We start from the raw sequence: 273,780 nt of genomic DNA, 5'->3' as shown, positions 1-273,780 counted from the left end.
GTCAGCTTGCTCCAAAGATGCTCAGTACTTTTTGTCTGACTTGGACTGTGCTAAAGGATGCTTGAACAGATCGTTTAAGTTAAGCTACAACTGCAGTTCCTGTAAACCTCCTCATGCAGAATGACTAGAAAGACAGGATTTTTTCCCCCCAGAACAGATAAGACTCTAATCACAAATGGATTTTATGACAGAATGTTTATGCAAGTGTAATCAAAAGTGAAACCTCAACTCACCTGTAAAGGATGTAAAATAAAGAAGAGGAAAGTGAGAATATCAGAACTCATGTTGATTAATCAATTATTCAAAGCACTTACAGTTGTAGTTGCTGAAAAAGTAAATCATTTATAAGCATTTATAAACCGTTTTTAAAGTAGAATCTACTTTTCTCTTCTTTTTGAAACTCCATATGTGAGATGTCATTTTATATTTGATTACACTTACTGGTAAAATTTTAGTTTTCTGTGCTTTTTAAAAAAAAAAAACTGGAATAAACCGGTTTATCTAGAAATGCTGCTTGCTCTGCATGAAGACATGAAGAGGCACACCAGAACTACAGTCACAAAAGACTAAGTACAAGTTCAAAGATCTGTCCAAACACTGCTACGTCCAGTTTGACTGAAACTCTCTGAAGAAAACAACCTCCGGTAGGTGTATCATTGCCTCTAATATACTAATTGATAAAATATTTTTTTTGTATGTGTTTGTAATGAATTAATTGCTATTATGGGCGCCAGTACCCGCTATATAACTGTTAAAGATTATATTATTATTAAAACAATAGATATGATTATAATTGAACAAGGGAAGATAAAGGATGGCTGATTTGCTGTTCTGTACTATAAGCAGATGCAGTGTTTTGAATATTTGTGCTTATGTATTATATGGGGATGTTTTTTGTTATTTTTTTACTCCCTACATTTTCACATAGGCCTTTACAGTTACAAAAGTTTTAAATGCCAATCTCTCTTTCTCTTGGGAACTAATTATGCTTCTACCCGCTTGACTTTACTTCTTTTAAACTGCCAAACAAATTACGACTTGTGCAAAATTAAACATCCGCAATTACAAAACTAGTTCAACTAGTACTCTTCCTAGGTTCCTAAAGATGCCGATGGTTATGAACTTGAATTCATCCTTACTAGCTCACTAGCTTAAATAACATAGGGAGTAATCCCATCTTCTTTAATAAAAAAAAACAGTTCACATGAGGTAAAAACTAAAAAACATATTAATTGTGTAATACAAATGATTACAAAAGAGAGAAATAGTAATGAAAGTGGTTAACTAGCTATTGTTAATACTGACTTTGAGTCATTTACGAGATGAGTGCAAATGTACGCTAACGCAACTCGTATTTATGAGTGGGAAATCTGGAATTATTGACAAGAGGTTAGGGACATGTCCATAAAATATTTATTCAAACATACAGCTCTGGAAAAAAATATGAGAACACTTATAAATTATGAGTTTCTTTGATTGTACAAAATTGAAAATCAAGAGGATGATGGATGATCAAAAGCCTGGCATAAAGTTATCCAAAAGCAGTGTGTAAGACTGGTGGAGGAGAATGTGCCAAGATGCATGAAAACTATGATTAAAAAAAAAGGGTTTTTCCACCAAATATTGAATTCTGAACTCTTAAAACTTCATGAACATGAACTTGCTTCATATTCTTTGCATTATTTGAGGTCTGAAAGTTCTACATATGTTTTTTGTTATTTTAACAATTTTTCATTTTCTGCAAATAAATGCTCTAAATGACCAAATATGTGTTTGAAATTTGGGAGGAATGATGTCTGTAGTATAGAATAAAACAACAATGTTCATTTTACTCAAACATATACCTGTAAATAGCAAAATCAGAGAAATTGATTCAGAACTAAAGCCGTCTCTTATTTTTTCCAGAGATGTCTATCTGTGTTGATTTTGAATTGCAGTGTGGTTTGAAGTTGCTTTGAGCACTAACCTGTGCTGTACCCTTTTAAGGCTAAAGGTTCACATTCCTGATACTGTGCAACAAACCACATTCCACTCCTCTGCAGCAGATGAATGTCTTATAGTGATCAACAACATTGTGTTCTACACCTACGTGCACCTGGCTTGTACTGATAATTAGTTTTAATGAATTTAGCTGCACTGCTGGTGGGTGCTTGTTAAGTGACTGGACTGTTTTTGAGCTCTTGATCTTCCTGTGTAGGCGGATAAATACCAGACACGGTTCAGCATGGACGTGCCAGACGTGAGAAAAATAATGACCATACCATGCCTATGTAAGTATCATTAAGACCCAGTCTAGTTTCAGTTCATAACTGAAAATGAGAGTGGGCTCTCTTCTCAGACCCTCTACCAGACCAAACACCAGACACTCTATAGAGTTATGGAAGAATTATGACTTCAGGGTGAGCATATGCCAAAACAATCACAGGAAACCAAAATACATAGAACTTACTTTCTGTTACAAGCCTGTCACTCAGAGAGACTCCAAATCCCAGAATTCCAACAGGTAATCAATGCCAACCAGGTGCATCTGTTGGTATCTGTGTTTAAAGTCATGGAACACCTTTGTCACACTTAATTTTGAGACCAGTACAGTATGCTATTTACTGTATGTTAAAGAGAAGTTGAAAAAAGAACAGTAAAGAAAGCACAAGTTTAGGAGCTTAAAAGAAAAAAATGGTGTTACTTTAATCAGTTTATTTTAATGGGTTATCCTCTGTAAGCTTTCTTCTGTTTCCTTACTGTTCCGTGGTTAAAATATATAATAGCAAAAAATGCTTTTAGGCTAACAGCGCACTGTAAAACACACACAATACTACAGACACTGAGACCCATATACTTTATTAAAACTATAAAATTGTAATGTTATTCTAAAAATATTTCTAAACCAATTTTGTGTTTCTAAAAACAGTGTCCACTGAACTACCACTGATGGCAATACCTATTGCTCAGATTGTTATAGGTGAGTAACATCTGTATATTTTGGAAATATCTGGTCACCTTTGTTCAAATTTAAGAAAGATTTACTTTACATTTATTTCACTCAACTTCAACTAGATATATAGACAAAAAGGCTCAAATATGTGTCGCTTAATGTACAGAGTAAAAAGTGCAGCCAGCCATTAAACAGTCGGTCTGTATCTCTGAAGATAGTAGTAACTGAGATGAGGGCCATATTTTAGCAATCTTTAGGAGAGCCACCAACCATGCACTGTGCAGGTGTGCTCTGACTTTGGCGAATTGCTATTTTAACAGCGCAGCTCTCCTGCGTCTCTCAGCAGAGAAAACTGTGAAGCTGTACGAACAGGTCAATTATGGGAACAGCGATGTTATTTTAGTTTGTATATTGTGAATTGTTGATGTAAAAGTTGGGTTTGCTCAGTCATTAATCAGTCATTGGCTATGGCGTCACATTAATGTCAAAGGTCTGGGACGCAAAAATGCCAGGTGAAAAAAATTAACCAGCGTTAAAATGTGAATTGTGTGCGCACTGAAGAAAGTGTTGCTCTCGAGCTTAATTTTTCTCCTCTCAGGTGCTTTTTTCCCCCTCGTACGGTTTGTGCTCTGCTGAGTTTTTTGCGCTCGAGTTTGGAAAGGGGTGATTTTGACAGTTTTGGGGCGGAGTCAAGGCCGCCTCCCTCAGCGAACGCTTTTGGCTGATATCTTCAGGGTTTGTGACGGACCGCCTACCTCCACGAGACGGAGGAGGACGGGGAAAGAACACCGGAAGAAGAGTTAGCTAACTGCCTATGCTAACCTATGCCTATGCTCTCGCCTGTAGCGACCGTCTCTCACCTGGAGCGATCGCTCGCCGGATCTGTTGGGTTAGCGCCTAGAGAAACCGGCGAACAGCACCGGTCGCTCTAAGCACCGACGAGTTGGTCGCTACAGGGGAGAGCCCAGGCAGACAGAGCGGTAATTCAAATAGCGCGCGAGGAAAAAAAGCACCCGAGAGGAGTAAAATGAAGCTGCGCATACGATTAACTTTTGTTTGCTCGCTAGTTTCACATTTGTGCTTACGAGAAGCTCATTTACACACGCAAAATGTTAGAACACGCTGGTTAATTTTTTTCATCTGGCATTTTTGCGCCCCCGACTTGTATTTTTGCGCCCTTGACTTTTGACATTAATGTGACGCCATGATTGGCGTACCTGTGTTTTCCGCTGCCAAGACAACAATAAGCCAGAAATGTACCTAATCACACCTAAACAATTCCAGACCACCACGCCCCTCAGCATAGATATAATCGTAAGCTCTGTCACTATTTTAAAGATGCAGTCACAAGGTGTAAAAATAGACTTTGGGCGGGGTGGAAGATAGCAATGAGCATCACAGCACGCCTTGTGCATGCTGTAAAATATGGCACTAAGCATTAAAAAAAAATTCTCACTGAAAGCTTTAGTTCCTTTAGTTTATTTGTGTAAGGTGTATTAATGAATACCACACTTGTTTTGTTGTGGTATTGTGGTACACCTCTGCTAGCTAGCTACACATCTAACACTGCACTGGGAGTAAGCATATCTCAAATAAACAATTAAACAATATGTACATTACATTTTAATAGATTTTGGGAAACACTTAAATTACCATAAGAGATAAAAAAATTATTGTCTATTTTAATGTCTAAAAAATTATTAATTGGCACTTGTTAAGACATTATTGATAATATATTTTTTTATTCATTATTATTAACATTTCTTAAATGCGGCAACATTTAACTGTAGTAATATTACTGGATAAACATTCGTGTGTGTGCCCGGGTATATAGTGTATGTTCAGAAAAGCAGTGTGATTTTCTTTATCTTTAGTTAAATAAAATTACAGTATTTTAGAGCTTACCAGAGCTTAATTGCTGGCTGCAAGTTATTGTACAGTTCATGGTGTTGTTTTTACAGTGCATAAACAATAAGGAGCTATCTGTTTGTAAAGTCCTCTGTAAGTCTGTCTGTTTCTAAACAGTTCAGCCATAAGGGACACGTTCATAGATCTCACAGCTTTTTTATTTTATTTTCACAGGAGCCATGTATCTAAACGAGTGTCCTAAGCAGCACTACATTCCTGTGTACCTGGTGGTATGTGGAGTGTTTGGTATAGTAATTAGCCTGCTCAGTTGCCTGTCCTGTCAGAATGTAATCTGCACCTGCATTAATGGCCTGATTTCTACATTCACGGTCTGCTGGTTCATCAGTGGTAAGAAAATATATAATTCAGTGATAATTAAATATATATATATACACTACACAATAATGTAAACAACACATTAGCATAGAAAGTGTTAAATCATTAAATCATGTAGGTCATGCAGTCGTCCACAATCAGACAAGCTTTGTTAATTCCTTTTCATTTTTACATGATACAAAATTAGCTTTACTGCGCTCTGTTTTACACAGATAGAGCTTTGTATAGTCAGAAGTTTGTCACCAGATGAAAGTCAAACAACGTCCCCTTTTGAAATGGCAAAATGTCTTATTTTTTTCTTTTTCTAACATTTCGTTTTGGACAGTGTTACAGATCTTACAAAACGTATTGGCAGTCTGAATAAAAAAGAGCTGAATTATTTTTCAATTTTTTTGGGTATTTATTTATGTGTTGTAAATGTATTTAGTTACAGAATAAATGTAATACCATTGACAGTAACACTGGTGTGTCAAATCCTGGCCCTGTTCCGTCTGTCCTGTTCTGTCTCCATGTTTTTACTTCTCTCTCTGTGTTTGCTTACCTTTCCTCCTCTGTGCCAGTCATTTCCCCATGTGGTCCTGTGTTCCTCCCATGTCTCCGCCTTAAATATTTTCACCTGTGTTTAATTTGTAGCTCTGCCCCCTCGTTACCTTTGTTCAAGTATTTCCTGTCCCCTTCCATACACTGTAAAAAATGTCCATAGAATTTACGGTGAAAAACTGTCAAACCATGACAGTAAAAGACTGTAAACGCTAAAAAGGCTAAATACTGTTTTGGTAACAACAAAATACCGTAAATTCATATATCATCCAATACACTAATTTTTACACATTTTCTCTGGAAAAAATACATTATTTCAACGTAAAATTCTCTTGCACTGTGTTTATAACAGAAATGTTCCGTATTTTTGGATAACTGGTAAAACCGTAATTTCTACATTATTTTTTTGTGAATAATACATTTTTTCTTTGTTAAATATACAAGCCATTATTACATTTCCGTATTATTTAGATAACAGCCAAAACTGTATTTTCTACATTCATTTTTTGTGAATAATACATGTTTTTACTGTAAAATATACAAGCCAGTATTACATTTCCGTATTTTTATTAAACAAGCAAAACTGTATTTTCTACATTCATGTTTTGTGAATAATACATGTTTTTACTGTAAAATATACAAGCCAGTATTACATTTCCGTATTTTTATTAAACAAGCAAAACTGTATTTTCTACATTCATGTTTTGTGAATAATACATGTTTTTACTGTTAAATATACAAGCCATTATTACATTTCCGTATTTTTACTCAACAGGCAAAACCGTAATTTCTACATTCATTTTTTGTGATTAATATTTTTTTTTACTGTTAAATACACAAGCCATTAATAAATTTCCATATTATTTGGATAACGGCTAAAACTGTAATTTCTACATTTATTTGTCATGAATAATATTCTTTTCACCATTGAATACTGTAAAAAATGTCCGTGAAAATTACAGTGAAAAACTGTGAAATGGCAACAGAAATAAATCGTAAAGCAAGAATTAGCTTATTGTTGTAGAATAAACATTGAATTACCATAAATTAAAAAACTGACATGGCAATGGTAATAGATTGTAATATTAAAAACAGCATATTACTGTATAATCACTGAGAAAAAAAATGTAAAATTTACGGTAAAATACTGGCAGCTGTGGTTGCCAGAATTTCACCGTAAAATAAACGGTTGCCAAGAATTGTACTGTAATATCTTCTACATGGCAACCGTTTATTTTACAGTAAAATTCTGGCAACCACAGCTGCCAGTATTTCACCGTAAAATAAACAGTTGCAAATGTATAAGATATTACAGTTTAATTCTTGTCAACAGTAAATTTCATATTCATAAACCGTTTTGTTTACAGTATATTATTGTGAAAAAAAGTATATTACATTGAAGGAGAAGGATATTATTAGGGCATTGTATATAATGAGTTTGTTTGCTCCTGGATTTTATTGATATCCGCAGGGTCTGAATGGGATGTAACGCAGCTGTCTATGGGGCGTGGTTATGTTAATTAGATGTTTAGTTTAGAGAAGTCACCATGATGTAGTTTCATAGCGGTTTTATCCACCTGGCTGGGTTTTACACTATGAGTATATAAGTGATTTTACTCTCCGAGCACATCACTGTGCTGTAAGTGAGCAGTAGTCCAGTTAATGAAATGATTTTGATAAAGATCATGCTGTTTAAAACTGTATGTTGTTAACAACACACATTTACAGCGAGAATCAAAATCATTGCACAACCACATACCAAGTGTTTTAACAAAAATTGACCATAAAATAGGACAATAAATGCTGTGGAATGGATAGTTTTTCACGTAAAAAGCAACAGGGTTACGTTGTGAATTATACAGCTATACCATGAGTTTATACACAATTTCACCGTTATTTTAACAGTAACTCCTCTTTATTAGTACATTTTCAAACTGTTGTTTTTACAAGTGTTAAAATACCTTACTGTAAAGCCATATACAATATCACTGTATTTTTTACGGTAAAAAATGGCAACCACAGCTGCCAATTTTTCACCGTAAATTTGACAAGAATTTTTTTTACAGTAGGCTTTTTACAATGTAATATACTTTTTTTTACAATAATATACTGTAAACAAAACGGTTTATGAATGTGAAATTTACTGTTGAAAAGAATTAAACTGTAATATCTTATACATTTACAACTGTTTATTTTACGGTGAAATACTGGCAGCTGTGGTTGCCAGAATTTTACCGTAAAATAAACGGTTGCCATGTAAAAGATATTACAGTATAATTCTTGGCAACTGTTTATTTTACGGTAAAATTCTGGCAACCACAGCTGCCAGTATTTTACCGTAAATTTTACGGTGTTTTTTTTTACAGTGTATATATAGCCCTTTGTTCTCAGTGTTAGTTTGTCAGTTCTTGTATGTTTATCATCTGTTTAGGTTGTGTATTCTTTGTTTTCTGTTTAATTAGTTCTAGCTCTAGTTCTAGTTCTATTTTCTGTTTTGTTTTTAATTGTTTTTGTGTAATAAATACCTTGCATTTGTGTCCGCTCTCCACGTCCTCTCCTTGCTGCACCCTGACACAGTGACATTTTAATGAAAAATACATTTTACGAATCATGAATCCACATGTTATCAGTCATGCTATATTTTCTTATATATGTTGTTTAATCTAGTTCTTTTTTCCACAGTTCCCAAATATAAAGGTTTTATATAAATCATGAACAAATGAAACCACTTCAGATAACTGAAAAGAGCCAGTGCACTTACAATGTACTTTACTTTAGAAAACAGATAAATATAAGTCAAACAATGCCGTAAGTGTGGTTTTCATTTCGCGATAAGAGATTATTTGCTACATGGTAACACCAGCGATCACTTATTTGAGGTCTGAAAGCTCTGCATCTTTTTTGTTGTTTTTGTTGTTATTTCTTATTTTCTGCAAATAAATGATCTAAATGATTTCTTTTTCCATTTGGAATTTGGGAGAAATGTTTTTAGTTTATAGAATAAAACAACAATGTTCATTTTTAATCAAATATACACCTATAAATAGCAAAATCAGAAAAAACTGTTTCAGAAACTGAAATGGTCTCTTAATTTTTTTCAGAGCTGTATATACATATTGTAATCAAGAGGAAGATGGATGGTCACAAGCTTGAACGCATGACTGTCGATTTTCTGTGTCAACAAATCTAAAGGGAACTTTTTTACTGTCTTTTACAGGCAGTGTGTGGATCTACTCCATCTATCCTCCCAACTACAATTCAACCCTGCCTGGAGAGCCGTACTGCAATAAGACCCTCTACCAGTTTGCCTTCTGGACCACCACAGTGGGTTACATTGTAATAGCAGTATCGTTGGTGCTCGGGTGCTGTTTCCTCATTGGTTTGTGTGTGCATGCTTGTAGAAAGTGATGAGCATCAGTACCCTTGTAAAACCCTCATGAATACCCACCCAACCCCACACCATAAAAGCACATTAAAATTTACATTGTTTTTTTTTGCTAACAGCCCGGTTAAAACAAGTATGTCATGCAGAAGTCTTGATTGGGCTGGAGTGCGATGCCAAATGTTTGTCCAAGCTGGATTACACCCTCTTGTGATTTAAGCTACCTCAAACTTTTTTTTTTTTTTACAGAATTTTTTGTCCAGAAATCCAATAAAGTGTTGCTGCTGCTGAAACCAGTTCTAACATTAGAGTGAACAATGTAATATTACCTGAAATAATTATTTTATATAAATTATTCTACTTTTTAACTTGTTCATTGTTAATGCCAAATATTCAGAACAATCCTAAAATTAGGTACTTGGCTGAGGTTTTTAACAAGTACAAAGACTCACAGTGCTATTTTGACTAGTGTCATTGGTTTGCTGCCCTGCAATACAAAAGTTCTTTTAATGAGAGACGTCCCAAGGTCCCCCATCTATACATAGACATCACTATGCTAAAGCACCACCAACTCTGCCCTTTATCAACCAAAATGCCCTTTTTTAAAATATTATTATTATTAAGATTTTACTGAGGCCGGTTTGAAAGGATGTTTTGAAAACCTTAGCGATTAAAAACGAGTGAAAACAGAATGCCCTGAAACCAGCTCGCACACACCTGACCTCTCTCTTCCTCTGTCACGTGACCCCGCGCGGCAGCGCGCAAGGCACTAGATAAAAATGTGTATGTTACCACCAGCCAGGTAACATACACATCAAATAAAATCCTACCGTTTGCCCTCTAAGCCCAACGTGAAATCATTTTGTTGTGCAGTAAAATGTCTCATACAGCACCACCACCACCCTGGTCACCCTAGTTCATTAGTTCAGCGACGGATTGGTGAGCATCTTTCAGTAGTTCACACTACGCAACTGAGCGAGCGCAGAGAGATCCCCAATTTCCCTTAGAGCAGAGTTTCTGGGCTAAAATCATAGCGTGAACTTGGCATTACTGGAAGTTTTTTTTTTTTTTATTATATTTTTTGTTGTTGATCTTTGTGCCTTCAGTGTACGTCACATTGCTGGAAATGTTTTCTGAAAGTATTAGTTTCAGTTTATTAAGGGGTATAGAAATTTAATAGGCTAACTTTGTTTTCAAGACTAAACTAATTGATGTTGGATGTCTTGTTTGCCTTTTAATAAAGGTAATATTGGAAAAATATCTTTGTCTTGTCATACATTTTAGGTCTGACAAATGAAAATGAAAGAAAAATTGTGGCTTTCAGATCATTATGAACAGTGGTTGCCAGTAAATTAGTACTTGTCTGATTTGCATAGCAAACCATGCTTTCTTGTCCAACATCAGTGTCTGAATTTGCATATTCGCTTCTGGAAGAATGACCAAAAATTCCAATTAATACACCCCTTAACCTTGTGGAAGGCTTTCCCTGAATAGTTAAAGCTGTAGAAACAAAGGATGTTTGTAGAAACAAACATCATATTAAAAAACCTATGGGCTAAGCATGGGATGTTACTCAAGTATGTAAAGGTCCAAATCAAAAATAGTTGAGACAGTATGGAAAATGCTAATAAAAAAACTGCAGTGTTTCTGACATTTATTTTGATTTTATTTGATTGCAGACATTTTTATCCCAAGATAAAAATTTGAGAAGTTGTGTGTTATCTGGTCAATTTCATTTATTAATAAGCATTCTTTTTTTTTCCATTTCCATACTGTCCCAACTTTTTTCTGATTTGGGGTGGAATATACTTTGTATACCAACAGATATCTAGCATTGCGCCCAACCAGGAAGCCTTAAACAAGAAAAAGTTGCTAATAGAGACTGCAGTGAAACTGAAAACAGACAAACGCTAAAGAGAGGAGGTACCACCCTCAATGTATAAAAAGCCTGAAATCTCAGGAGAAGGATGGTTTGACAAATACAGCAGCTCAGAGGAAGACATCCTTCTTAAAACATCTGCATGAGTATAAGGAGAATTTGTTGAAGAGAGCATTTATTAAAAGTAATAAATGCTTTTTAGAAACCAGGGACATTGAGGAATTGGCTTGCTTATACACAAGATAGATTCAAAATTAAACTTCATTTTCCAAAGAATGGTCAGACATTTTAGCGCAGTCTATATTTTATTTATTGTTATGGCACAGCACAATAGTTTTCAGTTTGTGTGATCTCTGTGTAGATTCTGGGATCAGTTTTATTTACAATACGCTAAGAACACCAAGGAGAAAGCTGTGTATTAATCACCACCAAAATTATTTTATTACTGGGATCAAATTAACAGTCAGGAAAAGACCTGTTGCTGCTGTGTTGGGGGTTTGGTTAGTGCCTGTACTGTTTTTTATTTTATTTTTATTTTACTTTATGTAGGTGAACAAGTAAAATACAGCATGGAGTCAAAGAATGAGGAAAAAAGAGCCTTCCATGCTCACGTGAGTAGTTCCTGACCTTCAATAGTAGCAAATTACATTCATTAAAAGCAAAAATGATCTCATAAGTAGAATGTATGCAGTATGCATATCAAACAATTTACTTTCACCTTATTTGCTAGAATGCTTTCTAATTTTATGTGAAGGAAATAGGACACCACGTCCAATTGTCTTTTCAAGATTGCATTGAGAAGTTTTAAGGGCCTTAACAAATAAAACTGAAGAAACTACTTTTAAACCCTGGTGAAAAAATATACTTAATTGTACTTTAAACATATTGAGAAATGTCTAGGTTTGCTGTAAATATACTAACAGATTTATGTACTTATTTAAAATATATTAAAAGTGCATTAATAGTATGTTTTCATCAAATGTTTGTAAAGTAAACTTTGATCATACTTTTTAAAAAGTACAATATAGTGTATTTAAAAAAAATAGACTACAATGAAGTACACTTTTAGTTTAATGCAACTCTTAATGTAAATAATATTATTCTAAAATACTTATGTAACAGGTAGGACCTGTTCAGATAAGGTTATTGTTTCCAGTAGGACCGCTTGTGAAACACCTGCAGTGTTGCCAACTTAGCGACTTTGTCGCTATATTTAGCGACTTTTCAGACCCTCTAGCGACTTTTTTTTTTTGTTAAAAAGCGACTAGCGACAAATCTAGCGAGTTTTTTGTGGTGTTATTGGAGACTTTTGGCGACTCTGAGATGAACACGCGCTCTTCAGTTCCTGTCCTCCGCGCTGCAGCCCCACACCACTCACACTGCAGTCCCACACTCTCTCACACTCAGAGCACACACACACCGCTCCACGAACACATTGTAAATGAATCGCGCGTGCCCACAGCCGCCGCTGACTGACCCCGCTCTATATTTACAGAGCAGAAGTATAAATATTAAAGTGTCTTCAGTGTGACACGAACAGAAAGCCCTGAATTTAACTCACACAGTCTCAATCATTCACTCACCTCATTCACCACACAGCCTGTCACTCACCTCCTCCACAGTGTCTGCCTCTTTATTAAAAGCTAAATATCTATTGAACCATTGAACAATTTGTCTATGATAGGTTTAAAAATAAAGAAAACTTAAGAAAACGTAAGAAAAATAAAAATAAAATAAAACAAAGCTAAATACAAAGCTAAAAAATTTTATAAATAAAACAAAGCTAAATATCTATTGAACCATTGAACAATTTGTCTATGATATGTTTAAAAAATAAAGAAAACTTAAGGAAATGTTAAAAAAAAACTAAAAAAACAAACAAATAAAAAAAACTAAAAAAACATAGAATAACAGTAAAGAAATTGTATATTAATGCATGGTTTTCTAAATTATATATATATATATATATATATATATATATATATATATATATATATATATATATATATATATATATATATATATATTTATATATTTATATATATATATACACACACACATTACTGCAATTTATTGCAATATATTAAATTTTCACCCATGTATCATGACATGTACATTATTGCTAAGTTTTTCCCAATATATGGCTGGGCTGATTTTGCATCTTACAAGTACATTTCTTTATCTCAGGTGCAAAGTATATGAAAGAGTGTCCTAAGTAGCCCAACATCCCTGTGTACCTGGTGGTGTCTGGAGTGTTTACTATGATAGATGCCCTGCTCTTCTGCCCGCCCAGCGATTTAAAAAAAATCACTGTTTGTCAGCACTGTCTGGAAAATCCTGGTATCTATCTTCCTGTCCTGCTGGTTAATTTGTGGTAAGAAAAGAAATGGGAGAAGAAAGTAGAGAATGAGGAATGGGGAGATAGGAAAAGGAGGGAAGATGGATGGGCAGTGGGAGTGTGATACAAAAAAATCATACAATACATCCTGATCAATAAAATTAACTCATACCTTATTCTTTCTCTCTTTCTCCCTCTCTATCTGCAAAAAAAAAAAAAAAAAAATATATATATATATATATATATATATATATATATATATATATATATATATATAGGCAGTGTGTGGATCTACTCCATCTATCCCCCAAACTACAACTACAACTCCACTGTAACTGTAGACGAGCCCTACTGCAACAAGACCCTCTACCTCTTCGCCTTCTGGACCACCACAGTGGGTCACATTCATTTAGCATTACAGCTGGTGACAGCAGGAGACAGCAGGAGACACCAGCACAACATAAGGAGCCAACAGCAGAACCTAAGTTTTCAGAAATTAGCATGAATGAAGTTGAATGAAGTATTCATTCTTCATAGACTGTATATAGCTGGACAGAGCATCGTCTCTCAAAAGTGAAGCCACCACAAGTCGGGCGCCCCCTGCTGTTCGGCTGCAGAAAGCTGTGTAACTCCACCCATCCCCATAGGTTTCAATGGCAAAACAGACAACTTTTAATCACGTTTTTTTCTAATATGCTGTAATTCTACCTCCATTATTTAAATGCAGCAGCTAGTATAACCTCTGCTTATATTGTCAAATTTTTATATTCTCACAGAATTCGTTTTTTAAAACGTTATTCAGCTCTATTCAAAAAAGGTGTGGTTATGGTAAAAGGGCTGGTTATGGGCGGGACCAATAACAGACCGTCAGCTCCGCTCCGCCCCGCTCTGCAGTCTGTGACCGCGAGGCAGCCCTCAGGGGCGGGGTTATTTAAATGAGTAGGCGGTCTCTCCACAGCCTTTCTCCCTACTCTGGTCTCTACTGCGCAGACTCTGGTCTCAGAATCGCCAAAATGGCGGAAGATTTTGGCTTCATTTTCATTGAATGAATGGGAACGGCGACACGGCGTCCATCTTTATATACAGTCTATGTATTCATTGAATAACTGATTAAAACATTTAGTAAAAACATGAAATTATCTGAAGGTTAGTGATGAATGATTATTATTTTTATATTTTAATGCATATCAACATTTTAATAGAAAGTCAGTTACTTAGTGCATTGCAAAAATGTGTTGATTTTGCATGACCTGTCTAACACAGCAAACACAGTGTTCACTGCTGAAATAGCAGCGCTGCAAACAAGGGCGAAACTGACTGGAGTCTAAATATTACCACAAGATGGCAATAAAAACATGAATTTCTTTTTTTTTGTTATACAGTGTCACAATGAATCTGGTCTGTAAAAGAAAGTAATGCAATTAATTGTGTGTTAACCATAAAATGTATATAATGACAACTTTTTTCTGTACTGTGTAACAGCTGTATACAGTCCCTGGTACTCTAATATAACAATCAGTGTATGTGGAAAATATGAATCAGACATTCATATAGGCTACTATATCTTATTATTGTTTTAATGTTAAAGGAGAAATATGTAATATATGTAAAATGGACTTGGGGTGTAGTGAAACGTGATAAGTAAAACATTTTGTTGAACAGCCCACCTCCACTCACCCCAGCGCTTTTAGCTGATGTTCCCCACAGGCTTACTGTACTAGCGATGGGTGCGTAGTGTTACCCAAGCAAAAAATATATATATATTTTTACACCATTAACCACTTCTGACATTTAAAATGAGGCAAAGAGAACATTAAAAGTGCACATCACCCCACACTACACACTCTAAAAAATAAATAAATTGCACATACTCAAAATCCTCTGGGGGTTCTCACAAACTCAACATATAAAAATAGCAAATGACTGCAAAATTAGTCACTATAGGTAACTTTATATATATATATATTATGTTCACTTAAGAAATCAATCATTTCAAATACCAGGTATGAAGTTTATTCAATTTAAATCCACCCTCTCATTGGTTAACAGTTGGCACCCAACAGCTCTGGAAGAAGATCAGAGAACTAAAGATTGGATTGAACTTCACGCACTACAGGATCATTTGCTAATATTATCATTTATCATTACCCTAAAAAGACTGATTTTTGTGACTGTCGGGAAGAGCAATTTGGCCTCAAAATCAGCTTGATAATTCTGTAGTGTGGACCAGGCATTAATGACGATTCTGAACTATTCTAAGACATTATTTAAGTAAATGTTTTTATTGTGATTTGACCAGGGGTGTCCCATGCTGTATGCATTAGATATGTACTATGATCTATTGCTCCAGATTCTCAAATATATCCAAACCTTTATTGTGATTTCTACTGTGATTAAGTGCAATGTTGGGGGAAAAAAAAGGTGCACTAGAGGCACAGTCTGGTAGGCATGACATTTCTCAACTAGTTTGTCAGGCTTTTTGTGCATCTCATAATAGCCCTCCTAATAAAGTATTTTTGGTGGGTGGAGCTGCAACATCTGAAAAGACAACAGTGAGCTTCTATCACAGATAAACTGCATTCAAATTTCTTCTACGCAACAGGTAAGTAAATGGGAAATGATACTGCTATCTTCTGTAAAGACTTCTATGTCTGCTGGCAAATGACAAAAGTTTAATCTTTCTGTTCTTTAATCAGGACATTTAAGATGGGACTTGCTGGTAATGTCCTTTTTTATGGAGGAACAGTTTGCTCAGGTATGCGTTGTGTTTTATTCACATATAATTAATTAAAAATCTGAATCTCATGTGAGGAAGTGATATGTAAATGCATGGCACATATCAGAGCAGAGAAAAAGCTTTACAGTTTTAAATAGAGTAAATAAATTTAAATAAAAATCTAAAAAACTTAAAATAATAGTTTCAGATTTATATATGAAAGATGGAAGTCCTGGGCTTTCAGTTTTGATTATTGATTACACTAGCAAATACATCTCTTGCAATTTATGTCTTTACAGGCAAGAAAATCTGTAGTATGGGAGCATTATTGCAGGTTAACACCAAGGTCCATGAACTGTTTTGCTGCTGATCTGAAAATAACCTTCTGTAAGGTCACAAATGTCAGGAATCTGAAACAGACACAGGTCGTGCATGCAGCAGTTCTTGTTTCACATTGACTTCTGCAATAGAAAAAAGTAATTTGATGTACAAAGGAAATGTGGAACAAAAACAACTATATACTGAAGTGAGAATAAAACTATTATCTAAGGGTTACCTTTACATTATGCTATATTTCATGAATGCAGGACTGGACTGTTCCTGTTTGTTACGTTCCCACTACTTAATAGGCCATGGTCTAGGGGTGTAGAGCGGAACCAGTAACATTATTAAGATATGGATCGCTTAAGGTGGAACTTGAAACTGGTTTCTAAGGAGTGAATTGACTGGAGAGCAGGCAGCTTAAAGCAGAACAAGTAATTAGATTTATTTAGGCTTTTCAACAAACAGGGGAAACATCAGAGACAGACATGATTTGGATTACTCCTCACCTCAGAAAGAGAAGATGAACGGTACCAAAGAAAAGAACAGAACAAAACAAAAATCACACTAAGCTATTTTAAGAGACTAGCCTAACTACCCAAAAGAAAAGGAATAAACAAACAAAACCTGTCTAGTTACACTAGTCTAATAAAACAAAAAATACATATGTTGGTACCCGCCCTTTTAATCTAATGTGCTTATACAATGAATTACCTACGTGATGGAATGTAGGTGCGCGCACAGTCTAACCTGTTCTCAATCTGAGGGGGAGAAAGATATAAAATTCAGGACTGAACCAAAACAGAGCTTTTGAATAAAGCACTACTTCAGTAACACAGAGAACGTTCCCACTCAAACAAGATCTTGACTAGTTTCTGACAAAAGCAATAAAACAGAGTGCAACCACAATAAAAACGGAGCGTGCAAACAAGTGGTCAGTATGTGAGCCGGCAGGCTGCCACGCAGCTCCTTCACGCAGCTTTTATACTGGAAGCCCCGCCTCAGTCTCCACTCAATTGGTTAGCCGGCAGCATGCTCAATGATGATTGACAGGATGTGCAACCTATAGAGAGAGAGACAGGGAGAGAGGGAGAGAGAGAGAGAGCGAGCAAGCGTGCGAGAGAGAAAGAGAGAGACGAACATGCAGACACGTAACACTGTTCGTTTGCAGAAAATGTCAATGTTCAATCTCTGCTCTTCAGTCACCCAGAACCTTCATAACTTCATAATTTTAGTTCTAGATAGCTCATAAGGTTTTTGAAGTAAGGCACATGTACCAGACTGCATTACACTTGTATTTTACCACAATATAGAAAAAAACATTTATAATGGAAAGTCAATTTATTTGAAACGGACCAGGAACACCTTTAGGCACTGGTGCTGGGAAGTCAGATTTTATAATTGCTGTCAGGAAAAGCAAAGTGTCTACCTCAACCCGTGAATAAGTATTAATGGCCTCGCCCACCTTGGCTTGCGACCGCCCACAGGTAGAACTGAAGCCAGGCAGACGGGAGCTAACAGCGCTAGGATAATTTTTTTTCCTGTGTTATTTGTGCAAACAACACATCAGTGTTATATGCTTTGCCCAGTAATTCAGAGCTAAGGAACAAAGGTTAGAATTTGTCTATGGAACACCACCAGCAAAGTACAACTGAGATGGTAGGTGATAGGTGTGTATGTTTAGAACAGTTCTGTTTAAACTAGTTACTTAACTAGCTAGCTATCTTGTGTAAGGAGAGGTGGGTAGTCCAGGTCAAGAAAGTAAAAATCCACACATTTCTGTGTGTAAGTAACTAGGTTTACATATGATCTCTGTCAGATTTACAGATGCAGGGCATTACACAGGTTGTTAAGTAACATATGACATTACAAAGACTGTTATTAGTCTGTGTGTATGTATTAATATTCATGAGCAAGAGCCGAAATCCTATCGCCACCCTCCGGATCACTGGAGCACTTTTTATTTTCACAAAAACCAGCTCACATGGCATTCATTTATACAAGAGACCACAACTACACATGTTATAATTGTTTTATAATTGTTTAATAATGAAAAAACTATTGAATGACACCTTTAATGTTTATTCATTTCTCTTTCCATACTTTCAGCAAGAGCAAGACTTCTTATCAGCCTTATGCCTGTTGTCATCACTGGTCTAGGTAAGTGAATTTATCCTGTGAGTTTATGTGCAATAAAGAAATAGTTTTCACATAAAGTAATCCCGATTGACTCGTGACATTGTACATTTTCCAAATCTCACAATTTATCCAGATGCTTGTAACTGACTGTTTTTGCTTTCCTCTCTTAAAGGGGCAAAACACCTTTTCGACTGTCCAAAGCAGCCATTGGTTCCAATGTACCTGCTGGTGGGAGGAGTGGCCTGTCTGTGTCTACAGATATTCCCCTTCTTTTACTGCAGCCAGTCAGACAGCATAGTCGTTCTTCCATGCAGAATTCTGAATTTTCTCCTCCTCCTCTTCTGTCCCATCTGGTTCATCATAGGTGAGATTGAAAGAAAGTCTAGAAATGTAAAAAAAAAAAAAAAAGAAGTGCAATCAGTCAGTGCATTTGCATGTACTTCATAAGTCTATTACCGCAGAACATCAGACTTGGGTAATCAGAAAATGAGAACACTCAAGACAAATATGAACCAATTTATAATTAGATTTCTGCTTTGAATATGGTAGACTTTAGCATTACTAGTAATAGGGTTATGAACAGGGATTGGGTTATTGGCCTTTCAAAGTGGGTATAAAAAGTGTAAAATTAGAAATAAATAAAATTTATTATTTCTTTACCTGCTAGTACATTATCAAATTGCATTGTCAAGTCTAAGACAGGATCAAAACTTAAAATAAAAGTGTCTCATCAGCATTCTTATGTATCTTTTAAACTCTGTTTCAGGAAGTGTTTTTGTTTACATGGCATATCAACCAGACTACAAGTCTCGTCATTCTGCAGAATATTGTGAGCGGATCCTCTACCAGGTTGCCTTCTGGCTTACAAATATCATATATGTTTGTGTTCTAGTGTTTTTTTTTGTTCGTTGCGGTATTAAATGCTGTGAAATAAGAGCTAGAAAAAGGCAGTGCTCTGTAAACACAGTGTGTTAAAACTGCAACGTGGACTGATGTAGCACTGTGGCACCTTTAGATTTGTTTTAAGAGTCTGATGATAATGATGATATCCTCTGGATGGATAAAAAAAAATCAGAGTGTGTTTCTCTTTCCTTCTTTCAAGAACTATGAATCTTTAAAAGTAATATTATGAATTAAATGTACAATATATTTTTATAACTATTTTAATTGAGTTATTCAAAAGTATTACGTAAAATGAAAATGTAAAATTAATTCTTCTGATCTCACAATGCTCACTAATGTTACTGTATACTGTTACATTGCTGTGAAAAGTTTTTTGTAATGTTGCTTCTGCACATCACCTCAGGTGTGACCCACCTGTCCCACATTATTTCTGTACAAATTAAAGAAATAAAAGGTCTGGAGGTGATCTGAAATGTTGCATTTGTATTTGGAAACTGCTCATAGGAACTTTCATATGTGGTCTAAGTGCCTGATGCCTGTGCGAGAAACTTTAAGAGAGGCCAACCTCCCCTACCCAATTTGGTACATTATTGATCAAGGAAACCGGCTACAGTAGATGATTGTAGTGCTCACTAACACTTTTAAGGAGGTCAGGTTATCATTGCCAATGCCTACAATCGAAATATTCTTTCCGAAAGTAAATATAAAGGATTACTTAAGGTGTCATAATAATGCGGACGGAATACAGACACTTGCAAAGACAGATTTTGGCTTTTATTAAAAGTTTGTATGGTACAGGGGTAGTCAAAAACAGAAGCAGTGTAACACCAGCAAACAGGAACCACGTAGAATAAACCATACCATAAACAGGGAGACAGTCCGTTCATACAGGATAGATCCAGTAGTAGAGATAATCCAAAACGGGTAAGCGAATAAACAGTCCAGGTCAAACACAGAAAATCCACAATTAGAGGCGCAGGAAAAAAGAAACAAAGTTGAAGAAACAAAAAGCAAGGTCATACACGAAAAAAAAAACAATCACAGGAATAATACGGCTTTGTAAAGTGGATAAACCAAACAATACGCGGAACAGGTGTGTGCGTGGAGTGCTCTTTTATAAAGCAGGTAATCAGTATTCAGGGCTTCCTGGAAGAAACAGGTGAGGTGTCACGTGAGTGGGTGTGTGTGTGATGTCAGCGGGTGGTGCGTTTTGGGTAGTGTAGTTGTCTAACTAAAAACCTCTGTTAGAGCTGTGTGTGGGAGGAACAGAAGCGCCTACGGCATCAGACGTGACATTAAGATTCAAATAACTCGTAACACTCAAGAATATAAAGGTCAGATAGACAGATCAAGATTAGGCTTTGAACAGATTAAGTAAAGATTAAATAAAATTTAATGAGTCAAACCTTAAAGCCTAGTGCTCACTTGTGATTTCAGGAAATAGTTCCTCTTCGTGCCTCTAGCTATCTGTTCTCTATTTCATCATGTCCTGCCTTTAGACAAGTTGGGCATTTTTTTAACTGCAAATAATTAGTAGAACTACCATTAAAAAAATGTTTGTTAGACACTATGCTTTAAATAAGTCTAAAATGAATGGGTTTATGGAGCATTTAAGCTAAATTATATTTTAGAAATGTGATAATATTTATACTGAAATACAATGCCTTGCAAAAGTATTCTGCCCCTTAAGCTTTTCAACCCTTTGCCACATTTCAGGCTTTAAACATAAAGATATGAAATAGTCATTTTTTTGTGAAGAATCAACAACAAGTGTGACACAATCATGAAGTGGAACGCAAACTTTTTCTAAAAATAAAAAACTGAAAAGTGGGGCCTGCAATATTATTCGGCCCCTTTACTTTCACTGCAGCAAACTCACTTCAGAAGTTCTGTGAGGATTTCTGAATTATCCAATGTTGACCTAAATGACTGATGATGATAAACAGAATCCACCTGTGTGTAATCAAGTATCTGTCTACATGGCATTAGAAGTACTGTGGTTGGCCTGGGACATGAGTTTCTCAATATTACAGAGGAGGTACAGTACCAATATTAACATTGTGGCACATTCATTTTATTGATTTTTTTTCAACAACTTCCATTATTATTATTATACTAGATTATTCTTTACTATCATGGTTATCCACACATCACTCCCTTATAAATTCTGGCTTTATATAATTAGATAGTTCTATATTAATGAATTATGGTAATTTGTAGTTAAAAAAGGTTATATCAGACCAAAATGTGGGAAAATATGGTCAATTCTGTTGAACAAAGAACACCCAAAACTACTGTATACTGGGGTAAAAAAAAAAAAAAAAACATATATGAGTTTCTCAATATTAAAACTCAGAGAGGAAGTTGTCTCAATGCTCTTAGGCAAGTCTATTCACCACTATGCTGTAAAACAAAATCACACTAGGCCAGTAACAGCAGGATACAGCACTGAACAATTCACTGTTTAGAAATGATCTCCTTCCAGAACTACAGCTAATATTTATTCTCCTTAAAAAAAACTCATGTGACAATGAACCAATTATTTATTCTTGGATTATTATTATTTTTCTTTTAATCTTTTCTTATGCATCCTGACATGTTTTTTTTAAATATGTAAAACAAAAAAAGATTTATTATAACCCCATGTATTCTTTTTTCATATTATACATTTCTAAGGTTATTTACTTACATTAGGAAGAAACATTTTTTTTCAATGAGTGTCCAATTCAGCCTTATATTCCTACATATCTGATTATGGTTGAAACCTGTGCTGTCCTAGCTCTGATGTTGGTCTGACTGAAGAACAGCCTGCATAACTGAGCTCTGAGTCAGTTCTGCACAGTTTATATCTTCTGCATCATCTCAGCATTTGCTGGATTCCTAAGGGTAAGAACAAAGGAATGTAGATGAAAAATGTTGGGAAATCAAATGCAATATTTAAGTAAAAGTACAAGACTTCAAATAGTAGCTCATTGGTAGAGACCCTTATCCACCTGCCAACCCAACAGTACAACTTAAACCCCTAACAAACACATAACCATCCATAACCCACCAGACAAACTTAAGCCTCACAAATAACCTCAACAAATGAGAAAGAAAGCTTCTAAGCTTTTCACACAATAATTAAATATCAACATTGACTAATAAATAAATTATATCAATATCCACCATGTCATGGACAAATACATTACCTTTAAACCTATTTAACCCTGGTGTTGCAATCATACGCTCACAGAAATGCTCCAGCATCTAGTAGAAAGCCTTTCCTGGACAACAGAGAGATTTACTCCAACCAAAGCATGATAATCATTTTTAATACCCTTGATTTCAGAAACAAAAAAACAATATTAACAATGTTAATACATGCCAAAAAGAAACACTTCAAAGATGGGAGTTTTTTTATAGGTTTTATAATGCTATTTTTAACAACATGCCTTATTAGTAAGACAGATTATCTTTACTATCATGATGATCCTTTATTAATTCAATTCTGCATAAATAAATTAAGGTAATTTGTAGGTAAAGTATTGTAGATGTATACGGTCCACACTATCTGACAAAAAGGTGGGAAAATAAGTACTGTATCCTGAAGTAAAATAAACATATCATCCAGAGTCAGCATTACAATACAGTACTAAATGAACCATTAAACTGAAATGAGAACTGAAATAATGAGAATGAGAATTGCTGTTTTAAATGTAATGTGTGTGTTTGAGTGTGTGTTACTTCTGTGTTCACATGCTTACTCACAATTTTCAATTTAGATCAGATAAAAACATTTCTGCTTTTGTTGTCTTGTTATTACTTTTGAATACAGAAGAAACCCCTCAATGTACAGTGAAACATCCAGTAATAGGACAACATCAAGATTTAAAATCAAACCAGCTTCACTCAAATTTATGCAGCAAGACCAGAATTTTGCTTTGTTACAATCTGTTTTATGATTTATATTATCATTCCAACACTTTTTATCAATATGTGCCATTTTATTCATTTTTTTTGTTCTGATAGTAGATTCTTGGTCAATTTGGTTTCTGTTACTATGCAAACCTCAAGGAGCACCAAAGTCTAATCAATATTTCCACTCATTCCCACACAACACCATTTACAGTCATACATTTAAATTTCACAGACATCATAGAAAAAATTTACAGGATTCCCACACAGTTAGTGTTTGGACCCCTATTTTAGAAATAGCAGTTAAACTTGATATTTTATACTATATACCCCAAACACAAAGAGTTAATACTGTGACAAACTGTGAAATTGAAACCTTGAAAGAAAGTTATAAGGAGAGCAGCTGAGCTGGACAATACTAACAGCTGATCTAAGCAGAAAAGCTGGAGTGGACCAATAATGGAGCATAATTAAAATATAACCTAATAGGAAATGTATTAAATAGGGGAAGTATAACTTTTCCAGGCAATCAAGTATAAAAGAGTCAATTCTTGAGACAAAGTGAGTTTTAAGTATTTGGTGCATTGGAACGCATCCTAAATCTCAGTGGAGGAGACACTTTCAGAAGCAACAGGTGAGTGAAAATTAGGAAAATATAAAGTATATTTCTCTTAGTTTAAACAAGTCTTTAGAAACCAGACACCAAAGAGTGCTGCATTCTGTGCATTTATTTGCATTTAAAACTTAATAATAACATCCACAATAAAATAGGATGAGCCTAATTACTAATTAAAAACTAATTAAAAAAAGGGATAAGTCATGCCCATTAAGTATAACCAATTAAAAGTTATTTAGAAGGGTTTTGATGTCTGATAATAATATTATGATTATTTTGTTATTTACACTAGTATATGACTTTTTTCATTTTCATGTTCTTTTGATGAAACATTGTATAATTGTAATACTTAGCACATGGTTACCATCTTCCTTTGGTGTGTGTGGTCGTCTCAGAGTCAATTATTTTACAAAGGCTAGAATCCACACTCAATTTTTTTTGTTCCAACTGCATTTGCATTTTGGCACTAAACTTGCCTTGCTTTGCCTTAAATGTTGACTTTTACTGTTTACAAGGAATTTTATGAGGAACAATCTAAATATACACAGTAACTCTAAGGAGACGGTTGTGCACTAATGAGCACAATGGTGAATTTAATAATGGGATTTAAATACAGAATGACTTTGGCCAGTTACTACTGAAGTTCAAGTCTACTGAAGTACAAATCAAACCCAATTAACTTCTTATTTTTGCCTGTGGTGGGGTGGGTTACTGTCTGCATTGTTATTTTGAGATCTGACTCTCTTAATGTAGGTGAACAACATGGATTCAGACTTGTGGGGTATACTAAAGGATGCACAAGATATAAGCGTGCCTTACATATGTAAGTAGACCCTGAACCTCACAATAACATGTCAAGTAAAATTCTAATCAAGTAAATAAATGATTATGTATATACAATGTATGTAGTGTAACATGCATGCTACCGTCTAACATTAAGTATTTTAATTGTACTGAAAAAAAGCAATTTTAAATATATCTGAGATTTTGTTTTGTTTAAAAAAACACAGGGCTCAGCAAACTGTTTTTGTTGGCTATAACCATTGCAGAGATCACCATAGGTAAGTTATGTTAAAGCAGCAGTTCGTAATTATTTTTCCTTTAAATTGAAAGGGTGTAAATATTAAAATTAATGGTATCAGTCTCGTGGTGCAACCTCCCCTGCAATGTTTCATACATTCTTTCTAAAATACTGTTTTATTTTTTTATTATTTTATTCTGGCAAGTTTATTTGAATGCAATTACTCTCTAACCATGTGGAAAGGAAACTTGGTCAAAATGGTCAAAAGGTCAAAATGACATTCTGGTTTAATCTTAAGTATTTTTTGTACTCTGTATTTTCACATCTTTCTTTCTTTCTTTCTTTCTTTCTTTCTCTCTCTCTCTCTCTCTCTCTCTCTCTCTCGCTCTCTCTCTTTCTCACTCTTTCAGGTGCAGTGTATCTCAAAGATTGTCCCCTACAGCACAACATCCCTGTGTATGTGCTGGTGTTTGGGGTGTTAAGTGCAGTCACAATTCTGTTCATCTGCATGCCATTTGATGCAATGAATTTCCTCTGTGTTGTCTGGATGGGCCTGTTGAGCCTCTTTATGTTCTGCTGGACCATCACTGGTGAGCAGGGGGCGGAGTGGAGGGGAGGAGACTAAGAATGAAAAACAGAATAGATATTAAGATAAAATTATTATTATTTTTTTTTTATGAAGTTAACTAAATATTTAAATTAAAGTGTATAAATAGGTAAAATAAGGTAAAATATCGATCAATAACCAAATATGAAACCGAATATCTAAATTTTGGCTAATTTGGGTGACTTTATTAAAATGTCAAACAATATAAAGTTATTTACCAGCAGCCAAACAGACTTCTTTTTTATGAAAGTCTATTTAAAAACAGTTCATTTTGATATTGAGAATTTTTCAAATGCCTTTTTGTCATTTGGTTTTGTCTACTGTTTTTACAGGCAGTGTGTGGATCTACTCCATCTACCCCCCCAACTACAACTCGACTGTACCTGGAGAGCCGTACTGCAATAAGACCCTCTACTTGTTTGCCTTCTGGACCACCACACAGGGCTACATTATGTCAGGAATTTTTTTCCTGATTATTTGTTGCAGGGCAGTTTGTTCGATGTGTAATGAGTAAAAAAAAAAGCGAAGAGGTTAGCCATTCTGTTTTGTGTCCGTGTTTAACCCCTCTGAAAAAAAGATGACATTATATGTTTTGAGTAGCAATAAATGTTTTTTTCTTTATTCATTCTAAAAACAGAGTGGTCTGGCTGTTGAATGTAACTGCTCTCTATATTTTACAGTATTTTATTATTGAAAAAAATGAACAAAACAATCAAAACACAGAATTGTACTCTATTAAAATAATATTGTACAATAATATTATTTAAAAAATATTTTACATGCTCTTTTCAATCTAAAGTGATATCATGTAAAAAAATAAATAAATCATGTGTGGCCACAACTTTTAAAAAAGTGGAAATGAGATCCTAATATGTGACCACGACTTATCAAGGCATAGGAACAAGATAATGAAATCATAGAGGATGACATATAACTCAATTATCTTGTTGCCACACATTAATAAGTCATTATTATTATTCTTGTTTTACATTTTGTCATCTTAAGGGATCCATACAACACACTGTTTTGTCACATCATTTATTGCATCATTTTCATTCGACTTTATAAAAGCTTTATTAAGTATAGGTACCGAATAAATAAAATTTTGTGGTTTTACATTTTGAAAAGACACAACACTGCTGTCCTGAGCCTTCGAGACATTTCTGCATGCAATGAACCATATAAGCTAATGGAGCTAGTGTAACAGATGTAAAAAAAACAGATTCCTAAAATATTTTATTTGTTTATTATTTTTATTTTATTTCATTTCATATAAATCTGCATCACGATTAGTAGTTCATAGTTTTTGTTCACAAATGTTTAAAAATGTCAAGGCAAAAAAAAAAGAGAAATGTTAAAAACATTTAAAAACGGTGCTGCCCCTTTAAGAGAAGTGCGGGTAAAAAGAGCAGGGTCTCCGTTCCCTCCTTTAGTCTGCGCTGATGGCTGAAGTGAGAGGTACGTAGAGCAACTTGTGAAAAGCAAAACCCACATGAGGTTTAAAATAACGAGTGAAAGTGTTCTGTTTGAGTGTAAATTGATTATAGTAGTGCTGGAAAATATTAAAAATATGCTCTCTGTTGAGCTTGTAGTTGTAAAAGGGGGATTTCTGTTGAGTGTGGGGGATGGGTGAAGCTAGTGTATTTGTAGGTCACAGCTAGCTAACTAAAGCACTGATTATATGGTCTAGCTACTGAAATGTTGAGATTTTTGCTCTCTTTATATTATTTTAGGAGTTTTGATGCTGTGTCCTCTCACTAACAACAATACTGATCTCTTTTGCAACTCAGGTATGTTGTATTTGTGCGTTACTAGTTTTGGACAGTAGGGGGTAGTGTTTAACTTATAATGTCACCTCTTTGTATAGTGCTTGTTTTATAGACCAGCTGATGCTCTGACTGCATGGTCAGATGTACTAAATATGGCTCCGTATGAGCTTTTATGTATTTTTGGTTTGAATGTAACTATTTGGGAATTTGTTTTATTATTTGTTATTTTGAGATATTTGATTTATTTTTTTTATATATATGAACAGAATCACTGATTGTTTGGAAATATTGAAAAATAGTTTTGTTTTCTGTTTTATTTTGCTATATATATGTGAATATGTAAACTGAGTCTGCGCTGATGGCTGAAGTGAGAGGAGTTTTAATGCTGTGTCCTCTCACTAACAACAATACTGATCTCTTTTGCAACTCAGAAAAATAAAGAGAAAGAGTTTGCACTCTAGCTAGTGCAACAAAGCTAGCTAGCTATATACCTAGGCAAACACACAACCTTTATCCAGGTTGCTTCTTAACTAAACTGCTGACATCATGAATTAAATGTTGCCAGACAAAAAAAATCTATTAAAATTTCATGCACAAATTCTTTATTTTGGCAATAAAATCTTACTATACAAAAAAGGTACGACTCTCTAAAGTTTCTTTGTCCCAGTGCAGTGGAGCTAGCATTATGTAGCAGAGCAGTAACATAATATGGCAGAAAGTAGCCACTAAACGTCAAGTAGAACAGTAATAATAATACACACTACTCAATTATAGAGAAAGAAATAAGACCTTTATTCCTCACAGACACAGATTTACTGTGAACCACAAGCTGAAAAATGCTAGCTTAGGCTTAGTTTTACTAAGGTTACCAAGCGCTAGCCTATGTCTGTTATGCTAAAAGACTGTTCTTTTAGATCTGTGTCTATATATACTTACGGTGTATATAAATGCCTTCATGATAATAAATGTATATATCATGGTTATAGAAAGTATTCAGATCCATTTTTCACACTTTGTTTCACTGCAGCCATTTGCTCAAATAAAAAAAGTTCATTTTATTTCTCATTAATGTAAACTCAGCACAGACAGAAAAAAACAGACTGATTTTTTTCAAATGTATAAAAAACAAATCCTGAAATATCACATGGTCATAAGTATTCAGACCCTTTGCTCAGTATTGTGTAGAAGCACCCTTAGCTTCTTGGGTATAATGCAACAAGTTTTTCACACCTGGATTTGGGGATCCTCTGCCATTCTTCCTTGATCATCTCCAGTTCTGTCAGGTTGGATAATGAACATTGGTGGACAGACATTTTTAGGTCTCTCCAGAGATGTTTAATTGAGTTTAGGTCAGGGCTCTAGCTCTGGCCAGTCAGGAATGCTCACAGAGTTGTTCTGAGAGTTGTCCACTGTTTTGTTATTTTTGTTATTTTAGCTGTGTGCTTAAGGTCATTGTCTTGTTGGAAGGATAACCTACAAAAAATTAGGTTACATTTCTGTTTTTTTTTTCTGTCAAGATGGGGTGCTGAGTGTACATAAAAAACTAAAATATTTTTAGCAAATGGCTGTAATGAAATAAAGAGTGAAAAACATAAAGGGGTCTGAATATTTTTCGCACCCACTGTATGTCTTCATGGTATAAAAATAAAACAGAATCTGAATTGAAAACAATGGAAAATTATTAGCAAACATGATTTTTTTAACTGCTAAAAATATTTCACTTAAAAATAGGACTACTGTACTGTGACTAGAAGAAATACAGTACAATTCACCTTTCATGATTTTTTGCAGATCAACAGTACACAGGTTTTAAAGTAAGAGATACACTGCTATTTAGTACTGATGCTGTGAAAACTACAGAAATTTGTTACTGTGAAGATTCTACAAAATTAAATGCAAACTTTGTATGTATGAAGAAAAGACTGGTACATTCTGCTTTCACCATACTGAGGTGTAGTCTGCTAGTTTAGGTGTGACATTTCTCAACTGTGTTCTCAACTAGTTAGACAGGCTTCCTTCCTAACTCATAATAGGCATCATTAATAAAGTATCTTTGGTGGGTGGAGTTGAAACTTAAGAAATAAGATTTATATGCACAAGTATTTCTCCATCTAGAAGGATAACATCAAGGACCGGCCACAGATGAACTGCATTCACATTTCTTCTACACAGCAGGTGAGTAAATGTGAAATCATTCTTCTGTATTATGGAAAGAAGCACTCTATAAGATATTTATTTGACATGGAATGCATCATGAATTGAAATATAGCCTAGAGCATATTCAGGATCAATTGAAATGTTTGGCTTATTATGTGTAAGAGTAAACGCACTGTAGCTAGAGCTAATCTAAGATAAGATAAAATAATCTATGTCTGTTGGCTAATGACAGGATGTTAATCTTTCTGTTTTTTATGTTCTATTCAGAAAGAAAGTAGTTTGTAAGATGGGATTGGCTTCCAATGTCTTTTTTCATGGAGGATCAATTTGCTCAGGTATCTACCAACTGTGTTATTTCATAAGAGCTCTGTCCTTATCTATAAGTCTGAATCTGTGTGTGAAATGAAAAAAGGTCAAAAACTTGGGAATAGGGATTCAACAACTGGAAAATAATAAAAAATATATTTTAGGTTTATGTTAGAAAGGTGGATGCCCAAAAGTAACAGTGTACCACAGTGTGTTACAAAGGGCATTTAGATAAATCACCTGCAATTACATCTTTACTTACCAGCAATTTACTTAAAAGGGTCCATATTTTATTTTGTTTGTAAATTTTTAAGTTCAGATAAAATGTTATGATATGAACGTCACATTAATTTTTATATACCACTTTTTCTAACCATTTTATTCACCATATTACAAAATGCAGCTGTATCCTGTACTTAGCAGGATTCTTTAGGTTCAATTGTGTCCTTTAGTAGATAAAAATAACACGGTAGCACACCAGTGACTTCTTTGAACATGTGTCTGAGAGTGTATATAAATTTTTACATATGTTAAGGAAGTTCTGGGCATTATTTTAAGCACTTTTACTTTGAAACGGTGTGGAAATGAGTTTTTTTCTACGTGTTTCCTTTACATTTTGAGAAGACGTGCTGATCTAACAATATCCTTTAGTGAAGTCATGTATGAAACAGAAACAGATCATGCATGCAGTAGTTTTTGTTCCACATTGTCTGATCTGCAGGAGTAAAAGTATTAGATTACTGCATTCAGGCAATGTGGAACAAATACTACTGAGGTAAGAATAAAACTATTATCTAAGTACCATTAGGTAATGTTTTGTGTAGTGTTTTTTTTTCTTCCAATTAACACATGTTTGTGTATCAGAGGCCTTGTTAGCTGCTTCATGAAAATTGCATTATTAAAGTTGTGTACAGTCAAATATGAAGGCCATACAATGAGCAAATTCAATGAGCAGTTTTGTTAGTTATCAGTTTCATAGGACAATAAAGGCACTTTGGGTGTGTCTCAACTGCATATTAATTATTACTAACTAGTTTTTCGATATGTAGAATAGATAAAAGTGTAAAAGTTGAATATATTCAAATATTTAGGATACATACTCAGGACCTGTATTGTTTTTATGCTGATCATGTTTTTAATGACAAATCTGTCTCTTTGTAAATTTGTAATATGGTTAATGTTTAAATTGTTTCTAATTTGATTTGATTTGAAAATCTCTCTTTCTTTATTCCAGTTCGAATGAGTGTTCTGTTAAGTCTTATGCCTATTGTCATTATTGTTTTAGGTAAGTGAATCTACAGTAATGCTGATTGTCTCAGGACATTGTAGTGTTTCCAAATCTTACAATATATCCAGATGCTGAAGATGTCATCTTTAGTTCTGACTGTGTTCCCCTTTCCTCTCTTAAAGGGGCAAAACACCTTTTCGACTGTCCAAAACAACTAATGGTTCCAATGTACCTGCTGGTGGGAGGAGTGGCCTGTCTGTGTCTACAGATATTCCCCTTCTTTTACTGCAGCCAGTCAGATGGCATAGCTGTTCTTCCATGCAGAATTCTGAATTTTCTCCTCCTCCTATTCTGTCCCATTTGGTTCATCATAGGTAAGAAAAAAATCTAGAAATATTGAGAGAATTTAATGAAGAAAACAGAAGATTATGGAATAAAAAATGGGAACGGATGGGGTTAGAAGGATATATTTATATATTAATACTTAAAAAAAAACTATCTGAGAAACTAGCTTTATGTAAGAGTAAATTAGTAAGCTCAAGATTTGAGATCAGTCAGTAAAATACCTTTTAATGCATTATCAAAATGTCTAATCAAATTTTCTCAGGTCTAGGACATAAAAAACAACAGTAAATGACTAATAATTACAGTTCCTCAATTTGATGCTCATCTTTAAAGTGTACTCAGAACATTTATGGAAGTGTCTCATCAGCATTGCTATGTTTCAGGAAGTGTTTTTGTGTACACGGCATATCAACCAGACTACGAGTCCCGTCACTCTGCAGAATACTGTGAGAGGATCATCTACCAGGTTGCCTTCTGGATAACGAATGCCATATATGTTAGCACGGCATTTGCGTTGTTGTGTTACTGCTGCAAAACATGCTGTGAAAGCAGAGCTCAAAATCCGAACTCAGTGACAGTGTGTTAAGAATATTAGTAATGAATATGAGTCTAATGTTATATTCTCGACTGAAAGAAATTCAATTCAGTGTGTTCCTCTGATCTTTCAATGCCATGGATTATTAAAAATATAATCATGAAAGAATAATCATATTTTTGTAATTATTTTAATTATGAACTATGAAAATACAAATGTATAATTAAACTTTATATCATAATTCCTTTCGAATCTCTTTCATAATGCTTTATAATGTTAAAGTTATGCTTATGTGGCTGTATATATGAAATAAAAACTGAGAAACAATTGTAAGAATCTGAATTTACGTGTGTATAGTCTGTTTATCAGTGTTTATGATTCATCATTGTGTAGTACAGTCCTTTGACTATATTTCGCTATGGATTTACTTGCTTTTGTTTATGTATTTGGACAATTTGAATTGACAATTAGTTATTGCCAACATTTGCTGCCTGTTAAATCATTATTTATTGTCATCCAAAAGTCTAAATATTGGTTAACCACGAAAGACTAGCCTCACACCTTTACAGCTTCAGGAAATAGATCTACTTGTTTCCTTCTAGCTGCCTCTTTCACCTCTTTTATCTTGTTCATCCACATCTTGCCTTAGGACCCAGTTTGCTTCTATTCTTGGATGTTTTACAACCAATCCAATCTGTAGTTTTTTTATAAGTGTATTACTGAAATAATGTAACAAAAAAAAACATAAAAATTCAACATGTCTCATAAACATTTAAGATTTTTCTGTGAGCAACTAATAGCTACAAAAAGTACTATGATTACTATTCTAGATGTCAGTTACAAGTACTGGTAGGCCTTGGCAAAAGTTTCTCAATGCTAAACCTCAGAGAGGAAGATGTCTTAAAGCTCTTAGGCAAGTCTATTCACCGCTGTGCTGTAAACCGAAATCACACTGGGACAGCACTGGCAGGAGCGACACAACACAGAAAAACATGCTCTTTATCAAGTGATTTCATTCCAGAAATTACTTCACTAAGAAGAATTTAAATTCCAGAAAATACGCTAAGAATTGAAGAGAATATTTGTTTTTGGTGAGAACTTTTTGAACATGCAGAAAGAGACTGCAGAAAGAGATGGAGTCCGTAAGTCATTTATTGGTAAGACTTACATTTAGAATCTCTTGGAATATATATGTTACGAAGCATTATGGATTTCATTACCATGCATTTTTGCCTTTTAGTAATGCTGAATCTAATTGCATGGATGGTTCTGACAGCAACAGCTGGATTAGGTAAACAACACATTTATATTCCTTAAATATACTTACTTCACAAAGTATTATTGATTGATTGTTGATGATTATTATTTTTCAGTAGTGGGACTGCACATATTAATACATTATTAAGTCATTATTATAAGTCATTAGAAATTAAATATGAAATAAATTGTGTTGATTTATGTAGGAGACTTGAAGAGCAGATGTAAATGCAAGTATGTTTATTAAGAATACAAAAATAAACAAACAGAACAGAAAGAACTAAATAAACAAAGAAACACATAATCTGACTGACAGGAAACACAGGGCTATGAATACACAAGGCGGAAAGAAAACAGGGAACACCTGGGGAAAGGTAACAAGGGGCAGAGCTACAAATTAACACAGGTAGGAGCACTAAGGACACGTGTGTAATGACACAGGCATGGGAAATGACAGGGAACAGGGCAAGGATGTGACAGAAATATATAAACAAAATATGAAAAGATGGATTATAATTAGCCACTTAATTATACAATCTGGCATGAAGAAACCTTAATGATAGCATCATGTTTTGCATGTGCCTAATTCAACAGGAGCCATTAATTTCCACGAGTGTCCAATCCAGCCTCACATCCCTACCTATCTGATTATGATTGGAGCATGTGGAGCGGTATCACTAATGTTGGCCTACCTGAAGAACACTCTGCATGAAGGAGCTCTGAATCAATTATGTTCAATCTGTATCTTCTGCATCCTCCTTCTCAGCACTTGCTGGATTCTTATGGGTAAGAAATGATGTGAAAGAAGAGACGTTAATAAACACTATTGAGATTATTGATTTATTAAATACGTTAAACATCCATGTACATGTAAGGTTATATTTATACTATTTGTACTTTTTTGAACACAAATGTTCCCACACTTTGCCTTTTGTTTTCCATTCAAAAATTAACTGTGGTAAATATTATAGGATCCTATAATATTCCTTAGAGTTGGACTACACAGTCTTTTAAATTGAGATTTTTTTTATTATGACTAGGCTTAATCCCTGTCTGGGAAACATGCCCATAATGTTGCTTATAATGGTTTTCATTTTTTTAGGGACCTTCTGGGTTTACTCCATATATCCTCCAAACTATGATTCTTCAAATGGGAGGCACTACTGTCAGAGGACCCTTTACCTGTTTGCATTTTGGTTCAACAACTTGTGTTTTTTGTGTGCGTTCATAATGTTTATGTACTGCATTTCCTATCTTCTGTACAAATGTTTCATAGAGGCATTTCATCTGTAACAGTGGTTGTCAAACTATGCAATGCATCCAAGGTGGTACTACAGGTGACCTCAGAAAATGTGCTGCAGGCACTAAAATATTAAGGACTGAAATCTATAGGTATCTATAAAGGACCAATCCAGGTCCTGGAGATCTACCACCCTAAAATGTTCAAATACAACATTTTAATACTAAGATGATTCTAAATGCTATTATTGCCTACGTATATGAGATGTATTAGATTGAGATTCCTGTGAATTGACTTGTAGGAAGTACTTGGACATTTTAGTTTGGTCATGGATGAAACATGGTCTAAAAGTTTGAGAGTTATTGATATATCTCAAAAATATATATCTAAAATAAGCATGTAGAGAAAAAAAAGTTATTTGTAAGCCTGTCACAATAACCTTTTTTTGCTGATCTTAAAAGTACCCATTGTGTTAACTTAGCAAATAAAAAAGTCAATATATGTCATTTTGTAATAAGAATTGTATTATTTTCTTAATTTTCCTGTTAGACTGTATGATTTTCTTAGCTTTATAAAAGCATAAATAACCTGGTTTGGTGGTCCAGCCCCCCACCCCACCCACTGATCTAACAGGCTCAGAGGTCAGTGGCATGCAGAGGAAGCTCAGCCAATCAGCTACATCGAAAAAGTCCATCCGCGTGCACGTTTGTCCTTATTTTTCCCACTCGTTTTCGGACAGGTGCTGCTTCCTGATTGGTCATAAGTATCACTGAAGTGTTGGAGAATATCAGGTGGATTTCAAGAGCTAGCCAATCAAAAGGCAGAGGGCGGGGTTTGTCGGAATACAGGTGGGAGAATACCGACCCGGTGAACCAAAACATTCGTGGAAAAAGACCTTCCAGCCTTGTGTTTCATGTTAGGCTGTTTTTAGCTGTTTACCATCATGGTCTGACACGTTCTCCAACATTTATAGGGACTTCTCTATCACTTTAGCCAGGATGGCTGGTAAGTACACATTTGTTGAGTTAATAAAGTAATGTTTTCCTCAGAACACACGACCTGTAATTAGCTGTAGTCCAGTGGATGCTCGATACAGCAGAGTATAGTATATAGGCTACACTGAGCTGGTAACGTGAGCCGCAGGGTTAGCCTAGCCCAGTTTCTCCCAGGGAGGAAAAATAAACGTGGATTAACTTTAGGGAGAGAACACAGTTAGGTGTTTTCTCCACATTAAAAGCTCACACCCTTTACTATTCACTACCCTCCATACCCTAAGGTATCATGCCTAGCCTGTCAGTCTGTATAGCCTGCCTGTCTGGTTGTGTCAGGGCTTGTAATATGTTGAGTTTCGTCTTAGGAGTTAAAATCCACCAACAAACAAAAGAAAAGTCTAGAACAAGAAGAAGCATGCTCTTTCTCTATAAATAAGTGAATCATAAATCTTATTTAAAACAGCCAGGACAGTAAGATTGACCAATACGAATGGATAAGAAATCCTTTTTTGTTTCATATTTTTTATACATATAAACCCTTTTTCTAGTTCATGATGAGCAAAAGTTTTTTGTTTCAGAAAGGAATTAATTTGATCTGGACGAATTCAGTTTCTCAGGGGGTCCTGGGGTAATTTTCTCTTTCATGGGGGGTCCTCTGGGATTTAATTTTTAATTACAGTTTCGTCACCTCACGATTAATAAAATAGCTATTTGTTCACTGCCACGCTCCGTAATTACTCCGCTCCCACGGAGATCCACAGAAACACAACACTAAGTGGAAATGGAGGAGCTACTGAACGCAATATTACGTGACCGTAAAAGCCAAAAAACTCACTGGTCCTCCTGTTTGTTCAATTGCAGTCCGGATGCAAGAGTTTCATCACTAAGTAAAAGTGTGAAATATTTTTCACAGACGTCCCCATGAGAAACTAATCCCGTCCAGACAGGGTTTAGGAGCAATTATTTGATTAAGAACTTTTAGCTACTCTGTAGAAATCTCAGTAATTAAATTAACTAGAGATATAAAGTATAGCAAAAACACAAACGAAAAAAAACAGTACACAGTGTTTCAGAGATCATTGGTCTGTAGGGTTGGTTGTGTTACATTGAAACTAGAGGTAAAAATGACCAACATTAAGCACACAAGGACGAAATAAAGATTTGGCATTCAAGGCAAGAACACAAGACGTTTAGGAAATCTAACCCACCAGTGAGCCAGCTAAAACCACTTAAACACATAACACATAAATGCATTAATTGGCAGATATTTGTAAATAAAAAAATAAACTGTGAATGTAAAAGAAGAAACAAGTATGTGAATATTTTTTTATAAAATATTAATTGTAATAGAAACTAATAGAAATAATAACGCTTAAAGAATATTAACTGTTAATTAAACATTATATACATAAAGAGAGACTTTTTTAATTCGCTTGATTTTAATCGCTATAGCAAACAACAGATGGCAGTAATGAGCTTTAGGGGTTTTTTGATGTTCACTGGCAATAGTAAATATGCTTTATGCTGTTCATTTATCCTTTTGTTTAAGTTGTCAGCAGACATGGAGAAACAGTGTTTACTGATAATGTCACACAACTCATTCATATTGTTTCAATTAAAATTATTTAATTGAATGATTAATGCTGATTGTGTTTTGTCTTGATCCATTGTATTGGTCAAGTTGCAGAATTGGTCGCAAAGTGCTTGCAGGCACGAGAAATGGCTTACTGCCCCTACAGCCGTTTTCCTGTTGGTGCTGCGATATTGACATCAGGAGGCACGATAATCACAGGTACAATAAACAAGGACAATCATAAGCATTTCTTAGAGATTGATTGTGCTTAGTGGAGCAGTATAGTATGCAGTACTATATGCACCTCCTTTATCATTCATGCTAATTCTAATTCTTCTCCAGCAGCAGTGAAATGCAATACTCTGTAATGTTATGTGTGTGTGTGTGTGTATGGCAGGCTGCAATGTAGAGAATGCATCCTACGGCCTAACAGTATGTGCAGAGAGAACGGCTATACAGAGAGCTGTAGCTGAGGGCCACAGAAGTTTTACAGCTATAGCAGTCACATGGTAAGGTACATATTTGCTTTCATAGACTGTACAAGCCTATTGGCCTATTGCCCTTTTTGGGCTTCACCCACACACTTTTACTTTTGTAATTGCTGACTAGACAAGCTGGTCCTGTTAACAGAGCCTTAACAGAAACCTGGCAAAAAATCTGTTAAAAATAAAGAGAAATATTGTTTTTCATAGCTGTGGAAAAGCTGATTCTTCAAGGATTACTTTGGTTGTATTTAAGTGAGATCCTATTTTTGGCAATCTTCTGTAGAGCGTGTCCAGTTTTGCAACTGTTGCTATAAAAGAACATAGTTGTGGGTGGAGCATGGGTTAAATACATTTACAATTAACTGAGAGAGTGGCCAGAATTGGAACCTGAATCTTAGTTACTGGGAACACATTTACTGACAGGGCTTTTACTTAGGAGTATTAAAGATGCTTTGGAGGATGTTTATGCTGCATAATTAACAGTAATTGTTTTTGTTTTATTACAGTGATATTAAAGACAGTTTTGTAGGACCCTGTGGGGCTTGTCGACAAGTATTAATGGAGGTAGGAGCTTCTATTTTTAAATGTGTGCCGTTTATAATTCGATTTAAGTTGCAAGTATTCTAAAATCTAAAGGCTGTTGCACACTGGAGGCTACATTGTGCACTCTCCTAAAAATTAATGGAGGTACCCACATCAGTCCATGCCGTTAGATACTCTAAGCATGCAGGATTCTTCATTGGTCAATTAGATTTAAACCAAAATGTTTCTACAAACATTGATAATATTAATTATATAATAAATTAATAGAGTTTTATTTTTTATTTTTGCACAATGGAAAAAAAAACCCACAAAAAGTAAATAGCAGGTAAAGACAAAAATCTGACAAATTCTACCGTAATATTATAACAAAAAAATATCATAACAAAAATAACTTTAAAAAAAAAAGCAAAAGCAAAAAATGTATTGTGTGTAAATACAGGAAAAACAGTTACAATACACTTACATGATCTCTTAGACATATTTTATAATATTTTATACATTAACATTTTTTGCCAAATGATTAAAAATAATTTCACAACATGTTACTTAAAATGTATTGAAGAATTCCAATATTTAAAAGAAGCGTTTCACTTTGAGTAGTCTGGCCCTGTTTATGCATATTGTTGTCAAGCCCATAGCACACTTATGCTTTTATTGGTGGGTGTTCTCATTCAGCACTTTATAGTGAGGAATGGTCCAGTGCTTCCAGTGTGCAACAGCTTTGATGTTACTGCAATATAATATAACACCTCGCTGTTTGTTCCAATTCAATACATGTATAGTATTTGTATTTATTCATCTGATTTCCTCTTTTTCTTTTTGTCAGTTTGGAACAGAATGGGACATTTATCTGACCAAGCCAGATGGATCCTATAAGAAAACCAGCCTGAGAGACCTCCTGCCTTTAGCATTTACTCCAGCTCACTTAGCAAAGGAATGAGTTTCAGACGACACACAAACATGTTAAAAATGTCAAGTAAATGACTTGATATAAAGTGACCTGGAGTCTTTAACCATTTGTCAATTCATATCCTGTAGATTAAATAAAACAGAATCTTGTTACTTACTTGACACTGAATAAGAAACCAAGTGTAGCTACAACACAATCCCACAAGAGGGCACTACAGAAACAATAACTCCTACAGTACTCTGTAAGTATCCACTGTGCACCACTGAACTGGAATTAATACACACAGTGCTCTATTTTCAGGAAGGGAAAGCATGAATACTAATCAGTCGTTTAGAAGTCTAGCAAACTAAACATGTACTTAAACTGGAGACAAGACAAGGTTCATGGTTGTCACTGTGTATTACATTCAGCCATTTCATTTGGCATCAATAAAATATATTTATCTACTGTATCTACCTATACAGTGCATGCTTTTACCAGACTAAGACTGTATACTGTAGTTATCCTATAATATATTATTGCAATATATTGCAATTGCAATATTTAGATATTAGCAGCACTGAAAGAAAGAAAGAGTACACACAGGCTATTGTACAGTTTTAGGACAAGCTGATTTGATCTGTTGTTTAAACCACATGATAAAACAACAAAGAAAGAAAAGAAAAGAATGTTTTGAGAAGATGAAGCCTTGTTTCTTCAGTAAGGCTAACTCCTGTGCTCCTAATGCCCCCTGGCCTGTTTAAAATTCTCCTCTGCGACATAGCAGGGGCCTACATTCTGTTCTTTCACCCGGGAAAAACACTCTGACATTGTTCTCTGATGCTGACAGAGAAAGAGGAGGGGGTGGAAGAAAAACAGGCAAAAGGGAAAACAGTACCAGTTACACTTTGTCAAGTGTTAAGCTGAAATCCAGGGATGTAAAATACTTAAATATTTACAGTTACTTACTTTATAACGTAATTTGTAAAATAAATGTGAAAAGTTCTAAAATTATTTTGCATACCACACCAATAAAACAAATTCGCACATATTTTTTTCAAAACTTTTTTATCATTTTATAATAAATTAAATTTCAATACCCCTTTAAAGTAAAATATATAAATTTGAAGTCATACTGAGAGTATGACAATATGATGTTTTTTTTTAAGCAATGGCCAGTGCCACCCATGTGTCACTTCACCACACGTAACCTGCTAGGCGAATATTTTGCTGAACTGATTGCTCAGCACATTATAGTCAGGCGAGTTGGGTTAAATCAATTGGAATATGCAGGAAGATAGGAGGCAGGAATGCAATGTGTGGGCAGAAGGAAGGATTGCAAAGGATAATTGTTGTGAATGAGGGCATTACACCATTAAAATAAAGGTGCTACAAAGGGTCTTTGAACAGAGATATAGAAGAACCAATTTTGGTTCTTTTGATAAATATCTATGTTTGTAAAAGAGTAATGTGTAAGTGTAAAGTACCTTTACATGAAACCTTAAAAACTCCACACTATCTCTTACAGTGTCACACTGCCACAAGTTACTTATCTTTGGTGTAAAACTAATACTAGAGTTAATAGCAGTGTGGTCAACTTACGTCTAGCATCAATGTTTTAAAATAATTTAACTTCTGTTAAATACTCTGATAGACAAAATGACGTACTTAAATCTAATACACATGTTTAGAAACTGTTTTGGGAAGATTTTAAAGGATCTGCCCCTTTTTCTGGTCAACAACCTCAAAAATCACCAGATATACCAACAAGAAAATACAAGTTGATAAATTCAACTCCAACATGAGGTCTTTGTTCAGTAAAGAAGAATCTTTAAAATGTTTTTTTTTATCAGTTATAATTATAAAAATGTGTGTACCTTATGAAAACATTTGCCTTTAAAAAACATTTAAACATGGACATTTGATTTTCATTTGAAAAAAATATATAGAAATGGAAGTAATATAACTAAACATACAAAACAAACAATGTGTCAAACGTGTAAAAAGTAATAGTTACAACTGTAATTTTTATTGCAATAAAAATGTAGGACATTCTCACATTTATTGCTACTTAAAACTTCTAAAATTAGAATCAGATGACCAGATAAAAATAAAAGATTAAAAAGATCTTAAAGCAACTGAAAGTCAGCAGTTCCCCTGTCTGCAAAATAGTTTGTCAAAGAACAACCCTCAGAAACAAAAACTGTATGTTTGAATGTATATAGACTTGTTATTGACTTAGCATTTTATTATAACTGAATGATTCTGACTGATACATGAGCACAATATCATCAATTAAAATGTTTAAATATATGTTCCTTAAATAAACAGGGGTTCTCAGTTTTGTTATTGGAGGGTTTATAATTAAGAATCCATAGAACTAATGCTTTTAACAGTGAGCAGTTACTGTTCCCCTGAGTTTTTTCAGCCTTGCTGAAATCAATAGGTTTGACTTGGAATCCATACAGAGGCCATCCACACATCTGCATTTTCATTCTGAAATGATACGGCAAAAGATAAGGCACAGATAAAGAAGGACGGAGATAAAGGAATAAACAGGAGAGATGTAATAAACAGGAGATGAGGGCCGTGGTGAAGCAATGTTCATTCTTGTGAGATAGCATTAGGGAGCAGTTACGAGGGGTCAGGGCAGCTGGAACCGGGAGATAAGCCACAAGCAGTGAGAGTGCAATTTCTGCCTTAAGCAAACACACGGAACAGGTGGACACACACTGTCTTTCACTCTCTTATGTACACACATGTTTAATGTTCACCTGTGTAAGATTTTGGATATAAGAGTACCTAACACAGAAAAAAAAACTTTTAAGCAGTTTTCATTAAGATGCTGACATTAACAGTGTTTTTTTGTTGTTTTTATGTATGTGATTTGTTTAGTTTTTGAAAACAGTGGGATCCATGAATGTAAGACAAGAAAAGACATATTTGTGACACAGGCACAGATGGAAATTGGCCTCTTCTATCCAAGCAGTGAACAGACACACACACCAGTGACTACACTCAGGATATACTTACAATGAGAGGAGTATCCTGGCGAGCATTAAGGTTGGAGCTTTGCTCAAGGGCTTAACAGTGGTGGAGCAGATCTGTGAACAATTCTATTAAGAATTGTGATGAGGCACAGTGATTCAAAAAGTATTCATTTGAAAAAACTCATCATAAATCAATATTTGAATAAATGTTTTAAAATATATTTATTGGGAAGATACTGGAGAATGAGGCTTGTTGCATTCTTGTATTATTGGAGTTGCAAGATTGATCAACTAGACACAACAACCCGTGGTCCAAAGTACTGTATATTCTGGGATTGTTTGGTAAAATTAATACACACTGCTTGTGTTACATTGTGAAAAAATAGTCTAGATAGGATATGATGTAGCTTTCCATCTCTGTTAATTGTTTAGTTGATTAGCAAGCCAAGAAATTTGTGCCTAGACTTTTACTTAACAGGAGCTTCTACTGCTTATTAACAAGCCACATATTGATAAAAACACCTGGAAAACTAATCTGCACTTTTGATTGTGTTCCCTTGAATAAGTTGTGTCTTGGTTTTCATTGCTTTAGTATATCTCCACTTTAGTATCACCTATGAAGAAAATATACACTGACATACTAAATGTTATGGGATAGCAGGTGTTACCTAAGAGCACCTACACCTACATCTGTATTAGTTGTGAGGAGTTGTAAGTTGTAAGTGAGGTCAGGAACACTGGTGCTTGATGCGTGTTCATGGCAAGGCAATGTAAGTGGCTTCATCTGTCAATGAGAAAAGGCAAAAATAACATGCGCGTTTAATTCAGGAGGCCCCACACTTATATCCAGCAGGTCAGTGCAGCATTGGTTTGCTTCCTTGGGTTATGGCAAAACTAGTTCTAGTATTGTGTCTCATGACTTTAGGCACATAAGTGTACATTTATTTAGAAAACAATGATTATTTTATTTGGTACAAAACCATTACATTATCTGTAGGTCCTTTAAAGTTTTGAAGCAAAACTTCAAGCACAGTCACACAATAGTTTCAAACAAAAGAGGGAAAAAAACATGCCTCTATGTGGACCAGATCAAAAAGTCTCTCAGTTTCCTCTAGGGTATTTTTGTATTTATTTATTTTTAATGCTTTGGGTAGCTGAGGTTGGAGAGCAGGATCAAACAGGTTTGATCCAGTCTCCTCCCTAACCCCTGCTGTGAATATCTGTGCTGAATATCTCTGCAAAGCCTGGCTGAGCCATAAGAAATTAAATTGCTCTCCCCAGGTTCTTCTGTTTCTATGGAGCTAGAGAGAAGCTGGGTGCTTATAGTGCATATGGGAGTGATTGGTGGAGAATGCCTCTGAGTTATATGGCACCTTACTGGGACAAAATGGAAAAATAGGGCAAAGGTTGGTAGTGTGGTAGAACTGTGTGTGTGTGTGGCTGTGTGAGAGGAGATGACTACAGTGCAAAAGAAGCAGCTAATGCTTATAATCAAGTCCAAATAACACAAATAGTGCCGTACACAGCACACCAGCACTTAAACTATTATAGGCATGGCTGGACAAAACAAATGCTTCTTGTTTTTAACAAGAAGATCTAGCTTAAATTACTACCCATTACACTTTGGTTAGGCCCACAAACAAAGTGTTGTTAAATTCTGTTTCACAACACATGGCTACACTGCCATGACAGAATATTTATATTATTATTATAAAAGTAATGTAACAGTAATTTCCTTGACAGTCACTTGTTATGCACTATTTGTTTAAGCGTGTCGTAATCATTCGATCTCTCACATCATCACAGTCATGTTTTAAAATCCAAAACACTCTTTAATGCTCAACTCATTTTTAATACCCTTACATCTCTAATATCTCAATACATTTGTTCAGTCTTTTGTCTACTTCTGTATGTGTATACACACCTTTTAGCTGCACTCACAGGGGATTCTTTATTATATGTTCAGTGTTCTGTCTAATTCTATGTTCTGTCTGATTCTTTGTTCTGTAAAGCTGCTGTGTGACATCAGTTGTAAAAAGAGCTATATAAATACATTTAATTTGATTTTGTGTGATGTATGAAATGTCCTAAATTACTAAGAATACTATTATTAAAAAAGATACAATTTTATTTTCACAAGGAAGACTTTAAATTCAGCACCTAACAACTAGGGTTACATGTAGGGCCCATTCACTTGTCCTATTCTCTACTCTCTCCCAGTCACTCATCTTTAACTACATGACAATAACATCATCCAACACCTAACAGCTAAATTGTTGTGCTGTCTGTAATGTGTTGCCCACTTGTAATTTTATTAAAGCTGTTATAAATTATTATAATTATATTTTAATACTTTCTCATACGAATAATATAAAACTAACAACCTGTGCTGTAAAGGATAGGTCATTGGTTCTATGTAGACCCACACACACAACGCTTTATCAGCTTTTCAGCTAATATTATCTTGAAGACTTTTCAGGCTGACTCAGCTGCTGCACTCTGAACTTTAGTCACATTTAGTTCTGTAATAGTTTATGACAGGCTTTTATGAAGCAGCCAACTACAAGGAAGAGCTCAAATTCCAGTAATCTGATAGTTTTAATTAGAAAGTGGTTTATTTAGGTTTTAGCAGAAAGACTAAGATACTGCATGAACAATTCAGAACATGGGCCCCTGTTACTGAATGTAACCCAGACTCTATATAAACTGCTCATCTTCGCCCCCTCAAATGCTTGTTTGGGAAATTCCAGTCCGTTCATGCACGCTTAAGCTCAGTCATGTAGAAAGACACTAGAGGGAAAGGTTAGAAATGGGACGTTAACATTCGCTGCCACTTGCTCTTCCAAGTAAAGTAGCTTTTGTAACTTTTTATCATGGATTTATTTCCCAGAAGTGGAGCAATCTTAATATTTACTATTTTAAAGTATTGCTATTTAAAATAAATGAAGGCGTATATAAAAGTATGTGTAACACATAGTTTAATGTATTATTGATTTATTTGAGATATTTGCTCATTTATTCAGTAGCATTCATTTACATTCACATATATCAGTCAGTGCAGTGTTATTAACAGTGGTATTAAAAGTTTGGCTGCCCCGATCATTTTGTATGATTTTCCTTTAGAAATCATGGGTTGGTCAGATCAGCAATTTTAATTAAATATCTCATATACCAGACGAACACAGTAATATCTGAGAAGTGAAATGATGATTATAGGCTTTACAGAAAGTGTGCAATAATTCTTTAATTGATTTGATTAAATTTAGCACTAATTATTGGAAAACCAAATTAGTTTGTTAAGCTTATTGACCTCTAACCTACACACACAGGTGAATCTAGTCATAAGAAAAGGTTAAGGAGCCAATTGCAAGTTTTTCTCCTGTTTGCATCTTCTCTGAAGAGTGGCAACATGAGAGTCTTAAACACAACTCTCAAATGACCTGAAAACAAAGATTGTTCAACATCATGGTTTAGGGAAAGAATACAAAAAGCTATCTGTATAATCTATATATGTATGGGAGAGTAATGCAGAAGAAGCCTAGATTACATGGGATATGGAAAAGGTCATGGGACACATGATGTTTTAGCTGATGTACTTTTTTGTAGTTAGTCACAGTAATGGGGTAACAAATTTCTGCAGAATGTTGTGGCATGAAAATCAGTTTTACAGTGAATCTTAGTGGGTAAAATGTAACTAAATAAATACTAATATTTAATTAATATTAAATATAGCTCTGGAAAAAAAAATAAGAGACCACTTAAAAATTATAAGCTTCTTTGAACAATGAAGATGGATGATCACAACCATTAGATCAACCTAAACTGCTTGAATTTTAGCACCAGGAGTGACATAAAGTTATCCAAAAGCAGTGTGTAAGACTGGTGGAGGAGAACATGCCAAGATGCATAAAAACTGTGATTAAAAACCAGTGTTATTCCACCCAATATTGATTTCTAAACTCTTGTTTTCTTTGCATTATTTGAGGTCTGAAAGCTCCACATCTTTGTATTATTTTAGCAAATCAAAGTAATTTTCTGCAAATAAAGGCTCTAAATTACAATATTTTTATTTGGAATTTTGAAAAAATGTCCGTAGTTTATAGAATAAAAAAAACAATGTTCATTTTACTCAAACATATACATATAAATAGCAAATTCAGAGAAACTGATTCAGAAACTGAACAGAACTGAAATGGTCTCTTAATTTTTTCCAGAGCTGTATATAATAAATTACAAATGAGCAATGTACTTAATTACTGTCCAACAGTAGTATCAGAACAGGCCCCTCTTATCTACAGTACACTGCTGGCTCTGTTCTAGCAGACATTATAGCTTCAGCTCCAGCAGCCAATCCCAGCACAGCAGCTTTACAGAGAAACTTCAACACCACAGCCTGACTGACCACCACTCAGCCGCTCAGATTACAGTGTGCTCAGTACACACAGAACTGCTGCCCCGAGTACACCTCTTACAGGTAATTCTACTGATTATTATCACACTGTTCTCTAGTCCTGTTCATTACTGAGTTTAATTCACCGTTTTTTCACCGTGTTACAATGTGACCAGAACCCAGCTCGACACTGTATTTTAATGTTGGGTCATTAAAAGTGTTATAATGATTAGTTTTTTTTTAACCTTTTTGCTGGTTTAGTGCACTTTAGCTAAACTACCCACCTCGTGTTTGGCAGTTTATAGCTGACGCTTCTCGTGTTTCTCGACAGGAGTCGGACTGTAGCCTCTTTCTCACACCATGAGCAAAGAGATGGAAATGAAGGAGGTCGAGCTGAACGAGCTGGACCAGGAGAAGCAGCCGATGACCGGAGAGACCCCGGCGGGCACGGAGAAGAACGGCTGTGTGAAGGTGAAAGTCCCGGAGGACACCGAAGTCAAATTCACCGGCCTGTCCAAAGAAGAGCTGCTGAGAGTGGCCGGGACTACAGGGTACCAAATTCACTATATAACTAACTAACTGTCTGATTAACTAACTAACTAATAAACTATCCAACCAACTAGATAACTGTCTTATTAACTAACTAATTAAAGAATTAACTGACTGGTTAACTAACTAACTTTCAGAGCTGAAAACATAGTTAAAGCCACAGTTTTTTTTTCTTTTTTTTACTAGTTACTTTTTTTTGTCTTTAGCTACAGTTACATTTCTTCTTCCAATTTTAGCTAATTACTTTATTTTCCTTCATTTTAGCTACAGATACATTGTTTTTGTTCTCTTTAATGACCTTTTTCTGTTTTTAGCCACAGTTACATTTCTTTCCTTGTTTATTCTTTGGTTACATTTCTTTCATTTTTTTAACTACATTATCATTTCTTCTCTCCCCCTCCCCTAGCTACTATTACGTTATTTTCTTTATATATTTTTTAGATACAAATACTTTGTTTTCTTAGTTTGTTGTTTAGTTACATTTCTTTCAATTTTTTTTATCTACAGTATAATTTCTTCTTTCCCCACATCCCCACCTTTTTTTATTATTATGTTGTTTTCCTTTATTTTTAGCTGCAGATACATTGTTTTTTCTCTTTAGTAACCCCTTTTTCTCTTTTTAGCTACACCTCACACTTCTTTTTGTTCTTCAGTTACATTTCCTTTTTGGTTTATTATGTTTTTTAGTTACATTTCTGTCGCTCTTTTTAGCTACAGTTTTAATCCTTCATTTTCCTTTTTAGCTGCAGTTTTTATTTACCCCGCATTTTTGCTTTTTTGGCTACTATTACACTTCTTTCGTTTTTTTGGCTACAGTTGCATTCCTTTTTTGTGCTTTATTATTCTTTCTTTTTAAGCTTAAGTTACATTTCTAGCAGTCCAGTTAATGGTTGTAGAAACTCCTTCAAATGAATTTATTCACCTACTTTACATTGTACCAACTATTTGCACAGATGTGCAAATGTACACACACAGCTTGTCTAGTCCCTGTAGAGAATTACTACTAATGGACAATAGGACTCTCAGGAGCTGGAATGATGGTGCTACATTCTTGATTTCATTAGAAATAAACACTTTATGATTGGCCAGATATCTAAGGTTTAGTCATTTATTTTAATGCCCGAATAATTAGAAAAATAGCTGCACAGAAACTTCTGTGTATGTCTTTATTTGGAACCTTCTTTTCAGGTCGATTCTTTTGCTTTATGCTTGAGTCATTATTTTAGAGATCGACCCACCTCAGATAACACAATGTCTTAAACTCTCACACTTTCTTTCACGCTTTTACTAAGTAAACAACTTTTAACATTACTGTCACTGTGTGCCACAGATGGGTGCGGACTCGCTTGATCTTACTGGTTCTGTTCTGGCTTGGCTGGGTTGGAATGCTGGCTGGGGCAGTGGTGATCATTGTTCAAGCTCCACGTTGTAAGCCCATCCCTGAAATGCACTGGTGGAATGAGGGTCCCCTTTACCAGATAGCTGATGTGAATGCCTTCGCTGAAAACAAAGGCTTGAAAGGTATTAAAAAATCACTAATTAAAATCATGTGTTAGTAAATTCTTATCCAAGGACGGCTTGTAACTAAAACATTAATGCATGACAATTAAAATGAAAGACCTTTAAGTCTGAAATACATTTATAAATTAACTTTGTTCCAATTGGCTTCTATTTATTGTACCTCATTCAAGAAGCCATACAGTTGTTGTACATTTGTTGGCCTGCACATTATAAGATGCAGTACTTTGCAAAGCTTTTTAAATTGTGATGATGACAATATGAGAAACGTTCAAGGATTAATAAAATAAATCAATGTTTAAAGCAAATGGATAAACTTGTAGTAATATTAGCAGATTATGTATATCAAAACTTGTTCATGGTTGTGATGTCACAGCCATTAAAACAGGAATTGACAATGAATTTAACATTGTAATAATTACATATTGTAGATCCCCTTCTACAGTTTTCAGTGTTTTTTTTTTCCAGTTGTGGGCTGGTGGATGGTCTGAATAAAAGCTGACACTTTGGGAATGCTAGACAGGGGGGGTTGCTGACGGTCTCATGACTTTCATGTCAGTGATCACATGATAGTCCTTCTCACTCTGTACTGAATTATGCCTGTTGGGATTTTTTTTTCCCATCATCAAAACGCTCAAACTCTGTTGAAAATGTTTTTTAATTCAGGGGATATTGCATAATATAATGAATATAATATATGAATGTCTAATAAGTTATCAACCACAGAATGTCCTTAACCTTCTAGTATTCATGAGCACACGGTGATATAGACATAATAACTGTTAATGGTTAATGATTAAAGGCTTGGCACAGGCTGTGGCATTGGCTGTACTGATTGTGCATGTTCTTCCGGCAGGAGTGGAGGAAAAGCTAGACAACCTGAACCAGCTGAAGGTGAAAGGGTTAATTATTGGCCCTATACACAGAGTGCAGGCTGACCATCCAAAAACTCTTAATTTTACGACTATTGAACCTGTGGTGGGCAGTGAGAACGACCTGAACAGCCTGCTTGAAAAAGCTCACAAGAAGGGTGAGGCTCTTTAATCTCTTGTGACCCCCTCGTGACCTGTGGTAGAACTCACCGCATTAAGTTGTACCACAGAATGAATCCCTCTGTTCACAGCATGGTTTTGCTATGAACCTTATTTGACCTGTGTCTGTTGTTTTAACCACAACAAGACACATAACAAGATGTATGAGTTGTGATGCTAAATTCCAGTTTAAAAACTCATGGTGGTGCAAGTTTAACACTGTTGTGGTTTATTTACTTTCTGACTCTCTCATTGACTCTTTCTCCATAGGTATCTCCATAGTGCTGGATTTGACACCCAACTACAAGGGCGCTGAGGCTTGGTTCAACAATATTCAGGCTGTTGCTTCACAATTTAAGGTGAGTGCTGATAAGATGGAGGAATATATCTAGAGTGAAGGTTCTTTTGTATAAATTGGAATTTTAAACTTTTTCCGTTGTATTCTTTTAGGATGCATGCGCCTACTGGCTCCACAAAGGAGTGGATGGCGTCCTTGTGTCTGATCTGGAAAAACTAGTGGCGTCTCAGGCCTGGCCAATTTTCCAGCCTTTGTTTCAAACCAATGCCACAGAAGGGACTAAGAAAACGTAAGTTGGTACAAGGATTCTTTGAGACACCTTGTGGTGATACTGAAGTATTTACTAAAAGATGTTTAAACCGTGCTGCTAGTACCCCCTGTTGGCAATGTCAGAATTAACCACCATGTAGACCTGAAGCACATTCATGACCAGTTTCTTAGATATAGGTTAATGAGCACTTCCAATGAATAAACGAACATATATCAACCATTTTCTTCCTTTCGGCTTATTTTATTTTAAATGCAATTCATGAATGATGTAATATAAATCGGAATTATGCAACATTTTGTATTTTATTGTAAAACAACATGTTCATTTTTAAAAAAATATATTGAATTATTTTCCTTTGGAAAAGTGGTTCCTTTGGAAAAGTGGTTGGTTATGTGATATGTGGAAAGGATTAAATGTAATTTTAGCCTACATTATAGGCTTGCATCTGAACAATAAAATAAGTTATCTGGATAAATTTATTAAAAACTTAAAAATATAACATGTACAAATATAAAATACAGATATTTTGGCCTAGGAAATCAATTATTTTTATATAAGCTCAACCATCCATAAAAGTTTAATAATGACCCACATCTTTAATCTTAAATCTGCACCAAAAACTACAAATTATTATTTTTTAACAATATTAAACCTAAAGTACAAGATGGCAAAAATGAGATCCTGCTATTTCCCTCTTTTTCTCAGGGCTATGATGGGCAACTTCACCTGGAAGTCTGCAGATAATGCGTCTCAGCTTCTAAATGCTTCTGGAGTCGACCTGTTGCTGACTAGTTTGCCAGACCTAACCAAGCGTGGTTTGGAACTGGATCAATACATCAATAAGCTCTATTCTAGCCACCCTCAGAACAGTCTTGGCTGGAGCCTGAGTGGCCGCATCACCTCCGGATTTCCAGATTTGCCCATACGCCTTTACCATATGCTGCTCTTTACCCTGCCTGGAACGCCAGTGTTTAACAATGGAGATGAGGTTGCACTAAAGCTTGGGGTGAGTGAGGATGAATGGATGGTGAGGTGCATGTTTAGATATTTTAAGTTCCTATTATTAATATAAATTTATACACACAATATGTTTTTATCAAAACACTTTCTGTGCTATGCTTGCTGTCAATATTTCAATATTTCAGCCTTTTTTATCAGATCATATAAACATACCACTACCATTCCCTGACCTAAAGTGTAATTAGAACTCATTTTTATATTAAAGAGCAAAACACACAATATAAAATTGGATTATATTAATAATGTACATTTATAGTATAACACAGTAAAACACAGTGCAATGTTTTGTTTTTAACACAGGTATTGTAGTTGTAGGTATATATGGATGAAACCTGCAGTGTTTTTTTTCTACTAACCATGTTTAAATGCTTCTTTCCAGGAACCTCTTAATGCAATCTGGGACCTGGAAAGTCCACCTGAGGAGAAAAATGAAACAGCAAAGGTAACTAAATATACTACTACAATTTAGGCTCTTTTACTCCAAAGAAATATTTTGTTATTGTATTTAAACCTAGGCATGATGTTCATAGAGGTTCTCAGAGGGAAATTTAAGAAAAATATAGTGATCTGAATGTATTACCATATTTACAGTTAGGATACCAGTTTACATTATGTTATTAGTCTTAGTGTACTGTGAAGCCAGCTTGAAAAAATTCAGAAAAAAATCCCCTAAACACAGTAGAACGACAAAGCAGTAGGCTTTTTTCTCAGGCCGCCTACTGGAAATGCACTGTTAACTTTAAATTTTACTGGTTTTAATCTACAACCAGAGAACTAACAGGTACACGTCTTCATTACACTCATTACATAACAAGTGAAAGCAGATTAAGAGAAATGATGGCCACTCGTTCAGTCACATTTATTAGCCAGTTTGGAAACCTTGTAGCTAAACTGTAATACAGAATTAAATGTAATAAAATTATGCTTTCTTGAATAGTTTGCATGCATAGATTGGTGGCTAGAAGTGGTCCATTATATGTTGTGTTCAAACCATGACCCCTTAATAGCGATATTATACAGCAGTAATATCTGTACCATATTTCAGTCAGCCTGTCACAGTAATTACACCATCAACTTGTTACACAATATATGTACATGTACGTACCCTCAATCATTTTTGCTAACCTCAACATTGCCATTGTGCTTACTTGATAAGAAGACTAACTTCAGTGAATTCATATGTCAACTTATTAATACAATTGTTGACTTATAACTTGTCAACAATAAAACAATAAAAAATTGTTTATTTTATTTATTTAGAATATTAATCCATATGGTATATTTTACAACAGTTCCAATATTTGAATAGCTGTAATATATAAATGTTCATTGCTTCTTAAATGTAATCACTACATTACTACATTAGTGCCATAAAATGTTATACAATTATATTGTGTACTACAATTATTTCTTGGACAATATATAATAATAATAAGAATAAGAATAATAATATATAATTCACATTTTACTCTTCTTAAAAGTTTAAAAGTAACATTTTCTTTTACTCAGACTTTATGCATATAATGTGCATAATATAATCATCATAACATTCATATAAAAAAATGCAACATATTGCCTTGCTTACAGTAACACAGTATATTTATGTGTATCACAGTGTATCAAATTGCCATGTTCTTGCCAATACACAGCCCTAATACAGAATATGGTGGTAAAGTAAGACACTGATTTTATAAAGTCGTGATGTGTGACAGTTACTTGTGTCAATTAGCTTTAAGACACTGTGTCTCTCTGCTTATTTCAGGTGTGGTATAATATATCGTCTCATTTTTTAAACGCAAAAAAAAATTCAATATGGTGATAATAGTGGTAATAGTGGTATGGAGTCTAATTTGTATTTGATTTATTATTATTTACTGTAAAGTTTTAAGAGTATTTTATGTATAATGTATTGTCTTTAGTTTATATGCATGCACCAAATATTAGACTTTTTATGTTACATTATTTATTTTATTACTTTACTAATATACATTTATATTAAATCTTTATACAATAGAGTCTTGATAAGTTTAATGGCATATGAAATAGACACAAGTATTTTCTTTCTGCTGATATTAATACACAAATTAATATTTTAATTAATACATTCTTTTTCATGTTTTTCTATTTGTATTATTGCAAAGAATATCAGCATTAAAGAAATACCCTGAAATATTGTGATATAGTTTTGGGGCCATATCCCCCCACACCTAGTGCTTATATGGGCTAAAGATTTGTTCTGAGACACTGGTCCCACTCCTTCCTCAGCCGTACGAGAAGTTTTAACACAGCCGCAGCGTGTGGGCTTTTGTAGGTGTAATCTTCCACCCAGGCTTGCTGGTACTGTGATTTCTGCCAGTAATTCTGAGAAACTGTATGATTACAGGCCCGTAAATGCATTACAATCTCTTTTATGGTTTATCAGGATTCTTTTGAAACCAACAGTTGTATTCATTTCTCTCTCAGATTGTAAGAGAAAAACGCAGTGAGGTGCGAAGCTTCTTCAAGTCTCTCAGTGACCTGAAAGGTAAAGAGCGAGCTCTTCTGCACGGAGAGTTCATCTCTCTCCACAGTTCTGCCTCCTCGTTCGCCTTCCTGCGCCTGTGGGATCAGAGCGAGCGATTCATCACCGTCTTAAACTGGGCAGAAACTCCCGTCACCGTAACGCTGACACACAGCGACCTGCCGGCTGAGGCTCGCGTCCGCATCAGTATGGATGTGGAGAAGCTAGCTGTAGACAGCATGATGTCACTAGAAAAGCTGGAGTTAGGGCCTAAACAGGCTGTGTTACTGTCTTATCCTTATGCAGGATAATGATAAAATAAATAATAAAATACTCACACAAGCAGAGATTCTCTGAACACTGTTTTAGCACCGTCTGTAATGTTAAAGATAATTATGACAGTTATGTTCTGTCTGACCACATCATTCTCTGCTCCATTTCAGCTTAGAAATATAGAAGTATGCGTGCTCTTTCACAGAATAGGTAAATCTCCAACAAATGTATTTAAGATTAGAGGTGGGCAATATGAAGATGAGACAATATTTTCTCATTATATCAACAATATTCTTTTTTTAGGCTTATCAAGGCTATCATAGAAGCTTAAAGAACACTGACCAATCTGTACACTTCCTTACAGAGTGTAAAAAATTGTGTTTAATAGATGATGTGCAGCAAAAACAGAATAAAAATCACAGTGCTGTGTATAAAAGAAAATTAAAATAGTAGTTTTAAGAATCTACTACTGCTAATGCATTTTATCTGTGTTGAAACATACAAGAATATTTTTACCATATTGCCCAGCTCTACTTCAGATTACATTAACAAAGATTTTAGGAGCACTATATAAAACACTTAAACTGTGTTGTCAAAATCAGAGGGTCACTGAACATTCCAGCAATGTGTGTAAACTGGATATGGAATATGAAATAATAAACAGTTCCACTGCACATGTCTAGTGTCATGTAATGTTTCCTCTCTCTCTCTCTCTCTCTCTCTCTCTGTCTCTCTGTCTCTCTCTCTCTCATACAAGGCTGTTTGCGGTTGTAGTGTAACGAGGCGCAGCATATGTTACATAAATTTTTTTTAACCCTTTAATGTACTTATTAAGACCAAAAAAATGGAAAAATGGTATTTATTTGTGGCCATTTTAACCCTTTCAGACCTGAATTATGTTTGAGTGACAAAAAATGTAAGAATGCTTTTGTCTGTCTGTAATGCACACAAAATAAGACACTACTATCCTAATATAAAATCTATATAAAAATATATATATTTTTTTATATCATTCCTAAACATGATCAAAAATGATCTAAATCACAGAATTAGTAAAAATGAGCTTGTATTACTTTGTCTCATCTGTTCTGTAGTGCTGACATGCCCTAATGTCTGAGTTGCTGATTTTTTTCCCCCAGTGCAGTGGGTGGGGCTAAGCTAATGCTTTATTGGCTGTTTTATTGGTCGGTTTATGGTCTTCTCTAATAGACAACAGGTCTCAATTAGTGTTCTGTGCAACAAAACATTTAAAAAAAGAAACATGATGTTTATTGTACTCGCCGCAGTGCGAAAGAGTTAAGACCCCACCAATTAAATGTCACGTTGTGGTAAAATAAGTACAACAACTACCATGTTTAACACCACAACAGCATCAATGTTCTTTTTTTTTCTTTTTAAGCGATCTGAAAGTTTTTTTGTGCTACTTGATCAAGTTTATTTTTTTGTGGTATGGTACAAATCCAGCAAAGCCAGAGATGTATAAAAAGGAAGAAGACACCTAACTTTACTTTTACTTCACTACATATTTTCATGTTTAAATGTTCTGCATCGTTACTCTTTACAGTTAAAAAAATGACTAATAACTATATAACACAGCACTTGTACATTTACTCACATCTTGGTAAAATGTTTTATTCAGACACATAAAATGGTTGCATTTATCTTTTTTTTGTCTAAAATACCTTTGCAGATTGGTAGAGATGGTATAATCAGGTTTATTAATGTTCAACACTTTCTTCTGTTTCTTCTGTTACATCTAAGGGCAGTTTTACAGACAGGAATTAAACAGAGTCTTGGACTACACAAGATTTTGAACAGAGATTTTCCATTTAAAGAAAAAATTACTATAAATCTACGCTTAATCCCTGTCTAGAAAACCCACCCATAGTGACTGTACCCAAAGTTCTTTTCCAAATAGTTGAGTAGAATATAAAATATAAGCAACAAACCAACATCTCTGCTACTGAACTATTTAGCTTATACTGGGTTATCTGTAACAGACTGTGGATTAATAGCAACAGTCATTAAAAAGTATGTTAAACTGATGACTCAATACAATTCTTTGTAATTCTATATTGTATGAACCAGATAAGCTTTCCAACCTAAAGACATTATATATATATATATATATATATATATATATATATATATATATATATATATATATATATATATATAATATATATATATCTAAATGAACATAACCAATGAAAGCACTGACAAATTTATTTATTTATATTTAACCTCAACAAAAGGAGGAACTGATAATAAGGAACTGAAAGCGATTTTATTTTTACTATATCTACTAGAATTTTTTTTTCTGTTTTCCATTTTTCATGGGGGTCATTGTTGTTACCCAATGTTACGAGTAACTTTCCACTTAGCTGGCCGGATTTGGAGTTGTTTATATGCTTTAAAATGGTGCTAAACTACAGCAGTGTGATACTGTGTAATATACATTAATATATATGTGAAATATGTGCGCATACAACTCAATGACAAAAGAAATGATCTTCAGCATTAATTTAGAGCAATATATGTCCAATTACTAAACACTGCTCTTATATATGTATATAACATCCATATAACATTTGTTATATGTGCCAGGCTGTGCCCTGTTTTTTACACACACAGTTGGCATTTCTGTCACTGTAACTATATTAAACACAAAACCTGCATGTTTTGGCTCTGTGCCACATGCCGTTATTTTTTAGGGCAGGAAGACTATAAACCGTACAGGTGTGTGTAAGTGTGTCATACACACTACAGTTTTCTGCTATATAAAACTCAATCACTTCCTCTGTTCTCAGGCAGACTGTGAGATGAAAGAGAAAAGTTTTGTTTTGTTTTTGGCACAATTTACAGTCAAGTGTTGCTATAGTTTTCTTGTAATTATGATTTTATATGATTATTAGTATATCAGATTATCTAATATGAGCGCTCCTGTGAATTGTGTTAGCAAGGATGGTGTATTATTTTGTACAATGGTTCATTATAGTGTAACGTGTTTAATGTCTAAACACATTCTCAGCCCCTAGACTTCTAGACTGCTTTGCTTGGGGGGGCAATAGAACATAATGGGTGGGCATGTTGATTGTCATATTTTTTAAGCCAGAGCTAAAGATACTGGCTAAAAATTGATGTATGAAGTAAAAAAAAAAAAAATTGCATGTGTCTTCAACAGAAAATGACGCATTACAAAGTTTCCTACAGTGTATATTTATTGAATGAAACATTTATAAAATACATTCATTAGGAGAAATTCATGTGTTAGGAGAAATTAGCTTTTACTAACCAAAATAAGCAAGGAAATATTGTCACGTTCAGCAAAATGACTTTTTGTGATTGGTTTAGATATTTTTTCAGAGATAACTAAACTTTGCTTGCATTGCGCTTGGGGGCAAAAAACAAAATTTGGGGGAGCAATGCCTCCCACAGCCCACCCCAAATACCCCCCTACAGATTGTAGGCTTCTTTTCCATATTGATTGCGTTTTATAGACAGCATGGCTGAAAAGCTAAAAAAAAACTCAATATTGCTATCCTTTAAAATATTAGAGATAAAGACTTCTCTTACATGTTCCCATCTGCCCAATTCATCTATTACTGTTTGCTTTCTATTTTCTGCTTTTTCAGCTCCAACATTTCACTTTCTTTCAAATCTGTAAAACACATTTATTGTGTAAATTCAGAAATTAAAGTCATGCCTGAGTGCAGTGTGAACTTGACGGTATGTAGCACATTTGTTTGCACTTCCTCTCTGTGATAAAAAGGAAAAAGATTGTGGTTCACATTTTTTTAGAAAACACATTCAGACACTCATGCAAATCAGCTGTAAAGTTCTGCTTCTTCTAGGAGACCTCTGTCTTTTACACATTACAGAACTCTCCAGGTGAACAGATTTGATGTAAACTAAATTAAATACATCTCAAAATTGAGTAGCATTCACTTACCTAAAATAGATTTTTTGCCAATAATTAATAAGTGTATGATTGTCATAATAATTAAGTTAGACATATTATACAATATATGGACAAAACCTCAAAACTATAGCTGACTTTAATATAACTTATGTTTTTACTTATCCTGTTAGGAAAGCCTGTTAACATGAATGAGGCTGTACATAGACTTTACATCATTTTATATTTAGCATATTTTAAAATAATGATATTCCAATATTTTAAAAGAGTGCAATTCCAATCTTATGCTATTGCATTATTAGTGTATCGGAGGCAATAATATCATTTGTTGCTTTTTTATTTCCTAGGCAATTTATCAAAAAACAAACAAACAAAAAAACAGTTATCATGCCACGCCTAAATATAAAATAAAAAGAATTAATAAAAATGTAAATGTGATTAATATAATTAAAATAATGAAAAAACACTTATACATTATTGATATTGATATTTTCCTAAAACAATATAAAGTCACATCTATCATTTAAAACAACTTCAAGCTAAATTTGAAAGAATGTGTAATGCATTAACAACTGTAATAAAATAGATGCGAGAAAAACAATGAGCCCGTTCTGTCAGTTCTGTTATACAAAGTTGAATTCAGGGCACAAACACCAGATATTTTTCTCTTTGAAAGTTGGTGGAACTTTTCAGAACATCTGAAGCTGATCAAAAGCTTTGAAGTGCAGCAACAGTGGAGCAATTGAGCTTCTCCTGAAATGTAAACTGAGTATGAAATGAATTTGTCTGCTGTCTTACGTTGTAAACATTTAAATGTGATGTTCTGATCTCTACACTTTTTTTTTTTTATTTCAGGCATACATAATTCATCAGCTACACAGTTACAAGACAGTATATTATATTCATACACACAACCTTACATATATGAATGTACAAAATTCAACATTTTATATCACTATTTTTTGGTCAGTGTTTAAGGATGTTTAAAGGCTGCTAAGTTTTTTATATGGATTTCTGTTCCCAACTGTTCTGTTCTTTGTCAGACTGGCACAAGGTACTTTATTTGACTTCTTGCCAATGAAATATCTGACATACTATAAGGAGAAACCAACCTTTTTAGGAATTTTGTATTTTATATGGGATGCTGCATCTCATTTTTACAAAATGGGACAGAATAGCACTATATTAGTATGGCACTATATAGCACTATATTAGTATTTCCTATGAGATTGTGATGGCGGTTTACTGAATAATATGTAACATACAGATAAAAAAAAACATATAGATACAGATTTTATATCATTTATTGTCTTAAATTTGTAAATGCTACTGTCAGACAAAAATCTTGTACCTTAATTTTGGCTGTACTGGCTTCTAAACAATGTGAATTGGGTAGTTGTTATTAATACTGTGTCAAGGGTTTCTGACAAATGGACCAATTGTAATTCCCAAAAATGAACATTTAAATAAATAAATAATAAATAAATAAAATAAACATTTTGAGGTTTCACATCCGATAGTGACAAAATATGAGGGTGAATTAAGGGTGATCGGGACATAAGGTCAAATGGGATAGCTTAGCAATACAAGGATTATTTTATTGCATAAAGGGGGAAACAAACTTTTTGCTGAGCCCCATCTGTAAAGCAATATCAAACTTTTTTTCAATTAAAAACTGCCATGACCTGTAATGCACCCTACATATAGAAAACAATATTTTAGATCCACAATTGGGCAAATATTTAGAGTGAATGAACTCCATATGCACAATATAAATGTAATATGTGTTTTATTGCTTTGCTAGATAAGAGACATTATTCATTGTGTTATGACAAATCTTAGATAAACCCTGAATGACAGGACTGTTGATTTTGCAATGTTACTGTACAGCAGCCACAGTACACTGGCTCTGTGTATGTGTGTGTGTGTGTGTGTGTGTGTGTGTGTGTGTGTGTGTGTGTGTGTGTGTGTGTGTGTGTGTGTGTGTGTGTGTGTGAGTGATGTATGTTCCAACTTTCAGTGGGGCATGGTGATATTTCAAAGCACCCCAGAGTGCGCGACAAGTTTCTGGTAAAAAGCGGCGCAGCTCTCTTGTTATGACAATGTGTGGTTACGGAACTGTGTCTTACATATCAAGGTGTATATGTGTGTGTTTCTGTGTGTGTGTGTGTCTTCTCTCTCTTTTCAGTGGGGATGGGTGTTTCACTTTGACTCGGGTCAGCGTTTGACGGCAGTGAATAGGGTATTTTTTTGTGCGAGTTTGAGAAGAGGCCCTTTACCCAGAGACTAATCTCACACTCACATCTTTTTCTTTCTTTTTTATTTACAGACTTTATTTTCACAAGTTTATGCACAGTTTCATGTAAACATGTGGAAACACTTATTATGCAACCTTTAAGCAAATAACTTACTTTTTTTTAATGATTCTTACTGCTTATTGATTTTAAACTTTTTTCAAGGATGGATCTATTTATTTGCCCTTTTGATTTGGTTTTGGCACTAACTGAAGCTCAGCTCAGCTCAGCTCTCTCTGCCTCTGTCTCTCTTTCTCTGTCCCGTTCTCTCTTACGCCCCCTCTTGCCCTGACAATGTGAAACTGCTCTCGGAGCGATGCACAGTCATGCCCGTCTCTCAGTTTTACTAGGTCAGCCCACTGACATTCATAAAACTCCAGCTAACCTTTGTTATCTCCAACTGTATCTTCTTCATTTTGAGCAGACTGCAAAACATCAGGGTGAATTTAATAGCCTGTTATCATTTATCATTATATATTGATTTTTCAGTCTTTCTCAGCAAACAAACCCAAATGTTGCCACCAGAGTATTGACTAATGAAACGACATTACCCAGAACAATCTCACATAATGTTATCACTAATCACCTCCACCTGTGATAGCTGTGAAATGTACACCCTCTCAGTTTTAGATTTTCAACACCTACAGAAAATTGGGTCAAAGCACTAAAACTGAAATCTTAACTCCAACTGCATTAGCTGTCTCAGAAATCTATGAGAAAATGATCTAATGCGTGACTGTAGAGAGATAAAAAAAAAAAACATACTGATAACCAGACACACTTTTTACATATTTATTCTTTAATTATTTTTCATAATAAGTATTCAGGGCCTGCACAATAATCTGTACTTATACTGTTTATATTTTCATACATCCACCGTATGTGGTATGTCTTAAAGGTCTCATTCCATTGTTTATTTATTCTTTATCTTATCTTATTGTAGTGTTTTGAAATGTTTGGGATGTTTTGAAAGGATGGACGAAAAAGGCTTTTTTTTAGTTGTCGCTTTATAGCTAGAATGGTTTCTGTCGGCTGCAACCATGCCAATACTAGCTAACAGGCTAGCAAGCTAAAGCCAGATGTCACTGATCCCGATCATTACACCCCCTTTGCCCTCTCCGATAATAATACTCTAAAACAACGGTGGCGTAATCGCACTAAGCGAGCGGTGTGCCTGCCTTGCAAAGATAACAATGAACATCTGACGATTGATTGTTGTCAGGGTTCAAATCAATTAGTCAGTGGCGCACCAGAAAATTACCTGATCACACCTCACTTCTAGACCACCAAGCCCATCAGCATAAATATATTCTTAAGGGACTTTAATATTTTAACAGGGTAGGCATAATGCGTGAAAACAGACTGTGCAGGGTGTAGCAGCTCCACCAAGCAGATATAAATTCAGAGACAGAAGTTTATCTGCTGCTGCACAGTTTGTGTTAGTTATCCTCTAGTCCAGTGGTTGGTAATAGGTGGCCCCAAGCATGAAACATCAGGCCCGTGAGGTTGTTTTAACTATAATGAACTAAAATGAAAAAAATAAATAAAATGCTTCTCTGGCGCAAACAGTTTCCGCCTGTTTGCGTTTTTTTCTGCCCGTTCTTGGGCTCCCCATCTCCTTATAAAGGTGTTTATTTTCCAGGCCATGTCCCAATTCACTAGCCGGGGCAGCGGTAGTGTATTGGACCGCAACCCTGATGAAACGGGTTTGATCCCGCGTGAAGAGCGGTGAGTTTATTTCATTTTTCTTTTTTCCTTGGGTTTACCTGCCTTAAATTGGGTTCAACAACCCTCTGGGCTGGAGAGCTACTAGTCTGTAGCACTCCATCCCACTACACTTAATTTTCCAAAAACATTTTTTGTTTTGTGGCCTGCCACGTAATGACTTGGAAAACAACTAGCCCGTGGCCAAACTTAATTGCCGATCCCTGCTCTGGTCTTTCATCACTGAACACAGGACGCTGTTGGTGAACTATTCTCAGTCCAGCAGTGAAACTGAAGTGTTTAAAACTTCAGCAGCACTGCTGTGTCTGATCCACTCATACCAGCACAACACACACTAACACAAAACCACCGTGCCAGTGTCAGCGCAGTGCAGAGAATAACGACCCACCACCCAAATAATAGCTGCCCTGTGTTGCGCCTGACCTTCGAAGAACAGGATGAAAGGAGGATAATAAAGTATAAAGTATACAGAGAAACACATACAGGAATACACTCTGTGTAATTATAGAACAATAAAGTGCAGTGCAGTTAAAAAATTCATAATGGGAGTAAAAACAAGGAAGTGGTCATAATGTTATGCTTAATTGGAATATATTGCTTGGTTAAAAAAATAAATAAATAACTGAAATAAAAAGAAAAAAGCATAAGAGATCAAAATAAGGCAAAACAACAACGTAGGGGAAGGAAACAGAGAGATGAGTACGGACAAGTGCTTTGTCAAACTGAGAACAGCCTGGGTTTGCTCGGAGCGATACGTGTTTTTTATTCTCTGTGGTGTTTTTTTTTTTTTTGTTTCCAGGATCCCAGTGACGAAGTCTTTAAGAGATCAGAGGAACCAAGCGAGACTGCCGTACCAAAGAGCTAACCATTACCAACGCCTCCACAGTCTCTCTCTCACTCTCTAACTCATATGTGTACATACACACACACACACACACACACACACACAAACATGAATCTCGCGTCCTATGTGACACTCCGATTACTTTGAGACCAGGACTAAGAGTTGACATTGAGAGGTAAGCATTATCATTCTGAAGCTCTATCTTTTTGAATCAATATCTATTTAATCTTTATGTTTAGTAAAATTAAGTGTTAAAGTATATATACTTAAACCTATCGGGTCCTGCAAGACACTGCACACTCAAACACACACACAGACACACACACACACACACACACGATCAAACCAAATACAATGCCGCTGTCATAGCTCTGCCTTGCACTTAAAAATGTGTAAAACATTAAGAAGATAAAGAACTGAAATGTGTCAGAACTGCTGAATAAATCAGATTTAAGATTTAATTTAGACACATTTAACAATCAGTATGTTAGAACTGAATACCGTAATCTAGAGAGGCCTACTTTTTCTTCTTCTTTCGCAAAGGTTTCTGTTCACAATTAAGATATTGCAATGTTTGCTTCTTTTTTAAATCACACGTTTTGTAATTTAGCGACTCATGAGTTTATTTGTAACATGGTTGCATATTTATACTATGCATAAATGTATTTGTATTGATTTCTGATTTCCAATTCCAACTTTTAGTACACACCTAAAGTAAACAGTGCACTTAAAAGTTTGAAAGACAGCAGGATACGTACTGAAATGTGTCAGAACTGTTGAGTAAAGTAAAACAGGATTAGTAGTTTTTTAAATCTGTGTTAAAAAATGCAAACGCTTCTCTTACAATGTTTTCTTACAGTATCGGTTTTAATGAAACATATCTGTTGTAGTTATTCTTATATTGTGATGTTTTATTTACATGTTCCGTTTGTTCGTAACAAGGTTGCATATTCATTTTATATGGGAATGTCTTTGCTAACAAAAGTTGATACTAACAAAAGTTCATCACAGTACACTTAAACATAAGGAAGAGAGCAAGGTAAGTTTTGAAACATGTCAAAACTGCTGACTAAACAAAAAAATGAGACACATTTTAGGATCAGTAGTTCGTTAGAACTGAATGCTGCAATCTAGAAAGGTCTACAGGTTTTTTTTCTGACAACTAAATGCTTAAGTCAAACGCTTCTACTCACAATTAAAAGACTGCAATACATTACATTTGTGTTTCACAGTTAAGCTAATTTTGTGATGTTCATGTGCACGGATTGCTAATAGTATGGTTGTGTATTCATACTAACTAGGTTAAGGTATTCGTATTGGATTTAGCTCAATTTTGTAACATGTTAACATGTTAACAAATGGAAGACAGCAAGATAAGTAATGAAACATGTTGGAACTGATGACTAAACCAACATACATTTTAGGATCAGTAGTTAAGTTTACATACATTTAAGAGTGCTGCATTTTCTTCTTTCTGGCAGCTAGACTAAAACCGCCATAAATTCTGCTCATCATTAAACAATTGCAATGTTTGTGCAAATTTTGTGTTTATTTTGTTTAGTTTAGCTCAATTTGCAAAAGCAGTTGATTGATTGGAGTTGCATTTTTCATTGAATTACTGCTGTTCAGTTTAATCATGCGGTGAGCAGGTTTTATGGGCGTAGAAAGAATTGTGAGAGAAAAGTTCAAAACATTTTTTTTTCAGTACATCCTGGAAGTTACAGATACACATGCATAAAAGCAGATGTAGTAAATACTCAAGTGTAATTACAAGAGATTGCTTTTGACATACACTATTGTCAACATTGAGGTGCACTTGTATTTAATATCATTCTTGCGATCAAGTCAAGAGGCTTTTATTGTCATTACATCTGAGTACAGGTACACAGTGTAGCGAAATTACGTTCCTCCGGAACCATGGTGCAACATGGAACAACAAAACAGACAAACAAATAAAAACATGTAACGATTAGAACTATAGCATAGAATAGAACTATAACACTACAATAAATACAAAAGACGAGACAAAGGGAATGGTAGAATAAGGTACAGAAATATGTAACATACTGTCACATATAGAACATACATGATCACAGCAACTACTGAGGTAGAAAGAGTACAGTTTTTATGGAATGAAGCAGCAAATATTGCTGATAGGAATATAGACATTTTGGCTGTGATGAAATCTTGGTGGTGCTTACAGGGCCTAACTTCCCTACATTTTGGTTTTGAAATAAACCCTGAAGTAAATCCTGGACTAAATTGTACTGTCAACCACCCAAAAGCCTGTTCAGCTCAGGATTAACTCTGGACTTGGCTCCCAAATCGAGCACATAGGATAGCTGTCTAAAATGTAGATATTTTAGGTCCCGTCAATTATTGCAACTAATCTTCCACTAAAGGTTTTCTTTACACAAGGCCACAAAAGTTCTTTACAAGAATATGGAACTAAACAAGAATAACCTACTTATTTACTGTTGATTTAAAAGTAGTGCTGGACAATGACAATATTGTGTCATATTATGATAAATGTCTTATTGTGGTAAAGAATATGCACATATTGTGGATATCAGTGCTTAAAATATCCTGATCCTCGTAAAAAGTGTAAAAAAGTCCTGTTTAATTAGATAAAGTGCAGCCCATTTTGACTGTAAATCACTGTATTTAGACTATAGTATTTGTTTTTAAGAAAATGTCTGCATGTGATTATATGACTATAAATACTTTGTATGGTGATTATTTATTTAATTATTGACACAATATATTGGCCAAATCTTCACATATCCAGTTCTGTATCAGGGAAAAACTAGTTTGAAAGGCTTTACAAGTAAGAAATGTTTACAAGGACTTGACAGACTGTTCCTTTTTTTTTGTTAAAGTCACTTCCAGGCCACACCAGGCTGTTCCTCTGGAAATTTAACTGCCATATCTGAGTAAGTAGTGTTTGCTTTCGATGCTATTTGTATGCATTTAGACATTGTACCGATTTCTGATGTACCGATTAAGGTTAATTCAGATGTAAACAGATGTTGATAGGGGATTTAGTGTGTTGTATTATAAAGTCTACAATACAAATAAAGGAGTTTCATCAAGTGTTTTGGTTACGGTTTTGCCCTAAAAAGCATTTATCCTCGGTTTGAAAATGGATTTAAATTGATTAAAACTATCATCTCAGGTATCAGACAGCGTATTAACTATAAATTAAATATTAAATACTGGGTTTATTATTTGTTCTTCACTTCTAATGCTCTATTATGACTATTATGAATTACAGATTAGTATACCGTATTTTTATCGGATCCCACAGAGCTTTGTTTTATGGTTTATGAAGCCGATGTTAATTGTGGCAGGGATTTAGTTGTGAAAGTAAAAAACTGGAGTGTGGGCTTACGCACAGGTTTTAACGGGTTAAACCACTGTAGAAAATAACCAATTCAGAAAAATCGGCAGAATTCCCCTTTAATATGTTGGAGTGCAGATTTTCAAGTTAAAAATATAGCTCTGGAAAGTTGAGAAAGTTGAGAAAGTGAGAAAGAGTAGCGAAATTAAAATTTCATTTCAGTAAGAGAGAGCTGCCACTTGCTTGCATCTCGAAAGATTTTCTAAACAGTAAGTGAACTTGGCAAGCCCTGTAAATATAAAGTTTTTTTTTGCAGTAGTCAATAATTATACAAGGGATAAATATATATTCTTATACAAAAATGGCTTTACCTGTGATTGATTGTATCTACTCTGCTGTAACCCAAATGCAATACAAAGCAGATCTCCTAGGGCCAGTTTTCCAGATTATGATTTAGGCTTTTAATTAATATGCTTGTCTGAACAAATGCCTCAGAGTGGCCTATGAGGAGGACAGGTAAAATGCTAACATTTAAAGTTTAAATATATATATATATATATATATATATATATATATATATATATATATATATATATATATATATATATATATATATAAAAAATTCATTGTCAACCACCAAAGATGACGGCCAACAATATCCAAACATTTTGGAATTTAAAGCCTTTTTCCAGTAATTGATAGTTTGGATTGCAGATGTACGGCTTTAAAATCTGTGTAGTGATTTTGGACACAAGTGTTTATGCGTTATTAGTCAAGTATTTGTGGGAGTAATTACTGGATTAGTTTTTTTCCTGTAAATGAATGACAACATCGAGGTTTACGATAGTTACACACATTTACAGTCTTGTAGATCGGTAATGAAGTTCTAATAACATAAGAGCTGAATTTCCAGGATTTTTTTCTCATTGAATTTGGACGATCAAAAATAAGGATGAATACAATTTAATCTATATAGACAGAATGATCTTGATTTAAATAATAAAGGTTCAAACTTGACCTTGTCTCTTGACCTTCATTGATTCATGATTGTTTTAGTATTCTGAGACAGGAAATCCTGATTCTGATAGTAGTAAATTATTTAATTCTAATAAAAATATCACCTACAATTTTAATTTCCAAACAATGCCACAGTTTCTGTAATTTAGGTGCCAAATTATATAAGAACAAAACACATTTCAATATTACTCCTAAACATTTAAAGAAAAGTCCCTTTTGAACTGGCATCAGTCCAGCAACAGCACATTAATAGCAAGTCACTGCACTGCTTATTCTCACTACTGACCATATTAGAACCACAATGTTAAAAGACAGAGGGTAGCAAGAGAGTTATTTTGGAACAAGAACATTAACACACACTTTAAATCTGCTAAACAACATTTGTGGTACATGGTAGTTTGAATGTTTTTGGTACATTCAAATTAAAGCAATATGTTCAAGCCAAGCCAAACATTTTAGCATGGATAAGTAATTTTCCAATTAGTTTTTTTTTTATGAATAAAAAAAAGTAAAAAAAGGTATAAAAATGAATCGTTAACCTGGACATTCCGATCGTATATCTCTTGGTAAACAAAAGATGAACAATCTTAAGATGAACAATTCCCTTTTTCCAACACTGTAAAGCTGTTAAAACGTCACATAGGCTCAAATGCTCATACAAACTTGCAGTGAAAACACTTTCTTTAGTCATTATGCAAATAGTTTTTTTCACTCGATCTTCCCATCCTGTTATCTTGTCCGTCCCCTGTTTAACGCTTGACCTTTTTGCTCAAAATCAGCAAACAACTGATAGGCAGACTAGAGAGAAAGTTAAAGAGTGATGGAAATGGAGAAAAAAAAAGTCCAAATCACTCCGTTATTTTCCCCCTCCTCTGTTCACTCTTTCACACGTCTGACAGAAAACTAGACTAAAAGCCTCCACAATCTTCCCTTCCTTTGCATCCTGTGTTTTTCGAACCTTATCTGTTTTTTTGTCGCTACAAGCTTCAGTGCCGTGACTCTTCAGTGTTTCACAACTGCGCACGGTTAGACCCGAACAAAAGAATCTTTCACAAGTGATGTGTTTGAACATTAACTGTGAAATGTTGATGTGTTTTGAATATCGAATGTGTCTCAAAACAGGTTATCTGCAAAAAATGTGCATTTGAACAGAACATGTGCATTTGGAAATAATATTTTTGCTATAATTAAAAATATTTATATATGAATTTTCCCTTTTTTTCTGGTCCAAACATTTCTTAACCTGCGACACACTTACACCTTCAGTCTCTCACCTACACTATGATAATCTTGAGGTTGATAGAGGTGATTTTTACATGTACACTCATACTGTACAGACCTCATTATTAGCATTCACCCACATCTCCCTATTCAACTGAACCCACAATACGTGTGGGATGAGCAGATCCGCTTAAGTCAATGTGTGTGAACTGATTCAAGACACTGCAGTACAATTTCAATCACGCACTGAAACTCCAGGTGCTATAGATCCTATGTACAGTGTCTAGCCACCGTTTACAAAAGAGGAAGGTGTGATGACCAGTAACATTCGCGATCCAGTGGCAAATCTTGTACAAGTAAAAGAAGATATAAAGCTCTGAAAAAAAAAGAGACCGCTTAAGAAGTCATCAAACCAAACTGAACTGCTTGAATTTTTGCACCAGAAATGGCAAAAAGTTATCCAAAAGCAGTGTGTAAGACTGGTGGAGGAGAACATGCCAAGATGCATGAAAACTGTGATTAAAAAACAGGGTTATTCCACCAAATATTGATTTCTGAACTCTAAAAACTTTATGAATATGAAGCTCTGCATCTTTTTTGTTTTTTTTCAGCCATTTCTAATTTCTGCAAATAAACGCTGCAAGTAACAATATTTTTATTTGGAATTTGGGAGAAATGTTGTCCGTTTTCCAGAGCTGTATGTATTTTTTTGCTGTTATATTTCAGCTCGAGATTGAAGTAATCAGCTTTAAAAGTACTTCAGCGTATTGTGTTGTGTTATTAAAAAGTAACACCTAAAGAAAATAATTATAGCTTTATATATATATATAATTATAGCTTACATGTGTTTAAACCTACATGCCTGCTTAATTATTAGTTAAGACTTAAGTATTAGTTAGAAAATAATATTTTGTGCCTTTCCTGAGCAATGTATGCTGAATTAATTAAGTTGATTTAGTTTTGAGTGTAATTTTGTCGTGCTTTATTGGTTCAGAAACTGGATTGTTTTGCTTTTACCCATGTTTCTTACTTTGTCACTTCATCATTTTATTTTAGATATTTAATTGTACAATTTTGGTTCTACTCCTATTACTACTACTATTAATTGTATATCACTCATTATTGTACTGGAATAGACTATTCTACAGCTGAGGAAAAAAATAAGAGACCACTTAAGAATGATAAGTTTATTTTATTTTACCAAATAAATGAAAACCTCTGGAATATAATCAAGAGGAAGATGGATGATCACAAGCCATTAAAACAAGCTGAACCGCTTGAATTGTTGCACCAGGAGTGACAAAAAGTTATCCAAAAGCAGTGTGTAAGAATGATTGAGGAGAACATGCCAAGATGCATGAACACTGTGATTAAGAAACAGGCAAATAAATGCTCTAAATGACAATATTTTTATTTGGAATTTGGAAGAAATGTTGTCTGTAGTGTATAGAATAAAACAACAATGTTCATTTTCCTCAAACATAAACCTATAAATAGAAAAATCTGAGAAACTGATTCAGAAACTGAAGTGGTCTCTTAATTTTTGTCCCAAAACGGCATATACCTCTGTTCACTATATAATGAATTCTGTACAGCTAAAGCAGTTTCTTATAGGTGCAGAAGTTCAAACAACTCATGCAATTCATGCAAAGTATCGGCTTGTTTCAATCTGAAAGTGTATCTCCGTTTTTTAGGCATTTCAGATAATCCAGTAAGAAGTGAAAACACATTCTGCAAAATGCAGTGGACCGAAAAGTATGATATTTCACTAAAGTATCATTATGAGTGAGAGTCTAGAAGTGGATTTTAGGTGTAGGGATGAGCCTGCCTTTACAGAGTTGTGATTTTGCTTTATGTCTAAAAAACAATCAACATACATTTATTACAGGCTGTATCCATATGTAGGTACAGACATTAAATGCTGTAATTACATACATCATAAGCAAGTAACAAGTAACATAATAAAGGAAGATGTTAAATCAGGGGTAAATCAAGGGGTGAGTGTATTAGGCAGCAAGTGAACAGTCAGTTCTCAAGGTCGATGTGCTGGAATCCGGAAAAACGGGCAAGTGTAGCCAGATTGTGATGGCAAGATGACTAACTGGGTCAGAGCATCTCCAAAACATGATGCAGGTCTTGTGGGATGTTCCCAGTGTGCAGTCTTTAATATCTTCCAAATACGGACAACTGGCGTGAGGGGGAACCTAAACAATATTAGGCTACTGGTGTTAATGTTATGGCTGATCATGTATTATAAAACAGATTGTGCTGCTGTGTACTGATGTCAGTAGCACATGCCTGCTCAAAAAAGAGGTCAATTTCAAATAAGGCTGGGCGAAATTGTAGAAAAAAAAATATCCTGATAGTCTTCAAATTTATGAAGTGATTCTTGATAATCACAATTTTTTAGTTCTTACATAACTGAAAAATAACAGGGCTTATCTTTTTTTATTTGTATATGTGCCAAAATCGATAATATCAAATTGTTTATATTATTTTATTTTAATGATTTTTTAAGGGAATAAAACAATGCAAGCACAATAAAAAATTGTAAACTTTTAATTAAGCTATTTATTTTAATAGCAAGCAGCTCACTTCAACCTTACAAGCAGCTTTTTTGTACTGAACAAGGTGCAAAAATAAATTGCCCATATTTCACAAAAGGAAAAATGTAAAAAGTGTAAAATATGACAATTAAAGTATTAAAATAGCACAAAACAGCATACAAGTCCTTATATGAAGTTCTTGTAAGGTTTAGTAATATTAAAAATAGCCTAAAACAAACTGTAGCTTAGTGTAAAACATATCTGAAACATGCGCGCTATCAGTCCATTTAGTTTTATGATTTTGTGACCCCACAAAATTAGTACATTTTAAAACTGTCCGTTTTGAAGCTTAGCTACCATATATGGACTGCATGAACAAGCAAGTTAACAGTGTCTACTGTCAGGAATTGTAACAGTGTTTACCTCCTATTTCAAACTTTTTTGTTAACAAAAACTGAACAAATATACAGCTCTGGAAAAAAATTAAGAGACCACTTCAGTTTCTGAATCAGTTTGTCTGATTTTGCTATTTATAGGTTTATGTTTGCGTAAAATGCACATTGTAGTATTATTCTATAAACTACGGACAAAATTTCTCCTAAATTTCAGATACAAATATTGTCTGCAAATATAATTTGCAGAAAGTGAGAAATGGTTAAATTAACAAAACAGATGCAGAGCTTTCAGACCTCAAATAATGCAAAGAAAACAAGTTCATATTCATAAAGTTTCAAAGAGTTCAAAAATCAATATTTAGTGGAATAACCCTGGTTTTTAATCCTTGTTTTCATGCATCTTGGCATGTTCTCCTCTACCAGTCTTACACACTGCTTTTGGATAATTTTATGCCACTCCTGGTGCAAAAATTCAAGCAGTTCAGTTTGGTTTGATGGCTTGTGATCATCCATCTTCCTCTTGATTATATTCCAGAGGTTTTCAATTTGTTAAAATCAAAGTAACCCAAGTGCTTCTGCTACTATTCATACAAAGCCAAATATACTAATTTCATTCTACAGGGTGAATGGTAGATCCGGGAACCTTTTTTTGATAAAAGATTTTGCTGGTTACCTGAGAAACTGATGTTGCTGATGCCAGATACAAGGTCTGTGAATTTGGGGATATCAAAACAGCAAACTCAGTCTTCATCTGTCTGCCTTAAAGGTAAATCAGTAAGCCATCTTGCAGAATTAAACCAGATCCATCTTAGTTTTTGGCGTATTCAAGACATTTTCAGACAAATTAAGGTCTTTCTAATGGCTCAACAAATGTTAGATCTTTAACAGCCCTATATCATTGTATAATACTCATGTTAGGAGACTGGTAGTGATTTGTTAACATTACACTGTACTGTCTGTTCATTGCATCTACTGTCTTTCAAATTTAAGGTTTGTTTCTTTGCTGTAGGTTCTTTGCAAATTTGCTCACATTTGTAGTGTATTTACTCTTGTGCAGGGTTGTGCTAATCGGTTTTGCACCATGGTCCTGGAGAAATGTAATTTGAAAATAAAAAATCCTTGCATATGATTGATTATTTTCATCATTATTGATTATATGATTAAAACTTAAATAAAACTTATTGATGACTTGCCTTGAAATGAAAACAAATTAAATTGGAACTAAAGACTTGGAATTGGAACTTATAACTTTCATACTTTAGTTACTTGCTCAGTCATTTTAAATTGTCATAATAAACCAACCATCCTTATATGAAAACTTAGAAGGTGCTTTCAGTTACCAGTAGCAAGAAGATTATTAATTAAAATGAACCAAACCACATAGTTGGAGTCTTACAGGAGACTAAAATGCTTACTGTTATGTACTGCATTAACAGAAGTACCATACCTTAGTAAATTTTATTGTTTTTGTTTTTATTTATCCTTTTCCTTCTCCTCAAGTAGCCTCTGCTGCTTGCCAGGCTGTGCCTGTAAAAAAATGTATATGTATATATATATATAATATTTATTTATTTATTATTATATATTTTTATATATATATATTTATATATATATATTTAGTTAAATTATCGGTTAAACTAATATAAATAAATTATCTACTGTGAAATAAAGCACGTTGAAGTCAGCTTGTAGCATATAGCATATAGCATATATCAGGGTACCTGCAAGTATGGTAACATTAAATTTACAACTTCAAGACACTTCAAGACTTTTTAATATCACTCAGAGAAAGAATTAAAGTTTGCTATAACAAAACAGCAAAGAGCACATAGAAATAATACCAAGTTTACAGATTTAACAGTACGCTTGTGTTTCCTGTATTTGTCTGACAAACTAGTATTTTAAACAATTCAAACATTTAAAAAGTGAACACTGAAAATGGGTAAAACCCGTCATCTTAATTCAATCTGTTTTACATTAAATAAGTAAGACAATTTGCATTAAAAATTTTGAAAACGCTGATCGGTTTTGCATCATAGTCCTGGAGTAACGCAATTTTATCCACTGTGTCCTCGCATATGATTGAAACTGCAAATAAGGCCTATTGATGGCATGCTTTGAAATTGAAGCAAATGAAATTGGAACTGAAGATGCGGGATGTTTTAGAGTGAAATATGAACAGTGTTGTAGAGAGCAATGCAGCAGAGCTTTAAAAAAAAAAACGAGAGAGAGAGAGAGCAAAGGGAGCTACAGAGGGGAACCACTGTGTGTAGGTGGAACGATTGGTAGAGAGAGTAAAAAATGTGTGAGGTGCCAGAGCGGAGTATGGAAACTATACTTATGTTGTGGGGTTGCGGGTATAAGAGAGGTGCATGTATCGAGAGAGCGAGAGAGCAAACAAGAGCGGAGGCGGGATGTACGGAGGTTTCCCTTGTCCACTTCCTGCGCTGTTGCTGTTGTTTCATGGTCAAACTTCCTGTCACGTGACTACAAAACACTATAGATCTTATTCTCTGGCTTTAACACAACTCATCTTTTCACCCACACACAAATACACACGAACTGCTCACATACACACACACAAGCTTACACTTTGACCGACCAACACACACACAGACGCACGCACACACACACACACACACACACACGTAGTGTTGACAGGAAGCTTTGCCACTCGCATATCGTATACACACTCACACACACGCCCACGCTCTACCTGATGAGGCCTACATGTCGACTCATACGCTTCTCAAACCTAAGACGCAGTGAGTCACTCACCACACGAGATGCTTAAGATAACACACTCCACCATGTGAACAATGGTTTTGGCAGAGGTTGCGCTTCTAGGCTGATCTGAGATCAGTTTTGCGGTTTGCTTGTAGATAACGTTAAACGCAGATGGTGAGCGATTCGACATCAGCATAAAAGGATTTGTCAGCCTGAGCGGCAGGCCAAGCACTTTGAGGAGGGAAGGCAAGATCGATTTTGATTTCAATCCTTCAATCCTTTGACTAAGTACCCAGTAAAGACCCTGTCAAATATCTGGATAGAGCATTGCTTCTCTTCGCTTGTGCCCATTTGAATCAACCCAAAAAATCCACAGACTTCAAATCAAGCAAGAAACATTTCTGAGCGTCCTACAACGCCATGAGTATCGTGAGTATCGTTGTTACTGCATCACTTAGAGATACACTAGGAGAGAGCTATATATAGACTAAGCGGGAGAGAAAGAGCAAGGGATGGGATGAAAAAAAGAGAGAAAGAGAGAGAAAGAGAAAGAGAGAGAGGGAGATCCGTGACTCTTTCCCCAGGATGTGGTTTGCTTTTTGGGGTTTTAGGGGTGGGGTTGTCTGTGTGAGTTACCTTTTGATCGGCGGCACCTGCTTGCGTGTTCACATGTGTGTTCCTGTCTGTTTAAGTGGGGGTGTGCTTTTACATGTTTATTTGAAATGTTTGTATGTATGTAAAACACGTGGGGGAGAATGAGGTGAGGAGGGAGGGGGCCGAATAAGAGGGAGGGAAAGAAAGAAAGAAAGCTTGCACGTGTGTTAAGGTCTTGTACTTTCATTTGGTGGTAGAAGACTTCACATACCACAGAGCGTCCAAGTAGGTTGCCTTGTGTCGATGGCAGAAAAACAGAGACAACTAACCTGAAGAAAAAGAAAGAAGCATGAGAGAACGACAGGTGAGTGAGAGAAAAGCTGAAATCAGGACAAGACAAGATAACCTAAATTGGACAAATTTGACATTACAACATGAGGAACTGTGAGGATGAACTGCAAACCAATCAAAACTACCTACTGCTGTCAAAGTGTTTAGAACTACTGTAACTGGCAGAACTTTGCCACCGTATTTATTTTCCTATCTGTGTTTCTTCTTAGTTTGACCCCCGGATCGCTTAACTTGGTTAGCTGGTGAAGCAGGGGCGGTGTGAGAGAGAGAGAGAACTATAGAATTTTATATTGGAGGAAAAACCTTAAGAAAGGCTGCTTCTGTTCTCAAACTTTTTTATCAGTAGTTATTGTTTCTTGATCATATGATTCAGAATTTAAGTCAGAGCTAGGCCTCTCATGTCAACGTTTTTTTTGGATGATATACTGTCCCAGTAATTACTCTGATAAACAATGTTCATGCTCATCTGATATGTACATATATGGTAATATTATAGAGTAAAAATGCATCTACACATGATTTTAAACAGCAATTAACTTTTAATTAGAGATGGACAGTATGGTGGATTTTTTTAATTGTATTGTGATTCATTTTCTTAATGTATTAACAACAATTGTTTAAGCATGTTCAGGTTGGAAAACTGTACTCAACTGACTCAACTATATAGTTCATTACAGAGAGCATTATTCCTGTTTAATTTAATTGTTTGCAGGATATTTAAAATAAAAAAGTCAATGTACTCAATGTCAATGTACACATTTAATTAGTGTTTTTTTAAGGACTTTTCACTTCTAAAGTATTTTGCAATACTGCAATTCCATGCAGAAAAATATTGTCTATAGTGAAATTGTCTTTAAATATCATGACATGATATTTTTACCATATCTTACAGCTCTACTTTTAATTATTAAGAATATTCAGGTGCTGGGACCGAAATATGAAAGGTTTATGAATCATAAATAAAATAAAAACACTGCTTTTAGGGGAAATAGTCATATCAACTCATTTACATTATGCAATCTCCTTGCAAAAGAAACATAACAGGCAATATTGAGGTCAGCAAAATAATGCAGGATATATCTATATGCTGTACAATAAATCGATAATGTACTTTCTCTTGCTGTGACCTTCGAATGCTTTAGCACACAGATCACAGGTTACCAATGACGGTTTGTAGGTTCAATACTTTTTAGCATTAGCAGGCTGGCACTGTTGGGCCCTTGAGCAAAGCCCTTAAGCCTTACTGCTGCCCGGGTACTGCAGCGATGGCTGCCCACTGCTTTTTCTGTGTATGTGTGTGTGTTCACTGCATGAATGGGGAGAATAGAAAATTCCATCTGTGCTTCCAGCACAATTATGGTTAATATGATTGTCTCATCTTGACAAGTACAGACCCTTTAAGCTGCATCTAATTCTTTCTCTCTCTCCCTGTCTCACACACTTGCTCACAGATCATGGCTGACCACACGTCCATCCATCCTCCAGATTCTCTACCCTTCCCTGCCATGTACCGTTTCCAGCCACAAGGACCAAGATCAAGCCATGGCCTTTATCAGAGCAATTCTATGACCAGACTAAGCCATTATGGGGACACCAGTAATCTGTTGTGTGAGCCTGCCGGAAGCTGCGCAACTCCAGGAACCAGCATGAACGGAGTTGAAGACGAGATAAACTCAGCATACTGGGACATGGAGTCTTCAGTGTCGTCTCAATCTCTGTTAGTGCACAGATTCAAAGCCCACTCTGGAGTGTATGAAGAGGAATGGAATTCCAACTCCCAGCAACACGCGACATTGGACGACTACAGCGGCACCGGAGGAAACCATCAAAAACTTGACTCATTTTCTGACGCGTTTTCCAGCCGAAGCATTTGTAGGAATAACAGCATTGCTGCTGGTAAACATGGAGGATACAACGGTGCTCCAAATAACTCGCCTCCCCCACTCCCCACTCTTTCCTTCCCTCTAGTTCTGAGTCCTCCTCCTACACCTCTACCTCCCTCTTCTCTCTCACCTTCCAAACGAGCCCCTCATCCTCCTGCTGCACAAATTTTAAACCAGGTGCAGGTGCAGTTGCAGTCACACTCCCCTTCCGAAGGTTCCATGCGGTTCTTTCCACCACATTCTTGTACCGGTTCCACCCTTCCTGGGAGTTTCTCTCCTGCACACTGGATGACGCTTTGCACTGATGTCGGAGAAAGTGGAGATATAACACAGCACCTCCACCAGGATCCCAGCCCATCCTCAATTTACCCAGATGGAGTGGGGCTTCATCCGAGACACCTGAATGCAACGCAAAGAGATGCAGGTAAGAGTATTGCGCTCTGTTTGGACCATGAGCCCTTTTGGCATATCTAGATTTGATCCAGATTAATATCTGATAGTCTGAACAGACAGAAACCACATGAAATGAGATCTAAAGCACATTTGGAGGTTTAAAATACGATTGCAAGGGGATTTTTACAGATGCATCTCAGTCTGAACACTCTGGACACTCAAATCAGATTTCAGGGTGTCTTTTGCATCACTTACAACACAACAACACATCCAAAAGAGTGATGGAAGTGCAGGGGTACAAGAAGAGCACCAACCTTGTTACCACAGAAACCCACAGTGCAGATATGTTTTTGATATCCGGTCATTTAGCAGCCAGAGCATCCAGACTAAAGCCCTATCCGAATGGAGGACTCAGGGGGTCCTGTAGTATTTTTTTTTTTATGAGGGGACCTCTGTGATCCTTCTGTTTTCACTGAACTCCGTGGTCCTCCAGTAATTTTAGTCCTGTCCGGATGCTCATCTCTGAGTTTTATCGCCTCACATTTGATAAAAAAAGGTAATTTGTCCACTGCCACACACCGTAATTACACTTTGGGTGCGTGTTTCCACAGAGAGCCACGTAAACACAACTGCAAGTGGAAATGGAGGAGCTACTGAACGCAATGTCAATTCACTGGTCCTCCTGTTTTTTTTAATTGCAGTAGAAGTGTGAAATATTTTTCACAGGAGTCCCCCTGAAAAACTAATCCTGTCCAGATAGGGCTTTAGATGCTTTATTTTAAATCTGATTGTAATTTTATTTTAAACCACCTGCTTACCTGGTTTGAATCTAATTCACAACTTCATGTGGTTTTCTGGCTGTCCAGATTATTAGATATTTGGACACATGGCAAAACATTCTATATACCAAAAAATTCTAAACAATTCTCTCTCCACTCTTAGACTGCTCTCTTGAGAATTCTCCATGTTCACCTCTAGCCCACCATCCTCAATCACAATCTGTCCTAAAGCTGGAGCATGATCCTGTCACCTCTGAAGATCACATAACATGGTCTCAGGTCAGTTCTCTGGGATGCTTACAACAGTGGTTCATTTGATCTGTCCTGTCCACAGTTTTGTTTATTTGTATTTGCCAAATTGGACACGCTTACAAAATATGGGCAAAATGTCATTTAAATTAATTGAACTATGTTTAGATTAAAAACACTTTCCAGAGTTACATTCATATTACCAAGCTAAAGTAACTAAAATAAGATTTTGAACCTTAACCCTTTAATGTCCTCACCAAGAAAAAATGTTTGTTTGGGAGAATAATACAAATTAGTGATCACATAGTTTTAAAAATATACTCCAAAGAAAAATCTGAGGGGACACTTTGCGGTAAAATCAGAAGACAAAGCACAAATAAAATAATAATAGTATCTGTAGTACAACAGCACATACCTCTATTAATAAAAAACATTTTCTATTAATATATAGTAAATAATGCGTACATTTAAAAAAATCCACACATGGAGTGATTTACAGAGGAAAACTAGTAGATAGTAGATCTTGCCTACTTCATTTGAAAGAGATGAAATAATCAAGTTAATTTTAATACAATATTTATTAAGATACAGTGGGTGAGTGTGTTTACCAAAAAATGAGTAGACATTAAAGGGTTAATGTTGCACAGATCTTTTTTTGGGTATTAACACTTTCATGTGTGTTTGAGATCAGAAACATATCACATATAACATATTTTCAGGTATGCATCATCAATGCGAATGTTCGAAATTATTGAGATGCATCTTTTTTTCTGTACACACGAGCTCACGAGTCTTTTACAATACATTTATGAACTGTCAAAACAGACAAATGTTATCTGAGCAAAAAAAAAGGAAAGAAAACTTTTCTAATGAGGCTTGTAATGTTAACATAGACCCTGTTGTAAAACATGATTGCACATCATGTTCTCTATTTTGTAAATATATTTTTTATACATATATACATATTATATTATTGCTATAATGAGCATTTCTGCTCATAAATTAAATCAACAACGAAATATCATGTAAAGGCGATAAACTTAAAAATCTGATGTATAACCCCCCCCCCCTTTTTTTTTTTAAACAAAACATGTCAGATGCTTGGTAGAATTTGGTATCCAGTTTATTAGGATATGAAATAATCATGACATTAAATAAATAAATTTAAAAAAAAACTAAAAATGAATATTTGCCTGTACAGTCTATTTCATAGAAACTCTTGAACTTAAGATAAGGACTTTTATACTCTACAATAATATGTTTATACTATATAATAAATATATATAGTTAGTTCATTAGCATTAACGTTGTGCAATAAAATTTCTCATTTGGTTTAGTGTGACTTTAGTCAGTCATAGGCAACCTTGTGCAATCAAAAAAAGTAAATGCTGAAATAATACTTTTGTAGGAGTAATATGCTCATGGTTTTAAAACTGAATAAATGTAGAGCCCTGCACACATTTCGGTTAAACAATTTCAGAAAGTTGCGTCATGCTAAGTTTCACGTCTATAAAAGGTTTGATCGTCTCACTGATCGTTTAGAATCGAAATTCGTGACTGGGACTTATTCTGTTGCTCTTTTCTCCCTCTATCGTTCAGTTTGTCAGAAGAATGACCTTGTTTCCTCTTCTTCCATTTTTTAGAAGTTTATGTATCACTTAAAGAGCAAGTAGAGGAAAGGACATTCAGTGATGTATAAATAAAAAAGACAGACTCTTGGCTGTTTATGTTTCATGGTTTTGTATCCATATAACATGGTTTTTGTGTCTGCAACCTAGTTGTATAATTTCATACAAAAACTGTGTAATAATACATTTTTTAACATATTACAAATCTGTAGTAATGTTAACCTCCACATTTTTTTATTTAGTCATTTTATTCATATAACTAGTTTTATAAATATATATTTTTTATTTTTATAAATGTTTGACATTACAACTTTATACTGTTTTATTTTCAAGGTACTGAAGCAATTAATCCTATTAGGTTCATCTAATATTTTTATACTTCAAACTAAGGTATAGATTAAATTGTCCAGGCTGTTGGAATAGTATTAATTGTTAACTTTGTTAGGATATCAAGTTAATTAAAATAATTTCTAAATTAAAAAAATGTATCTTTGAAACAGAACAAGGTTGGTAAAAGATGAACATTTAAAAAATGTGCTAAATAATTTCTGTGTACTCTGGAGAAAAATATGATAAATTGTTAAAATAATGCAAAATCTTGCATCAGTTTCAAAGTCACAGTGTTTTTAATGAGTTTTTTAATGAGTCTAATTTAGTAGAGACCAACTTAGTGTGAAGAAAATTGACCTACTGTTTCTGAACTGTTTTTATTTTTCACAGTCGCAACCCTTTTGCCCCCCAGTCCATCCATCACATACTCAGATAGAAGGGCTGAGGGTGGATGAGGACACAAAGCACAGTTCTGTGCTCCAGAGAACTAATTTCTTATGTCTACCCACCTCTCAGGTATAAAGCACAAGTTAGCCAGATGCTAAACATGTAACACTGTGTAACAGGGATCACTGCTCTGATGAATATGGTGATTTAGTGGATGATGCAGATGTTGAATTATGTCTTTTTTGTTACTAGAATTCTGCTTCAGCTATTTACACTGGACTTCCTTTCCAAAGTGTCCTTCAGTCAGGAGTACTGAGAGAAAATTACTGGTACTCAACTCACTACACTCCGCCTCCAATGCTTAATCCCTGCCGGAGTGGAACCGGACTCTTCTGCAACCTTCTGCCTCCACTGGACAACAGGGGACTGTGGTCAAGGGAAACGGAGCCCAGTGGTCAAGAGAGGTAAGAAAAAAAAAGTGTCAAAAGAGATTTTACAGATGTAGTTTAGAGAGATAAATATTTGAAAGTTTTCTTACCTACAAAGAATTGAGGGATCTGTCATGTTTTTTTTTACTGTAGGTACACTTTAACAGTGAGAGACAGAATCTAAAAAAAAAAAATCTACTCCTCCATACAGAGCTGAAACTCAATGTTGCACGGCGACAGCCCTGAAACCTGAAAGATATAAAGATATTAAGTTCAGTTTTTCTATTGTATTAAATAATTATTTTATGCTAAAAAATGCAAATAATAGGGCGCCGAGTGGTCCAGCGGTCTAAAGCGCTGCCACTATGAGCGGGACGTCGCAGGTTCGAACCCCAGCTCATGCAGCTTTGCCATCAAGCTCCCGGCGTTAGAGGGAGCAAAATTGGCCCTGCTCCCTCTGGGTGGGTAGATGGCGCTCTTTCCCCACATCACTCCTATGGTGATGTCTGCAGCACAGGGCGTCTGTGAGCTGATGTACCGGAGCTGAGCCGCTGCGCTTTCCTCCAAGCGCGCTGGCTGCTCGGCAATGCTGATGAATCCTAATGAGTGGGTTGGATAATTGGCCGTGTAAATTGGGGAGAAAATGGGAAAAATTAGAAATAAAATAATAAAAAAAAAAATGCAAATAATTTTTTAAAATCATATAATGTGATTTTCTGGATTTTATTTGGATTCTGTCTCTTACAGATAAAGTGTCCCTACAATAAAAATTACTGACCTCTCCATTCTTTGTTGGCAGCGTATAAAATACTTTTTTTCCCCCCAGTGTATGAACATACATTTTTTTAGGTATGTTGTGTAAAAGCTGTATGTCACAGTACTTATTTCAATCATTTTAAAAACATCAAGTGACAACAACAAATAATTAACAAATTAATAAATAACAAATTAATAAAATAAAATAGTGAATCTAAATAATATATTAAGAAGATAATTTTTACTTATATTTAAAATTATATATAATATACTATATATACAATTTATTGAGTTTTGGAGACAATACTAATTTATTTAATGAGTTTCAGTGTAACTGAGGTGTAGTGTCACCTACCGTGGTTAAATTTAATAACTTTATAAAACATTTTAACATTATGCTCATTGTGCAGAGTTATGCTCAATTAATAGCAATTACTGAGAGCTTATAACTTTACAAATGGAATCACAATTTTAACCCAAACGAGTAAACTAATCTAAACACTACTAATATTCAGCAGGTCACTTTCCCAAATTGAATCTAGTCTTAGACTACATTTCCCTTTCAATAGAAATTCTCATTACAAAATGCTGTTCTGTTATTAATTAAAATCCTGATAACCATGTTAATCTTGGTAGGCCACCAAACCTTTCCATCAGATAAGCAGCATTTAAATCTTTTATCTTTAGGATGAAACAGATGAAGTTCTTTATTTGATTTATATCACATAACACAGCTGACAAAACTTATTAAATTAATTGAATAATTAAACATTTAAAATCCAATAGCATAATTTAAATTGTGAAGGGATGGCCAGGCAGGGGTCTCTGAGTTTTGCACAGGTGAGCATATATTTCATATAAAATCACTGTTAATACACTACTTCCTAAAATACAGTAATTTAATTAAAAAATTGTAATCTAAAAGAAATTTTCTAAAAAAAAAAAAAATTACTGATTTTATTTTATACAGCAATAACTGACTAAAATAAGGTTGTTATATTCTTTCAAAAATATTTTTAAAAGCATTATCTAAATTATTCATTCATTTTGCATATTTATAATGTGAAAAATCAAACAGTTTGCCAACATTTAATACTCATTGCCAGTTGTGATGTTCTTTTGTCTATTTTTAAATAGTGTCAGAAACCATATAAGCACGTCTATTATAGATTACTTGGTTGAAGACAGTCTGCCATTTAATGGGATATATGTTTTTTTTTTCACCCAATATCACATTAATTATAAAATGATAAATCCTATTACATATCTTATTAATAAATTAATAGTAAAACCCAGAACTGATAACGAGGATGATATTCAGTCGCAGCTTTAAAAACTCTTAAACTCCGATTTCCTTCAAACACAAACTTCAGGTGTGTGAACATTGGGCCGGAGTTTCAAGCTGAGTTGCCAGATCTGCTTGAGAGAGGGGAGTATGAGGATTGGTTAGAGGAACCACTGCAGGAGGAATTACTTTGGAAACCATGGGCAGAGTTAGAGGAGAGTAACGTCATTCAGGAACATGGTAAGAACAATAAAGACGTGTTGAGGAGCGTACTTGAATATTTTTATTTTACCTAATTTTTGTGTTTCAAAAGTAGTATTTGGTCATGTTGGTCAGTTACATCATTACCTGCATATCGTCTTAATTTAAGATACATTTGCAATGATTTGCTGCTGCAGTGTAATGTATTTACATGTATTTTTAAATTCAGAATTTTAGGCTTTATTATACTGATTATAAATAAACTATAAATAAAAGGTGTCAAAATTGGCTATTATGTACACCAGTACACCAAACCGCAGATTCATATCATAATCACTTTCCTAAAACAAAAAACTGTATTCAAATAAGATGAGCTGTGACAAATGTGTGCAGATGTGTGGCGATGATAACAGATTAACTTCTTAGTTGAATTCATTTTTTTTCATTTTCCTTAGAATGCCCCTCATTTTTAAAACACAAAAGTTTAAAGTTTATTTTCAAAAGTCAATTAACACTGAGATTCTTATTTTTTTGGACAACATGGATGGCCCCTTCTAGAGGCTAATATGTACCCCAAGCTATACTACCTCCACCATGTTTAACATATTTTGCAGTAATCTCTATAAAATGTTTAAATTCTATATGATCAACTATGTGTGTTGTAATATACAGTAATCTAGACTTTTTGACCATTTAGTTGAATTTAAGTGGGATTATAATTCATTTTAAAATCTTTCAATATCTAATTTATGTATTGTTTGCTAAGCCATTATCACACATTATCTTCGGTTTAGAAAGATAAAGATCTCTGTCAAAAGTGTGAAACCACAGCAACTAGCAATCCACAGGACAATAGCAGAATTTAAATGACATTCAAAGAAAGGGAGCATCATTGTTAATACACTGCAGCTATGAGGATAAATAGATTATAAAATGCATGGTAAAGATACATATTTTCTTATTAAATGCTTTCAGTGTTGGCTAAGATAACTAGCAAAATATCAGCTTTTGCCACTATTAGAGATGTTATAAATGTGGAGACTTGACACTGGTTAAAGTATGAATGTAAGTTATTGTAATGCTCATCATGGCAACTGTTTGCATATTGAAAGAAATTAAAAAACTGTTCCCTGGCAAATATAGAACTATAATATATATTAAAAAAATGTGCATCATTAAGCTAAATTTTTTTCTTTGTATGTTTTATGCTATTTGAATTTCAGTTTCGAGTATAATGGTATCTCACTATTCATAAAGATAGGGGCCTGGTTTTTGTTTGACTGGAAATTATTACTATTAATATTAACTATTACTATTAATATCCGACAGCAATTACATATTTAGCTTGCTGTTTGCTAATTTACAATTTACATTTTGGGTTGTCTAGCCCACAACACTAAATTTTGCTCTACAAGAGCCTGGTGTACTCTTATGAGGCCATTACACTGTCACCTAGTGGTGGCAGAAGAGTTTAACACATTACAGTTTCAAATTGTATAGAAACTTTAAATGATACTTAAGTCAAGGTTTTTTTTTTTTTACTTTATTATGTCTTTGTGTTGAAGCAGCACTTTAAATACTTTTGTTTTGCACTCAGGCAAAAAATGCTGCTGTGTTCGGGCACAAAATAGATGTTTTACACATCACTACTTATTGTGACTTTATTGTGTTCTATTAAAATATAAAACTAAAGTCCTCATATGTCGACATATTTTTTTCTCAGAAACGACATAATGTAAAAAAATAATTCTTTGTTTTCAGTTGCCAATTAGCCCAAAAAATGCATGCCATGCAGGAGTTCGGTTCTTAGGAGGTTAAATAACCTGTTCACAAATCGTGGACGGTGGCAAGGGTTTACTTAGTACAATTATAATGGTACAGTTTAAGCTACTGGAAGAAGCTGTGACAAAGCAATGTTATACCCTTTACTTACACTAAGACAGGAATGCGTAACTATGCTAAAGGAAGCTAAAACAGTAACGTATTGTATTTAAATATCTTTTAATGCCTAAATTGCTTAATATAATGCCATAATATGTTCTTCCATATGTTTTTAAGATACGCACAAGATTTTATATTAGGATTTTCATCGTGTCCTAAAGCTTAACAGAGATTGCCTAATATGTTCGTTCATTAAATTCAACTATGACTTTCTCCCTCAGTTGAGAATCTTCTAGATCTCAGCACTTCTACTGCTCTACCTGGAGGTGGTGCTAATCTGGAGCTAGCCCTCCATAGTCTCTCCTTGTGCCGAGGCAACATATTGGTGAGGAGCCCTTAACCATATATTTAAGACTTTTAGTTACAGTAATTTAATGACAATATAATACTTAGCCAACAATAAATACTCTGTTTCTTTAATATTGTCTCTTACAGGCTGCATTGGACATGATGTTTTTCTCCAACTCTTCACCTTCAAGAGATTACCATTATGCCGGTACTGAACAACAGCTAATGTTACATTTTAAATGACCTGTATGTGTTAAGTGTACAAGCATATACAAGATTCAACCCCTTATGTCCTAACTCTTACGGAAGTCTCACATGTGTCCTTTTCAAATAGTCACATTAATATTTTAGGGACAATCCCCAAACATTTTGAATAATTCCAGTCATTTTGAATGTTGTAATATAAAAAAGTGTATTGTATAGGCCATAACCATGCATCCTCTTTATCCTGGACAAATCCTTATTTTGGTATGTGTGCCATATGTGTGTGGATTTTTAAAGAGCATAAAATGTCTGAGCTTTGACTGACACAGAAAAATTTGTGTATAAGCGTAAAATATATTTTTTTTAGTTCCCACCTTTTCAGCAGTCTATATGTACCTTTATCTACAAGCAACTATTGGCCACAATGCTTCCCACTTGACCACAGTTTAAAATATAATAAACTAAAAAATAATAAAAAATTAAATTGGCATAAAAATAAAAATATTATGGAAAAGGCAGTAAAAGTTAAACTGTATTTTATTCTTTATTAATTCACTTATGAGACACATGGCCTTCTAAATTATATGATTTTTGGCAAATAAGTAAATATTTACATATTAATGTTGATTAAAAATTGCCATAAATAGATATTTAACTTGTTCCCAGCATCACCAGTCATCCGAGCCACCAGTGTGTTAAGATCCAAATTGTATAAAATGTTTAGTTTTGCAGTGGTGAGGAGAGTTTCAGTGTCTGCAATGTAGTCATTTTTCTAGATATCCAAAATGACCAGCAAAACTGCATGTCTGAGCTTTATATTTAATGTTAAGTAAAATTAGGGTAAATTGTTTAAGAAAAACAAATTGATTATTCTCCGAATTCTAATTTATATTGCAACACTATGCTTGTATATCTCAGTTTACACATTAAAAATATATGTACTTTAAGCAACAGGATCAAAAAAAAAATGTCATAACTTTCTCATAACTATGAGAAAGCTTTAGGGGGCATTGAACACTTTAGGCATATGATTACCATCATCTCTGTCAGCCATTTTGACACACTTTTTTATAGAATGGAACATTCTGCATCAAACCACTCTGAATGATTGTATGAATTAATAAATAGTGAAACTTCTCAAGTAAAAACGTTCACCTATTTGCCCTGCTTGTCCTACTGCACTGTGATTCAATAATTATAAACAGATTCTTGTGGACAGAACGGTCCTATGATTTTTTTTTTTCCTTTCACAATAATAAAAGTATACTATAGCTTTGCATTTATTAATAAGCAAGTTACCATTGTTACTGTTTTCTGTATTGACAATAATCATCTGTAACTTTCTTATTCTCTACTAGGCAGCGATGTTTGGCGCTCAAGCGAACAAAAGTTATTCCACAAAGCATTTACTCTCTACGGCAAAGACTTTTCCTTCATTCAAAAAATGGTAATTGTCTTTCACAGCTAAAATCCAAAAAGCGCAATTTAAAACATAAGACATTTTGTACAGTGTATACGTGTGTGTGTTTTAGGTGAAGACAAAGCGGATATCACAGTGTGTGGAATTCTATTATCATTGCAAGCGTTTACAGGAGAAACAAAGAAAGCTGAAAGAGAGAGAAAAAGAACAGCAGCAGCAACAGATGGACTCTGGAACAAATTTCAATTCTGCTAACCAGGTAAACCTATTGTCTGTTATACTGCATTAGTGGCCCTAATGCAACATCCACTAATACAATTTTGGCTTTTTAATCTTCAAGCAATAAATTAAGATATTCTACAGAAACAAAATTGTGAAATGATTTCAGTGCCTTCAAATATGACAGTACCTTAATATTACTTTTCCACAGGTTATGATGCCAGCCAAGATAATGATGAACTCTATAAACATGGACAGGCTTATTCATACACCATCACTGGCTACAAGCTTCCCATGTAAACAATGTGGAAAGTAAGTGTACATATTTTACATCGGATACGCCATAAACAACTCAAAGGGAAGTGGCTTAAAAGAAATGTAAAATTTGCTTATATAGTAACTTAAATATATCAAAACAAAATATATCTTGCGATGCTCAGTGCAATGCTCATTGCTATCTTACACCCCACCAACTGTCTATTTTCATGCCTTCCACCTGCATCGTTTAAATAGCAACAGTGCTAGTGAATATATCTATGCCGATGGGATGTGGTGTTCTGGAGGTCTGGAAGTGAGGTGTGTTCAGATAAATTCCTGGCGTATTGCTATCTTGGCAACAGAAAATACAGCTGCGCCACTGATTAAATACAACCTAGCCAGACGTCAACAGTCAGACGTTCATTGCTGTTTTGTCAGTGAATCCCCGCTTGTTACGCACATGCATCATTGCACAGACCTATACCGCATGCCAGAATACAAAATAAAATAACAGAACATTATTATGCATTAACACAAAATATAGGTCATTGTCATATTACCTTTTTTTGTGTTAAATGACCTGCTTGCACACCTTCACAGCGTAACAATGCAGGTCAGTGTTTCAGTGTTCTCTTGTAAGACGGACTGGACACATCCAATAAGGAGATTTAGTACATGCCTTTTGAGTGTTACAAGCCATGCAAGGCATGTTTAGATCCAGTCTAGTGTTGATTCAAATTCCAAGAAGCTAAAAAAAATAATTGATTACCAGATGATGCAATCTAACTGATCTTTCTGCTCAATTGTCAGAATGTTCTACAAGATCAAAAGCAGAAATGCCCACATGAAGATCCATCGGCAGCAACAGGAGGACTGGAGGGAGAGAATCCATTCGAACAACCACAACATGACCCAGACCATGCAGAACCAGAGCCGAACCCTGGCACATACTAACCAGCTTGTTACCCAGAGCCATCAAAATCAGCTCTTAACCCAGAGTCTGATCCAGAACCTGGTGCAGTCTCAGGCCCAGCTGGCTTTTCTCCAGAATGCAAAGACTCAGAACTCATGTTTCACACCTCCAATAAGTAGTATGGGCCCTTCACAAAGCCCACAGGTAGCACCCAAAGCCCCAGCACTGCCACTTTATCCCGGGAACCAACAGACTTGGGGTGCCTTGCACGGTAATTTGGAATCCAGCCTCTATTATAACTGACTCTAAAGAGCCAGTTTGTGTGTTTAACTTTTGACTGACAGATCTTTCTAAGATCTCTTTGGCTTACCAAGAAAAGAGCAAGACTGACAATGTACTGTACAGCTTCATTTGTAAATAAGTAAAAAATTGTAACAAAAAAAAAATACTATTAAAAAACAGGTTACCTACTTTTTCTTTTATTAATTATGAGTGCAAAAGTTATTGCATTAGTTGTGCCAAGAACATCATGCCAACATGCCAAAAGTCATGTAATAGCAGTGCATAAATTGATCAGGAAGTGTTATCTCAGGAGACAGCTTCGGAACACCCACGCCTGTAAACGTTGTGAGGTGAGGGTTGTAAAAAGAGCTGAATCAAACATATCATCATCATCATCATATAAATGAGGCTGAACACTTAATAATACACAATAAAACACAAGAGGGAGTGATATACCGTGTAATATTGGCACTGCTGATCTACAGTACTCTGCCTGTGCCCGCGTACCTAAGACCGCAGCACAGCAGTGCCAATATTACATGTTATAGCATGAACCTCAAGGGTATTATTGCAATTGTACCACAGTACCATTATCGCGGTTTATAAAAATGTTTTAAGTTAAAGATAATGAGAAAATATGATCTGTTTGGTTACAATATTTTCATTACTGCTCTGTTTGTAGCTGCACTGTTTGGCTTGTAAGCGCTGTCTTGCTGCTAGATTACCTGTATATGGCAGAGTAATACATGGAGAGCTTCAGTTACAGTGCATAACCGGTTGATAACGGCACTCATAGAATGCCTCTCAGCCAATCACATTGCAGGGTTGGAACTAACTGTGGTATAATAGCCAGCATGTGTATGGCGGGGTGTTGTGAATTATCAAATTATTCAAGTGAGGCCTAAAAGCAGGTGACCGAAAGGACATTCTAATTGTGAAGCTGGGCAGGCATTTAACATTTAACATTCACGTTGATGTCACGTGTGTACTGAAAACACATCATAGAAGATATTACTACCAAGTGTTTAGCGCAGTGGGTGGGTATGATTGTCCATGGAACCAGACAAGTGACTGTGGCAAAAATCACATCCATATTTAGTGCAGGAGACCCTACACACATATCCCACAGGTCAGTTGAGTGTTCCTTATTTTCTATGGTACATAATACTAGTTCTGCCCCATGACTTTTATAGGCTGTCAACAAGTACAGTCCAAAACAAGTACAGAGATTTAAAAACATTGCATTATATTACAATGTGAAACAACTAAATTAAATGTTGAAAAAGAGAATAGCTTAAAGCTGGACATTTATTCAAACGTACAAAAAGTAGGTTAACATAGTTTCACCTAAGGTAAAAAAAGAATCACTATACAACCAGGTGCAGTCGATGCACCAATCATACAATAAATACTAAAACCATACCAATAGTTACCAATATTTGACACACAACTTGCATATTATAGACCCAGATAGACATTCACATTCATATTTGACTGGCACTATAAATTCAAAGCTTGGCTTCTCAGTAACTGTAACACAGTTTACTGTGAAAGCGTCTCCTGTCGGGTTTAGGCTTTTAAACCACTAATGAGTCATGAGTGAGAATGAACTTTGTGTGTTTTTGGCAGTAAAGCCTGCAAGTTAACCCATCTCTAAGTTAGGTGCTATGAAAGGTGAGGACGGGTAAGCGAACTTTAAATCATTTGATGCTATCACACTTACAGAACAGACACTCCGGTCAGGCACAGAGGTGTGAAGTAGAGAAACCATACTTGAAAGCTTCAAAGTGTAGATACAGTCAGTCTCTCAAAAGTGAAAGTATAGAGCCAAAAATACATTTTTGTGGTCAAAAGTATCTACACTCAGATTACATTAGAGTATCACTGGGCAAAACTGTTCAAACAACCTAGGTTAGCGACAAGAACAACAAGCTGGTGTCTACTGGCAGTAAAGATATCTATTTCCAAGTGTGGTAATATGTCTGGTCTTTAAGACTTAAAACCACTTTCTCAGAAATGTAATTTTGTGAAAGCATGCAAGTATTAAATATCAAAAATACTTCAGCCCCTAAGCAAGTAATGATTCAAAGACTGACCTTCCTGTGGTTCTATCAATTCTAGCAGTCACTGGAAGTGAGTCCTAGCTCTGAACTTCCTGTTGATGAACAGTCTGAACTGCTTCTATACACCTTGCAGTAAGCCTGTACAAAATAAGTGTACACGTTACTTTTTCGTAATTAAACAATAAAGCTACATTGACATTAAAGTAAGAATTCAAACAAAAAAATCTTATTTGTCTGCAGCAACCTCACTTATAACTGGGTTAACATCTTGAAATGTAAGGTTGAAAGCATAGAACAGGACAAAATATATGCTATTTAGCTGTAAAAAGGAAGCAACCGTAGGCATGCTGTGACGTGTAAAGTTATCATAGCCAACCCGATCAAAACTAAGCCCAAAAAGTGAAGCCCAAAGGAAAACCATCTGGTGTCACGCTGTGGGTTAGCAGTACATGTAGATGAGTCCTGGTATGGCCTGCTATTGGGAAGGCGATGATTATGGAACACACGAAGGCAGTGTTTCTCAATCCTGGACCTGAGCCAGGCCAAGAAAACTAAAACATTAAAAGAGAATTATTAAGTTTCAATGTATTATCTTTTCAGGCACAATTGAAAAAGTTCTCCCTGCAGTGACCATTACAAAGTAGCCCAGGGTTGCCATATTCTCAGCAGACATGACCTCAGTGTTGTCCCTTCTATTCAAGCTTAACCTGCCAGACAGACATAACTGATCCTTGTGTAGCCCGTGGAGAAAGAGAACATCCAGGACACAATATAAAATGTTGGGGTTCTTTTATTTGCAAGTTACTTTCAGGTGGTGATGAGTAACTCGTCCTTTCTAGTTCTGACCTATGGACTCTCTTAATGGGTCCTCCCTCTAAAGGCTCTACAGTGTGTGTGGTACCCTGAATGTCTACTATTCTATACATAGTTGGACTCCATGCATCCTGAATCTTATTTCTCCCAGGAGGTCGATGGCGTAAATACACCACCTGTCCGATATCTACGGGTGGACAAAACACCTTCTCATTTTGCAATGCGATCCTTTCGGCTGCTTTGCGCTCTGAATACTCTCTGGCACGGTCATGGGCTTGCTTAAGTCTCTCCTGATGCTCGGCCAACCAATCTAACTTATGGTCCCTACTATCCTCATGCCCCAAAAGTGCATCAACTGGCAACCGTGGCTGTACCCCAAAGAGCAAGTAATAGGGTGAATACCCTGTGGTTGAGTGCGGGGTCACATTGTACGCATAAACCAACTCCGGTAGATATTCAGGCCAACGCCGTTTCTTCTCTGAGGGTAGAGTGCGAAGCAAATCATGGAGAGTCCGGTTATATCTCTCACATTGTGCGTTACCTTGTGGCCTGTATGGAGTGGTACGTGACTTTTTAATCCCATACAATTTACACAACTCTGCAATAACCTCGCTCTCGAAATTTCTACCTTGATCTGAATGTAGTCTTTCCGGAACCCCATACTTCATAAACCACTCTCTGAGTAACAGCTTTGCAGTAGTGTCAGCTTTCTGATCTCTTGTGGGAAATGCTAATGTGAATTTACTGAAAACATCCGTGATAACTAGCACATTCTCACGGCCATCAGAAGCTGGCTCAAGCACCGTGAAATCGACTGCTACCACCTCCAGTGGTCGAGAAGCTAAGAAAGCTTTTACTGGGGCCTGGATCTTAGGCTGAGGCATTTTTGTGAGAATACACCGCTGACACGCTTTAACCCATGTCTCCACGTCTTCAAACATCCCTCCCCAGAAACAACGTTGCCTAAGGAGACTGAATGTTCGCTCAATTCCTTGGTGACCCATGTGGTCATGCACACTCTCCAGTACCAGATTTTTCAGGCAAGCAGGTAGCAGTAACTGCCAACACTGACCGTGACGAGGGTCATCTATGACACGGTACAACAACCCATTCCTCTGTTGTATGTAATGCCACTGTTTAAGAAGCTGTAACACAGGCTTACTCAGAACACTCCGCTCTCTATGATTCGGCTTTCTACCTCTCTCCCAAAATTCTCTGAACTGCTTCAAAGTAGGATCGGACATCTGAAACTCCAGCAACTGTTCTTTTGGATATCCTGGTAAGGACAAAGTGCTACTTGGTGCATCATCTACCTTTGCAGCTTCTGACTCCTGAGCACGTATCTGTCGTATCCTACAACACTCAATCCCTGCACAACCTAGCTCTGGCCCTAACGCTGTTCCCCAACTCACCACATTACATATGGCCACACAATCATCTAAATCCTCATCAGGGTCCATCTCCGGCTCCCCTGCAAACTCCTGTCTAGAGAGTGCATCAGCGGCAGCATTACTACTACCAGGCTTATACTTTACCTCAAAGTCAAAAACAGACAGCTGTGCTAGCCACCTCTGTTCTATAGCACCTAATTTTGCAGTACTGAGATGACAAAGAGGGTTATTGTCTGTAAATACTACAAACTTTGAGCCCAGTAAGTAACCACGAAACTTTTCGGCTACAGCCCACTTTAGAGCTAGGAGCTCGAGCTTCATGCTACTATAGTTACGGTCATTCTTTTCAGCATTACGAAGCCTTCTGCTAGCATACGCTATTACCCGTTTCACATTCTCCTGCTGCTGATACAACACAGCACCTAGTCCATACTGGCTGGCATCTGTCTCTACTGTAAAGGGTTGCGAGAAATCAGCAAATCCCAAAATAGAAGCGGTTGTAAGTCTGTCCTTTAACTGTTCAAAAGCATCAAGACACTTCTCAGTCCACAAAGGACTAAACACACTATTCATTTTACACTGTCACCCTTCTTTTAGACAGGAATTCACTACATCATGTAAAGGATCTGCAATCTGAGAAAACCATTGAATAAACTTTCTGTAATAACTACAGAATCCAAGAAAAGATCGTAGTTCCCTGACAGTCTGAGGGACCTTCCACTCTCTTACAGCAGCTACCTTACTCGGATCAGGGCCAATACCATCGGCAGACACTAGGTGTCCCAGGAAGCACACTTCAGGCTGAAGCAAACTACATTTCTGCAACTTCACCTTTAAACCTGTCTCCAAACGCTTAAAGACTATTTCTAGCCTCTCCAGGTGTTCTTCAAATGTCTTAGAGTACACCAAGATATCATCGAGGTAAACTAGCATCACCTGAAAGATTAGGTCACTCATGGTGACCTGCATGAGTCGTTGGAATGTTGCCGGTCCATTCCGGACACCCATCGGCATTCTCAAGAATTCAAATAGCCCAAACGGCGTAGTAAAGGCGGTCTTTTGTCGATCCCTTTCATGCATAGCTACTTGATGGTAGCCACTGGCTAAATCAATAGTCGAGAAAAACCTGGCTCCCCTAAGAGCATCAAAGCTCTCATCAATTCTGGGTAAAGGGAAGGCGTCTGGTCTTGTCTTTAGGTTAAGTCGCCGATAATCTACACACAACCTAAGGGAACCATCAGTTTTACGCACCAGCACAACTGGTGATGCATAGGCACTAATGCTTTCCTGAATGACTCCCTTTTTCAGCAACTTTGAGATGTGCTCACGAACTTCCTTATATTGAGTGGGTGGTATACGTCTGTAAGGTAGAGTCACGGGTACATCTTCGGTTAAATGTATCTCATGCTGGACTTTGTCAGTGTAACCTAAATCTTCATCCTGAAGAGCGAATATACTGGAGTACTTATCAAGCAGTACACGTAGCTGACTCTGCTGTTCAGGCGTACCCCCTACACAAAGCTTCTCAAAAATTGAGCTGGAACCACACTGCTGATTGCTTTCTGTGTAAATCGAGATATGTTCTAGGTCTACAGAGATTCTCTGGAACTTAACTTCACAGAGCTCATCTGTTTGTACATGCTCAATATGGGACAACATACACAATCTGGTCCTTGGCTGCAACCAGATGTCTTCTTGGGACATGTTTATAACCTGTACTGGAAACAAATGACCCTTAGATGGTACTAAAGTGGGCAACACCACCAAACCACTAGGCAACGGAGTATTCACTGGCTCTAAAAGTACTAAGGGACCATCATCTTTCAAAGTCCTAAGCCCTCTAGCCATGACAGTTGAGACAGATGAAGCTGGCACGTGGACAATGTCCTTTCCTGCTACCCTGGCAAAAGTTGTCCTGTCTCCCAAGCTTGTAGCCTGCATCTGCTGAAAGGCCTCACGCCAGTCTGAATCCAGCTGACCACCCATGGGACCCTCAAATTCTGTTTGCACCATTTGCCTACACCTACTGATGATATTCATCCCGATAAGACCCGGTACAGAACTGTTACTCTGGGTATCTTTTACCACTAGGAACCCACAGTCAGCTAAATTTACACCCATAGTCTCTACATCAAGTTCTAGATAGCCTATGTAGGGTATATCTAACCCGTTAGCAGCAGTTAGCTTTAACCACCCAGATGTTGAAAGTACATCCTTGTCCTCACCAGATAAACATTCCCTAAAGAAACTTTCCGTGATGGTACTGACTTGGCTACCAGTACCAGCATGATAACTGGACTCCTCTGATCTTCAAATCTACCACAGGACATTTCCCCACAGCTCTCTCTAACAACCTACTCTGAGATTGATTAAATTTGGACGAGCCTACTGCATCCCCCCGCATTGCCTGGCTCAAAGCAACCGAGGGCTCCCGTTTCCCTGTGACGAAGATTGCTGCATGGGCCCTTTAGCTTTCTCGTGACGTCGCTGAGTACAGTTCTTTGCAATATGACCAACCCCATTACACCTAAAGCATATGGGCTGTCCATCCTCCATAAACTTAGGTTCAGTTCTAGTTCTAGCTTCACGATAGTGACCAGTCTGTTTAACCTCAGGTGTGGCTAGCTTCTGAACGGCTTTGGCCAGCTCAGAGATGGTTCGGTCTTGTTCTGACAACTGTTTTGCTTGTTGGGTTAAAGTCTTAAGTATACTCTCTAAAGTAGCTGTATGCTCGCCCCCCATATGAATGGCTGAACAGTTTGTTTCATCAGTTACCTCTGACTGCATGTGTCTGTGCTTGACTACTCTAGGGCCATAAGATCTGCTATCCTCCTGTGACCACAACATTGCCTCATTGCGTACTTCAAGGAGACTTGATTGGGGTTTTTCCCTCACAAATTTTCTGAGCTCTCTTCTAAGAGATGCTTCCCTTAGCCCTTCAATGAACTGATCTCTGAGAATGGTTTTCTCAGCTGACAATGTGTCTGGTGACTGTTTCACTACAGATGTTAATATCTGTGATAAAGCATGGGAATAATCCCTAAGATTCTCACCCTCAGCTTGTCTTCGTTGATAGAATGTCTGCAACAGCTGAGCAGCACTACGTCTTTCTCCGAACGCTTTGCGCAAGAAATCAAAAACATCACTGGGTTGACATTGCTCACTTCCCATACACAAGCGCACCTCTTCTAAGGCAGAACCTTTTAATAGTGAAATTAAGAAGTCAACCTGCTCTTCTTGTGACTGTTCCCTAGCCCTTAAGACTCTCTCTACTTCCTCAATGAATTCCTCTACAGATCTCCCATCTTTACTTGGTTCCCCACAAAAAATTGGAATATGACGTTCTCTGGGAACATATATGTAAGAACGTGTGGAACTATTTCCTCCAACAGCCCCATTTGCCTGTGTTTCATCTCGCCATCGGCTGAGTTCATCAATCTGATGCTGCAACTGTTCAAAGTCATTACCCTGTTGCACTGGCACATCCTCCTCAGAATCAGACATTTTGTTTAAATGTGCTATTATGTATTCAGTTTACTCAGAGTCTTTAATCACATAAAGTCTGTGGTATCACAAGGATACAGCAGATGAATGCCACAACAATGTATCCCAGACGGTGTCTTGACACAGGAACACTGCTGCTGCAACTCCGGATCAGAAGACTTCCCTGGTTATGGCGCCACCCTCTGTCCAACTCGCCATCCAACTCATCTTCCGAAACAGGCTGCACTGCAAGACAACTTCCCACTGCCGTATTTTTTCTTTGCACTAGTCTGCTTTTTATTTTTAGCTAGAAGAGCAAATACCCCACTCCTGGTACCAAAATTGTAGCCCGTGGAGAAAGAGAACATCCAGGACACAATATAAAATGTTGGGGTTCTTTTATTTGCAAGTTACTTTCAGGTGGTGATGAGTAACTCGTCCTTTCTAGCTTTTCTTTAGAGCTGAGCAGAGTAAAATATAAAGAAATAAAAATAAAAGTTTACATCAAAAATATACGGCAGTGGGTGAACGACTGTAAAACACAAAAATACAGAGATAGAAATTGACATTAGAAATTAAATACACAGCCATTACATCCAACTTAGTTTACAAAGTTATGAAATAAAATTTAAAACTCACATCTCAGATCCCTTAGAGACTCCCCAAACACACCAGGCCTCTTTAGCCCTCAACCACCTGCTTACAGGTCATCTTCGAAATAAAATATAATAAAATAAAAATAAAATACAGATACACATGAATTTCGAGTTACAGTCTATCTTCTGTTTAAAACTAACACACTGTATCTGTCTCCAAAGATTCTATGGCTGAATGCAGCCCGCATGGCCTCTAAATGCATCTTTGAAAATAATGATCAATTCACACAAAATATGGTCATCCTCACTTTATGTATACTTTTAGGAACAGTTTTATACCTATATTAGAGATTATAAATGAAAGATGACTTATTTACCACAAGATTAACTTTTCTCCAGCCAATCTCTGCTCTGCCCAGGAGAACTGCTGCTCACAAATATAATCCCCCACAAGACCACTCCCTTAAAGAGACAGCATCCTTTTACCCAGTGCTTATATAAATGCACAGAAAATAAACAATTACACATTTTTAACATAATACATTGCTTGGAAACAAATGTATACATATGAAATAAACAAAACAAATAAAAAAAACTCTCTTTATTAAACAAAAAGAGAACTTTTATTGCCACCTGGCTACACTTGCAAGTGGCGAGACATCAGGAAACCACATTACAATGTTTTTATGTTCCATCAATGAAATTACACAGTACACTGGAGACAAAAGTCCCTTATTACAGGGAAAAGTTCTGGTAAGGTCACCTTCAAGGTCAAAAGTAAAAGAACAAGACAGACCTCCATCTTATTTTAATACCTCATTCATCTCATCATTTCGGAGACTATGTAAAAGACACCCCTACCAACTTAGCCCTTGACCAACACATGATTAGCTTTTATTTGTGATTTAGGTTTAGCTGGTCTACAGACATGATCAACATTAACAAGTTCGACCATTCTGACAGACCAACATGACCAGGTATAAAAAAATATTGCTGGTCTCTATGCCTATTAAGACCTGGTTAACCAGCTGGCTTACCATCATATGGGATGTTTTCCCCTCAATGACCAGCTTTTCAACCTATACCGGCATATACCTATATATCGGCAATAGGCGGCATGCAGATCAGATATGGCCCGTAAGCAAGAAACATCTGGGCTGTGAGGTTGTTTTAACTATTATGTATGATAATGAAAAAATAAATAAATAAAATGCCCGTTTCTGCCCATTCTTGTTTTTCCACCCATTCTTGGGCATTTTTCCCAGCTATGTACCAATTCCCTAGCTGGGGCAGCAGTAGTTTACTGGACTACTGATGATATGGCAGGATCCTGCGTTGGGAGCAGTGTGTTTATTTTTTTTTCTTTCTTCTTCTGTTAAACTGCTTTAAACTTAACTGTTTGGCAATTGGGTTCAACAACCCTCTGGGCTGGAGAGCTACTAATCTGTAGCACTCTATCCCATTACACTTAATTTTCCAAAACAAATTTTTTCTTGTGGCCCGCCATGTAATGGCTTGGAAAATATCAAACTTAAGTGCTGACCCCTGACCCATACCATCAAAGACCTAATAAACCATCTAAAAACAGCTGGAGTTTTGGATATTATAGCACACATTATTTGTCCACTGTAATGCACTATGATGACCCTTAACCTGAACGTGAAGCTGAAAATCTCATCCTTCTATAAAAAGGATGGTAAGCAGGACATTCAGTTTATGTCCAGGCCAATAAACATAAAATTCTAAATAACTAGTCTGATTTTTAAAATGCTTCCAGAAGTTTACAACCTTCAGAAATAACATACATATTCTGTACCTGATTTCTGTGTGGAGAAGAGGGAACATCTGCCACCACCTGAACAGTGTAGCCATAAAATATTTTGTAGTGATGGGATACACTCCAGCTGTAACTAGAAAGAAAAAGAAAAAATGAAAACGGATTTTACCTAATATCTGGGAACAATGATACATGCCCCAAAACACTGCCTAGTACTTATTTGCTGCAAGTCATTATTATTTAGAAAATCCTTAGTTAACACTGACATACTAATTAATTAAACAAGTAAAGTAAGAGTATATGGACCAAATGCCTGAAACAGTTAGTAAGAGGCATCTTGAGAGTGACAAGTTTGGGCCATATTGGGGTCTGAATACCTGGATTTTTGTTTGTTTGAATTCCATCAGGCTACAGAGTGTACTGCAGCATAAGTTGGGGGTCACAGCACACTAAAGCTACTGTTAAAAAAGTCAGAGACAAGCAAATTATACTTTTTTTTATTTCCACTCAGTAAAGCTGAGTAAAAGTTTATCAAAGTTTGTCATCTTGTGAAACTAGAAGTTAGGTGCTATGAAAGGTGAGGACGGGTAAGCATAACTTTAATCATTTGATGCTATCACACCTACAGAACAAACACTCTGGTCAGACACAGAGGTGTGAAGAAGATAAACCATAATTGAAAGCTTCAAAGTAGGCCTGGACAATAATTCGATAACGGTATTTATTGCGATAAGAAATGTTTCAATAAGGGTGATATCATTTTTGTGTCATATCGATATGTATTATTTACAGAAACACGGTTCGGCCGCGCTCCGGTCGGCCCCTAAAATCTCTCGCGCTGAAACTCGGCCGCGCTCCGGTCAGAATCTAAAATCTCTCGCGCTGAAAATCTCTCGCGCTGAAACTCGGCCGCGCTCCGGTCAGCATCTAGAATCTCTCGCGCTGAAAATCTCTCGCGCTGAAACTCGACCGCGCTCCAGTCAGCATCTAGAATCTCTCGCGCTGAAACTCGGCCGCGCGCCGGTCAGCATCTAAAATCTCTCGCGCTGAAACTCTCTCGCGCTGAAAATCTCTCGCGCTGAAACTCGGCCGCGCTCCGGTCGGCCACTAAAATCTCTCGCGCTGAAATCTCTCGCGCTGAAACTCGGCCGCGCTCCGGTCAGCATCTAAAATCTCTCGCACTGAAACTCGGCCGCGCTCCGATCGGCCCCTTAAATCTCTCGCGCCGAAACTCGGCCGCGCTCTGGTCAGCATCTAAAATCTCTCGCTCTGAAACTCGGCCGCGCTCTGGTCAGCATCTAAAATCTCTCGCGCTGAAACTCGGCCGCGCTCTGCTGCTCAGCATCTAAAATCTCCTTTTAAAATCTCCTAAATTTCCTTATTCTGGCTGAAACACTTTTGTAGTTTATGTTGTATCTAAGTTATTTATAGTTATAAAAGCCTATAGGTTTGCTTATTTGATTGTGATAGCATGTTCCTTTTATGTATATGAAGGCTTTTTTTCCTTATGCTGGTTGCACTTTTGTTTTGATCTATTAAATTTGTTTACAGAAGAATAAGAAGCTTTGCCTCTGTTGTAAATGTAAAGTTATTTATATTGGTAATATGTACAGTACAGGACAAAAGTTTGGACATACCTTCTTAATCAATGCGTTTTCTTTATTTTCATGACTCTTTCATTTCATGATGCATTGAATAAGAAGGTGTGTCCAAACCTTTGGCCTGTACTGTATATAGGTTTTAGGCTTGTGTTTGACAGAGATGTCATGTTTTTATTTTGCTATAAGCAATTAAAAGTGATCATTGGTTTATTTTGACCATTTTTATTTCTAAAGTATTATATAGTTTTTTTGTGAAAGGAGGCTCTAGGGTGTACTCACACTAGGCAATCCGAACCGCTTGGAGAGGTGGGCCCGAGCACGGTTCACTTGGACCCGGGCACGGTACAGATGCAGTGTGAGCGCAAACCGTGCCCGGGCACGGATCAAGATGACGTCAGTGATGCGACGCTACTGTAAACGGAGGACGTTTTATACACAATTCTGCATATAATATTTTTGAAAAGGGTTCTAAAGAGCACCATAATGGTTAGTGTCTTGGCCTCACTAATGGTAGCTATCCAAGCAGCTAAACAAGGATTCAGAAACTCCACAGAAGCAGATTCTTTCTTGTGATTTTTACTGAATCAATCTTTTTTATGAAACTGAAATACAAACATACAAACCATACATCAGAAATAGTAAAAGAATAGACATTAATTACTGTAGATAAGCTCCATGTTTTTTTTAACTGCCGTTTTAACCTATTTAACTAATGTATGAACTATCAGCATGAAATAAACTATGAATATGACCAATTATGAAAAACAAATACTTACAGACATTGCTTAAACAAACATGAAAACAAACTGTAGCAAATAAGGAGAGGAAAACAAAGGCAGCTGACTCCACTGCAGGAAAAGTCAAACTGACCCAGTAACTAGGCTTCTGACAACTTCCTGTCCAACTGAGTTGTCAAAATAAAGGTCTCTCAAAATCGTTTTTTCATAATAAGAGTCATAGTAACAAGGTAGATAAATTAGTCTTACCAGAAATGTAAATGTAACCAATGAAAAATTGCACGAAAGGAAAATATTACAATGCAAAACATGACACTCCCCACCTGGGGTCTGTAAGAACCCACATTTAACTATCTACATTGCTGGTGCGGTTTTCAGACAGAAGCAGGACTACTTCTGTGACGGGACGAGAGAAAGTCTTTTTATTGCCATCCCTTGCAGTAGTCACCTCGACCTTCCGGACAAGCCCATCTTGCCCTGGGAAAGTCTTTGAGATGACAGCGATGGGCCACTGGTTTCTCTTTGACTGAGAATCTTTGAGTAGAACTACGTCTCCGCATTTCAAGCTGGGCTTCTTGTCCTGCCACTTTTGACGGAGCTGCAACGTGTGAAGGTACTCGCGCCTCCACTTGTCCCAGAAGATGTCAGCCAGATTTTGGACTTTCTTCCATTCTTCCTTGTACCTAACCCCACCTTCAAAGTTGCCGGGGGGAGGAGGTGCAGACCCTGTCTTCAAGGTCAAGAGCATGGATGGAGTGAGGATCAAAGTTGACTCTGGGTCTGACGATACTGGGATGAGGGGTCGAGCGTTCATCACTGCAGCTACCTCGGCCATAAGTGTAGACAAGACCTCATGTGTCAACTGAGCTCTTTGCTCTTGTAGCATACAGTCAAGGATGCGCCTGGCGATCCCGATCATCCGCTCCCATGCTCCACCCATGTGGGATGAATGGGGCGGATTGAACACCCAGGTGCAATTCTGGTCACTGAGGTATCTCTCTACACTCTCTGAAGATGAATCAGTGCTGGACATATGCAATTCTCGTGAGGCACCTACAAAGTTCGTCCCGCAGTCGGAACGGATCTGCTGTGCAGGACCTCGGATGGCGAAGAGACGTCTCAAAGCGTTGATGAAACTACCGGCAGTCATCGTTTCGATCAACTCAATGTGCACTGCTCGTGTACACATGCACGAAAACATCACTGCCCATCTCTTGGAATTGGCGTGTCCTCCTCTAGTACGGCGTGAAGTAACCTCCCATGGCCCGAATACGTCAACACCGACGTATGTGAAGGGTGGCGCTACCTGTAACCGCTCAGCTGGTAAGTCTCCCATTTGTTGCTGTTCTGTTCTTCCCCGCAGCTTCTTGCAGGTCACGCACTTGAACAGAAGACTGGCGATGCTTCGTTTTGCACCAACTATCCAGAAGCCTGCAGACCTGATGGCACCTTCTGTAAAGTGCCTGCCCTGGTGTTTCACAGCTTCATGGTAGTGGCGTATGAGAAGCACCGACAGGTGATGACGTCCAGGGACAATGATGGGATTGATGTTATCCAAATCTAGGCCTGAGTGCTTTATGCGGCCCCCAACTCTCAACAGTCCATCAGAATCAAGAATTGGATTCAGTTTGCACAGGCTGCTTGAAGAAGAAATGTTCGAGCACTCTCGTATGCACTTGATCTCTTCTTGATAGCACTCTCTCTGGACACTCTTCAGTATGCACACTTTGGCTTGTGCCATCTCTTCCACTGAGGGCTGGCAAATGTGCCAACCTCTGCAGCTGCTGGTGAGAGTAGAGTGAGAAAAGGTGCGAGCAATGTGGATCAAGTGCGCTATTGCTCTGATCAGAGTGCTTAACTGGGAGAAGCGTTCAAAACGCTCAGGCTGCACAGTATCTTCAGGGATGTGCACGAGGTTTGCTGTGACCTGGGGACGTATCTCAGAGTCTGCTGCAGGATCGACAAGATCATAGGTCTCTTGAGGCTCAGAGAGATACATAAATGGCTTGGTAAGAAAGGCTGGTCCTTTAAGCCATGTCGTGCTGCTGAGAAGAGCCGCTGGCACAGAGCGAGAGCCGTAGTCCGCTGGATTCAAGTCCGAAGGTACGTATCTCCATTGTCCAAATGATGGTGAGTGCCGTATGCGTTGGACTCTATTGTGCACATAGACATAGAACCTCCGTGTTCGGTTGTGGATGTATCCTAACACTACTTTACTGTCAGTGTAGTATACTATGTTGTCGAATGTCACATCCATCTCTGTAGTTATCATCTCTGCCATCTCCACGGCGAGCACTGCCGCACAGAGTTCCAGCCTAGGAATCGTCAAATCAGGTTGAGGTGCCAACTTCGCTTTCCCATACACAAAGCCGGTCTCTACATGCCCCTCTTGAGATGAGACTCTGATGTATGCCACTGCAGCCACAGCTTTCATGGATGCATCTGCAAACACACAAAGCTCCTTTCGCTGGGCCCCTGATGTAGAAATGGGTGTGTAGACACGTGGGATCTGAAGTTCCTCTAAGTCTCGCAGTGAGTCTCTCCATTTCATCCACTCTGTTTCCATGTGGTGTGGGAGAGGTGAGTCCCAATCACATGCCAGGCTGGTGAGCTCTCTCAAGAGCAGTCTGCCCTGTACGGTGACTGGGGCTAGGAACCCTAGCGGGTCGTAAACACTGTTCACAGTCGACAGCACCCCCCTTCGTGTAAAGGGTTTCTGTTCACAGTTGATTCGGAAAGTGAATGTGTCCATTGCGATGTTCCAGGACAATCCCAGACTGCGTTGGATAGGCAGGTCATCTGCAAAGAGATCCAAATCTTCAATATTTTGAGCACGATCATCAGGCGGAAAAGCTTCCAGGACTGCAGGCCGATTGGAAGTGAGCTTATGTAACCTGATGTTCGAGGCTGCAAGCATTTGTTGAGTGCGTTTTACGACACTGATGGCCTCTTCCTCAGTGCTGAATGATTTCAGCCCATCATCCATGTAAAACTCGCGTTCAACAAATCTCCGCACTGCAGGACCAAACTCTGCTTCCCCTTCTTTAGCAGCCCTACGTAAGCCGTATATGGCGACGGCGGGTGAGGGACTGTTTCCGAAGGTGTGGACTCTCATACGATATTCAGTGACTTCACATGTCATGTCATTGTTCTGGTACCACAGAAAGCGAAGGAAGTCTCTGTGGTCCTCCTTCACCACAAAACAATGAAACATGTGCTCAATGTCAGCTGTGACAGCCACCGCTTCTTTCCTGAACCTCATGAGCAAGCCCACTAGGCTGTTATTGAGATCGGGACCTGTAATAAGGATGTCGTTGAGTGAGACTCCATCATAGGCTGCACTGGAATCAAAGACGATGCGGATCTTGTCCGGCTTCTTAGGATGGTAGACTCCGAACAGAGGTAGGTACCAGCACTCTTTGCCTCCTTGGATTGGCGGTGCAATCTCCGCATGTTGTCGCTTGAGCATGTTCTCCATGAAGTCCACGAAATGCGCCTTCATGGTAGGTTTCTTGTCCAATGACCGGCGTAAGGACATGAGCCGGTCATAGGCAAGCTGTCTGTTGTTAGGTAGCTGTCGTCTTGGCGACTGGAAAGGTAGGGGACCAACCCAATTGTTGGCATCGTCTTGCTGGAATTCCTCATTCATGATTCGCAGGAACTCCATATCCTCAAATGACGGCCCAAGTTTGTGGTCATCTGAGGTCCGATCGAAGATTCTTTGACCCAGGCTCTCACCATTGAGAGGTGTCATCGAACTGCATGCTCGGGTAAGCACTGGCTGATAACGACTGTTGGGCTTTTCTGTGTAGGTTTCTTTCACCTTGATTTGACCACTGCACGGCTGAAGGTAGCTTGTACGACCATTTTCCAACACTGTGGTCTTGAAGCTATTCACCTCGAGAGGTCTGTGGGTGGACCCAAGACAAACGTTTCCGACAATAACCCACCCCAGATCCAGCTTCTGTGCAAAGGGGGAGTTACCCACGCCATTGATCTGATCTCTGACTTTGTGCACCCTTAGGATGTCCCGGCCTAACAAAAGGAGGATGTCAGCGTCGTGATCCAAAGGTGGGATTTCATCCGCAATGCACTTCAGATGAGTATGGTGGCGGGCAGCTTCTGGCGTAGGTATTTCAGAGCGGTTGCTTGGCAGCTGATCACACTCAAGAAGAGTAGGTAAGGAAAGACTCAGCTTCTTGTTTACTGACTCTATGATAAATCCGCAAGCCCTTCTTCCTGACATCTCCGTTAGCCCAGCACATGTCTTCAATGTGTATGCATGCGAAGATCCCTTGATCTGAAAGATGTCAAAGAACTTGGAGCGAGCAAGAGAGCGATTGCTCTGATCGTCCAAAATGACGTACATAGTCTTGGACTGTTCTTGGCATCCAGCGGGGTACACATTGACTAGGCTGATTTTGGAACATGCTCGTGAGCTTACTCCTTCTCCACACACCTGTGTACACTTTGAAGTCACCTCTTGGCTGTCCGCTTTGTCACCCTCCCCACCATGGCTTGCTGGGGGAGGAGACGCTTTGGATGACCAAGGGGCTGGACCGGGGTGGAGTGCTGATATGTGGGCAACACTCTCACATTCGGCACATTTAATTTCAGCTGTACAATCTTTAGCCAGATGCTGAGTAGAGGAGCAACAACGGAAACAGATGGAGTACTTCTTAAGCAGCCGCTTACGCTCATCCATTGTCTTCAATCTAAACCCGCGACACTTCTTGAGCGGATGAGGCTTTTGGTGGATCGGACACTGTTTACCTGGGTTCACGGCACTGTTGTCATTCTCAGTGGGTGACTCTCCAATAGAAGAGACTTGTGTCTTGTGGACCACCACAGGTGTCTTAGCTGACCGATCTAAATAGCCCCTTTTCACATTTGCAGGTGTAGACGAAGAAGCAAAGAGATTAAAGCTGGGGTCTGTGCGCGCTTTAGCCTCAGTGAGAACAAACTTCACAAATATAGAGAATGGTGGAAAGCTGACAAGATGGATGCGTTTGTATTTTGCGCCATACGATATCCACTTCTCTTGTATGTTGTGAGGCAATTTCTCCACTATAGGGTGTATGCCTCTGGCAGTGTCTAAGTACGACAGGCCGGGTAGACTGCCATCTAGCTTTGCATACTCCAGCTCTGACAGTAGATCTGCTAGGTCACGCAACTTCCGTGGGTCGTTAGATGAAACCTTGGGAAACTGTTCCACCTTTGTGAAAAGTGCGTGCTCTATAGCCTCAGGTGAGCCATATGTCTCCTGGAGCCGTTCCCAGGCCAATGACAATCCAGCTGGCGGGCATCGGATGTTAACAGCTTTAATCCGCTTGATTTGCTCAGCTGAGTCCTTGCCTAGGTACTTCACAAGAAGATCCAGCTCCTCTGCTGCGGACAGATCTAAGCCAGCTATAGCACTCTTAAATGATGCCTTCCATGCCCAGTAGTTTATGGGCTGGTCGTCAAATGAAGTGAGCCCTGACGTTACCAGGCGGCTGCGAGCTAAGAATTTGGCAAGATCACTAGTGAGATTGGAAGACTGGTAAACTCCATGGTCAAGCACTCTGGGGCTAGAACGGCGCGGAGCAGGTACAGGCGGAGGACCATTGCTTGGGCGAGGTAATGTGCTGTTATCTCGCTGGGGTCTTAGAAGAGGAGGCGGGCCATAATCTGCAGCTGTGTGACTCGTTGGCACTTGTAGCTCTGTAGCAGCGTGAGGATTTGGTGTGCTAACATCAACATGCCTCATCTGATATGGTGTAGCACCTGTATTAACACTCCTTTGTTCCAACACATATTTGGCAACAAGGTGCGTTTTAGCTTCTTCTAGATCTGAACTAGAGGCATGACTCCTTATCTCATAACCCATTTCCATGAATCCAGCTTCTAATGCCTGCATTTCAGTTCTTGCTGCTTCTAGCTCTTCATCTGCTCTGAGTGAATCCAGTTCGGCTTGCAGACGTGCTTGCTCTAGTTTAATTTCTGCCTCCTTCTTCATGAATGTTGCTCTAGTTTGAGCTGCTTCAGCTTTCGCCTTAGCTTGCAAAAGCACAATGCCAGATCTGGAGCTAACTGAAGCTTGGGCACCATGAGATGCAAATGATTGTGTCTCAACTCTCGCTGATGGTCTGTGCTCCATAATTACAAACTCTGCTTGAATGACAGTTCAGTAAATGTAAGTCACTTGTGAGTTTGTTTGCCGCTTAGCTTCGAAACAGCGCTGCTCCGTGCTTGCTGTGATGCTGTCTTTTCACTGTCTTGGCCTCACTAATGGTAGCTATCCAAGCAGCTAAACAAGGATTCAGAAACTCCACAGAAGCAGATTCTTTCTTGTGATTTTTACTGAATCAATCTTTTTTATGAAACTGAAATACAAACATACAAACCATACATCAGAAATAGTAAAAGAATAGACATTAATTACTGTAGATAAGCTCCATGTTTTTTTTAACTGCCGTTTTAACCTATTTAACTAATGTATGAACTATCAGCATGAAATAAACTATGAATATGACCAATTATGAAAAACAAATACTTACAGACATTGCTTAAACAAACATGAAAACAAACTGTAGCAAATAAGGAGAGGAAAACAAAGGCAGCTGACTCCACTGCAGGAAAAGTCAAACTGACCCAGTAACTAGGCTTCTGACAACTTCCTGTCCAACTGAGTTGTCAAAATAAAGGTCTCTCAAAATCGTTTTTTCATAATAAGAGTCATAGTAACAAGGTAGATAAATTAGTCTTACCAGAAATGTAAATGTAACCAATGAAAAATTGCACGAAAGGAAAATATTACAATGCAAAACATGACAGTTAGTGTTACCCATAATAAATTAGGACTACTATCTACAAGTCCTAAACAACAAACACATTTTATTATTACTTGAGTTTTATGTTTCGCTCCTTTGGTCACTATTTATATACTGATAAACGTGAATTGTAGTCCGCGAGTAAAGCTGCAAATTTCTCCCTGGACGTCTGCTGCTTGTGTAAAAACATTCTTACACGTGCAGCACGATTAGCAGTATATCGTTGTGTTGCACAATCAATGAATCTCTGGTTCAGTTGCGTATTTGCACGCCCAAAACGACTCCAGAGAAACAAAAACAACAGTACAATCCTGAACTCCATTGTTTTGCGCGCATACTGTTCTTCAAAACAAAAGTCACCTGTTGACGAAAGCGTGCTCGGGCACGGATCGTTTAGCGCAGTGTGAGTGCAGGCCTGCGGGGGAGTGGGGAGGGGGCCGAACCAAAACGGGCCTAGTGTGAGTACACCCTTAAAGACTTCAATTAAAATTTCAGTAGTGCATAGATTTTCATTGCAGGGATTCTTAGCAGTTTTTCTGAGGCCTTCAAAATATTTATGTCGATATCGAAATTATATCGTATCGACCGAAATTATGGAATATATCGTGATATAAATTTTGGCCATATCGTCCAGCACTACTTCAAAGTGTGGATACAGTCAGTCTCTCAAAAGTGAAAGTATAGAGCCAAAAATACACTTATGTGGTCAAAAGTATCTACACTCAGATTACATTAGAACAACCCTGGACAAAAACTGATCAAACATAATTTAACCTAGGCTAGCAACAAGCCCAACAATCTGATGTCTATTTGCAGTGAAGTTTCATACACAAAGGTGAAGAGATCTATTGCCAAGGGTGGTAATATGTCTGGTCTTTGACACTTAAAAGACTTAAGTTAATTTGAATTCATTATACCATTTTTTCCAGAAATGTAATTTAGTAAAAGTATTAAATATCAAAAATATTTTAGCCCCAAAGCAAGCAATAATTAAAAGACTGATATACAAAGTCAATACTGACATACTAATTAATGAAAGAAATAAGGTGAGAGTATGTTGACCAAATACCAAAAACTGAAGCCAACTGTCAGGAGAAGACATTTTGACAGTGACAAGGCATTTATTGGGGTCTGGATTAATTTTTTGTTGTTTTTTTCCATCAGGCTACAGACTTTACTGTAGCATAAATTGTGGGTCACAGCACACTAAAGCTCCTGTTAAAAGAAGTCAGACACAAAAAGTATGCACCGCTCTGGAAAAAATAAGAGACCATCTCAAAATGACAAGTTTCTTTGATTTTACCAAATTAAAAAACTTCTGGAATATAAATCAAGAGGAAGCTGGATGATCACAAGCCAGGAGGAGAACATACCAAGATTACATACATATACATAGAGAGAGAGAGAGAGAGATAGAGATATAGAGAGAGAGAGAGAGAGAGAGAGAGAGAGAGAGAGATTTGCCATTTAGGTTATCTTGTGGTTTTCAGATCCCAACTGGAAGTCTGGCCACCAAAAAAGTAAAATAATATATTTTGATGCTGTTAACATGCCAGCGTAACATGCCAGTCATAAATAAAAACCATAACAAATATTATTGATGTACCACTGACTTAGATGAGTGTGATTAAATTAATAAATATGATTTCAATCTAGTAGCTATTTACAATTAAGGGACTCAATTTTTTCCTGTTTACAACTTCTGATATTTTAGAAACACTCTACTACTAAAATCAGCCGATCTCAGTTTTAAAATTATCAGCTGTGCTCCACATCAATAAATGAATTACACTGTCATTAATTACACTATGTACCATTTACATTTTTATCAAACTGACATCAGCAATTTCTTAGGCTTAGCAGGTTCACTAAACAGCATGTAAATTTAGACAATCCCCAAATCTTTCTTGTGCGCATTTTGTTTTTATTGCATCACATTTTGTAGACATTTCACTTTACCACAACACAAAATCACTTTATTAATTGCTGAAAACACCACATCACAATTTTATTTGTATTTGTTTCCTCACTGCAGCACTCATCTTCATACCCCATAGTGAAGACACTGGACTCAAAGGCTTCTCGGTTTGTTGGAATCTATGTAAACAAAAGTTGATGTTTGGATGGGGAAATAACTACCAACACATTTACGTGTACCAATGCTGAAAAAAAATGCAGTGTGTAAAATATGCATTATGAGGACATGGTTATAGACTGTGGCTCAGTGAAATTTTATTAATTAGAATATCATTGCTTAAAACTTTAAATGCTTGTAAAGCCTACAAACATTTAACATTAAAACAAACCTTCTAGCCATTCTAGCCTTGTTAGTAGGAAACAACAGAGTACACAACTATCCCATCATACCATAATTTAAACAGCAAAGTTGCTGTAAAAAAATTAATTCCAATTTCTATACAGTTTGTCTGACAAACTGAGTAAAGATACCTCTGAGGAGAGACTGATGGTGATGCTGTGTCTCACTCGGGCTTCATGTCCAAGGCAAGGATGGACTTTTGATGGTTGTATCAGGAAGCAGATGGACAGCCACTGTTCTAGTGTCATTAACCGGGTAGCGGCACTGCAGTGTCAGTCTTTTGTGAAATTCCAAAGTTGATCAAGTGAGTAGGAAGCATAAAAGGATATATAAAATATATTTAAAAAAATTAATAAATAAATCCTCACAGTAACATTTAGCAGAAGATGAACAAATAGATCTGAAGGTTTATCTGAAGATCTGAAGTATACGCCAAGTCATGGGATAGCATTATGCAAGAAACACATTGTGTACAGAGAACAGATTATGGCACAGAAGGCTTTAACACTTACAATAGACACATCAAAATTATTGCAGGGGACCAAAAGAAGAGCGATCAGGTCTATGTTCTGTAGCTTCCATTGGGCATGAAGCAACTAGTTCCTGTGCCATGACTTTTGGCTTATCCGAATGTTTTCTCAGGTAGAGTAATTAGCAAGTGTCAAATTATTTTAAGTGGAAAGACATGCTGGGCTCCAGAAACATACTTCACACTATAGTGAGAGAACAGTTCTCTTTTTTTGTGTATATAATGTGTTTGTTGGAGTCATGTATTACCTGAACGGTGAATCAGTGTGGATAATGGGAGCATCTTCTGGACCAAACTTCTGTGCATATCTTATCTGATTCTCATACAGCAGATAACTGCCTTCCACCTGGATGATGACAACGACATCAGTTACATATTGATGTGATGAAGTAATTAGCATAAAGTTTGCTGACCAATATTTAAGCATTAATACCTTGTGATACCATGATCTTGAGTCAAACAACATAATGCAATAGCTCTTGTATAGTGTGAAAATTAATCTGGTATAACACCAAATTACTTTTATATAACTTTTCATTAAAATCTGTTTAAAACATAAGTCGTATCTAAAGTTAATAAGACTGACTGGAGGAGCTTCTGCTAAACATAAAAGAATCTGATTGGAATCTGCCTGGAATACAGTCCCAAACATCTGGCTACATCATTTCCAGCAGTTAAACAACTAAATTCTGCCTGATCTCTAGCATGTGTATGCTTTCCTAGTTTAAGCTCACAGACACAGTGGTGCCACAGGAGTCCAGGCTGAAGTTGAACAGAGCTCTGGTGCTGTCTGTGGCCACAGGCACGCAGGATGGATCTAGCAAAGTGGTGCTGTTGGGACTGGTGGGAGGAACAGAGCGAGTCGTGTCTGTAACCACAACCATTCTTCTTTCTGGCAGGCACACTAAACATGGGGCAAAAAAATTCAAATGTGTCATATGAGGACTGTGACATTTAAGTGTATTCCAGTAAAACATCCTGTAATTTCTCTGTATTGTACATGTATGCATTCATGTACCAATGCTGACTCATTTCTAGCAGTGTTTAGATTGCTTATTTGCTGTTTCTTAAGGATGCGTCTTCCACGAAAACAAGAAGGCAGATCTGCCAAGCGTTATCAATGTTAAAAGTACAGATGTGCAGCAATGACAAATAAAGGGAGGGAAAAAAAACATATAAAAAGGAAAAGGTTTGTTAAGCAGTTATCAAATAGATTAAAATCAATATTTAAAAAATGCAATTTACAGCATTTGTATGTTAAGTCAAATAGATGTAAATCCACACAGATTTCTCTCCTGAAATCTGTTCATTTGGGTGAGTAAAGCACTTCCGTTTAATCACAGTAAGCTTAGATTATTGAATTTCTCCAGTACTAAGGCTGGAGCGTTAGCATTAGCAGCTAACCAGTCCAGAATGCTAGCCGGGGTCAGGGAAATATCAGTTAGCAGCTAATGCTAATACTGCTCCAGTCTCACTGCTGGGAAACTAAACTGAAATGCCTGAATATCACTGCACTTCAGTAGAATGGCTTTACTGCTCCTTACAACCTGACTTAAAATTTATACATAAGACGCACTGTACTAAAAGGCTCACTGACTATTTATAAAAACAGGATAATGCTTTGTAACCTGAGCCATACTACCACATCAGGCCACATGATGTGTACCCTTAGTGACAGTTCTGTACCTCTCAGGTCATCAAATGTCACCTAGAGTGTGTCTTTTAGCGATGGTTTAAAATCTTAGCTACAAATCCTGACTATTGAGGATAAATATATAGAAATAAATTCATTTTCACATAAAGCTGCTTTAAGCTAGTATATCTGAAGTACTGTGTGAAGATTTAAGTACCAACATTTACAATCACATACAGTATATTGTAATTACGTTCTGCTTCGTTTGTGTACACATCACATACGAATAGAGCAGATGTGGGAAAATAACAGACTTCAATTACATGTAACAAAACAAAGTAAACTTACACACTACAATCAACAAAGAATATTGTTAATGTATAAAACTTTTATATTAGAGATAGTCTGTAGATGTTTGGTTCCATGTTATTCTGGATATCTTCAATAATATGTATTTGTTAAACTCAAGCACACTCTATTTAACCTGAAACTGGATTATTCAAACCAGAGGATTGTTGATACCATAGACTGTGTGTAAAGCCACCACAGGTCGGGCGCCCCCTGCTGTTCGGTTGCAGAAAGCTGTTTAACCCCACCCAAAACAGACAACTTTCAATCACGTTTTTCCCCCAATATCCTGTAATTCTACCTCCTTTATTTAAATGCAACAGCTAGTGTAGCCTCTGCTTACATTGTCAAATTTTTATATCCCCACAGAATTCGTTTTTTAAAACGTTCTTCAGCTCTATTCAAAAAGGTGTGGTTTTTGTAAAAGGGCTGGGTTACACCTAGCCGGGGTGGGACTGTATGGGTGGGACCATAGACTGTGTATAGCTCGGTGGAGGCAGCCCCCAGGGGTGGGTTTATTTAAATGAGCAGGCTGTCTCTCAACAGTCTTTCTCCCTCCTCTGGTCTCTACTGCACAGACTCAAGTTTCAGGATCACAAACATGGCGGAAGATTTGTTGTTTTTGGGTTCATTTTCATTGAATGAATGGGAACAATGACCATCTTTTTTACAGTCTCCGGTTGATGTATATAGAAAATTACCTTCTGAAAGGAATGATTTTGTAATGGTTAGACAAACACTGTGCACATATATGAATCACATGCTATTGTTTTTCATAATATAAGTCCCAAACCTTATTGCAATTTATTATGTTACATAGTTTTACTAGGCAAAGACGCACTTACAAATAAAGATTTACAGGTTCCCAAAATGTACATGTAACTTACCCAGCAAATCTCTGACTGGAAACTTGCAGCGCTGAACCAGAGAGTGTTCCACCTTGAAAGTTGCCACATTCACAGCACTGAACTCCACCTTAGCAACTACGTCTTTTAAACTGAACTCCTGCACGTACACAAAATCATCAATCAGTATATGTTACACAAGCAACAGTAGAGTCACTGAATAGAACAGAATACAAACTGTTTTCCTTCAGTGACTGACCACAAGATGGCAGCAAAGTTAAACATCTGTAATTCATTACTGCAGGGGAGTTCAATCTTCACAAAAGGTCAGAATGGGTTCAGGTTTTCATTTTAAACAACCAACAGCTTATCTAATTTTACTTGTTTAATCAGTTGGTCAGTTTTTAAAACAACCACGTGCTTCTGCTTCGCTAATATGAAAACCTGCAGCCACACCAGTCTTTTGCTGAGAACACTGGACACCCCTACATTATGTATGAATGTCACTTGTTGTTGCATTATCATTACTGTTTCCACACACCTCATAAGTCATGCCAGGGCTGTACAAAGGCATCTCCACACTCAAGTAATCATTTTTACTCTTCAGCCTGTAATCACCAAGCCGCACAAGCTCCCAATCGAGCATGCGCTGCCCCACATACAGCTCCCACTGCACATCTTCAGAGCCATAGTGCAGGACCACCAGAATCCCTCCTTCTGTACACTTGCCCTCTAGCCATGCGGAAACACCTGACATGAGAATAAAGAAATAATTATTACAAATTTATAGGAAACACAGCATACATTGAGACTACTATACCAACATTATGGTTTCATTTTGTTGTAGCAAAGTTGGTATTTAAGAGCCCAAGCATTTTAGAATTTACATTGAGGAAATAATTAATTGAAAAAAGCTCTATTTGTCTCTAGTTTTATAACTATCTTTAGATATATACAATAACATGATATGTCATGGGATAGAAAGCTAAACAAGGTTGCTCTGGCCGGTGTAATACGCATGGGGCTCCTGCAATAAATGTGGATGTGATTCTGCCATATGTTTTTTTTTTTTTTTTTTTACATTTGTGCTGTCCACTGAGAGGTACTTTGTGTTATTTGTGACTAAACTTAAGCATACATGTTATTTTCATAACAAGGCATATGCACATCTGAAGAAGAAGAAAAAAAAGGATATTGCATTTCTCTTTATAAACACACAGCCTATTCTTCACACATTTTTTCCCTCTTCCAAGCTGTGTGGTACTTAATTCTAGTTAATTTGGCTCTAGATAAATCACTACTTATTTAATACAATTTGTTTACATACTGAGAATTAATTATTTTAGGCTAAAAGAAAAAAAACAGGAAACAAAATGCATCAAACGAAAATGCTCACCTGGTTGTTTTACATCACACACAACATCAGCACTATAGCTGTAGCGCTGCTTTGCTGGAAAGATGATGAAGTCAAAGGTAAAGGCCAGGATGTATCTCTTGTACTGCACACTAATACCCTGAACATAAACACCAAAGAGTACTGTGAGCTAGCGACAACTGTGCACTGCACAATAACATGCCCTATATAAAACAAAAACACCAGAGAAATAAAAGGAGAATAACTATAAATGCAAAAGATCCACCTTCTGAGTGACCAGGCGGTGTGAAAAGGGGACTTGAAGTGTATAGGCATGGCTGCCATTGCTGAAAGGGAGCTGGAACAAGTGAAGACCTTGGTGCCCCGCCTCCTTCCAGGTCATGGTTTCATCCTTAACTGTTATACTGTGGAGTGATACATCAGCAGCAAACACACCCAAAGTGATGGAGAACATGCTGGTTGATGAATCTGTATCTTTTGAGAGAACACAAACACCCCAGGGGTGCAGTTAACTTATTATGTACAAATGATGGGTGCCACAAGCATTTAGACCCAAATATCCAGGTAGATATATATGAATAAAGGTATCTGTTGGATTTTAGTTATAGTAGTGGTCACTCACTATTAATGAGAGTTGGTGTTTGAGGCACGTATGGTGTCCGGAGGAGTTGGAGGCTGCGATGTTGAGTGTGAAGCCAGATCATATCCTCCCAGTGATGCATGAAAAAGAGATCCACTGACAGAGACTGAGCATATAGGCCCTGTATGACACCACTCTGTGGGTATCAATAAAAGACCTAGATTAGGTTAGGGAAAAAAAAGCTGAAATTCTATTATTCTGCAGTTTTTTTTTTTTGTATGAAATATACAATATAACTGGAGGGAATTCATGTGGAAATGTATAACTCATTATTTTATTACAGAGACCTGGAGAAAACTGGGAATGCTGGCAACTGTGTGGTCAGGAAGCTGGACATTGGCATTTATTTTGGGGATGCCCAAAATTAAGGTCCTATTGGTCAGATTTGCACAATACATTACAAAAAATATCGGACTTAGGAATTAACCAGAGATTTGACATTATATTTTTAAGGAGAGATCAGTCCTCAAGCTATAGGATTAAATAGATATCTGTGGAAAATTCTTTTGATTGCAAGTAAAAAAGCTGTAACAAGGAAATGGCGTATACCTGATCCCCCAGTAATGGAAGAATAAATGAATACAGCCAATGAAAAATATGTAATGTAAAAAATTCGGTTTTACTTACTTTTCATTGTTTTGTATACGTTTTTTTCTTATGTTGAAGGCATAAAAAATGTGATATCAGAAAAAAAGTACATTGTGAATGTCAATTCTTAGAAGTACACACTGGAAAAATAAAGAATTACAAAAAAAAAGAAAAATACAATAAATACAATGCCAGCAGACATCAAACTTTGTAAAAATGTATTTCAGGAAGGTGGCAACATTTTAGATAGATAAATAGATCTACTAAACTCAAAGACAGACCATTCAAAATGTCTGACAGGTTTAAGCATAATGAGAGACCAATCAGCGTGCACTGAATGAAACACTCTCTCCTCGGTCTCATTTTATTTTTCCCTCCAAAAGGTCCCCAAACATTTTCTGAGACACTGTATATGACTTGCAGGTGTCAAGGAGCTGCTATTAGCATGTGTGAGAATCACATCACAGGAGAGATGGTATGTGATGCTTAGTGAAGGCAGTAAGAAGTGTTAGCAAGTACCATCATCAAACTCGGGTCAACCTAAAATCTACAGATCATTACAGTATTTACCTTTATTTGAGCTCCCTGTGCCCCAGATGGAATTCTGATCTCCACTGTCTGACCTTTCAGGGTGGCTTCATAACCACCTTCATGCAGCTCACACTCACTCAGCGTTCTTTCACCAATTCCCATCCGCATCCCTCCATTCCCAAACCAGCCTTGCACCAGAGAAGAAAGGATCAGGGGAAAAGTTGAGAGTATGTAAAGGCCATCCACCACAGGTTCAGCTGAGGAGAACGAGAGAAGGTAAATTAACAGTTGTCAGAACTATGCTGAAAAGTGCCCTTAACCAGTAATTAAAATTTCACATGTATAAGCTACTGCTGAAATCGTTTTTCTTTTTTCTTTTCCAGCCATAAATAGGATTCCCTATTTAAACTTAGCATCTATAACAATTTATGCACACATTCTTGCTCCAGTATAGTAAAACTTGCTAAACTCTTTGCACAGGCCATCGAAATCTCAACTGGGATGGACATGCCCTCGAACAGGATAGTGATGACCGCAGTGACGGCTTCCACCTGGATGTCTTGTTCCTGATGGACACAGAGGGGGAAAAAGCTGAATAGACGCATTAATTAAAGCACAATTATATTTCTGTGTGTATATGATTAATAAGTTTATGCATAACTTTGAGAGATAGACCCATTCCAATTATGTAATATTTGGGTACTCAAGGTAACACTACTACAGGGGAGGAGGAGAGGAAAAAAAATTAAAAAGGCATTTGTTTTTCAATTTAGTCAAGATAATCAGTCGCCGGTTCCTGTTGAGGATGATGCAGTGCAAAGTAACACTTGTTATCTGTGCAGCAAATGTGGATGTGTGTGATTTTTTTTAAATCAATCTGACATTAATCTGATATTAAAAAACAATACATAGCCAGATTAAAAGATAGTAAAAACATAAAACAAGTCAACAAATTTACTGATTCAGACCGGAAAAACAAACTAATCAACATTTTACCACATGTGAAGACAGACTCTGTAAATTCAAACCTTGAGTGTATAGGACAATGGAGAAGAGTAGGCACTGCGTAGTAGTATTCGGGTATCTGTGGACACAATGTGGTACCCTAAAACTGCAGCCTCTTGAATTGATTGAGATGCTTGATGGGCATCTCCTTGTCTGTAGAAGACCACACGGCTCTTGCTAAGTCGCTTAGCTCGGTCTTCAGGTGCCTGCATTGATGTATTCAGCAAAGGAACATCACAGGTTAAGAGCATGAAAGCATACATCAGCTATTTAAACAAGGCTAGTTATTTTTTATAGACTGAAGCTTTTGTACACACAAATAGCAGCATATTACATGTACCTCAGACAGCAGATTAAGCCGTTTCACTCCTCCTTGCAAAACAACTGGGAAGTGCCATTGAACTGAAGCCTTTAGAGAAAGATCATTTAAAGATATTTTGTCTTATTCCCAATCCAAGCATGATGCAGGACATCACAATGGTCCCACCTCCATGTAGTTCTCTTCACAGACGATCTCTCTGGGGCTCCAGGGTTGCGCTAGAGAGCAGAGAAGCTTGAAGGGGTAAGCATTAACACGTCCATCAATCTGCCTGTTGACAAACCACACCTGGAGTCTGAACTCAGTGTCTTTCTACAAACACAGAACAGAAAGAGAACAAACATGGTCATCTTATGTAGTAGTGCAAACCTTCGAAATTGTTTTAAAACCAAAAAGGGGGCTAAAGGAATATTTCAGCATAATTCAGCCACTCAATTGTCAACTGGAGTAGTTACACCAGCTTTACTGTGATGGTGATGGACTAGGAGCTGCATTCTTTTTTGTGCAGTGATAAAAAAGGGAAGGTCAAACAGTCAAACAATGCAATCATATAATTTTATAAACAAGCATCACTTGTAATTGTGTTAAACTACTTAAATATTTAAACTGATATTTTAGGTGTACATTTAAACTCTTACAACTCTAGGACAAATATGAGGTCACCATAAGGTAAAGAAAATATTTAAGAACATTTTTTTAGAACACAGCCTGTTTTTGTTAAGCATGAAGTTAAGAAAAAAAAAGTATGTCTAAAAAGATTTTCTATCTAAAGACACTTTTGTGAATCCAGCCACAGACATTTCTCAAATACAGTCATAATTTGATTTAGTATGCAGATTCTGTATGCATTATACATTTTAAGACAAAACTTCATTAATCATAAATGTAAACATTGGCATCAGCCAATGCTTATAACCATTTAAGAAAACTTTTCTAGGAGAGGGTGTTTAAAGAAATTTGACTTCAGCTGTCTGGTTAACATCACCACCTGTAAAAGCAATTCTGACTACAACAAACCACACTAAATGACTATTTAGCTCAACTTCCACTGGAGGAATTCCCTTTTAAAACAGGAGATGAGATGAAAACCCACAACCAACCTATTACAATATTTTGTAAAAATGTCAACAATAAGTTATATTACAGTGATGCATGCAGAGTAAATGAGGTTGCATAACATACCTTATTGTCTACATGGCAGGCAAGGTAAGAGGCCCTGAACACGAGATCCCCATGGTAATTCAAGACCACAGTGTATCCACATTCTGCAGCCTGTTGGCTAGACAGGAAGTGGATAGCAGTGCTGTCTGGAAGACAGGAAATTATGTCATATGTCTGTTAATGACTGGAGAAGGTAGAAAAAGTAAAATACAAAAAGGCATACGCTGACTAACCACGAAACACTTTAAAACAGTATTGAAACTAACAGGTGAAGGAATTACAGCCAAAAGAACTGACCAAAAGGTGACGGGCCTACCTCACTGCTCTCAATGGCTTTCACATCATTAATTAAAGGTACAGAGCACAGTGTCTCTCCCCAAAGTGTATTTTGAACCTACTTCTTGTAATGAAGATTTAACATTTTTCATCAAGTTTGAAAAGATGTTTTCTTACATGTTCTTACAAATTTTTTCCAATACTTTTGTTTATTATTGATAATTTAGTTTATTCTTAAATGTTTTTGTTAGAAATTGACAATACTTGAGGCATGTTTATGACATGGCTAAGCAGGGTGTGTATACACACACCTGTTTGATCTATTTAAATAAAAAATAAATAAATAAATAAATATACTGGACATTATATGGGTACTATGTGACCTTAACGCTTTGACTTTTTTTTTGTTTATTTTCTTTAGTGAGTAAATATATAAATCGGTTGTTTTTGGGCACTTTTGGAGACACAAAAGTTGAGTGTAACCTGTGTAAGTGAGCCTTTTACCCATCTCCCATTGAGCTTCTGTCCCCAGCACTTTGTGTAATGCGGTACTGTAACAAATTAACGATTAGTCGACAATAACGAAAAAAATTAAGTAAAATCAACATTGGCGATTTTATCGACTAATCTTTGCAGCCCCATTTCCCAACCTTTAAAAAATGCTTTTATTGCAGTCATGTTTGGGTTTGGCCACACATGGTCAGTGTACTGAACCAAATCATTCTGAATTTGAATTGAACAAAATTTGAATTGAAAAAGAAAAAAAAAAAAAAAAACATCAACTAACCAACTAACACTTGGAAACACTTATGGGTGTAAGCCATAAAGACATCAGTGAGGGTATCTTAAACTGAATTTATTATTCACTCACTGTGTAAGTAGTTAAACATGTACTGTACACTGTATTTCACCTTCAAAGCTGAACTGCACCTCACTCCCCAGAAAGCTGGCCTTAATGGTCAACCAGAAGTGACGTTCATGGCACTTCGCTGTAAAGATCCCTTTACAGAGGACACAACACAACCATAAACACAGTCACTGACAGCTTTTAACTCACACACGTACACAATTACAGACCTTATCATTTCACAACTTATCTAACAATCAATGGTAAAGATAGAGAACAGTTACGGAGAAAAAGCATTCTAGAATATGAAGTAATAAAACAGTAAATCTGTCTCTGTTTTTGGCGGCTGTGTAGAGCTGCTCCTGTGCAGGGTTATTTCCTGTTGTGGTCAAGAAGTGACTACATTATTACCCTGAGAATTCAGAGTGAGTCATGCCTGGCTGACAAGGCACACCAGGCCAACGCCATGTCAAGTGACTTTGATTAATGATTTCATTTAGAAAGACTTCCCTTTTTGTTTTTTTAAACAATGTGGTCGTCATCACATCTCAGAAATGCTACTGAATTCACTGGGAAACTGTGCGACTAAGGAAAGATGAACAATGGCTTACAAAACAATGCAGACCTACACAAGGTAACAAACTATGCAGCTAAGTCAATTTATAATAATAAGGTTTTAACTTTAATAATGCACACTTTTACTTTCACTGTGAACAAACAGCTAGAGTCACTGCTACTGCAAGTGACGAAGGGGAAATTCCTCTTAGCCTTTGCTTTCTTCCTTCAAAACACTTCAAACTTTTGACCTTGTGACTTACCAAAAGGCACAGAGATGGAGCAGCAGAGAGGGAGGCTCGTGAGAAGCCAACTAAAAATAAACAAATCGTTTATGTAACGTTTCTAAAGCGCTACACATTACTTTAGAACATAACAGTTACAGTAAACACACAGTTAAACACGTCTAAACTGTAGATACAGTAGCCTCTCTGATAAAACTCTAATTACTCACCTCAGAAGCATAATGCGAGACGTTAAACTCATTATAGTAGGTATTTTTCTTGATTAAGCGTTTTAGCTCGGCGTTGAAATGATATAAGTAGCTACAAAAGCTAACAAGGTTTGATACTAGCGCCATTTTGAACACGTGAACGTGCCCGTCCGCTTTGGTCAAATTGTGTAAAAATAATTCGTACAGGCTCGGGTGGCTGCGCACACCTGCGCCTAATCAAGCGTACTTAGACCAGCCGCTCAAAGGGTTAATACACAGATTCCCTAGGTAATAAATGAATGTATCATTTGTATTGAATATATTAAATATATTCAATTTATTGAATTAAATCTAGATGAATTAAAAAACGCAAACCAAAAAAACGGTTAAAAAAACACCAATATTTTGATAACTCTACAAAAAAAATCAGATTTATTTAATAATAGCTAAATAAAATTAACTTTAATTACACCATATCTGGGCAAATCACATTTACATATATTATGTATTCACAAGGAACAATTTTAGAGTACTGAATAAATGCATTACTTTCTATTTAAGAGGCAGGTTGACTTCAGGGTGCACATTGTTTTTATAAGCTAAAATAGGCTGGCTGCGTGAGCACGTGGTGAAAAATAAGAGTCTGTGTTGCAGCGCCAAACTGATAAGTTTTATGTCTATGATGTGATTATTAACTAAAGGACTCCACAAAGAGTCCATATGAGGAGCACGGGTCCTGTACATGTGCGGTGTACAACCCACATGGTTAAACCATGTTTAACCACTCCTGGTCCAATCACTGACACTGATGGGGTCTGAAATCCATATGGGGATATATGTGGCCCACATGAAACTTGAAACAAGGACAAAACCAATTTGCAGATGGTCCTCGCTGCAAAACCACAAATCCAGGTGGCGCATGGGACTGGATCTGATCCAACTCCTCCAACGTCGTGTTTTCATTGGTCTGAAGCAGATCGGACACTATCCATAACCCTATCCCTAACCTGAACCCACCCCTTGGATTTATGGGAGGAGTTGAATCAGATCCAGCCACACCCCCTGGATTTATGTTTCTGCAGCAAGTGGTATTTCTCTGGGTATAATGCATATTCCGTTGAATCGGTATAAATGTGCACACAACTATACCTTTAAAATATTTGTTTATTAGTAAGCATAATGTCTTGTACATTGACCTAATTGCAAAAGTAAGATCTACTAAGATCTACTAGTAAAAAATCTACTTAGAACACTGAAAAAAATAGTATTTGTTACCGGTCCCCACTCTCTACCTATAAACTTTACCATGACATATAAAAATATAAATAAGTCCTTAAGAGATGTATTTTTGGCAGTTGTGTGACTCCAAAGCCTATATGCCTTATTGTTTTTATAATAAGTCCATAATATTTAAGTTAAAATACACATTTTAGTTGTGTCCCTGGGTTTCACTCATTCCTGTTACCGTAACACTTTACCCCATCTGACAAATTTGGAACATTCTACAAGTCACATCTACAACAGAAAGTTTCGTCAGTTGGTTCTTCTGAAGACCAAAATTAAGTTCCCTCATTTGTTTTTCTGTATATTTGATCTTATCGTAACTATGACTGAGATTGTCTTTTGTTTTTGTTAATTCTATGCTAAAACTCATTCTTGTTACTTTCATCCCTGTTACTCAAAACAAAAAGTAACAGGAATTAAGTGCCAGTAACATAAGTGGGTTCCAGTAACAGGAATGAGTGCCATTAACATGAGTGATTTTTTTTGTTATTAATATAAATTATTTGAACACACAGTCAACCATTTCTTTAAAATAAATACTTTTTTGACAAACTTAAAACCTTGTAAAAAAAAAAAAAAAAAAAAGCTGCCCAAGTTTGACCAGTCCATGTTTTGAATAGTTAAATACATGTATTTTATTCAGAGTTGAAAAAGGATTTAAAAATAAATTTAATTTGGAAGAGTTACTACAAGCAAATGGCACTCATTAGGTGGAAGGACCCATTAGTCATTATGGCTGTTTCTACACCAGGGGTCATCAATGTTGACATTAAAAATCAGAAGCACGTGTAAACCAATACAACTCGTTAGAGGTTTAAAGACTGAGAATATAGCCAATAAAGAGAAATTACGCGTGCTTCAGCTGGACTTGAACCTCTGGTGTACAACCTTTCTTATAATAGCTTGCCCATCCCTTTCGATTGTTTTGGGGAGCAACAGGTACAGCACTGTGCTGTGTTTTCACATTCTGCGTTTTTCACAAAAATGTACACATTCAGACGATCCCTTACACAGGCGACGACAGTGGATCTGCAGGATGATCAGCGGGAGGATCCCTGATCACACTGAATTATGTAGAGACACACCAGGGCTTCAGTAAGATAAAGCGAATGGATGAGGGGACAAATCGTGTACCGTTAGTAACTTTATGTAAACAAAGAAAAGGTAACTCGAGTTAGTATTTCAGAAATGAAGGAGGGCAGATGAACTGCCGGTGTGCCTTGAATTTAGGCGTGACAGTGCGCCTGCACTAACAGCAGCTAGGAATAGCCTGACTGAATTAATATCGGAATTAATCAAAACAGACCCCTCCCTGCCTTATCGATGTGAATGCATGGGGTCGACATGAGTACCAGTGTAAGTAATCTAACGTTACGAATCTACGCTTCGTTATGTCTCAGCGATTGAAGGCTATGTTTGTGTGTGTCACAGCATGTGCTGCTTATGCTCGTAATGTGCTGAACAAGATACAATTCGATTTAAAACACAAATAATCAAAGTAAAACCGAATTATTTTAGTCCTGATCGCGGCGGCTGTTAGCGCTGTTAACGCCCGGCGGTCTCCAGCTGCTCTCACTGGGCTGAGCTGCTGCTGCTGAGAGGCTTGGGGCGCGTTGCTAGGAGACAGGGCGTGGGTGTTGGCGGCAACAGTGAAGGCTAATTTTATTGCTAATGTTTAATTTACACTGTAAATTCTCATTTATTGACCTTGGTGTAAAGCTGCAGCCTAGAATTAACATTAATCATAAAAACAGGCGGCGTTTACACTCTTTCTTACACACAGTACTGTACTGTATTCATTTCTACATGCATTTCTACATGTGTAAATTCAACTGAAGCTACTTAAACACATTATATTATTGTACACACTGTACATTTGTGTATATAACGTTATATTTTTTCTTATTCTTTACGTCTGTGCTTTTTTCGTTTGTGTAACAGATAAAGGAAGGAGAATTAAAGAAGAGATTGCAGCAGTTCCTGACTGACCTGGCAATATTGGGATCTTTACAGGTTGGATGAATGAGTGATAACCATTTTCAAGAGTAATGAATCACTGTGCTAAAAATGATCATATATTATGCTGGAGAAACTGTAATTAGAATGAAAATGAAACACCTCATTCCTGCTTTTCTTTTTCACCCCTCTGTTTGCAGGGATTTCGTTATTTTCAGCCCTGGTTAAGGGGGAAAGAGGAACTGCTGCTGACTGTCGTCAATGAGGACATGGTGGGTTTCTGTCATGATAGATGCATACTGGGCCATATCATACCCTTTGCTTATGGGACTATCACTTACTTTAGCAAATTTACTTGATTTATTTATACATTTGTCAAATAAAGAGGCCTCTATCTGTGGTCATGCTTTTAAACTACATCTTACAGTCTTTAAAGATTTTAATTAAAAACTGTTCTTTTTGTATTTATTTCAATTTTCATCATATCCATTTTCAACCCATTTCTCCAATATAAGATGCCAACTACGCTTTAAGGATGAATATTACTTAGTGCAACCTCTAAGTTATATAAAGCAGACTGTCGCATATTTTTGGATGCTTAAAATATAACATCATTTCTACTCATAGGGATGGCGATCTCCTGGATTTCCTGTCTCCGTGGCCTCCTCCTTTACCAGCTCAACATGTAGTAGCAGCTACAGCCTGGCTAGCGACTATGACAGCTCCCCCTTACCTGGGGAAGGTCCTCAACCACAGCCACAACCCAAACCTCCACCTCAAAAGCCTCCCCGACAGCAGACCAACAGGTAGAGAATATTTAAAAATGTCTTTGTTTGAAAATTTAAACAGCACACTCACCACTGAATGAAACCACCACTGTTTCATTTCCTAAAGGTGTAATGATTCCCATCTCCTCCCAGCATCACCCAGTGAGGAGGAGATTGCTGTGCCTGTAAGTGACAGTAAGATGTTTTCCCTCTTATTTTAGAATTTTTTTTTATAATAATCGTTGATTAAAACCATTTATGTGTTTAAATACAGGAAATTAACTGCACCCTTTTCCTGTTGGCTGGTTATGCTAAATATGGCCGGCCATATGCCTGGATACGATCCAATCATGAGCGCTTAGTTAACATTGGGGGCACTGATTCGCTGGTGAAAGACACACCCATGAAGCTGAAGTCTATTACAGATTGGACTACAACTTCAGAAGGTTGGTAGACTTCCACTTTAAAGTGCTTATATCGTTTTTTTTTATGAGGTATGCAACACTATTAAAGTTTTAAAACATGCAATCTCTATTTGATGGCACGTGTGAATGGTAAGTATGCATTCAAAACTGATGTCACATTAACCCAATGATTATTTCAATTACACATCATTATATCAGTTTCTGGTTCTGAATGTTGGTTTTCATATTATTATCAATGAATTGCCCAGCCATATCTGGAGGACTGGTGTCCATCACAGTTTTGTGATTCCCTGCTCATAAGCACTTGATCCAGCTCATTTAGTAATTGCCAGGTTTAATATGTGTGTCTTAGCAGGACTACCTCCAAACAGCGCTGAACTCGGGCTCTCCAATGTTTCATAATACAGTCCAAAAACAACCTTTTAATTCTAACTTCTTGAGAAATATAGTCATATAAAAATAAGTATGACAGTTTTTTTTTTCTTTTTTACATTTCCCCTACAGGAACACGTGTGTGGGATGTAGTGAATGAGTTGGTGGGTCTGTGCACTATGCCTCCTCCAGACAATCCTTTCTCTCTGGACATGCGCTACCTCCAAACCCTTCCCCTCCCAGAGCGCTTCCTGGTCACTGGGGCCCTCCTTAACTTCTTGGAGATGATTGTGGTTGAGGGAAGTCGAGAGGAACCCTTCTACGATCTGGGTGGGTGTATAACAGGAAATACTGGACACACATTGAATATTATACCTGATATTGACTCCACCATAATGGAAGAAGTGAACAGAATAATAACTTATCATTAACATTACTTTAAAAGCGTATCTCTGAAATTCCTACTACATAATAGTAAAAGTATTTTTTCCTTTAAACTGCAAGTTGATGATTTTATAACCCAACATTGTTTCTGTTAGTTAATCATGAAATGCCCATTCAACATAACTGGCAACTGGCATTACCAAATGCTGAAAAAAAGGAATTACAATAGAGAACTAGAATTCTAGAAAACACAGCTCCATAGTTCAATGCTGGGAGGCTTTATACCCTATTTTTCCTTTTCTTGCATTTGGCATGAGGCCAATATGTTTGTGATTATCTGCTAAAGAGTCCTAATCTATGGTTATGATAAAAGAAACATAATACAGAAAAACACTGGAGGTGCTTTTTATATTTTTGTCCTTAATACTCATCCATTTGTACCCTCTTTCTTTCTAGTTATGAATGAGATGAACCCCTTGAGGCGACTCCACTTCCAGAGCCTTGTTGAGCTCCAGAGGCTTCGCAGGTTTAAGAGTGGCAGTCCTTTACTGCTGGACTCATCAGAAAACCAGTAAATTCCAACACACTGCCATTGCTCCGACTGGGTGCAGTCTGGAGAACACAAAAAGAAATTTGCACACAAAGGAACGACTGTAATCATTCAGATGCAGGAACAGAATGATACCAGACATTCAGATGTTCCAAAAGTAAAGCCAACATTTAAAGAAATGCTTTTATTCCAAGGTGTGTGGATATGGACTCCACAAAAAAAAAAAACTTTTGGTGCTGAATAACAGAAGTGCTATTTATCTCACTGTAGAATTGTAATGCAAATCTTGTTTGCACCGTTTATCCTTAAAACATTTTAAAACTTTATTTGTAATAGATTAGTTCCACAAATGTTGAGGTTTTCACTTTTCAGATTCACCCGTTTTGTTTTGTACCGTCATGAAATCCACTCATGCTGAAGCACTGGTGAACATTGTCACGGCAATAAAGTGATGTCTGTGCTTGTTAATATTAATCAACATAAGAGTAAATCTTTGGAATGATTGTATGAGACTATATTCGTCTCAAGTGCATTTAAGACCATCTTGGCATTAAAACATTATACATTTGATTACAACAAGATTTGATTGAGTACCTTCTTGCCTAAAGCCTAACCATAGGCTCACATGTCATTTGTGGATCCAACTGAATCATAAATCTTCAAAGGAATTAATTTTTACTGGAATCCAAAGCAATAAATCAAGAAAAAGTTTCCCCTTTGGGTGTCTTTCAGTAACCGATGGAGACATGCAATAACAAGACAAAGACAGATAGTATATGTATAAAAGTTTAATTTGTAATAAGATAAGATATATACTTAAATATGTACACAAAATATATAAAACAAAACATGCACATTCATTAGACATAAAACATAAAATCCTTGAGCAGACAGGCAGAACCAGTAAGCAGGTCTGGTGTCTTTGTAATGTGCGCAACCTTTTAATATGCACTAGATTAAAACCAGCAAGGACAAAACATCTGAAACATTACTGATCTAACTGCCTGGAAGTTGTAATACTGGTGCCAGGCACTAAAAGCTACCGAAACATGCAGCTACATCCAGTCAGATTATGTAACAGCAAGACTAAGCCTGCTGTTTGAGATGGATATTTATGGGGCCAAGACTTGAAGCAACAGTAAACCCATCAGTTTAAAATACATGGTTTATGCTAATAACACACCGAGATGAGGGTTTTTGGTGCTGTTAAAACCCTGCATAAATTCTCTCTCACTCACCCCCTCTCTCTCACACACACACACACACACACACACACACACACACACACACACACACACACACACACACACACACACACACACACACACACACACACACACACACACACACACACACACACACACACACACACACACACACACACACACACACTTTAAACTGCCTCTGCATTTGTTAGTATTTTAAGCTCACTGTCTGAAAAAGTCACTAGCTTAGCATAAAAAAAAACACCCAAGTCGACGTTTTGGTTCAAAAACTTGTCATGAAGGCAGGCAGGGGAAAGAGGGAAAGAGGAGGGGAGGAGCTTAGTAGCGTCCAGAATGGCCTTATTGGAATGCAGGTGCACGGCAAGAATTCCACACCGCTTAGGGCACACTGTGTTCTCTTCCCAAGCGTGCACTAGAAAGTGCAATACCCACTCGGCTGCTCATTTTCTCTTAGGAAAAGGTACTTAAGGTCATATTTATTGCCTGACTTTTTGCTGGGAGAAAAATTAAATGGTGGAAATATTTGGGTAAATAATTCCTAATCCTAAATGTGGCAATTCATTGGCCATTATGATGCAGAACATATCTATATATAGCTCTTATAGTTAATGATTTTGGGAAAATATGGTAATTAATAAATGCCAACGGTGCAGTACATTTCTAATTCGTTAACCATGCTATTTTACTTTAGAATACTGCAATAGCGAAGATAATAGAAATTAATAAGTGCCTAAACTGCAGTACTCTTCTTTTACCTACATGTTTCAGTAATCCAAGGTGTAATAGTTCCAGTTCAAAACTGTTATATTAAGTGCTAATTCTGTTTGCTACTTAAATTCAGCAGATACTTTTGCTGTTGTTGCTGTAACTCAAACTGTAGCACATTCTGGACCTGGCATCCTCCCTTCTCCCACACAAATCAACTCTATGTAGGGTTATAGCTTATTGCCTGAATATCTGCTGCTGGGAGGAAACTGATCTAAATGGTGGAAATATTTGGGGGAATGAGCCTAATCTTTATTTGGAAATGTAGTTAACCATTACACTGCAGAACATATATGCTCAAATAGAAAAGGAGCATGGGAAAAATCAGGGAATAAATAAAAGGATAGACTGCTTCTATTATTAAGTTTAAATGCTATTAGGCCTTAGTTTTGAACTAAAACCTATTCTAGTAATCTGTCATATTGAGTACTAATCCCATTTACTGTTCGATTTTGAATTCGCCGTAATTATTGCCTGCTTTTGTTGTTGTAATTTCAAGCATTCAAGCACACTCTGGACCCAGCATCCTCCTTGTTCCCACACAAATCAACATGACACGTCCAATACAAACACAGGCACATTTCCCGTTACGCTCCTCATCAGTTATTATCGCCCATTTCCCAAACATCCCTATGTACATAGTACAGGGCTGAGGACATAAAAACCTGTAATAAATAAACACTTTTAAAACAACTGTCACACTGTTAGAAACTGGTTAGGTTAGTTTTACTTGATTTTGATGGTTTACTTTGCCTGCATGAATTTACATACTAGTCCCAATAATCCCAAAGGACTAACATCAGGACACAAAGAATACTACCATCAATAAGATGAACAATAAATGAGCTAAAAATGACCTGCATATAAGCTTTGGCTCATCCCTGTCAGTCATCAGTTACCCTGTTCTGAAGGAACTATTACAGCAAATTTGGCATCAGTACAAACACTGACCACAGCCTGCAAAGACTGTACTTTCCCAGAAGAAAGGTACGGTGAAGTCTTTTCTGGCAAGTCGACAGTTGTTGTCGCCTTCTGTCTCTTCCCTCCCGCCAACCCAACCAAGAGAAAGTGCCTTCTTGTTTGTGAGATCCCATAGGGGTCAAAAGATCAAGCAGTAGGATGAGACCTGGCTGACTCAGTGCCAGCTGTCACTTCCTGATCCTCGTCTGGTGATGGATCTTAGAGGACTGCGGGACACAGAGCCCTTCTTCTTCCAACGGACTGCATGAGGGCACAGGAGAGAGAAAGAGGCATTACTTTACATGGTAAATGTAATATTAATATATCAACCTGCAGTAAATTAAATGGAAAAAGTCTTAAATAGGCACATATAAAATGATGTTTATAAAAAAATTCATGGGATGTACATTTTCTGCCGGTCATTTATCTAATGCATAGGCAATTCTAGCCAGAGGACACCATTCACAATCATTACCCTCCCACTGCACTAGCCATAGGTGGTAATCCCTTCTGTCACATATTTGCGGTACATGCGACTCTGTGGATTGATGCCTGTTAAATGCCCACACTTCGGGCACTCACTATAAGGTCTTGTTCAAAGTCAGAGCTTTGAGCACTCTGGCCAGTGTTCAACTTTACTTACAAGATAACATCTGACAACTTAAGCTATCCTCTAAGTTAACACTTCATTTAAAATGTGCATATTCCTATCCCATGACTTTTGGAATGTCTATGTAATAAACCTTGACTGCATGAGGATCCATCAGAAAAGAAAGAACCACTACTATAGACATAGCTTAATAGACCTCTTTAGTTTTAAGACTGCATAAAACATATATATTAAATATTGACAGTGAAGACCAAATACAATGAATTACCAGTTGTTTATGACAGTAATCTTTGCATTAATGATATGTAAATAAGCCCTCCAGCAACATTCGTCACTGCGTGCTTAAAGCATTGCTACAAATCACTGTTAAAACAAGGGTTTCTATGGTGTATTTTTTTTTTATACTCGAAGTTTAATATTACTCTCTGCTTGCTCACCTTTTCCTAGACTGGCTGGCAGTGTCGACACTTTGGGCACATTGGAGTTGCTGAGCGGCTCGTCCTCCTTAGCTACACCTTCTGCCTTCGCCAGCGTGGCACACCCGTCCTGCCAATCATTTAGCGCCCTCTGAAATGAATTTGCCAGGCAGGCAGTCATGTCCTTAGCCCTTTCCTCCCGGCTACACCAAAACACCCTGCACTGCAGCTGCTGACCCGGCTGCCGGCAGATATAGAGGAACACGTTGGGCCGCGCTGTGTGTGAAGCACAGTACGCAATGTCATGCAGGAAAGTCTTGGTGAGCTGCCTGCCTGTGCTCAGCTCTTTGACTTCCACGTAGCGTGGCCGCACCACCAGAGCATGGTCCTTGTTCAGCTTCCCAGGTGCACCGTCCAAGAGCCGGTCGATGGCATCCTCTGCCTGTTCTAAGTCCAACGAGAAGATCTTCTTGGTACCCAAGTAGTGCACCTTAAAGATGGGGTCACCATGTGACAGGCTCTCTGTTCGGTCCCGTCGGAAGTGCCGGCGGAGCACTGCAGGAGAGTTCTTTAGGGTCTGCATCAATTGGAAGGAGGCCAGAGACATGGTGAGAGAATTCTGGCAGAGATGGGGGCTTTTAGGATGAAAGAGACCCTTTTCCCCTTTTTCCAGTGAACTTCCCAAGTGGGATTTACCCCCAAGATCTGTGTGGATAAGAAAAATGGGAAGGACATGAAATAGACATGTTAAAAATGAATCCACAGCTAGGTTACATCATACCAGTAGATGTCTGTGTACACTTAAAAAAATAAAATAGTCTAAGGTATTTTTTTAAATAGAAGAACCACTTTTAACAAAATGATAAAGGTCTTATACCATAGATTTTTGAATAATATACATTAAAGCAAAGGCCCATGTAGTTCCAGTACTTTGGCCTATGATTCCTTCTCAATTTTACCACATCTTTATAGATGTATGATAAAGCTGAAATGCGATAAGGTCCAGTCTGAATGTGGTTGCTATTTAGGCTAGTAACTTCAGTGACCCTTTACAGCCCTTTACAGAGAACAGTGTGGCTCCAGTACCTTAAAAAAACTCAGCTCAGGATCAGTGGCACTTGTGACGCACTAACTCGGAAACTTCATTCAAGATGCATCAAAAATTAAACAGGCTATCTTAGTGTCTAAGAGTGAAAACTGCTACTGTAACCAGTGTCACACGAGAGGATACGCATAGTGTGGAAAAAGAACACATGGTGTCTGTCTGAAGAACTTTTCCACACACTAGATGTCCATCTAGTAAGAGAGCATTCAGGTTTCTTTGAGTATGATGTTTTCATACTGTACGCTTCACTTACTAACAAGCACTGTAGTTTGTGCTCTTGCAATCTCAAACACTAGACAATTACCTTAAATGAATGGAACTTTTAGCCTTAAGGACTACCCTTTTTTGGTCAGTCTACATTAACCATGTACTTTGCTTGGCCAAACAAGCAAACACGCCATTGGAATCATTCACTTGACACAAGAACTCTTTAACCCCGGTGCATTAAGAGGTTAGGGTCACATCCAAACATAGTAAGAGTGGGCAATATGAAAGGATACGTTATGTAAAGGCCACAGCTACTCCTTTGTTTTCAGTTCCTGAAAACATCTCACTTTTTTTCAGGACATTGTGTTCGACCTGCAGCCCAAACAATTGTACAGCATTTTATTTTTTCCCTCTTTCTCTTTTCTGGCCCATTATTTCAACATCCCTGCCTGCTTCTGATGTTGGCCAGGAATTGGACCACCAACCGATTTAGCAGTTATGGCCATTGTTGAGCTATAGTCTTGGACAGGAAGCAGCTTTGGTCCACATCCCCACCACCCCCTGAAAATATTTCTTGTCCAAAAAGACAATGGCATACTTGACTGTGCGTGTCATGATTGAGGAATACAAACAAACAAGACTGTGATTTGACCCAGGAGGATGAACAGATAATATACACATGACCATTTACAGTCTAGAGACAGTCCAATGGCTTCTAGTCTAGTCCAATTGCAACTTTGATCCATTGCACCCCACGTAGAAAAATGATTACAGCCCACACAGACTGGGCAGAAGAGGTAAAGGCACATTTTCGTCCAACACTTTATCACGTTTATGTTGATGTCACGTGAAAGTTTAATCAGTAGATCACACTTATCACATGTAGCCTCTTTCATTAGACTGGGAAAGGTTTCTTATTGAGGAAGCAGTGATCAGCCTATACAATAAAGGCAGAAGCTGATAAACTGACTTGGAAGAGATGATCAAGTTTAAGATTAGATTAGATTAAAAGCAGCAACATAAACAATGTGCAGCAACTGTTATATATATATATATATATATATATATATATATATATATATATATATATATATATATATATATATATATAGCTCAGTATAAGAGACCAGTATTAGTTTCTCTGGTCATTTAGAGTAGAAATAGCTGAAATAACAAAAAAGATGCAGAGCTTTCAGACTTCAAAAAATGCAAAGAAAACTAATCTCTTCAGAAATCAATATTTGGTGGAAGAACCCTGTTTTTTAATCACAGTTTTCATGCATCTTGGCATGTTCTTCTCCACCAGTTGTACACACTGCTTTTAGATAACCTTGTGCCACTCCTGGTGCAAACATTCAAGCAGTTAAGCTTGGTTTGATGGCTTGTGATTTATGTGGGCTTTTATATAAATATTTAGTGGCATTAGTTTCACAATTTCTGTGCTAAATAATTCAACACTCACATATTCATATGGGTTTCATTTTAGCCATGTCTAACTAGAAAAATGCTATAAAATTGTATGCAAATTATTTAACAGATTAATCATTGCTAGTAGTCTACTTATAGTTCTCTGACAGGGACTTTTAACGGTTTAAAACAAAACAATAGAGCAATATGTTTTGAATGTAAATGAAATAATCCTAGCTAATATTTTAAAAAGCTATTAGCTATTAGCTATTTTTTTCTAATGCCTACCCTACCTAGCTAGTGTAAGCTCCTTAGACTTATCAAAACAAAACAAAACAAAAATAATAATAATAATAATAATAATAATAATAATACAACAAAATTATATTTTTAAGCTATAAAAAATAGTTTTTGCTTAAATAAGCTAAAATAAAAGTGTCTGGGACTGATAAAAAATGTCACAAGGTCGCTACACACAGGCTGGTGAACATTGATACTAAATGGATAACTTCACACACTCACTGAAACCCAAGTTACTTCAGGAAAATTATCAAAAATGTTTGCGAAATTCGTGCTAAAGTGGTCTCCACTTACCTTTCATGCAAACTTCGTGCGTTCCTCAGTTCGTACGAAGGAATATCCTGCCTTCTCACACTGGAGAAGCTCCGAATTTACTTCTCAGATTTAACTTATACTTAAGCTAAAAAATGTCCTTTACATTGTAAAACTAGCCACATCCAACAAAAAAGGATAACGCTCCTGTAGTGGCTGAATGAATAAAGCACAGTGAGCTCACAGTAGGATGTGCGTCCTCTGTAGATCAGCGTCAGCTCAGTTGAGGAATAAGAAATGTGGGTTTTCAGCTCTGGGTCGTGTTCATGTAGCGGGGAGGAGAAGGCGTGCTCCTCCCTCCTTCCTCCACTCGTCTCTTTGTATCCACTCGCTTACCTCAGTAGTGTGACTCAGGAGCGCCCGCCGTGCATCAGCCGTATATGAGCAGTGTGGGCACGCGGCGCTATTTTCCCACCCGCTTTCCGCCAGGCCTCGCCTCCTGCACGGTGATTGGTCAAATCAGCAAACCGGTCGGTTAGTTTGTTTGATGAACTTGAACCTGGTATACAAATACAAGTATACAACTTCAAGTATGCAAATAACGTCAGACAAAGACCTAATTTTTAACATGTTTTGTAGGTACAGACTTTACTACTCAAAGAATCAACATACTCCAGAAACACTGACGCATACAAAGAATTAACCAACATAAAACAACAAAATAAATAACAGAACTACAAATAAAACCATTAGTACAATAATTGAGGAAGGCTAATAAATATACAATAGATCATCATTACAAAAAGGATCCTAATAACAGAAGAATTTTCTATTTTTCTTTGTATTAACGCTACTTAAAGAATTGAGAAGTTAATTAAATTCAATTAAAAAGATGGGAAAGCTTAGTATTTTTAAAAAAAAATGGTTTGTGAAAGGTTTATTTAATGTATTGTTATATTAAAAAATCATATATTTAAGTATAAAGGAGTGGATATCATTCAAGGGGGGGGGGGGGGATATGTGATGCCAATTTTACCAGAATCTGTTAGTTACATCGCACTGGAAAAATAAGTGCACAAGGGTTTCATCAACACAACCACAAAATGTGCAAGAATTATCAATGAGTGTACATTTAGAAATGACAGAATTCACTGCATATATCTTATGTAAAAAATTAAAAGTATTTCTTCTGGTTAATGGCATTTTTTATTTTATATTCTAGTTAAAATAAAATCTATATTGGTCCAGAAAGTAAAAATCCATCCCAGGGTTTTGTACCAACTCCCCGGGCGGCTCTGTGTATAGCTGAGCTGCAGGAGGGCCGCCCAGGCAGTTTGTACAAAACCCTGGGATGGATTTTTACTTTGTAGACCTGGATTACCCACCCCGAACCATAACCAATGATTTTGTAAGGCCACAGATTTGAACTTTGGACCAATCCCAGCGCAGAGGGCGGGGTTTTCTGGAAAACGGGTGGGATCAAATAACATGTCCACTCCTCCTGGGTAAAAATCATGCAAGAGCAAACCGAGTGTGAGTGGCGGGGCAGCTGGGAGGAGGGTAAATGTCTCGTATTTAACCCTGGAAGTAAATGCTGGGCTGTACGTGAGAGTTCTATTCATTTACTTCCAAAGGACAAACTGTACTCTAGACTACTGAAGAATGGGAGAGTGGCAAAAGCCAACATTTAAATGTGCAGATATAGAAGATAGCACCCATTGTTTTTATAAGCTTTATTTCATTTTAGGTATACAGTAGTTATCCAACTTTAAAGGCAACTTGCCTCTTAATTACTCAATTAACCTGGTTCACATAAACATTGATATTAGTTAAATTAGAAACACATACACAGATTTGAGTGCCAGATCCTGTTAAAGTTATTGGATAGCAGTATTGATCATAAAGTGTTACATCAGAGGACAGCTTAGAAACCCCTACACCTGTAGAAGTTGTGAGATGTTATCTGGTGCATGGGGTTAAATAATGGCCAGTATACTCATTGCAAATCAATGTTTAAGCATTGAGGCATCCCAGATGGCACACAATCAACCTTTAACGTTGAAATGTGGTTGAAACAACATTTAATTTTAAATGCTTGTGCAAACGTTTACATTTTAATGTTGAATCTACATAATTTCCTTACCCTGCCTTTTTAATTAGCATTTTTCATTTTATCACCATACAGTTTAAAAAAATGGTTTGATACAGGGATGAAAAAGTGGTTTTACTTCTATTTGAAGTTATTGCCTTTTAATTTGGTACCAATTCTTCTCCATACATGGGGGTATGTTCATGTTCTATTTGTTTTACTGTTCGGTTTTTGAGATTAGATGTTCAATTAGATGGTAGTGGTGTTTTTTTTTAACTCTTTACTTTAGTGATCTAAGTGTATTGTTGACTCTGTTGACCATTGGATTTTCTAGTTTTAGCTACTTGTAGTAAAACAAACTTTTATGTTTGGAGTTTAATTGTTTATTTTCATCATTGCAGACAGTTTTTTTCCTCTTCCATACAATTTAGAGCATCCCGAATGAGCTATGGTTTATTAAAGGCTGAACATTCAAATCCAAAGTGGATTTAACCATAACAGTAAAGCTGATTCAACGATGAATGAAATGCCAGCTGGTAATCTTCTATCCACAGTGTCACATTTGGACTGGGGATGCATCATAGAAGGTATTACCACCCACAGTGGACAGTGTAGTGGATGATAATGATAGTGACGAGTGACATCTGCTTAGAAATGTCCGAGCAAAAAGACAAGTATCAAAGCAGGAACCACATCAGTGTGAAGTTTTTTATTTTTCACGGGACAGGGCAAAAATCACAGCACACGATATGAGTTTTTGTCCAGTGACTTTTGGTATGCCAGTTTATATAATTGTTACAAAGCCATGTCTAAAGCACTAAGACAAACCACAGTGAGAGCCATTATCTCCAAATAGAGAAAACTGGCAAAAATGCTGAATATTTCCAGATATAGCAAAGGATTTAATGCAGACTAATCTTGGTTACAGACTCGACATGGTGGTTAGTAAAGGGTAGCGGGTAAGAACATTGCCTTCCCTTGGCTTTAGTTGGAAAGTATGTAAAAGTTTTATTTTCCAGTGGCTTTTAACAATAGGGACAACTTTAATGATTCCACCGTTAGAGTGAGATTAGGCTGAGATGGTATCAATGGGAGACTATGTAAGGCCGAAATCTCTGCTGAACAAGATGTTCATGTCACATTTGTCTAAAAACAAAGCTATTTAGAACAATGCTCTTTGGAATGTTGGAGCCATGTTTCCTTTGACTTGATGGTCGTGCAGTTTGAGTTTGCGGTTGATTACAATGATTTTGCAGCCCTTTGGATGTGTTTATCGTAAAACTAAATATCCGACAGCAATAAAAAAAAAAGATTTATCTTTCAGCCCTAATAACCCCGCATGTACATTATTGTTTTGGAATTAAATTACACTTAGTTGTAACCTGTAAACTGATGCAATATTACATCATGGTCATGTTTTTGTATAAATCTGGTATAAAACAGTTTTTATATATTTGATATTTACAATATAAATTACCCAGTCCTAATAGCAAGACATCAATCTAAAACTTAAATAACTTAAATCTTAATGATTCTAAAGAAACCACAAGGACCTGGAGCAGCCAGGCCAATGTTCTAACTAGGACCTCTTTAGATACCATGGTATGACCTTAAATGGTCAGTCAGTGGCTGAATAACAGCAATTCTACAAAAAAGAGTGAGCCAAAATTCTTTCAGAGCGATGTGAAGGATATACAGTTTTCTGAAGTGCTTGAGAACAGTATCTTTTACGAGGCAGTTCATTTTTCACATGGGTAATATAGACGCAAAATGTACTTCAATAAATAACAGAAAATGTGTCCTCATAATAGAAAATGTGTCCTTATGTACAGCTTGTCTTATATGACATTTTATATAATGATGTGAACCAAGAAAAAAAATAGAAGAAACAACAGCATATAAGTGTATGTATGTATCTTCTAGATTAGGTGATACTTCTGATGAGGCTCTAGGCTTTCGGAAAAAGTCAGTGAAGTGTAACGGTCTAAATAGGAACCATGTGTGTGGACACAGGAGAGAACACAGAGCTTCTGTGTAATCAGCACTCAGTCCTGGGCGGCACACCCACCCTCTTACTTTTAGCAGCACAGCACTGCCATTATTGAGGTACCAGTGACGCCACTTACACCCCCTGCCCCCGCTAATGCACACACACACACAAACACACACACACTAATAAAGGCACACACTCAGCGCACCACATAAAAGCATGGTTTTCCATGAGTTTGACGTGCAGCACCCAGTTTGAGGATGACTGAATGCTTGTTATAGGTACAGCACTTGGCGTAACAACAAGAAAGTGTCTGCTTCTCGTACGGGTGGGACCTAAAATAGCAGTTTCTCTATGTTGCTCTTTGTACTGTTCTGTAGCAGGTACCTGTTGCATGACCTCTTTACTTGGCTTTAGCGGGAAAGCATATATGAGTGTGTATATATGTGTGTTTGTATTCTTGCCAGTGGCCTTTCATAACAGAGTGAAATATGTATAATGGGCAAGAAAATGTTTATTGAAAAGTGTACAGTACACAGTTTGAAAAAGGTAATATAAAAGCAAACACAGCTATATAATACACTTAGTACCTTTATTTACAGACGGTTCCAGTGTGGCACCCCTCCCAACATAATGACCTGTTTCCTCTCAATCATTTCCCATGTTAATGGCAGAGAGACATGGCACTGGTGGTGTGATAATGTGGCTAAAGGAGTCAAGGGCTGAAAAGTACAGTGTTCAAACCCAATTCAACAATCCAAGCTCTCTTTTCATATAAATGCATCTGGTGCACCGAAAACAACACCCAACTGAACATCTTCCAAACCTTATACATTGAACTTACAGAGACATATCTGTTAGCATCAGCTGTAGGCCTTATTTGGGCCACTGCTATTTGCTCTGCTATGACTGCCAAGATCGGGGAGCTGAAGGAAGTCCAAATCGACTATAAAAAGCCTTTTGTGCATTCTTAGCCCTCTATCAGACTCATGGTACAAACATGGCAGCCACCCACTAGTTCAGCACAAGCCTCCTACCCATCTTACAACATCTAATCAGGCAAAGCATTAGATCATTTGGGGAACTGGGAAAATCTCAAAGAGAACTAAATGTCATAAACCAGTCCTGAGATACAGACTCAGATCTGAAGAAATCAAACTTCCTAAATGGTTGGCTGACTAAACCTCAGTTTTCTCACAGAGCCTTTAATCCAGAGTTTTACCACAGTGTAGCAGAGTGCTTGATTTGCTTGATTTGCTTGATTCTGTGTGAATATATGAAGTTTCACTCCTGAATGTTTACTGCATAATGTTGTGTTTTAGATTATGGCACTTTATTATTGACAAAAAAAAAAACTTGGGCCATTATCCACTTTCCTTTTCAATAGGCACCCAGGGAAGTCACACACATGACATCCTAGTATAACTGAAAAATAAACAAAAAAATAGTCACAGTTTAACACATTACCATGTTTCTAAAATCTGAGTAAAGAAAAGTTTACTTTTTATGGAATCTTAACAGTGGGCCCTAACGACAGAGTACAACATTTCAAACACAACACAATATGAATTACTGTCTGACACCAACCTTTACATCTAAACTAATCTTTACATACTTATACTGTGTTTTTGAAAATTGTATGAAAAAGTATGGTAAAAAAGATATTGGTATTTTCTCACAATCCTACTAGAAAACTCTGAAAATGCTTTTAGAAGACTGAATAAATCTGAATAAATCAACCCACCCAGAGAGAGCAAGGTCAAAAGTGCTCTCTCAAGCAAGCTACATGATCAGGATTCGAAATCATAATCATAGTGGCAGCGCTTAGCCTGCTGGACCACTTGGAGCGCATTACCACTAAGAGAAAAATACTGGTGAAATATAGTAAACAGAAAAACATTTAATAGATTTTGGAAACATAGATTTGGAAGCTACAAAAGAAATTCAGATTATTTTTCCAGTGGCTTAAAAAATAAGGGACTATAAACCCAGATAGCATAAAAAAATGACCAAAGCTTGGCTGATGTATGGCAGCATGGGGTGAGACTTGTCATCAGCCATACGGAACTGGTCCGAATAAGGTTATGGGGTGTTGGCATTTGCGGCTCAGGCTGATTCCCATATTATATATGCAATATTCAGCCTGGATATGAGCTAAGCATTTGGGCCAGAATCGGGCCTAGATTCTAATCAGAGCTGGGACAGTGCTAATCAGGTTCTACATGTGGTACTCTGCCAAAAAATGCCTTTAAGAGGGTCTTCATACAAATCTCAATTACGAACATTGTTCTTTATGGATTTTTAGCATTACCTAAAGAACCATTTGTAGCACTTTTTATTTTTGGACTAAATTGTATCAAACTCTCAAATATTGGTCATTCATAATGGAGTGGGTGTGAGATTGAGAAGCCAAAAAATCTTTTTATGGCAAATAATGAGCCCTGGGGAACTTGGTCTAAAGGAAGTTTGGTTCTCTATGTAGGAAGTATGAGTAGGACCACCGATGACTGCATCATTGCGTTATAACTGCAATCATGAAGCTAAATCTTTCACTTTAAGGGAAAAAACCCAATAGGAACCTTAGTGCAAGACAACTGATTCACCATGCGGTCAACTGTACTACACAAACCAGCATGAGGTCACACACACACACACACACACAAACAAATACACACGCGCTCATGCACTGAGACACCGTGTTCCTTATCTGTTTACAACAAAGAATGACAAGTAGAAAGGCATCCAAGCAAGCATGTAGACACACACACACCCACACATCCTATATATTATCTTTCTTACTATCTGTCTCTGCTGCCTGGCTGGACATGTTTTCTTGTAATGCATTTTTACAATGAGGAAATTGGCCAATGTGTTCTGAGATGACAGTCATGTTTGCTCTATTTTAGAAAGAACTGCGTGCCAAGCTGATCAAGATGAGTATGCAAAAATGTACCCAAGACCGCAAGAGACAAAGCTACAATGGCTGCTGCTGGAATCAGATTATTGATAGCACTTTATATAACATAGAAATTACATAACTCAGAATTGACCTGTGAATAAGCGATGTGACACTGAAAACACTTAGGCCTTGTTCGATTGTGTGGTTATGTAGTTGTTCATATTATTGGAGTGTTATAATGGCAATACCAGTGAGAACAATGCAAAAAAAAAACAACTTAACAAAGTTTGAATGACTTGAATGACTATTTTTTGACAAGTTGATTTAGCAAAAAACAGTACATTTTAAATAGCAGAGATTTGGTACTTACGTTATTCATGGTACCAATTTTATTTTTGCACAATAATTTTACAGTATATGTTGCCGGTTATAGTCTCCTAACATTTAGTACATTTAGTACCCAATCTGTACACACATCAAAAATTCAAGATTGTTTGAGATTAAATACTGTATCATCTGATTGTAAATGTCCAACAACTGTACAACTTTACTTTAACTTTTATTTAATTACAGAGGGAATTAACCCAGGATATATTATATTTTAAATATACATCCATTTCCGGACTGGAATGGTAAGAATTTACATATTTTCCCATTGCACTGCATAATATCATTTAATAATTCAAGGAATCGGGAGGAATCTCACACCAGTACACCTGTGGTCTCTGTTTTCTCAGACTGGACTGCATTAGAAACCATCATTCAAAAATAGCTGATAGAAACACATGGGTGTTTACAAGTGTTTACGTAGGCAAACCACTGTCAGGCACTGCAATATGGAGTTATATTCACAAAAGATATCTAAAACTTTACTGTACAAAACAGAAGCCTTTCTTCTATCTTCAGTGTCAAAATGTATTTTTTATGTATTGTTATAAGGAATGACAATATGACAAAGAATATAATGCCTTATCATCCCAAACCTTTTTTGGAATATGTTGTAGCCCTGAAATGATAAAAAAAAATTATAAAAGTAAAGCTTATCAGACAAAACATACAAAAATATCTTGGTTTCATACTGTCTGCAATGAAATAAACATCAATATTAACATAATAAATACTACAGATTATTCATGTGCATTTTCCATGCTGTTGTAAAGTTTTAGTTTTGAACCATTTTCTGAACACATGTATCTGACCCGGACTATAGATCAATTCCAGGCTTGACTGGTCACTGGAGTACATTTGTAGGCAATGCTGGTATCGATGTTTGGCTTTCCACACAGCAGATCTTTCACAGAGCACAGCGCCTTATTTGGCAACAAGCGAGCATGTAGATAAAGTGTTATCAGAGTTGCATAAAAATGCCTGCAGCCACTGCACTGATTGCACACATTAAAAAAATACTTCCAAAGAACCTAATTTCATCCTGATTGCAGTTGAGAAACAGCAATTTCAAATTCTATTCTTAATAGCAGAACATTAGCAAATGTAATACACAGAATAACATTAGGCTGATAAGACATAACCTTAAAACCTAACATTGCATAGACTGCCATTGTGCCACTAAACAGCACTGAACTGTCAAGGCATAGACTCCACAAGACCTCTGTAGGTGTCCTGTGGTATGTGGCACCAAGATGTTAGCTACAGATCCTAAAAGTTTTGAGGCGAGACATCTAAGATTTGCTTTAATGTGCAAATTAATGTGTATAAATCTAGACATCTGGACTTGTGTCTAGATGTATACACTTGCCCATCTCCCTGCTCCTAATACATCAATTAAGATCTGACTGTTTACATGGTGCCTAATATTGATATGTATGTCCCAACTCTTGACAGATGCCACTGTAAGTGATCAATGTTATTCACCAGTCAGAGGTTAAAGCTTTGTAGTAAGTGTAAACATACTGGTACACTTAACTGGCACATGTCAAGGGACATGTCCTGTGGAAGATAAAAAATGCTCACTGACCTGCACAATATGTCTGTGGCGCCTATGTGGATGTGCTTCCTAGCCAGATATTGCCGGTCACATTCATTTTCACCCACCGCACTGTCCACTGTGGGTGATAATGCCATCTTTGATGTATTCCCGATAAAAACAACACTGTTGATCAAGAAATGTTAAAACGCGCTCCCGAGAGGGGTGCTTTTTTAATACGGGGTGCAGAGTGCCCATTTAAAAAAAAGTTTATTTCTGCAGTATCATTTTTGGGGGAAGACAAATCAACCTGTTTTTGATATTGGGTGGGACACTCCTCTGGTTTCTATGCCAATGTCCATCTAGCACAGAGTATTAGGCCTCACTACAACTTCAAAAAATTCATCATTCATCATCCTGCCATGAGCCAACAAGCCCGTGTTTAACCTCACTCACAAGATATCTCCTCACAGCTTATACAGGCGTGGGTGTTTCCAAGTCTTACCCTGACTTTTGACGTGTCAGTGTATGTACAGTGGTGTGAAAAAGTGTTTGCCCCCTTCCTGATTTGGGTTCTGCAGCAGGACAATGATCCAAAACACACCAGCAAGTCCTCCTCTAAATGGCTGAAGAAAAACAAAATAAAGACTTTGGAGTGGCCCAGTCAAAGTCCTGACCTGAATCCGATTGCTGTGGCATGACCCTAAAAAGGCTGTCCATGCTTGAAAACCCTCCAATATGGCTAATATGGTTTACAACAATTCTGCAAAGATGAATGGAGCCAAAATTCCTCCACAACGCTGTAAAAAACTCATTGTAAGTTTTCACAAATGCTTGGTTGCATTTGTTGCAGCTAAGGGTGGACCGACCAGCTATAAGGCTTAGGGGGGCAATCACTTTTTCACACAGGGCCATGTAGGTTTGGATATTTTGGTTTGATGTTCCGAAACATTTTAGTGTGACAAACATGCAAAAAATCAGGAAACTGGGAAGGGGACAAACACTTTTTCACACCACTGTACCTGTTTAATCAGAATTGAGAACTCCTATATTTTGCAATTACCGAACATTGCTGCAGACAGTTCTTTGTAAACGTACTTCTGGTCCATTTCCCCCTACTTCCTCTCCACTTCTCAGAATTCCATTCTAGAAATGTGAATAGGTCTAAACAGACCACAGTTACTCTGAAGATTTTACGTCAAGCCACTACTGAATGTGGCCTTGAGTGTTGTCTTTTCTTTTTCACTTAATAGATACAAAGTACAAAATACTTCCGAAACATTTTTCATTGGTGACGCAACATAACTTGATATGCAACACTAATGCATTTGATTCAGAAAATCAAGGACAGATGTGGCAGTTTTCCAGAACTAGAGCTGGCACTCAGACATACAGGTTTAATGGGATGTTACACCAAAGCAAATTTGCTGTTTAACACAAACATTCTAATTTGACATCATTCAAATGTGTTAGACCTGCAGCGCAGCTCAAATAATCAAATCACAGCAATATATAGTGAGTGCTAGATGGATTTGACAATTAATTACTCAAGTTGTGCGTGCATTTATCATTTATGAATCCTGGAAATACCTCATAGATGGCATTACCTTGCACGGTGGACAGTGCATTGTGATCATTGAACGACAGCCACAGTATAGAATTGTCCATACAAACAGAAAGGCAACTTTGAGAAATCGCACCCACATTCAAAGCAGGAGACCTCTTATTCATATTCCACAGACCAGTGCAGCATTCATGACAAAATAGACATTGCTAAAGTCACAGGACATATTTTTCACACTATAAGGAGCACTTAAAATCCTTTAATTTCTCAAAAATCAACAGTGCCTTATAATCTGGTGCGTCTCATGTATGAATTTTAACAGTCAGGTTGTAAGGAGCAGTTAAGCCACATTGCTTAAGTACAGTATTATACAGAAGTTTCAGTGAAGTTTCTCCAGCACCAAGGCTGGAGCAATATTAGCATTATCTGCTAACCGCATCGGTAGCTTTTTTGCCATTCAGAGGTGAGTATTTTGAACTTTGGTTTGTGTGTTTAAAAGACGCTACATAATAGTGGCCTGGCTTACCGGAAGACTCTGGGTTCCTCAGTGTAGCGCTGTCAGATAGAATTTACTAGCGCTAAGCCCTGCTAATCGTGCTAAATTACTGGAAATCTAATCTTATTGTAAATCAAAGGAACAGTTTTCAGGAGAGAAATCTGTGTAGATTAACATCCAGCACTCACTTGACTTTGAAAGAAAATGTTTTTTTTGTTTTTTTTTTTGTTTACTTAGGCACTACCAGTACTAGCTTCTGTAGCATAATTTTTACAACGTTAGTCTATTTCCAATTACAGTATAGCGAGATTGTGCCCAAAACATAATTAAAATCATAATAATGATCATATTTATAAGATAATGGCATTATGCATTTCCCAAATTAAAGCTTTAATTCAAATTTATACATATTTTGTTAACCTTTTCACAAAAAAAAAATAATTCAACATTGTTTTTTAAACAATGCAGCTGTCCATGTTAAAAAAACTTCCCACCAGCCCTCTGTGAATAAGACTGGACACCCCTGGAATAAGGTTACTGAAATAAATCAGGGCAATCATTATCATAAAACCCCGGCAGGCTATTTGTCGTCTGTTGTACAGCCCCCAAATTTTGCACATACATTTAAGCATTAACTAGCACATTGTTATCGTGGCTACAATCCAAAATACACTTTTTGAGTGAAGTGTGCATTGTGTGTGTGTGTGTGTGTGTGTGTGCGTGTGTGAGAAAGAGAGGCCTTACAGTAAAAAAAAAAACTTCCCGCAAGTAGCTGCTACTTAGCAGCCAGTATCCTGTTTATGTTTTACAGTACAGGCCCAAATAATACAGAAATATTCAGGCTACTTAAAGGGGCCCCTAAAGAATGTCTGTGCTGTTGCATAACAAGAGATCAGTACATGAAAGAAATATACCATGATCCTCAAACACTACTACGTCTTCCTTCAGGGGCAAAACCCATGTAAGCATAATTTAGCTGCAAAATGGGCAAATTTACCCCCCCCCCCCAAAATTGTTACATAACTGTCTTTACACAAATTAAGCCAGAAACTGTATAAAGGCATAATCAGTAAGCCTATGAAGCCAGCTGTTACAGTGCTGAGTTAGGCTGGTCTATACTTAGCTAAACTAAGATCAGCAATGTGGCTGTGGGCCATCTTTGTGATTCAAACCAGCCAATAAAAACAGAGCTTAAGTTTTTTTTTTTATTCTAAATAGTGTTCCATATTTAAAAAAGGCATTCCCTGAGTGGTCCAGTGGACTAAGTGCTGCCATTATGATCAGGAGATCGCCAGTCAGAATCCTGTTCATGTAGCTTGCCTTGGGCTACCGGAGCCCAGAGAGAGCACAATTGGCCTTGCTCTCTCTGGGTGGGTAGATGGCGCTCTCACCCCACATCGCTCCAAAGGGTGATGTCACTCAGCACAAGGTGTCTGTTAGCTGATGTATTGTAACCGAGTCGCTGCGGTTTCCTCCGAGCGCGCTGCGATGCTACTCGGCAATCCTGCTTCAGCACCCGCCTGGTGTTGGGGCATCACTAGTGATAGGGGGAGTCCTAATGAGTTGGGGTTGGGTAATTGGCTGTGTAAATTGAGGAAGAACATGGAAAAAAATTGAAATAAAATGCTGAAAAAAAATAAAATAAAATAAATGCATTCTACGGCATTTGGGGAAGTGACACATGATACTTAGGTCATGTTGTATTGTATTCATTTATATTCATTTATATATATATATATATGGTTTATAATTCATTTTTAGGTTTTAATAAATATAAACCTTGTGCCAAAAATGGCCCTCATCCACTACAAGCCATCTCCAGTTAAGCTTTAACACTTAAGCTACAACATATCATTGTTCTATTTGTTAAATATAGTTTAACACATTCATTTAAAATATATTTTATAGCCCTTTCCACAATTAATGTTGTCACTTAACAGATTTAGAAGGATCCAAACCATATCATATTAATGGACACTGTAGACACAGACTCACTGGTCTGATGACTGATGTGCAGAAGTTGTCTGTTTACAGTAGATTTGGGCATGTGCATTTCCATACGTCGATGGGCATGTTTGAATAATAAACACCTGCTTACTAAATAGTTTACTTGTTTGAATACACACTCCAGCATAAGCCCGACAGCGTCACTTTCCATAAGCACTGTGTCCTTGGTCTTAAGTGAAGGGTAAAGTGTCTTTGGTCATTATTAGGGGTAATGGTATTTTAAATATTACTAATGGCCAATTCCTGTCACTGCTGTTTATGAGTCTTTTTGATGGCGGAGGTTGTGAGAGTTTTGTAAATTTGCTGTATTTACATGTAATGTGAAACTACATTCATGTTTTAAAAACTTAAAAAGTATTAGCATTGCTTAAAGCAAGTGTTAATCCCCATATGCTCTGTCACTTTTATTGCAGAATTACCTGCAATCAAAATGTATGTAGTTAAGTTAAGTTCTTACTATAAATATTATTTTTACTAAACATATGGAATATTTATTATATTAATATATAGAAACAGATGCAAATGCATTTGCAAAATTGTGTACAAAGCATGGTTTTATCAAACATGCTTTAATAAACATAAAAAATTCTTAAACTATTTAAACTTCAAAACATTATATATATTCACCAGTTTCTACCTAATGTTTATTCTTTAGTGTTTTGTGTTTATTATCATTTTAATATATGTTATTATCTGACTAATTAATTATGTATTTAAATAAATAAAATAAACTAATTAAGAATTTTGTTACAAAAATGATAAGAAAACATTAGAGCCATAATAAATGACACTTAAGTATAATTTGATGGCAAATACTTAAAATCATGTATTATGTATTTGTATTGTATTCAAGTACTTAAGTATTTTAACTGGAGTAATATTTCATGTTGGGTATCTCTTCTTTAACTCATGGTAAGCACAAGGTTTGTTATGTCATCCACCACTGGTTAAACCACTTGAGAAAAATGCCAGGAGGAGGAGTTTAAATTTATGAGGTTAAAGTATTACTACTCAGTAAAAAAAGAAACTTGAGTATATGAAAAAACCTCAGTATATAGCTGAAAAACTGCCACACTGGATCTGTTTGACAAGAGGGGTTAATGACCACTATAGACAAGACACTTCCATATAAGGGAAACAACTAGTAAGTGTCATCGCCATATCTGAGAGAGGAAATGGTCAGAGGGTCATGCTCTAGACAGTGAGCTCATTGGTCATGTGACTTGCTGTATTGCTTCTGTTAGCACTGAGCTAAGTGGACCCTTTTAGGGTAATTTTTTTTCATACTGTAATACATTAACCTGACACACGTCACCTACTAAGCTGAAGCGGGAAAATAGGGGAATAACAGGGACACACTGGACACAGGAGTAATCAAAGAATCACTACAGTGTAAAATACAGCTAAACAGAAAAGGTACCCTTTACACAGTCAATATTGTATAAGGAATGGACCAAAAGATATAGAAGAAATTGTTTAAATTATTAAAAGACTACTTAAATAATGATGATCTCACTTATCAATATCTCATTCTTTGCAGTGCAGTCCCCCCCAGCTGGTCAGAAGTTTTATTCTACTTTTCTACTCCCACTATAAGTCATACAGAGCTGTATGCCGCTGAATACCCCATTCAGGTATTTTTGGCAGTTGAAATAGCCCAAAAATAGGGAGTGGGTGGGGACCCTAAAAGCTGGGCTGATGAAATCTTAAAGAAAATTGAGCAACAAGCTGGTAATCAAATATTTAGAGTTGGTTTATAAGGCTTGTTCAGGTATCACTTTTCTAATCAAGGCAATCACCTACAATACGTGGACATGCAGACAGACAGATAGAGTATCAGTTAAAAATTTAGACAAACCTATAATTAAGTGTTTTTTCTTTATTATGCATTATGAGGTAGAGTCACTTGGAATTGTTTTTAGTTAACAGCTATCCTCTTAATGTGCTTGAGAGCATTAGTTGTGTTGTGAAGAGGTAGAGTTGGTATACAGTGAATAGCCCTCTTTGAGAAATGTTCTAATCCATAGTATGGCAAGAACTACTTACTCATATTCATTTATAGTGTAGGACAAAAAAAAATTACAACACTGAATGAGAACTTTTGACTGGTAATGTATACTAAGGAATAAAAATGCCAGAACAGGCAAACTCCATGCTAACAGAAAACAGTCTTATACATATGTATGAGATTACAGTTGCACTCAGAGTCTCTTTAAAAGAAACAATGTTCTTTGTTTCTTCAGTTAGAGAAAATTACTTGACCGTTATTTCATTTAAAAGAACACAGTGTTCTCCGCCAGCAGCTACAGCAGTTATGGTTAAGCTCTGCAACTGAAATGACTTAAGCATCTAATCTTGGAGCCAATAATAAGAAAAAAATGCAGCAAGAAGAAGAGAACTGCATCACGTCATAGACTAAACAGGAAAAGGAGGCAGCTTCCTGTGTTGCACTGGGTTGACTAAGCAGCCCTCTGCACTGTTACTCACACTGACCTGGGGTCTGTTTCACACTTCAGCTAAATATGGGATGATCGGCACTCAGGCTGACCTTAGATCAGCAAACAAGTTTCTGTGTTAGGCATATACATTTTCTCATGGGATAAAGAAACAGACAGACAGACAGAATTAAACACTACATCATACCCACAAACTCTCAAATGCAGTCATCAGTGTGAATTACCTTCATAGGTTGCAAGGCAGCTTGCAATATTAGGCCGGGCTACAAGTTTTTTACACCACAGGGCAGAAATACAGAGTTAAAATGATCAGATTAGATTAAACTGAACTTGGACTGAGGCGTTCCATTGGTATCCATATTTGCTGCAGTAAAATCCTTTACTTTTTTGGAAAAACTTTTACTCAAGATGTTTGAAAATTGCTGATAGGATCTGACTGTAACATTTATGAGATCGGATACTGATGTTTTTTGGTATCTCAAAGTTCAATTCTAAATACTAAACAGGAGGACTAAGTAATTCCCTCAAAACCAGATTTGAAAAACCTTACTTTTATAGGTTTATAGCTGGTTCACTCTATTCTACTACAAATGTTTAATTGGAAGGACTTTAAATCCTCTACATAGCTCATGGCAAAGAGACCTTAAGGCTTAAACCAAGGTTTTTTAATTATTCACTCCTGGACACCTGAAGGACCAACCCATATTTCTTAAACCAGATTTAAAGGGTCTTGTTTGACGAGCGAACGTTTCTTATTCTATTAGAAATAAGTTGAAATGGGGGGATTTATATCCAATATCTAACAGATATTGCTATATTAGACATAGTGACCTTATACCGAGGTTTTCCAGTTCTGGAGAAGTGGAGGAATAACTCATCACTATTGGACTAGAGTTAATATATAATATCTCTGCCTTGGGCTTATGTTGAAAGGAGGTTTTATATCCCACTAAACATTTTTTTTTTACTGAACTTAGAGACCAAGACCAAGGTTTTTTAATTGTAAAATGCTGCCCACTTGAAGGACTAACTTTTAGTCCAGAAGCAGATTTAAAGAATCCTGTCTTAATCTCATGTTTGGCTGGCAAAGGCCTCCCATTCTATTAGAAATATTGAGTGTGGGAGATTATATCTCTTTAACTGACTTTGCCACCAACAGGCCAATGTTTTTAAATTTTGGAAACCTGGAGTAGTGGAGAAGTGAAGAACTAACTGGTCCCTCCAACACCAGATTGTAAATAAACCATCTTTTCAGCTTACAAAAATGTCCATTCTGTTTTGTCATTGGGTTATAATGATTTTAGGTAAAGAATGTTCAATTGGGAAAACCTAAAGGGCTGAAAAGCATAAGCTAGAATTAAGCTTATAGCTGGCAAAAACATGCCATACTAGTATGCATGTAAAATTGGGATGGTTTTAAACCCCTTAACTGATGTTTGCAATTTGGCATATTGACCTTGGGGCAAGGTTTTCCTGGAAAAATAAAAGACTATACGGTAAAAGCATCTCGTTCTACTAGAAATGCTTATCTATGTTAATCATACAGGCTGTGTGTGTTCCTGGATGCTTGTCAGCTATGACTGCATTTAAAGTAGCTGAAATCAGTAACTAGTAGCAGTCAACTCACTGCTCTCTATATGAGAGATTTATTAAGGGAAAATGAACAAAGGGCAGAAGTCAGTGTGGAAACCTCTTGGGGCTTCAGTTTAAAAATGGCCAAACACATCCATCAGTGTGGTGGTCCTTTTTCTAAAATTCCACCAGCTATTTTTATTGAGAGGAGGCTCACAGGCTGTGACGTAAGTTCACACTTGTCCTGCAGGTTTTATGAGTGAAGTGTGAGCCACACAGCTGCACACGCTGTGGTTTAGGCCTACGTAATGCTGCTTGGCATTTTGCTGGTCCTAATGAGCATGATGTCTTTTTCCACGTTTTGCTTTGTCACACTGACTGTTAAACGCAGTCTGTCCAGGCAGCCCACATTTCCATCTCAGAATCTGTTAGAATCTACATTTGTCTTACAGACTCGGTCTGCTATTTCCAGTCTGTGCTTTCCACGTCATTTCTAATGGCTCACATTCAAGTTATTATAACTGTCAGCCTTGAAGCTCTGAGTCCACTAGCCCACTCACCGGAAGTGCACTCAATCTCTTTTACTCCGTATCTCTCCCTCTGCGCCTGCTGCGCATGCGTCAGCTTCATTTGCGCACAGCACACACGTCACATAGCAGTCACTGCATTCAGTGTTTGCTTTTTCTGAGTTTTTTTTTCCCTCAGTGTTTCAGCTCAGCTCTCTGCTCTCTTACTGGCAATCAGAGACCTAGCTGAAGAGAAAATGATGGCAACAAGAAAAAAATAGGGTGTGTAGGCAACTGACGACCTGTCCATTTCCTCCCCGCCCTGTGCGCGCGTGTGTGTGAGGGTGTTGTGTGTGTGTGTGTTTTCATTCCCTGTCCAGCCCTAGGCCCCAGATCTATATTTAGCACTGGGCTAATAAAACACACCAACCCTATGTTCACTCTCAAAACACAACTAAAAAACACTGATTTTGGCCATGCCAAGCACAACAACTTCTCTCTTTAACATAATATACTATATATATAAGAATACTAATTATTATTTCAATTAGTATTATAACAAAAATATTAATTCTTACTTAATTTATAATAATTACTTTTATAACATTATGATCTAATTTAATTTCATCGCTGGCTTTGCATCTTTCTTCTAAAAACCTTGTCTTTTCTCTCCATTCTGCACTTTTTGACCTGGCAGTTGTACAAATAGAAATGCTTCAATATGATTTGGAATAAACATTTTTAAATAAAACGTTGCACTGTTTTCATTAGAAGTTAAGATTTTTTCCCTTCTGCTGGAATGTTGGAATATATAATTTTTTTTTAATAAATGAGGGTCTGATCCAGAGTGACCTACATATGAATACACAGATGTTACACAGATGTTGTGTTAGAGATCTTTCCATAAAACCTATCATAGGAATAACCTTCCATAATTATACGCATTATATAACCAGACTGGAACATTCATGTCTAGTAGTACTCATCCATCCATTTTCGCAAAGCATTTCACTGGACATTTCAGATATTTGAATATGGGGCCCTCCTAATTAAAATTTCACCAGGGTGGTGTGGGGCTAGGTGGGGTCCGTTTTGCCTGGGGCACCCAAATGCCATGAAATGGCTCTGTTTACTGTATTCCTACCTAGCTGCTACACCTAGTAGATGTAAAGTCACAGAAAGCTGTTGACTGGATATTATTGGTTGGTGGACTATTCTCAGTTCAGCAGTTGAACTGAGAGGTTTAAAAACTCCAGCAGCACTACTATGCCTGATGCACTCGTACCAGGGCTTCCGTCATCTTAATGATTTGGTGAGAGGTGGTTAGGCTATTCAGATATAATCAACTGAATTTATCATTTTCATTAGATTGTAGTCCTAGCTCATGGAAATTGTGATGCTAATATTGTGAGCTCTCTCCAGCAACAGAAAGCCTCATTCTGCAAAGTCATTATTTTAGGGCATCTGCACAAATTTTTTCATACACAGGAGCAACTGTAAACAAAGGCTGCTTGTCTTTGTACTTATAATTATAATTGTACAATTATAACAGCTTTTCACAGACTTTCAACAGGAGCATGATGGGAAAGAAATCGAAATGTATAGAATGACCCACCACCCTAATACTATGGGCTCTGCGTAGTCCTGTGGGGTCCTGATTATTAAATATGTTGTACATACATATCCTACAGAGGGCAGCGAGAAAGGTGTTTCACTAGACTATGTATTTCCTAGAGTCTGATTTGCACGGATTCGTCATTTCTAGTCCACAGGGTCAGTATGTGCGTCATCATAGTAAAGGGTGTTAACAATATGTTTATTTAAGCTACAGAAAAACACACGCATGTTTGTTTATTTGTGTAAGTCTGTGTGAGTGCAACCATAAAACCCTCACAATATAATATAATAAGCCGCATGCTTCTGTTTACTTCCAAAAGTATCCTTTTTTATGATTACGTATATTTTGCCCCTCATTCTTTATTTGTAATAGAAAATAAAAACTCCATCATTACAATAGTTTTTGAAAATGATATATCTGGCTCTGTCTTATATGTTGCATAAAGGCTTGAAACACTGACCCAACTAAGCAGTTTTTATTAAGATTTTAACATTCAATAATATTTTCTTTCATGTGAATTTATTTAATTATAAGGTTTCTATTGTTATATAGGGAAACATCTTTGGAAGATATTGGCCTACAAGATATTGGCCTATAAGATGTTTGCCTACTCTATGTTCTACTGGTATGTCCTACCGGTGTTAAATAAGGTTCATGAGGTGAACATGAACATGAAAGTTCCTAGTTAGGTAGTCCTCTAATGGTGAAGCGTCCCACCAGTATGGGGCACACTGTATTGGTATTGATGGAAAAAGACTAAGTAAAATGTTCTCAATAATGGCACATTCTTAAACCTGCATGTATTCCAACCTCTGGAATATACAGGTCACATGTTGCGCAGTATGCCCTTTTTATTTTTTTAACCCTACAATTCAAACAGCCTAAGTTCACTACTGCTCAAACTTGCTTTTTTTTTTTTTACCTATGAGGAGAAGTTTACTCTGTTTTTTTTTTTTTTTTTTTTTTTGACTAGAGCAGGGGTGGAGAACTTCAGCCCTGCAGGACCAGATTCCTTCACTGTTGTTTTGCCTGTTCAAGCTCCCCTGATTCAACTCACCCGTTAATTGTCAAGTTTAGTTGGTATGTCACAGAAGGAAACTTATAAGTTTTTTTTTACCCATATATAAAAAAAACTAAAGATAAATAAAAGATAAAAACAAGAAATGAGACCTTCGAGGGGATATTCTCCTCTCTAGAGTTTCTCTGGCCTAGCATCTCCTGTTCTAAACTAAAAAAGCAAACTCTCTACCAAACCATATCTTCTTGGTTGATTGTATCTAAGCTAAGTGATAAATTATGCAGTGTATTTTTTTTTACCTTTTACTGGAGTTTCACTCAAAAATATCAGGGCTGAATTATTTTTTGACTTGCTTCTGACTCTCAAACAGGCCCAGGGCCCACATGGGGGTTCTACAGGCTTTTGATTGACAGGGGATTAGAACAATTTTATTTTTGTATTAATCTATTACACTAATCTATACACTGTGTCATTTTCATTGATGTATTTAGATCATTTAAACATTAAAGCGTGTTTTTATTATTTACGTTTGGCAAAATAAAAACAAATTGCTTGATTTGCCTCCCCCCGTATTTTTACACGGAATGGTTCAGTCCGCCCGTAAACCAGGTGCGGAAAGTGCTTGTGAGCCGTGAGAAAGGAGTTATAGGCGAGGAGCTTCGGCATGCATTTAAATTAAAGATTAGATTAACAAAACCACAGAGAAAGAGATTAAAAGTGCGACTAAACGTTTCGCAGAAAACGATTTTTTCATTAAGGAAGGTATGTGTAGTCTGTGAGTGGTGGACATGTCAGGTTAGTAAAGAAAGGATGACCTGTTGAAAAGCTGTGTACTTGCGATTTTATATTTATATATCTATATTAAATAGTTGTTCTGTAGACTATAACAACACATTCAGCCTGGCTATCCAAAGCTAAGCAGTTTAGCTAAAGTTAACACATGATGGTATACTAGACTATACTAGAAATTTAGTATAATATACTCTATGTTGCATTTATCTTATTTATGCTTGGCTATGCTCTGCCCTGTGCTGATCAAAATCAAACCTGGTCAACCAGTCTTTACTTAGCTTGACCAGCTTGAGTGGGGATAGCTTCCCAAAAAATAGCACAAGCTGGTTTGGCTGGTGAAGAAAAAACACATGGTGTCATATTTTAGATTTGTGGCTATCTATGATGCAGATTTTGGTATCTTTGCATCAGGAGATTTGCATTAGCATCCTAACTGTAGCTAATTGTGAATAGTCTGGCTATTGTTTATAACCGGTTTAACTGGTTTGCAACTAAGCAGCCAAGTTTGGGTCTGGGTTTTATGTTGTTTTCATGCATTGTTAGTTGTAGGTGTTGTGTAATATTTTACCACTGTTCTGCCTTTTTGTTAAGTTTAAGTCTTTATATAGGGCCCAAAATCTCTGAGGATCCCTGATCAAGGTTTATAAAACGGAGATTTTTCAGTGTTTTGAGCTATGCACAAGTGTGTTTTGAGATTATTATTATTATTTTTTATCTGTTATAAACAACACAGCCAATTATAGCCGAATTATGGACTTATTACACCAGTACCCCCTGAGAAACTAATCCCATCCAGATATGGCTGAAGGCAGTCATATTGTGCACAACCTGTGCCTTAATTATATCGTTCCAACACTTTAATATTTTTTTTAACATAATGTCACCTCAGGGGCTCTGAAGTATCGGGTGCTTAAAGGGTTGTCCCAATTCTCTGTTCTAAGGGGAAGGGGTACAAAAATGGAAATGGGATGGGGTCAGAGTCAGCCCTCTTAGAGTTCAGAGTGAAGCGGTGTGTGGTGAGCGGAGCTGCAGTACCAACACTCCCCGAGCAGGGGGTAATGTTGAGCCGCGAGCCCCAGCTGTTCAGGCGGTTATGATGTAAAAGCAGCTCCTTTTGCCGCGGTCCTCCATTCACACACAGCACCACGCCGCCGGAGCCCAACACTGTTTACCGCTCTACAGCGAGAGCAATGGACTTTACTCTGCGGGCCGCGACTCTCGAGGACTGTAAGGACATCGCGCGGATGATCACGGTGAGCAGCGCGAGCTTCACACGTGTGTGGACCCGGGGGGGGAGAGAGAGGGAGGGGAGCAGCATGGTGCTGCTGTCATCATCTGCATGGGCGTACAGCGTCACTGCAGCGCCGCAGCTCTGTCCTGTCTGTGTTTTGACGAGCTGTGTGATTAATTCAGAAAGCTGACAGTCCTTCTCCCCAGAACCTGCCGGCCGATATCTGAACTGAACTGAACTCTGAAAGCAGCAGCAGCAGCTGCTCAACTGCCTGTATCTCACCATACAGTCTAAACTGGTACAGACCAGAAACACACAGTAAATAGAGCACAGTAACCCTCACACTGTGCTCTGATCAAAAACGACCAATTCATTTTATCTACAAACAGAGGACAGTTTATCTCATTATTATCACAAGCATACGTACCCTTCCAGATGACTGTAAAAATAAATAAATAAACATAATAAAGGTAGTCAGGCAACTGACTGCTCTAGGATTTTTCTGAGTAAGGAGCTTTCAAGGGCCCACAATAATAATAGAGGGGTCAAGTATTATTTCACCAGTCAGACCATGTTCAAACACCTGAATGTTATTTGAAAAAATATTATTTATGTGCCTAAAGCTTACATAAAATATAATTTGCAATCAAGATTTAAAGAATAAAAATGAAAAAAAAAAAAGAAAACAATTCATTTTAAATTTAGTTGGTTACTTTATTATTCTGTGAAGTAGAAAATTATTTACATTAGAACTTTTTCAAGTATTTCTCGTCTTCTAGTCTTCTGGACTCTCTTGTTTACTACTGCTTAATTATTTTTTTGATTCTGTACGTATACAATCTGCTATTTTATTGCACAGTTTTTACTGGGAAAAATATCCTTCCAAGTTGTACATGCATTTTACAGTACATAGACAAAATAAAACACACACACAGCATGTGAGAAAATCCAGCATTTTAAAAATCTTTTTACTTTTTCACAAACACTACTACTGTCAGTATAACACATCTCCCCTACATGAGCTTTAGTGACACTGGGCATTTATATTTATCTCATTAGCGCCACTAGTGTTTATGAGTGGAATTGCACTCACCTATCTAATCATCGCTCTCTGGTAAAGAACAGAGTGACTGGACAGGGGCACTTCAGGGGGGCTAATCAGATTTATGTTTTTTATTGGAAAATCTTGCCTTAAATCTCATAGTGTGGATGCAGGCTTGGCAACTACATGACATATCTTAGCAGCCACTTTGGACACTGTAGCAATCACTTATTAACCTATAGCAAACACTACTGATAAATCATTCTGAATTTTTTTTCTGCAGCAAATGCTACAGTTGTGTAATATTGACATAATATAGTCTGAGTTATAATGCATAATATGTATATTTGTTATAGTAAATATATGTTTAAAACTTGACAACATGTTAATCAAAGTAATCAAAGATCTGTCACAACATTTCTGAAAGAATATGTATCATTATGGATCTACTTTTGGCTCTATTTGGGCATTCATACAGGGCCCACAATTCTACAAATTAATAACATTTATGTAACGAATATGCAGCAATGAGCCTTGTGTTGTTTTTGTCTCAGGAACTGGCCGAGTATGAGAAAGTGTCAGACCATGTGAAGATTACACAGAAAGGTATGCAACATCACACTCATCCATCCTAAAGAGAATTTCAACATGTATTTATACTTCAGTTCTCGAGATGCAAATATTCATATCTTCAATTTGTATCTTCATGTTAAAGAAATTGTATATGGTGGCTTTTTATCAAAAGTATTCAAATGTCTGCATGTGACAGTAGATGTTATTAATGTGTGTTTGGACTTCTTTATAGACCTGGAGCAGGATGGCTTTACTAAAAACCCTTTTTTCCATGGAATAATCGCTGAGGTTCCTGAGCAGCACAGGAGTAAAGATGGTAAGAAACACTCCAGGGTAATCTGTGTTCATATACAGGAATTGTCTACTATTTTAATCTACTCTGTAGTAGAACATTTTTTGGTATATGCAGTTGCTTTTACCAAACTTGTTCCAGTATTTTAGACAAAGGACAGAACGTACTGACTTAAAATACACTTATGAAAGTAGCCAGTGGACAAATGCTTCAGACAATAGTTGAGTTGATGGAGAAATCTGTAAATATCTAGCATGGGAAGATGCATCAGTTTGAGAGAAATAAATAGTGATAATGATTTATATATATATATATATATTATGCTGTGCTAGTTGAAGGTTGCTGTAGTATCTCTGTTACCTAATCAAGGCTACACGTCATTTGTTACTGAGTGTTACCTAATACTTGCCGCATTTTTCCCCCACTCTGTTTTGTCTTGACTGAATGCTTCTCAGATATACAGTATTTTCATCAGCCTATTGCTCATTCACATTACTGTAGCATAACCTTTAGGTGTAGATGACCTCTTTAATCAAACTGCATTGCAGGGTTTAGTCAGTCTAACATGTTAGTCATGGTGCTGAATAAAGAGTCTTAATTATAAGAAAGAAAGTGTAAAATGTGGCATTTGCTTGTTTGTTTCAGGTCATACTAAAGTGGGCTATGCCCTGTATTTCTACACATACAGCTCTTGGAAAGGTCGAGCTGTGTATATGGAAGATTTGTATGTGATGCCAGAGTTCAGAGGTAAATGTAGTACTTTTATTTCTTATGAAATAAGACACAGCAGTGTAATGTCACTGTGATCAATCAGATCTAAAGATCTGACAAAAAATGTACTAACCATCTTTTTTTTTTCTTTCGTGGTCATATTTGCATCATCTCTAGCAAAAGGCATTGGCAAGGCACTGATGAGCAAAGTGGCACAGGTGAGTGATGTTTAATATTAATGTTATTGATTACCGTATATTTCGCACTGTAAGGCACCCTTTTTAATAAGATGCAGTCTTGATGAACATCTATTTTCTGGTCTATTTTCATGCATAAGGTGCACTGGATTATAAGGTGCATTTTAAGAGACACGACAAGGAACTTATAATTCAGCAGGCCTCACTGCTGGGTGGTGGTGGTGGTTGGGGTAGCTAACTAATTTAAGTAAAGCTAAGCTAAGTCAATATAACTGTAAAAAAAGTCAAACGAGTGCTGGATGTTAATCTACACAGATTTCAGTCCTAAAAACTGTTTATTTGGGTGAGTTAAGCACTTTTGTTAATTTACAGTAAGCTTAGCTTGCCGAATTTCTCCAGCACTAAGGCTTTAGCATTAGCATTAGCGGCTAACCACTCCAGCAGTGCTAGCCGGAGTTAGCAGCAGGCTACAGGCTGATAATACTCCCCTCTCGATGGGAAAATGGTGAGTGTGGTTAGTAGGTAATGCTAATGCTGCTCCAGCAGTGATTACTCTGTTAGAAACATGCTACAGGCCGATAATGCTCATCTCTGAACAAAGAAATAGCGGTTAGCAGTTAATGCTAATGCTATTCCAGCCCCGGTGCTGGAGAATTAAACAAACTCTGGAATAACATTGCAATTTGATAGAGTGGCTTTACTGCTCCTTACAAACTGGCTGGTAAAATTCATACACAATATGCACTAGATTAAAAGGTGCACTGATGATTTTAAGTGTGCTTAAATATAGTAATAGAACTTCAGTATGTATCAGACTGTGACATGATAAACAGTTCAGTATGTGCAGCTGCATTATGGATGTAATGAATGAAGTCAGGCAATAAGTCAAACACAAGGAACACAAAATAAAGAAGGAGGAAGAGCCGTTACAACACATCACATCCTATTAGTTTTCTTTATTAATTATTTATGACTTATTGTTTGCAGTGCAACAACTAAAAAATATACACGTATTTCAGCCATGTTGTACTTTTCTAATAAACTTCAAATTAATTAAATCATGAGCATAATGACAATCTGTTGGTGTTAATAGAAAGTTGCCAGATGGTATTTGTGTGAAAACAGCTTAAAGATGCTAACGTTTAAACACTACTAACTATACCAAGTACCGACTACCTCTGCAAAATTATATGACAATAGGTGGAACAAACTGTAACTGTTCAATTTAAATAAAACAAAGTCTTAAGATTAAATGTATGCCTTTTGTTTTTTACACAGATTTCAAATGGTTTAATCTTGTATATTATACTGATCTTTTTGTTGACTTTTCTTCTGGGTCTTTGTTGCATCTAGCTGGGACTGGCTGCCGGTTGCACTCAGCTAAACTTTGCCGTGCTGAATTGGAACAAGCCCTCCCTAAATTTCTACCTGAGTCAAGGCTGCTTTGACGTGACATCGGACATGGGCTACCACTGCATGCGCTGTGAGGGGGACGCCCTAGAACATTTGGCCCAGGGATAACCTTAACAATTACGGGTACAGCCAATCCCTACTGCCCTACCCAGAAATAATAAGCTACAGGTTATGGTCCAACACAGGGAAACAACAAATAACCACTCAAGAAACAAAACTGTACAATAATTAGTGTGTGTGAGTATGTGATTTATCCTGAGGCACATTTATGGTTTTATCCATGATGTGTCTGTTTTTCAGGTGTTGATGACAACCAAAGATAGAAGTTAATTTTATAGTGTACTGTTGTACAACATGATGTACTGTTACATGTTTGTTTCCATTTATATGTTGACTGGATGAAAAAAGGATGCTGTCCATGTGGTCATGTTTAACATTTTTAGATGTTTACAGAATACAATATGATATTGGTGCTTGATGTTTGCACTGTTATTAAGTCTAAAATCCATGTCCATAACTGTCCTCTTGTAGTTAGGGTGGTAGATAAATAGCACAATTGATATATTGATAGTTTTTTGAAGATTTAAAGATTTGCGCTTGGATTTATCACAATAGGTCAGAAATAGTTTACAGTGTAGAGAATTCATAGAAAGATTGAGAAATTAATACAAAAAGCCCCTTTAGTATTTATTATATATTTTTTAACTGAAAATTGTTCTTATATTGACTTTAAGTTAACTGTTGAGCCTCAGTTACATTATGTGTAGGGAACAGGGGCCAGCAGAGTTCAGCACATTTTGGTGAGTTCTGTTCCAAAATACCACACATGGGTGTGGTAGTGGGGGGAAAAGTGGACCTGACTACCCAGGGCCCGAGTAGGGAGAAGGGCCCATGAAAATCCAGATTTTTTTTTCGCTCACCTTCCTTGTATACTGGCATGGATAGTGGCCCACTGACATTGAGAGTGTACAGGGCCCAGCATTTGCTGCTACACCCCTGATACCACATAATCTAAAACCTGGCAGATAATTGAATTCAATTGAATCAACACTAAAGCGGTGATCAGATCTATTTATATCTGTTTGTGTAGATGGGGCCACGATTGCACTGTGCACTGTTTATCTTTCCTCTTAGAAGATGTTCAAGATGTTCTTCACGGACAGTAAAGCTTGTTAAGCAAGATAGCACTGTTTTATTTTAGTGGAGCCTGCCAAGTAGTGCGCTGGGACAAGAGCCTGGCGCTGTTTCAGCTGCAGCGTGTATGCAGTTATTGTACAAGTTACAGCTTGACATTGTGTGTGAAGACCACAGTTCGTGTCTCTTGCACTTTGCGGTTCAGTAGTTCATTTTGGTTTGGTAATTTCGTATTTCTATATAAATACCGAAACAGATTGACTACAGTCTGTAATTTTAGAACTACACAGTGTTCCGAAGTGGGAAGTGGAGCAGCTGAAATGAACAATGGAAAAGTGTAGAATCATTTTAATCATTTTAATGATTTGGCTAGTCTGTGTTTGCATATAAAATGGTGTGTGTGTATGTATGTGGATTTGTATGTTGCTGCCTTGGAAAAACCTTGTATGTCCATGCTGGATTTTTGCATTAATTATAATCTCACAGTTGTTCTTTCCATTGGAATGGACCAATAGAAACGCTCAAAAAGCACTGAATAACAGTTTGCATTGAATGCAATTCATTTAAAGACATTCATTTGAAAATGTCCGTGGAAATAATTGAAAAAGTGTTTCTATTGATTTGGGACTTTGTTTGGGACTTTGATCCTGTAAAGTTTGGAGATTCAAGGTTAATTCTGTGGCAACAAATCTTTAGTGTAAATCACCTTTTGCTGTGATGACAAATTTGCACACTCATTCTCACTCTCTGTCAATTTAAGAGGTAAAAGCTGGCAGACTGCTTTATCTACATGTACAGTCTACATTGAAGAAAATAATAAACAACATCACCTGAATGAGAAGGTGAAACCAATACTGTATACACTTTGTAGAATGTTACTGAATAGTGAAAGTCTTTTAAACATGTCAGTGCTGTATGAATTCTTCTGTGGATGACCACAATAAACGATACACCTCCGCTGTTGTGGTGACCTGTAACCCTACCCGTGTCTCGAGCTGTCTTTTTGTCAGTTGCATTTTATTTATTTATTTATTTTTGCCAGGAAAAATGATTGCTGTCTTTGCGAAAAGCTGCTGCTTAAGTAACTTGTTGGAAACGTGCCAGCACACAAAGGCCTTAATTTGAAGGGTCAAAAAATGAGCAGCAGCATTCAAAGGTGAAATAGAGGCGCCACCTCGTGGCTGATTAGGAATGTAGAAATGAGGCATGTAGAAATATATGAAGGTAATAAAAAAACTGCAGCTGTGAAGGAGCTGCACAGAGAGAGCCAGGCTGTGTGCTGTGCTTCATCACTTTGTGTGGACTCGAGTGAGTTACTTCTGATCTCTGGCTGTTTTACTGAAGTGCACACTTGCCGGCTCGTGTTCTAAACATTGCCAATAACCAGCAGTGACTGGAGCTAAAGGTGTATTCCTGTAAATCTGCTTGCTGAAAGTCATGGTTTGTTTAGTTTGTTGGTGATAAATGGATCAATTTCAATATAAGCTATCAGCATAGTTATTTAAAGATTCAGTGTTCAAGATTGACTATATAAACACTTACAAACAGAAGAATTTCAACCTTTGCAATAAAGTACATTTTATACAGTTTTCTTTGAAGAAGCATATTGCTTAAGTAAAATGATAGTTTTCAGTAGATAAATAACACAATTCTTTTTTTTTTCTTAATGTTTTGAGGATTTTCTTTAGTAAGGTAGCCCAATTATTCCCTGTTACATCTGGGCTTGGTGGTTGCATGCATGCAAGGAAAAGAAATAGTCATTAAGATTATAGATGATTTCTTTGCAAGTTATGAGGGCCAAAAGGCACAATATTCTGATAGTATTACGTACAAAAATATATGAAGGAAATAAAAGCTGCACATGGGTAGAACTGCATACAGAGAGAGAGAGAGATAGAAGATGTGTGCTGTGCTTCATCACTTGTGTAAGTTCTGATTTTAGGTAGTTTTAGTGAAGCGTGTTTTTCTGTAAACCTGCTCACTGAAAGTGATGGTCTGTTTGGTGTGTTGGTGCTAACCCAGATAGCAATAGTATCTTCAATTAATGTTTATTTTTTCACTGCTAATGCACTGAAACAATGTTTTGTATGTATGGTTTATATTAAACTTTATTTAGATTAGATGTGTATGTCTTGTTTGTTTACCGTCTTATGCGTACCTGTGTTCCTACAGGGTAGAAAAGTAAACAATAATTAATAATATTAATATTACTAGTTGTGGGAAGCACCTTTCTCCTAAAAGCATTTTCAGTGTAGAAGAGCTCAGCTCCAACCATTTAAGTTTTTAAATGAACGTTGATTCAATGACAGAATTTTAACATTGCCTGATGCCTAAATAAAAGTTAAATGCAGGATGCTTAGTTATTATAAAGGAGACATAATTAGTAAGTAGTTCTCTGGGAGATATGTAAGTCTCAGTAATTATTGTGGAGTTAATAGTGAACTACTATAATCATTAGTTCAGTACTATCTACTGAGTAATTATTCAGTACTCCCTGGTAGTTAATAGATAATATTTAGGTGTTAATGCAGCACTATTAATTAGTTCCTGCTTAGTTCCTGCTTAGTTACCTATTAACTATGGAACAGTATTATAAAGTGTTACCGTTCTTTGTTATGAAGGTAATAACATTCAAATAGTGTCTAGCTGCAGCAGAAGCATGGAGAATGGATAAGACTGCACTTGTTGATTCTGTGCAGGACAAACCAAAATTATATCTGACCCCCCTCCAAAAAAAGAAGTCTTGGCATGGGGAAGGAAGTCTGGAACTCTCTCTCTTTTTTTCCACTGTGTGCGCAGTGCTGCTCTCGTTGTGCTTCTGCTGCTCTGCGTTTCTAAGCTCTTGAACTTAAAGAGACGCTTTCCAAATTTCAAACACGACTTTTCACCGACTACGAGCGGCAGCGCTTCACACGGACAGCGCGCGACATCTTTCCTTTTTTTGTAAACTGCAGTTGCTGCAATTTGCCTTTTTTTTCTTTTTCTTTTTTCTGTGGTTTCCACTTGCCGAAGCTTTTTTTTTCGTGGCACGCGCTTTCGTGCGCTGATGTCCGTCGTCGTTTTGCGGCGGTTTTAGGGCTGCAGCGCGCGGCCAACATCTGCGATGGCGCTTAAAAGTTCGGTGCAGTGAGTGAGTGAGAGCGCGCGCGCTCGAGCGAGCTCGGCAACAACCTGTGGCAAACTAAACAAACGCACACCCCACGCACCCACTCATACACGTGCACGCGCGCACTCACACATAGCTAGCTAGCGACAAACCCCCCCCCCCGCCCCCCCCCCCGAAATGTGCACGTGCTGTGCGTCTGGAGCGCGCGCCGCGGGAGTCTTCTCGGCGTGCTGCTGAGAGCCGCCATGCAGCGCCTCGTGCTCCGGAGACGCGGGCGCGCGCTACGCCTCGCCTGCTCGCTCGTTGCGGTGGCGGCGCTCGCGCTGGCCGTCTGCAGCGCGCTGCTCACTGCGTGGACGTGGCGGCAGAGCAGGGAACTCAGCAGGTCCGTGCAGAGCCTGCAGGAGAGACTGGAGCAGGTAAGCGAGAGCGCGCGCGCGCGCACACATATACAAACACAAACACACGCTCAAGAACCACAAGATCCAAACAACAGAGTGGGTACAATAAGGCTGTTTGTAGGGATAAGCATAGAGCAATGTGAGCTATTATAAGCAATGCATTGTTGAATAGAGTGTTGGGTTTATACTGGCAGAATAAAAACAATAGTTTAAAGAGACTGAGAGTCCGTGCATGAAGTCAAATGAGACCGAGACGCAGCCAATAAAGAATTGTGTCAGGTAGCTAATATGCAACAGTGTGAGGTAATGGTGTAATGAATCAGAATAGTAGAGGTGGTAAAATGAACATGTGTAAGGTAATATGGGGATGTGTGAAATAATGTATAACAGTTTGTGAGGTAATATGCTTGTATACTCTAAAATAAGAAGTTTTTGAGGTGATAAAACAGTTTGTGAGGTAATGTGTAATACCTCAATGCCCTCAATGCCATCCAAGGTGTAAGGTTAAAGTGTGTGAGGTAATGTGGCAATATAGACTGTGTGAGGTAACATCAAACAGCAGGTGTATTTTATGAGGTAATATATGACAAGGTGTGTGGTAATGCACGATCAGTGCGAAAAGGGCATCTACTGCATAAGGGGGTGTGGCTAAAATTAAAAACACAAATTGATGACACAAATAAATGTACTCTTGTATCTTGTACCACCATGGACAATGTATACTATTGTGAGGGAACCTATGGCATCACACCACCATTTAAGACACTGTCTGGTAGGGGTGGTATAGAAGGCGCCTTATAAGGGGACCTATAGATAAGCACTCATTAAGACACATAACAAAAATACAAACAATAGGCAGCCAACAGCTATATACTTTTTCAACTGTGAGGGGAATGGTTGCCTCCCCCAGGCCTCTTTAAGTCCACACTCTTGAGTCTGCCAGGTACAGGACTGTGTTATTGGTGATTATAATATATATATATATATATATATATATATATATATATATATATATATATATATATATATATATATATATCCCAAGCACTGATTTACAAAGGCCATCTTTTAAGCAATTTTCCACAAAAGCTCATTAAACTGATTTACTTTTGCACAAAAGGAATCCATTAGCTGAAGCTGTAAAAAGAGTAGCCTTGACTATCTGTCACCTGACAGCTTAGAATAACGGAATCCTGCCCGTGTATTTTTCTCTCTGGTTGTTTTAATAGCTCTGAGGGCTGTTAGCTGATACTGCTCCTCACTTTCCATCAACAGCTTTGTTTTGAACCGTAGTCTGCTCTACCGCTGAGTGTCTTTATACCTCGAGAGCGTAAGTGGGGTCGTGTTGGGAAAAGTACACACACACACGCAGAGAGAAAGAGAGTCGTAGGCTGCTTCACCATAATGTTAATTTGGCCAGCCGCGGGATGGTTGTGCACTGCTAGGGGTCTGCGGGGCGTTTTAACTGCTTTAAGCGTCTCGCGCGCTCTGACTGATGGTTTACTTCGCCTCGCGCTCTGTGCCAAGCCCGGCTGCGGCTCTGCCAGCTGCGGTCCGTGTTTAGCGCAGTTTACTGGAAGTTGCTGCTCTGTTTTGGCGCGCGGCTGCCGGCGGACACGGAGTCTGAGTGCAGCGGCCGTCGCGTCGCGCGGCTGTAATTATGGCTGAGTTATGGCTGAGCAAGTGAGTGAGTGAGTAAGTGGAGATTGATGGGCGCGCGCTTAAAGGCGCAGCAGCGCCGTCCGCTCAGTCTCGGTCTGTGTTGTGGCGCGCGGATAAAGCGCACTTAATTGCACAGTGCAAAGTGGAAGATGCGCCGACGCATGCGCGCGCACGCTCCTGTAAACACGCGTGCACATGCTGCTGAACCAGCGAGCACGCACAGGCGACACATGACTCCGCCGCTGGGTTGGTGCTGTGATGCGGTTTGGCTGACCTGACTGCTGCGCCTGCTGTGTGTTTTGTGTTGATCTGAACAATTTAAGATAGCACACATTTTTAAACAGCGTTTCGACCTTATAAACGTGCTCAGTGCTAACACCACTTGTTGCCAGATATTGCACCGAAGCGTTTCGTAATTTCTTCATGCAGCAAGCAATATACAGCAGTGTGAGGTAATATACAGCTGTGAGGTAATAGCCTAGTGTAATAGCTAAGTACACTCTGATGCCAATATAGGACAGATTGTGAGGTAATACAAAAAAGTGTAACCAAGGCCCTTTCAAGCCATTTGGGTGCCCTAAGCAAAATGGACCCCACCATCGACCCATCTCCCAAACACACTATAATCACCTTTACATCTTTACTGAGATATTGTTGTTTGACCAAGATTGAGGCAAAATACACTGTGACTTGTCTCTTTTGCAGCGTGCAAAGTTCAGACACAATTTAACCATAAAAACTCAGTTGAGTAAAATAAACTTAAGACGAGCAGGCACATGTAAAGTTAACCAAATATCTTCAAATATAAAGGACAGGTTGTGGTTTTGTTTTCATGATTTGAAAGAGAAAATAATGTGGTGTCCATGGATACTGCTGAACATGTTCCAGTCTGGCTATATGCTACTGTCAGCAACTAGTGGGGGATTCTGTTAAGAGTGTTGTTGTACTTTCCTGCAATGATGTTACAGATTTTAAAGAGGCAATCACAAAGTGTGTCAATGCATTCAAATCATAAGTCATTGTCTGGCGGCCACAGGCCATCTTGGGGCCCAAGGCTATTGATTAGTTTGCTTGTCCTGTTGCAACAGGCCTGATTGTAATTACCTGAAACACTACACTGACATTTAACATACGATAAAATGCAATGCCTCCCTCTGAGGTAATATATAATGTGTGAGGTGAAAGAGAACTGTGTGAGGTCATATAAAACAGCCTGCAAAGTACTAGTGTCTCAAAATAGCCGTGATATTTTAACAGTGTGTGAGGTAATTGTGTAATGCCTTACTCTGGAGTAATGTTAAATGTGAGGTAATATGCGACAGTGTGTGAGGTAATACAAAACAGCTTGTGAGGTAACATGGCACAGTCTGAGTTAATGTAGAACAATAAGTGAGGAACTTGAGGACAGTGAACTTGGTGATTCTGTATCCTGTGCCAAACACTGATTTGTACAGCATGTCTTGTGTGCAGTTTTCCAAACAGCCCTGAAGCTATGTACTTTTTTTTATGTTTTTCTAAAACGTTTAAAAAGTTTTTGAACATTTTTAGTACTACCGTCCACTGTTGCCAGATATTGCAGGGGGGCGTTGTGTAATCTCTTCGTGCAATAAGTCTCTTTGGCCAAAGCCTGACTGCTGAAACTGCTGACAAAGCTGGCTGGCCCTAATTTCTTGCTAGTGTTTTCTTTCCCTCGTTATTTGTGCTGCCTTCTCAGAGAGGGAATTAAAACTTGTCTGGAATGTAAAGCATGCAGAAAAAAATGCATAAGATGTGGCAAACACTTTTGGCTTAGACCAATTGAGGCATATCTATTAACAGAGGCATAACAGCATGGGTGCCAAACTGTGGGGGCTGTTTGTTTGTGTCTGGCGGAGAGAAGTCTGTGGGTTTGATTATTTCACAGGCTTCTCTAGTTAGTGGGTGGCCACAAGAGACATCAATTAATATGAACTTACTCATCCTGTCTAACTCTCTGAAACCACAGGTTTACATCTCTCTCTCTATCTCTTTCTCTCTCTTTCTGACACTTTCCTTTTCTACTTCAGGTCAATATGCAGCGCAAGGCTATTGTCCAGCTCTTCCTGGAGAAGAGGGTATTGTTTGAGAGCCAACGAGTGAGGAGAGAAGGTACTGTGACACATTAAAATGACAATAAATCAAGCACATTATAGACATGTGAACATGTGCATATATGCACTCTCTTCTAATTTCTAGTTAGGTTAGCATTCAGTTAGAATTAAAGTAATCCAGTCTGCCTTGACCTGCTGTTTTAGATTAAGAACTGGGGTAAAGGTCTGGTAATTTTTTGGCTGGTCAGTAATTGTGTACCAGTGTTTCATCCTGTCTGTCTGACCCAGACACACAGATCTGAAACTGTGCATCCTAAAGTTGTCATCATGGAATGTGGGAGTATCAGTGTTCTGTTCTGCTTGGATATGAAGCACAAAGCCTCAAAGTAGGGGACTAAGCAAGAATGGATCTCAAGAGACTTTGTAATCCTGACCTGACAGGATTAACATTGTTATTTACACAAGGAGACAAGAAAACAAGTATCTGACAAGAAATTATACTCCTGAAAAACTGAGTTTTAAGGTGCATGCAAAATAAATGACACTTGTTTCAATGACAAAGTTTTCTATAGATTTGAGAAATAGATTTTACCATAGATCTAATTCATATTAAATATAACATAGAGAAATCAGTGGGATATATAGTAATTTGATTTACAACTATCGAGTGGCACTACTGGCTGCTTAGTAAGAGACAGCAGATCATAAGTTCAAATCTCATTAACACTATAGCCTTTCATGTCAGAAGTCTGGGAATCAGGTATGTAAGAATATATAGAAAACATTGTGAACATTGTGATATTATGTTTTGTGATATTATATTGATTACCAAATACTTGTAGATGTGGGTTACATGCTGATATTCATAACTCAGCACATAAACCCTATTTGCCATTAACCTGTGCGATGTACTGTATCTCTGTTCAGATTGTACACAAATTGCACAAATACAACAGATACAAATAACCCACTAAAACTCTACTAAAAATGAAATATTCTGTTATACTGTTTCTGTAATTTTTGAGTCATAGAAAGACAATTTCTGCTTCTCTTTGTTTGCGAGTTACAATTTCAGAATAAAAGTCCTGAGCCCAAACAATACTAATACATACATACATATCATTAATAATTAAGAGCATTCGGGATGTTTATTTTATTATTTATTATGAAAAATGTATTATATATATAATAGTCAAGCTAACCAATGTAAGTAACTCAATCAACTCAATCAGCTTTTTCAACTCAAAAACACGAAATATGATCCATTTCCAACAACTGTTTAATAGTCTTTACTAGAAAAAATAAAATTAAATAAAATAAAGTTTTACTCTTTTACTCTCTTCAGATCCCACTGTTTTCTATGCATTGGAAATAGTGTTTTCATAATATGACAGTGCTCCTAAAAATGTAATAAAAAATTGGAATATACAGCTCAAGGATCAGTCCTTGAAAGGTTCTTTAGGAAACCAAAAATGTGTACATCTATGGCTTTGTGCCAAAGAAAACTTTTAGGCTCTGTTATTTGTAAGACTATATAGCAAATTTGACCACACTCGGTGAAAGGTACCCAAGATTGCCATCTTAGGCAACCAGAAAGGGATGGTCTTCAGCGTTTGCGTGTGATATTTACAGAGACGAAGGAGCTTTGAACAGCATGGCAACTTGGGTAAACCAATGGGCACATGTTTCTAAAAGCTGCAACAGGAAGCAGTAGGCAGGTCGCTGAGTGACGGGAGAAATTGCAGGTTTGTGCTGGATGGACGTACATCCAGCAAAACCAACTGGCACGAGGACCGCACAGGCTCGGTGGTTTTAGGGACATTGTAAACTAAGTGACCCTTTTGGTGAAGCCTGAAATAGCTTCAATTTGCTATTTTGTGTAATTAGGAATGGCCTTTGATAGCTGTTGCAATTACGCGATGATAGCATAGATAGTGCAAGTGCAGAGCGTACACGGAGTGCTTAGAGTGGAAATCTGCAGATGTACTGCAGCAGTAGCCAAGAAGACTGACCAAATAAACATTAGTTTATAGCAGAGGGACTAATGAACAGCTGAAAGGCTTCAACTGACACCTGACAGCTATTTGATATTGGAGCCAAAATACTTATCCACAATCATTCCTTGCAGCATCGTTGTTCTCTTGCCTATAAATAGCATCCCTTGGGGACAGTGAACGGCGGTGGGTTCACCAAGTGCGCCAGCAATAACATTGGCGTGAACTGCTTTTCAGGGCTCCCTTTGATGTTTACTGTTTGTGGTCTGAGATGTATCAAATCGTTCCCTGCGCGTTTTGATGGACTATTGGGAGTTCAGGCAGCTCCCATATACCCAGACGCTCAAGAAAAAAAACACAACCACTGGAGAGGGCCGAGAAAAAAATCCCAGCGCCCATTTTTCAAGGTGGATTGTTTAATTTATTGCAGTTACTTGAATAGTAGCCACGGCCGCTGCTCTCTCCCGTTTCACAGGCGGAATCTTTACAGCCCCTTCAGGGTCACGAAAGAGCCATAGACCCCCCTCTTCTAGCAGTTTCTCCCGTCATTTGTTTTCCATTTTTTTCCGTCTGTCTCACTACTATTTTTTTTTCTCATTTTGTTGACTGGAACCATCTGGACGAATGAAAAAAAAAAAATACTGAATATGACTCTGTGTGCTTGCTGAAAACAATGGCTGATGGCTGAAAGGTGTAAAAATGCAGAAAGGGAAAAATCATTGTCTGAACATCTGGACAGACAATCAGGGTCTCAGCTGGTCGATAAATGATTCTAGATTAATTCATGATGATTGTATCTGCACAGCTGTTATGGCATGCGAGTTACAGCGAAATAGACAACTTACTTCTTATCTCTCCTCCAGAAATCTTTCCAGTAGTGCTTATTATTTATACCAAAATCTCTCTTTTTTCTTTTGCAAGTAGCAGGTAAAAAGAAAGAAGGAAAAGGAAAAAAAGTGGCCTCACATTTTGAGAGTAAGTATGATAAAAATTGATTATTTTCATGCACAAATAGACCATTAATGACTTGTGCAAAGAATACTACAAAAAGTCTGCTTCTTTTTCCAACAGTAACCAAAGATTCTCTCCAAAAAGGTAAGCTATAACAAATAGAGGTTACTTGCAGCACTAGTGTGTCATAAGGACTCTTCAGTGCTAATACGTGTGTTTGTTACAGTGGGGATTGAAGGAGTCATTAAGGGCTGGACTGAACAGCAACTGAATATGGCCCAAGCCGTAGACTATAACGCAGACAACGGCACATTCAAAGTGAAGCGGAAGGGTGTCTATTTTCTTTATTGTCAAGTAAGTGGAGAAAATTCTTATTTATGACCGTTATGTACTAAACAATAGCTGTACTATTCTGTTGTTAACAAAAAGATTTACTATTGAACAACTACAGTTAAACTCCTAAGGTATGCATTTATTAAAGTGAGAAAGGAGGATCTGGATCTGCTGAGTTGTCCTTTGAGACTTCATTATTGACTTTAATTATATTACCCTCAAAGCTCCATAAAAAAATAAACTATAAAAGCAAACTCTGGACACCAGACACGTCTTGGCTGATTGACTTGAATGTTTGGATTATCAGGAACATTGTGTAAATTCGATTCTTCAGTGAACCATTCTTTTAGGAGCGTAACGACTTTCCCAGGTTAAGGTTCTTTTGTTGCAATCATTTGTGCACTTTCTCTTCTTGGTCTTTCTCCCGTGCTGCCCTCTCTCCAACTCTCTCACCTTCCTTTTCCGCTCTCCTTCAGGTGCACTTCAATGAGAATCAGAGTCAGTATGTGAAGCTGGAAGTGTCTGTCCCGAAAGGCCCCTCACTGCAGTGCATGGAGGGATATGGCACAACTCCAGCAGCCGGCTCGCACCAGTTCCACTTCCTGAAGCCCTGCCAGGTTTCTGGCCTGCTGCACCTAGACGAGGGGGCCGAGCTGAAAGCTGTGACTGGAAGCTCCTTCACTCTGCAGGTCTCAGGCAAACATTACTTTGGCCTCTTCAAGGTGAACTAGGGGACAGCTGTCGACTACATTTCATTTTCGGAGGGAAATGACAGTCACTAGTCACTGGCTCCAAGGACTGTTACTGCTATTGTTTCATTACACCTGCATCTGCCTTACGTCTTCATTAAGCCTGATGCCTCTGCTTCTGGTCGAGCCCGTGCAGTTGGGGGCATTGTATTGTCTGGACTGAGAAAGGGATGTTTCCAGTGGCACCTGTCTGAGTTTAAATGATGACTGTGCATGCGATGGTGCATGGCATAAATAAAGGATCAATCAGGATTTTGGAAGACGAGGAAACCTAGACTGTTGGTTCGTTTCTTCAGTGGATCTATTTTAGACTGACTTGGTCTGGACACTAAGTGGCCAAAAAGGTGTGCTTAGAAGTGTAGCATTTAATTGTAACATACTAGAGACATTGCTCCTGGACCAAGGCTGCCTTAGAGTGTGGCACAGTCAGACCGAACACATGGCTGGGGCCACTGGACATGGTAGCTTTTACCACTGATTGCTGGGCTGGACCTAAATATTGCGTGCTGAACTGCATAGGCCAACTATGGGGTTGGTTTTTTGGAAAAAAAAAAAAAAATGTTTTGGCTTTGGGACAAGGATTTTAAGTAACCAACGATGCACCAAATAACCCTCTGTTTTATACTGACCTTCACAGACACTTTTCCCTATTAAATCTGACATTTTTTGCTTTCTACAGTGTCTACAGTACTGTACTGTAAAGAGGTTTTGAATTCAGATTGTGAAATTACAGTACGGGTTGGCGGCTCTGGGTTCGTTGATGGATATGAATCTTCTAATGTCACAAAATGCATTTTTGTTTTTCTGTTTTTAATACAGTGCACCGTTTTATACATTTTTTTAAAGGAAAAGTTACAGACTCTTATACTGTCATTATTTGCATTTATTCTTACTGATTAGTGATGTATGAAAAAGCTAGTGTTTCATTGTGACCAAAAATATATATAAATGTCTCTTGGCCTTAAGGCTTTTATAAGTATTGCCATAACTGTTAATTAAAACTGAAATGGAAACTTTGCCATTGTAAACACACTTTGTTGCGAATAGATTTCCTAATCATGCCTCTGCTTCCCTTTCGTATATCCTGCTCCCCTCCCCCTCCTCCCAGCACCCCTCGTTTCCCCCTAAAGCCCCTCTTCATTTCCCTATGCTTCCAGCTCTCACTTCCTGTATCATTATCTCGACTGAATAGTTGAAAACCTTGGAGGAAAAACATGTGCTTGTTTGTCTCTCCGTCCAGCTTTCCCCCCTTTTTTTCACGTTTTGGGGGTTGCTCCCTGCACACAGTCCACATTTGGCGTGCTGTAGGGGTTTCTGCCTTTCAGAAACGGTTTCCAAGATAAACTCGTCTGGGTTGAGGTGAAATGTGGAATGGCTGCATGTGTGAGTGTAAATGCGCGACCAGGGCCAGAGTGCAAATGCAGTTTAAAATTTCATGGCTCTTCCGTCTAGTTCTAAATCTTCATACTTTTATCAGTTTATTTAATTTTAAATATTTGTTTTGTCAAAACAGTGCAAATACTGTTAAAGCCTGGTCTTAAAAACCAGTCGGTTGGGTTGCTGATATTAAATCAGTGCCAGTGATTTCGTAAGAGCCAATGTGGGAAACGTCTGAGTGAGAAGTGACGGTGATGTGCTTAACTACTTTACTTTAAAAGTCCGTTTTTTTAAACAGGAAAACTTCCAGTGTGAAGGTTCACAAAATTTGTTTTTTTCCTTAATGACCATCTAAAAACTTACGGCTAAATGTGACCAGTGCATCATTGACTCATCCTAGGTCTAATAGTGTCAGGGTTCTATGTATCTAATTACATACATTCAACTTTGGTTTAATGGCACAACCAATTTATGGTTTAATGGCATTCTGTGTGAGCTGTCAAGGGTGCTTTGCTATAACCCAGCCAATAAGATCAAAACTGATAAATGATAAAACTGATAAAATGATTCATTAGCCCATCAAAGTCTGTGAATCAGAGAACATTTTATCTTTTTATCTTACAGTTGCAATTAAAATAGAGCAGACCTCTATAAGACCTATACTTAGGCACTCTGCTAATAACAGACGCAGTCTTGCAGTACGATTTTCATTTGAATCTTTATTACAAACAAAACAAAATGAAAAGAAAGATGTATTATTAACATGTTCCGTTCAATCGTCCACCCGGAGTCAAATCACAACAAAGCCACTGATTGGAACTGGTTTGGAACCACAACTTACACAGTGACACTTATCAATAAATGAAAAAACAAAAACAACACAAAACTTCTGAAAAAACAAAGAAAAATGAAAAACAGAAATATAGAGTGGACAAAAAGTGCTTGATACAACACTTAAAACTCTCCCAATTACTGTTAAGCACTGAAATGTATCATTTTTCTCAGTCTTCACACAGGAGGTATGCGAGGGAGTGGAGCAAATAAATTAACTTTTCAACTCACCGACTATTGTTTTGAGTTGAGGCCTAGCTAAAGACAGTATAAGAGCAAGCAGGTACAGAGTTTACACACTCTATTCAACTTTTTACAGTTGTTTTTTTAAACCATTAAGGCGCTTATGTTATAATACTGTGCATTTTGAGGAGCCGAAGGTGTCACCTCTGAGGATTTTCAGAGATGATGGAGGAATTTTGCTTTCTGATTTAGGATATAATAGATGAATACATTATATTGTCAATGCATTTCAGGCTTACACGTGTGATCCACTTTGTATAGGTTATGTAATTGCAAGCCCCAAATCTACTGTAGATTGCAAGCTAGGAGGATGTGTATTGTTCCAAAGTATCGTTCAACCTCTTCGTTGGCTATCGTCACAATATGCCATATATAGAGAAACAGCATGGACCAAACTTACAAAGAATAATCGTTTCAGGTTTTTTTTCTTATTTTCATTTGGTAGAAGCTTCGCAATCGTAACAGTAAGGACGACATCAACAGCAACGTCAACAATAATTATAATAGCGATAACGAGGATTAAAAAACACAGAAAAAAAACACAATGAACCAAGTTTAAATATGCAAAAAATTCTGAGACTTTGTAAAAAGGAGAAGTAGAAATATGAAAAACAAAGAGGAAAGGAGTGCTGAGACATAAGGATGCAAATGACTTTTGTCACAATGAAAAAGGGGAGAGTACAGATATAGAGGGAATTAGGAAATGTTTAGGACTATTCAAATAGTGCTGTAGTTTGCAGTAACCATCATGAACTTACCAGAGATAAATAACCTTTGGAGGTTTTATTTAATTTAATCATTAAGCCTATAACCTCCAAATGTGACAAACTTATGTGCCAATAATTGAAATACATACCTTAGACTGTTTTATGAGACTAACTGCCAAAAGCACATTTTTATTCAACAAAGATGCCACAATCAATACTGCATTTCCTTTCTGAAGCATTTTTCAGGCCTTTGAACGGGAACTGAATTAATATGTGGGTTAGGAACAAATAGCACAAACAAGCTGCAATTTACAGAAATCATTGATTTACAGAACAATTTCATCGTTTTACCCAACACTCTTCTCCGACATAACCGTAAATATAAAGAACAGCCATTTTTCTCCCATCACATGCTCTGTTAAGCTAATTAACATAGCATGGTCCATAGCTACTAGTACTGCAGCAGTAAAAAAAAAAACAACAACAAAAAAAACGTCCTGCCGTTACTTTGCTTTTCTTTGCGTCTTAAAATAAAAAGCTGTTATGAAAGACTTGTGAAGGGTTTGCTGAGACTGCATTATGCACTGAGGAACGGTAGGCACAGCTTAATGTGTGAATGTTTATCCTTCCATTAAAGCACAGTGCGTGACAAGCATGCTGATGAAACAAGGGGTAGGGTGATAATATGAAGCTTGTCAAATGAATGCCTTTACACACACATGCAGCTTCATCTCTGAGTCAGGGGGAGGCAGGGTGCTAGTGAGGTTCTGGGGTTGTGTGTGTGTTGTGTTTACGTGCAGATTGCTTTAAATAACCAGATTTAAAACTGTTGGTTTGAGGCAGAGATTCAGTCAGTAAGAGAGCAGGTCTACAACAGGGAGTGTATTCAGAGTGTTTGTGACTGTGTGTGAGAAATGTCCTGTTTTATTCACTCAGACTGTAACACTGTGTTTCATCAAAGCGCTGCCATTATAGTAACTAGGTAGTTTGCCAGTTAAAGGTGCATACACGACTGTGGGGTGTGTTTGGGGTGCATTGGGGTTAGCTGCTTATATATTTGTTATCAATTTAGCACATTTTTGACTCCCAGTATTTGTTCACTGTAGATTTCCCATTGCTGTGGGTGTGATGAGAGATCACTGAGAAAGGCTTGGACTTGTGTGTGTGAATGAAAGTTACAAAGTGTGTGAATGTATGTGTGTGTATGCATGTGTGTACATGTTAGGATGTCCTCAGTCGTCGATGCAGATCACTTCTCCGGTGCGCTGTTCCCTCCTTCCCATTAGGAGCTCCGCCTCTCTCTCCTTCTTTACCGACATGGGAGGCCCGTTCAGCACTACAGGTAACACACACAAACACACACACACACACACACACATATGCAGAAGAGTCAGATTGAGCCGTTTTTATTACATTTAGAAAGGTTTAATCCTTTGAAAGGACAGTTGATACAATAACAAAAGCATGGTGTAAATATTATCTTAATAAAAAATTATAAAAATGTAATTAACTAATCAGCCAATCATGTGGCAGCAGTGCAAGGCATGACATTATTTAGATACAGGTCACAGCTTCAAGTTCAATTTCACATCAACCATCAGAATGGGGGTAAACTGTGATTTTAGTGATTTTGACACTGGTCACTTCATGTGTTTTGAGCATCAGGATTATATCTGAATCAAGCTCGAACCATATTACAATGCAAGTGTAAAGAAATCTAGGTCACTAGATCTAGGGCACGGCATTATATAAAATATATATAATCTAATCACTCAAACCGCTCTACCTGGTTAGTCAGATTAAAATCCAGTAGCTGTGTGGGATGGAGTATGCAACTTGCTCAATGCATGGAAATTATTTCAGCTGTGTCTAAGAGAGATGGATTTATTTACACTGCTATAACATGTCTCAAATGCATTTTAGATCACTTTCTGAAGTGGTTTGATTATATCCAGATATAATCCTAATAATACCCAAGATGACCAGGTGTAAACAGGGTCTTAAGACGGACAGGCTACGGCAGCAGAACACCACAACAGGTTCCATGAAATGTTCCCAATAAAGTGTTCCATTAGTGTATTTTATAATTATTTAAATTGATTTTAATTTAGTAATTTATATTTTATTTCTGCAACATTTTTGTGACATACAGAATCAGTATAGAATGCAAATCAAATGCAGTTTATTATGTAATTACTCTGCTTAATATGCAACTGGGTAATTGTAATTAAAATTGAATAATATAAAACAAAAAAACAGAACTGACTTTAAAGGGTTAACACTACTTTCCCTGTACTCCCTCAAGCACCCTACTTACTCTGAGCCCTTGGCTTCTTTTCTCACTCACCTTTTATTCACCTCTTCCTTCATTCCCTAGCTTTTCCCTTTTCTGTTTTCTCACTTTTTACCTTCTTTTTTCTTTCTTGCACTTTATTCACTTTCTGTCTCCTTATTTCCTCTCTCAATTCATCTCTCTCTCTTCTCTTTGCATTTTTCTTTCTTTTAGCTTTCCCTCCTTTTTCCGATTCTTCTTTATTATTTCAGCTTGTTTAACTTTTTACATTGCATTTGCTTCCTATACATATCTGAGCAGTAGGGGTAACTGGTTATTAATTATTAGATAAAACAGAAAACAATTAGTAGATACAAACTAAAAAACAAAACACAGGGCAGCAGTGACCATATTTTAATGTGAGGTTTCATATACATTCAGGAAATTATATTTCATGAAAAAAAATGCATATAGTGTGTAGAGGTACTAGAGAGCCAGAGGATTGCTTATACAGAGTGTGCGCCCACTGAACCCCCAACACACACATTGAGTGACATGCAAATTTTGGGCATCCCTGGTCATAATATCTGGTATTATGAATAGCTAAGCAAGTAAAATATTTGATTTTTAAAAGGTTGAAAGAAAGTAAGAATACTTTTTATTTTCATCTGTTATAGCTTCAAAATAATAGAAATATGAAAGGGCCTAAAGCAAATGTTTAAGTACCTTGTGTGGTCAGTACTTAACAGCACCACATTTGGTAAGTATCTCAGCTTGTAAATGCTATGAAACAAGTGTCTGTTATTTTTGGTTGGAATTTTAACATATTCTACCTTTTTAATAGCTTCAAGTTTTAAAAACAGAATCAATCCTTCTGTCACCTTCAACTGTTTTTTCATAGAGAATGTGTGCATTCACCTGCACGTCATTACATTTTCTAGAAGTTTGTTTATAGGAGTTTGTCAGTAATCCGATTAATACTTTTACATGACCTTGAATGAGTCTGACAATGATCTTTAAGAATAAGACAAAATGTAAACAACATGTCAAACCTAAGCTTTATGTCATCGTTTTTTCCACACTTCAAAACCCAATATGAACACGAATGAGCTACAAGATGAATATTATTTAAATCCTTTAGTTTCAGCGTCGCTTTGTAAGTGTTTTTTGCCAGCTCGTGAGTGCTGTGTTAAACACTGCTTGCTTACTTCTGGTACCACGTTCTGTTTTCACAGACTGAGAAATCTCAGAATACTCTGGTTAAGAATACACATGTACACACTCACTGTGAAGGTATTTCACTGAGTTTTTCCAATGCCACTGGCTTTACCACAAGTCCATAAATGAATATATCCCCATGCTAAACAGCTGGAGCGGTATGTTGTTCCAATGACAATCCACAGTATTTGTTTCCAAAATGAATTAGGTTTGTTTAGATGTTCTTTCAGATGATGAAATTATCTTATTTGTGCAGGTGTTGCTGAACAGTACAACAGCTTATCCCAAGAGTCTCATGAATCTACATGAAGTATTTTGCAGTTAAACAGGGTTTTTTTTATATGCCTTTGCCGTTACATTAAATCCTATGAGTAAGATGATGGTATTTATATTTTATTTAAATAAATAAACTAATCTTGTTTAAACTGTTTATTCCTTAAATAATGGTTTATATTCACCTTCATGCTTTGTGGCTATTTATCATCTACTCACTTAACTATTATCACTAACAGAATTTTTTACCAGGGTACCCAAAGTTTTGCATGCAACTGTACATTTAATTACTACACAAAGTGTTCTTGTCATCTTCCAGAATCGTGTCATGCTGCAACCAGTCAGCACATGCCCACTGTTGTTACAGTTACATCTTAAAAGAAAAAAAATCTACAAACTTACATTCTAGGACAAGAACCTACAGTACAGTGAACATAAAACAGCTATGATTGGAGAATGCAGCATGAATGAGATATTTTTTGTTTATGTCTATTCTTTTCTATTAATTTCTAATTATATTCTATTCTACTAACATAATATAAAAAGAGATAATATCTTTCAAAACCTTTGGTTTGCTTAAATGACCAAAAGTCCTGTTACTGTTTAACTTCATCTACATTCAAACTAGACACGGTACAACAGTACAGTAATGAATAAATCCTTATCGCTGATATTGTAATGTATGAACAACCTGATTCATCAAAGGCTTCCATGCATGCATGTGAAAAATGTATCATCAAGTGATTCTAGAGTTACTTATGATGATTAGATTGTAAATCAGGTGCAAAAGGTGCAAACAGTCTTTTTTCTTTTGCCCTCCCCACCCCCTCATTTACGCTGTTCATATATGCTTTTATTAATGTACAACTTCAAATCCTAAACATACATCTCATAAACATTAAGGGCAAGGGGGTTTGGGTGAGTGAGCAGTATCTGCTAACCATAATATCAAGTGCTGGACAATATGACAATATTTTAAATTATTGCATATTGTGATAAACTAGTTGTGATAAATTATACACATATCTGAGTATCTCGTAGATTTCATCAGTGCTAAAAACACCATCTGCACATTTGTCTATAGAAAGTATAATTAGTGTAATAAGACATTTTATCATATAGCCCAGCCCTAATATTATCTATTGGTTTTTATTACACTGTATATTTAAACACTGTTTATTAAAAGATAGAGTAACGGAAGAGCACCACAAGGCAAACATATTAAACAAACAAGAATGTTCAAATATAGAATTGCCCTGATCATTTGAGGTGTTACTATGTCTAACGTGACTAAAGGTTGCTGGTTGTACAAAAAAAAAAAAAAAAAAAAAAAAAACATTTAAAAATCATGTCTATAGCCACTAATGTTCCAAAAAAACTAAAGAGAAAGCTTTTCAACTTCAAATCTGATTCAGATTTCATTTCATAAACACTTAAGATGAAATGAGCAAAAATAAACAACCCATTCTTCTTTAATGGGCAAAATACAGAATAACAGAATAACAGAATAAAACACAAGCCCATCTTGTGACTTTCTGGGTCCTCAAAAGCCATGTTGTACACATGAGCCAAAGAAAATAACTCATATCTCACATTCAGATCTGGAGCAGTCATCTGCTTTTTTGCCCTCTCTCTCTCTCTTTTCTCTCTCTCACTTTCTCACAAACTTGATCCCGTGGAATCAAATACTTTAATGCACTGCCTCACTGCACAGGTTTGCTCCTGCAGAACTGTCTTCACACACTCTCCTTCTCTCTCTCTTTCGTTCAGTAACCCAGAAAAACATTCAGTTGGCAGACGGCCTCCCCGACCCCTGCCTGTCTAAACAACCACTTCGCTTACACAATTAATCACTCACCTAGAGGCAATGAGAACGAAGCCACACACAAGCACACACACACAGAGCATCAGTGAAGGATCTTCAGTTCATGGTGTGCCTGAGCGCACACAAAAACCCACACACACCTCACACACAAATAGCCTCCAAACCTTTGTTTACATATAACGCAGAGCCACAATTGTACAGGGTGTACTTACAAATGGATGCAAGAATATGTGCCTGTGCAAACACATAAATACACAAAAATAGTGTGTGTGTGTATGTGTGTGCGCAAGGGATCACACAGAATACTTCCACCGATAATACTCCCACCACAGTTCTGCACTGTATAAGGGTCCCGCTGGGGAGCAGATCTGGCTATAACTTTGCACAGGAATTTAAGCATTGCCCCTTGGTACCAGCTTGTCCCAGAAAAATTCCAAATTAGGCATTCACTGGAACCTCTGGGCCGATAGTGATAACTGATAATGACTAATTACTTGTATTTTTGTATAATTTTAAAACTGTAGCCGATGAAGTACAGCAAGGATATGGGCTTTTTCACATTGATAGTTTGTTTGCTCTGGTCTGGGTCAAGTTTTAAGCTTTAAACTCACCACAATGCATTAGAACAAACCACATGAGAACTTTCTCTGCCTAATGGTCAGACCTGTTGTGCGCAGGAGCAAAAAGTAAATACAGGAAGAAGGTCCTGTGTTCTGGACTACTGCAGATTTCAGTTTCAGTTTATCTTAAAACAACAGCATAAATGGTACTTGTTCCTAGCAGTAGTAATTATCTGAGTAACATACCAGGTTATACTACACTTGCAGTGCTGTTTAGCCAAACTTGCAGAGTGCATCTGTGATGATGGGAGAGAGCACCTTCTGAGAAAGCAAGGCCAATTGTGCTCTCCTGGGTAAACCTGGTGATCCTCGGATTATACTGCACCTTAGTTCGCTGGGCCACTCAGAACCCCTCTAACAGTTATGTTAAGAGTCTTGCTAACAGATACTTGTTTTTAAGACGCATAATTTAATTACCAACTTTTCATGTGATCAGTGGTGTTTTCCGCTATCCTGCCCAAGTTTAGTGTGTTATCAAGAATGCCTTCCACTAGTGAATATACACACATGCATCAGTGCATGCACAAGCTAAGCAACAGTGGACTAAATGGTGACTAAACTGTAATTCCAATACTGGAGTCATCAAAATACTAATCTATATGTAACTGCTGAAGGAAAGACTACCAATCTAGGACTCTATATCAAGTCTAACCAACCACGGAATCTGGATAAGCAACTTAAACCCGAGCACATCCAGGTATGTTCTAAAAACAAACAAAAAAAGATATGTTGTCCTTCCCGGTGTCAGGCTTCCCGTTTTAATCCAAGGACAGGAATGTGCCCAGCCAGTACACACTTCAGTATCTTAGCATCAGTGTTACTTTAACAAGGTAAGGTAAAATTCAACACTGTATCATCCAGTCTTAAATGTCCAGGTTTTGCATCCACAAGATGCAGAAAAATACGCTATATCTAAAACACTACTATTCATGTTTCAGTTCATTTCTTGTTCAGAGATAAAAAAAAACATGTTTTTGAGAGATAAATCATTAGAATTCCACTGTGAAATGTGTATGTGCAAAAAATCCTTTAAAAGCTTTAATCGATTATTTCCAGAATCTCTGATTTGGGATGGGAAATGTTGAGGAAACAAAAACAAACTCACAATTTGTCCTTGGAATTCCTTGGTTTTGACACTGTGAGAGGTTGCAGTACTCACTCTGTGAGTAGAATGAAGGGGGTTCAGGGATTCAGAGAGAGAGAGTAAGAGAGAGAAAGAGAGAAAAAGAGAGAGAGGTTTCCACAGGAATTAGGGAGTAAAGGTCCTGGGTACTTAGACATGCGCAGTCATTTCTCTTGCCAAGTGAAAGATGAATCCGCTGGGGCTTCTTTCTGAGCGAGAGATGAAAGCAAGAGGGGGGCAGAGGGAGTGAAAGAGAAAGGGGCGCTTTTTGCAGGCCGTCTCTCTGGCAGAGTGCACACAGCTCTCGTTTTTCACTGGAGCGGTCGGGCGATTTCCTCTTTTGTCACTCTCGCTCGCCTCCGTTTACTTTTTTTGCTCATCTCATTCCCTCCTTCTGTCTGTCTGTTCACCTCAGTGCCTGTTCTTATTACTCTCGATGGCTTCATCATCCTTGCTTTGGCAGTCAGGGAGGTTGTGTGTACTATTAGTGGCTCTTACCTCTAACCCCTTAGACTTTCTATTTTTTTTTCTTTTTCAATCATCTGAAACACTTTCTGACTGCCCCCCTTCTGCACCCCTTTCTCCATTTCTGCCTCTCCATTCATCAGTTATATAGCCCTCCACCACACTTTCAGAGTTGACTTTCTATTACTACTTCCCCTCCCCTCACCGCACTTTCTCTTTCTCCATTTCCCATTTCCTCTTCTTTCTTGCCTGCCGGCTTCCCCCTCTCTCTCTCTATGCTTTTCTCCGCTGTTTGTAGCCAGTTAGGGCTTTTTGGGCCGACCGTTGCGAGGCAAGTTCTCCACTGTGTTACTGAGGCGGTATTTGACGATGATGCTGTGCACGGTGGATTTTGGCATGCGCAGTTCCTGCCCGATTGACCCTTCCGACTTGCCATCCTTCCACAGGTCCACCACACGCTGACGCTGCAGGACATCGTGCTCCTTGGTCTTCAGGCAGGGCAGGGCTTCTGTGGGGGCAGAAAGGTGGCACACTGTAGACACTGGCGGGGCAGCGAGCGGGCTTAGCAGCAGCAGCAAGATCAGATCAGAACGAGTGGAACAGTATCAGTCCTCAAAATATTCACATCATCAGCAGACTCAAGGCAAGAGGAAGGTATGAGGCCATTCAAAAAAAAAAAAAAAAAAAAAGGTGGTTGAAAAGTACACAGTCAAGGAATCCTCATATGCACAAAACTGTATTGTCTGTATTGAAAATTTCCAACTGTCAGTCAGTCCGTGGATAGAAAAAAACCCCAATATCCTTACGGTGTGAAAATAATGCCATGATAAACTTTTTGTTGTTAAAATTATTAAAAAACATGCGCAGAGATGTGAATTTAATCTTCCTCAAAGAAGAAAATACTTCTTAGTAGAGATGATGACAAGCACCACTTAAAAAGAGAAGAAAAGGCTTAATGCCTATTTTACTCCAACAACAAAATCCCAAATCTAAAATCATCCGTGCTGTTTAGTTCACGGCTTCTAAAAACGCTCTGACTTTAAGTGTCAGTGACTTAGGAATGAAAAACAAAAATCGTTTGTTCTTTCATAGCCTGAAAAAATATAAGAAAAATGGACTGTGTTGAAACTGGGCCCAAATTCTCCTAACAAGGCGCAGGTTAAAGAGTTCATAGTGTTCCTTTCCATCTCTCTCCATCTGCCTCTCACTCTCTTCACCTCTTTTATCTCTCCCTCTCTCTCCAACTTTTGCTTTTACTCCAATTCTCTCTCTCTTTCTTTCTTTTTCCCTGTCTCTTGTTTCTTTTGTCTTTTTTGTTTAGTCTGGTGTGCTGTTTTCAGTGTTTCTCCTCGGCTTAAGTTAACATGGGGTCGCAACAGTCGTCTCAATTGGGAACTTAGTCCTCAGACTGGCCTCACATGTGGCATATTTTTAGCCCAGTCAGGGGTCAGTGCGTGCGGCCTCAGCACAGAGCCCCATCTGCCTTTGTGCACCCACCGTTAGGAAAACCAGCACATTTTCTCCTGTGTTGCAATTTTTTTTTCCTCTCCTCTCTTAAAAATATCCCTGGCCTGAGGAGAAAAAATGTTCCCTCGGCTGAGCGATTCCTGGCACGGCTAGGGCAGTGGATCAGCGTAATGACATTTTCAGAAAAAGCTCCATTGCACCAAAAAACGGGGCTACTATGTCTCCCACAGACGCCTTGGCTGAGTGATGGGTATAGAAATACTCAATCAACAGTGCACGGGAACACATGAACTCCTCTAGGCTGAAAGTGTACACCGGTCACGTTCTAGAACAAACACTGTCAGTCACGACTGTTTTGTGTGTATCCTGCACTTGTTTATTCTGTTGCAAAATTAATTTTGAAGCAATAAACACAGCTTACTGGCAGAGCTAGAGTAGATGTTTTTGGATCAGCGGAGAAGCGAGAATTATGCAAAGTTCCTCAGAGGTCTTTTCAAATTAAAATGCAATTGCCTAAAACTGTAACAAGAGTAATATTTTGAGAATAATGCACACTTGAAGTACTTGGCTCATGTTAACAGGTTTTATAACAACTGGCCAACTAATGTCCTCTTGTTTACAGAGTTCCTACTCTTTTACACGCAGCCAGTTCAACTGTTTGTGCTCTGTTTTACACTGTGCATTCCTAGACATTTTATGAGTAGATGTTGGAAAGTACAATTTATGTAGGTACTCCAGTTATATATAGTGCATATGCCGTTATTGGCCTATGAGACGTACTTCTTGTAAATTCTGTGATTTTAGTCTTCATAATATTAACCTGCTGCAGAACCCTAAGCTAGTTTTGTGTACATTCCAGACATACAGCCAATGTTTTTAAAAGAAGCATTTTTTTACTTTATGACTGGTAAGAACCTTGATTTAATAGCAAAACAGTCAGTGCATAAGTAACATACTGTGGTTCTGATGTTATTACCATGTGGCTACTTCTGTTATTAAGTGACCTACTTTTATGTTATGCTTTTACTGTTATGCATGTTAATATGATTAAGATATTTCAGAATCAAATTCTTACAAAACTAGAAAAACGTTATTAAAAATCATTTGTGTTTACAGTTTTATAAGTCAGTGGACTACCACAAAGGGAGAAAATGTCTTATGTTTACCCTTTAACCATTTAAACTCCTCGGAACAACTGACGTTTTTTTACTACTGGAAAAAGTCCGTTAACAGTTTGCACTGCTGTAATAAATTCAGGAAAAAAAATATTATTTGAATTTACATCACGTGTGTTTGGTTTAATAAATAAATCCTTTAACATTATACTTTGTTATACCAAGGGTTTCATCATATCAAATAATATATCGCCATTTCTCTTGAGCACATCAGTATGTAAGGTTTTAAGACCAATTGCCCAGCCCTACACCACACAAACACTGGGGGTTTATTTGACACTATCCCTATTATTTGTTTACTAGAAATCTGACTTGAATTTAAGTTATTTGGAGTATTTCTTCTTGCTTACCAGCCACAAAGAAATGCTGCTTGTCAGAAATGATGCCAAGACAATTCTTTTTCAGCTAGTTATTTAGCAAACTAGGCCTAAAATTTCATTGAAATGGTTCACAGATGTTCATTCCCCAGAATGTGAATACAAAACAAATTACTCTAAATGAACATGACTACAAGTAAAAAAAGTAAGAATCTAGGGCACCGACAGTATGTAATTGCACTGAAAAATAAGCCTCTGGTTCAATAATACTGATTTTCTTTTACTTTCCATTTAAATGTCACATAATAATTTCTGCTTTTACAAGCTGATTCATTTCACAAGAGTAATGTGCCAGTATCTAATGGCGTCTATGTACTTCTATGTGTTTTGAACAATGTTTAACCAGCAAATCCACCTGTGGTAAGCCACAGATTTTCACAACACTCCACAGCTCTAAAAGCACAACCACAGAAACATAGTTTACTCAGTAATGTTCCTTTAAGTAAGTCAAATCTCTTTCTCTGCTCTGCAGTGAGGAAATTCAATCTATCTTATTGTAATCATGCTATAACATCACTTACTAAACTGACAGGGACTTTATAAGTATTTATAAATGTAAGTCTGTTATGATGTAAGAACATTTTGATCCAGTTCCAGTGAATCTAATCTTCATGCTTCAACCTGCATGCCATCACACTCATGATACCTCATATCTGTCACATCTCACCATTATTAAAAAACAAAAAATGGAAATTACATGATACATGCAAAGCTCTTTCCCAAAGCTTTTATGATTAGAGTTTACTAATGGTTTCATTAAACACTGAAGTTTAGGGTTAGAAATTACAGACAAGCTGATACTCTGTGTTCTTGGCTGAGCTCTAGTCTTGGCAAATTCATTTTGGCCTAAAAGTGAAACCATTGGTGTAACTTTCATCATGGTTTTGGAGAAGCCCTTTGTATGAATAGACCAACAGCACTCACCTGATATGAATGACCCCGGAGGCATCTGGCTATAGTTGGCCCCAGCCAGAGTCATGCCCCCCGGGGGCGCTGGTGTGAATGGAGGACCGTAGTTCTGTGGGGTGGCATAGGGTCCTGGAGGGATGGGCTGGAGAGGAGGAAGATCATATATTAGTATATGGTACAAATAATTTACAAGACAGGGGTTAAGCCTAGTCTTGTACTACACAGTATTTTAGGAAAATAATCTCTGTCCAGGCTTAATCCCTATCTTAATCCCTGTCCAGGAAGCTGGCCCAAAATATTTTAGGCCATGAAAGGAATATTTTGTGTCCAGTGATGATTTTAAGGAGCTACAATTTCAAAAACCATAAATGCTGAACAGAGAAAATGTTCCTTGTTTTTCTCTGAGTGTCTGAATCGTAAAGTGGAATTCGAGCATGATTTTTAGAGCACTATAAACTCCCATAATGCATCAGGATTTATAGTAAACATCGCTGCTTACTACGCAAGCTAAATGTGTCCCAGAATGCATTGCAAGGCTACTAAGCATATTTAAATTATTTTATCTGCATGTTTGTATTATGTGCATTGTGTGATAGGACACACAAACGAAAGAAAACTAACTACAGTACATAAATATAAACTCAAACGCAAGCAATTAAAGAAAATATAATAAAATATAATAAAAAAATATTTGTTCATAATAACCAACACAAACACTGCTTATTCAAATTTTCATTAGCTTGGCTCACTCTGTCTTTGCAAGTTTAGCTATGTAACTACTACACTGCGAGTTAAATTTTTAAACTCTTAACACTTGGTAGTTTTGTCCACCTGTCAAAGCACAGAGTTTCCTCCAGTCAATCTCAGAGAGAACTAGACATTTAGCATGAAACCACACAATCTGTCAACATTGCGAGCCGGTATATGTCGTTAATTTCAGATGTTTCTACATGTAGTCCATTAATGTGAGGATTACATTTCTAAAAAGTGTGTCAGAGATTACTCCATGATCAGCTCAGAACTTTACTAACTTTAATTCAGAGCTCAGCTCGCATGTTTATGGACCACTCATACGTGTGTGTATCTGCAACCAGTGCTGGTGCATGATAATGACAAGGTAGTGTCCGAATTCACTCGTGTTTCACCGCTACTTACTGAACTAAATAGTGTCTCCCTACATAGCGCAACACTAATGAGGGAGTAGGGAGCCATTTTGGTCACAGCCTTTGTCTGCTAGTGTATTTACCGGTGGTGTGTGTGTCTCAGTTCCCTTGTTGGCCAGTCTGCTAAGGATGCTCCTCTCAGACATCTGCAGGCGGGCTGCGATGGGAGGGACTCTGGAGAGGGTAGCTGGAAGCCGCGTCACATCTGCCTTCATATCGCTAAGCAGCTCCTCCAGTTGGTTAAGAACTGCAATTAAATCATGCCAACTGGTAAAACATGCAAATCAGAAATTAAAAATATGAAAATCAATTGTTACCTAGACCATGAATCGGAATTTAACAGATTTTTTAATTATTTGAAAAAAAGGGGCTTACCAGATTTGTATCTGTAGTATGAAATATTTTTCTAAAAATCAATTTATAGTTATATATTTTATATACCAAAATGACAATGGTAATAATACATTACACTTGTCACAAATAGCTGAGTACTGTTTTTCTGCTGCTAATTTTAGAACAAAGTTTCTTAGTAAAAGACCATATCAGAACCCCTTACTTTTATTAGATCCTTGCCAAAATGCTGATCAACCCCAAAAGCCCAATTTCTCTATTTTATAACAATATTACTGTTCTGTTCTGTATGATCTTAATTTTGCTTATCGTGTCTGTGCTGTTTTATTCTGATATAGCCGGCAATCAGAACCTATTTATCAGTTTTCACCTCAGGGATTTTCTGAGTGAAACCAGACATAGCTGCATTGCCAAGATAATGATAGACATGACAGAAAAGAAGAAAAAGAGCCAAAATGACCACTAAGAGCATTTGAGGTTTCTGCCTTTTAATAGTAATTTAATACTAGAACTCTGCATTATTAATATAAACTTTTGAAGTTTGTTCTCCTAAAAATTTTAAACTGTCAATATGACCAACTCATTGCCATATTATTACCACCTTGTTTTAGTGTTAAAGCTAATATATGTATAATTGGCTGTGTTTTTTCTCATCCAAAAAGCAGTCAAAACAAGGGTGAGCAATACATTATTTTATAGACTTTTATGAGAATATTGTATATATATCATATGTTTGTGTACATGTAAAAACTGCAATAAATTTGCAATAAATATTTTTGATAAAGCAGTTTTACCATACCACCCAGTCCACACTCGTTGTATTGCTTAAAAAAAAAGTTTGTGGGAATGTTAGGTTAAGAAATATCATAACATCATGATACATAAAATAAACGTCTGAAATTAAAGTATTTTATTAGAAAATAAACCTATATTTTTGTAATTACTACCAATTGGATATTCCTTTATATATATATTGAATCACTCCAGTTGCAGTGATGAGAATTAATCTGAGATTCCATATTTGCCCCAAGTATGTCTGTTTTCCATATCTGAAAAATTAGTTACAACACTGTTCATTACCATGTGCTATGCTGAGGTGCAGGAAAACAAAAGGTGATTCAAAAATGTCTGTATTCATTTAAATAAAATTGATGTCAATATATTATATAATGTGTGTAATATAATGTATAATGATGTATTTCGAATGAGAAACCTTAATGCAGATTACCTGATAAACACTCCCATAAATAGATTGTTTTACAAGACAATAAACATCAAGTTTACTGTCTTGTTACGGGTATCTAAATCTGTCTTGTATGAGTTGTTATAATATAATAAAAATATTAAACTTTATTACTTTGAACTGTGATTCTCCTTGTGAACTTGATATGGTAGTATGTCATAAAAGAATGCTTGCTTTATTATGAGGAACACTTCCAGTGAATGTTGCTGGTTTAACTTAGAACAAACACTCACATGCTGGCTGAAATCAATAATTCTGATTATCGCATCAGCTAGTCATTACAGGTTTCCAGCAACAGTAAAACTGATGAGCCAAATGATATTGGAGCCAAAAGTCTGTTTGTCTTTGTAGAACACAATGCTGGTTCCCAGCGTGCATTTGTAGCATGAAAATGCCTTTTGTGGCTGCAAGTGTTCTCATATCTTGGAGATATTGTGAAATATGGAGTTGTTCCAGAAGCAGCATTTCTTTTTTTGGTACATATGCTCAGCAAAAGGGGGTGTTTTAGGTTTTACACTCCTCTACATATACTACGTTTGTCCAATGTTTGTAGACACCCCTTCTAATGAATACATTCATCCACTTAAGTTGCACTCATTGCTAACACAGCTGTGTAAATAAACACACAGCTTCTAGTTTAGTAGTCTTTTTCTAGTTAATATTTTTCGCACTATAAGGCGCACTTAAAATAATTTAATTTCCCAAAAATCGAAAGCCTTATGTATGAATTTTACCAGTCAGGTTATAAGGAGCAGTAAAGCCACATTTATCAAGAGTTTCAGTGTTTATCAAGAGTTTCAGTTTAGTTCTCCAGCACAGGGGCTGGATGAGCATTTGCCACTAACCTCTATTTCCCCGTTCAGAGGTGAGTATTATCGCCCTGTAGCCTGCTCCTAACCCCGGCTAGCGGTTAGCTGCTAATGCTCCAGTCTTAGTGCTGGATAAATTTGGGAATCTAAGCCTTAGTGCTGGGCGATAAAACGATATCGATAGTTATCGAGGAAACTATATATCGCGATAAGTCGGGGCGAGAAATTCGATAAACTAAATTTTCTATTTCCCGTTTAAGTAGCGTTGTGAAAAGGCGCAGCACGAGACCAGGCAGCACGCTGAACTGCTGCTCAGCCCAGTACAACCCCTCCCCTCCCCTCTCCACCATCCCCCTCCGCCCCACCCCCCGAGCCCCTCCACTCTGAACTCCTCACATAGCGGCTCCTTCTCTCCCATTTACTGGATAAACTTCATTTATACTATTCAGCGGCGCTACACTGGAAAACTCACCTTTTAAATATGAGGCATGCGTCTCCAAGATATTTAGAGAGGTGAGCTTGTTCAGATTTCTGAAGGCAGGTAAACGCTGCTCTGTTTGCTGCTAGTTAGATTAGCTTGTCTCCAGTTTAAAGTTAGCGATGTTTAGGTGTAAAAGGGATCTGTGCAATCTGTCATCATTAGCTAAGATGCTTTCACTGCTTTTTACATTCTAATAAACTAATGGGTAACGCACGTTAGCCGTGTTAATCCACGTTTCGTGTAAATTAAGGTTAACTTCAGCACGAGTGAGGGGTTAGTATATAAACACACAGAAAGGAAGCACTTTCCATCTTTTTTCCTAACTCTCACTGTTTCTGTTAGAAAACCCTGAGGGCAGCATTCTCCTCTGTCTTTGTGTTTTATAGTTTTTAACAGATAGAGAGTCTGTTATGCTGGATATTTTACTAAATACAGAAGATTATATAATCTGTCTAGCTGTATTTGAACTGAGCTAAACATTGCTGTTACTGAACTGGAGTTTTAAATACACTTAAGTAATGTAAGTCTAGTCTACTGAAAGCCAGTAATGTTAGTATAAATCTGTACTGCAGTAGAAGTGGATCATTTCAGAAACTTGACTTTATTCCTCCCACCTCCATTATAGGCCACTTTTTTTTTTTAAATATTTAAATGTTAGCTTAATTTAAATGAAAAAAAAACTAAAGGCTCTTATTTAAAAAAAAACATAAGCAGTAAATTATCTAAAATTACAACAAATAGAAAATAGAAAAACAGTAAAACATATGTAATACATACTTTTTATATGACCAAAATTAAACTAGACTGAAATCTGACTAAAACTAATAATATCCGATAGACTAAAATGTAACTAAAACTATTATACATTTTAGTGAAAAGACTAAGACTGTATCAAAATCACCTGTCAAAATGAACACTGTGATATACTCTTGTATTTTGCTTTATGTAGTTGCCTGCATTCAGGGAGGGGAATGATCTTTTGATTAAATATAATTTTATAAAAATAAATAAAGTGTTATTGCAATTTAAATTAAACAGACATATAATGTAAAGGGTCTTACATATTTTTTAGTTTATATATTTGTCCCCTTTTTAAAATTAATTTAAAAGCTGTACCCACCTGGCAAGATGTTAACATCCTAGTGTCTGTCCACAAGGCTCTGAGCCTGCTAGTGATTTTGTCCATAACTCCCTTATTCTGTCACTTCTGAGTAAAAATAGAAACCTTTAAGTGTAACAGAAAGTGATTTGATTTATATCGTGATACATATCGATATCGGCTGATATGAAAAACTATATCGTAATAAGATTTTTTTCCATATCGCCCAGCCCTACTAAGCCTTAAACAAAAGTGCTTTGCTCACACAAAAAAAAAACAGTTTCAAGGAGAAAAATCTGTGTAGATTAACATGCAGCACTCGTTTGACTTTAAAAGAAAGTTTTTTTTTAAGTTTTGTTTACTTAGCTTAACTTTACTTAATTTAGCTACCCCCTCACCACCACCCAGCAAGACCAGCTGAATTAGAAGTTCCTTATAATGTCTCTTAAAATGCGCCTCATAATCTGGTGCACATTCTGTAGGAAACTAGCCAAAAAATAGACGTTTGTTGATAATGTGCCTTATTATACGTTGTGCCTGATAGTGCGAAAAATACGGAAATATAGAATAAGACTATGGAGCAGATAAACATAATTGAACTGGCAAGTGCCTAATGCCTTAAGGGTTATAAAAAAGTTGGGGATCAGGTAAGGTGGTGATCATCCAAACGTCTGACCTGAATGCATTTGCTAAAAGCAACCAATCACTCACATCAATGTTCAAAAACTAGACACAGTTACTTCAACAAAAATTCGTTTTTTTTAAGACCCATTTCTGATACTACTGGTTTTGGAAGAAACAATATATAAGCTGTTGTCCCATAACTTTTGTCCACGTAAGAATTTCCATGAGGATCTGTAAAAATTCTCTAATTTGAATTCTTCAGATCATGAACATACGTTAAATGCACATACAGCTGTTCAACAGATGTGTGCACAGACATATAAAAATATAAAACGTGAACAGGCACTTCTCACCCTTGTGCAGGACAGCATTAGCAGGTTTGTTGCCTGCGAGCGACTCTTTGCTGAGGTGTTGGTGTGACTCGGCCAGACACTCCACCTCCGCAAAGCGGGCGTTCAGGGCCATGGCCGGGTGAGTGGGGTCCTGGGTCATATTGAGGTACGCTGCCCTGCGCAACTGCTCCTCAATCACCAATGCCTGCTCTAACAGCTGAAAGAGAGAGAAAGAGAGAGAGAAATTATACTGAGGAAATGTAAACCCCCAATTAATCATTAGAATTGTTTTTTCTCTGTAAAGCTGCTTTGTGACAACTTTTGTTGTAAAAAGCACTATATAAATAAAACTCAATTGAACTGAATTTGAATGTATGAACGAGAAAAAAGCATGAGATAGATAAAGGCTTTGACTGAAATTGATCCCTACCCACTTTGAGTGTTATATAGGGAGAGACTATTTAGTTTACAGAGTAGTGGTAGAAATATACCTCACATAACCAGCAATTGTTGCTGGCTAAGCAGTATTTATTACTCCAAACACAATTCTGAATTAAGGGTAATTAACTTTCACTGGCGTATATGAAAAAAACACTGTTGGCTCCAGTTTGTTCCACTGTCTGTGGTTCAGTAACAAGAGTCCCAATGCATTTTGGGCCATGTTCAGTTTATCTAGTGAGCTTCGCTGTGCATTATAAATTACGAGTGCATCACAAGTGCAAGCTTATAGTGCCCTCAAAATCTCATTTAAATTCCACTTTACAATTCTGATACGGAGAGAAACATTAATGTGATCTAATAGTGATCTATCTATGTACATAGAGATCCATACGAGGACAATTTAGTGGAGAAAGAGCCAACAAACTAAAACAATGAAAAAAGTTCAATCAACAACAACAAAAAAAGGACAACACTGAGATTATGTGAATGAAGGAAAGTGATAAGTGTGACCTTTCTTGGTAGAACTGAAGTAGTACAATGTCTTCCTAAGGAAAACAACAAAGACAGTGTAATAATTTTATAAGATCGTCAACCATGACAAAAGTGTGTTGCAGGGAGGAAAAAAGGAATGAGGATGTAGAGAAAGGGATATGAAACATGTGACAGAGCAAAACACCGGATAAAAAGGAAAAGAAAAGATGCTGATTGCACAAGAGCCTGAGTCAGCATGATGTGTGCCTATCATCACATGTTAACATGAGGAGGTGTGACAGCTTGAAATATCAAATTTACTAGCAAATCATGTGGTGTGTAGGTTTCTGGTTGTTTTATAGTAGTTTTTTTTTTATCTTTCTACAATATTAATAGCAAGGAAAATGTAATTACATGCTTATATGTATTTGCCTCTGCAAGTGTGTGTGAGGCCATGATCACATATACTATGGTCTGAATAATAGTAACACAATATGTCCACAGCTTATCAAAGGGCAAACATAAACAGCCCTTATATTTTAATATTACTGATGACTACATTAAAATCAACTGACAGATTGACTGGTAAATATAAAAATATCAGTCAGTAAACAACGAAAAAAAGCAACTCCCATACCTTAAACCTCCTGGCCAGGAATTTGTTCTTCATCTCCAAAAAGTTGCCCTTGTTGGCCTGGGACTTAAATGGCTCATTGACTATAGCAAACTGAGGGTCGTTCTGGATATCCTGCCAACGGGCATAACCATGACTGTAAAAGGGTTAAGGTTAAGGTTCAAACTAGACAACCACAGATTAATCAGGATTACTGGGTAAATTGAATACTGAAGGGATGGGCTAGGGAATGCCCACACCTGTATAAGTCTTGTGAGTAAGGCTGAACACCGGCCAGCATGCTAATAGCAAGGCGAGGTTAATTAACAGAATATAATCAGGGCCTGATAGTGGGTGAAGCTTTTTGGATATTTCACATTTCTCAATCTAGTGTCACATGTGTACTGGGAATACATCATAAAAGGCATTACCACCCACAGTAGACGGTGCAGTGGGTGGTAATGATTGTGACTGGCAATGTCTGACTAAAACTGTCCATACAAACAGACAAGCAACTCTAGTAGAAACCACATCCACATTCAATGGAAGAGACCTCCCACACATACGCATATCCAGCAGGTCCTTTCCATGCTCTTTAGCTTTCATGGCACATGTCAAATACAACATATAGATAGGAACAGATATGGCAATGATAACTGATGCAAATTGTTGCTTTACTTATATCAGACAATAAGGAAAATAAAGGTGTCTCATACCATTCTTGTAAATAAAGTTACACATTCACACATATAATATGACAAAGATAACCTGAGGAAATATAAACTGCTAGTTATCGTATTTTAATTTTATTTCATAACATACGCCTGCCTATACCATAACACCACTTCCACCATGAGCCACTTGATTCACAACATTGACATCAACAAACCGCTCGCCCACACAATGCCATACACGCAGTCTACAATCTGCCCTGTACAGTGAAAAACAGGATTCATCTGTAAAGGGAACACCTCTCCATTGTGATAAACGCCATTGAAAGTGAGCATTTGCCAACTCAAGTCTGATGAGGACGACGAGCATGCAGATGCTCTGATACGGTTTCTGACAGTTTGTGCAGAAATTCTTTGGTTATGAAACCAACTGTTACAGCAACAGCTGTCCAGGTGGCTGGTCTCAGATGATCTTTGAGGTGAAGATGCTGGATGTGGAGGTCTTGGGCTGGTGTGGTTACAAGTGGTCTGTGGTTGTGAGGCCGGTTGGATGTACTGCCAAATTCTCTGAAATGCCTTTGAAGATGACTTATGGTCAAGAAATTAAAATTTAATTTATGGGCTACAGCTCTGGACATTCCTGCAGTCAGCATGGCAATTGAACACTTCCTCAAAACTTGCAACATCTGAGGCATTGTGCTTTGTGACAAAACTGCACATTTTTGGCCTTTTATTGTGGCCAGCCCAAGGTACACCTGTTTATTAATCACTGTGTCTAATCATCTGGCATCTTGTTATGCCACGCCTGTGACTGGTAGATGGTTTATCGCAGCAAGGAGAAGTGCTCACTAACACAGATTTAGACACAATGGTGAACACAATTTATATTACTATATACATACGAACAGACTGTTCCCATGACAACAGACACTCATTTCCAAGGATACTGTACAATGCCTGCCAGCAGCCAGAAGTCATGTCGTCTGTGCCAGATCTCATTCATCTTGCCAGAGGAGATAGCTGCCCGCTCTTCATTCTGCCACAGGGTATGCAGCTCTGCAGAAAGGACAATGGATATATATAATCATACAGTAACAATATACTGTCGGTTTATATACAACAATCAGCCATACCATTGACACCACCTCCTTGTTTTTACATCCACTCTCTATTTTATCAGGTCTTTAGTCTTTGGTGACACATAACCTTACATTAATGTTGATCATTCAAGAGCTGCACATCTAACTGTACACCGAACCAAATTAATAGCATTTATAGGGAATTATTTGCCTACTTATAATCCCATGATAATCAACCATATTCCTAGAAATCTCTCAGTTGAGTCTGCCTTAGTACCCCTGGTTTCCCAAATGTTAGCATTTGGAATTAGAATGAAACCTGTAAGTATAAACCATGTATCTATGTACTGCTGCATGGAAAATCATTTTACCTGTAAATCCTCCATCTGCAATGTTAAACATAAAACGTGGGCGCTCGAGTGGTTTGCCATTGCCCTTGGCTGCATCTTCCTTCTGTCCCTTGACATCTTTACCAGCATCCTTTTCTCCCTTAACCTCCTCTGTGGTGAAAAAAATGAAGCAGTTGAATTTTTTAAACATGGGCGTTAGAAAATGAAAGGTACGACATTAAAGATGGGAAACAGATATGTCCAGATCACCTTTCTTAATGTCCGTCACTTGGCCTTCGACCTTCTCTTTCTTTTCTGTTGTTTCCGTGGGAGCAGATGGATCTTCGCTCTTTTCTTTCTCTTCTGCAGCTTTCTCACCTGTTGCTCCTTTCTCATTTTTTTCTCCTTTCTCTGCTGCTGCAAAAAGAGATACAGAGATAGACAGACCTTATTTTTCTGGAACAGATCTGAAATCCAGTCAGATTTATTAGGTTTATCCTCAGATCGAGCTGCACTGTAAAGAATATCTCAACCTTGATTTTCTTCTTTGGCTGCTGGGAGATCTGAAGCGGGTTCTTCTTTTGTTTTCTCACTTACACCCTCTTTCTTAGAGATCTCCTCCTCTCCAGCCTTTTCTTTCTCACATTTTTCTTTTGGAGATGACGGACTGGCGTCAGGAGCTTCTTTTAATTTGGAGTCGCCTGCAGGTGCTGTTGTGGACACTTCAGATGGTGGCTCAGGCTTTTCACTCACTGGAGGGTCTTTTTCAACTTCCTTTACAGGTGTAAGAGGCTAAGGGATGAAAAGAGCATTCATCAGTATTCCTTTAAATAACAAGACATACGCACAAACCAACCAACACACACATACACAGTCCTTCTGGCCTGCCTGACCACCACTTGCTTGCGTACTTACTGACTCACTCAGTCACAAACACACCCACCCGGTCCACACCCACATCCACATCTCTAACCACACATCCAGCCCACACACACTTACCCCTTTTGGTTCAGCACTTTCTGTGCTCTCTCCCTCCTTTCCCTCTTTCCCCTTCTCTTTCTCTGCTTCAGTCTGGCTCTCGCCCTCTTCCTTCTCTCCCTCCTTCCCACTCTTCTCTGGTTTGTCAGGTGGAGAGGGTGTGGCTAAAAAGTGACAGGTCAAATCTGGTCAGGTGTGCACAAATATTAGATTTTTAGCATGTGTTTATATTCATTATGCTTTGATTTTTCTGCAGTTATGTCCACATGTGTGGTTTGAATGTGATTAAAGCGACAGTGTCTTACGTTTTGGGGATTTAGAGACCTTTCTGGTTAGAAAGTGTAATTGAACAGAGCATGTAAAAGAGTACTTTTAGAACAGGTTCATTTAAATCATTTTCTGTGTTTTTTTTAATAAATATATTGCTTTGCTTGTTTTATTTATTTATGAAATTCCGTCTAAATGTAAAGAGCATTCTAAATAACAGTTTAATAACTGTATTAGATGTTACAGGGATGATCATGTCAGGACAGCAATATCATTAATTAAGATAATTATTGCCTTCCCACTTAAGAAACACTACTAATGTAATCAAATCTAAGGGACTACTGCTTTAAAGGACAATAATATGTTATATGGTTCTTGAATTTCACTATGTTTTAGCTTCTCTGCATCCTTCAGAATTGACCAAGCTTTTACTGTTACTCTGACCTTATGACTAATATTTGTAAGTAAATTGAAAATGCAGATACAGGCAAACGCTTTGGGTTCTGCAACAACAATAAAGCTGCTATTTTTGAAGTTTATGCACACATAAAAACATTATCCAAACTGCACAAATGATAAGCTAAACTATGTCTATATAAATATATATGTCTATATATATAACCATTCATCATCATCATCATCATCATCAAGAACATTCTGGACCACAGAAGGCTCTGTGTCTGAAATGTGCAGGCAGTGGCAAGCTCATAAAAAGCAGCAAGAGACTCTGAGCTGGAGCTGCTTGCTATAGTCCCACTCTACCCTCTTGTGGAGAAAATTATGTTTTTTTGTTATTAATATTTATGCCACTATAAGTGGTAGTATGAGTAGATCATATGTATATGTACATGTTTTTGGATCATACACTGGCAGCAACATTATTTTGGCCCAGACCTGTGCCACATCTGGCATTTACTAGTGGTCCACATAGCATCTATAATAACGGCATAGAGGTAGACCAGATATTTGAAACTAGACGTAGCTGTTTTTAAGCTTGCGGTTGAGTGGTGGAGCAGTTACTGCCATAATGATTCTAATTCCAGTTACTATGTGAAATGGTAATATCTAAAATTTGTATTCTCATTTAGCTGATGTAAATGAATAGAGATTAAAAAGATATATGGATTCCAAAAAAGCACCTGGTCCACTTCTGGGCCATCATTAAGATATTCAGGTATGTCGGACAAAAGTAAATGCCAACTGTGCCCTTCGGGGCGAGCCACAATAATGCTGATACCAGAGATCACACACAAACAGTAATAAAATCATATTCTTTCTCTAACAGTGGCAAAATCAGTCATCACAAAACACTCAAAAATTTAAACATTTGTTTGAGTATGTTTAAGTACCTGGTTTGGAGGTGCAGGGTGTATTGTTGCAGCTTTGCTCAGGTGTTGGTGTAGCTGTTTTAAGGGCAGGCGAGGAAGCTCTTGAGGACTTCTTGGAGTCCACAGTGACCTCAGGCTTCAGCTCTGGAATACTCCATTTTCCATTTATGTGTTCAAACTCTTGAACCTGCATAGATCAGCAAACACTCTTATACATGAGCTCCTTATTTATTCTTTCATTTCATTAAACTGTAACAGGCATATTAGCAGTATGCTAAATATGTAAACTCATTGGCAACATAACAAATGAAAAAAGACAACTATATGTCAATGTTTTATCTTAATATCTTAATATATGGGGGATCATGCAATAATATTTTAAAGAAGACCACACACTGAATTGCTTTTAAACATGTTTTTTCATCTCAATAATTATATTACAATTATATATAATTATCCCTACAGATAGGCTGTTCTACAACAATGACTTCAATTCTACTACACACAAGTAATTAAGCAGACCTTTTTCTTCACCAGGCTCATGACTCCGATGCGGGTCAGGACAGGCTGCCTGCATAGCCCCTCTCTCGGTACACCATCCGCGAACGTTTCTGAACCATCAGCTACCGGCTCACACAAGTGCCTCATAAACAAAGACACATATGCTCTACATAAAGAGAGAGGGAGTGAGAGAGAAATGGGGGACAGAGAGAGAGAAAGACAGAATGAAAAAGGACAGAGATTAAACATTTTAATTAAATGTACTCTTAGGGCCAAAAGATGTATTAGTTATGCATTTAGGACACTGTGTATGAACTAACTCATTTAAACTAAAGAAGCTTTTCCACAGTATGTCATATACACTATATGTCCAAATATTTCTGGAAGCCTGTTTTATTAAATGTTTAGTCTGCACCCATTGCTGACACAATTCTGTAAATGTGCATACTAGGGCTGTCAACGGTAAAGATTTAACACATACAATTATTTGGAATCAGGAATACGTTATTATTTTTTAACACAAATTCATTACACCACCAATTTTGACCCCAACCTAATAAGGCCCTAATAATCTGCCTTTTTGACTGAATGATTGAAAAGCTTTAACATGGACAACACAATGACAGAAGAGACATCTCCCGGGTGTCCAGTTGTAACGCTCCAGAGCCTGTTTCAGTTCAGATTTCCAGCTCTGACTCAGATAGTGAGCTTTGGGCAGGTGAAAAACAAAGCAAATGTAGCAGATAGGACAACTGGACTTGCTCTGGCGATATTCCACTTGCTTTTTTATTAGTTCATACATGAACTAATGCAGCACCAAAGTATGTTCATGGCATTACTTAGAGAAATAGAATAAATAAAAGAAAGTAGCAAGGTCCAATGGTCCCAATAGTACAGCACAACAACACATGGGCATCCCTCCATTGTGAGCATGTGTGCAATACCAAACACTTCCTGAGATTTTATACTCAAAAAATTCTAAGTTCTAATTGAAAAATTCCCTGAAACACACAAGTATATACTAGTATTTTAATTGACACCACTAATATACATAGAATTTTACATTTCTTACATGTGAGACCTTATGTGACATTTAAACAATAATAAACATGTTCTCTGCTTGAATTATACTTTCTGTATATTGTGGGTACATGTTTTTTAGTTTTAATTCTTACTTGAACTCTTTTTCAGTTTTGCCCCGCAGGTCTCGTACCAGCCACTGGCAGGAGAAAGCATCCTGAGCAGGCATACCCCACCTCATTACAGCATTCAGGAAGGCCTTTCTCTGACGAGTGTTAAAGCCCAATACCTACAGTACAAATAAGAAATGTTTCAGTAACACTGAACACAGAGAAATGAGGATTTAGTGTGGTGAAACGTTCATTAGAGTTCAAACACAGGGTAAAAGAATGTAAAGAAAAAATTCCAGTTGGAAGCTTTCCACAGATCTGTCATCTCTTCATGTTTTGAAGAGCATCAAGCCAAATGATGTGTATACTGGCTTTTCTAGCCCAGCCAATGATCTTTACACACTTAAAATCCTTAAAATCTCAATATAAGACAGCTGTTGGTTGTAGAAAGATGATAGTATTGTTCTGTTTGTAATTATACACAAAGGCCCTCAACTATTGGGCATTGGGTCCGGAGACCAGCATAATGAAACGAACATCTGACAAAAAAAAGATTTATCAGAAAAAGTAGGAAAAAATGCTGTCTTGTTTACAGTCACTTAAATTCCATGGCAGACCGTGTGAACTGAAGATAATTTATGTTCTGTCTGGTCAACTTCATTTCATTTGTTATCATACATCATTTTCTGCATTTCAGTTCTATAAAACATTCTAAAAACGCTGGACGGGTAAATTTAGGGTTAGTAATAAAACAAAAAAGATAAAAAAAAAAGAAATAATGACGTAATTTAGGTAATGACAACAGACATCAAGGTAATGTCAAGAGATTATAATTAAGATCTGTTACAAAATCAGTTCTCTAAAAAAAAAAAATTAAAACGATATTACTCATAGAAACATTGGAAGCAATCTCAAATGGCAATGTTACAGTGTTACAAAGTGGTAAAGGCTATCCTGTCCCATTTTTTTTTTAAATGCGCTGCAGGCCTAAAGTGCAGGAATGAATGTATATCATCATATCAGGTTAACAAGACAAAACAATAAATATATTGGGTTCATACTGTCTGCAGTTAAATGAAAGAAACACTGCATTTTTATTTGCATTTTACATGCTGTACCTAGTTGTTTTGCTTTGGTTTTTATATTTTACCTCAAGGTTGCCCCCGACTCTGGCCAACAGAGGGGGCAATGGCTTATCCTTTTCATTTCGGATCTGCCTACGGGACTGCCTTCGGCCTGCAAGAGTAAAAAAAAAAAAAAACAGAGTGAAACTCTGTCCAAAACAATAGCACTGGCCATGTGTATTTTTAATATCAATAGCACATACTCCAGTCAAGTCTTAAAATAGCTTGTGTCATTCACTCAGCAAAAACTTTCTATTCTTTTTGTTATGATGTCTTTCATCATAATATTATATGCCTTTAATTATAAGGCAACAATTAAATATTTAAACATTTTAAATAGTAATACAATGCATTGATGTGGTAATGAGATATAAACTCTATTGGATTTTTTTACAATTAATAATGAGAAACATTCATTATGCTCCAATTAAATGAAAATTTAAACAGATTTGCTATTACAACTACAATTCTTTAAAAAAATATATATTTAATTCCAGTTTCTAAAAGCAGTCCCTTGTTCATCAACATCTTCCTTCAAATGACAGAATCACACTGGAGCACACTGCTTCCTCACCTTCAGGCCTCTCATCAAAGTCCTCGTCCTCCTCCTCAGAGCCCACAGAGTATTCAGACTGGTTATCAGAAATATCAGCATGCCACTCTGTAAGGGAAAACAGAATGGTCAGGCCAACAGGTTTGGTTTGGTTTGTCTCAGAACACATTTGTCTGTTTTAGCATTGATGTGTGCAGTGTACCTTGGTCCTCCTGGGCAGCATCATTGTAGTTGACTTGTTTGCGGACCCTTTTGCCCTTGCCCAAGTTACGGGCAAGGTCTTCCTGCTGCTGTTCATAATGGTGTCTCAGCAGCTTCTCCCAGTAATCTGGGTCCACATTCTCCTCCTGCTTTATGATCTCTCTCTCAATCTCTTCAATCTACAAGCACAAAAACATACACAGGATTTGAAAACAACCTGGAATTGTATTTTTCATTCTTAATTTCTGCTTCACTCTTTCCCACCCACTCTCCCTCCTCTCTCCCCACTCAATCTTTTATACCTTGTCATCCTCTCGGACGTTGTACTGAGCTACTTTGAAGGAGCTGAGGTACTCGTTCATGTTCTGCATGTCTGTATCGTCTGTGGCATCCTGGCTGCGGTCCAGTAGGCGTTCAATAGCGGCAGTGTCATAGTGAATAACACTGCTGTCTTCATCCTTGTTTTCACCCGCTGGACAAATGTTCACACATAGTTATAGCAATGATAAAATGACATTCGATTTAAATCCAACTTAATTAACTTGACAACAAATAGGCATATAAGTTGGGGTCAGATTTAGGAGTTGTTACTAAACAAGTAGCTGTCGTCAGAAAACTACTTTATAACATATATAATTTAATAGAAGGATCTAAATACTTCTATAAAGTTCTATAAGAGATATGAGACATTAAAGGTGCTGTATTATTTGATTTTTTGAATGTCCCTTCACTGCTTCCTCAGAAGCTCCATTCCCCAATTTAATGCCTGTGGGTTACTCTGACTAATATTGCTACAAAGCAAACCCACTGTGATCATCTATTACAAACACTTGCTAAACAATAAGGAAAACAACACTGACCTATTTCTGTATACACAGGTAAAAATATCAAAATGTACATATATTTACAGACATATATATATATGTATATATACATATATACATATATATATAGTTTTCTTCTCCTCTTACCCCATCCTTCGCACAAACAAGAACACCCCTGTTGCTGACTGGCTGGAATAGTATTGTGTTACCTGATCCAAGCCACTTTGTCTGTTTCCCATTTACAAAGCCAGATGCTGAATGTAATGCCAAATCAAACTTTGTGGTAACATTAGCTGAATTTTACAAAAAGTATTCTGGGTTTTAATCATACACAGCACCTTTAATTTTAAAATTTCATTTTGTAATTCCACATCTCCACATTGTACTACATGCCCTACATTGAACTTCTCCTCCTCTCCTCTCACCTTCAATCTCATCCTTGAACAGCTCCTCTGTTCCGAACTTTAAGATGTCGTCTAGCTCCTGTTTCGACATAGAACCAGCTTTGGAGCCCAGTCCTGGCCGCACCACCAGGTGGGTCAGCATCATTTTACGCTTGGCCACTTGGGTAATACGCTCTTCAACAGAAGCACGGGTTACAAAGCGATAGATCATCACCTTATTGGCCTGACCAATCCTATGGGCTCGGCTGAAGGCCTAAGATGAAAACACACAGAAACACAGGAACAGACACAGAATGAGAGAAAAGTATTTTAATTAGTTCCTTCTTTTGGGATCTGTGCCATGATAGCAGTTCAGTACATGCAGACACGCATAAAACAAAATTTCCACAGTTCGTCCAGAAATGCCGCTACATCTTCCAAATTCATCTCTGTCAAAATCATTATCCCTGCAATATCATAAAAAAATCTCAAAAAGAAAACAAAAGAAAGGAAATAAGTTATGTCCACTAAGACATCACTCGTTATGTGTGTACTCTCTACCTGAATGTCATTGTGAGGGTTCCAGTCAGAGTCAAAGATAATGACAGTGTCTGCAGTTGCCAGATTGATGCCCAAACCCCCTGCCCGTGTAGACAGAAGGAAACAGAACTGAACGGCTCCCGGAGCTGAAAAAAGTTTAAGAAAAGCAGATGCAAAGAATGTAAATGCACAAATATCACTTAAAAGGTTATTTTCAATGTGTAATTCATTAATAGATCAAGGTTACTACTTCAAACAATGTAGTTATTTAAAATCTTTTTATGAAGGAAAGGTAAACCAGCATACGCTGAATCTGAGGCATTCTTACCATTGAATCTGTCAATGGCCTCCTGTCTCAGTGCTCCAGTGATGCCCCCATCAATGCGCTCATACTTGTAACCTTCATAGTCCAGGAAGTCCTCTAGCAAATCCAGCATCTTAGTCATCTAATGTAAACAATAATGATCAGGAAATCAATATAGGCTATTTTTAAATTCCACAGTAAGAAGGTTTTAGTCCAACTGGAATGTCCAATTGTATATTTACTTATTTGTTTTCTTTACATTCTTACATCTTTCTCATACCTCAGTTTGCATGGCAGACACATTAAACAAATAATTCACACAGTTAGTTAGTGGTAAGACGTGTTGCTAATTAATGCTGAGGCAAAATATTTTTTGTATATAATTTAGTGAATTATATAAATTATTTTGTTTGGTATATTATTTATTTAAACTGACCATTTCCAGTAATAAACATGCTAAACTATTTTTGTTTCGACCAGTGATGTGAAATAACTTTATCATAGGTTCATGAGTGCATTATGATTAGTTTTTTTGTAAAATATGAGTAATGCCTGCTTCTCTCAATTTTGAAAGTGCTGTTTAGTGCATATTTAAAACAAAAGAACTGGTCCTTATTTCCACATTGCTCTATTTTTAACCAGCCATAATTCCAGTGTAAACCACTGTAAACATGGCTGGAGTGCATTCCCCACAGATTTTGGTGGCGGGGGCAAAAATGGCAGAAAATCCAATAATCCATTAATGGCGCCTAGAGCACAACAGAGGGTTCTTAGCTACATCGATAAAAAGAAAGCATCGGAACTGGATGGGGATTAGAGTAGCTAAAACCTTATGCATTAATATACTGAAGAAGAATAAAACATTATAACAACATATTGAATAGGTTGGCAATAGGAGGCTCGCGGGCCAGATGTGGCCCGCAAGCGTGAAACATCTGGCCCGTGAGGTTGTTTGAACTATAATGAACAATAATTTAAAAAATAAAACGCTTCTCTGACAAACTTTAGTTTACATGCCTCCCCCATCTCTCTGTTGCGCTCGGCATGATTTTAGTTTCGGCCCATTTCCATTTTTCCGCAGTAGGTTCATATTTACCTGTTCTAGAGAGTCCTATTCTATTAGCCAACAACAGGTGCAACTTAAAAGTGAATAAGTGCACTCATAAGAATGACATTTTTGTGCACATATAAAGAGTAAAAATAGCTATTTTTAGGTTTTCATGTTTAGGCAGAACCTAGGAATAATGAAGGAGATATGCAAAAATAAAAGATGTCTGATATTACGTGTCTAAGCACTCCAGCAGCATCTGTGCATGTTCAAATATTTGGCAGTAAAAGTAATATAATAAGTAAAAGAGCAAAAGACACATGAAAAAATAAAATACACTCAGGAACGGACAGTATGTGATATGATAATTAAATTAAAATGTTTAACAATTTGCTAACAAAAAAATGAACAGGACTGTGTGCATTAGTCTGTGTGTGTCTATGTTGACTAAAAATGAACTGTACCTGAGAGAAAACAAGCACACGGTGGCCCTGCTCTTTCAGCTTTCTCAGCATTTTCTGTAGCAGCATTAACTTCCCAGAAGACTTTGTAAGACTGGATCCCTCATATGCCCCACTCGGTGTCTTGGGTGCCTCCTGTTAAAAACACACATACACACACATACATCATCAATACAAGTTTTGAAAAAAAGAAGAAAATCATTATAAATTATTGTCTTTCAACCAAATAAAAAATAACAGCAAAACATATGAACCTTTCATTGCAAAATCTGTGTCCATATCTCACATCTTGTGCTATGAAACTAGTTCTGTAATGCTATTTTCAGACACAAGGCGGCAGCACTGTTCATTCGCTTTGAAGCATTTTCTAAAAAAAAAAAAAAATAGTCTAGACAAAAGAGCCTGGAAATGTATGGAAGTATATGTATACAGATTGGAGGTTCATGTGTACACAATAGTGAGCTTTAAAGGAGATAAGTTGGGAAAGGTGGTTATTGGTGTTTAATGTGTGTAGTGTGTACAGCAACACATACATTTTTACTGTAATTTACTCAATTTGTACAGCAATTCATTATTTTTGTCACATACTGCATTGCACTGCATTCAAGTAAGAGGGAAATTTATGCTTTCCCATCAACAACAAGATTCAAGCCCACGATCTTCTGAAATTAGATCAGCTATTTCATCTAAAAGCTCCTATAAATCTTCCCCACCCCCCAATTTTCACCGCAATTTAGTAATTTCCAATTCCCACCTACTACCCAGAACTCTTCCCATCACAAAGTGCCTAAACCACTTTTTTACTGAAACATGCAATTGGTCTTGTGATGTTTTTCTGTAAACACTTTCAATATGTCTGTAACTGCTTATCAAGATACCCTATGTGAGGATATGTCTCACCATGGAGGCGACAGGAAAGAGGTAGGGGTGATTGCAGCACTTCTTCAGGTCCATCATGATGTTGAGCAAAGAAACCTGGTTTCCTCCTCCTTTAGAGTTCAGTGCCTCAAAGTTCCGTGTCAGGATGAACTTGTAGTATTTCCTTTACAGCAGCACACAGACAAACACAAAAGGTTACAAAACCACAATCTAGAGCCTTCCTCTTTCACCTTCTGCAAGTTTGCACCTTTTGCACAGGTTTAACAATCTCAAGTCTTTTCATCTTTCAACTCATGACTGTAATAGAAAAAACATGAAAACACTTCAATGTTTAGTGCTCTCTCACTTCTGCATGGGGCTTAGCTCCACACGGACAATAAGTTCGGTTTTAGCTGGCATGTTCTTAAACACGTCTGCCTTTAGCCGTCTGAGCATGTGTGGCCCCAGCAGGTCGTGTAGCTTCTTGATCTGGTCCTCTTTGGAGATGTCTGCAAACTCTTCCAGAAAGCCATCCAGATTACTGCAAACAGAGATAGAGAGAGAGGATGAGCTGTGTCTAAGTATGAGTACTGTATGTGTCAGTTTTGTGATTATTTTTAAGGCCTAAATTAGGAGCCATCTGGCAACGAACATCATTTTCCTGCAGTGTTTACATAAACTTATTTATGCAGGCAAAAATTGGGTATAAGGTGGGCCAGCGGTGTAAAGCGCGGCCACTATGAACGGGAGGTCGCAGGTTCGAACCCCCCGCTCATGCAGCTTTGCCATCAAGCTGCCAGTGCTCAAAGGGAGCAAAATTGGCCCTGCTCCCTCAGGGTGGGTAGATGGCGCTCTCTCCCCACATCACTCCTAGGGTGCCTGTGAGCTGATGTATCGGAACCGAGCCGCTGCACTGTCCTCCAAGCGTGCTGGCTGCTTGGCAATGCTGCATCAGCAGCAGTTCTAAAAGAAGCGGTGGCTGGCTTCACATGTATAGGAAGCATGTGTTAGTCTTCACCCTCCTGGTGTCTTGGGGCATTACTAGTGATAGGGGGAGTCCTGGTGAGTGGGTTGGGTAATTGGCCGTGTAAATGAAATAAAATAAATAAATAATAAATAAATTATAAATTTGTCAGTGCAAAGTGACAATGTGTGTGTTTGTCCTTACTTGAATCGGTTGGGTGTGAGGAAGTTAAGCAGGTGGAAGAGCTCCTCTAGATTGTTCTGAAGGGGTGTGCCTGTTAGCAGCAGCTTATGGTCAATCTTATAATCATTGAGTCGCCTGAAAAACTGACAACAGACACACAGAAGGTTATGTTTATTCAACACAGCTTAATGTGTAAACGATTTTGTGTTAATTTTGAATTTAAATATCAAGAACTACCCAGATAACATGCCCATGTGGGGCCTGTATGGGAAGCTTAACTTGGAAACAAAAAGTTTGTTCATGTGTTGCATGTTGGTCCACATATGAATTTCAATTATGGGTCCCATCAGGGTCAGTGGTGGGACCAGGAGTTAAATATGGGCCCCATCTGTGTTTTACACTGTACATGGGGCCAGATGGGACCTATATTTACATGGGCTGTAATGATGAGCTCATTTGGGAAACCCATCTGTAGTGCCATGTACAAACCCACTTTAGTCCACATTCCACCCCATGTAAGTCCCCACATGAGAATGTTGGCTGCAGAACATGCAGCAAGCAGTAATACAATATATTATACCAACAAAACACACAGGTAGATACCTTGGACTGGTTATTTTTCAGTCTGTGAGCTTCATCCACAACCAGACAAGCCCAGTCTATGGATTTCAGGGCCGTCTGGTCTATGGTCACTAGTTCGTAGGAGGTCAGCAACACATGGAACTTAATGGGAGCTTCTTTCTGAGAGAAAAAAACAGACATAATTATTCAACCATACAATCAACTTCTTATCTACTACTTTCTCTTCACTGTATTACCTGGGCAGGTACTGTGCAACAGTTTGTAAATATGGATGTCTTAAATTCAAACATGTGACCAGAAATCGGGGCTGATCCCATCATTTTCAAAGCATAGCAATGGGGTGGAACAGATCCAGATCACGAATTCATAAAAAATGTAACGTTACCATGAGTTTACTACAGAGAACGCCCATGCTGCATTAACACTGACAGCGACAAGTCTCTCTCTCTCTCTCTTTCTCTCTCTCTCTCTCTTACACACACACCTTCGTGCACATACGCACACACACATTCCTCTTTCCAAGGTAAAATACAGTAAAAAAGGTCTAGTCTAATCTAGTTTGCCAGACCTAAACCACACTAAACTAATATTCTCCTTCCCAAAAACACAGAACTACCAGCATAAAAACATGAATCATGATCTTAATTACAATTAATCACAGAATTGTTGTTGTGTGACATTTTTTGGTTTGTTTATTTATAAAAAGATACATATTTAAATAATTTATACGGCCATTTAGTACTTGTTTATTTTGTGCTAGTAATTGCCTGTTTTAATGCCATTTTTTTTTTATAATTAAAACTTTATTTAAAAAGGGACAACATAGTTGGCTGTATTCTTTCTTTTTTTACTGCATTGCAAAAGTATTGTATTGGGACTCAGTAACGGCAGATACGCAAAATAAATCAGAAGATGAGATCAGGACATCCCTACCTGTGAACCATATCTTATAGATCTATATACAGCATGTGCCTGTGCACTGCTTACTGGTCATGACCCAAAGGCTGCTTTTTCTCCTCACCCGCAGTTTGAAGGCCTTCTTTCCTCCTTTCACGGCTGTGTCATCAAAGGAGAACTCATTCTCTCGAATGATGGCTCTGCTGTCCTTGTCTCCTGTGTAGGTGACCACGTAGAAGTCTGGAGCCCACATCTCGAACTCTCTCTCCCAGTTAATGATGGTGGAAAGAGGAGCACTCACCAGAAATGGCCCCTTCGTGTGTCCCTGGGTATAAAAGAGGGGACAAGAAGGAGTGACAGAATATTCACCTTAAAAATACACAGGACTGAAGGCTGCTGTATTTGACTATGCTATGTGAATTAGTTCCACAAGCTAAATTTAGTTAGGATTGCGATCTGACTGGTTTATTTGCATGGAATAAAGTGAATGAGTGTATTATAATAATGGTATACTTGATTGGTGTAGATACACTAACTAAATCCACATGCCTCAAAGCTAAATCCCAAAAGATTTAAGGTTCTGCCTTGAAGGTAAAAAAAACGCTGTTCACATGCAGTTAAATAAACACCATATTAATGAATAATGTGTTTCAGAAAACTTAAACTACATCTGAATCCCAAAAATTTCCTACACCCTTATGCACTCTGCAAGTCATGAGTTTTACGCATAATAATAATAGTTCAGTATATGTCCAGTAGGCATCTGTGCACACTGATTGAATCACAAGCAGCTTTTTCAAAAAAGAATCCGATATTTTCACAACCTACAAAGTCTATGTCCAAATACCCTTCCCTACTACACCCTTACAGATGTGTAAATACACACACAGCTTGTCTATTATCTGCAGAAGTGCATTGTTAATAGAATACGACTCTCTGGACCAGATAAGAATGAACCCAAGGGCACATTGCCTAATGACAGGTGTTTGCTAGTGCAGTATAAACGCCAACATTTAGATTTAGAGCAGTGGATCTGTGTTCTCTGTAATGATGGAGCTCCACCCAATACTTTTGGGAAGAACTAGAAAGTTAGGGATGAGGTAAGGATTTGATCAACCAAAAATCTGACCTCAAAAATGCTACCGTTGCTAAATGCAATGAAATCTTTCCAGCAATGCTCCAAAATCTAGTACAAATTGTTCCTGGATAGTAGCAACAGTTGCTTTAACAAAAACAGGATAAAAGATATATGTGTAATACCACTGATTTAAGAAGAGGCAACAAATGAGCAGGTGACCCAACACTTTTGACAAGCTGTCTATGTGAATTTAATCATCTGTGTAAGCAATAGCTGCAACTATTTGTTTTAAAAAACAGTGAAAGTTACAGATGCATTAATACTGATACTGTTATCGGCCTTTTGCCTAATACCTTGCTCCAATACCAATGCGCAATACCATGTGCCTAGTGCATACACACTGCTGTGCAAAAAAAAACAGACAACTCTTGTTTTGGCAACTTCATAGCTCAAGTCTGAATAATATATATTCAGTCTTAGATTCACAGCACAGAAGATGGCACAAGAGACAGAGAAAGCATACAATAAGGCGAGTGAGTTGGGGAGATCCAACAGTCCGACTTTAAACCCCAGCAGCCCAGCAAACTTCTAAAACAAACCACAAATATTGCAAATTTATACTAGGTAAAAATAGATTACCATTTAAATTATAGTACGTTCCTAGGAAAAATAAATCTAGCTTGAACAGTGCTAAAGTCCCTTTATGAAGAAAAATCATCTGAGATGAAATCCATTAGCACACATACCTCTTTAAACAGTGAATAGAGGAATACGATGGTCTGGATTGTCTTGCCCAGGCCCATCTCATCAGCCAGGATAGTGTCTGTGCCCTGAGCCCAGGAGAAACGGAGCCAATTGAGGCCCTCCAGCTGGTACAGGTGCAGAGTACCTCCTGTTACTGTCACAAAGTCTGGTTGCTCTTCATACTTTATCGTGGGCTGGAAGGGGAAATGAAAAAAGATGCTGGATATTTAGAATGAGGGGATGTATTGATGAACTGATAATGATCATTTATTTTTGGAAAAAGAGAAGGGCCAAAAGAAGAGAATGCCAAAAGGATAGTCTTTAATGCCATTTTAACTTGAAATTTGCAAAATTCGAAATGGAATATTGTAAAGTGTAAAATACAAAGATATCATTCATGGAAACAAAGGCAAATAAATGTACCCGAATATTAAAAAGAATGGAACTGGTTATAAGTTCAAACATACATCAGTAACAGGGGTTCCAGGAGCTTCATCATTCTCATCTCTTCTCCTCATACTCCTTGGCTTGTCTGGGTCTTCTTTCATTACTTCCTCTCTGTGAGACAGAGAACAGTGATTGTACAATGTGTCATAAAAAGATTTTTTTCTAATATATATTTTTAGATTTTGGAATATAATAACAACCTCCTCTTTATCATGAGGAAGTTCTACTGTACCTGTGCCTCCAGTAAGCTGCCTTATGCATGCCAAACTCTGGGATGTCCAAATCATCTCTCTCCCATGTACACTGATCATAAGTTAAGTCTCTCCACTTCACCAAATAGTGGTAGTTCCCCTTCTTATCCACACTGCACACACAGATAAAAATACACATGTATGCATATACAAATACATGCATACCATATACACAAAATATTGTTAAAACTGGCTTTGATTTTTTTATACTACAATACACAGACCCTTAACTAACCTGTGGTTAATTATCCTGTGTACCATCATCCATTCCGGCTTGATGCCGTAGCGATAATACTTCTCCTCCAGGATGGCGTATTGAGGGTCTTTGGCTCGTCGTTTCTCACTTTTCCCAGAATCCTCTTCTCCTCCAGAACCATAGTCCAGACTGGGTGGCTCATCCATGTCTGTCTTTCGCTGGTAGTTGCGGAACATCACAGAATGGAAGATCTCCAGCTGTGGATAGTGAAATAAGGAGAAAGTGAAGAATGCTGGTGCTTGTCTTTTTGCCTACTTTTTAATATTCTTTACATTGTTTCTGCATCATCAAGTGCGTCTATCAGTGTATCTCACCTGCAAGTGCACTTCCAAAATCAGGGTGTAACGATTCATTTTCTCTCTCTTTTTCACACACACACACACACACACCTGAAGTTCAGTGATCCATGTACAGTGCCAGTAGGACTGTGCTGTCAGTTTCACAAAGAACTCTCTCTCTGGACGGCCTTTCATGGGGGGCGGGGGCGGAACATCAGGAGGTGCATCCGGGGGTGGAGGAACAGGAACTGGGGGTGGGGGCTCACCCCATCGCCAGTGTAGAATCCTCTGTACTCGCCCTTTGATTGGTGGACACTGTAAGACAGAATGGTAAAAATATGACATCATGTCACCATGGCACCATAGCACAATACATGCGTGGCAATAAGGTTTGCAACAAAAAAAAACTATTTAGGCACCTGCTTTATTTTGTTTAAAATTTCACTGCTCAAATATCACTGTGTTCATCTGCTATATGATATATTTTAGTGAACTTTCTGATACGAATAAAAGTTGCCCAAACTTTTTCATACCACTGTATAGGCCAATTGTGAGACAACTTTATCCTTAACAGGGAAATACAATGTTATCTTTGTTCACTTGTAGCTTCCATTGCACATAAATTGAATACTTATGTCATAAAAATCAGTACATATCAACTACTAATTATTTATTTAGCATAAAATGTTATCAATCATTTATTATTGTTAATCCAGACTAATACATTTACTGTAGAACAATGTGCTTGGGATGATCCTGTTTATGACACACTGGTTATTATTGTGTATAGACTGTCTATATTTGGTCAACTGTTTTATGTCCAGGCACTTAAACATATTATAAGGGAGGAATATGTAGATAGATATAAAAAAATAAAAAGAAACTGTATTAAACCTAACTCAGATCATTCAGATTCACTGACTTTGTCCGCAACCTAATTAAATTCTTAAACTTAGTTCACTTTAAACATTGATTTATATTACTCACTGTGCATCTGGGACAGAGCCACTCTCCATTGGGGATTTCAGGCAAAGGGGGGTTGAGGCAGTGTATATGATATGAGGAAGGGCAAGAGTCACAACATAACAGCTCTCCTCCATCTTTACACACTCGGCAGAACTCCATATGATCATCCTCCTCTTCCTCTCCACCTCCTGGCCCTGCATCAGCCACCACACCATCATCGCACTCTTCCTCAAACTCCTCAAACTCCTCTTCCTTTGCCTCCCACTGAATCCCTTCTTTCTCCTGGTAGAGCAGACAACACAAAGTTTTATTTAAAACACGCAAGGCTTAAATAATGATGAAGATGGATACATAGTATATTTTGATAGTTTCATGACTTACATTCACTTGGTACTTAAGAAGTAAGTGACAATTTGAATCGTAAGACAAGATATGATAGGATAATAGCTTAATAGTAGCACAGCAGGGAAAATTAACAAGGCTGTTGCTGTTTATAAGGCTAGTTTAGTGAACTGTCAAACAAAAAAAGAAGTGATTTGCTGTGTTGGCCACACTACCTCATGAAAAAGAGATTTTCCAAGCTCCCTTGATTCTCGTCAAAACATGTAATTTTCTACCAACGCATAATACCCATTTCTCAGATTTTAACAGAAAATTGAACTTGTTGCTCCTTTAAGCTTTTAAGTAGGCTTCAGGGGAGCTTTGTGAAGGTGACTCACACAGTGCGGGCAACTCCACTTGCCCTCAGGAGCTTTCTCCAGCTCAGGTTCCAGGCACACTAGGTGGTACGCCCTGGGACACGTGTCACAAAGGATGATCTCCCCTCCCTGTTGACACACCTCACAGTAGTCCTGATGATCCGTCTCATAGCCATCCCCATCTTCATCTCCCACAACTGAGAGAGGGAGAGGGAGAGAGAGAGAGAGAGAGAGAGAGAGAGAGAGAGAAAGATGAAGAGAATGAGAAAAGGGGACAAGCGTTGGTGTTGTGTGCAGACACTCACAAAGTTGAGACATCATATTTATTATTTTATACTGGGGCAGTGTCATTACAGTACAGAAACACAGACAATTCTCCAGAATTAACACCTACTTAACAAAAGTTGCTTCATAGCAACCAAGTAGCATTTTTACCATAAAAGCACATTGGTGCTTTAATATCTTTCATTCAATAAATTTGTTGCAAATATCAATAAATTAAACTAGTACTTAATTTTTCTCATAATAAACAATGAATAAGCATGTCTGAACAATCAAAATAAACATCAATGTTATATTTAGTGTCATATTAGGCTTAAGTAGAATACTCTGCTGATTTTTGATTGAGGTATGCTACTTATTTTAACAAATGAAATTACTGGAAAAAATGAAAACAGACAAAAAGAGTAACTCACTTTTTTTCTTCTTCTTAGCTGGGCGACCTCTCTTGTTCTTCTTGACCCGGCCAGAGCTATCCGAGCGAACTGAAGAGCTGTGCACACTTGAGTTTTCCTGCTCAGAATCATCATCATCCACTTCTTCACTCTGTAAACAGACACACACAAAACTTGGTTATTTATTACTATGCCTCCCATATGCCATGTAGAATTTTCCTGTTCCAAAGATTATTAGTTTTTAAATGTTACATTTGTCACTGTCTCTTTCCCTTACACACAAAAACACAAAAGGCCACACCTGTAAAAGGTGTCATCTAGTAAATGAGATTGAACACTAACCAACATGCTCATGACAAGGTGACATGAATTATCGAGTTTGAGCTAAGACAAGCAACTCAGGCAGAAATCACACCTACATGATTCTAGTTCCAATGAGATTTGGCATAAATACACACACATTCAAAGACACACACTCATAAATTCCAGAGAGTGTCACTAATTGGGATTGGGATTCATTTCTCACCGAGCTGCTCTTCTTTCGCTTGTTCCCAAGAGCTCCCAATTTGATTCGTAGAGGAGCCATCTTTTTAGGCTTGGGCTTCTTTTTTTCAGGGACGCGAGGACTCTTACTGCGCTTCTTATAGCCAGGGCCTTAAGAGACCAAACACTTCATTTTACACAGTGAAACATGAAAACTAAATAATATCTGTGATGTATATAATTATGGCTATAGGTCATAACTGTGCTATTTAAACGAACAGGTCTCCAAAAAAGTTAATCAACTTACTTATTATAAGTAAATCAGTCAAAAAAACTGTTTGGTACAAAACACAGTTTGAAAACCAAAGCAACCAAAACCCCTAGTACAGAATGGCTGTTACAACAAACGGGGAGTGACCAGATATTTTTTTTTAATTATTATGACATAAGCAAAAATCAAACAATTAAAAAAATATTGTCATTAAATATATATTTTTATTTTGAATTGCATTTTTTTAAACAGCTGTAGTCACAGCCAAATAATTGTAAAAAATAAGGCACACAGCAGCACGCTGACTTTCCACACCCTTGGATGTCTATGCTCTAAACCGACTAGAGTCTAAGCATATATTAGTCTCAAAAACATCAAAATAATTCACAAGCTTACTCTAAAAAGGGAACAGGATAAATAATGAACTGAGTGATTTACTAACTGGCACAGTTACGAATAATTTATAGAGAATCATTAAAAAGTGATCAACACTACATCTTGCTCCTATCTGCTCGTCCTTCCCTCTCACCTTTCCCTTCTTTGGTCTTGGCCTTGCGAAGCGGGGGTGGCTGAGGAGGGGGTTCAGGGGAGGCAGTTGCTGCAGAGACCTGCTCGGCAACGGCTGCTGCGGCCGCGGCGGCAGCAGCAGCAACAGCGGCAGCAGAACCTTTGAAGGGGTTATTGGAGCTAAACTCTCTCCATTTCGCTCCCAGGATGGTCATCATTTTAGACATAGGGATCTTGGGGTTCTTCTTAGCTATCATAGGCCTGCAAAACAGAATAGATGAAAAATTTGATTTCCAATCTTAGCTAAAAGTATAAATGTATTTATTAAACCTCCCTTCAACCTAAACATAGTCAATTAGACACGTTTGTTGTCCAAAGTAATCCTTTGCATAAAATTATTTTCATTAATACTAGGAATTATTTCATCAGGATAATATGAAGTTAAATAAATCACTGGCAAATGCAAATGGAAGGAAAATGAATAGATAATTCATGCAGCAGCAATATGTTATCATAACTGCAGAGGTGCAAAAATGATTTTAAACATGGGGCAATAAAGACAGTGTTAAAGTGCTTGTGTACAAAAAGTTGCAGAGTGGCTTTTTTCAGTAGTCATTCAGTGTGATCTTCAATAAACCCTAAAGAGCGTTGTGTTAGGGTTTGGAGGGTTGTAGAGTTTTCCTTTACTTAAGACACCACATATAGTTGTATTGTAAAAATGGGCATAAGAACATTTTATTGCTAAACAGCAAACCATTACATTCTAAAGCTACATTTCCCCAACTTTGGTCCAACTAACAAATACAACTTTAATCTCTTCGATGTCTGAAGCACAATTTAACTGCTCAATCAGCAACATACAGGACCAGTTTCTAACAGCAGCACAGGAATCAGTACCTCATGAACTGGCTGAAAGCCTTATAGTTGGTTAATGTGCGGTAGTCCTCCTCAGTGAAGGTGTGATCTACATCCTCCAGTCCCCAGTCTTTTGCTAGTTGAGCAGACGTCTTCTGTTCTACAGGCTGTGACAGAGGTAGATCCAAAAATAGCTTATAAAACCATCAACATTGTTGTTTTGCATGTATCTGTATTAAAACATTACTAGTTTTGTATATTGCTAAAAGTTAACTAAACCAGAGCATGTAATAATATCTTCTCAAGTATAGCTTAAAAATCATTTATATAGTGTCTCTATTTAGAAAACTAGAGTGAGAGTTATTTACACAATTTGAGATATACGGTCAAAACAGCTGTATTAAAGCTAGCATAGAAATCGAAAAGGACTGTTCATCAGGTTGTAGCAAACATTAAAAAAAAACAGAGCGCTCACTTTAGTGGTCTCCTCATGTGTACTATCTTCATCATCTTTTTTCTTTTTCTTTGTTTTCTTTTCTTTCTTGTCTTTGTGTTTCTTTTTCTTTTTCTTCTCTCCATAATCGCTTGCAGCACTGTCAGAGTTCACTGCAAAGTCATGTTCTGAGTCTCTTTCTATATCACTCTCCTAGAATTAGAATGGCAAAGTTAGACCTGAAATTAGTAATTACAAACAAAAACAAATTCAAAATAAGAACACATAAAAAAATTGGATACAGGCTGTGCCACTGGAAACCTACTATTTTTTTGCGCTTGCGTGCTTTGGGGGTCTTGCCCTCTTTGTCTTTTTCTTTCTTCTTAGTCTCTTTCTTTTTCTTGGGACCACGCTTCTTCTTCCCCAGACTGTCCCTATCAGGGGTCCTCCCCTCATCCTCAACGTCATCTGAAAGAGGCGACAGAGAAAGTGTGTGTGTGTGGGGGGGGGGGGGGTTGGCATATAAGAGAGGTGGTGACTAAACAGAACTGACACTAATCCTTTACAAAAGCTGAATATTATCCTCATAATCACTTCCCAATGCAATTAGACTGAACAATGGGTTGACACTTGGGAGCATCGCAGGGGGTGGAGGGTAGAGCTGAAGAAGAGATCCCTTCCCTGACAATTCAACCTTTGACCTACAAGAGTTAAACTTAAGAGCAAAGCCATGTTTCTGGGCTGACTGCTCTCAAGAGCCAAATTACAGGTGCTCCAAAAAGTGATTGAGTATGCTTACTACACTTGTAATTGTTGTCTTATGTACAAGGTATCACTCAGGAGCTATAGCTAGCTATAGCTGTTTAGCCTTTTGCCTGAAAGTTAAAAAATGAGACAAAAAAATGTCCCGGATTAAGAGAACTTACAGAGATGTAGTTTAACGAGCTATAGCTAGCTTACTGTGCATATCACCTTAATATGAATATGAAATGTTAAAAGTATCTTTTAAAAAAGACACCAAGTCCATCAAATCAATAAGATACCGCCTTAAAAATGTTACCTAGCATCTTAAAATAATAAGATCAAAATAAGAATCCCCAAATAACGACTTAGAATCCCCAAATAACTACTTAGTTTCCTCAAATAATGACTTAGAATCCTAAAATAACGACTATCCCCAAAAAACGGCTTAGAATCCCGAAATAACAACTTAGTATCCCCTAATAAAGACTCAGTAATAACGTCTTGGTTTCTCAAAAAATTACTTAGAATCCTAAAATAACGACTATCCCCAAATAACCACTTAGAATCCCAAAATAACAACTTACTATCCCTTAATAACGACTTAGAATGCCAAAATAACGAATTAGTACCAAAATAATTATTTTAAAATTGTTAAGCGGCATGAATGGGCTCTCACAACCATACTTAACAAATAAAACCCTTTCTGCGGTCATGATACAGTATAAGGACAGATACGCGCTGTCTGGTTAGGGGTTTTCGGTCCTGTGAGGCAAAAAAACAAGCTAATCGGTTGCCATTGCACTCAGTAAAATTAGTTCTCCTGTTCTGGTCCGCCTTTGTTGCTAGGACGCAGCGGGCGGGCGAGCGAGCGAGCTTTTTTTCTCGCGCCCGGCTGGCCTCGCGCAGCCAGAGGCGGCAGCAGCGCGCACGCGGGTCTCGGTGATCGAGAGGCCGCGTCCGCGAGCCACGCGACGCAAAGCGCGAGGAAACTGCGCCTGCCCTCCTGCTGCCGCGGGGCCTCTTCACCTGGGAGCGGGGCGGAGAGGAGCTGCGGGCTGCTGGTGGGAGTCACTAGAGGGGATGCAAAGGGCGCGAGGGGGGAACGAGGGGTAACGTTAATTGATTCGCGCGCATCTTTGCACCCTGCGCGACTGCGAGACCCCTTTCTATGTTTATTTTATTTTTTTGCACAACTGAAAAAAGGCCCCAATGAGTGCAATCAACACATCCACACATGCGTGCATCCATGCATGCACGGCGACCAGTTATCACACAACAGTGTAATGAGGATATGCATTGCGCCACCATAAAGTGTGCCCAGACTTTTGTTTTGATTTAGAAACGCATCTGCATGTAAACAGGTCATCTTAGTATGGGGCTAAGGCACATGCCAAACTCTTATTGGTATCCAAATATTAGACATAGCTAGCTATATATGTAACTTATAGATAAAATCTATAGTTACGAGCAGTATTTCGTAATAGTGTGAAATAATATAAACACACATAGCTAACCTAACCTAGCTAACTAGCTATATCATATGAATGTAGACAGCACTGCTTAATATATGGTTCCTTGTTATGTCTAACTATTACTCATACTTATTAGCTACATCTTTATGATCTATGGATAGGTTATGTGCAGTGAGTGTACCATCATAGCTATTGTGTTGTCTTGAATAGCTAAGTATACAAACATTGCCAACTATAAAACCACCTATGTATACATTTTCTCATGTGGATTTGTGTTGTTTGAGTGTTGTTAGTGCTAATGACAAGTTAATACATAAACTGTGAGCCACTGTACTCTCCATGAACCACCTAGATTAGCTACCTAGTTAGTTAGCTACGTTAGCTAGTTGGTTAACCTAGCTAAGCTTAGTTATCTTAAAAGGGAGGTCTGTCCTGCCCTGAACTGTGGCAGTCAGAGTGACAGTGGGTCGGGTCAAGTTTATTTACAGTCTGTCACAACACTGACCACTGTCTCAATCAACCGGTAGTCCAGCGCTCTGCACTCTTCTGCAACCCCTCTAGTTAGTTAAGATAGCTATAGCTACTACCTATAATGCACTCGCCATTCGAGGTCTGGGGCAGTCGTGCGTAGTAGACATAACCTCAGGCAGTTTTTGCAAAACCTTACAGCGAGGAATCATTAAAAACGTTCAGCCATAAGCTAGGTTAAGAAGACAATGCACATTATTTGGCAATAGAAATTGGTGTTAGCCGGAGCAAGTGCTGAATGGCCCAACGGGACAGCGATGGGGACACTGGGAAAGTTTAGTTAAACTAACTAAACTCCACGGGGTTTATCTAGAGGCTACGCTTTATTTAGCACAGAAACGCAGTGAGCGAGTGGGCTATGCCGAAGCAGGCTAACTTACTGAACCTAGCTAGCAGTGCAGATGTTGTTGTCCCCCCGTGTTACGGGTCACACACACACTTTTTCCCGCTATATAACGCCGTAGCTACGTTTCCTCACTTTCTCCTCCGCCGCGCGCTCGCTCGCTCCCTAGCTCCCCCGTGTCTGCACGGTACCTGGCGCGGCGAGGGCTGCAGTTTCTCGAGGCGCCGCCGGCGAGTTTATGTCGCTTGCGTTCTCGTCCAGGTCCCCGTCGTCTTCTTCTTCTTCATCAAAATCTCCTCCCTCGGAATTAACCGCCATGCCCTCATCTTCCTCACAAGAACGGAGAGGAGAGGACATTATATGCCTGTCAGCGACCCCGTCCTCGAGATCAAAAAGTGGATTCCTCCCGAATTATGATATTTATTGAATATTCAAATCGACACACAGGGAAAAAAGTGGGGGGCGTTTTGGAATATTTTACACTACAAGGCAGAGAAACAAAGATGGCCGCCCTTATATTTATTTTTTAACAACCCCCCCAATAAGAAAAATCCCCTTACATAAAAAATGGCTGACTATATTATTTCAGAACGCCCCCCCTCCTCCTCCTTTCTCTCTCGCACTCTCTCTCTCTGTCTCACTCTCTCTCGTCTCCCCTCCCTCCTCTAAAAAACATTCTCAGTATTGTTCCAGCAGCAGAAAGGGGGTGTATGTAGAGCTGAGACTAAGTTGTTGTATTTTATTAACTCGTCATTTGCTCTGAGTGTTTTTGTTTTCCCTCGGTCTGTCTGTCTCTCTCTCTCTCTCTCTAATACTTGCCTGGCAGCTAACCTAACTCTGTGCGTGTCTGTGCGCGCGCACGCGTGTGTGTTGCATACTGTTGCGAGTGCACGCGGACGCCAGCGTTCACTCTCGCCTTAACACTCCTTCTGCACTGCAGAGAGCCTCGCAAATCTAACAAACATGGCTACCTTAATAGTCTTAAAGGGCCCCGCCGATGTATAAAAAAATATTCTGGAGTGAAAGGCTTTGCGCCGCGGTCTCGTCTGGCTGCAGGCTGGAAAGAACGGACGGGGGGGTTGGGAAGCTGTGCCGCAGCCATGCCCAGATTTACATCAGATTGTGTTGCTTAAAAATTAACCATTTAAGGCGCGGATGGAGGGAGTCAAACACTTATTCATTCCCCTTAGAAAATGGACGATTAAAAGACCTGTAAAAACATCCCTTTCTGTGTGATTTTTTTCAAGGAATCAAAACAGTACAAGTACAGTAGAACAAAATTTACCCCAGTGTCCAAAAGAAACTTGCATGCTGTTAAATTTCACTGACTGAACTCAAGTGTAACTGTGCAAAGCAATAATTACTTGAAAATACCTCCAGACAACACAGTTTCCCCTTTGTCCAAAAAAAAAAAGAAAATCATCTGTGTTGACCCTGAATATCAACAAGTAATTTTCACTCTCAATGGTATGTAATTAACCTGGGAGTAAATGATAACCTTAGCTCTAATTAAATGTTATGTCAGTGGCTCAGTTTGAAAAATGCACCATGAAATGTAATGCATGTAATTAGTATGCCTAAATTGTTTTTGCCAAGTTAAATGGTTCTTCACGTGTAAAAAAAATAAAATCAAATTTGCAGATGATTTTATTAGCTTACATTTTTAATATGTTTCTTTATAGTTCTATATAAAAAGGGGCAAAGAAAGTCAAAGAACCCCTGTTGCAACACTACATATGAATGTTCTAAAGCGCAAGCTACTGAATTTTACATGAACATTCACTATAGCAACTGCCAGCCACTGTTATTAAGGTGAGGTTACGGCACTATTACGGTTCTACTTTGAATGATGGGGTTTATCTGGGCCAAATACAAAATAATGGGGTCAACAATTAACCATACATCGAACACTCTTGTAATGCTTTACTGTAATGCAGTTACATCATATGATGGGGATAATGAGAAGTTCATATAATGTAAAATTGCGATCAGGTCAAAGTTCAGTAAGGTCATCGTTGAAGTACAGGCATATGGACTGAGTGTAGAGGTCACAATCCATGCGACACTTGTAGAATTCCTCATCTTCATCTGGGATGCCATTTTCTTCTAGGGTCTTACTAATATCTAAAATGACACCGTCATGCTTCCAGGTGTAGCTGGCCGCATGGGAGTTGTAGCGCAGGTATCGCTGCAGGATCTCATCTAGTGTTTCCTCAGAACACACCTGGCCAGAGAACAAAGAGAAAAAAAACTTTCAGTTACTAGTAATATTCCTAATATACATGGTTAACACACATGGTTAACACACACAAGTAAAGCTTTTTTTTCCCTTTAAGTAAAATACATTCACCCAAATTCCTCCACATATATGAATTATATAAGCAAAGCCTCCTGGATCTGCTAAAAGAGAGGAAAGGAATTTATGTCAGTTTGATCCAATAGTGGTGCACTGCCAAGAACCACTGGAGAGGGAGGGGGGAAGCGGAGGGAGAGTACAGAATGGGGTGGCTGGGGGAGCAAAAGAGAAAGACAATAGGAATGCTCTGTTAAGCCTTTGGACCATGCAGAATAGCCCGATGCCAGATGGGTCATGTAGCAGGAGTGAGCTTGCCCACCCTGCAGTGAACGTGGTGGCCATTGGACTGCACAGCTGAAGCACAAGCCCAGTCTTGGACCACTTACATTACCAGAGGCATAACATCAGTAACATTTCCCTTTGTCAAGAAGGAGAATCAGATGCAGACTGCAAGGGGAGGGTGAAATGAGCAAGGCAAAAGAAAAAAAAGGAAGGGGGGGGGGTCAGAAAAAGTAACAAGAAAGAATAGACCAATCCTGCCCTCTTCAGCATGCGGGAGCACAGTGCAACAAACCTTCCTGACAAAAGGAAAGTTACAGACACGTATTTATTTTTAACCATGCACATACAGTACACTACATGTCCAACAGTTTGTAGACATATCACATCCTTTAAATTATGGGAAGACTTTCTCCAAAGTACCTTTTTTCAGTATATATTAAATATAAAATAATTTATTTGTGAAGTATCCCAAATATAGGCATTTTCAGCACCCAATTCCAATAGTCTTTAAAGGGTTAAATCGGTTTGCATTGTACAAATCAGAAATTGCACATCTGAATAGCGAGATAAAGATAATGATGTGACGCTGTGATGATTTTCTGTACACTCACTAACAGAAAAAGCACCAAGCTACTGGAATCAAATGTAACCTTGTTGGTGTGACTGGAACAACAATAGATAGTGATCAGGCATAACATTATGATCATTCCAGTTTTTGCAACCATAATCCATTTTTTCAGCTCCACTGAGCACTCTGTTGTTCTATATTTACAGACAGTAGTTAATCTGTTTCACTGCATACTTTATTATCCTCCTTCTACTCTGTTTTTCAAAGGTAGTGTGTGTTGTACTGGCACGAGTGGAACAGACACAGCGGTGCTGCTGAAGTTTTTAAACACTCCAGTGTCACTGCTGTACTGAGAATAGTCTACCAACATTATCCTTTGAAGAGCTTCCTGTGGGCAATGTCCTGTGACCATTGATGAAGGACTAGAGGGTGACCAACACAAACTGTGCAGCAACAGACGAGAATCCGTCTTTGATTATGTCTAATAGAGTAAATATTGTGTGGACACACTGTTTAAAAACTCACTGCTTTGCCTGATTCACTTGTGCCAGCATAACACACCACCACATCAGTGAGATACTGATACTGAATGAAACAACATTTACTGGTCTGACAAATCTTGCTTTCTTTTATAACATGGGGAAAGCAGGTATGCTCACATGCGGGATAAACTGGAACAACAAATCTGATCTGTAGCAGCTCTACCTAACAACTTCCAGGGCCTAAAGCATCTGCTGTTTTATTGCCAAATAACACAGGGCACCTTCAGAGGTCTGGTAGAATGAGCTGTTTTGCTGGCACGCAGAGCACCAACAGCACATTAGGCATGTTGCCATATCGTTTTGGTTCATCGCTGGATAGTCCATACTTGGCCATTGGGATTATTAAAAGGCAATGCATGTTTAATAGAGAAACACACATTCTCTGGCATCATAAATTTGTGAATACACCTTGTATCCTGTAACACTTTTGCCATGTGTTCAGTGTGGCCTACCTCCAGGCTCTGCTCCTGGGACGTGAGGGTGTTGATAATGCGAATCCAGCGGGTCTTGGCAGAAAGCAGGCCCACCTCATAGCGGCTGTCCCTCCACCACGGCCTTCCGAAATCATTAGCCCAATCAGTGCTAGGGCAGGGAGGGGGCACATGCAAAAAGCGCCCTCTAGGGGTGAAGTATTTCACACAACACGATAATGGATCGATGTGGGTACGAATCTGAGCAAGAAGACATAAAATAAAATCACTCTACTTGTGTCTACTGATGTCCAGTCAATTCTGGTGTTATTTTAAACAATTTAAGCCATTTAAAATATGACCAGAGCTGACATTGTTTTATTATTTTGTGCCTTAATAAATATGCTAAAATACTCAGTAATCAAGATTCCAAACAGTCTAAAACAAAATGCTAAGAATTTTCAACAGATTTTTAGAAATTAAAAATAAAGATTAACTTAATATAATAAATCTTTGACACATAATTAATTATACTGTTGGTCTAACGTCAACATTTTATATACAATAACAATATTACAAACTGACATATTTCTGTGCTTTCCACGTTTTCTGCAGAGGATGGACATCCCTGAGAACAGGTCACGTTTTAATTATAGATTTTTGCAGATTTTATGCAGTTTGTATAATAGGTAATAGGTAAAAAATATTGAAATTACATATTCTACATAAAACTGAATGGTTATTACTCTAAAAATAGAGTAAACATAAAAGAATATACTTATTTTACTTACATGAAATATGTATATCTTATTTGTATTCTACTATTTTGACATATTATTATTATTATTAATATTATTACTATTATTATTGTGGTCTTGCAATGTAGAAAGGGACATTATTGGTCTAACGTCAACATTTTATATACAATAACAATATTACAAACTGACATATTTCTGTGCTTTCCACGTTTTCTGCAGAGGATGGACATCCCTGAGAACAGGTCACGTTTTAATTATAGATTTTTGCAGATTTTATGCAGTTTGTATAATAGGTAATAGGTAAAAAATATTGAAATTACATATTCTACATAAAACTGAATGGTTATTACTCTAAAAATAGAGTAAACATAAAAGAATATACTTATTTTACTTACATGAAATATGTATATCTTATTTGTATTCTACTATTTTGACATATTATTATTATTATTAATATTATTACTATTATTATTGTGGTCTTGCAATGTAGAAAGGGACATTATTAATAATCATTATTAATATTATTATTTGTGGGATTGGTGCTCCTATAGGCATTATGAGTGTAGAAGAGCTCAGATCCAACCATTCAAAATGTATGTATGTATAAAAGATTTATGTGAAGTTATAACCTTGAAATATCGTAGCTTTTGTCAGAAAAGTGAACCAGTGAACAAGTTACTCTATTGTCGAGATCCCTAGACTCTACACAAACCTACTGATAATGCGATAATCTGCTTAACTTACATCTTTTGTTTTCGGGTCAAACCAGTGACTGATGTCGTTCCCAGCACATTCAATAATTGGTTTCAGAAGTATATCACCTACAAAGCAAACAGAAGGCATTAAGTTAGGTGTGGTTCTCACACACAGAGTTACAGAACGGCGTATAGTCAAATATTACATTAAATAAAAAAAACATTGCCAATTAAAGTCTATTTTTAAAGCTAGGAGCCCAAATAACATCTAACAATACGAATAATTTAACTAGCCAACTTACCTTTGTGTTCTTGGACTAAAGGCGTCAGGTTGTAAACTTTCCCAAGGTAAGAGACCCACAGGTCTTCTACTGTGCAGTGCACGGACACCTCACTCGGTGTAAAATACCTGGGCCGCTTCATTTTATTGGCAAAGCAAGATTAACATAAAATAAAGACGAAGTCAACCACAGATTTATCTCAAACAGGGATTTACAGAGCCAACCAGTTAGTAATTCAGCCAACCTACGTTTCTAACGGCTTCATTATTTGAGCGCAGTTAAACTGTATACAAACCGGTTGCTGTGGGAAACCGCAGGCGCGTGTGGCCTGTAGGGGAGGGCAGCCTCTGCCTGACTTAATATACTGAATAAATATTCTCCACAAACAAACAAAGAAAAACAAAACGTATCGTCCAGATGAAATAATGTAATACTATTACGGATGTAGTAGCAGACAACATGAGTGCAACGTGCATTTTGTGTACATACAGCTCTGAAAAAAAAAATAGAGTTCACTTCAGATTTTGAATCAGTTTCTCTGATTTTGCTATTTATAAGTATATGTTTGAGTAAAATGAACATTGTGGTTTTATTCTATAAACTACAGACAATATTTCTCCCAAATTCCAAATTATAATATTGTCATTTAGAACATATACAGGTCCTTCTAAAAAAATATAGCATATTGTGACAAAATTCATTATTTTATGTAATGTACTGATAAACATTCGACTTTCATATATTTTAGATTCATTACACACAACTAAAGTAGTTTATGCCTTTTATTGTTTTAATATTGATGATTTTGACAAAAAAAAAAAAAACTAAAACAAATTAGCATATTTCATCCGGCCAATAAAAGAAAAGTGTTTTTAATACAAAAAAGTCAACCTTCAAATAATTATGTTCAGTTATGCACTCAATACTTGGTCGGGAATCCGACAAAAAAGCAGAAATGACTGCTTCAATGCGGCGTGGCATGGAGGCAATCAGCCTGTGGCACTGCTGAGGCGTTATGGAGGCCCAGGACGGATGCTTCGATAGCGGCCTTAAGCTCATCCAGAGTGCTGGGTCTTGCGTCTCTCAACTTTCTCTTCACAACATCCCACAGATTCTCTATGGGGTTCAGGTCAGGAGAGTTGGTAGGCCAATTGAGCACAGTAATACCGTGGTCAGTAAACCATTTAAGCGGTGGTTTTGGCACTGTGAGCAGGTGCCAGGTCGTGCTGAAAAATGAAATCTTCATCTCCATAAAGCTTTTCAGCAGATGGAAGCATGAAGTGCTCCAAAATCTCCTGATAGCTAGCTGCATTGACCCTGCCCTTGATAAAACACAGTGGACCAACACCAGCAGCTGACATGGCACCCCAGACCATCACTGACTGTGGGTGCTTGACAATGGACTTCAAGCATTTTGGCATTTCCTTCTCCCCAGTCTTCCTCCAGACACTGGCACAGACTCATCTGAAAAAAAATACTTTGGACCACTGAGCAACAGTCCAGTGCTGCTTCTCTGTAGCCCAGGTCAGGCGCTTCTGCCGCTGTTTCTGGATCAAAAGTGGCTTGACCTGGGGAATGCGGCACCTGTAGCCCATTTCCTGCACACGGTAGCTCTGGATGTTTCTACATCAGACTCAGTCCACTGCTTCAGCAGGTCCCCCAAGGTCTGGAATCGACCCTTCTCCACAATCTTCCTTAGGGTCTGGTCACCTCTTCTCGTTGTGCAGCGTTTTCTGCCACACTTTTTCCTTCCCACAGACTTCCCACTGAGGTGCCTTGATAAAGCACTCTGGGAACAGCCTATTCGTTCAGAAATTTCTTTGTGTCTTACCCTCTTGCTTGAGAGTGTCAATGAGGGCTTTCTGGACAGCAGTCAGGTCGGCAGTCTTACCCATGATTGCGGTTTTGAGTAATTAACCAGGCTTTAAAAGCCTCAGAAAACTTTTGAAGGTGTTTAAGAGTTACTTTGTTGATTCAGATGATTAGGTTAATAGCATGTTTAGAGAACCTTTTCATGATATGCTAATTTTGTGAGATAGGAATTTTGGGTTTTCATGAGCTGTATGCCAAAATCATCAGTATTAAAACAATAAAAGACCTGAAATATTTCAGTTAGTGTGCAATGAATCTAAAATATATGAAAGTTAAATTTTTATCATTTCATTATGGAAAAGAATTAACTTTATAACAATATGCTAATATTTTGAGAAGAATCTGTATTTGCAGAAATTGCTAAAATAAAAAATGCAGAGCTTTTAGACCTTAAATAATGTAAAGAAGACAAGTTCATATTCATAAAGATTTAAGAGTTCAGAAGTCAGTAGTTGGACGGAACAACCCTGGTTTTTAATCGCAGTCCAGCTTGGTTTGATGGCTTGTGATTATCCATCTTCCTCTTGATTATATTCCAGAGGAATAAAAAAAAAAAATAAAAAAAAATCAAGAAACTCATATTTTTTAGGTGGTCTTTTACTTTCTAGAGCTGTAGTTGTGTAACAAAACAGTACCAGTTAAAAGTACCATCCCTGATGAGTACCAGTTTTATCATAACGGTTGATGGTATTTGCATGCCTACTTTAAATAATCTTAAATATAAAACATATTCTGGTTTAATATTTTTTTGTTTACTAATCAATTCAATGTTTTGGAAGACTTAAGTATTATCCATAAATTTAGAAATGTTAAAATAATGCTTAAAAACAGCTACAGTTGAGGTGTTTTTGACTGGTGATGTACCTTTTCCAGGTTTTCCACGAATAAAAAATATTGCAATATAATTGAAAGTTAACATTCACTTCCAAGTAATTTTTGTGCTTTTTATGTTTTTCTTAGATGTTGGGGTAGTTTTATGACCATGTCTGCAGTACTGTCTGTTAAATCGATGATTCTTTTAAATGGTTAAATAACAAGCCATGTTAAGTATTTTTTTTTAGTTATGAGACGTAAAAAGGCACAGTATTCTGATTTTGACAAAACAGATTAATTTAGTTTATAAAAACTGAAAGAAAAATAATTCCACTTCTATTTCAAACATGAATTTTTAACCACCTTGATCATCAAAGACAAGCTTTAGATCATGTGAGACTATTGAGTTGGATTTTTCAGCGAGGAATTCAGGTGCATTTGCTGCTTTGGGTCAAGCTGACAAGCTTGTTCTGAGTGTGCAAAAAAAACAACAACACATAAGGATTTTCTGAACATTCTCTTATTTTAAATAATCCATCTGAAAAGCAGTTCCAAACCAACACGTTTGTCCTAAGAAAGCACAAAACAACCTAATCGCAGGCATAAATACCACTTGGAAAACCCAGGTCTTTAAACCATTTAAATCAATGGGGGAGATGCATTGGCACATTGATATAAGCATTGACAGGCCAGGCAACAGGAGAAGACCATCCAGCTACGTAGCTTCACATCATGGCAACCTTGTATGAAACAAATCCCATATGTGACAAATGTTTCACCCATTTTGTGTGTGATATGTTTAGTTTTCATCCTATGTAGTTTGGAACAGCCTGGAGTGTTAAAAATGTCCTTGCAGAAGATACAGTATCTTTAAAGCACAAATATAATGGGACCGTTCAATGGAAGACTTTGTGTAAGCTTGTGGCAAGGCTATGATTAAAGACTCTGTTGCCTGTTTGGAAAGAACAGTAAAACTGCCACCCCAGTTTCAGATAGATGGTAAGAATCAGACTTTTAGGTTGTCTGCTCATTCAGTAACACTACTAGCCAGTCCTAATGTTTTTAACTGAAACTGGTCACTGAAAAGAAATAGAAACCAAAAAAGTTTAAAAAAGAAACATGAACTATGCCAACTAATAAAAGTGCAAAATGTTTAAAAGTGTAAAAATGTGCAACACTGGTTTAACCCTTTAAAGACTATTTAAATTGAATGTTGAAAAGGCCAATATTTGTGACACTTTGGTCACAAAAACATTGTTTTATATATACTACAAGGAAAGTCTATTAATCATTAAATCATGTAAAACCCAAATGGTAAGGCATTTTGCACTGAAATGTAGCAGGATTTGGATGTAGGTAAAAGACTGAAAGATGTGACATAAATGCAAACAGAACTAAAAATCCCACAGAGAGAAGGTCAGGTGACAAAGCTCAAAAGCTAATGCCAGCTTCGAAAAATACTCCAAACTAAATATAACTTCATTCATCTCAGCCATTTACTGAATGGCATCAAGCAAACAGTTCTCCCACTGACTCATTAAGGAGTCCAAAACAGCCTCCCCATTCAAGTTTGAACTGGCTCATAACTAACCCTTTGAAATGAACCAACTGTAACTCAGATTAAAGAATAAATGCATTCTTTTTCTGAGCATTTATTTGTGGACTTTTTTAACAAGTCCAATCCACTGTCCATATTTTCAAATCATTTCCACAGCATCCAGATGCGTAGTCATATTAGTTGTACTGGAACTTGAAGTGGAAGTTTCCTCCCTGAAAGGGATTGAAGCCAAAAGGCCACTCTCCTCCACCTCCTCCTCCTCCTTGCTGGTTCTCAGGGTCTAGGGGATCCTCACCTGAGTCAAATTTCTGACGCATTTCTGCAAAATAAAACAAAACAGCATTTAGTTATTGGCTGATTTAGAGAAAGTCCAAATTGGACCTTAATACTTATTGGGTAAATGTAGAAGTTCAACAACATAGCTGATGTTAGTTGGCTTTAATAAATTAGATCTTAAACAGAATTATGTTTTAGCTTACCTGGATCTGTAAGCACCTCCTTAGCAGAGGCAATGTCGATAAACCTCTTCTCTGCCTCCTTCTTTTCCGATTCCGACTGGAAGTTGTCTGGATGCCACTGTTGTGCCAGTTTCCTGTATGCTTTTATAATTTCCTGTTTGTTAGCGCTCCTAAAATAAATAAATGTAACAGAGGCATAAACAGGGTATCTGTAGGTATTGGGAAATTAAATGTAAGACTTTTTTATATCACTTAAAAACAAAATTAAAACAAATTTCACAATAACAAAATAATAAAAAACAAACAATACCAGTATTAAGTTTGCAGACATCAAAGTAAGCATATGATGAGTACAAATAAAAAGCTGTTAGGCTTCATTTATGATTGCCAGCCCAAATACAATGTTTTGGCATATCTAGAGGGTATCCAATTTGCTCTTGGGCAGCCAGAATACACATGGAATCGGATTTTTTAAAATTAGATCTAAAATCACATCTGTTTCAAAATTGGATTTGGTCAGATGTGTCTCAGTCTGGGCACTTAAATTGGATTTAAAATAGTCTTTTAAGTCACTTACAACCTATTTACCAACAACTTCATCGAATGCAGAGCGATGAAATTATGGGGATCCAACAGCATGACTATGTATTTACTGGTGCAGAATTGTGCACAAAAAAAAAGACCATAAATAAATAAATCAATAAATAACAAACAATAAATCAGTAAGTCAACTTACATTTAAAATTTGAAAACTGTGAAATACAAAATGCCAAAATAAAACCAAAATTTGAGTTTACTATCAGATACTTTATTTATCCCAAAGGAAATTTAGGAATAAAGCTACAGAGTGATAAGTGTAATTGCAAACAAGTAAAATAATACTGTCATTCATACCGACTCACTCCCAGGATTTTATAGTAGTCCCTCTTGCGCGAGAGCTTCAAGAGCTTCTGTGCACGGTCTAGACCTTCTCTAATCTCCTGGTTTTCCTGGTCGAACTCCCGCGCCTCCTGATAGTCCTCCACAGCTTAAAGATGGAGCGAGAAAGAGTAAAACAGAGAACACAAAGCACAGAGACCAAAAACAGGTTAGAACAGATGATGGGATAAGGCAAAATGCAGCCTCCTATAAGCAGATTTGGCATAACATAAGACATTCTACCTTTCTCGTAGTCCTGAAGTAGGATGTAGGCCTCGGCTCTGTCTCGGAGGATGTGGATATTCTGAGGGTCTCTCTGATGAGCCTCTGAACATGTGTCTAAAGCCTTCTCTGCCTCCTTAATCTGCATAGACCACAAGAATGCAGATGGAGACGAGATTAATAAGCACATAATAATTCTAAAATATGGATTGGCTATTAATATCAGGCAGAATTAAATTCAACACAGTTCAGTTATAAAAGTAACTTATTTTAATAGGTTCAAATAAAATAAAAAACTGGTTCTGTTACTTTTAAATAAGCAACAGCATGCCAATGTAGTTACGGATACCAATGCTGTGCCCACAGAAAACCATGCAGGTAGGATTGTGATGTACTGACACGCAAATCCAGTTTGATTACTTGCAAATAACAGTAACTCTAACACATCTAGTTTGAGAAACAAATATGATTTGCCTGCAGTCTGAACACAGCCTTAAAGCAGGCATCCCATAATTATGTGTAGGCAAATGCTTCCTATGTACACATAGGTGAATGAAAATTTAAATGTAGCTCACTTTTTTGTAGTGTAAACAAACTGTAAGGCATAATTTAACGATTTAATGGTTAGTGCTTAAAGGTATTTGGAAGTTTTGGAGAGGCACACTTAAAGACACTTTAACAGAGAGCATAACATAGCTAGCACATAATGTTTTAAATGATGCAATGTGTAAAAGCATGCCACTGCTGGATATGACATGACCCTGAATCAATATTAAGATTAACTGGACAAATTCTGTTAATTACAATAAACAAATGATTTTTGTAAGGAATAGTGGACAGCAGTTCCCTTTGACACATGCTACCTGAGTTGCTTAGATAGCTCCTCCATGTAGCATTCATGTCAAAATCTGGACAAGGTGGAATCACATGACTATACACGGAGCCAGGCCAATGAGTAAAACACTGTCTGATAATTAGTGTCTGAACCTGTAACTAAGGAGCCTTTATGATGAGCCACACACAGAATTACTGTAAACATTAACTTATGGATATGATCTAAACTGACTCAGGATTGGCTACAGTTGGTTTTCATCCAAAATGTGGACATACAGACGATATCTCTGTAATTTAGCTGATCATTAGAGTCAGTTACTGACACATATTTAATCTTTCTATCACTATCTGAGAGGAAGTATCAGCCAAAACAACAAGTACCAACCCTGCGGCAACATGAACAACAACCACAACAACACAACCAAAATGCTCCCACTGCCAAAAACAGAGCTATTTAGAACAGGCAATTTTTAGCTCTTCAACCTTGTTTGGATTTAATGTGTTTCATCACACTGATGTTCCACTTCAACAGCATCACGGCTGTGACAGCGAGCCTAACTGGGATATATACTGAAATATTTTTTGTTGTTGTTAATTAACTTTATTAATTTCAATAACAAATATCAAAAAATAAAATCATGATATAATTCAAAAAGCAAAATTAAACTACACAATTACACATTCACTCACAGTCATGCTATACTGCGAGACACTAGCCCTAGTATGCTGATTCACAGCAAGACAGTATAATATTTGAATCCTTGTGCAATTAAATTTTTTAGTTTTGTTTCTAGCAAAGTGCTGCTCATATTTTATTTTGGTTGCTCTAAACCCCCGGAATAACACAAGCAATAGAAAGTACATATCAGGCTGTAACTTATTTCAGATCAGCAATTCCAGAAAAGCTGGAGCGATTTCCTGGGCTTCCTTAATTTAATTACAAACTTAAAAGCATCATGTGCTCACATGCACTCTACTTTGTTTTCTATGATTTTATTACAGTCAAAAAGATGACATACCTTCACTAGAGAGAAGCAGATCCTTTCCTTTGCTTTGGTGGTGTAGAATGTAATTTTTGGCTCCGTTTTCATAACAGACTCATACTTGTCTATTGCTTCTTGATATCTGTTATATACATTTAGAAAAAACAACATTTTACAATTATTCCAAATTGAGCTGGTCTACACAGACATTCAATAATTCAATAATGGATATTAAGGATGTATAGTACATTTCTGCAAGAGTTTCTATAATACACTGCCTGGCCAGCGTCTGGGTTTAGCAACAGTATGTGCTGAAAGAATGAGGTCAGCTGAATATACTGAATAGGGACCAGGTTATACCATCAATGGATTTTTTCTACCCTGATAGCTCGGCCATATTCCAAGATGATAATGCCAGGATTCATGGGGCTGGAATTGTAAAAGAGTGGGGAGCAGGGAGCATGAGATCTTCATTTTCAGACATAGATCGGCCAACAAAGAGTCCAGAGCTTAACCCCATTGAGAATCTTTGGGATGTGCTGAAGAAGGGTTTGCACAGCGGTCAGACTCTACCATCATCAATGCAATCTTGGTGAAAAATGAATGCAACACTGGATTGAAATGTGAGTTGTGACATTGCAGAAGCTTGGTGAAACAATGCCACAGTGAATACGTGCCGCCATCAAAGCTCAAGGTGGTCCAACAAAATATTAGTGAGTGTGACCTTTTTTTTTGGTGGCCTTTATTTTTTTGGCCAGGCAGTGTAAATTACAAAAAAGTGATGTATTTATACCTATTTGGAAAGGGTTGTGTAGTTACACATTGCGATTCAGTTGGGAAGGCTGGTGCTTAGGTTTTTATTTAAAGGAGATTCTCCAATGATGAAACAGCTGATGACTGTTTCGCTTACCGCTGTTCTGAAATCAGCTCCTCAGCAGAGTCCATCTGTTTGCTGAGCTTCTTCACCTGCTTGTAGTGGGCAAAACACTCCTTATCGTCCTGATCCAGCTTCAAACACTCCCGGATCTCACTGGAGTTCAGAAAGGCAAGGGGAAAAAAATCATCTAAGTAAGTAAAGTAATTTAGTACTTAATTTTTACCTTAGGATACGCTTTTTAATAAGCATATAAAAAAGTAATTATTAAAAGTGTATTGTGTTCTTTCTCCTTCCCCACAGGATAACTTGTTTAGCAAACATGAATCATATAAACTATCAACCAATGAGAACCCTGGCCAGAGTGCTGGCAGAGGTGCCAACCTTTAACAAGCAGAAGCCAATCTGGCAGGGAGGACTGTCATTCCACCTCACACATGTTCACTGTGCTGTTTTAGCTTTGGTTGACGGTCTGTTTTTATCTTTGTTCAGCAATGTGTCTTGTTTTAGATAACTTACCTGCTGCTGGAGCCATTTTTTTTACTTGGTAATGCTGCAAGGTTTAAAGATAACTGTAAGGTTCTAGCAGACAGAGGGGCAAGGAAGTCAACAGAATTTTGACCATATGCTGAACACTACTAGAGGGTGTTTAGCAGGATTTAATGTAAAGATCTTAGATGCTGGTACTACTGCTACTGGGATATGTACTGTATCTGCTGATGTAAGAACAATAAATGGATTGGTACATCTAAAGTTTCTAGGTCTGGACTTTTTGACAATTAATTCCTTCTAATCAGAAGGAGTCAATCAGAACTCACATTCTTATTATATAATAACTTAGGTTACATTATTATTTTTTTGTTTAAAAAGTCATTACACCTGCTTTCTCAAACGTAAGTTTAAAAAAGCCTGCATATCTTGTGTTAGGATTGGTAAGCAATTCCTTTTACTTAGTTTGATTTAGTAATTTGATCACTAAGGATAATTATTTGTACCCACCTGTGGTTTTAGATGAGAAGGGAAGCATATTTCTGTTCTTTTTGAGGGACTAGAGAACACAGCAGTTTTTCTAGTGTGTATTTAGTTTTAAAAAACAGCTTAAATTCTTATGTCTGTTCCCTAGCCTTTTCTACTCTCTTCATTAACACAAACTTTAAATCAGTGTCACAGATCCCTTAGCACTCATACAATGGCTACTGATGTGACTTGTTTCCTGAGATTCTGTGTGTTTGTGTGTACCTGAGTGAGTCACGGTGTTCTCCCAGGTCGTAGAGCAGACGACTAAGCTTTAAAAAGGCAGCTCGATTGTCCGTCCTGAGCCGAGCTGCAGGCGTTAGATCTAATATGGCCTTTCTAGGCTCTCCGAGACGAATGTAACATTCAGCCCTCATCTCTCGAGACTCTGGATCCCAAGGGGAGAGCTAAACAGAGGGATGATAGATATTAAAAAAAAAATCAATATTACTTTTTAGTCTTTATTTATAGACATAACTGTTCAACAATTATATTACATTTAGCGATGCTTGATAAAATGACCAAAACTATTGTTTTACAATAGATATTGTGATTCTAGCAGTGCCAGATTTTAAAACATCTATCAAAATATTTATAGTAAAATTATTTGTAATCCACATCAGCATCAGCATCCAAATAAACAGACTAATTAATTATGCTCTTTGTACGAAAGTATGCATTTGGTCAGTTCTCTTTAATGGAACAATCAGAGTTAGTGTGTGAAATGGCTACAAGAGTCAAAATTCCAAACACTGGATAGAGTTTTCTGCCCCACCCACAAACGAGTTGCCAGATTGAGACACAGTGGCTCCTGCACTGTTTGCATGCTGTTATGTATACCTGGCAACCCTGACGTGGAAATGGGACTGGGGGAATGGTGGTGGGCAGAATCAGAGGCTACATCCCACAGAGATTTCCATTATGTACTGCACAGTTCAAATAAAATAATAATAAGTTTCTTTAGTATCCAACAACACATCCTGATCATGGTATGATTTGCTACAGAAAATATTATCCTTAATGGTCCTTTAACATCTGAGCTTCACCTCTGCCAACATTTAAAGTATGAACATCACTATCTACTGCTTAAACAGGACTTAAACAGTCCCAGACTTGCATTGCTGTAACTCACCTCTATAACATGGTCCAGCACCTGGATGGTGCTTGTGTAGTCTCCACGATGATGGGCCTTGTGTGCCTCCTCCTGAAGCTCCTCCAACTCTTCAGCTTTGTGGAGCTGATTACGTGCCTCCTCCTGGTCTGGGGAGCGCTGCAGCTATAGAGAGAAAGAAAGAGATATAACCATTATGGGGCAGAACAGGGCAGAACAGAATGTACAGCTGTACAGGCACATAAATCAGACTGAAGTTCCACAGACATATTGTTTCACTTTAAAAGATTAGATTCAAGTTAATTATGTTATAACTCACAACTGCCTCAAAGTCCTCTCTGGCCTCCTGTGTGTTTCCCTGCTTCAGGAGAATATTTCCTCTCTGTATCCGGGCCTGCAAATACACAAAGATACCATAAGATACGTCAGTATACCATCTTAACGTTAATTAGCTTGAGTAAAATATGGATTAGGAAGTAATTCACATGTCTGTGGCTGTTCTAGCTTATTTTATGAGGAATAGTAATATTATTAATATCAACAATAATAATAAAAGCAACATCAACATTTATAAGTGTACTTTTTATTTTTTAAAGTTTAATAAACTCACAGCCAGAAAGTCCGGTTTCAGCTGGATGGCTCGGGTCAGATCAGGCAGGGCAGATTTGGACTTCCCCATGGCCAGAAACACTGCTGCTCGCTTGTAGTAAGTCAGGTAGTTCTTCGAATCACCCTCTGTTTGTGGTTACAGAAGGTCTTATTAATAGGCAATACAGTTATTATCATGTTCATTACAATATCCCATGACTGTAACAAAGTATATTTAGTGATGTCATGTCACTGTGTGAAATGTCTTGAAGTTTTAGTTTTAAAATCTTTAGTTTAATGGCTTCTACTTCACACAATGTATTTTAATGCTATTTGTAATAGTTCTATTATTGTAAAGGTTCTTTCACTTTCTAAATGAGAGAAATGAAAATGAAATAACAGGTCAAATTCCTTTGGAGGAGAATGACAAAACACAGGAATGTAAGACAACAGTAACAGTAACAACTCAGCTCATACTTCTAAAACAAACATGGATGACTGGACCTTATGTAGTGTATTACATTAGTGTTGCATTAGCATATATACAAATGTCTCACCAACAGCAGAGTGATAATGGGACAGTGCCTCGGCCAGCTGTCCCGCTGCAAGCAGCTTGCGGCCCATTTCCAGATGCTGCTCTATCTCCACTGGGGAGGCACCCAAGACACCTAAACAGAAGTTAAGGTGATGATAGTCAATTATCAAACCATACAACAACAAGCAACAAAATTGTCTTATACCTGATGTGCTATACAAACACACACCTTAATAAATATACACTACTCTAATATCATGACATTAAAACTCCACACAGTTAATTAACAAAGCCAGAGTTGCCACTATAAGATGGCAATATGGTAAAAAAAACAAAAAAACAATAAATTATAGGCACATGCTATTTGCACCCGGGTGTACATAGCAGTGTGTGCTATTTGCACCCGGGTGTATGCAGCAGTGTGTGCTATTTGCACCCGGGTGTACGTAGCAGTGTGTGCTATTTGCACCCGGGTGTATGCAGCAGTGTGTGCTATTTGCACCCGGGTGTACGTAGCAGTGTGTGCTATTTGCACCCGGGTGTACATAGCAGTGTGTGCTATTTGCACCCGGGTGCAAATAGCACGTGCCACACAGCAAGGCTATTTTCACCCCTTAATTTAAAAAAAAGAAAGAGAACTCATCTGTGCAGGTTTATTTCCTTTATTCATGACTGGAATTTACTGTATTTATGTTCGTTTGGTAGCAAAAACTAAAATGCGGTGGAAAGCCTCCGTGTCGCGCCGCGCGCTCTCCCCGCACAGAGGAATCTCGCAGCGCAGAGCCGAAAGCTGTAACACTAGAACATTAATAATAAGCAGGTTAGAAACTTAGATAACTGACGGTGATCATGCAGGATCTGTTATGAGATCCTGAGATCACCGTCATTTATCTACGTTTCTAACTGACGGTATGTGCTCTTTTCCCTCCGTGCCCTGCGCTGCAGGCCAAGCAGTTACAATTAAAATCAAAATACTGCGGCTTTAATATGGTAATATTACGACTTTAATCTCGTTATATTAGACTTTATTCTCTAATTAAGAGTTGCCCTAAAACGCCACCGCAGAAGGCATGAACATCGCCGGAGACTGTGTTTATCCTGCCTGTGCATGCATGAACTAGAAATAAGAGTTGGCTTAATCGTTCGCTGGAATAAAAGAAATCGTTCGCACGGATTAGAGAAATTGTTGGCATGAACTGCTACATCGTTCGCTCGATTTAATTATTTTTTTTACCCACGGCCCCTCCCGGGCACTGTACTAGCCAGCAATAAGCTAGCTAGCTAGCTAAATTAATCAGAATAAGCAACAAAATACAAAACTTTTGACTTAATAACTAAGATAAGGTTAGATACAAGTTACCTAACTGCCTCAAACTTTAATTCAATCAAATAACTTAAACTGAGATCCACCAAAACACTAGCTTAGCTTATTCGTTTTCAGTCAACAGTGTTCGATAGATAATAATTCTCACACTCTGTCTTAAATATTTATCTTAAAATGTAGAGTTAAATTGAGTGATGGGCCTTTTATACATAAATAATAGCCAAATTCTGCTTACCATTTCCTATGGTCTCCGTTTCCCCATCTGTGAATTTGCGCCTTTTCGCTCCCTCGCATTCATTGGTAGACATGCGCAGATGAGTTCTCTTTCTTTTTTTTTTAATTAAGGGGTGAAAATAGCCTTGCTGTGTGGCACGTGCTATTTGCACCCGGGTGCAAATAGACACTCCGTAAATTATATGTATTGTGATATTTTGACATGCAGACCAAATAAATCAGTGCAGCAGATTCTTAAAAAAAACTGTGTCCCATATTAAGAACTGTGTGGATTTGTTACCTGTAACACCTGTACCAGTGGAATGAACAACTCTAACACATTATGTAAATCAAATTTACACAAATGTAAACTTGAAACAAACCTTAAACCAACACACAAAAGCATCGTTAGGTATAATGTCTGAAGTTGGTAAACAAGATTGTAACAAAGATTGACTAGTATCACTAATATCACAATGATGCACCCATGTGGGACTTCTGGGCCAATGCAGATATAAAAAAAAAAGTTATATTACCGGTACACATGTACATATCTGCCAATCTCAATGGCGATATACACATTTAAAACAAATTTTACATTTTTATTACCCGACACTGTCGATTTCAACCAACTGTATGCTAGCAGTAAAAAAATAAAGGCGACTCCTGAGAATTTTTTTGGTCAGTATCGACCAACTATAGTAGGCCAGCCAGCCTTTTCCAGCACACAATAAATACATCAGAAAGGTTTGAAATATTGGCCAAATCTAAGCATCTTGGCATTGGGCTTAAAAAAAAAAAGAAAGAAACAAAGAAAGAAAGAAAGAAAGAAATTATCAGCAGATACTGATATAATTTCAACTTTAGACACACTGGTGATGTCTTGAAAAAAGTTACTACTTTACTTAAGCAGAAAACAAAATATATCACGATATGATAACATATTGTCATGTTGTCCCTTTTCTGTCAGATAGCTAATAATTAACACAAGTAACAGGTTACCTCAGTGCCAGGCCTCAAACACTTGCAAATAACACCTGCCAGAAAGAGACTGAACCAACTTAATATATATTGCATTGTATTATTTATTTGTGGTGTGGTCAGCATTGCTTTAGTGTTTTTGGGCTTTTTCAGCATACAATAATTACAAAAGCAAAAAAAACAAACAATTATCAGCATATACAGATATAGTTCCAGTATCATCTAATGTCAACTTTAGACAAACTTCAGATATTTTGACTAATTTCAGCGCCAGGCCCCAAACACCTGGAAATAACATCTGTCAGAATTAGACTAAACCAGTTTAACTAACAGCTGACAACACATTAGCAATAATTGTAACTGAATAATTTTACACAAACGTCTAAAAGTTTGCAGACAAAGGTTGTATTAACAGACTTTCTATTACCAATTTATCAATTTCAGACACACTGAAGCTAGATATATTGATATCAAACGACTAAAGAGGGGAACAGAAAACCACGTTTTAACCTAGCTAGTTTAAATAACTTACCTATGTTTTTCTCTATTCGTTTAACACACTGACACAGTTAGCTAGCTAGCTAGGTAAACCAAGCGATAAAAATAAAAAGCATATTTTAATGCTTAACAGCGGAGTGCGGACTGACAGCTGTGATCAGTAATCTAATCTGAGCTTTCATAACTTCTTGGCATTCAACACGTTTCCTCCGTCACTCGACTCCACTAACGAGCTAGGTTAACGTTATTACAGTCTGTGAGGATATGCCACACCTCATATACCACGTAGATAACCTACAACTGTTTTGATTTTGATTTATTATGGTTTAGTTAGTTTATTCCGGATGACAACTTTTCTGCCGGGGGTGTTCTGTCGAGTCGCGCTACCCATCGATACGTGGTTCCTGAAGGTACTGCGCATGCGCTGACCTAAACTTTTTAATTACTTATCGTGTTTTTTTTATGTAATACATCTGTTTTTAGTTTTTTTTCGCATTAAACAACATGGACTCACAGTCATTGCACAAAGATGTAAATGGACAATATAAATAATTATTACAACAATTATTATTTACAAAAATACAAACGCAGTTTGTAATGACCTCTATTTGCCATAACTTTGCCATGATATGGTTTATGCTATCTAAATATACTAACCTACATCTACTGGGACTTCTGCTGGAAACATGCCCTAATAAAGTGCTCATTTCTATTTTTACATTTAAATATACACTATGGTAGCACGGTTTAACAGGGTAGCACAACTCGACAGAACACCGGCTGTGCACAGGGCAGAGTGTGGGAATCTGTAGCCTGTTCAGGTAGCCAGTTTATCTGTGTCATTCCCCTGAATGGAGCCTGAAGTGCAGTGATGTTTCCGATGTAACGTTAGTTATCTGTGTAGAAGTAGGTTAAATAGTTAGTTAATTAAGTTAATTAAGAGCAGTAGACACTCCTACCGTCCAGCTGGAGGTCCAGGACCACACAGAGCAGAGACAGAGAGGACACCAGGCTGCTCACACCTCTCCGCCGCCCAGACTCCATCATTTCAGCTGTCACACCTCCGTCTTATATCCTTCCACTCATCCACGCAGACAGCAAGCAGGTTCCTACACCAGAAACCGCGGCATTTAACCACACCGTCTCAACAGGCTACCATAACACCAGAGACATTTCAACTGTGCGGCTCACAAATAATTCCGTCTGCCTCACCGCAGCCCATGAACTCAGGTTCCGACACGCTCTCTCACACAGTGCAGTCTGTCTCTAGCAGCTGTTTCTAAAGGGGTTACTGGGCTTTAGCTGACCGGGCTATGGTCATAAATGACACCAGGGACTGTCAACTTTGTGTTTCGTGCTTCCTTTGAAGCTTTTTGGGCGTAGAATTCAAATCGCCCTACATTTCAGCGCGGTGACTGGCTGCTCAGACCCAGCCAACATCCGCGTTCGCAGTGGCGCTTGCCGACCAACGTGGTCTGCTCCCATTGGCTGAATTATTTTAACAACCGCGAGAGGACACGCCCATGTCCTATTAAGGAAGGCCACGGCATCTTCTGTAGCAGCCTGGTTATTCCTGGCTCTGAGCGCAGGCGTAAGTCGGTACTTAGTCCTATACTGTAAACCAAAACTCAAGTAAAAGCATTGTTACTTAAGTCAGTGAAATAAAGTTTGGCTAAGCAACTTTAGTTGTTAGAGAATAAGTGGAACTTTTAAAATACACACTGCAGCTATTCCACAAAGCAACTAAATGTAAAAACAGTACAGGTGCTTTCAACAATGGTGTAACATACATAGGCCCGAAAGCGTTTCCTTAATATAATAAATAGTTCTCTTGATTTACCAACCTGTTTCTTTACAAAAAAAAAAGTGTGTTGACAGATAACGTTTTTTAGAAAAGTTGCTGGGGGTGAAGAGGAAAATCACTTTTTTCAAATATATATTGTTTTTAATTATGTAACATAGATAAAAGTTTCAAGATTACCCCCACGCAAAAAAGTATTCCTTAGTTCCCATAACGTTATATTATAGTTCTGGGAACGTTTTCTGGAATGTTCAACCAATATGAATTTGTTCAGTTTTTGTAAGGTTACAGGAAACGTTCCCAGAACGTTGCCTTAACCTAACTTGCAATTCCTAGAACATTGTTTAGGAACGTATTCATAAACCATGCGGGCAGGGGATACTCCAGGACCTTGCCAGATAAACAGTGATAATATTACAGGTCAGGCTGTTAATGAAAAATCACCCATTGCTCACTTTATATTCATTTTATTGAACACTTGAGTTATAGTAACCACAGGCCAACATCATGAACAAACACACAACAGTATGTATTTTGACCTTAATTTATGCAAATGTGCTTCAATATCACAATCGACAGCAATTATTCATATACCCTGTGGAAAACAGTTCTTATAAAACCCTTATAAAACCATCAATAATCATTTACATAGTGTAATTGAGTGTACCAAAATTGTTAAATCTTTATAAAAGTTTCAGTATTTAAAAGGAATCTTCTGTACAACAGATTTAAAGGCTATGGTATAATATGTCTAAATTTGGTCTGTGTGATTAGATCTGTCTAAAAGTCTAGTTAAAATAAAATATTTACATATGTGCACTGAGAAGGAATGAACATAGAGTATAAATCAACAGACAAGTGGGCTTTGATCAGACGTAGGCGTTCTTGTCGTAAGTGCTTGCTGCGTCTCTTCGTGATGCAGCTCCTGAGTATACTGTTCCTCTGGAGGGTTGGTAGGGGTAAGCACTGAAAAAAAGAACATTTACAATATAATTGTGTGTGTATGCGCAAGCTGCCAACTCTCACACACTGGCCATGAGGCTCATGCAACTGGCTCTAATCTCATGCTCTCATGCCAAATAAATGACCAGGAATGGCAGCCTCCTGAAGGAGTAAAGGCCTGAAGGAGTGAAAGCAAGCACCGGTACCCACCTGCTAAGACTATTTTTGGCAGGACCTGAATCCCACTCCAAGAAAATTGTACAATTTAGCATCCATAGAGTGTATGTTTTGTGTGAAGCTGGGAGAAAGAGAGAAAGAAAAAGAGATACTCACGACTTGCTGTCCTCTGTACTAGATTTGCAGGCAAACACTAGGCACACTCCACCACAGATGGCAAGAGTTCCAGAACACCATCCAATGTAGAGACCCTCTCCTAACTCATACCTGCAGCACATCCACAAACACATTCACACATATATACACACACTAAATGATATATGCAGATAAGGTGTGATATAAGTACTTTCCTGTAATCAAAAGTACACTTTTAATAATTGTGGCCTAATAGGTATAATATTGGCCTTTACAGGGTCAGATGTCAGATGTGTTCACTCTGAAGTACAAAGGCTTTCCTAACAGCAAGTGGTACAATTTTGTATCATTTAACCAGCCAAAAGGCACATTTGGTATTCTGGATCACTGTACTAATAAACAATATATATATATATATATATATATATATATATATATATATATATATATATATATATATATATATATATTTTTTTTTTTTTTTTTTTCAAGTTTTTCACGTTCTTGACACAAGTTCAGTTGATGATAATCTTTATAATCTTTATAAACTTTACTGGTACAAAAACATGGGTACAAAAAATACTTTTACTGAAAGGTACTCTGTTGTACCTCAATTTAAGGAACAGCCCTAGCGACAAGCTTTATACTGTACAGACCTGTAATTATTTTTCTTAGTCTGTACAATCATGCAGCCATCCACACTATAATACAAATCTACCTGTCTTTGTACCTGACTTTATGTATAAGCAATAACACTTTTGGTTCAATAAAGTACCATTTTTGTATAGAAACTGTAAGTGAGAAAAAAACTTTAAAATTAATTAATAAACATCCTTAAAGCAAAAAGTGAAATTTGGTATTTCTTGCTCCTGGGCTCCCCTAAAGCCAGTAAGTGTAAAAGCCACTGCTAACTCACATAGCATGCTCCATTGACACGTGTATCCGTAACTCAACTGAGAACCAGAAGGTTTGTCCGTGAGTTTCATGTTGGCCCAATTTATTAATTTTTTAAGAGTGGTTGCGTTGTACACTGCACATGATGCCTAAATGGGACCCATGTTAAGGTGGGCTGTGATAAAAGGGCCCACTCATCACAAAAAAATAGTAGCACCCAGACGGGCATGTCAGATTGCTATTCGAAAGGAACATAAATGTTACCAGTAACATTAAATTATTAAAAAATTGATATGGACAATATTTATAGCGAAAGTAATGCTTAACGCATGTTTAAACATAAAATGCTTGACATGTCGCATTAAGCAGGGGTTGGCAATTAAGTTTGGCTGAGGGCCACATTTTCCTGTTTTAGAAAATGAAGTGTAATAGGATGGAGCGCTACAGACTATTTGGGTTGTTGAACCCAATTTCAGAACAGTTGATCTCAAAACAGGTGAACCCAAGAAGAAAGAAAAAAACAAACACATCGCTCCTCATGCGGGATCGAACCCGTGTCGTCAGGGTCATGGTCCTATGCAGTACCACCGCTCCAGCTAGTGAATTGGGCCACAGCTGGGAAAAAATGCCCTTATAAGGAGACAGGGAGCCCAACAAATGGGCTGAAAAACAAGAACGGGCGGAAACTAAAGTCACGCTGAGCGTGACAGTGAGACAGGAGAAATGTACAGAAAAGCTTGCCAGAGAAGCATTTTATTTATTTATTTTTCATTATTGTTTATTATAGTTCAAGCAATCTTACAGGCCAGATGTTTCATGCCTGGCCGCTTATTGCCGACCCCTGTTGTAGAGGTTTCAAACAGTGTCCTGCAATAATCCATTCCATGTACTTTAAAAATTACATTTGAGGTGGAGTGTTGATAGCACATCCAATACCATGCCAAACATTTTCAGTCCAGGATAGGTCTGGCAATGCAGCTGGCCATGACTCAGCATCTCAATGGTTTCAGTGCAAGCTCTTGAGATGGCAACAATATGTGGATGAGCATTGTCCTGTTGGAATAGTGCACTGAAGTGTGCTCTCAGAAAAGGCTGGACTATTTGTTGCTGACTCATATTAATATAATATTAGGCTGTAAATATGTCCTGTAAATATGATCAAAGGTCTATTGATCCTGGCAACGACCACGCACAGATTCATGGCCCATATCAGCCTAAAGTTTGATCATTTATTGTGCTTTCCTAATAACACTGCAATCAATCACTGCTACTATTTTTCTCCACAATCCTTGCTACACTCCAAATACAATTTCAGTGTAGTTCTGTGGACTCTAGAGGGCAACATAATCTCATATCATGAACAGAAGCCATTCACTTACTTTGTCCCTGGGTAGATTGGGTTGAAAAATTCCTGAGTGATGTTAAATGCATACCATGACACTGAGATCATGGTGCACAAGCCTTTAGGGAAAACAAAACATAAACATTACCCATTATTAACTATAAACTGAATAATGCATGATACATGCCAGCTTGAAGAAGTGCATTTTGAGCGTAAAGTCATTTTACCTTGTAGGATGAAGAAGACGCCCCCTGTGGCTGCGATTTTGCCCTTCAGCTCATAGTTTTCTCCTCCTGCTTTACAGCACTGTATGCCTATAAGAGCAGCCACAAGCCCAAAGGTCCCCAGCACTACAGAGGCAATCATAAGGGCCCTAGAAGCCTGGAGATATCCTTCAGATCACAATTAACAGAAACATGTTATTCTTATTTGTATGTGGTTTTATTCTTTTTTTACTTTTAATTATGTCGCTGCCCTTTATTTTTTTCAGTACAGGCCTGGTATGATGAAGAACACTAACTGAGAATCTTACTTTTCTGATTAGACTGCATTAATCATAAACATGAGAAAGATAAAGAATCTGGATAAAGATATTAAGACTTACAAATTAATAAAAGAGATTAACAGAATATTCAGTATCTAAAATGTTTTGACCGAAGAATAGTGTTCAGTCAAATAAGTGAAAAGACTGAACAATTTATACAGAACAATTACATTTTTGATAATGTGATCAAATCACAACTACTCTGGCGTCAGGTGCTCCTTGTAAGCACTGTAAACATGTCGGCTGTGTGGTTGCACTTTAAAGTATCAGATATTGACCCAAGAGTGGCCGTTGGTAGACATTGCCCCGCTTAATTGCCAATAGTTTTATTATTCACTTGAAATCAACACATCTCATATCCATTAGGTTAATTAGTTTGTTCAATAGTTTAAAAAAGTGCCAAAATTAATGAAAACGTTTGAAAATTTGGCCTTTGGCCATTTTGTTCAGTTTTTGCTTTGGCAAAGAATTCAGAAACAATATCCATCAAAATATGTTATTGAAGATAGAAAATCATGTTCAATACTATGCTATATTGAAGGAGTGATCTTGCACTTTTCAACCAAATATCTAAATTCTGCACATATAGCATACTATCAGTCACCACATATATTTTCAAAATATTTTCCCTACTTTAAAAAGCTGAACAGAAGACCTGATGGTTCAAAACACACTCAATCATAATAGAACTCAATATGCCGACATGTTTAAAGCCATAATAATAATACTAATAATATAACTTAATAAACAGATGTGTTTAAAGCTTAGAGAGTTTGTGTGTAGTTTTTAAAAATATTTGTATTTCTAATGTTTGTCTTTGTGTGGTTTGAATTAAATTAATTAATGGTACAAGTTATTGCTTAAAAAAACAAAACAAAAAAAATACAGAAGAAGTAAACACTCACATAACTACAAATAGAATTATACAAAAAACAAAGTCAGCAAATATCTGGGCTCTGAATCAATGTTAAAATGATGTTCATGTATATAATTTTAACATTGATTCAATAGTGAGTTTTTAGTAAGATGATCAGGATTAATGAAGGACCTACCAGACAGTGCGAGAAGGGAGGGAAACTCGCGGCAGTTGTGAACTCCAGTGGAATCAGTGGCACAAGACATCCACAGATTTTCATATAAAGTCGAAGTGGTGATCACATTCCCGTCCACAGTGGAGGTTTTCCAGTAGCGGTTCGGTATGGCGACTCCAACCATCACCCAGCTGGCAAATCCCAGCATTAGTGCTACAACCTCAACAATCGGATCCATTGCTGCCTTTCTAAGTGAACAAATGTATTCCTCTGTTTTCTGTTCTTTTCTTCTCACTTGTTCTCACTGTTTCAGTTATGTTCAGTAATGTCCAGTTCTCAGGGATCTGTATAGGCTATATCACAATGGTCACCGTACCAGTCCATGTGAAGTGAGCGTGCTCCTGTGGGAAATCATTAGAGGAGATGCTGAGTTTAAAGTGAACAGATAAATGATTTATGATCTCACTTTGCCCTCCCCATTTTAAGAGAGCTCTCTACTCTGCTGTGCTTTTCACACCCTGAAACTAGGCAGGTGGTTATCAGGAGGCCGCGCAGGCGTCATCAAAGTCCAACGATCGACCCATGACCTTGAGTGCACAGTCACTGCTCTGTGATGGTCTGAGAAACTCAAACGTGCTTTTGTTTTTTTTCTCAAGGACAACTTTTTTTGTTTAAAACTAAGTGAATTGTATGATTCTAAAACAGATACAACATAAAAGATACTCGACCTGTCATGTATCCCAAAGATACATGATTCAAAATACATGAATACACATACAATTCTAATAGAACACTGATACAGCAAGCTTCAGGGTCTCTAATTTCCATTCAGGGATTAATAAAGTGTTATCTTGTCAAATCTTATCATATACCATCTTATCTTATCTCATTTTATCTTAATCCCTGTAATGTTCCACTGACTGTACTAAGAAGAATTGCATCGCTGATATTGCTCTAACTTTGAAGAAGGGTGCAGGATAATGCTCTTGAGAGCTGTTAATCACTGAGTAACTCAAGTCATATTTGTGTACAATCTTGTAATATTACTCTGCTACATCAGTCTACATGTTTCTTTTTCACTTTTAGTAAAGTTCTATATCTCTCAGTTTGCCCAGAATATAAGCACAAATTACACTTCCCACTATAGTGAGAGCCTAGGACCAAGAACTGCAAGAAAATCTTCCTTATTTATTTTATTGGAATATTTCTAATATTTTAGTGTTTAATTTTATACACAGCTTTGGAAAAAAATAAGAGACCACTTAAAATGTATGAGTTTTTGTTTTATTTTACCAAATTAAAAACCTTTATAATATAATCAAGAGGAAGATAGATGATCACAAGCCATAAAACCAAGCTGGACTGCTTGAATTTTTGCACCAGGAGTGGCATGAAGTTATCCAAAAGCAGTGTGTAAGATTGGTGGAGGAGAACATGCCAAGATGCATGAAAACTGTGATTAAAAACAAACCATGGTTATTCCACCAAATATTGATTTCTGAACTTTTAAAACTTTATAAATATGAAATTGTTTTCTTTGCATTATTTGAGGTCTGAAAGCGCTTTTCTTAATTGGAATTTGGAAGAAATGTTGTCCGTAGTTTACAGAAAAAACATAAACCTATAAATAGCAAAACCAGAGAAACTAATTCAAAAACTGAAGTGGTCTCTTATTTTTATCCAGAGCTGTATAGGGCTAGTTATTTGTAAAAATAAAAAATATTAAATAATAATAATAATAATAATAATAAAATAAAAATCAATGTCTATGAGATCTGAACTCCATGTTGATAAGTATATAATGAGTGAATTGACTTGATTTGATGCAGTTATTACTGCCGTCAGTGAAGAGTAATTAGCCTATTAACTGACAACAGTAACTCTATTGAATAATTATATGATTTGCTGATTGTGTTTTGTTACATGCTTATTCATTAATTAAATTATACTTGTAGATTATATGTATACTTGTAGGACCAGCAGACTGAGGGACAGCTCCATTCACCAGGCTGTGAGGATGCTTAACTTTCTACCTGCTTTACAGACGCCAACCTTCCCCCCTTTCTCCTATCATCACAGTACTGAAATCAACACAGTACCTGCACTACTGCCTATACTTGCACTGTCATACCTACTTTAACTCTCTATAAAACTGTGAACATTTAAAGAACTGTATGCACTAGTGTGCTTTACCTTCCTTAAGCTTTTATTCCCCTATATTTGCACTACTGTTTATACAGGTTTTGTTTATACTGATACTGTCATTCCCTCTTTAATCCCATACATCACTACTGCACTATTGCCTTGTGTCTCTTGTCTCATGTATGTCTATATCTGTGAACCTGTTGTTTTGTACATTTACTGACTCTCTTTTTTATATTTAAAATATCATTTTGCTGTACTTGTTGTAATTTTGGGAAGGAGAGTAACTTAATTTCAAACCTCTGTATGTCCTGTACATATGCAGTATTGACAATAAAACTACTTGACTTGAGAACTCTGCTCAAGGACAAGCTGAAAAGAATTGATCATCTCAAAAAGTTGATGTTTAATCAAGAATGACACACCCAAGTTAACTGAACAATCAGCTCTGACCTTTTAAGCAAACCTTAGGAATATCAGAGGCTTTTTACCATTCTTCCCTTTCTTAAGAATACTGAGTCGTATTCACTAAACATTACTAAAAACTATTTTCATCCAAAACCGACTTTCACCAGTGTGTGTCTTATTTGGAATTTGTTAAAACTATAAGGGTAACGGGATTTATAAGCTCTGCAGTTTAAAAACACATCTAGACAAAATGAATCTGACCTTTTTCAAGAACAAATTTAAGAAAAGTAAAGTAAAGAACCATGTTGAAGTTGAAGTGCAATGGTCATGTTTATGATGGGCATCTTTACAAGTTTTTTATGGTTCTGTTTGAGGACAGTAATGTTTTTAACACCATGGATGTCCAATAAATTTTAACATGCTGACTTTACAGGGATATTCCCCCCTCTGCGTGTTAACAAGGTCACATAAAGATAACATAAACATCAGGCAATCATATTTAATAATAATATAAGATATAAGAAAATTGTTTAACTCTTGCCATTTGGAGAGAGTCTATATATAAACTAGACAGACAAAGTTCAGTCTATAAACAGAGCGATGGGTCTCATGAAAAAAAGCTACCGGGCACCTACTCCTAATACACCTTTACCTTAGTTAATTAGTAACGAAAATCTGCAGCAATAAAAGAACAGTACTAATGGCAACCATAATCTCTGTTGTAAAATGAGCAACATACCAAAATGAGCTCATATACACATTGAGATCAAACATACTGAGATCAATGATGTGAGAAAACAGCTCAGATCCCCATATCACTGTTGGCTGGACTGTTGACCATGAGTTGGTGGTTAGGCATGCAACTGAAAAAGCCATTTATTTTCCTCAAGGCCCAAATAGTTTCAGTTCAGAGTGACTGAAACTGAGGCAAATCACACTTTAACTACTAGCAGATACCAAACAAGCTATCAGATTCATATTTTGAACTTCTAAGGCCTAACCCAATATCTCATACCTTAAACAAAATAAACATAAATGAAGTCTGGCTATAGATTAGATGTTTTTAAAAATACAGTACCACATGGACGGAGGCCAGGGACATATTAAAGATGTAAAAACAAGGTTGGTACTGTGCTGAGTTGGACAGAAAACTTAAAAAAACACGGTTATGGCTGAATGCTAAATACACTAAACATATGTATTCACATATTTTGATACAGTTAAAAAATAACTTTTTATTTATTTATTTTTATTTTTTTAAATTTAACTTCATAAGACACTTGGAATAAATTGGATGAAATCTGCTGACATAACCATATTCCTTTAACAAAACAACAAAATGGCATCGTGAAAAAAATCACATGCCTGAGTTCAAAACAGCAGCTGTGATTTATCAGTCTACTCATGCTTTAAACCTCTCACAAATACAACTATCTTACTGCTGGAACTCTATTTTTCCCCCTATAAATGCATTTGTTCAACAAACTGCTATGGTTAGGAACATGAATACAGAACGTCATTTACACTCACTCTGCAAACAAATTTTTTTAACAAGCATAGTATTGCTTCATTTTTACTAATAAAGCTAACAAGTTCTATTTAATATTTATATTAACACTCTCTCCAATGAGTGGTTATACTGCTTTACAGTACTGCTACCCTTCTGTTAATTTCTATTTTTAATTTACTTCTACATATACTGATTATTTGATAAGTCAAAAAACCCAAAACGACATAGGCAGAAATATGACACAGACATACTCATACCTGCATGTGACAAATGGGCCCTTCCAATCACATATGAACTACTTTTTCCTTGTCATTATTTTTGTAATTTATATTATTTTAAGTGATCCTATGAATGAAGCATATATAACTGATTTCTTAAAGGGAGAAAATGCTGATATATAATTATTTGTGGGAAGGGGAGCAAAAATACTTTAAACACATTGAAAGTCTTTAAAAGAGTAGTTTGATTTTGGGGTTTTCCTAATTACTCCAGGTGGCACAATGGATAGGGTTTTGGGTTCAATTCCCCAACTGGGTGGAGTTTACATGTTTACATGTTACTGTCCAAAAACATGGAATTTAGGTAAACTGGATGTAAGTATGTATGTATGTACAGTTGTGGTCAAAAGTTTACATACACTTGTAAAAAAACATAATGTTATGGCTGTCTTGAGTTTTCAATAAGTTCTACAACTCTTATTTTCTGTGATAGAGTGATCGGAACACATACATGTTTGTCACAAAAAACAGTCATAAAATTTGGTTCTTTCATAAATTTATTATGGGTCTGCTGAAAATGTCACCAAATCTGCTGGGTCAAAAATATACATACAGCAACAAAATTTGTCAATTTTGGTGATGTAGCGAGTTGTGTCAATCAAATTAGCTTCATGTCATGGCCTCTTCACTTCTTGTAAGTGATTCTGATTGACTACAGCTGTTGACTTCTCATGAGCCCATTTAAATAGGGCTCATTTGACCCAGTGATTAGACTCAGCTACAAAAGCTACAATGGGAAAGTCAAAGGAACTCAGTGTGGATCTGAAAAAGCGAATTATTGACTTGAACAAGTCAGGGAAGTCACTTGGAGCCATTTCAAAGCAGCTACAGGTCCCAAGAGCAACTGTGCAGACAATTATACGCAAGTATAAAGTGCATGGAACAGTTGTGTCACTGCCACGATCAGGAAGAAAACGCAAGCTATCACATGCTGCCGAGAGGAGATTGGTCAGGATGGTCAAGAGTCAACCAAGAATCACCAAGAAGCAGCTCTGCAAGGATTTGGAAGCTGATGGAACACAGGTGTCAGTCTCCACAGTCAAGCGTGTTTTACATCGCCATGGACTGAGAGGCTGCCGTGCAAGAAAGAAGCCCTTGCTCCAGAAAAGGCACCTTAAGACTCGGCTGAAGTTTGCTGCTGATCACATGGACAAAGATAAAACCTTCTGGAGGAAAGTTCTCTGGTCAGACGAAACAAAAATTGAGCTGTTTGGCCACAACACCCAGCAATATGTTTGGAGGAGAAAAGGTGAGGCCTTTAATCCCAGGAACATAATGCCTACTGTCAAGCATGGTGGTGGTAGTATTATGCTCTGGGGATGTTTTGCTGCCAGTGGAACTGGTTCTTTGCAGAAAGTAAATGGGATAATGAAGAAGGAGGATTACCTCCAAATTCTGCAGGAAAACTTAAAACCATCAGCCCGAAGGTTGGGTCTTGGGCGCAGTTGGGTGTTCCAACAAGACAATGACCCAAAACACACATCAAAAGTGGTAAAGGAATGGCTAAACCAGGCTAGAATTAAGGTTTTAGAATGGCCTTCCCAAAGTCCTGACTTAAACCCCATTGAGAACATGTGGACAGTGCTAAAGAAACGGGTTCATGCAAGAAAACCATCACATTTAGCTGAACTGCACCAATTCTGTCAAGAAGAGTGGTCAAACATTCGACCTGAAGCTTGCCAGGAGCTTGTGGATGGCTACCAAAAGCGCCTAGTTGCCGTGAAAATGGCCAAGGGACATGTAACCAAATACTAATGTTGCTGTATGTATATTTTTGACCCAGCAGATTTGGTGACATTTTCAGCAGACCCATAATAAATTTATGAAAGAACCAAATTTTATGACTGTTTTTTTGTGACAAACATGTATGTGTTCCGATCACTCTATCACAGAAAATAAGAGTTGTAGAACTTATTGAAAACTCAAGACAGCCATAACATTATGTTTTTTTACAAGTGTATGTAAACTTTTGACCACAACTGTATGTATGTGTGGGAATATGCATATGACTGTGTAGATTGACACACACACAGACACACACACAGACACACACAGACACACACACAGACACACACACAGACACACACACAGACACACACACAGACACACACACAGACACACACACAGACACACACACACACACACGCACACACACACACACACTCAGTCACACACACCAATACCCAGATTTGTAAGAAAATAGACAAAATTGCTTGAAAACAGATTTCTGTATTGTATACATTATGTAAAATTCAGAAACTCAAACATCTGCATTAAGGTGTTACAATAAGATAACTGCATAACTGCAGTACCTGCTAAACGTAGCATTAAGATTCCCTTGTTTTTCAACAGTGTAGTGAAAAAGTTACAAATCATGCATAAATTTCACCCAAATTAATTTGGATAGTGCAAACTACTAAAATATGAGGCATCATTGTTAAAAGAAGATCACAAATCAGAAAAAAAAAAGAGAGGAAAAATGTAACGGCACAAGATTCATAACAGAGCAAACATAGTCAGACCACATCCTTAGTTCCCCTGCTGTAAACTGTGATTAAATAATGATAAACCAGTCTCTGCTGTTGTAAAGAAAGTCAAGTTTGTTGGAAAGGAGGAGTCAAACAAAGACAAAATCAAGACATCGCCCCCCTGCTTCCTGGGGACTTTGACGATTTGGAGACAGCCATCCCGATCAGTCCTGCTATTCCTGCCACTCCCAAACCAATGCCTCCAACAATCGCCATGCCGACCAGGCCATCTGAAAAAGAAAAGAAAATAAATGTGCATCCTTCATTTTAACACACTGACACTGTCAGAACAAAAATTACATACTACTTAAAAATACTTTCACGGATCATTTACACCAACAGCTTCCTTCACAAATAGGTTTTCATCAAAATTAAATGATAAATGACCAATATATTTAAATATATTTTAATGCTTTTTATTCTGACAGCGACAATATAAATTATATCTTTCTTCTTCATGATATCCTTTCAGTACTTCCTATTATAACCCTTAACAAAACAAATGTCAGGAAAACAAATCACTTAAGACTACGTAATTCATTCTCATATCTCATAAACTTAATACAATATCCACTTCCTGCTTTCATTTGCTGTAAATCACACCGCCTTGTTCCACCCTGTCAACTGCCCATTTCCCTCAATCTGTCTTAATAGATTTATGACTGTGGGAAAACATTATTAACTGGTTTTAATTGTTTACACTTTCACTTTTTAAAGAGCTGTCAATCCAAAAGCTTTTTCTGATCCCAAAATTCGTTCTTTTATAGAAGGGTATAAAAGTGGTATTCTTTTTTGTTGTTTTGCAAAACATAACCTCTATATAGATGTTTTAGCAGACATAATAAAAAAGTGTGACATTATTATGAGTATCAGTAAAAAAAATAAATGTCTGTAACACAGGATCACCATAGACAGTGTACACATCATATATGGACAGCAGACTGGAGCCTCTGCTTAATTTACTAAATGCACTAAAAGTAGCAGACTTTCCCTCCCTACACGCACCTTTTTATTGCACTTCTGTTCTTTGTTGTCGTCTCTTGAACTCTTTATTATCTGATATTTATTGCTTAATGTTGTACCGCTGTCCAGAGCTTGACGTCACTCTGAGAGGAGTGTTTACTACTTTTACTACTTTGCACAGTTTGATTTGTATGAAACCTACAAGTAGGTAGATCCTTCATTCTCTAAATACAGTGAGCTCAAACACATATACAACACCTTTCTTTAGTGCCTGGTTGATGAGCTTTTCCATTTCAATGGCCTGTTTATTTCCTGGTTCATTTCTGAGTAGGATGTGAATATACTTCAGAGCTCTTTCATATTCCTGAGAAAAGAATAGATAAGAACAGAACGAAGACAAATCAATCAGAAATTCAGTTATTACTAATTTAAACTTTGAATAACACTAATAAATGACAGAACCTTATTAATACAGTCTGTTCAACATGGTCCTTGACTGCAGTGCAATGATGAAAGACACATTTATAAAATAATTTACCTTCATTTAGAACAGAAAATAAGAACTGTTCTCGTCACCTTGAGTCTGTAGTTTGCAACAGCCAAATAGAACAGGAAGTCTCTCTGGTCTTCTTTTGAGCTTTTCTGCAACAGCTCTGCCACAGTGAACAGAACATAAGATGAAAATGCAGTGTATTGTCAAGTTCTTCTGAAGAATTCAACAAAATAATGTGTTCGCAGGATCTGTAAAACTATTCTAGCACAGGTTCTTGATGTTCTTCCAATGACCCTCTCACCTTCTAAAAGCTGAATGCCTTTTCTGATGTCGTTGGTGTATTTACTCCTGATCAAACACCACGCATACTCAAATTTGGTTTCTTTGGACACAGGTCCTTTCACCAGTTCAGCATTGTATTTTTGCTCAAACCTCTGTCAAAAAAAGAATATCAGAAAGAGGGAAGTTAAAACCATACCACCTGGTAGTGGGTGCCAGATGGATAGGACAATTCATTTCTGAAGTTGTGCTGGCATTTATCATTTCTTAATACAGTGTCATTAGCACCCACAGTAAACAGTGCAGTGGGTGGGTATGATTGTGTCTGGCATTGTCTGGCTGAAATTGGTTATGCAAACAAATATGCGACTCCAGCAGAAATCACATTTGCATTCAAACAAGAGACCCCCATACATATCCTTCAGGTCAGTGCAGCATTTTTTAGCTACCATGGGACATTGCAACATTCTTTGGACATAATTCTAGTTCCTGTCCAATGACATCTGGCATGTCACTCAAAATTTAATTTTTAACACATTAGCTTTACATTCTTAAAAACAAAAGTTTTTAAAATATATTTTTATAGGTATTGCAATAAAAGGTGTGAAGAAATGTGAAGAAACTTTAAATTGGCACATAATTTTAATACAACCTTTAGGTTCTTTAGGACTCAAAACACATACAAATCGATCACAAACTTGGTCCTTTAGGAAAGCAAAAGTGACTCTTCTATGGCATGGGTCAAAAAACATTTAAAGAATGTAGATTCATATGATGATTATATTGTGGATTATAAGCTTAAGATACAACAAAACTCTATGAGACATGGCCAATTTAGCACAATCTAAGGGCCAAAGGTTCTTGGCAGGTTCTTAATAACCGGATGTTTGTAGCTGGACTGGAATTACAGTGCCAGTTGTAACAGTTGAGGTGCTACTACTTTTTTTTCTTAGCTTATCTTATCTTATCAGGATGTCATGAAACTGAATCATAATAACATGTCATGTACAAATTGTTGCATTATTGGGCATAAATAGGGCAGCAACCATGCATGTTTTAAGCAGGTATCACTGTCCAGTTGCCAATGGCAACAGACTTAACTTGATTACTGTAAACTGATTCAAATTATCTCATTAAATGCTAAAAAATCAGCAAATTTTACTACACTCAAAATAGTTAATATGAATCATATGTCTGATATGTTGAGTTTTACATCCAACAGACATAGACCTAAATTACACATATTTATGGATCATACATATATTTGGAATTGCAGTGTGTACACTTGTACATAAACCCAGAACTGTTACACTGTCTACAAATAATGTATGATACTACACTATACTCAAACTAGAATCACGATCATGAAAAATCTTAAGTATAAAACCTATTCTGGTTTGTCTGACACAGAATAATGTGTACAGAATAATTCTTCATCTGTTCTTGTAGAGCTTTAATGTCTTCAATATTAAATTCACAATGCAGAAAATCATTAAAGAATAAAAAAACAAAGAATGAAAAGAGGTGTGTCCAAACCATTGAATGGCACTGTATCATAATACAATAAATGACTGCCTTAATGTCTAGCTTTAATCTGAAACACGTAATCAGAATAACCTTTTAAAAAGATGTTAACTTAGAAAGCTAGGATGTGTTTAAAAATCTTTATTTCCATTCTAGTAAATACAACTTTGTGGTGTTGTCTCCTAAACAGTGAGGAAATGTTTTAACCTACTTTATATGTCACAATTAAATTTGAATACAATACTTAATCTTATCAAGTCAATATTGTAAATATTAATGTGTATTATCTATGGGCCATTCCACTGAATGGGTGCTATTTCTGTCCCCAGGAAATTACATATATAAATGTGCACATTTTTTTATACATTATATTATTAAGCATCTTGTTGTGTACACTGACCTAATCGCAAAAGTAAAATATGTAATTAATAAAAAAATAATAATAAAAACTACTTTTAACACTGAAAAATTGCACTTGTTACCTGTCCCCACTCTCGAACAATAAACTTTACCATGAAATATAATTATTAAAATCCTTCACAGACGTATTTTTTGCATTGCTGTGTGACTCTAAATCCAATATATGCTTTTCATAATAAATTCATTATATTTAAGTTAAAATACACATTTTATTTGTGTCCCTAAGTTTTACTCAGTCCTGTTACCATAAAACATTTCCCCATCTGAAACATTCTACAAGTCACATCTACAACAGGAAGTTACATCAGTTGTTTTTCGAGAAGACCAATATTTGTTTTTCTGTATATTTGATCTTATTGTAACTATGACTGAGGAGGTCAATCTCAGCACTCATTTCTGTTACCTAAATAATTATTAGAAGTAATTTGTTTATTTCTTAAGTTTTGGGAAAATCACTAGAATTTGCTCAGTGTCCTTATGCTATTAGCACAGCCGCCATTTAGCTATTTTTCATGTCTTTCATGTCAAATTCTACGCTAAAAGATTAAGTAAAGCTGCCTGAGTTAGACCAGTACATGTTTTGAATAGTTAAACACATGTGTTAATAGATTAGAGAGTTGGGAAAAAATGTTTAATTTGGAAGAGTTAAGTTACAACAAGCAATTTGCACTGATTCGTTGCTATTGGTTTCATAGATTATTTATTATCAGGTTGGAAAAGAGCAGTAGTTTATGTATAAGGTCCTATGTAGCTACATATGGTATATTTTATTGTGTATAGCTACATTAGGTATGTTTTACCACTGTGAATGTTGGTGTGCCCACGATCTTCAATCACATTGACAACTTTTTGTGCTAATTGGATGTGACAATAAAAGTGAACTCTTTAGTATTTCTGATACAGGTTAGCTAAATTAAAGGCAAATTAAGCAGATCGATACAGAAGGGCCATCAACGTAAACGACGTAACGCTAAATAATCAACCAACAATGATGTAATGTCGATTACCAGTCCTGCCTGTCTAACTACCAGTGTCTCAGAATCTAGTTTACTCACTCTGTTCGCGGTCGAACAATCACAGAAAACATGTTTATGATATAAAGAGGCTACTCTCTAAGTCGCTACTTGTTTAATGTCTGTTAAATTCGTATTTACCTTCAAATCTTCCGGAGCTACGACGTCCGTCACCACCTCCTCCATGTTGCCGGAAACACTGAGCAAATCATAGGATAAAAGTCTGTGACGAAGCATGTGTGCCAAACTATTTTTTTTGCACTAAAACAAAAATACATAATAAAATAAGTAATAGATATTTAAATGTTCCATTTCAATGTGTTCTATTTTTTCTTCAATGCACAATTTGTTATCGAGTTCCAATATATGTATATTAAATTCTGTGCATTTCTTTTAAACAAATGCAATAATTATAATAATAATTTTATAATAATTATAATAATAATTATTATAATAATTTTTTTGTAAGCTCTCCAGCGATTTACAATGACACATTTTACCAAACTTGTATATTGTCTATTGTCTCTTCAGAATGTTTTCTTTTTCATTTAGTCTTACTTATTATTATATTAGTATATTTATTATTAGTAGTACTGTTATTGTTTACACTCTATGTGTTCAAGTGCAGTTGGATTGCTGGTCAGTTTATGCAATAAAAATAAAGGCATCATATATTACATATATTTCTTGTTGTTTTGGAATGAATGAACTTCATTTGGCATGTGACTTCTTGCTTTTCCTCCTTAAAGTGTGTTTAGTCTTTCAGTATTTGTATTTAAAATCTTGTATTTTAATTGTTTATTATTATATTTAAATGAAAATATTTTAAAATATATTTAATATGTATGAAATACAGTTTTTTTATAAACGCAATTTTTCTGAACCACATTTTTGCAACGTTTTATTTTTATGCATATGTACACAAATAATTAAATGCATAAATACAATTTTAAAAAGTCACATTTGTGTTTTTTTTACGTGTACGTTCAGGCATTTTTAGGCTGTGGTCAGTTTTAGTTGTGGTTCGTTTTTTTTTTTTACCAGTATTAGCAACAAATACAAACACATAAAATTGTAACATATTATTTAAATCGACTATAAAGCAAAAAAATAAGTGGGCGCAGGTTCACATTTATAAAAGTGAGGAAAAACGAAAAGCGCGCAGTTCATTGGCCGCTGGTGACGCTGCCTCATGAGGACGTCACTAAGCAGGAAGCAGCTGTCAAAAAGCCCAAACACTGGTTTCACGTTAGGAGCCGTAGGAGCAGATGGGGCTGTGTTGCTTGTAGAATATTAATGAATATAGCGTTTCCTAATGGCTCGAAAAACTAAGAAAGAAGAGTACTACCGTTTCTTCACCGTTACAGATCCACGCACACACGAGAAAGGCCACACGGAATATAAAGTAACGGCGAGGGTTAGTAGAAATCAGCTTAATCCTGATCTGGCAACCGTTCATTTCACTGTTAGCTCGGTTATAGTTACCCTTTAGAGGCTCTTTAATGCGATAACAACATGATAACAGTGCTTCTTTTCTTATTTTTCAGACAAAATAGATATAGTTTCAATATTTTAAAACGTTTGCAGGAGTTTCTACAAAAGTAGTCACATGTTTTAGCAGATTTAGCTATTTGACATATTCAGTTTGACTTCGAACAGTAGCTATAACTCTAACAGTAATCTTAGTTTCATGTGTGTATATGTGATGTCTAATGTCTGTTACACTGACTGATTATAAAGAAATACAGTGTGATGAGTGTAATGGTTAAGGTGCCCCTCTGTACCATGGTTTAATATTATTAATGGGCCATTGTTCGCAGTGTGATTCAATAAAACTCGTGACACAGTGCATGAGGGGAGACCCCCGTGATCTGGCTTTGTGCCCATTGGGTGGATTTTAAACTGCCAACCTCCTGCCACAATGGTTTAGATTGATATTAGATTAGATTTGCCTTGAAGTTGAAGGACTTTGCCTTCAGGGGAGAATTGTTTAGGACAGACAGATCAGTCTGTGCAAAATGTATTTAATTCTGTGTAGAGCTATATAATGCACATTAATTTAACAGAAAAACACACTTTAAATGCTATCATTCTACAGTGGTGCAATTAAGTAAAAAGACACATGCCTCCTAAATATCATTTAATAGAAGGTTAGAAATCATTTTAATATTATTTCTAATCCAGGGTAAATGTAAATAAGGTTATATATGATTATGGAGCATTTCTGCTGGCTCACTAATAATCAAATACTCATTCAATGTAAAGAGCTGTTACAATAATATAAAAAAACCTGACATATGTTTTATACAGCAATAAAGTTCTGTCATTTCCAATTATTTACTTCTGAAATAATGTTTTACTTCTGCTCTTCTTTCCTTTCTCACTTTTCTTCTGACAGTTTGTGTCAAAAAAGCGACCAGAGGATGTGAAAGAGGTGAGTTGTGATCCTGTCCAGTCACTTGGTTAATGTTGGGCAAGTACAGCTCTGGAAAAAATAATAGACCTCTTAAAATGATGAGTTTCTTTGATTTTACCAAATTGGAAACTTCAGAAACCAAGCTGAACTGCTAGAATTTTTTGCACCAGGAGTGGCACAAAGTTATCCAAGTACAGTGTGTAAGACTGGTGGAGAAGAACATGCCAAGATACATGAGCTGTGATTAAAAAACAGGGTTGTTCCACCAAATATTGATTTTGGAACTTTATAATTATGAACTTGTTTTCTTTGCATTATTTGAGGTCTGAAAGCTTTGCTTCTTTTTGTTATTTCAGCCATTTCTGATTTTCTGCAAATAAATGCTCTCAATGACAATATTTTTAGTTGGAATTTGGGAGAAATGTTGCCCATAGTTTATGCAATGATGATTGAGATAAGACATTTCTCTACTAATTTGCTTATACAATTTACATATTTCTCTTGAAAACGATGAACTTATGTTAAGGCTGTTTTTAAACAAAATAAATGAATGCAGTCCAGTGAAATGAACAGGATGAATAGAATTGTATTATTCCTAAAGTGGTAAGATAAAAACGACAGACACAGCAGAAAAAGAAATATATCTGAATTGAAATTACTGACAGTGGTCAGAGTGAGAGTTAGAGTGGTGTTCTGTTTTGATTATCAGGTAGTGATATGGAGACGGTACTCAGAGATGAAAAAGCTGCATGGAGAGCTGGCATATACACACAGAAATCTATTCAGAAGACAAGAAGAGTTCCCCCCTTTCCCTCGTGCACAGCTGTTTGGTAAGACCAATTTACAATGGTTCTGCAGCAGAATCATTGCTGTACTGATATATTAAAACCATATAATTCCTTTGTAAACCTTGTAGGATTGCCTTTATATGAGTGCTAACATTAGTGCTAACATTAGAATGTGGACTCAAAACATTACTCTGTTTAATGATTTAGATTTTTTGTTTAATGATTGATTTTTGTAAAAAAAAAAAAGGGTGAATAGAAATACATAAATATATAAAAATAATATTTTTCCACCAAAGAATTTTAACATTAAGTGAAACACTCTTTTTATAAGCAAAGTAGAAATACTGTTAAGTTAAAATATTTATGTTTTCAACAAACAAACTCTCTTTTTGTCTCTTCTGCTTTCTCTTTCTCAGGTCGGTTTGATGAGTCAGTGATTGAGGAGAGGAGAAAGGCAGCTGAAGCCATGTTGCTTTTTACGACAAATATCCCGGCACTGTACAACAGCCCACAGCTCAAAGAATTCTTCAGGGTCAGACCTGCATGTTTATACACCTTTGTGCTCATACACACACGTTTGACTCACTGTGAGTCAGCAACTTTAACATATTATCAGAATGTCTCAGAATTTACTGTCTCTCTTTTACTCTTTTAAAATGATTTATTTATAGTATATTATCAGGGGTCCACAAGTACACAAGCACGGTATCTGCCTTAAAATGTATGCTCACATTGCTCATGTGAAGATCTGTTTCAGCACAAAGCGTCTTAGTGAGTTGTTTTGCCACCAGATTAACACCAGCATACCTTAACACAGATTCTACATATATGTCTTTAGAAGTGTAATGGTGGGTTGGAATAGAAATACCATTCTTTCAAAAGATATTCCTTCATTGTTTCTTAGTGTTTAAACTGGAGAATGTTGTTTAGTGTTGCCTGCAATCTGATTTGAGATCTGGTGACTCAGATTTTGCTACTTGTTATCTGGATCTGAAATCAAGGAAAGCTGGCTCTGCTTAACATATTATACATACCACTGAGCATGATAGAGACTGCTTAATTGAATCATTCAGTAAACATGTCGATAAGCATCTGTACAGGTTATGCTTCTACTCTGATTTACACAGGGGCTTCCTGTAATTTCGAATTTATCTGTATTTATCAATTAAATTAATTGAAACTGAAACTTTAGCATAGCATGATAGCAGTCAGTAAGTTGCCAATAGTCTAGTTAACCAGTAGCAAATGGGGGTGAATGCTAACATATGTATGTGGGGAATTTTTTTTTAATAATTTTCATCATTCCTGAAAGTCAGACAGCAAAAGACTGGTTTGAAAATGTATTTGCTGGTGTTTAATGATGAAGACCATTTTAATGTCTTAGGTTATCTTTGTTATCATTATAATTGTTAGGGATTCTAGGTTATAATGATTCTTTATGCATTAAAAAGTATTTTGCACATCAAAACAACGTGCGAACATGGTGAGGCTTTACTGACCTTTTGAGTAGGAATCCTTACTTATGGGGGTGTTTCAGTTAAAAGTTCCTATTTTGAAATTGTATTTAAGCAATATAACCAAATCATACACACAAAATATCATACAAACCTGCTCACCAGTAATAGCTATGTCTTTATGTTAATTCTTTATTTCTCTCGTTCTTTTCAGGGAGGAGAAGTGAGAAGGCCGTTAGAACCCTCCTCAATTTCTTCTTCCTCTTCTCCTCTACCTCCGCCTCTCATCCCCCTACCTAAAGGGGCCGCCAAACTGGGAGCAGAAGAGGAGGCAGGGACAGAAGCTCCCATCCAGGCTCAGGAACTGGAGTCCAGTCTACGAGAGATAGATCTGGATGAGACTGAGGAGGCAGTGGAGGCTCTCAGTGACATGGAGAACAGCCCAGTAGAAGAGTTAGAGAGAGGAAAAGAGGAAACACAACATGATATCAACACAGAACAACCTGCCACAGGTGCAGTTACCTTTCTAGTTTGTCTAGTTTATTCCAGAGTTTTGACCCAACAGCCTGCAGACTTAATTTGCATCCCAACAGGATTTTAGACTGAGCAGTGTCACATATTTTTAATATTTCCATAGGCTGTTGTACAAGTGCAAAAAGTTATTTTTACATTTTAAGGTATTAATGTATTTATATGTAATTTAATCAGCATAATGCTGATTGATGTCAATATGATGTATGTCAAATGAAAGGTACAGCATGGTATCTCTTGGAGTCAGGCATACTGTAATGGGAATTTTAAGTCAGATTTAATTCTTATTCTTTGTTTTACCAGTCTAGAAGAGCACCCTCTATGTATCCTCTATGTGCCATTATCTAGGTGACATTTTTCACCACCTGCCATGGAGAGGGGCATTCCTAGAAGGTAAAATAACAATTCAGAGTCAGCAGTGTGCAACTGTGAACAGTGGAAGAAATTGTCAGAAACACGTCTGTGACATTTTAGCAGCTGCAAAACAGCACACATTCGAGAGCAGTAGGCTAGTGCACATGTTAAAGGTAATTAAATCACAGCACATTCACTCTCTAAACTGTTTAAAATACATTATTTTGCATCAGTAAGTCAAGAAAATATCAGTTAAATAACACAAAATATATCAATTCAAAGTGTGTATCATTATACACACAAAATGGGATTTTACTACAGTGTTCTAAACTTACTGGGAGCTGAATAATGTAAGTGGAAAGTAAGTCATTGGATTATAGTATATTAAACACAAAACACTAAAATGGAAACTTAAATAATGCAGAGACCAGACAAAACAAATCAGTCCAGAATATCAACATTTGATATTAAAGGGGACATATTATACTATTATACCTCTTCTTTGCACAAAATCACTCTCACATAAAGATATTGCTTCAGCTCCATTCTTGCTCTTAAGCTAATAAACTGAGCTCTGTAACTTTTATGCAAATAAGCTGTTGCTGGCCATGCCACATTAACATTTAACACATATTAGTGTTTTGCCATTTAGTGCCATTTCATACGTAACTGAAATTAGAAAAATAATACTCATTTGAAAGAACTTACATGTCTCTTATCTGGCGACTTGGCACAGTAGGTACAGATCACTTCATCAGATGAAGTCTACTGGCTAATCCTGCTGTGTACTGTCCTAGGTTCTCAACCAAAATGCCTGAAATGGCAGACCTTCGACTGTTCTAGTGAGTAAGGCTCTAGTGGGGGCTGATGGGTGTTGCCAGGGTTCTTATTGTGATATCACGATAAAGAATCCATCCAAACGGCTCATACACGCAAAAGATTCCTGACACCAAACTTTTTCAACCGACTCACAGAAAACAGATAGAATGGTTGGATTTTTGAGCTCAGAGTGTTTATAGGAGCAGCCAAGAACCAAGTGGAAATAAAAACGCACTGAAAAAGTATGTTTTGCATAATATTGCCTTTAAATTTCTTACTCAAAACAGCATACATTTCCTTTTCTATTTATTAGCAGTACATCTTACCTAAACTGTGCGTTACTTATAGAAATAGAAAGAGGTTAGCTCGCTATCAGATGATACTCAGAATTCAGATACTCTGATTGGAGCGGAGCAAAAAACTTTGTGACTTGAGACTATGAAAGTTACTTTTAGGCTAATTAACTAACTCACTCTCTGTCTATTTTTTATTGTTGTTAGTTGCCTGTCCTGAGCCCCCTGCTTCTCCGATTGACCAATCAGAGGAGTTTGATGCACTCTTCGACTGTAGCTTGGAGGAGCCAGTGGACAGGGCTCCACCCCCTCTTTCTGTTGAGGACCTAGCCATCTTTGATCCATGTGCTAAAGAAGGTCTGTCCTGCCCAGTAAACTCCTCTTTCCTTACTCGTGTCTGTGCTCCTTTGTATCTCCCAGCTGTTCTGAGGTCTTGTTTGTTAATTTCTTTCATCCTGTCTTTCAGATCAGTCCTGTGGTTCTCCTGATCATTCTGAGCTCCTGTCCCTCAAAGTGACGAATCCTGATGCTGCTGAGTGTGAAGGATATATAGCCCAGGCAGCCAAGGAGCTGAACACAGCCCAGGAGAAAGAGAAGGAAGGAGAGTACAGTGCAGCAATATTGAATTACAGAGCAGCAGTGGACATCCTTATGAAAGGAGTGCAAGGTGAGAAAGAAGTAGCAATAGAAATTTAAGATTTGTGGTGAATAAGTTTAACTCCTCATTTCTAACCCATTCCTTCCTTTATACAGTTTTTAATTCATATATGTGACAAACTAATGACAAACAGCACCACTTAAAGATATAAAATATGCAAACTTTTTTCAAGGTAGTCAAAATTATGCAAGCATATTAAAACTGGTATAGCTAAATTGAGCCCCAAGCTCAGTAGTGCAAAAGAATAGTGCAAAGTCCTTTTGGAACATAAGCTCCTTATATTTTTGTTCAGGAAAACTGTTTAAATATGAAAATCACTGCCACAAGTATTTTCCAGTTTCCTGGCAGAAACACAAGCCATAATTGTCAAAATTGTGAACATTTTCTAAATCCCTACAGCCATGACTAACAACAAAAAATGTAATATTTTGTGTGGCAGAACATTTTTTTGTAGTTGTTGAAAGCACAAAAAAGAACACTCTCAAGGTTATCTGACTCATCGACTCTAATATCAAGCAAATTAATCTCTTGAGTTTCCTCTAAGTTAGCCGCTGCTGACCTTGCTGCTGACATTGGCGCATCAGTGCTATTCGGACAAAGCCAGACCTGTGCTAATAGCTGAAGTAATATTTATCATTTTTTAAATGTATTATAAACTCTTTAAATGGTCCTTCCATGCCAGCCCACCTGGAGCCTGTCTGGCCTTAACATGGATTTCCATTTAATTAATGCAGTCATGCATATTTCAGAGCTTAGCCCCAAGTAGTTTTTTTAGTTATGAATTTTTAAATAATTGTCCCTTCAGGGTGAATTGCACCTTAAATATTGAGTTTATAAGCTGACCTGAGCTGAATGTTAATTGATTATGAATAAATACAACATTGTGAATAACATTTTACTTTAAATCAACTACATGTATCTAACATAATGTAGTAAAATATTTATTTTTATATTAGGTTGCGCAATACTTTATCTTTGAAACTTAGCCTTTCACCTTGCAATGGACCCTGTGCAGTGGTGTCTCTGTATTGCATCCAGTGATTCCAGATTAAAACTGATTACAAGCCTGACAAGAAAATAACAGACAACAAAATGAGTGAATGAATGAATTAATTTAATAGGATTATGTGTAATATTCACACATATCTACTCTATTTTCTGTCTGTAATATTTGATATTATCAAATTAATATTTGGGTTTAAAATACGTCCTTCGTCTCCTTAGTATAATTATTTTAAAACAGAATAATTTTGACAGAGAATCAAATAAAAAATAGTAAAACTATAAATAGAATAACACTACATTGCCAAAATAACGTGTGTTCTGTGCATGTTTTGTTTGTTTATTGTTCATTTTGGTTGGGGGATCTGTAACAGAGTGTTTTAAATTGTACACCACTTTATTGTCTTACCTTCACACAGCAGAAAAGATGTTGAACATTCTAAAAATATTTGTAGTGCACTTTTATGTCACCTAGTATTAGAAAATACAAATTACAGATACAGATAATCATGCTTAATAGATTCCTCAACTACAAGAAATGCAAGAACAACTTTGTAACATTTGTAGTCTTTATAGTGTTGGGGTCAGGCCAGGTCCTTATATTTATTTTTTTGTCATTTTTGCTGTTTTAGATATAATTATAATCTAGGTGGTGTTTTTTATATTTAGTTAAAATTCCACAATGATTAGACCAGATGGATTTCTTTATTTTATTTATTCTTCCTTTTTCTGTAAAATGACCATTTCGGAGATCCAATATTTTTCATAAAAGTGACAATATTTTCATAAACCCCTTGCATCATTAGTTTTATTAAATTGTGAGGATTACTAATCAGTACAAAGAAATCCACTACTTTTTGATATAAAAATGGATGGTTAGCTGGAAGGTCATTCGAACTTATTCTGTAACAATAAATATGGCACACAGAAATGTAATAATTGAGAATTTTGTAGAACTGAATGAATGTTGCGTAAAACCTTAACTTTGCAAAAACAAACCCTCGAAATTAGTAAAATATATAAATGAAAATGAAAGGGCATTCTCAAGTAACAAAGCCTCCAATGGTAATTTCTTAACAATATTTAGGTGGCTTTAAAGTAAAATCTTATCGTTATTAGAATTTTATACCCAGTAAAATTTGAGCTCAGTTCAGACATTCACTTTGCAGATAAAAAAAATATATATTTGTTTGATTAAAAAATGTATTACATATTTGCATAAATTAAATATTTTGGCTTGATTTTTTTATTTAAAATTGTTCAGGGGTAGGTGGATGCAGAGTGGGTGGAATTTCTCTAATGTTTAAAGCAGCTGTGAAAAGGCCTTAGTTTTCCCAAAACACACATTTAGAGATGGAATCTGAGCTGGAATGCCTGAACTGAACTGGAACATTGTTCACATGTCTGGCTTTGTTTATTACAAGGACATGAAGAGTAATAGCTTCTCTCTGTCTGCAGGAGAGGTGGATGCTCAGCAGAGAGATGCAGTGAAGAAGAGGATAGCTGAGTGCCTTGAGCACGCAGAGAGACTGCTCTCCTTACACACTCCCACTCAGCAGCACAATATGTAGAGCACTCACACACACACACACGCGCACACACACACAGACAATTTTTCAGTACTAATAGTGCCACTCCTACGGAGTTACAGCATGGTACGCATACACGCTCTCTTTATTTCTCTATCTCTCTACCGTATACTTCTTTCTCTTACACACACAAATAGAATCACTTACCTCTGCCTCTCTCTTCAACAGCCCACAGGACACACACAACACTATTCCCTCCCACATTTACGCTCTTAAATATAAAGGTGCTTCAAATGTTTTTTGGAGTGATGATATAGAAGATCCACTGTTGGGTCCATAAAGGACTATGTGTGTAATAGAGAAAAACACTCTAAATATGTAAAGAAACTTAACTTGATGTAAAGGTTTTTTTTACCAGTTTATACTTTCTTAACACTTTCACATCACTTTTACAAACATGGTTCTTTATGAAACCAAAAGTTTTTTGTTTGTTCCCCAAATAGTTTTCTAAGCGATGCCAAACAAGAACCACGTTTGTAATAGAGGTAAAGAACCTTTTCATTAAGTGATGTATTTTTTGACGTCTTAAAAGTTTATTAATTTACAATCTAGGTTCTTTTTTATAACCAAAAGTGTTTCTTCTATTGTATAAAAGAAAACAAGTCTAAAGCTCCTTTACTAGATGTAAATGTCTTTTTCCAATAATAAACCCTTCACACTTACACACTACAAACATTATAAACATTGTTATTAATGGAACGAAAAGCATTTTTTCAAATGGTTTTTCGAGTGAAAAAGAACCATGTACATTAATGTATATAACAGATGTGTGCATTGAAAAAAAAAACATTTTAAAGGCCTAAGAAACTTCATACATCTCTATTACAGACCTAGTCCTTTAAGTTTTGCCATAGAAGAACCACTTTTGGTTCCACAAACCAAAAACGGCCTTAAGAACCTATTCTTGATTAAAAAAGATTTAAAAAGATCAATTTAATTACCTTTATTTTTAAGAGTGTACCTGTAGTGTCCTAAACTGATATGGTCCAGTTTTAACACTAAACTCCTTTTGACTGTATGGCAGTAGCTTTGAGCATGGCAACAACTTGATTTTACACTATCAATCAAAAGTAATAATGACACTTGAATCGTTCCAGCCTTATACAAATTAAACAGCAGAAAATTCTGTTTTTTCCCATGCACTGATTTCACAATATACTGGCAGTTTTTTTAATCGAATGCTGTATTTTATTGTTTGTGTTTGTTTTTCAAGTCTGTATGTGAAATTAAGCCTTCTTTTTTTTTGTAAATAATTATAATACAACATGGAACAAGAATGTTGGCTTCGACTGTAATTCTTTCAGACTACCACCAGGTGTCCTTGTTGAGCTCTAAGCAGAAACTAAACTAGTTTTTTGGAGGTGAAGATGTTGAAGGATGGAGAAGTTTGTGTTAGTGTTAGAGAGAGACTGTGCTGACCTGCGTTAGATGCCTGTGTTGGTTTCTCTGTGCAGAGGGGAAAACGATGGATGAATAGAGGAGAAAAATAGAGAGAGCACACCTGAAAAACAGAAGCCTGATTAGAGCAGGATGAGCGGGATCATCTCTTCATTGTGCGTGGATGGAAAAATCCTTTCCCCTTTTGTGTTTTTTTTTTACACCCCTGTTATTCTATTATTCTCTCTCTCTCTCTCCCTCTCACTATATCCCTCTCTCACTATCTCTCTCTCTCTTTCTCTTTTTCTCAGTGCTTTTGTGTGAGTGGAGAGATGTGGAATGGAATGGAAAAAGGTTATTGCACCTGTGCGTGTGTGTGTGTGTGCACGAGTGTGTGTGTCTGCGTGTGTTTAGAGAGATGGATGAAGAGACAAAGAGAGAAAATGGGGAGGTGGAGTGTGTTTTGGCATTAGCATGCTGAGAGTGTCAGCACTCGATGTGCTTCTCTCCCCCTCTCCATCTCTCTCTCATCCCTCGTTCTCTCTCTCTCTCCCTCCGATCTCTCTCTCCTCAGTGTCCATGGCAATTATGCCATCAAAACACTCCAGCCAAAGAGGATAATTGCATCCTGAGTGCAGGGGAGAGAGTGAGCAGCGGAGTGAGCGAGAGTGTGTGTTTGGACGACTGCGTGCACGTGCGTGTGTGTGTGTCTGTCTGTGAAAAGAAGAGAGAGAGAGAGGGTGAGAGAGTGAGTTGGCATACATGTGCTTACACTCATGCTGTGTGTGTGTGTGTGCGTGAGTGTGCATGTGAGAGAGAGAGCATTATAATAAGTAAAGTTCTTCACAGCGGGGCAGGAGTCATTTTGGTCAAAGATCAAAGAATCAGTTTGCTCTGCTAAGTGGACTGAAACTGCATTAAACTGTCTGTCTGTCTGTCTCTGGCTCTCTGTCACACACACACACACACACACACACACACTTTTTTGTATATACTCTGTTGTTTATTAAAATTGTTTGATGCTGCAGAAAAAGCTGCAAGTTCACATCGTGAACAGAAAGACTTTTTTATTAGATGGTTTGAATAAGTGGCTCTATGGGTTAGTTATGATTTTTCTCTCCTTTTCCTGCTTTTTCCTCTCTCATTATTTTGTTTTTTTCTGTTATTTTTGTATTTCTCCCCTTTCTTATTTTTTTCATCAAATTCTTTTTTGTTTCCTCTGTTCTTCTTATTATCTCACATTGTTTTTCTCTGTTTTCCTTTTTACTCGTTACGCTAGAACCCTTTTTTTTCTTTCTCTTTTTTCTCTCATGCTGTGCCCTTTCTCCTTATTTCTCTATTTATGTTTTCTTATTTTCTCTCATGCTCTTCTATTTATCTTTTTGTTGTTTTCCCCTCTCATTCTCATTCTCCTCTTTTCCTTTGTTCATTTTGTCTGATGCTCTCACCCTTCTTTTTCTTTCTCTTTTTTCTCTATTGCCCACCTCTGTTTCTTTCTCTCTTTCTGTTTTTTTTTTCATTTGTCTCATTAGGTGTCTCTTATGTCTCTCTTTTACTCTCATTCTGTTGTTTACGTGTTCTCTTTTTGCTTTTTTGCTTCCTGTTGTGTGTGTGTGTATGTGTGTGACAGAGAGAGAGAGAGAGAAAGCATTATAATAAGTAAAGTTCTTCACAGCAGTGCAGGAGTCATTTTGGTCAAAGATCAAAGAATCAGTTTGTTATGCTAAAGGTTTTTTCTATTTTC

General features: G+C 37.2%; 18 protein-coding genes across 35 annotated transcripts; 11 read left to right on the top strand and 7 right to left on the bottom strand.

Annotated features, from left to right (window-relative positions):
• Window positions 1-531: 531 nt before the first annotated feature.
• Window positions 532-10,327, top strand: LOC125803848 (transmembrane protein 272-like). Its single transcript, XM_049482190.1, has 5 exons — window positions 532-644; window positions 2,198-2,270; window positions 2,909-2,959; window positions 5,015-5,188; window positions 8,934-10,327. The coding sequence occupies exons 2-5, from the start codon at window positions 2,225-2,227 to the stop codon at window positions 9,122-9,124; spliced, it is 462 nt and encodes a 153-aa protein (XP_049338147.1). The 5' UTR covers window positions 532-644; window positions 2,198-2,224; the 3' UTR covers window positions 9,125-10,327.
• A 5,687-nt stretch (window positions 10,328-16,014) lies between these two features.
• Window positions 16,015-19,849, top strand: LOC125803847 (transmembrane protein 272-like). Its single transcript, XM_049482189.1, has 4 exons — window positions 16,015-16,070; window positions 18,462-18,512; window positions 18,664-18,855; window positions 19,258-19,849. The coding sequence occupies exons 1-4, from the start codon at window positions 16,022-16,024 to the stop codon at window positions 19,464-19,466; spliced, it is 501 nt and encodes a 166-aa protein (XP_049338146.1). The 5' UTR covers window positions 16,015-16,021; the 3' UTR covers window positions 19,467-19,849.
• Window positions 19,850-24,669: 4,820 nt separating this feature from the next.
• On the top strand, window positions 24,670-26,092 carry LOC125803965 (transmembrane protein 272-like). Its single transcript, XM_049482808.1, has 4 exons — window positions 24,670-24,730; window positions 24,918-24,968; window positions 25,339-25,518; window positions 25,868-26,092. Exons 1-4 carry the CDS (start codon window positions 24,670-24,672, stop codon window positions 26,047-26,049), a joined length of 474 nt encoding a protein of 157 aa, XP_049338765.1. The 3' UTR covers window positions 26,050-26,092.
• Window positions 26,093-26,820: 728 nt separating this feature from the next.
• LOC125803853 (transmembrane protein 272-like) lies at window positions 26,821-34,863 on the top strand. 6 transcript variants are annotated; one of them, XR_007440195.1, is made up of 10 exons: window positions 26,827-26,993; window positions 27,269-27,325; window positions 29,420-29,479; window positions 29,729-29,796; window positions 31,002-31,052; window positions 31,178-31,369; window positions 31,724-33,032; window positions 33,116-33,166; window positions 33,727-33,918; window positions 34,235-34,853. XR_007440195.1 is itself a non-coding variant. In XM_049482197.1 (4 exons), exons 1-4 carry the CDS (start codon window positions 26,978-26,980, stop codon window positions 31,924-31,926), a joined length of 468 nt encoding a protein of 155 aa, XP_049338154.1. In that variant the 5' UTR covers window positions 26,865-26,977; the 3' UTR covers window positions 31,927-32,217. The 6 variants fall into 6 exon arrangements, 1 of the variants encoding a protein (XP_049338154.1); XR_007440196.1 differs by having other exon boundaries at window positions 26,825-26,993; window positions 29,423-29,479; window positions 31,724-33,166; window positions 34,235-34,855; XR_007440194.1 differs by lacking the exon at window positions 27,269-27,325 and having other exon boundaries at window positions 26,826-26,993; window positions 31,724-33,166; window positions 34,235-34,854.
• A 231-nt stretch (window positions 34,864-35,094) lies between these two features.
• Window positions 35,095-43,913, top strand: zgc:103586. The gene is made up of 5 exons (XM_007248051.4): window positions 35,095-35,377; window positions 37,046-37,156; window positions 37,335-37,446; window positions 37,929-37,986; window positions 38,792-43,913. Exons 1-5 carry the CDS (start codon window positions 35,371-35,373, stop codon window positions 38,903-38,905), a joined length of 402 nt encoding a protein of 133 aa, XP_007248113.1. The 5' UTR covers window positions 35,095-35,370; the 3' UTR covers window positions 38,906-43,913.
• A 2,292-nt stretch (window positions 43,914-46,205) lies between these two features.
• On the top strand, window positions 46,206-54,368 carry LOC103045737 (4F2 cell-surface antigen heavy chain). The gene is made up of 9 exons (XM_007248050.4): window positions 46,206-46,318; window positions 46,566-46,785; window positions 48,114-48,304; window positions 49,158-49,331; window positions 49,603-49,691; window positions 49,783-49,919; window positions 50,607-50,907; window positions 51,301-51,363; window positions 53,385-54,368. Exons 2-9 carry the CDS (start codon window positions 46,595-46,597, stop codon window positions 53,730-53,732), a joined length of 1,494 nt encoding a protein of 497 aa, XP_007248112.2. The 5' UTR covers window positions 46,206-46,318; window positions 46,566-46,594; the 3' UTR covers window positions 53,733-54,368.
• A 20,043-nt stretch (window positions 54,369-74,411) lies between these two features.
• On the top strand, window positions 74,412-88,715 carry si:dkey-19b23.10 (transcriptional-regulating factor 1). The gene is made up of 12 exons (XM_007248046.4): window positions 74,412-74,680; window positions 76,119-76,974; window positions 77,886-78,001; window positions 80,320-80,445; window positions 80,569-80,780; window positions 82,874-83,025; window positions 85,149-85,252; window positions 85,363-85,423; window positions 86,778-86,866; window positions 86,952-87,098; window positions 87,270-87,370; window positions 88,127-88,715. Exons 1-12 carry the CDS (start codon window positions 74,666-74,668, stop codon window positions 88,530-88,532), a joined length of 2,385 nt encoding a protein of 794 aa, XP_007248108.3. The 5' UTR covers window positions 74,412-74,665; the 3' UTR covers window positions 88,533-88,715.
• A 20,239-nt stretch (window positions 88,716-108,954) lies between these two features.
• Window positions 108,955-121,380, bottom strand: zpax4 (zona pellucida protein AX 4). Of its 2 annotated transcripts, none has more exons than XM_022678410.2 (18): window positions 121,208-121,380; window positions 121,017-121,066; window positions 120,263-120,352; window positions 119,097-119,221; window positions 118,083-118,226; window positions 117,936-118,004; window positions 117,619-117,801; window positions 117,027-117,156; window positions 116,630-116,847; window positions 115,454-115,607; window positions 115,097-115,305; window positions 114,853-114,970; window positions 113,998-114,206; window positions 113,499-113,616; window positions 111,365-111,534; window positions 110,879-110,976; window positions 110,233-110,378; window positions 108,955-109,881 (listed from the first exon to the last, which is right to left on the bottom strand). In XM_022678410.2, the coding sequence occupies exons 1-17, from the start codon at window positions 121,237-121,239 to the stop codon at window positions 110,276-110,278; spliced, it is 2,220 nt and encodes a 739-aa protein (XP_022534131.2). In that variant the 5' UTR covers window positions 121,240-121,380; the 3' UTR covers window positions 108,955-109,881; window positions 110,233-110,275. The 2 variants fall into 2 exon arrangements, with proteins under 2 accessions (XP_022534131.2, XP_007248213.4); XM_007248151.4 differs by having other exon boundaries at window positions 108,961-109,881; window positions 117,060-117,156; window positions 121,208-121,378.
• si:dkey-19b23.7 (uncharacterized) lies at window positions 120,635-127,503 on the top strand. 7 transcript variants are annotated; one of them, XM_022678412.2, is made up of 8 exons: window positions 120,635-120,832; window positions 124,412-124,483; window positions 124,627-124,698; window positions 125,054-125,232; window positions 125,321-125,378; window positions 125,468-125,639; window positions 126,123-126,320; window positions 126,831-127,503. In XM_022678412.2, exons 1-8 carry the CDS (start codon window positions 120,794-120,796, stop codon window positions 126,947-126,949), a joined length of 909 nt encoding a protein of 302 aa, XP_022534133.2. In that variant the 5' UTR covers window positions 120,635-120,793; the 3' UTR covers window positions 126,950-127,503. The 7 variants fall into 7 exon arrangements, with proteins under 7 accessions (XP_022534133.2, XP_007248107.3, XP_049338734.1 ...); XM_007248045.4 differs by lacking the exon at window positions 120,635-120,832 and adding an exon at window positions 123,476-123,826; XM_049482777.1 differs by lacking the exon at window positions 120,635-120,832 and adding an exon at window positions 123,491-123,565.
• A 194-nt stretch (window positions 127,504-127,697) lies between these two features.
• On the bottom strand, window positions 127,698-134,639 carry si:dkey-19b23.8 (uncharacterized). Its single transcript, XM_007248044.4, has 3 exons — window positions 134,215-134,639; window positions 130,923-131,606; window positions 127,698-130,136 (listed from the first exon to the last, which is right to left on the bottom strand). The coding sequence occupies exons 1-3, from the start codon at window positions 134,219-134,221 to the stop codon at window positions 130,051-130,053; spliced, it is 777 nt and encodes a 258-aa protein (XP_007248106.1). The 5' UTR covers window positions 134,222-134,639; the 3' UTR covers window positions 127,698-130,050.
• A 21,319-nt stretch (window positions 134,640-155,958) lies between these two features.
• LOC103043715 (thialysine N-epsilon-acetyltransferase) lies at window positions 155,959-162,678 on the top strand. Its single transcript, XM_007248043.4, has 6 exons — window positions 155,959-156,356; window positions 157,931-157,982; window positions 158,182-158,265; window positions 158,887-158,988; window positions 159,130-159,170; window positions 160,503-162,678. The coding sequence occupies exons 1-6, from the start codon at window positions 156,294-156,296 to the stop codon at window positions 160,668-160,670; spliced, it is 510 nt and encodes a 169-aa protein (XP_007248105.1). The 5' UTR covers window positions 155,959-156,293; the 3' UTR covers window positions 160,671-162,678.
• Window positions 162,679-164,463: 1,785 nt separating this feature from the next.
• On the top strand, window positions 164,464-173,978 carry tnfsf12 (TNF superfamily member 12). Of its 2 annotated transcripts, none has more exons than XM_049483023.1 (6): window positions 164,464-165,221; window positions 168,911-168,992; window positions 171,850-171,903; window positions 172,000-172,023; window positions 172,106-172,233; window positions 172,689-173,978. In XM_049483023.1, the coding sequence occupies exons 1-6, from the start codon at window positions 165,048-165,050 to the stop codon at window positions 172,941-172,943; spliced, it is 717 nt and encodes a 238-aa protein (XP_049338980.1). In that variant the 5' UTR covers window positions 164,464-165,047; the 3' UTR covers window positions 172,944-173,978. The 2 variants fall into 2 exon arrangements, with proteins under 2 accessions (XP_049338980.1, XP_007248101.1); XM_007248039.4 differs by having other exon boundaries at window positions 164,466-165,221; window positions 171,853-171,903.
• A 1,059-nt stretch (window positions 173,979-175,037) lies between these two features.
• Window positions 175,038-222,433, bottom strand: chd3 (chromodomain helicase DNA binding protein 3). 4 transcript variants are annotated; one of them, XM_007248042.4, is made up of 40 exons: window positions 221,895-222,428; window positions 218,942-219,084; window positions 218,659-218,829; window positions 218,226-218,350; window positions 217,351-217,589; window positions 216,594-216,721; window positions 216,089-216,218; window positions 215,415-215,590; window positions 214,717-214,977; window positions 213,841-214,044; window positions 213,431-213,648; window positions 213,177-213,308; window positions 212,965-213,055; window positions 212,500-212,691; window positions 210,800-211,000; window positions 209,800-209,937; window positions 209,218-209,339; window positions 208,417-208,590; window positions 208,092-208,233; window positions 207,195-207,326; window positions 205,707-205,824; window positions 205,400-205,524; window positions 204,881-205,112; window positions 203,934-204,103; window positions 203,633-203,810; window positions 203,452-203,538; window positions 202,904-202,989; window positions 201,799-201,932; window positions 200,645-200,789; window positions 200,144-200,309; window positions 198,549-198,691; window positions 198,083-198,341; window positions 197,820-197,966; window positions 197,592-197,720; window positions 197,089-197,197; window positions 195,495-195,627; window positions 193,967-194,162; window positions 189,090-189,253; window positions 187,859-187,985; window positions 175,038-177,455 (listed from the first exon to the last, which is right to left on the bottom strand). In XM_007248042.4, exons 1-40 carry the CDS (start codon window positions 222,058-222,060, stop codon window positions 177,352-177,354), a joined length of 6,237 nt encoding a protein of 2,078 aa, XP_007248104.3. In that variant the 5' UTR covers window positions 222,061-222,428; the 3' UTR covers window positions 175,038-177,351. The 4 variants fall into 4 exon arrangements, with proteins under 4 accessions (XP_007248104.3, XP_007248103.3, XP_007248102.3 ...); XM_007248041.4 differs by lacking the exon at window positions 175,038-177,455 and adding an exon at window positions 178,791-184,423 and having other exon boundaries at window positions 197,820-197,963; window positions 221,895-222,433; XM_007248040.4 differs by lacking the exon at window positions 175,038-177,455 and adding an exon at window positions 178,791-184,423 and having other exon boundaries at window positions 221,895-222,432.
• Window positions 222,434-223,611: 1,178 nt separating this feature from the next.
• LOC103041855 (cytochrome b5 domain-containing protein 1) lies at window positions 223,612-227,846 on the bottom strand. Its single transcript, XM_007248036.4, has 4 exons — window positions 227,557-227,846; window positions 227,304-227,380; window positions 225,844-226,062; window positions 223,612-223,927 (listed from the first exon to the last, which is right to left on the bottom strand). Exons 1-4 carry the CDS (start codon window positions 227,675-227,677, stop codon window positions 223,697-223,699), a joined length of 648 nt encoding a protein of 215 aa, XP_007248098.3. The 5' UTR covers window positions 227,678-227,846; the 3' UTR covers window positions 223,612-223,696.
• A 2,876-nt stretch (window positions 227,847-230,722) lies between these two features.
• Window positions 230,723-243,784, bottom strand: dnajc3b (DnaJ (Hsp40) homolog, subfamily C, member 3b). The gene is made up of 13 exons (XM_007248038.4): window positions 243,544-243,784; window positions 243,291-243,440; window positions 239,338-239,448; window positions 238,803-238,927; window positions 238,512-238,586; window positions 238,214-238,357; window positions 237,307-237,488; window positions 236,104-236,223; window positions 235,230-235,335; window positions 233,398-233,518; window positions 233,131-233,263; window positions 232,258-232,406; window positions 230,723-232,097 (listed from the first exon to the last, which is right to left on the bottom strand). Exons 2-13 carry the CDS (start codon window positions 243,376-243,378, stop codon window positions 231,955-231,957), a joined length of 1,497 nt encoding a protein of 498 aa, XP_007248100.3. The 5' UTR covers window positions 243,379-243,440; window positions 243,544-243,784; the 3' UTR covers window positions 230,723-231,954.
• A 799-nt stretch (window positions 243,785-244,583) lies between these two features.
• Window positions 244,584-249,637, bottom strand: cldn15a (claudin 15a). The gene is made up of 5 exons (XM_007248034.4): window positions 249,219-249,637; window positions 247,850-248,014; window positions 247,660-247,741; window positions 245,408-245,518; window positions 244,584-245,098 (listed from the first exon to the last, which is right to left on the bottom strand). Exons 1-5 carry the CDS (start codon window positions 249,433-249,435, stop codon window positions 245,002-245,004), a joined length of 672 nt encoding a protein of 223 aa, XP_007248096.1. The 5' UTR covers window positions 249,436-249,637; the 3' UTR covers window positions 244,584-245,001.
• A 6,107-nt stretch (window positions 249,638-255,744) lies between these two features.
• Window positions 255,745-260,980, bottom strand: fis1 (fission, mitochondrial 1). Its single transcript, XM_007248035.3, has 5 exons — window positions 260,897-260,980; window positions 257,821-257,953; window positions 257,603-257,679; window positions 257,285-257,390; window positions 255,745-256,293 (listed from the first exon to the last, which is right to left on the bottom strand). Exons 1-5 carry the CDS (start codon window positions 260,939-260,941, stop codon window positions 256,169-256,171), a joined length of 486 nt encoding a protein of 161 aa, XP_007248097.3. The 5' UTR covers window positions 260,942-260,980; the 3' UTR covers window positions 255,745-256,168.
• Window positions 260,981-261,965: 985 nt separating this feature from the next.
• On the top strand, window positions 261,966-271,833 carry snx15 (sorting nexin 15). 2 transcript variants are annotated; one of them, XM_007248032.4, is made up of 9 exons: window positions 261,966-262,172; window positions 263,154-263,189; window positions 263,881-264,001; window positions 264,376-264,491; window positions 265,628-265,925; window positions 266,293-266,337; window positions 267,618-267,767; window positions 267,877-268,077; window positions 270,529-271,833. In XM_007248032.4, exons 1-9 carry the CDS (start codon window positions 262,071-262,073, stop codon window positions 270,639-270,641), a joined length of 1,182 nt encoding a protein of 393 aa, XP_007248094.2. In that variant the 5' UTR covers window positions 261,966-262,070; the 3' UTR covers window positions 270,642-271,833. The 2 variants fall into 2 exon arrangements, with proteins under 2 accessions (XP_007248094.2, XP_049338121.1); XM_049482164.1 differs by lacking the exon at window positions 266,293-266,337.
• The last annotated feature ends 1,947 nt before the right edge of the window (window positions 271,834-273,780 follow it).

The sequence above is a fragment of the Astyanax mexicanus genome, chromosome 8 (genome assembly GCF_023375975.1).
Source record: "Astyanax mexicanus isolate ESR-SI-001 chromosome 8, AstMex3_surface, whole genome shotgun sequence".
Lineage (NCBI taxonomy): Eukaryota > Metazoa > Chordata > Actinopteri > Characiformes > Acestrorhamphidae > Astyanax > Astyanax mexicanus.
The sequence above is the reverse complement of the archived record's forward strand: the minus strand, read 5'-3'. Positions and strand labels throughout refer to the sequence as shown.

Excerpts from the sequence above, each read along its gene's own strand:
- si:dkey-19b23.10 (XM_007248046.4), top strand. Across the intron at positions 80,781-82,873 it reads GAGCCCAGTGGTCAAGAGAG|GTGTGTGAACATTGGGCCGG; the intron begins GTAAGAAAAAAA and ends CACAAACTTCAG. Across the intron at positions 85,253-85,362 it reads TGTGCCGAGGCAACATATTG|GCTGCATTGGACATGATGTT; the intron begins GTGAGGAGCCCT and ends TGTCTCTTACAG.
- zpax4 (XM_022678410.2), bottom strand. The coding sequence starts at position 121,239 with ATGAGTTTAACGTCTCGCATTATGCTTCTGAG. Across the intron at positions 115,608-116,629 it reads CACAGGGAGCTCAAATAAAG|AGTGGTGTCATACAGGGCCT; the intron begins GTAAATACTGTA and ends TGATACCCACAG. Across the intron at positions 114,207-114,852 it reads GTGTGATGTAAAACAACCAG|GTGTTTCCGCATGGCTAGAG; the intron begins GTGAGCATTTTC and ends TTCTCATGTCAG.
- LOC103041855 (XM_007248036.4), bottom strand. The coding sequence starts at position 227,677 with ATGAAGCGGCCCAGGTATTTTACACCGAGTGAGGTGTCCGTGCACTGC. Across the intron at positions 227,381-227,556 it reads TTTAGTCCAAGAACACAAAG|GTGATATACTTCTGAAACCA; the intron begins GTAAGTTGGCTA and ends TTTGCTTTGTAG. Across the intron at positions 226,063-227,303 it reads TTGACCCGAAAACAAAAGAT|ATTCGTACCCACATCGATCC; the intron begins GTAAGTTAAGCA and ends CTTCTTGCTCAG.
- zgc:103586 (XM_007248051.4), top strand. Across the intron at positions 37,157-37,334 it reads AGGAGGCACGATAATCACAG|GCTGCAATGTAGAGAATGCA; the intron begins GTACAATAAACA and ends TGTGTATGGCAG. Across the intron at positions 37,987-38,791 it reads GTCGACAAGTATTAATGGAG|TTTGGAACAGAATGGGACAT; the intron begins GTAGGAGCTTCT and ends TCTTTTTGTCAG.
- snx15 (XM_007248032.4), top strand. The coding sequence starts at position 262,071 with ATGGCTCGAAAAACTAAGAAAGAAGAGTACTACCGTTTCTTCACCGTT. Across the intron at positions 265,926-266,292 it reads CACAGAACAACCTGCCACAG|GTGACATTTTTCACCACCTG; the intron begins GTGCAGTTACCT and ends GCCATTATCTAG. Across the intron at positions 266,338-267,617 it reads GAGAGGGGCATTCCTAGAAG|TTGCCTGTCCTGAGCCCCCT; the intron begins GTAAAATAACAA and ends TATTGTTGTTAG.
- LOC125803853 (XM_049482197.1), top strand. Across the intron at positions 27,326-31,177 it reads TGATCTCTTTTGCAACTCAG|GGGCAAAACACCTTTTCGAC; the intron begins GTATGTTGTATT and ends CCTCTCTTAAAG. Across the intron at positions 31,370-31,723 it reads TCCCATTTGGTTCATCATAG|GAAGTGTTTTTGTGTACACG; the intron begins GTAAGAAAAAAA and ends GCTATGTTTCAG.
- LOC125803847 (XM_049482189.1), top strand. The coding sequence starts at position 16,022 with ATGGGACTTGCTGGTAATGTCCTTTTTTATGGAGGAACAGTTTGCTCA. Across the intron at positions 16,071-18,461 it reads TGGAGGAACAGTTTGCTCAG|CAAGAGCAAGACTTCTTATC; the intron begins GTATGCGTTGTG and ends CCATACTTTCAG. Across the intron at positions 18,856-19,257 it reads TCCCATCTGGTTCATCATAG|GAAGTGTTTTTGTTTACATG; the intron begins GTGAGATTGAAA and ends ACTCTGTTTCAG.
- si:dkey-19b23.8 (XM_007248044.4), bottom strand. Across the intron at positions 130,137-130,922 it reads GCCAGCCAGTCTAGGAAAAG|TCCGTTGGAAGAAGAAGGGC; the intron begins GTGAGCAAGCAG and ends GCCCTCATGCAG.
- tnfsf12 (XM_049483023.1), top strand. The coding sequence starts at position 165,048 with ATGCAGCGCCTCGTGCTCCGGAGACGCGGGCGCGCGCTACGCCTCGCC. Across the intron at positions 172,024-172,105 it reads CAAAGATTCTCTCCAAAAAG|TGGGGATTGAAGGAGTCATT; the intron begins GTAAGCTATAAC and ends TGTTTGTTACAG. Across the intron at positions 172,234-172,688 it reads TCTATTTTCTTTATTGTCAA|GTGCACTTCAATGAGAATCA; the intron begins GTAAGTGGAGAA and ends GCTCTCCTTCAG.
- dnajc3b (XM_007248038.4), bottom strand. The coding sequence starts at position 243,378 with ATGATGGAGTCTGGGCGGCGGAGAGGTGTGAGCAGCCTGGTGTCCTCT. Across the intron at positions 236,224-237,306 it reads GAACACCGTGACTCACTCAG|TGAGATCCGGGAGTGTTTGA; the intron begins GTACACACAAAC and ends TCTGAACTCCAG. Across the intron at positions 232,098-232,257 it reads GGAGGTGCTTACAGATCCAG|AAATGCGTCAGAAATTTGAC; the intron begins GTAAGCTAAAAC and ends TTTATTTTGCAG.
- LOC125803848 (XM_049482190.1), top strand. The coding sequence starts at position 2,225 with ATGGACGTGCCAGACGTGAGAAAAATAATGACCATACCATGCCTAT. Across the intron at positions 2,271-2,908 it reads AATGACCATACCATGCCTAT|TGTCCACTGAACTACCACTG; the intron begins GTAAGTATCATT and ends TTCTAAAAACAG. Across the intron at positions 5,189-8,933 it reads GGTCTGCTGGTTCATCAGTG|GCAGTGTGTGGATCTACTCC; the intron begins GTAAGAAAATAT and ends TGTCTTTTACAG.
- cldn15a (XM_007248034.4), bottom strand. The coding sequence starts at position 249,435 with ATGGATCCGATTGTTGAGGTTGTAGCACTAATGCTGGGATTTGCCAGC. Across the intron at positions 247,742-247,849 it reads CGTCTTCTTCATCCTACAAG|GCTTGTGCACCATGATCTCA; the intron begins GTAAAATGACTT and ends TTTTCCCTAAAG. Across the intron at positions 245,519-247,659 it reads CCAATCTACCCAGGGACAAA|GTATGAGTTAGGAGAGGGTC; the intron begins GTAAGTGAATGG and ends GATGTGCTGCAG.
- LOC103043715 (XM_007248043.4), top strand. The coding sequence starts at position 156,294 with ATGGACTTTACTCTGCGGGCCGCGACTCTCGAGGACTGTAAGGACATC. Across the intron at positions 157,983-158,181 it reads TGTGAAGATTACACAGAAAG|ACCTGGAGCAGGATGGCTTT; the intron begins GTATGCAACATC and ends ACTTCTTTATAG. Across the intron at positions 158,989-159,129 it reads TGTGATGCCAGAGTTCAGAG|CAAAAGGCATTGGCAAGGCA; the intron begins GTAAATGTAGTA and ends CATCATCTCTAG.
- si:dkey-19b23.7 (XM_022678411.2), top strand. The coding sequence starts at position 124,142 with ATGTTTAATTTACACTGTAAATTCTCATTTATTGACCTTGGTGTAAAG. Across the intron at positions 124,699-125,053 it reads CTGTCGTCAATGAGGACATG|GGATGGCGATCTCCTGGATT; the intron begins GTGGGTTTCTGT and ends TTCTACTCATAG. Across the intron at positions 125,640-126,122 it reads TTGGACTACAACTTCAGAAG|GAACACGTGTGTGGGATGTA; the intron begins GTTGGTAGACTT and ends TTTCCCCTACAG.
- chd3 (XM_007248040.4), bottom strand. The coding sequence starts at position 222,060 with ATGTCCTCTCCTCTCCGTTCTTGTGAGGAAGATGAGGGCATGGCGGTT. Across the intron at positions 205,825-207,194 it reads GTGTGCTTGTTTTCTCTCAG|ATGACTAAGATGCTGGATTT; the intron begins GTACAGTTCATT and ends TGTTTACATTAG. Across the intron at positions 198,692-200,143 it reads ACCCTGCACCTCCAAACCAG|CCACACCCTCTCCACCTGAC; the intron begins GTACTTAAACAT and ends GTCACTTTTTAG.
- fis1 (XM_007248035.3), bottom strand. The coding sequence starts at position 260,941 with ATGGAGGAGGTGGTGACGGACGTCGTAGCTCCGGAAGATTTGAAG. Across the intron at positions 257,680-257,820 it reads AGGCATTCAGCTTTTAGAAG|AGCTGTTGCAGAAAAGCTCA; the intron begins GTGAGAGGGTCA and ends TCACTGTGGCAG. Across the intron at positions 256,294-257,284 it reads CAACCAGGCACTAAAGAAAG|ATGGCCTGGTCGGCATGGCG; the intron begins GTGTTGTATATG and ends TTTCTTTTTCAG.
- LOC103045737 (XM_007248050.4), top strand. The coding sequence starts at position 46,595 with ATGAGCAAAGAGATGGAAATGAAGGAGGTCGAGCTGAACGAGCTGGAC. Across the intron at positions 46,786-48,113 it reads AGAGTGGCCGGGACTACAGG|ATGGGTGCGGACTCGCTTGA; the intron begins GTACCAAATTCA and ends TGTGTGCCACAG. Across the intron at positions 51,364-53,384 it reads AGAAAAATGAAACAGCAAAG|ATTGTAAGAGAAAAACGCAG; the intron begins GTAACTAAATAT and ends TTTCTCTCTCAG.
- LOC125803965 (XM_049482808.1), top strand. The coding sequence starts at position 24,670 with ATGGATTCAGACTTGTGGGGTATACTAAAGGATGCACAAGATATAAGC. Across the intron at positions 24,731-24,917 it reads TATAAGCGTGCCTTACATAT|GGCTCAGCAAACTGTTTTTG; the intron begins GTAAGTAGACCC and ends AAAAAAACACAG. Across the intron at positions 24,969-25,338 it reads CATTGCAGAGATCACCATAG|GTGCAGTGTATCTCAAAGAT; the intron begins GTAAGTTATGTT and ends TCACTCTTTCAG.